A 288,358-nucleotide genomic window follows, 5' to 3' on the forward strand; every position below is an offset into this window, starting at 1 on the left:
CCCCCCACTTCTTTTCCGCATGTGCACACAATGCAATTGGAGTACGTAGAACTGCTGCGGTTAAATAAATAGTTGTTGTCAGCCATTTTGAACTTTGACGAAAAATTTGATGACAGTGTAATACCCCTTCTAGCACTACGTCAAAGATCTTTGTCAAATATATTGGACGGAATATTGGATCACATCTTTGATCAAATCTTTGACAAAGAAATTTGATAGCGTAATACCGGCCTAAGGGCTGACTGACTCCGGCAACCATGTATGCAGTCCCACACAAAATTGTACCAACAGTTCAAGAGTCACAGTTGAATGTGGCAGGCCATCACTGGGGCTGTAACAGGTCTGTGCAACCTTAATGTGGTGGTGGTGGTGGTGGTGGTGGTGGTGGACTCCTTGTCCAACAACTTTTGTTCAGTGCCAGGTCTCTGTAGACATTCTGCAAGTGCATATGAATAACTGCGGTTCTCCGTCAGTGACAGCTCTCAGTTTGGAACACACCTCCGTTACAGACACCATTTTGAAGGCTACGAATAGAGCCACTATTCAGTGGAATATGAAACTATTGAGGATTATTGAACATCCCTCATTATTTACAAAACTCATGGTTTTTTGTCTGCTTGTAAACTCCAGCACAATCTGCAGGGCTCCATTTTGACTGTGTATGCATTTCAAACATACTTCTGTTCCCTCTGATCAGCCAAATAAATTGCAGCAGTAAAAATAAACTGAATCTTCAATCATCCGAAAAAATATTTATAGCTGCTATTTCTTCTTAACCCTTTAATGACACATGACCAAACATCACTTCTTAGGTCATCTTTTTATCTGAAGCTTTTTCTTGTTCACTGCTTGAAGATTTGTAGTATTGAAATAACCTCCTTACTATCTCGGCAGGTCTATATCTCTTGGTTATCTCTGCATACGATGGATTTGCAGACGTTCTTGAAAGACTGTCACTGCTCCTATTGATGAATTGTTGTCACAAGTTCCACGCTCATGTTCATGAGGTAGAAGTGGCTGATCTGTTGTTCTGCATGGCACATATCAATGCTCTTAGTATCACCTAAAGCACTTTATATGTGAAAAGGCTATAAGCCAGCAGAGGTAGTCACGGCAGATTTCACATTATGTGCATTCCGTAATAATAAATTTGATAATGGTATTTATTCGCCACTGGCTCAAAATTATACTTCAGGAAGACAAAAAAATTGTGGTGCAGTTGCTAATTACAGGTTTTAATTAGCAAATGTATAAGCACAAATACTACATTTAACAGTCATGTGGCATGTAACTGAGCAGAGTAAAACAATACAGTTTATGTCATTCTACCTTTTGCAACGCAAATGTAATATTTGGTAATAACCCCACCAACACAACAAAAAGCTAGAGAAATAAAGCTACATTTATAAGAATTTCAACTAACACGAAATCATGCAGGGAAATAATTAACACTACACAGTTTCAAATGTTTCTGAGCAGGAATATTCACTTCATTGTATTCACAGTTCTCACTCCGCCAAAAGCATGCAGACAAAATTAAGTGATTGGTAGGTGAAGTGTAGCTCTCACAAAGCGTTCAAATAAACTATAACTTACCACTCAATCAATCCACACATTCAAAAAATGTATCATTAAGTTGGTTTTGGAATTTTGGGCCACTTTTCCCTATATTACATTGGTGCCAGCTACATGTCTATAGAAACATCTCCAGGTGCCTTCCCTTTCTTCGACCTGAAATGCCTTTACACAGTTTTTCGGTGTTTCTCCAACAAATTAGTTTATAATCTTATTACTCCTATTTTCAGTTTTTCCTCTTATCACATATTCTACTTTACTGTAGATGTTTATGGACAGTTTTGTTTGTTGTTGTTGTTGTGGTCTTCAGTCCTGAGACTGGCCTGATGCAGCTCTCCATGCTACTCTATCCTGTGCAAGCTTTTTCATCTCCCAGTACCTACTGCAACCTACATCCTTCTGAATCTGCTTAGTGTATTCATCTCTTGGTCTCCCTCTACGATTTTTACCCTCCACGCTGCCCTCCAATACTAAATTGGTGATCCCTTGATGCCTCAGAACATGTCCTACCAACCGATCCCTTCTTCTTTGTTTAGTTCAGCATATTGTACAATATTCTGCTCCAGCTCTGCTTCATGACAGTCAAGCATGCATCTAGTTTATCCGGCTGGGATAAGCTGACTGCCAGGTGACAATATTTCACAGTGCTCGAGCTTCGTTCTGTCACATGCACAGAGTCATTTGCATTGATGTAATCATACTTAAATTGCTACTTACCGTAAAGAAGATGCCTTAATTTTCAAACCGGCACAAATAAAAGACATACCCAACAGCTTTCGGCCACAGCTTTCAACAGCAACAGGGAAACATACATGCGGTTCGAACACACAAACAAGCACACCTCACACACACGACCGCAAACTCCAGCAGCACACCAACTCCAACAGCACAGGCTGCACTGTTAAATAGAAAATATTGATATACAAAACTGCACTCTGCTTGAGAACAACAGCACAAACTGCTAAAGGGGCCACGATATGTAGAAGTGATTTCTCAACTACACAGAAATGTGGCTGAAATTTTGTTGTGAATGAATTACCATGAAAAACAAAACTGCATACCACACCAAACTTCAAGATCCAACACTGAAGGGCATTTTTCAGCAGCTCCAGGTCTGACATTTCAGCACTTTCAATTCATAAGAATAAAATTTTGGTTTTTTTAAGGACAAATTTCTCCATAACATCCTGTTAATACTCTCTCCTCATTAGCTGGTATTGTGTGCACTAAGTGTTGACTGCCTACCTTTACTCTCAGACAGTTAACTGCAAGTTAGCTTTCCGCCCCAACAGCAGTAAATGTTGAACAGTTTGTTCTACACTGTTTCTATTGTTTGAAACTCCTCTAATAGTCATCCTGTTCCATTTGATATATCAATGATACAAATATTTTGATTCATGTCAGTACCCACGCATTTGGCGGCACAGGAATCTACACTCAACATCTGCTGTCCAAAACAGCACATAGGATCATATCAATGTTTAATCCAGATCATTTCCGTTTTAATTGCCATGCGAGAATGCACTTAGAGGAATCATTTAACAACTGCAATTTATACAATTGTTTCAGCCACATACCTGAAGTAAGTTAAGGGAAATTACCCTCGGGCAAAAACAGCAGTTATTGCAACACACTTGCTGGGAACCTGCAGCATGGTTTGTAAACTAGTTGCCTCATTTTTGTCCATGTATAAAACACCATTTAAAATAATTTAGATTTCCTGCTTAATTTTATCTTTTACACTATCCTATACTTAAATACTCCATGTCTCAAAACCAGTGTTTTTTTTTAAAGCTTTGTATCTTACTCTGCACCTTCAGAGTATTTAGGGTTGCAACAAGTTTCCCACATGATTCCTTGTTATTTCCCCAATTTCCAGGCAAGTTTTAGCATTTTTCCCTGACAAATTGAGATCTCAATGGTAAGTTAAGGCATAAGTAAAAAGTAGAGACTTTCGTATTTCTCTCCCATATGAGTGAAAATCCTAGTACTATCAACATGTTTTGCAATACCAGTTTCAAAATGGAGGAAACAAGCCAAATGGTATGTGTATTTCATTAAGCCCACTAAAGCAAAACATTTGGTGACAAAACTCCGCATTTCCTTGGAGTCTCAAGACATTTAAGGAACCTTCACTGATTTCAGAAATAACCTCAGAAAAAAGTAGGCCTGAATTGTATGAGGCAGGGAAGAGTTGTGTAAACCAGCACTATAAGTGACCACCAGTAAAATGTTGGTTCTACTTTGTTCGTTATTACCCACTGTGTTAGGTCTTATTTTACAGATATTGTGCGATTTTCTTTTCAAGAAATATGAGTATGTAGCATACAAACCACCAGTGACTGCCACAGTTTTTTTTATCATCCATTCTGCCCAACATATAAATTGCTTTCAAAGTGCCAAAATGTACTAAAGTAAATAGAATGTAAAGTCGCACTGTATGGTCTACTTCTGGTGAGGCAGTCGCAATTCTTGAAATGCACTGCCTGTGACGTCTGACCTGCCGAGGAGCACCACAGTGCTGGGTCCTTTGATAAACCACGAAATTGCGCCACACACAAACAGGCCTAGCATCAGCGCAGATCGGAGAGACTAGATCCAACAGGCAGAGCTATCACGCGCGCCATACAACAGCCAGTGTCAGCCATGTACTACCTCCAAACACTGCTTGTACATCACAAGTGAAGCTCAGATGCAGTCCACGAAAAACATTTGGACCTCCAATCAATTGCTGTTTATTAAACTGCCCAGTCAAGTCAATATCAATTGCTTTTAAGCTCCGATACACAGGTACACTGCACCGCCAGCAATGACGGTAACCACGTGGGCAGAGGCATTGCTGTGGCACGTAAACACAAGTGAACGTAGCAAGCAAAAAACACACACACACACACACACACACACAGAGAGAGTAAAGAAACCATTTCATCTCCTAAGACATGATTGCCAGTTTTTCTTTTCAAATTTCGCAGACATTTGAAATTTCCTGATTTCTCCGAATTTGTGGCAACCCTGGCATTATTCCTTACACTTTAAATTGTTTAGGAGTGACCATTATCATCTGACTAGAGTTTAATACTTTCATTCACTGCCTGGATGAATGCAACTGACAAATGTTTTACTCTTCTCAGCAAATCTTAATTTAACCAGCTAAGAACTAGTTTTGGAACATATGAACACTTTACATTCACCAGTTTGTATAACTGAATTCAGTACACCTATGGTTCAATTAAAATTTATTATGTCCATAACTCACTTTACACTTACAATTTGACCAAATGCTAACTATGCTATACAGTACAATAGGAATATACAATTTTATGATAAACTCAAGTCGTGCAGATACTTCAAACCATTCACAAAGCTTTCTGCAAATATTCATCAAAGAGATAAAGGGACAGACTGCGCTCTGGCTGTTTGTCCTCTGCAAGTAATTTTATCAGATCGTTAGCATAGCCTGATAGATCCCTAATGCGCTCTGCAAGTTTATGGACAAATTCATTCTCTAGGTAGGAGCCAACCTGTAACAGGAAGAACATTCTATAAATATTAAGCATGACAATATTCTTGTAGAATGTTTTCTGCATTGGAGATCTGTTAAGTCTTGTCATCTTTTTCTGAGAAAAGAATTTATGAAAATTATAAAGTAACATTAATAAAGCTGCCAAATTAAACTTAGTACCAGCAACAGTATTTGTCACTGAATCACTAAGAAATGAGTAAAGAAAAGGGAGCCATTGCAACCTGTTTCCAACTTTGGAGTTTCACATGAAACACAGAAGCATAAAGCACAAGATTTTATGCCATACAAAAATTCACACTACTCTAAATGTTGCTCTATCAACTGTCTACAGCAGACTCACTGCCACATACAAGTATGGTTTGCAGAGTAAGGATATAGTAAACTAAAAGCACCCACCATGAAAACTATTCTTAATTTCCAGTTTGCCTATGTAAAGAAAGATGCACTGTATGACATTTCAATATAACCACATTGAATTACCAAGAATACTTTGTATACAGATTAAGCAATGCCCTTACAATATTTTTGGCAACAATTTAGCACAACATTTTAGAAGTAAAATACTGCAATGGAGCTGTACAGGTCAACCAGATGTAGTCCTATTTAATTATTAATTTTATTCTGAATTAAAAATACTGTCAACAGATTTTAACCAAACCACTTACCTCAGCATCATGAGCAGCAAGACTAGGTTCACTGTGGTGTACAACATTCTTTGTGACTCTTCGGTGTATTTCATTTGCTTCATTTGCGAGTAGTTTCTGGCCATCCAAGGCAACTGCAAGGCTCTCCATTTCATTCAGATTCAAGTTGTCACTTGGGAACTAGAAAATTCCAATTAATAGAAAACTGAGATTACGAGAGTGAGTCAAATGAAAACCTTAAATATTTTTTCAATATTTATTGTGCAGAAATGGTAAAAAGCTGCATCACTTTTGAACATAATCTCCCCCGCGCTCAATGCAAGTCCTCCCGTGCTTACGAAGTTCATAGATTCCTCTAGAAAAAAATTCTTTTGGTAGTCTGCACAACCACTCGTGCACCGCTTGGCATACCTCTTCATCAGAATGGAACTTCTTTCCTCCCATTGTGTCTTTGCATGGTCCAAACACACGGAAATCACTTGGGGGCAAGGTCTGGTGAGTATGGTGGATGAGGAAGACACTCAAAATGCAGGTCTGTGATTGGTGCAACTGTTGCACGGGCAGTGTGGGGCCTTGCATTGTCATGTTGCTTGCATAAGGACACCTGCTGACAGCAATCTACATCGCTTTGATTTTATTGCAGGCCACAGATTTTTTTTTTTTTAGGAGATCTGTGTATGATGCACTGGTGACAGTTGTCCCTCTAGGCATGTAATGCTCCAAAATGACACTTTGTCCCAAAAAAGTCAGCATAACCTTCCCCACTGATGGTTCTGTTTGAAACATCTTTGGTTTGGTGATGAGGAATGGCACCATTCCTTGCTCGTTACCTTCATTTCCTGTTGGTGGAAGTGAACCCAGGGTTCGTCCCAGTAACGATTCTCGCAAGGAAGCCATCACCTTCTCATTCAAAGTGTCAAAGAAGTTCTTCACAAGCATCAACACGTCGTTCTCTCATTTCAGAGAGTCAGCTGACGTGGCACCCATCTTGTAGACACTTTCTGAAACTGGAGCACATCATGCACAATGTGGTGTGCTGACCCACGACTAATCTGTAAATGTGCATCACTGTAATGAACCTTCATCTGTCAATGAGTTTCAATAGGTTTGACACTTTCTCTACACAAAAACCGAATAACAGAATGTTGTTCTTCGCTGTTGCAAGTTGAAAGTGGGGTGGCTATCTTTATACTTAAATACTGCAACAGTGTGTGTGTGCGCGCATCTGCACTATGCTGCTACCTACAGGCCATTCTGCACAATTTGTAGCACACTTACCAACTTACAGGATAACAGTGTGAAATTTTGATTTCTCACAAATTGAAGGTTTTCGTGTGACTCACCCTTGTACTAAGTGGCAAATAAATTAAGAAAAATGTGTGTGTTTTAATCATGCAACAAGTTTCGAAACTAATACCCACTAGGGGACTGGCTGTCTAGTTTCTTGAGTGGGTACGGGGGTAATGGCAAGTTGAAAGCACTATTAAGAACTTCTGAATAACAAATAACTGCCACTGTCAAGTGCAAAAACTTTTTACATAAAGTTTCTTGCAGTTTTTATCACCATTTATGATGAGAATCTGCTACCAACTATGCATCTGTATCATTGAACAGAGTCCTTTCAATTTGAATTTCTTAGTGAACTGAAGCCCCCTTCTACAATTTATCCTAATTTTTATGAAGTTAGGCAGTGGATCATTTATAGGGTTTTAGGAAGGTTTTTAAATTTTCCACAAATCCTGAAACATGTACCTACTACACAAGATCCATTTCTATATGGATAGAAACATTTACTTAAATTTAAATTTGTGTAAGTGAAAAATATTTGCTAAATACCTTTGTAAAGAGTTCATACAAACAGGCAGTAAAATTTTACTTTTATCAGTGGTAGTGTAGTGCACTGATGTTGGCGACAACCAGCCATGAAGTAAATAATTAGTGCTGTTCCTACTCTACGACTGACGGGTTCTTGTCTATACCTTTGTCCACTCGGTACATTTAATTATCCTTGTAAAATTGAGTTAATAAGAACATTGCAGATGCCAGCATCAATGGTTGTTGCCACCATCAGCACACTATGCCTCTACTGCGAAATTTAACGAAACATGTAGCAGTAAAGCCAGCTTTTGTAATGTCAGTCAAGAATTAGAGCTGACATTACATGCACTGTAGAGGTCAGTCAGTAACTAAATTCATAACCACCAGAGCAATTTGTTTATGGTATCCCGGACATTAATTCAGTAGGAAGTATGAGCCTTCAATTTCTGACATACAATAAATGCCACCAACATTACACATTTAACAGCTCCATGTGCACATTTGTGTGACTTAACTACCAGCTATTTTCTTTCATTTTGTTATTGGCATGTCCATGTTAAGTGATGTCGATTGTGCAGTCAATGCTAATTTGTGAGGGAGCATTTGCTTAGCCAAGTATTTTCATTTACTCATTTCATACGATAGCATTTGCTAAGTGGAAAATGGTAAGCGGAACACACAGCATTTAGGCATTATTTGAAATGCTAAGTTAATGTATTTAAATTAAAGCTTAAGTATATGGATACTTTTTGAAGTAGTTGGAACACAGAATGGATTGCCAAATTCCATCATTTAAAAAGAATTAAAGCTATCTGAAATTGCTGTTGCTATAACTGAGTTTGAACCAAGTCCATTATGTATACAATGTCTTCTACTAATGGCTAGTAGACTGTTCTTGCTGGTTCTGCTCTATGTTAGCTAGCTAATAGTTTTTAACGTTTAATCCTCAAGATACTCTTCGATATGCCATTTATGGTAACTCAAGGTAATGCTTCTACTCGTGCAGATATGCCTAGTGGTTTTTTATGTAAACCTTTGTGTCCAGAGAATGTCGTAAAAAAAGTCTTAAGTTCCTTAAGTTTTGTGAGCATTTCAATGAAGTTCCAATTGGTTGGAGATATGACTGTATTATAGTATTTAATGTTTACATGGCCATAACTACATTAAAACTACACACCTATCTCGCAAAAGGCCGAAATGTGACAGCCTTGCCGCATCCTCAGCCTTCACCTTTGAATACTGAAGAGAAGATACATTGTTTAGTCCCCTTATTTGATTTTAGTCCCCTTCACCAGAGTGGTGTCCAACTGAAAGGTTTACACCAGACCCCTAAGTGACATTAACAAAATTTATTCCTAGAGAAAAAAAATAATTTGCTTCCACTTTTAAGGATCCTAGGAAACTTATGTATCCAAAATATTCCCTCACTATGGAGCAGTAAGCATTATGAACCATGTTAACATGTAGCCAATACAACCATTTACACGGTATTTTCAACTTTCACTGTGTTACAAATTCGAATTCATAAAACTACGGTACAGCGTAGTATGTTAAGTATAGCTATTGAACATTTTGTAACGCTTATGTGACAGTCGAGATTAAAGGAAACTGACCAGTTTCATAAATCTTACAAAACTGGCATATGGGTCAAATTATGACTGGTGGCGAAGAAGGATCACCATTTAAATAAAGATTCCCCCTATGTAAACAAAGAGATCTTACACGTAACTTACATCAAGTTTCCGTGGTATCGGGTCGAATTTCACTGCGCCACCTCTCTTGGTAATATATTTTATCAAATCAATAGATTGTTCCCACATTTCATCAGACAACTTGCGGTACAAGTTCTCAAAACCATGTCTGTTTTTCTCGAAATTCTTGAAGTACGAAGACTGCAAAGAAGAATTTGTTAGACGAAGAATTTGTTAGACGCATTGCCTTAATTTTAAAGAGATTATACACAATAACACTCACCAGCAGAAGATATTGGTAACTGTGATTGAAATGTATGTTCATGTAGCGTGAAAGTTCTGACTCAATTGCAGGAAACTCTCCATATTTTGCTGTGCAGGTGGTGAAGTCATCTTGGAAATGAAAGAAACAGTGTTAAATTACGAATAAGTAATGTAGACGTATAAAAATTGAAACTACCATCTGTAATTAAAGTTTATAATTCATAGTGCACTATCACAGCACAAAATATTAACAATTCAATGTTTACCGTAGCGTGTCACCACTATAAACACCCAAAAAATTCGTTAAAATTCTCTTACTCATTTTATAGTAGCAAAATTGTAACAAGGTATAAATTTTCTAAACCACAAATGATTCACTGAATAAAATGCATACCAATGCGTTTGGTAAGAACGATACACAAGTCCAGAGTGAGAATTATTCATATGTAATAAATATCCTCTTACCTCTTCCGCTACAGATCTTACTATCATAACAGAACTGCGAAGCAAATGCAGCTGAAAGAAGGCAGATGAACACGCCAAATACCTTCATGATGAACCTAAAATATGAATATTACCAAGATCACAGACAACGTGTTAGCTTTAAATAATACTGCAAGTATCATATAACTGAACAACACTTTACCAACAATAAGTAGGCCTTCAACCTGATTTATTGTCCCGTTCACCACGAAATTACACTTTACTTGGTTACAACTTGCGTTCTTTCCACTAACTACAGATCTCCCAACTCGCTCGTCTTCATTTAACCAATGCTGGCGTAGCAACACTTGATTTTCAACCAATGCGCAGTAGACACTCTGCGCATTGCGCAGTACAGCAGATAACGACTGCCCTCTGTTTTCCCCCACCACAGTTGTTATCGTGCAATGGAGCTTGTGCGCTGTGGTCGAATGTGACTATAACTAAAGAACATTTTAGGTAGTGTGCGTAGTCGCCTTCTATGCCAGTGTGTGTAAAGGTAGACTAGCGAGCTCAACGAAAAACCCAGCGTGTGAATTAGCTTGGAGTTCATTTCGTCTTATAATTGTGAAACTATCAAATATTTTGGCAATGGCGAGTGGTATGAAAGTGGTCAGTGTTGGTGTGGCACTGCTCGGTTTATTCAGTTTCGTCACTTCGCAATCTCCGTTGTCATGTGAGTATAACATAAAACAACGTGACTCGAAGTGCTCTTTAACAAGTGTATTTCGTGTTTTGCGACTGTGGCTTTTTGTTGAATTTATGTAGTTACAAAATATTAATCATTACTGAGAAATTTTGTCAGTGTTGTCGAATGTAAACCCCGTGAAATGTTGTTGTACTTACTGTGTTGGTCCATAATTTTCTTGTAGGCCTAGTTAATGTTGTTAGGTATGGGTTTACGAAAAACGTTCGGTTTGCAGGCTCTGCTGTATTCAGTGATGGGTCAACGCAGTGGGTTGACATGGTGGAACCCTGTGTGTTCATGGTGAAAGAACAAATACAAAGGGAAGTCAATGCGTCCATGGCGTACGTAGCAATGGTGAGTTGAAGCATCATGAATGGAAATATAAAACATTTGGGATACACTGCTCGTATCGGACTGTTGTTTCATATTCAGCAGCCATGAAATAAATGTTCATGTTTATAAGGTATCGCTTCTGTAACCGAAAAGAGTAATGGTTTTTCATTTTATTTTCAGGGCGCATATTTTTCAAGAGATACCGTCAACAGGCCAGGATTTGCCAAGATGTTTTTCGATAGCGCAAAAGAGGAACGTGATCATGCCATCAAGCTGATAGATTATTTGCTAATGCGTGGTGAAACGCTGGAGGATATAAAGAGTCTTATAGTAGTATCTGTAAGTACATAAACTATTTTGTGCTATAATATCTCATGTTTTTGAGAGATTTTGTACGGAATTTTTTTTGTAAGTTTACTATACAAGAAAAAATTTACAGCCACCAAAAAAGCTGGAGTGGAGGGATGGTGTCAAAGCCTTGAAGGACGCACTTGAACTTGAGGGAAATGTAACTGTTGCCATAACATCAGTGATTAAGGAATGCGAGTCCCCCAAGACCAAGGGTCAGAAACCTGGTATTGGCAATAAGCCAGGTCGTAAAGCAAAAGAGTCATTCAACGATTATCATGTATGTATTGTTTGTTTAAACTACCTACTTCATGAACAGAAATTGTGGGTTAAAAGCTATTGTAGAATATTTTGGCAGTGCTATATTGTGTAAGCAAATAATTAAAAAATGTGCATAGTACATTTATTTTCAAATTCATGAACGTTTGGAATTGCCAGTCTTGACTTTATTCTTTCGGAAATATTAAGCAGTGTAGATGAAATATTTCTTTAATTTATGTGGAAGATAAAAACCATTGTTCTCCATGTATTCTGAACATACCTTGAGCATTTTTTAAGTTGATTTATGCATTCAAAAATTTATTCAAATTCTTAGAGCTGTAAATGTATATATTAACAATGTTTCCTACCATGTGATTATTCATTCCCGAGCTACACACAAATCGTAAGACATTGGATATTATAGCATGCTCTTTGGTTCTTTTCCAGCTGGTGGATTACCTCACTGGGGTTTATCTTGAAGAGCAGTATCACAGTCAACGTGACCTTGCTGGAAAATTGTACACACTTGGAAAAATGATAGAAAATCATGGCCCTCTTGGAGAATTTTTGTTTGATAAGAAATTATTGAGTGGGGAGGTGCCTGCTTTTGGTTAAGTTGCTGCAATTAAGAACAAATTTTTATACCTGCAGATGTGAACAGTTTTGTCACCTTATTGTAAAGTTACTGATAATGTTTTAGCTGCATCTGAGAGTCCTAGTAGTAATGTAAATAACATTAAATACAATAAAGTTTTCTTAAAGTTGCACTGTGTGTATATTTTTAATCACACCTATAATGCAAAGCTGTATTATGTCTTTTGGGTAAAATTTACATTTTGGAATGCCCCTACCCCCCCCCCCCCCCCAATGAATTTTCAGTGTGGTGCAGGTGTGAGATAGCAAAGTGCCATTACTTGTTACTCAGTCGAGGTAATTTCATTGTTTCATCTGTAACACAAAAAATGCAACTCAATGACCTGTTATAGTGGTATTAGAACTGAATTTAATTGGTGCCAACACCGTTGTGCAATATAATACAAGAACTCTAATATGTTAATTTTCAACAATACAAAAAATGTGTGAAATACAAGAAATCCACTCCAGCAGCAAAAACATAAAATTAACAGCCAATCACAAAGTTGAAATCTTAATGTTTGTGTCTAGACCCTATCACATGATTGTACTAACAAAGGAATTGCACCCACTTGTCATAGGTTTCATCATAATTTTTGGTATACATAGGGTTTGGTCAGAAATGAAACTGAAAGCAGATGCTCGGGTGTCCAGGCATTTAGGAACAGAGCAATTTTTACACAGGTCGAGTGATAAATTGGCCATTTGTTAGTATGGTTTCCAGGAAGTGGTTGGTGCAGTGCAGTGGAGTGGGCACAGAATGGTAATGCGAAGGTTGCGAGATTGAATTTCTATGTCGAAACTTAATTTTCAATTTTTGTTACTTCAACTAGGCCTACAAATAAGCTGAAATAAAGCTCAGTATACTGCGTTTACACTTCTGTAGGAGACTACTAGGAAAGGCAAAGGAAAATTTGGGTTTGCAAATTTCGTGGATGGGAATGTAGAGGGCACGTAAGATTTTCGTACATAAAATTACTTTCATTATTTTACAGATGATTTACATGTGTTAAGGTGGTATTCATCATAAAAACAGCTGAAGCAGTTTTCTTGGCATCTTGCAGATGTTATAAACTCTGTGTTTTTACAGTTATTTTTATCTTCTGTTAAGGTTCATATAGAAACACATGGTTTGTATTTATAAAACATACACTCTCGATGGACAGTTTGGTAGCAAACCATGCATAACAAAGTCCTTAACACTTAAATTACAATTCTGTTCTGAAAAGTTACTTGTGATTTGAAATTTCTTTGTGCCTTTTTCACATGGTTTATGATATACTGCGCATTATTTTGATTTGTATGCATTGTAGGTAACATAAAAACTGAAAATTAAAAATAAAAGTTGCTACATAGGGACACAACCTGTTGATTGTCTGATTACCACTCTGTATTCTTTTTGTGGCTCCAGCCCCTGTCTGGAAACTCTGATAATGTAAATGACTTGTCTCACCAGATCAGCACCAAAAATGCCTCTCCTTAATGGATGGCCACCTCACTCTCCCATTCCTGTAACTTACATCTCCAGTCAAGCCCTGCATATAACATAAGTCAGTAATGTCGAGGAGGTGCAGATCAATTGTAAGTGGCAGCCTGTGGCAAGAGTAGTGGCTCATTGCTGCTTGTAAACTATATCCACACTTAATGCTTGAGAAATTATCAATGTGCTAGATACCTCATATCCATTTTCCATTGTTAGATGATTTTTGAGTATATCAAATTGAAATTGTGCTCTTATTAGACACAAAATTCATAATGACCTGTGCCTGTGTTGTCTGAATGTATGGCTAAGCAAACATCTTACCTTATTTTTAATACTGTACTTTGTACATATCTCCTCCGGATACTAATAACTACTTTGCTAGGAGACTGCACTTTGTATTAAGCACTGGTGAATACAAATGTGGTACATGGGCAGTTAAACTGCAGAAAACAGCAGATTTTAAATTTTGGTGGACAACTACTCAAAACAGACTTGGCTTCAAACCAGGTGTGTTTTTGTTGACTGATATGAGACCACAGCAGAGCCCGACACCATGTGTGCACCAGCATCTGTAGTAAAGCCTCATGGCAAAGGAAGTGAAATATCCATCAATATGTGCACAGCAATCAGTGTGTTAAAGATAAGAGAATTGCAGATGCACTAGGCAATTTTTGCTTTAGAGAGATGAAATGATTAATTTCATGAAAATTTACTTAACAGAATATCGAGAAACAGTATTTTATTTTGTGCTTCAAATGTGTTGTGAAATGTCTGGGAACATATATATGACCTACCCCAGTTAAAATGTATTAGACTAATACCCTTACTATCACTCTTTAAGTCATCATCCCAAACTTGTGCCACTGGATCATGTTGTCTCTCTGCTCCAAGTTGGTCTGTCAAAAACATTTGTTACATGGCATATTGGGAGGACTTTAAATAACCTAGAAACTAGGGTAGACGATACCAGAATTGCTGTAAGTGTTCAGCCATTGGCATACAGTTTCTTAATTAAGTATTTTTACTTTAATATTTAACAACAGTATGGATAGGATGGATTACTGCTCACTTCATAGAGATGCTGTTGAGCCACAGCCTTCACCTTTGGTCCATGAACACAGCAGCTCTGCACATGTGCCTGTTAATCTGAGACCATGAGAATTGAAGTACATTAAAAAAAAGTTCAGGTAAGGTGGCAAATTTTTCCCACAATTACTTGACACTTTGAAGCCTCTTTATTGTTATATCTTCATAGCCTCCATTTTTTTCCTCCTTCAGTATTACACAGTTCACAAGTCACCATATTGTAGTATGTCATTCTATTGAGCCTATAAACTTACTCAAAAACTTTTCACAAGCATTCAGAAATTTCCTAATTTTGTGTGAAACACTTAAATATTGGCTGGCTATAATGTGAATTCCTAGTAATTCTCAATGCACATGAATCTGATGAGAACCCTTAAACATTTAACCATTACCCAAGAATTTATTTGAAGAGCTAGAAATGTTGGGGCTATACCTGAGGTCTACTGCTGAAGATGACAGCTTGCTACTATGAATTGGCCTATCCCTAATTTGTTGTAGCACTGTCATTCCTGTTCACATAGCCTCATATTGTCTATTGGAAATTAAACCACCCTTCACAAAATTATAGCTGAAATTTGCAGGCTTTCAGGAAAGATAATTATGTGTCAATTGGTTTATGCACTGACATAACACAATATTGTGGTACCCACACCTAATCAGTCAAGCAGCTCCTCAGTTGACATCATGAGGCTGAGTGCAAGAATACAGCGCACCTAAGATGTCATCTAGAAAGGTATGCAGATGGTGAATTGGGTTCAGTACAATATCATGGAAGAACAAAAATACTTTGCAATTATAACTACTCTTCCCGGTACATACTGTAAGGCAATATGGTGGTGCTGATGATGGAGGAACAGTAGAGGGTTGGTGAGTTACTGAACTCTGCTTTCAAACAAAACTGGGCCCGCAGTTAATTGCATATGTCCTAATAGCAACGTTAAATGCCAGTGCTATAAGTATATTTCAGTGCCATGTAGTGTCTGTATTGTTCATGATGGTACTGGATGACAGCTGAACACAAAACCCAATGCCCAATGCTTGTGCAGCACTGGCAACCCTCCTTGACCCCTCAAAAGGAAATAAAAGGGTGTATTAGAGTTAGATGACCATGTAGGGTTTAAGCTTTACCGTTTTCCTAACAGCAAATGAGGAATGATGTATGGTAAAATATGATAATGATATGCTGAAGATTTATACACTTTAGATAGATTGCTAGTAACATATGACTTTACAAGACAACAAGAATAAGCACTCCCTCGAAAAGCTTGGACCAACAGTGTATTGTGCTTCATCTTTCTTCTGACTTCCCTGACGATTCTGGGGGTGACGACCAATTCATGCCACTAACTCCTGCCCTTGGTAGGCTGCTGGAGCAGGGACTTAATTCGGTGCCTTTCTCGAAGAAATCATGCATGGAAGAAGCAAGCGACTGATAGCAAGCACATGCCCGTATGTAGGTATGTTGGCAGTGTTTTGATTATCAGTCACTCGGTCAATGCTATCCTCCTGCTTTCCATCTATGCAATAACCTGGTGCATTGGGGTCATCTGAGGACTTGTATTTGATGTGTCTACTCACGTGTGTCGCCGAAGGCATAGCAGGATTCAGGTAGGAAGTAGCTGTGTCTTCAACGCAGGTGTTACAAGCTGCGGCAGAAGTGGTTGCTGTGCATATCCGTTCATTTGTTGAATTGTCAATGAAAGAGGATTAAGTTACTCAGCTGAAACAGTCTTATTCATTCCACCCTTTTGGGCGATGCAAGTGTTTGTTCGTCTTGATATAACTTTATATGGGCCAGAATACGGAGAAGTGAAAGGTGGATGTACAGCATCACCACACAGCCAGGCAGGTGCTGATGTGGTCAACTCTTTGAAATTGAACTCAGGGCAGTGTTCATGGCATTCCAGGTATTGAGGGCATAGTTCTCGGATGTGTAACTCTGGCTTTGGAGAAAAGCAGATTGGCCACTGCACAGGTATGCTGCTGGTAGAAATGGTGCAATAAAATCGTCAGGTACTCACAGCTGTTTGCCGAATACTAGGTGTACTGGAGAACAGGACAACTCTTATTTCACAATCATCTGAAGAACGAGCATAGCCCACAGCAATGTATCAATCCTAGATTCTTTGTGGCACATGTGAATAATTTTCAGTGAGCGATGCATGTCCTCATCCATACTTTCATTAACTGGGCTGAAGATCTTAGTGCGAATATGGTGGCTGCCATAAAGGTTAAGTAACTCATTAAATACGCTATGCAACTATATTAAAGGATCACTTTTTCGACACCCCGTAATTGTATGTTATTGTGACGCGTAAGTTTGTAATTTTGCCCACAAGTGCCTACAATCTTGTTCTGTAATGGTGCAAATACGTGGCGGCTTGTGACGTCCCCTGAGGACTCGACAACACTTCAAACAGCGGTTGTCGACACAAGCGAAAAAAGGCCACAGCTCAGAAGTTGACGTGAGCTGTAAGGTGGGTTAATGACGTCACATTGGTATCATATCCCACCCCAATTCCGCCCAACGCCACCATGGATGTGTCACGCGATGAGAGGGTCGTCACAGCCTCTCTTACTCACATTTTGCTTCTTCATTTGACGTGTGTTTGATGGAAATCAGAACCGCGACACCCAGCATTGAAATCTATGGGTGGCTGGAGAAAACATTTCAGATACGCTGCCGCTCATAATTCACACGAAAAGGTCGCAGGGGTTGACATAAAGTGCGTCAATGAAACCACCCCTTCCCTTCAGGCGCTAATTTCCACTCATTTCGCAGTCTAAAGTGGCAGTTCGCAGTGTGATGGGCAATAAGAAAATGTTCTTGATAACCTTTAAAACTCGTGACACCCTCGGATGTTTGAACCCATATCCAAGGACGTTTTAGAACCGCACCGCCCACAAAATGTGGTTGCACGCCTTTGGAGTGCAGAGAGATCGCAGTCTCTGCTTTTGCTTACAGGTTGGAACCACTAGGGACCATTCAAAACCATTTGGCGAAATTCGAACATGATCCGAAGCAGCAAAGGGTACTTATGCTTTTTCAGCCCTAGTGTTTTCCACCCTCCTGTGGCGTGATCGCTGGGGAGTGCAACATTAACATGTGCATGAATAAAACGGAGAGCGGTCCCTCTGAGATCATCTATTTATGTAGCAGCCTCCAACCATCCACCAAACTTTGTTAAATATATTACAAATGTATCCATTGGAAACTCCGACACCAATTCAGCGTGACGGATGCTCTAGCACTTCAATGCAAGCAAGCAAACTGTACCCAAGGGGTGTCGAAAGAACTGCCTGAGACGCTAGAGCAGCTGCCAGGCTGAATTGATGTCTGACAGGTACGTTTGCTACACGGCCAACAAAGGTGTGTGAATGACACCGAGGGTGTTACCGAACTGGGGGATCTTAGAGGGATCTTTTGGCGCTTTATTCACTTACTTGTTAATGTTGCACTCCCTCGAGATAACGTCACAGGACGGCTGAAATGGCATCAGTATCCTTTGCTGTTTCGTATTACGTTCCGATTTCATCGAATGGTCTTGAAACGTTGCTAGTAGCTCCAGCCTGTACACAAGAGCAAAAATTGTGACTGTGCTGCGCTCCAAAGGGGTGCAACCCCACAATGCCCCTAGAGAAGTGTTGAAACATCCGAGGATGTCAAAGGTTGTCAAGAACATCTTACTGTTGCTTATCGCACTGCAAACTCGTTTTCGACCACGAATGTGTAGGAATCAACGCTCTGGGGAAAGGGGTGGTTTCATTGATCCCCTTTATGCCACCCCCTGAGGCCTTTAGTTGTTGATTCTGAAAGGCTGTGTATCTGAAATGTCTTCCACGGCCACCACATGATTTCAATGCTGGATGTATCGATCCTCACCTCCATCGCAGATACGTCAAAAGAAGGCCTGAAATTTGGGTGAGATAGACTGTGACGACACGTCCACAGTAGCGTTGGGCAGAATCGCCGTGAAATTTGGTGCCAACGTCACGTCATTAAGCCACCTTATAGGTCACATTAACTTCCGCGCTGTAGCCTTTTTTTTCCGCAGGTGTCGACACCTTGCTATTTGAAGCATCGCCGAGCCCGAGGGGGGACGTCACAGGGCGCCACGCTCTTGCGCCACTACACAGGAAGATTGCAGGCACCAAATTTCACACTTATGCTTCGCAATGACAGCCATTATTCGGAACGTGATCCTTTAATTCTGTCGCACAGTGTTACAATTCCTTGGTAATTGTGAGAGGAGTCCTAGGGCAAGAAAACCAGACATTCACAAGTGCCTTGGCGATGGATTTAGCTATGATGTCTGCTAGTGATATGGCTTCTGGCCACTGTAACACCTACAGCGCCTCTCGGTGTTGAAAAAACAAAAATAGCTCCCATGTCCTTAAAATATCAATTCACAAAATGACCCAAGTCCCTCCACAAGTAGTAATTACGAAAAATAAATAAAAAACAAATAGAGGGAAATATCTAGTATAGAAAGCAAAAGAAAAGAAAAGGAAAATTTAATTATAAATTTTAGAAACATGGGAAGGGGGAAAACAGTAGAAAATATTAGTTATTACAATACGTAAGAAAATCAATATTATATTCATAGAACGTAGGTCTGGGACACCAAAGATAGTGTTTATTAAAGTATAAATAGCCATATGTTATAATTACGATACTCCAGTCTCTAGTCTATTCTAGTTCGAAGTTATTTAGGACGTACAGCTTTAGAGAACAACAATTGGGACTTTATTAAACAGGGATCAAGAATAGATCGTGACGAGATTGTTTTTGAGGATTGTCAACCGGACATTTATCAGATTAGATAAACGGGATGGTGAATAGTATTCTCTTTGGCTTTAATGTCAATTCGTGTGAATATTTAAACGCTTTACTGAGTTGAGAATTTTAACCGGATTCGGACTTTGAATTGTCATAGTGGGAAACTTCAGGCGACTAGTGATCATAGTTAATGACAGTTTGCGGATATTGAATAGAAATAACTTATTTACCGAAAGTGACAGGTATTATCTAACATCTCTGATGCTAGCGGAATCCTACTTAGACATCTAATTAAAGAACTTCTTTGAATGAGATTGTATGAGTGAACCTTTTTATTAATAATTCTTGTCAATAAACTGACGTTGATAATTTGAAACATAATACAAGTCTTGAACATTAATTTAACTTAGATTAATAAATGTTAAGGTTACGTGATCTATGCCAAGAACAAACTAGCGATTCGTAACTAAAACAATTGAACGAAAGGTTAAAGTATCGTCGTCTGTAAACATTGGTAGTAAAGCTACTAAAGATTTTTTCTCTCAGAGTTGGGTTTTAAAAGTAATCAAACTGATACTTAGCCGGGACAGTATTAAATAAAAGTAAAACCCTTCAATGACAGTCAATGTGTAAAAAATAAAATCAAACTTTCACCTATTAGACGAAAAAGTGAAAACAGAAAAAGGGCTGCTACACCACCTGGTATTACGGTCGACACGATTGTTAGCAGGTAATGGGGATCGTCTATACATGGTAACAGGCTAACAAGGTCCGGGTGGATATGTACAAAACGTGTCGTCGGAAGAGGAAAATTCTGAATGGTTGCATGCCTTGAAACTTTGTTCTTCTGGCACGATACACAGGAGCGAGCCACATGTGCCTGTCTTTCTTTGCACTTGACCGGATCACTTTGCTTGCACAAGTTTGGCCATTGCTTTGGTGCCACTGTGTGAGATGTGAATAGCGCTGAAGAGCTCTCTGCGGCGTTTTGTGGGATTAGAGGCCGGGAATTATCGCCACTTCAGTCACACCACATTTTATTTGTAGATCCATCGACCAGTACATGAGTCAGGTGAAGCGGTGTAGGTGCTCTGTCAAGGACCTATTGTTGTATGGCTATCTTCAATCTTCGCCAAATCTACATTGCTATGCTGGCTACCTACGTTTCTCGAAAGGCTGTCAGCCACGGTGTTATCTTTGTCTTTGTTGTGTCGAATGTCTGTTGTAAACTGTGCCACAAATTCTGCAGGTCAGCACTGACATAGCGAAATAAGTTCAATTGGTCACTGTACAACAGAAGTAAAAGGCCAATGGTCCGTAAACACAACAAACTGATGGCCCTCTTAGACGGGTCAGAAGTGTCTAATAGCGAGGTACACAGCGAGAAGTCCTCTGTCTTTAGAGATCCATTTAGATTGCACCTCTGTGAGAAGCCTGGAGAAACATGCCAAGGGGTTGCTAAGATCCATGAATCTGTTGCGGTAATGCAATGCCTCTGCCACATGGTTAACATCTACAAACACTCCAATCGGTACAACGAACATGCGATGTCTTAGCAATGTTGCCTTAGACAGCGTTACCTTCAAATCTTCGAACGCCTTACACACTTCCGCAGACCACTCAGTTTCTCTGCTACCGGAACTGTTTTTACCAGTGAGAAGCAGACTGAGAGGCTGTTGCACCACCACAATGTGCGGTAAATAAAGACGATAAAAGCCTCGGGCATGGGTGTGTGTGTTGTTCTTAGCATAGGTTAGCTTAAGTAGTGTGTAAGCCTAGGGATCGATGACCTTAGCAGTTTGGTCCCTTAGGAATTCACACACATTTGAACATTTTTTGGCACGACGTATTTTGAATAGCTGAGAGATTTTCCTTCAGTGGTGCCAATCTACTGCAGGAGACCCTGATCCCCAGAAAAGAAATCTCCGATTTTGCAAAGACACATTTCTGTGCGTTAATGGGAAGAACAAAAACTTCAAGGTATTGAAAGTGTTGGCGGAAATGTGCTTAGAAAAAATCTACAAATTTCGCGAAGATACAGGGGCGCCGACTTACGAGAAAATCTTGGGGGGGGGGGGGGGGGGGGGCATACTGGGGGTCTTGTCCCGGGAAATTTTCTAAACTTTACATGAAAAATAGCGAGTTTTAAAGTTTTTTAAGGATTTTAGAGTAATATGATCAACATTAGAACCCTGAAAACTGGACTCTCGATAACTCGACACTCTGGGAAACTCGACAAGCCTGACACGTTTTTTGTCTTTGAAGAAAGAAACAAAACATAAACACGCACGGTATTTTCGTAAGAAGCTAATTTAATTTACAGTAGTAATCATGCCTATAGACTATCACAGAACAGTGAATATATAGCTCTGAAAAGAGTTAAATTATATTTAAATAAATCCTAAACTATCATTAAAAGAACAAAAACATAAAATATTGCTGTCGCACAGTAATAGCGCTTTGATTAATAAGTGAAATAGCTAATTTAAGCTTACTTTGAATAAGGGTCAGGGTTCATTAAATAAAAACAATATCTCAAAGTCAATGCTTTAATACAGTTAATAAAGTTAATACAGTATGCCTAATACTTTCAGTCAAAAAGTATGTAAATGGCTGGTTCGAATTGGGTCTTACACCCTAAAAATATTCAAGTATTTCTTCGAGGATAAGGTACCTCATCGACGATCCTGTGGATTATCATCAGCTTATCGCCTCATGTAACTACTTCCTTTAGCACAGTATTTACAGTATATTTGTTTAGTTTTGTAAACTAAAGCGAGAAGGCGGGGAAAGGAAATGAAAGGGAAGGAACTAATGATATCAGCTGCAATGGGACTTCGTGCGGAAAAATGTGTATTGGATCGGGACTCGAACCTGCAATTTCCTGCGTACTAGGCCTCTGCGTTAACCACTGCACGACTATCACGGTATCGAACTATCAGTTTAATAAGCCATTTGTAGACTTGGAGAAAGCTTTTGACAATGTTGACTGGAATACTCTCTTTCAAATTCTAAAGGTGGCAGGGGTAAAATACAGGGAGCGAAAGGCAATTTACTTTTGTACAGAAACCAGATGGCAGTTATTAGAGTCGAGGGGCGTGAAAGGGGAGCAAAATAACTGATGATGGTCGAAGTAGAGAGGATATAAAATGTAGACTGGCAATGGCAGGGAAAGCGTTTCTGAAGAAGAGAAATTTGTTAACATCGAGTATTGATTTAAGTGTCAGGAAGTCGTTTCTGAAAGTATTTGTATGGAGTGTAGCCATGTATGGAAGCGAAAAATAGACGATAAATAGTTTAGACAAGAAGAGAGTAGAAGCTTTCGAAATGTGGGCTACAGAAGAATGCTGAAGATTAGATGGGTAGACCACATAACTAATGATGAGGTATTGAATAGAATTGGGGAGAAGAGGAGTCTGTGGCACAACTTGACTAGAAGAAGGGATCGGTTGGTAGGACATGTTCTGAGGCATCAAGGGATCACCAATTTAGTACTGGAGGGCAGCGTGGAGAGTAACAATCGTAGAGGGAGACCAAGAGATGAATACACTAAACAGGTTCAGAAGGATGTACGTTGTAGTAGGTACTGGGAGATGAAGAAGCTTGCACAGGATAAAATAGCATGGAGAGTTGCATCAAACCAGTCTCAGGACTGAAGACCACAACAAAAACAACAATTACGAATAACTTAAAATGCAGCTATCACGTGGATAACGATTTTTTGGTAGAACAATTAGAAAGTGCAACAGGTCTACTAAAGAGACTAGTTACACTACGCTTATTCACCCCCTTCTGGAGTATTGCTGTCAGGTATGGGATCCACAGCAGATAGGATTGATCGATAAAGTTCAAAGAAGGGCAGCGTATTTGGATTTTCGCTAAATAGGGGAGAGACTACCACAGATATGACACGCAAATTGGGGTGGCAATCATCAAAACAAAGGCTTTTTTCGTTGCGTCAGGATTTCCTCATGAAATTTCAGTCGCCAGCTTTCTGCTCGGGAGAGGAGAGGGAAGAATGATCATCGCAATAAACTAGGAGACATGAGAGCTCGCACGGAAATATTTAAGCGTTCGTTTTTCCTGACGCCGTTCGAGAGTTGAATGGCAGAGATATCACTTGAAGGTGGTTCTATGAACACTGCCAGGCACTTAATTGTGAATTGCAGAGTAATCATGTTGATGTAGATGCTTCACAAGCAGTCAAGAAGGTTTATGTCCCGTATTTATAACTTTTTCAAATGTGAATCTGAAAGCGATACTTCTATTTTTGACATTTTGAAGACTCAAGAACGAACTGCAGAAGCACGTGTCGGCAAGAGAACTATATAGAAAATGGTAAATAAAAGTGTCGGAGATGTAAAAACCTCAGGAAAATTTATTTTCGTGTCGCCTGAAGATTATCGAAATCGCAAGAAACCTGTAACACAAATAGGTGGTTTTGACGATGATGTTTGAAAGCGCTCCGTATTTGAAATGTATACAAGAAGGGAATACCCAACATCACAAAAACTTGTTACAATTATGCCTGAGCAAATTGGCTTCAAAGGTAGCGCTTCGTCAATGCAAATAATTTTAATGTACATTCGTTTCGAATATGTTAAGAAGAGAGTTTTAATTGAAAGAAGTCTCATAGAAGCAGCATGAAACATGTCCGTTACAAAGACGCGCGATATAACAGGAGGAGGTGGTTCTACAGCGTATAGGAAACATGGGTGAATCAGAATCATTCCATGAATACCTGCTGGAAAATGAGTGATGGTACTGGCGATTTTTAAGTTCCCTTAGCAAAAGGTTCTCGGATAGGTGATTCACTGAACAATTCTTGCCATACCTAGCTTCGAAGTCGGTCATTGTAATTACCGCGCCAATTATCATTCAGCTGTTGCAGAAAAATGACCAAGCACGAGCACCAGGAAAGGGGATATTGTGGTCTGGCTGGAAAATAAAAATATTCCGGACAATATAAGCGAGACTCATGTTGAACTCCTGGAGCTCGTAATTTACAAAAGTCACACGACAGAATGAACAAATTTGACTTCCTTGCATGTGAATATGGTCACAAAGTTTTGCTTTTACTCATATATTACTGTCAGTATAATCCGATAGAACTAATTTGCGCACAGGTTACAAGTTATGTGGGGAAAAAAATAAAACACTCAAGTTAACACTGACATGCTTGTGCATGAAGCAATAGACAGCATTCCCCTGCAGCATGAGTACACTGTGTATCAGGGTGAAAATTTTCGGAAATAAGACTTTCACAGGGAAGTGAAGATGGATAAAAGCCTTGAACGTATCATCTTAATTTACAATCAGATGGTTCGGACATAGACTCAGACAGTAGATGGTATTACGATGTAGACTTTGAAACAAAGTAAAGTAACGATCTTTCTTGGTTTTAAGGACTCATGGATTAAAAACGTTGTTGTGTACACCAATTGCATGCACTGTACATGAGAACTTCGTAGCTTTTATTGATTAGGAATATGTAGCCTGTGAAGTATTCAGACTATTGCGTTCAACACATTGCGCAAGGGGAAGTTAAGCTTTTCCCAGCCTGTTGCACTACTCGCGAGAATGGGGCTGGATAAATTCGTCAAAAGCTCCAATATTTAGACACCTAAACACCTGTAGTTTTCATGGCACGAATTGGACAACGCCTTAAAAATGAAAGGGATGGTTACCTGTCGATGTACCGGTGGTTTTCGACGTTATCAGACAGCATTCCACCGAGCTATTCACAGAAGATGATTAATTGCTACATAGCTTCTTCAGTGGATCATAAATGCGTTCTCCCACTGTAATGTCGAACGAATTAGTTTAAACTCGTATGCCTGCTGACTCCGAAAAATATGACTGACAATTTTTACGATAGTCTTCTGCACTAGTGTTTGCTACCAGTGATTCATTTTTACGCATAGTGATTTACACTGAACTGCAGTAAAACACACCCAAACACGCGCATTATACAAATTTAAAAAATTGTATGGCGTAGAAGCAGGTGTCAAACAAATATAATGATATCGGTCTGAGTTTGAAGTTTATTTTGTTATGCATTACATTTTTGCTTATAATATAGTTCAGATCGCAATAAATGGCAATTATTGTAACTATTTTCGATGATCTTGTCGTTACACAATCGTCGTTTTGAGAAAAATTATACTTTACGTCCTCGCAAAACTGTATCAGCTGTTCTCGCCTTCCGACGTCACACAGACAATTGCTGTGGTGCAGTGGACACAACCTTTTTAAGGATACAGGGTACTTATCAATGGTGGAAAAATATAAATTTTATTATGACTTTATTAAATTCTATAGCCTTTCCTGATTACATTGATATATGCTTTTTGGGTTTCAAATGACCTATATATACCAAATTTTAAAGTTACGGTCACGTATGCCGCCATGCCCCCTTTATTTCTGTTACAGAAACCAGTATTATTTCGAAAAGAACTGTGAACTTTCTGTTTCCAGCGATTATACGTATGATACATTGCATACGTTGATAACAGTGCAGGTTTCTAGTGTCTGTAAATGATTTATCTTTGCTAGTATTTACTTTTGTTTCGCTGATGCCGTTTGTTCATGTATTACTGAATGTTTGTTGCCCAAGTGCTACATATATTTCTGGAAGTACATATCCTTTAGTGTGCAATAAATACGAACAATGTCAGACATCAAGAAATTCGATAAAAGGAAACAAAGTAAGCCACACTGTTGAAAGTAACCTAAGTATCCGTTCTTTTTTTTTTTTTTTTTTAATACTATGGGACTTAACATCTATGGTCATCAGTCCCCTAGAACTTAGAACTACTTAAACCTAACTAACCTAAGTACATCACACAACACCCAGTCATCACGAGGCAGAGAAAATCCCTGACCCCGCCGGGAATCGAATCCGGAAACCCGGGCGTGGGAAGTGAGAACGCTACCGCACGACCGCGAGCTGCGGACCATCCGTTCTTCAGGGAAGAAACTCCCACATCGCACGTCTCCTGGTGATTCAAATTTTTGTGTTAACAATGACGCTGTTTGTAGTGGATTTGTTGTTGTTGGTGTGGGCATCTTATCTTCTTTGATAAAGGAAGTGGTGAAATGCAAACAATGTGATAGTGTTGGCTGTCTGGAAATAACTGAACAACAAAGTAACAGGAAGGGTTTAGCGTCAAAATTAGTTCTTCTCTGCAGATCATGCAATAAATCTACCTCGAAAATGACTTCGAACGTTGTGCATACTTCATAAGATGTGAATTTGAAGTTAGTGTATGCAATGCGTGCAATAGGAAAAGGAAAAAAGGCTGCTCAAACGTTTTGTGATTTGATGGACCATCCCAAGTACATAAAAATACTTGTAGGTGCCTTGACGGTTGTGTCTAAAGCATCGATGAACCGTGCAATAGAAGAAACTGTAAATATTAGTGGAACCAGGGTGCACGTCACCGACAGTGTAACCTTTACATAAAATCACTGAATGTAGAAAGTGATGATAACGCATTCTGTCTTGATACCACGTCAGAGGTTCTGCGACATATCCACTGGGTTATAGGCAATGGTTGATTGAGAATGAACACATATAGTAGATGGTGTGCTGGTTGAGGTCGTAAGAAATATACACTAGTATTACGCTTTCTCGTAGAAATGCTGTCTGCGATTTGGAATCAAGCCTTTCCAATCAACCACATATCTGCGTTGGGTCCTACGGAGAAGTCCTTTAATGATTACAGCCAGTAGTGAATCATATTCGTGGCACTCTCATATCTCGAAACGAGTCACCTTCTTCGAACCTGTGTGGTACAGTAAAATTCCGCTGTGGTTTTAGATAGCCCTTATGGATCTTGTAACAGCTCCTCAGACTCTGCCCTGCCATCCCTGCAGCTTTGCGCATGGGATCGTTCTAATTTAAACAATAACTGAGCAGAAGTCGGAGAGAGCTGTCTCTCTCACATTCTACAACCCCGTGTATAAACAGGCTAAGCTGAGTTAGTGCGACAGGACCGTGTTTTGACAATTAAGTGGAAATGGGAACATGCTGTCGCAGCTCTGCCAACCGTGTGCAACGTGTAAGGTGAGCGCCAAACGAAGCCTGCTCCCGCAACACGAGGTAGTAAAAAGACAGTACGAACAGTTACTGTGTTGTTTCTTATCGGGAAAATCAGGAAGACTCAACATCATACAGATACTGCAGTCCGAAGCATCTCCGCATTCCTCAGGGTCCATTCACGTCTATCACTACAACGTTCTATCACCGTTATTCTGTAACATTAAACAGAGAAAAATTACGAACAATAAAAGCTCCGCTAACTTCATCCGATAGAGAACTCGATAAGATTTCTACCGCATCTCTCTCTCACGATGTATTACAAACAAATACTGCTCTTTGTTGTGTACTATATTGCATGCAACAGTAAGGAGAGATGGGCCACTGAGTGGTGCAGCAGCTTTCATCGTAAGAGATTTGAACAGGAACATAAATGATTCGTGAACACATAAAAACAACAGACAGAGGTTTTGCTTAACTTGTAGCTTGCTGCGAGCGTTGTAAAGAAACTTTACAAAGGAACAAAACGCAATACAGCACAGCTATTACAAAACTAAATAGTGTCGTGCAGTGAGAGGCTCCCACTACTAATACACTAGCGAACCGTCAAAGACTGACTAAGATTCAGCACTGTCAAAGGCTGCGACTGAGACTGAGCCACGCAGGTGCCGCCAGCCCTCCTAGCGTATACCATGGCAGCAGAGGGTGCTCATGGTCGGAGCCACTCGAGGCGTAGTTCAGCAGGCGCGCGTGTTGGCACCTGTCGGTCCACACGTGACCGCTACCGGCATCTGTCGAAAGCCTGCGTTTTCGTTGCAACTGTGACACGCTGGTGAGGGCGCGATCTATGGTTCCACAGTTTGTTTTATGACCATTTAATTAAGGTAAATGACTGAAAGTTTTTTGGGATCCTCAGTAGATATACCTAAGCTGTTCAGTGTCTCTTTACATGTTTCTATTGGTGTTGTTTGTGTTTTTGAAGAGCTCGGAGGGCAGATGTCGGTCCAATTTGCTTTCTGCGAGGGTTTCATTTTGATGAATGTACTTACAGCTTGCTTCTTGATTTCTGTTGTTACCGGAGGGGTTCTTGTATATAGCTCCACGGCAACAGTGGATGTGGTTTCGACTGCTCCGGTTATGAGGTGAAGTGCTTGGTACTGCATTTTCTCTAAAGCGTTTATCTGTTTTTGTGTTGACTAAATCAAATTTTCACTTCGATATTTCGTAACAGTTTATATATTTAGGGCGTCCCAAAAAGAGGTTGACAACGCTAAGTATGTTGTGCAGGAAGGAAACCTGATCAGTTTTCAAGTAGGAACCCATATCCGGAAATGCACAGTTTGGGCACTGGACAACATCGAAGTCTGAGAACGAACGGTTGTGACAGTTTGTTCCATTTCGTTTTGATGTCTGACTACAGAAGGTACGCAAACCTTTAACCATCTGTATACTGCAGATGGACGACCTGAGCGTAGTATCATTCCTGCGCATGCGCTATCTTACTCCACACAGCCCTTGGGCGCAACCTACCGTGGACCTTGTGTGTTCAGCCAGTGCATTAACGTTGATGGCAGCAGTGCAACATGTACGGATCACACAGCCCTTGGGCGCATCCTACCGTGGACCTTGTGTGTTCTGCCAGTGCAGTAACGTTGATGGCAGCAGTGCAACATGTACGGATCACACAGCCCCTGGGCGCATCCTACCGTGGACCTTGTGTGTTCTGCCAGAGCAGTAACGTTGATGGCAGCAGTGCAACATGTACGGATCACACAGCCCTTGGGCGCATCCTACCGTGGACCTTGTGTGTTCTGCCAGTGCAGTAACGTTGATGGCAGCAGTGCAACATGTACGGATCACACAGCCCTTGGGCGCATCCTACCGTGGACCTTGTGTGTTCTGCCAGTGCAGTAACGTTGATGGCAGCAGTGCAACATGTACGGATCACACAGCCCTTGGGCGCATCCTACCATGGACCTTGTGTGTTCTGCCAGAGCAGTAACGTTGATGGCAGCAGTGCAACATGTACGGATCACACAGCCCTTGGGCGCATCCTACCATGGACCTTGTGTATTCTGCCAGAGCAGTAACGTTGATGGCAGCAGTGCAACATGTACGGATCACACAGCCCTTGGGCGCATCCTACCGTGGACCTTGTGTGTTCTGCCAGTGCAGTAACGTTGATGGCAGCAGTGCAACATGTACGGATCACACAGCCCTTGGGCGCATCCTACCGTGGACCTTGTGTGTTCTGCCAGTGCAGTAACGTTGATGGCAGCAGTGCAACATGTACGGATCACACAGCCCTTGGGCGCATCCTACCGTGGACCTTGTGTGTTCTGCCAGTGCAGTAACGTTGATGGCAGCAGTGCAACATGTACGGATCACACAGCCCTTGGGCGCATCCTACCGTGGACCTTGTGTGTTCTGCCAGTGCAGTAACGTTGATGGCAGCAGTGCAACATGTACGGATCACACAGCCCTTGGGCGCATCCTACTGTGGACCTTGTGTGTTCTGCCAGTGCAGTAACGTTGATGGCAGCAGTGCAACATGTACGGATCACACAGCCCTTGGGCGCATCCTATCATGGACCTTGTGTGTTCAGCCAGTGCAGTAACGTTGTTGACAGCAGTGCAACATGTACGGATCACACAGCCCTTGGGCGCATCCTACTGTGGACCTTGTGTGTTCTGCCAGTGCAGTAACGTTGATGGCAGCAGTGCGACATGTTTACAGATAAACACCCACAAGTCTCGAACTTGGAGTTGTTCACGGACGAGTGTATGTTTACTGGAGGTGGCATATTAAATTTGCACAACATACATGATTGGGCGATGAAAATCCGTGTGCGTAGGTGACTCAAAATCACCAACACAGGGTCAGTTTTAACAATCTGGGCTGGGATAATTGATGACCATATCCTTGAGCCATATCTGATAACTAGCAGGCTATCAGGACCGGTCTATCTCCTATTTATTAGAGATGTTTTGCCTACCCTATTGGATGTAATGCCACTAAATGTTCAGATGGACAGCCAGATTGGCTGTAAGACGATGGAGCTTTGATGTCGATGTGCGGAATCACCTCAACGTCGCGTATCCTAGATGATGCCATGCAGCAGTGCCGCTCAGTCGCTGCTGTAGCTCTGGTTATTCTTCGTGTTTTGCTGCTCCTATTAATACATATCGATAAAATGAGTATCGCTCTACACTAATTTGGGAGCGCTCTATTGAATGGGCACCTAAAATTCAATTTAAAAATAATTTTATTTACAAAGGGAAACAAACCGACTCTTTCTGTTTACACTTGAAAGAGCAGTGGAAAGGAATTGACAGTGTCTTGAAATGAGGATATAAGATGAACATCAACAAAAGCAAAACTAGGATAATGGAATGTAGTCGAATTAAGTCGGGTGATGCTGAGGGAATTAGATTAGGAAATGAGACACTTAAAGTGGTAAAGGAGTTTTGCTATTTGGGGAGCAAAATAACTGATGATGATCGAAGTAGAGAGGATATGAAATGTAGACTGGCAATGGCAAGGAAAGCGTTTTTGAGGAAGAGAAATTTGCTAACATTGAGTATCGATTTAAGTGTCAGGAAGTCGTTTCTGAATTTATTTATATGGAGTGTAGCCATGTATGAAAGTGAAACATGGACGATAAATAGTTTGGTCAAGAAGAGAATAGAAGTTTTCGAAATGTGGTGCTGCAGAAGAATGCTGAAGATTAGATGGGTAAATCACATAACTAATGAGGAGGTATTGAATAGAATTGGGGAGAAAGGAGTTTGTGGCAGAACTTGACAAGAAGAGGGGACCGGTTGGCAGGACATGTTTTGGGACATCAAGGGATCACAAATCCCTTGGGGGGCAGCGTGGAGGGTAAAAATCGTAGAGGGAGACCAAGAGATGAATACACTACGAAGCTTTCACAGGATAGAGTAGCATGGAGAGCTGCATCAAACCAGTTTCAGGACTGAAGACCACAACAACAACATTGGCGTCTTATGAAGGATGTGATGAAACGTACTTGTCTGGGCTGACTCCAGCTACACATTGCAAAAACGAAATTGCAAATATCTGCCGAAACATAAGAGGAAATGTGCCTGATGGCTTTTTGGAGGGACACCCAATATATAGTGATTATTTTGTTTAAGGTTTTCTGAGTGCATCCCCATTTGCTCCAGCTAGTCTCTTAAGGATTGGTATCCTTTTTGTATTTTTCTGTAATAAAGGCTACATGGTTGTCAAAGCTTAATTTGTTATCTGATTACAGCAGATATTTGGTGCAGGTGCTCTTTTAAATGATTTTCTTGTCGGCCTTTTGACTGAAGTTTTAATTTTTGTTCCGTAGGGAAAAGAAGTAATATACAGTTTTTGATTTATTGATGAACATGTCATTATCTAAAGACCATGTTTACAGTATATCTAATGCCTTGTTCACTGTTTCTTACAGTTTGTGGTTTTAGTTTTGACAGTTTTTCCCAGTGGTCCATATTATGACGTCGTCTGCAAACATTCCCACTTTCATCAGGTCATCTATGTGGATGCTGGAAAGAGGTCATCTATCGACTAATCCCTGTGGCAGTTCAACTTAGCTTTGTCTGTAACTTGATTGTACCTCCTTCCGGCGTGGTTTTGTCCACCTTAGAGCTAGGAAGGTTTTTATCCAGCTTAACATGCTTTCTTCAATTCCGTACATTTTCAGTTTAGTTATAAGCATGCTGCTACACATCGTGTGATACGCTCCTTGGACATCACCAGACATTGTTAATAAGGTTTCCTTTTTATTGAATACTGATTTGATCTTTTCTATTATCTTTAGAACTGAGGTGCATGTGGACGTGTTATCCCCTAAACTTGCTTGTTTTCCTTCTACGATTTTTTGAGATTCAAGGAAATAATTGAGTCTTGGACCTACAATGTTTCCAAAGATTTTCGCTATTACTGATGTCAGTGAGACTGGTCGGTAAGTCTTGGTGTCTTCACTTGCTTTCCCTTGTTTGAGAATTAGTGTAGTGTAGCTGTTATCCATTCAGTTGGTAGGCTTATGTTTTCTCTTCGTAATTTAATATACAGAATATAGATATAATCGGGCAGGTAGGTTAGAAAACTTAAAAACAGAAATGGATAGGTTGAAGTTAGATATAGTGAGGGTTAGAGAAGTTCGATGGCAGGATGAAAAGCACTTCTGGTCAGGTAAGTACATCGTTATAAATACAAAACCAAATAAGGGAATGCAGAAGTAGGTCTAATAATGAATGAGAAAATACGAATGCAATTGAGCCGCTATGAACAGCACAGTGAACACGTTATCGTATGTAAGATTGGCACATCAGTTTAATAAGTCATGTTCGCAAAATATTAATACGAATTATTTACAGAAGAATGAAAAAAACTGGTAGAAGCCGACCTCAGGGTAGATCACTTTGGTTTCCGGAGAGATGTAGGAACACGTGAGGTAATACTGATCTACGACTTCTCTGAAGATATATTAAGTAAGGAAAGGTAAATCTAGCACTTGTAGAGTTAGAGAAAGTTTTTGACGATGCTCACTGGTGTACTGTCTATGATATTCTGAAGGTAGCCGGGGTAACATTCAGGGAGTGAAAGGCTAATTACAACTCGTACAGGAACCAGACGGCAGTTATGAGTCTAAGGGCAGGGAAACAGCGGTTGAGACGGTTGTGAGACCGCGTTGTAGCCTATTGCCGACGTTATTCAATCTGCATGGTGAACAAGCAGTAACGGGAACCAAGAAAAAATTAGAGAAGGAATTAAAGTTCAGGGAGAGGGCATAAAAACTTTTTTCATTGCAATTCTGTAAGAGACAGCCAAGGACTTGGAAGAGCAGTGGAATGGAATGGACAATAACCCGAAAGGAGGATATAAGATGAACAGCAACAAAAGCAAAACAAAGGTAATGGAATGTAGTCGAGTTAATTTGATTGGGAATTAGATTGGGAAATGAGACACTTAAAGTAATAGATTAGTTTTTCTATTTGGACAGCAAAATAACTGATGATGGTCGAAGTAGTAAAGATATAAAATGTAGACTGGCAATGGGGAAAACGTTCCTGAAGGACAACCGTCTATTAACACTGAATACACTTCCAGATTTAAATGTTAGGGAGTCTTTTCTGAAGGGATTTGTCTGATGTGTAGCCTTGCATGGATTTGAAACGAGGGCAATAAACAGTTCAAACTAGAAGAGAATAGAAGCTTTTGAAATGTGGTGCTGCACAAGAATGCTGAAGACTGGATGGCTAAACCTTGTAACCAATGAGGACAGACAAGTGAGTAGAACTGGAGGGAAAAGAAATAACGTGATTAAAAGAAGGGATCGGTTGATGGGGCACATTCTGAAGCGTCAAGCGATCACCAGTTTAGTATTGGAAGGAAGTGTGTGTGTCTGTGTGTGTGTATGTGTGTGTTTGTGTGTGTACGTGTGTGGAGATGGGGGGAGGGAAGTGAGGGGTAAAACTTGCAGAGGGTATCAAGAGATGAATACAGTGAGCAGGTTCAAAAGGATATAGTTTAGTTATTAGGAGATGAAGAGGCTTGCACAGGATAGGGTAGCGTGGATAGTTGCATCATATCAGTCTTTGGACTGAAGATCACAACATCAACAATGGACAAAAGAACTGATCTCGATTTACCTCCTAAATGTTTTAAGAACTCCGGGAAATTGTCCTGCCCTGCTTGTTTTTTCGTTTGTAATCTATTTATAGAATCGTTTAATTTTTCCTCGCCGAAGTTGACATCAAGTAGAGAATTTAGTTCGACTATCTCTTTAGTTTCTCTTGTCGAAAATTCCTATATCGTTCTTTCGCTTTTTGCTGAGAGTATAAGTTAATTTTTGTTAAACTCTTCAGGTATTATTTTTTTATACGTAACTTCTTTATTTCCAATCTTCATAGATTGTCCTTCTTCTTTGTCTCCTTATTAAGACGTTACTTATGCGATACACTTTCTTGCTACCAGTTTTACAGTCCTGCTATCTGTTTCATTTTTGCACTTTCCTGTCGCCTTGTGATAATAAATTACTTCGTTTCATCTCGTGATTTTTCCTTCCCTATTTTCAACTTCATTCCTTGCTTTATCCCTGATTTTCATTTGGTCTGGGAGATCGCTATTCCAGTTCATCCACCCTAGTGGTCTATTCTATTTAGCACTTTGTTTTAGAGCTTTAGAACACGCCGACGTTGAGTTACACGGTAAGGTATCTATCCCTAAACTGTTGACTACCAATGATTAAATCATATTATTGATGTCCTTGCTTACATTTTTGCTGGATGTGTGTTTGTCAGGCAAGAATGTAAGTAACGACATCATTAAGACGGTGTAAACATACAAATCACTTAAGGTATACACTGAATTAAATAAATATTTCTTCACAGGGTTAAATTTAAGTATTCAGCCTCACTTGCACACCCAGCAAATAAATGTAATCACACTTCATATTAAAGTACATGTAATCAGAATGCACATGACGATGTCGAAATGCATCGCGCTAATAAATATTAGTAAAAAGTGACTGAAGCAGAAAATATTATTTCATAAATGTATAATACGGTCGCTGACTTTAACAATTTCAATACAACGTGGATAAATTTAAGAGATTTGTCACTCACAAATAGCAACTAGAATATATTTTAGGCACAACAGCTAATGGGGAGTCAGGAAAACGACGCTGTAACTCACATAAGCAACATTTATTTCTAAAATTCCATAATGACTTAAAAAGAAGCTTGAAAATTTGCAAATATTTAACGAAATGCGTCATCCACAGAAGAAATCACATAATTGAAATCGTTACTAGTTGCAGCAGTCTTCTGCGTGTTGAAGAACTGTTCGAAATGGTGCAACAATAATAATGTTGAACACACACCAAGTCACCAACGACACAGCGCCGAACAGTGCAGCTAACCAGCTATCCACATCGTCGGCGTCTTTTCCGCTCGCTCTCCCTGACCGCCGACAAAGCGCTAGTTGCGTCAGTTGTGGCGAGACGTGACTGGGCAGTCCTGGGGTAGCTGCGTCACTAACACGCGTCACAGTTGCCGCGCGCCACATGACGCAACACTTTCAAGGCGTCGTCTTCAGTTCCAATCTTGCGCAACGTGTTCCGGAATGAGAATCCCAGGAATTATTTCATATTCGTCTCTCTTTCCATTTCGTGATACGCATCCTCTTCTGTACTGTCATTAAGCCTAAAACATCCTCGTTAGGAAGAAAACAAATTGTGAGCGAACAAACACTAGGGCAAAGCAGAATTAATAAAGGTTAGATTAGGGAAACTTACGTTCTGAAAGTAACTAACCTACAGTTAAAGTTATCTTAAAACGGGGTAAATACAAACAGTTGGTTGAAGAGAGACAAAACTTCATATACATACATAATTACTTTGAAAACAATAAGTTTTGCACTAGTCATTATTCTTAACTATTATTGTTTTTGGGTTGGCAACACTTTAGATCAAAAAGGAAATTATGTTTTGTTTGTTTGGCAGCACTGCAGGTTAACATTTATCCTAGTGCCTGTCTCATAAGTGAAGACGTTTTCCTACATACTTTGAACTTCTCTGGTAAGTAAACATATATTTTATATGTGATAGTTAATGGCATACTAAGTACTGTATATAATATCAATATAAAACAGTAAGGGTTAGTTTTTGTGTTACTTTTCACGAAGTCACCTCTGAGAATTCTCATATTTTTAGGGTTCATTTTTAAAGTTTGTGTAGAAACATAACAACTCTGATATTTCTATTCACTTCACAACAGCAAGATTTTAAAAAATCTAGTATGCCACATTAATATTATGTAAATACCTATTGTCCATTCTCTAGTTATGTTACACGCATAACGAACATATCTTTCCTGTTGAGAGTTGCTGTTCAAATATGCCACGGAAATACAAACCCATCGTTGGAGGTGGTTACAAAAAACACAGTTTTGATCATATAAAAAAATGCGCTCTCTGACACCGAATGTAGCGTTAGCCTGCGGAAAGCACCCGAGAAACATGGGAGTGCTGGTAGTGTACTGCACAGACGCCTAAACAGAGGCTCCAACATTAGACAACAGGGTAGACAAACTGCCTTGTTTCTTGAAGAAGAGAAACTATAGGTAGATTGAAAATAAGCAGCGAATGGGGCTATCCTATCGACTCTACAACCTTAAGACTTTTAGTAAAATACTTCTGAACAGAAGGGGAAAGTAAGTGAAAAGACATAAGGATAATCTCCCCGGCCGTCATTTTGTGGAATCATTTATGAGACGACACAAAGATCAATGGACAGTGTGAATTTGCCAAAACACGAAACACACTAGAGCCGGTGTACCACCAGGAACCGTCAAAAGTTGCATCGATTAACAGTCAAAAGAAATAAAGAAAGTGTGCGCCGTTTAATGTAATAAATGATGACGAGACAAACTGTAAGAAATGATCCAGGAAAACGAAAGGTTATCACAGGGGGGAGAACCAAATATTCTGAACGGCTCATGAGTCCTCAAAGGTACCAACCTTGTTTGCAGCCGCTGCAGTTGGCACTATACTATCCCCTTATGTTTTGTATAAGGCTTTGCATTTATATGAAAGCTAGACCGAAGACGGACAAAAATATGCAAGATACAATCGGACGAAAATTGCATGGTTCGATTCGTTCTGCTTTGACGATTGGATTCTTTCAGTTACTGTTCCATTTCTGAAAAAGCTGGGACGGAAGAAATTTCTTAATGGAGACAATTTATATTCGCACCTGTTCGTAAATCAGTTAAGCCGTGTCAAGATAACGACATAAGATTAATATTCCTACCAGCAAATGCAAAACGCACCAGACACAACCGCTGGACGTGACATTTTTTCGGCCTCTTGAAACTACTTGGCGCCAAACATTTGAGGAATGGAAGAAAAGCTCAGGAAGAAATGAGGCAACAGTTCCTAAGGACAAATTTCCTCTGGTTGTGAAAAAGTTGTGTGACCCGATGGAGGAAGAAAATGTTATTGCAGGTTTAGGAAATGCAGGACTACACCTCTAAAGCTCAATGATGTTTTGTCAGTGCTTCCAGGTACTGGTATACCAGTCGACAAGAGCCAGGATATCAACAACCTTGAAGAATCCACTAATGCTGTTGACAACAGCTTTAAAGATCTCCTTCAACGTCTTAGGCAAGACCAGACTCCTAAACCAATAAAAAAGGACAAAAGTAAATGTCCACCCCGGCAGAAGTGTTAATGCTGATGACTGAGGGTGTCGTTGGCGAGGATGTAACCCTTCACACTTCACTTTACAGTGACCCATGCCCTTGTACATCTAGACAGGCCAAGCCAGCGAAAAAACAAAACTGCCAAGCAGAACAGAAAACGTCTTGACTCGTCGGAGTATGTTGGTGCGTACTCAGTGCAGGAGAGCAATCAAGACCTGATTTTGTCCTCTTTAGATTCTTCTCATCAAGATGAAAATACTGGTATCTCCATAAGCCAAAGTATATAAAAACAATAATATCTGCTGGATGTTATGTTTGCAAAGTTAGGTACGTTACTGACGATGATTTTGTTGGAACGTTTTTAAACAGAGTTCGTCAAACCAAAAAGTTCACAATAACTATAGCAGAATCTTTTGTCTCGAGAAACAATGTCGTCCTAAGACTGTCGTCGCCAGTTGTCAGTTCAAGTGCTCGTGTCAAAGACGTGCTATGTTTCGGGGATAATCTGTCTGATTTACCAGTTTATTAATGATGCAATACCTGGGTTGTGGTAAAGAGTTGTGTTTTGTTTGTTCACCTTAAGTTTAATACATTAACCCTTTGACATAAATATTTTTGTATAGATTATTTACTTTTTACACTAATAAACTATTGTCTCATTAAATGAATGTTTATCTATTTATTTCCTAACATTAAAATATACATTTCATAGTTTCTATCTCTCTTTGCTTTTGAAAGAAACGACAATGGTTTTATAATACTGTTATATTCACTTCTATCTGCAGGGTGATAAGAAACACCATGAATATTTTTAAAATTTTATTGAAATAATATAATTTAATAATGGTACCACAAGCTGATAAGGGCAATACATATCAGAGTTTTGGATACAGTTTTGTTTTAACTTGACAAACAATAACTAAATTTCAAGCCAAACTTCTTATTTATTTCTGTTCACCCCATTTTACGTTACTTCCCATGAAAAGTAACTTAGTTGCGGTTATAGTTATTCTACATGAAAAGTAACTGTATCAGTTACAGGTATGATCACAGCTACTTTTACAGTTACCTTGGGTATTAATAACCGCTTCAGCTGTATTTAGTCCTTTATTGTAAAATCACTACCGGTTTTGTGGCACTAAAAGCCACATCTTAAGGTGAACATATGACTAAAACATTATAGCGCAAAAGCTTGAAACCTTTTTATCCAACATTTGTTAGCCGTCAGAATAAAACACAGCTAAAGAGCAGTATGTTACAGAATAAAACAGCCGGATTCCAGCATAGTGAATGGGTCCGCTTCTCCAATCTATACGGAATCGCGTACAGGGGACGCGTCCGTGCCTCGACATGCGAGAACAGCCATCGTTCATGGATCAGACCATAGTTACAGTTAAATGTACTTTATGGAAATAACAATGCTGCTGCCAACCGTTACCTTTCAAAAGTGACTGTTACTAGTCCTTAACTGACATGCAGCGGTCTCGTGGACCGGCATCATTTTGTTATCGTCTCCACGTGCTGAAGTATTCAGGCTACCACCTCTACCGTCTACCTGCCTTTCAGTTTCAGTCTGGAGGTCGTGCAGTGAAGAGCTTGAGTTTCTTCCATTGTTAGTTTCCTCATTGTTGTAGGGAACGCAACATTTCTTAGGTGATTTGTTTTCTACATATTTAAATCTGTTTTTATTTTTTTAGTATCAAATTTGGTGTAATAAGGAAAATTAGCTCCAGGTTTATTCTTCACAGAAAAGTCGGCAGCAAGACGATCTCTATCGAGGATTTTAAGGGGAAATGACCTAATTTTGAGATCTGTCGTCAGGCTTGGCTTGCCGAGTGTCTAGACAGTAATAATGACGTGGAAGCACCTTATGGTATAATCCGTATCACTTCAGGCAAGGGGGTTAGCTTCATAGACTCGAATGTTATTATATTTAGCATATGATAAAATTCAGGAGTAAATAAGAAACACGTATTTTTTTGTTTTCTCCAAAAAATTTCCTGCCCCGAGATACAGGCCTCCGAAGATGACACTGCGAATACCATATTGAAGATGCGACTTTCGGAAGTTTTTTTAACTGTAACAGTTCTAGACATTTTGTTAAAGTTTTTTTATTTGAAAGATAATTGCTTTATGATTACAATGGTATCCTCCATTTGGGCATATCTTTCTAAGTTCTATTACTGTCGCCTTTTGAAATTTTTTTTATAATTTACAGAAAATTTTTTTTTTCAAAAATGCCAATCCAGAAAAGTTAGATTTTTTTCTGTTGAGTAGTACCATGTAGTACTATATTCTCTGTAAAGGAGAGCTTCCAATTTTAAGTTGGACAGGTTTTATTTTTAAGAATTGTTTTTTATCTTTCAAGGGTAATGTATGTCTTCACTGAAGTTTTTTACTAATTTCTTCGTTACAATGTTTAGTTCTATTGTCTTTGTTGCAGTTATTTCTTATCACTTTCCTTGTTGCAATTATTTCTTTTCATTTTCATTGTTGCAGATATTTCTTACACTTTATTGTAGTTTCTTGTCACTTTCTTTGTCGTCGTTGTTCATTGCAGGTCTCTGTATTGTAGTTGTTCAGTGGTAATTTATTTACTGAAGACGGTTCTAAGAAATCTGAGACCATCCATTGAGTTCTGTGTTTTCCTGAAGAATCTGCCAGTTCACACAGCTGCAGTGTGTTTAGTGAAAATGACTGTTTGAAATGTCTTCTGACTGGGGCCATAGAAGAGTGAAGTGTGCTGACTATTTGCATATCCTTAAAAGAGTGATATATAAGACAAACAAAAAAGGAGACTTTGTTCAGGTTGGTAATAAGTGTTCTCATTTCAAGACTCTGTTTCAAAGTGAAGATGTTTCCACAGACGACTTTTTGTGTCTTAAATGTTTTGTCAGAATAACAACAATGATAATATACGAACAAGGTGAAGCCTCCCATGGTGCAGATGATGCAGATTTTGCATCAATAGAGGAAGAATTAAATACTCTGAATCAGTCAACTGTTAAGAAACCGTGGTTAGTCAAGTCAAGTCATAAGCTCTATGCACCAAGAAAGCGCAGAGAAATTACTAAAGCTATGGATGAATACACTACAGCAAAACTGACCACACTCTTGAAAGTAGAAAGTCCTTCTTCAGAAGAAAATGAACCATAGCACTCTTGCACATCTTGCCAGGAATTTTGAACAAATATCAAGTCAACTGTTGAATAATTCGCATCATAAAGTGAAAAGGTGCAAGATTTCATTATTATTCCAGAGACGTTTTCAAAGAAAACGTTTTTGAACCACGATCTATCAATATCAAATTACATGGTAGACAAATCAAGAAATGTGAGGTCTGTAATTTTAAAAATCGTTGCCAACTGCTTGAATCGAATAAGTCGCTTGTACCAATAGACTGGGTATGCAGTGCTACTGGTCATGGGAAGGGGCATTGTGATGGTGTAGTAGGAGGCCTGCTGAAACACCATGCTATAAAACATAATCTTTCCACACCAAATACAGCTGCGATTAGAATGATGAGGATTTTACGAGAGTCGTGAAATCTTACACATCCACAGCCCTCATTCTTTTGTCCAAAGACGAAATCGAAGAATTCCGTGAGCAGAAAAAGAATGGTCCAAATGAACTACTCCTGTGAAAGGATTTTAGGTGACACATTTTTGGACTCAAAGTGATGGGCGAACTCATATTGCACGCACTTTAAAGAGGAAGAAAGAAGAAATTGCGTTCGTTCGGCCATCACGTCAGAAACAGCAAGCACAATCACAACCCGAGAAGGGGGGGGGGGATGTTTGTGGCATGTGTGTATGACTGTAGCTGGTAGGTTGCAGAGTTTATAGACACCAGTTGTGAGTTAAATGAAACTGTAGTGAACTTTATGCTACCACATGGACCAGCTGCTGGATATAGGTTTCCAGCTGAAGAACAGCAACAACGCCATCAGTGCTCACTTCCTGTTTACAATGTTTTCAAGATTGTAGGTGCTCCAGTTTCTTTGGTTCCACAGGAAGGAATCACTCTATATCAAAGGAAGATACTGAAGCAGTGGAACACATTTTTAGTTCATTGGCTATCTAATTTCAGTACAAAACACTGCACAGAATTTGTATAAATTGAAACATTTAAGTCTTTGGACCTTTCAATACATTTTGGAACCACTGAAAATGCTTGAAAAACGAGTTTCTTACTGATCTTTAAAAACTAAAATGTTGTTAAATAAGGCTAGGTTTTGATTTTTATGAGCCTGTGATGTGATAATGTGGTAATAAAACAGGTTTTATGTGTGGCATAAATTTAAATTGTTTATAAAACCTGTTCAACCTAAAAGTGGAAGCTCTCCTTTTCAGGGAATGTAGAATGATATGGTACTAATCAACAGAAAAAAGCAAAATTTTATGGATTGTCATTTTTGAACAAAAATCATTTTTTCCATAAATTATAAAAAAATTCAGAACGCTATTGTAAAAGAACTTTGACAGATAAGTCCAAATAGAGGATTTCTTTGTAACCATAAAGCAATTATCTTTAAAATAAAAAACCTCAACAAAATATCTAGATCTGTTCCAGAGATGCAGCATTTTAAAATTTTTTCCAAAATTCGCATCTTCAAAATGGTGTGCGCAGTGACATCTTTGGAGGGCTGTACCTCGGAGCAGAATTTTTTTTTTGAGAAAACAAAAAAATACGTGTTCCTTACTTGTGCTTCAGTTTAACATGTGCTAAATTCAATAACATCCGAGACTGTTAAGGTAGGACTTTTTCCTAGCCTGCCTGAATTGATATGAACTATGCCTTATGAAATCGGTAGCAGACATAGTTCAGATTCTGAGCAAGAGTTACATAACGTGCCAGAGATGGAATACAGGTTTACTGATGGTAGCGGTAATGGCAGCAATGAGGAAAATACTGTATTAGCAGGAGTGATGACTCTTACACATGAGTGATCACTCATTTACGAAAAAACAAGTGTATCAAGTTGAACAAGGAACAACCTCCACTGAATGTAAGCACAAGGGGCCATAACATAATTGTTCAAGTCCCTGGTCTTCGACCACTGGCTAGACGTTTGAGAGAAAATCCAGAACAAGAATCCGTATGGGAACTTCTATTTTCTGAAAATGCTCTGTCAGAAGTAATCACATGGACAAATGCAAAAATAACAATAATGAGAAAAAATTATGAAGACCATGAGAGATTGACTTATGTTCATGACCTTGATATCACCGAACTGAAAGCATTCATAGGAAAAAAAAAAGGATAAAGGACTGAAAATACAAACTCACGCTATGGTGAGACTGTTGGAACTGACAGAAGAAACACTTAGAAACAGGACGGCAAATAACTGGTTTGGATCCACAGAACCGGTTCAAAAACTTGTTAAGAAGGGACTGATATTTGTGTGTACTCTAATGAAGGATAAACCAGAGATCCCAAGTAACTTTCTTCTTCAAAGGGAAAGACTGCGTTTTAGGCTTCAAGGAAGAGATGTCACTGTTCTAAGAAGGGGAAAGCTGTAATCTTGGTCTCCAGTGTGCTTCATTCCGAGAGCCTCGATCCAGAAAGTGAAAACCAGAGATTATTATCTCTTTCTATAGTGTAAGAAAAGGCGGTAAGGATTCTCTGGGCCAAAAATGTGCAGCTTATACTGCAAACTGAAGGACAAGAAGATACTGCCTGCGAAGTAAGCACTTATCGGCTATACTAATCTTTCAAGAAGACTCCAGATATAACACCTCCTCACTTCATGAAATCGCTAGCAAAGGCGCTAACAAATCCCCTTATGACACGCCGACTGCAGACAAAAAGTCTTCCAAGGGAACTTGTTGTCTCAATCAGACGCATACTGCAGATGCCAGATGAAGAACATCCGCAATTTCAGGCTCTTGAAGAGACTTATGAAAAAAGTAGAAAGTCTAACTTTGGACCTCCGTGGCTGAAAGGGAAGACTAAATATCCTTGTCAACAGTGTCGACGTGCAATATGTCTTGAATGTGCATGAAAAATGTGTAAAATGTGCTTTGAAACGAAAAAAAAGAATGTTTTTCTTCAGACAGTCATAGACTTTAATCTAAAGTTTAAGATCCCGGTTTCTTTACGATATGTGTATTATTATCTTAATAATAACTACTTTCTGATTTAAAATAGTTTCCAGCAAAGACGGCTCGCTTTTGTTTAAAATAAAACTCCCGAGGTCTGGGCAGACTGCAGCATGTCAGTTACGTGAGAAATATTAGACTTGTTATTTGAGGACTAATAACGCATTATCACAATTCAGGAGGCTCATTGTTGTCAGCATTTCTGTTCAATATACACTACTGGCCATTAAAATTGCTACACGACGAAGATGACGTGCTACAGACGCGAAATTTAATCGACAGGAAGAAGATGCTGTGATATGCAAATGATTAGCGTTTCAGAGCATTCACACAAGGTTGGCGCCGGTGGCGACACCTACAACGTGCTGACATGAGGAATGTTTCCAACCGATTTCTCATACACAAACAGCAGTTGACCGGCGTTGCCTGGTGAAACGCTGTTGTGATGCCTCGTGTAAGGAGGAGAAATGTGTACCATCACGTTTCCGACTTTGATAAAGGTCGGCTTGTAGCCTATCGCGATTGCGGTTTATCGTATCGCGACATTGCTGCTCGCGTTGGTCGAGATCCAATGACTGTTCGCAGAATATGGAATCCGTGGGTTCAGGAGGGTAATACGGAAAGCCGTGCTGGATCCCAACAGCCTCGTATCTCTAGCAGACGAGATGACAGGCATCTTATCCGCGTGGCTGTAACGGATCGTGCAGCCACGTCTCAATCCCTGAGTCAACAGATGCGGACGTTTGCAAGACAACAACCATCTACACGAACAGTTCGACGACGTTCGCAGCAGCATGGGCTATCAGCTGGGAGACCATGGCTGCTGTTACCCTTGACGCTGCATCACGGACAGGAGCGCCTGCGATGGTGTTCTCAACGACGAACCTGGGTGCACGAATGGCAAAACGTTATTTTTTCGGGTGAATCCAGGTTCTGTTTACAGCATCATGATGGTCGTATCTGTGTTTGGCGACATCGCGGTGAACGCACATTGGAAGCGTGTATTCGTCATCGCCATACTGGGGTATAATCCGGCGTGATGGTATGGGGGTGCCATTCGTTTCACGTCTCGTTCACCTCTTGTTCGCACTGACGACATCTTGAACAGTGGACGTTACATTTCAGATGTGTTACGACCCGTGGCTCTACCCTTCATTCGATCCCTGCGAAACCCTACATTTCAGCAGGATAATGCACGATCGCATGTTGCAGGTCCTGTACGGGCCTTTCTGGATACAGAAAATGTTCGACTGCTGCCCTGGCCAGCACGTTCTCCAGATCTCTCACCAATTGAAACCGTCTGGTCGATGGTGGCCGAGCAGCTGGCTCGTCACAATACGCCAGTCACTACTCTTGATGAACTGTGGTATCGTGTTGAAGCTGCGTGGGCAGCTGTACCTGTACACGCCATCCAAGCTCTGTTTGACTCAATGCCCAGGCGTATCAAGGCCGTTACTACGGCCAGAGGTGGTTGTTCTGGGTACTGATTTCTCAAGATCTATGCACCCTCATTGCGTGAAACTGTAATCACATGTCAGTTCTAGTATAATATATTTGTCCAATGAATACCCGTTTCTCATCTGCATTTCTTCTTGGAGTAGCAATTTTAATGGCCAGTAGTGTACTTACATCACCGTAGTGTTCAAGTATTGCATTATGCAGATCCTCTTCCTTAGCGCCAGACCGCATGCTGACAGGGTCCGCTGTTTTGACTCTCTGTCGCCATTCTATCAGATATTGTGCCAGATCAGAGTTTAGGCTTGAGATCTTTGTGCAGGATGTCAAGCCATCGCTGCCTAAGTCGCCCGACTGGCCCTTTACCATTTATCTCCAAATCAAAATCAGTCTTGGCCACTATTGTGGCATCTGATCCAAGAGTATGCCTGCACTGTCGGAGGCGGCTTTCTCTCATCTGGAGTATTATTGATGTTACTCCATATAAAGGACGAACTTCATCATTTGTGACATGATTGTGCACTACTAATCTAGATGTCCACCTAAGCATATTTGTTCCATCACAACAAGGGCAGCATTCAGCACCATACAGTGCATGAGAACTGAGTACAGATAGGTATACTTTCGACCTGAGCCTGTCTGGAATCTTCCGGTCACAGAGTACGCCATTCACAGAACGCCGATTGAAGCACGTGCTGCTCAGGCGGTTAGAGATTTCTGCGCTGAGATTTCTATCAGCAGCAATACTGTCGAGCTTAGGTACTTAAAGGCCCTTGTTTTTGAGGACCAACATTATTGATTCTGAAGGTATCCGAGTCATTTAGATCTCCGGTGAGATACTGCATTTCTCTTTACGTGGAGTTGAAGACCGAAGTCTGCAGTGCAGTCGTCCCAGGCTTGATCTCGACATTACAAGTTAGTCGTATCTTTAGAGGCCACTAGGACACCATCAGCATACAACAACGTCCAGGGCGGGTTTCCTGCGTGTGTTTTACATTTACGTATTTATACTCTTAGATATAGTTTTACTGAGTGTCAGTTGCAGATTTATGACGCTATGTTGGAGTTCAGACAACGGTAGAACGAAAACTGCCTCGACATATCACCTCATAAATCAGCTGTTTGTATATATGCCAGACAAAGGCTTAACGAAACAAGAAACATAAGATTGATACCCTTTATATTCCCGGTCGAAAGCGTGGTGGTCGAGTACTTGGGGCTTTACACCGATAGTAATCTAAAATGGTCAAATCATATTAAGCAAGCAATTCAAAAATTTGGAGGTGCCACAAGTATTCTTCGCGTTTGTTGAGGAACAGGCCCGAAAATCTGGATTAACATATATAGCGCTCTAATGAGGTCATGTATGAACTGCGAATGCATCTGCTACCTTTCAGCAGCACAGAATATCCTAGAGAAACGAAATAAGTGTCAGTAGAAAGTCATCAGAGTCTGTACTGGACCTTTCAAATCAACTCCAATGATATGTTGTCGGAAGCAAATAAATACCATTATAAGGACGCAGGACATAAATAACTGTCAAATCCTATTGATGTGGTTCCAATTCTTACACGACAGTTTATTAGCAAAGATCAGAGTACTTCCTAGTAAGAGCTATGCAGACAGGTATTGGTTTACCAAAAAACCACCATCCTTAGCAGACTTTTACTTGATGCTTTGCTTTTGCGTTAACACGTCGCCACTTCCCCAATTGTGAGCCGCTTCAGCACGTCGTGCTCTAACAGCTTAGTGAAGCTGAATGTTAAGACGCATCTTTCAAGGTACAATGACAGAAATTTTTAGCTGACAACCTAGAAAGATTTACACAGATAGGCCTCAACAAAAAGACGGAGCAGGAAGTACATACGTACATGGTAGAAGAACTGAGGGACAAATTCAAATTCTCTTAAGTAGCGTCCATAATCACTGTAGAACTTTTAGCTATTTTAGAGGGACTTAAATACGCAAAAGAAGTACAAGAAAAAAAACACTCATTTTTTATCAGATTCACGCTCAGAACTTACGCCGTCAAAATGCTACGAGCTCAGCATCACAAAAATTATCTAGTGTACCAATTACAGAACTAGTTCAGGAGCTTGCCTGCCTAATAAGACTACCATCATGTTTCGGGCCAAAGTGCACAACGGAATAAAGGTAAATGAAGAAGTAGACTCTCGGGCCAAGTAAGCTGTGTACACTGGTTCAGTGAAATATGATAAAGTGCTACCTGACATCCCGTGCATACCATAAGGATTATACACTGAGGTGGCAAAAGTCATGGGATACCTCCTGATATCTTGTCGGACCCGCTTTTGCCCAGCGTAGTGCAGCAACTCGACGTGGAATGGACTCAACAAGTCGTGAGGAGTTCTCTGCAAAAATATTGAGCCATGCTCCCTCTACAACCGTCCATAATTGCGAACGTGTTGCCGGTGCAGGATTTTGCGCACGAACTAACCTCTCGCTTATGTCCCGCAAATATTCGATGGAATTCATGTCAGACTATCAGGGTGGCCAAACCAATTGCTCGAATCGTCCAGAATGTTTTTCAAACCAACTGTGAACAATTGTGGCCCGGTGACATGGCGCATAGTCATCCTTAAAAATTCATTCGTTATTCGGGAACATTAAGTCCATGAATGACGGCAGCTGGTCTTCGTGAAACCAAACCACCATTTGCAGTAAACGATTGGTTTAATTGGAACAGAGGGCCCAGTCTATTCCATGTAACGCAGCGCACACCATGAAGGATCCACCACCAGTTTGCACAGTGCCTTGGTGTCAACTTGGATCCATGGCTTCGTGGGGTCCCCTCGAACCCTACCGTCAGCTCTTACCAACTGAGATCGGGACTCATCTGACTGGTCCCCGGTTTTCCGGTCGTCTAGGATCCAACCGATATGGTCACGAGCTCAGGAAAGGCGCTGCAGGCGATGCCGTGCTGTTAGCACAGGCACTCGCGTCGGACGCCTACTGCTGTAGCCCATTAACGCCGAATTTCGCCCCACTGTCCCAACGGATACGTCCGTCGTACGCCCCACAATGATTTCTGCGGTTATTCAAAAACTGTTGCTTGTTTGTTAGCACTGCCTTAAATTTGGTATTCTCGGCTCACTTTTGACACTGTGGATCTCACAGTACTGTATTCCGTAATGATTTCCGAAATTGAGCGTCCCATGCGTCTTGTTCCAACTGCAGTTCCTTTCCAAATGATTCACCTGAATAAAAATGGCAGCTTCGCCAATGCACTGCCCCCATCTGTAATATGTGCATATCGCTATACCATGACTTTTTTTCAGCTCAGTGCAGTCTGGACCAGCTGGGACGAAAACCTCCATCGGATTTACGAAATTAATGGAAGACACTGTGCTACTATGGTACCTAATCTCTCATCACGTCCTTGGCATCAAAATTGGAAATAAAGCAGAAATTTTATAGTGTCAAAAATACGGCTTCGATTCAATCACGGGAGTTTCCAGTAACATCTCTATCGCCTCAGCTTGATCACAACTCCTTATTTGAATGGGGCAATGAGAAAAAAATGTTGACCACATTTTCTTCGGCACGACAGAAGATATCAATAAACTATGAAACTGGCTGAAATGCTCTGGCAGTACTTTTCCAAGAAATATTCAGACTCTTTTAGCGACAGGAGACATTAAATTGTATAACTTGCTATGCAATTTTACAGAAGAAGAAGAAATAATGATATAGGAAAAACAATTTTCCAATATTTTAAAGAACTGTTTCCATCTCCGTACATAAAAGGAAATGTCCTGACTGGCTGATTCACTGACTGACTTATTATCGCCTAGGACAAACCGCTAAGAACAGAAACTTTAAATTTGTAGAGGGTGTTGGTCTTATACTGTAGGCATCGTTTAGTAACGGAGTGTTCGAAATTACGCCCCTAAGAGGGTGAAGTATGGGCTGAAAGATTTTTTTTTTAATATGTCGCTGTTAAGGCAGCTTTAAGCTAGATTTAATACAACTGATATTTGGTTTCCCAGTCGGAAATAAAAAAAATACTTGTTTCAGCGTTTTTGAAAATTCAACAACTAAGGAGTAAAATGATGGGCGAATGTCTTATGGAAAATAAATCTTTACTGAAATACTACCAAAGCTTTTTAAACGGTATATCTGTGAAAAATTATATTTAACTTCCAGCAGATTAAAATTGTGAGCCGGACTTTTTTTTTAGTTGATCTCATTTTGTTCTGTATTGTTCGTCGAATTTGTTCGGGGCGGACGTCCGATGACACCCGTTCAGGTTCTTCGCTGATCCGTTCACTCAGTTTTTTAATTACAGAGGGTAGCTACCACTCTGACCGAACACGCTTTTTTTTGTTTTAATCTCATTTTGTTTGCTTTTGTTCGTGGCATCTGCTCGGGGCGGACGTCGTAAGACATCCGTTTAAGTCGTTGTTGTTCGATTAACTCAGTTTTTTTATTACAGAGGACAGCTAACCCTCTGACCGAACACGCTGACCTACCGTGCCGGGAAAATCTAGCTTTCAGCGAGTCTCGAAAGGCTGAGCTACCGTGCCAGTGGACAGGACGTTTTAATTTCCACTGTCTAAGCTTCAATTCTGCCAGTACCTTGACTCCTCCCTCTCAAGCTTCACAGAAGCTCTTCTGCGAAATTTGCAGAACTAGCACTCCTCAGTCGGTAGAGCACTTGCATAGGTCCCGAGTTCGAGTCTCGGTCTAACAGTTTTAATCTGCCAGGAAGTTTTTATCAGCGCACACTCTGTTGCAGAGCGAAAATCTCATTCTGAAAAATATCTGATTTCTCGATTAGAAAAAATACGTGTTTCACTGCTTTTGGAAATTCAACACCTGAAGGGGGTGAAATAAGTAATGAAAGTTATTGTAACAAAATTTCATTATGAAAGCATTTTTGACGCTAACCCTAAGAAAATTTGTATTTGGCTTGAATTTGCGCATACAACGGTCTGATTGGCTAACCTTAGTACAAATTAACTCCGGAACAACACAACGTATCTAACATTTTTTTTTCTTAACAACAATTTCTCAGCATAACCTACCCTGCAAGACCCTTACAAGCTTTTCAGGCTGTTTCTGGCCATCCTGTATATACTTCTCTACGCATTCTTTGATTGCACTGTTCAGACACAACACACGAGCCGCCTTCAATTTTGTCAGTACACCTCAGCTATCTTCCAAACTTAACAGTTCCTTGTACCTTGCGGTAATAGCACTGCTGGAACAAAGTTGGAGGAGAGAGGTACTAGTGGAAGTGAGGCTGTGGGGGCGAGCGGTGAGTCCTGACTGGGTGGCTCAGTTGGTTTCATGCTGATATACGGAAAAGACGACACTAAGGCCAGGCGCACACTGTGGCGCGGGTGAAGCAGGACACGGCAGTGCAGTGTAAGGATGAGCCAGATAGTTGCCCGAAAGTGGGGGTTTTATTTTACTTTTTATTTACTTTCAAAAGTCACTTTCTTCTCAAGCCGTAGCCGGCAGCGTCGGCTACCTGTAATTTTTCCATTCCACGGTCTGGCAACAGCAAGTCAGCAAGCATCTCGATCATGCACCTCCCTCGTGTGCTGACGAAGTAACGCTGTCTATGCGACGCTGAGCAGGCCACGCTCTGGAAATTTCCACGCCGCCGCCGCGGGTCCCTTGGCTTCTGATCAATCAGGGCAGAGAAAGGCGCGTGGCCGTGTTGGATGTACCCGGCCGCCCGCCACCAGGCCTCGCGCTCTCGATCGCGCGCCCTGTAGCAGTCATCTCCTGCCCTTCCCGGTGCTGCGGCACACGCGGACTTGGCCTTTCCATACAATGCTTTTGCTTAACTATGCGTACTACGGTTCGTCCCTGACGCTCTGGCTCATTCTCGCCTCCCTAGGCATGACTATTTGACCCTTTAGAAGGCAAAAGTGACCAATAAAAGACTTATTACTTAAAATCTTCCTAATGGTTCTTTCACGCCCACCGATTTCCAATGCGGTTGTCCTACAGTAGCAAGAATTCTTTGTGATTCACGTATTTCTTTGTGTACTACAATCAAGCGAATTGACGCCCAGTGCAGGACAGCACACATGGTTTATGCGTTTCACAGTTTTACATCTTCTTCTTCATATACATTTACGCCTAAATGTACATGGATATTCTGCAAATCACACTTAACTGGCAGAGGATTCATAGAACCACCTTCAAAATACGTCTACATTATTATTGCACTCTCCAACAATGCGTGAAAAAGAAAAAAAAAGCGAACACCTATATCTTTCCGTGCGAGCTCTAATTTCATTTTTTTGTATGATGATCATTTCTCCCTACATAGATCAGCTTCAAAAAAATTTTCTCCTGAAAATTGCAGGAACAGTTGTACTTGGTGGCCACCAGATGCAAGTTGGAAGGAGCTGAATCATGGGTGGTGCTCATTATACCAAGGAAATTATCAGCTTCCTACCGGCCTGAAATTTTAGGAACTGGTGGAGCTTCCAATTACTGGTTGGTTGGTTGGTTGGTTGGTTGTTTCGGGGAAGGAGACCAGACAGCGAGGTCATCGGTCGCATCGGATTAGGGAAGGACGGGGAAGGAAGTCGGCCGTTCCTTTGAAAGGAACCATCCCGGCATTTGCCTGGAGCGATTTAGGGAAATCACGGAAAACCTAAATCAGGATGGCCGGGTTGGTTGGTAGTATAATATTGACGTTTATGACAAACTGAAACATGCGTATTCTACTTCGACTGGAGCAGTTCGAGTCGACATGGTTTTGTATGATGCCAAGCTTTTTGTCAATATGAAACTCGTGTAAATGACTCCGATCGAAACAGAAGTTGCTAATGAATTGTTTATCACAAAAGTTAGATGTCAGACCGAATTCAGTGTGAGTTTTTCTCTTGTTAATGCATCCATGTTCACGCGCTGATTTCTTCCGTTTTGAAGGGACATACAATAACACCGGTTTGTCCATTACCCATCAGACTCAGACTCTGAACTAATTGTAAGATCTAAGAATTTATCCATTGTTTCACAAGCAAATACCACACGACCGCTGGCCGCGGTGGCCGAGTGGTTCTAGGCGCTTCGGTCCAGAACCACGTGGCTGCTATGGTCGCAGGTTCGAATCCTGTCTCGGGCATGGACGTGTGTGATGTCCTTAGGTTTAAATGCCGACACGGTAGCTCAGCGTGTTCGGTCAGAGGGCTAGCTACCCTCTGTAACAAAAAAACTGAGTGAACGGATCAACGAAGAGCCTAAATGGGTGTCATCGGACGTCCGCCCCAAACAAATTCAACAAATAATAAAGAACAAAATGAGATTTAAAAAAAGCAGTTCTAAGTTTAGGGGACTGATGCCCTCAGATCTAGGGGACTGATGACCTCAGATGTTAAGTCCCATAGTGCTTAGAGCCATTCGAACCATTTTTTGAACCACACGACCCAGCTAAGAGACTGTCTCCACAAGCGCTGATACTGTTTGTGAGTAGCGTAGCGTTTCTTCCGTTGCACTGCACTGCCCTACACCTACACGCAGCTGTCGCCTGCGCTGCGTTGCCTCCGTCCCAATGTGCACGTGTCCTTAAGGATGAAGCAAACAAGAACAACAAAGCTGAAAATCGGTTTTCTGCATTCAGCTTTTGTTGTAGAGACACGACAGGGGAACGTCTTAAGAACTGTAGAATGATTAATTAGGGCCTGAATGCTCATAAATGTCGTGTTAATGTCAACTTACATAGTTTGTGCTACTTCTATGGTTGCTGTGCTCAATTAAAAAAATTAATTTGGTTCTTAATTTGCTTGATATCCATCAGTGTTAATGTACACTGTGTGAGTGTGTGGGTTTTATTTTGTCAAGTTGCACAATGGATTGATCCAACAAGTACCCTTTGGCTCCTGCAAGAAACAATTTCCACCTCACACTACTACAGAAGTCAGACAGATGCTCCTAATGTAACAACAAGAACTGCTTGAAAAACATTCAGCAACAAATATCTTCTGGAGTCGTCTGCTGTAAGGAAAAGACACAAAAATATTCCATATTCTTACGTAACTAGTGGAATACTTGGGTACTGGAGTATTGCTAGCTAGTGTAAGAAAAACATTAAATGAACTAAAAATATCATTTATTACAAAAAAAAAATCTGAGAAATAAAGTTAAACTTCTTATAAAATAATAAATTACTGTGTTCTTTTCGTAACAGTAGATTGCCTCTTATGGATAGGAATGCTATTATTTTATAAAGTATGGAAAGGTTCTTTTCTACCTTTTCTTTAAGAATGTTATTTACTCGTCAGAATGGCTGAGAGCCACGACTACACAATTTGAATAACTTTTCTAGGTACGGTCAAGGCCGTTGCATGAGAAATGTAATGGAGTGTACTGTTATGGAGGACAGATGGGGCTCGCATACGCTGTAGAGCACAATACCGTGAGCTGCGACGACTGCTGCATGCGTCGTTCGCTGCTGACAAATAACACAACTATATCTTTCTATCTGGATTGATCTTCGCCAATCAAACTCTCCCTACACCTTGATGAAGTTAAGGGCTCCTATCCGCCCCTAGTCTAACTATTGGCGTGGTACATCGGTCAGATAACCAGTCCACAACGATGCCACTCAATATTCACTTGCAGGCGTTTAACTAATACTCTGTCCATGTTCACACCGCACAATAAATGTGGCGGCCAACACAGTGAACAATGCTTAATTGCGAGAAAGTCAATTTAGAGTATCACTCTGATTCGCTAATGACAGAGGTGCTCTCCCAGTGAGGTACTGAGGAGAGACTTTGTTCCTCGCTCTTTGCGTACAAGTACGATCGCACTCGCTCTTGTTACGTGTTCGCGCTCCAAGAGCGACAACGGGACGGCCCCTTTTACTGTAAAAGCTACAAGGGTATATTGTTCGCTGTCTTCCCTCACTCCTCTGGCTCTTTGCATCAGAAATATTCCGCCAATCAGTGTTGCTCTTTTAAACGGGTTAATGGCGTTTCGTTTAAGTCGACCAATGCGGAAATATGTAGCATCTCTTTTAGGTGTGTACTGTCCTCCTGTGAGAACTCCGTGAGAACGCAGTCGGTTCGTGAAAAAATGCGTCTTCTGGGCACTCCCACACAATGAAGTGGAATTTGCTTTTAAGTTGAACACGGGGGTCGTTATCCCTTCGCTCTGGCAAAAGTTGTCCTCTCTCTGGGCGGTCGTTCCGGCCGAAGGAGGTCTGCGCCAACCCACCCCTCTGAAGGGACAGGCCTCCCAGCAGGCTGGCTGCCTCCCTAGAACGAAAGTTCCTGTTGCCGTCATGTTGTGTATGCCAGCCTCGACTTTTTCGACCTCGGTGCACACTTGCGATTTACGTATTAGATTTGCATATCACTTACATGAATCCATGCAAAATTGACTCTACTTTATCGAGCTTGGATTCAAATGAAGCGTCTTGATGTGCAGAATACGATCGTGAGGATGGAATATGTAAGGAATGAAGGTCAGGAGACCATGCCACCTTACAACTGTGCATATCTTGAGGGATATTGTGCCAAATTCTGTGTAATTGGCGCTTAGATCATCAAAATCCCGAGATGGGTGGAGTGCCCTGCCCATAATGCTCCAAACGCTCTCAATTGGAGAGAGATTCAGCGACCACGCTGCCAAAGAGAGATTTGACAAACACGAAGATAACCAATAGACATGTTCCTGTGTGTGGGTGGGCATTGTCTTGCTGAAATGCAATCCCAGAATGAATTGCCATGAAGGTCAACAAAATGGGGTGTGGGATACTGTCGACGTACCGCTGTGTTTTCAGGGTGCCACAGGTGACAACCAAAGTGGTCCTGCTATGAAAAGCAGTGGCGCCCCAGCCCATTTACTCCTGGTTTTCGGGTCGTATGGTGGGCGACAGTCAGGCTGGTACCCCATCACTGTCTGCGGCGTCCCCAGACACATCTTCGCTAGTCATCGTGGCTCAGTTCAAAGTGGGACTCATCACTGAAGACGATGGTTTCCGTGTGCCATTTCTTTTCGTAGCAGGACCCCATTTGGTTGTCATCCCCGACGCCCTTACAACACAGTGATACATCGACGGTTATCTGCGCCCCGTTTTGTTACCCTTCATGACAAGCCATTCTGGGCTTAAATTGCAACAAGATAATGCTTGTCAGCACACAGATGTGTTTCTGTTGTTTGCTTGCTTGCCAAAACCTACCTTGACCAGCAAAGTCGGTGGTGTCTCCCGAATTGAGAACCTTTGAAGGATTATGGGCAGGACCGTCCAACCGTCGCGGTATTTGCACGATCTAATGCGCTAAGTGGGCAGAATTTGGTACGACGTCCCTTAGAAGGACATCAAACAACTCTATCGATCAATTCCATGCCGAATAACTATTTGCATAAGGGCCAGAGGTGGACCAGCTTATTATTGACTTGCTCAATTCGTGAAGCTCTTTCTCTTGAATAAATCAACCAGCTTTCCCGAAATTGTAAAGATTAATTTGTCTGTACAAGTACAGCATATTTGCTGACTGCCGTCCTATACGGATAATTCTTTTATGGTACCTTTTTTTTTGTTTTGGAGTGTGCATCAACCGTACTCAGTGAAATGACTTGTCTGTCTCTCTGGTACTATGTGACTTTGCATCATACATTCGCCCGCTACCTTACTGCCAGCAATGGTACACACTCTGTGTTCATCGAGAACCAGAAATTTTAAATGGCAGTTATTAGAACGATGTCGACCTGAAAATAAAGGGTGTAGAGAACACAGTTTTTGACAAAAAAATGTCGGGGCCCTCTCAGTTGACGAGCTGGGGCCCCCTCAGTTGACGATAGCTACTTAACACAAGTTATAGTTTGTAAGCAATCATGGGCAACTGCAGAAATTTTTCCAACAGCGGGCAGAATTCTAAATTTTCCTTTTGTACGTAACTGTTCTGTGAGTTGGAAACGTGTTGTTCCCCAAGTACTAATTTTGACAGGAAGTAGGCCTACACGGAACTAACTGTATCTCAAAAGATTGATAACTATTTAGTCTTTTTAGATAGATGACTTTGATACGTAAACAGTATGCGTATTTCATTAGTGTGTGCACTCTTTTGATATCATCGTTCAACGATATAAAATTACATCCATGGTAATCGATGAGTTATGAAATATAGGTAATTTTTTTTATCTAGTCTGAATATAAAAATTCAAAACAATGGAGAAAACTCCGTTCGGATATCAACAAAATAACCACTAAAAGTGCCTTTGCAATCTTCTACAGAAGAGCAAAGACAGTGAATAAACTAAAAAAAAAAAAAAAAAACCACTCAACTTTGGTGGTCTCTATAACACTTACTTTGCTTACGATACCTCACAGCTGATCACGTTAATGGATCTACTTCTTTACCTCAATGTTTTCTATTTTTTATATTGACTTGATAACCAAAGTTTAATAAAATGTGTGTCGAAACCTACGTTGCGTTGGTTAGAAAAAAAGCTTAACCAGGGTGGCAATAGACCGGATGAATGTGGGAAACTCTTTAAACCACCCTCAAAGTGGCCGGTAGAAACGACTTCTAACAGCTATAGTAGGACTGAAGCGAGGCAGTTCTGATAGCTTCCGTTTGTCACGCTGTTGAGCAGTCAGGCCAACTAGACTGCAGTATTCATAACCCTATGACTACATTTCGTGCTGTGTTGCACTCTGCAGAGTTTGGGAAGGTCCAATCCCTCTGAGGACATATTTTTAGACCTTGAAGTTTCGCACTGTATTTCTTCTCTTCTATTGGAGAAAACGGTATTACCTAGTTCCTAATATTAAGTGTATTGGTACCCACGGTGCCGACACCTACGGTATAGCAGGGCCATGTTCTTCAGGGAGCGTTGCAGTAGCTTTGCGTATACAGGGTGTTACAAAAAGGTACGGCCAAACTTTCAGGAAACATTCCTCACACACAAAGAAAGAAAATATTTTATGTGGACATGTGTCCGGAAACGCTTACTTTCCATGTTAGAGCTCATTTTATTACTTCTCTTGAAATCACATTAATCATGGAATGGAAACACGCAGCAACAGAACGTACCAGCGTGACTTCAAACACTTTGTTACAGGAAATGTTCAAAATGTCCTCCGTTAGCGAGGATACATGCATCCACCCTCCGTCGCATGGAATCCCTGATGCGCTGATGCAGCCCTGGAGGATGGTGTATTGTATCACAGCCGTCCACGATACGAGCACGAAGAGTCTCTACATTTGGTACCGGGGTTGCGTAGACAAGAGCTTTCAAATGCCCCCATAAATGAAAGTCAAGAGGGTTGAGGTCAGGAGAGCGTGGAGGCCATGGAATTGGTCCGCCTCTACCAATCCATCGGTCACCGAATCTGTTGTTGAGAAGCGTACGAACACTTCGACTGAAATGTGCAGTGGAACCGCGTGACCGCTCCGGTCGCAGGTTCGAATCCTGCCTCGGGCATGGATGTGTGTGATGTCCTTAGGTTAGTTAGGTTTAAGTAGTTCAAAGTTCTAGGGGACTGATGACCACAGATGTTAAGTCCCATAGTGCTCAGAGCCATTTGAACCATTTGAAATGTGCAGGAGCTCCATCGTGCATGAACCACATGTTGTGTCGTACTTGCAAAGGCACATGTTCTAGCAGCACAGGTAGAGTATCCCGTATGAAATCATGATAACGTGCTCCACTGAGCGTAGGTGGAAGAACATACTGACGAAACTAAAATGAGCTCTAACATGGAAATTAAGCGTTTCCGGACACATGTCCACATAACATCTTTTCTTTATTTGTGTGTGAGGAATGTTTCCTGAAAGTTTGGCCGTAGCATTTTGTAACACCCTGTATAGTAAGTAGAACGTGTGTTTAGCAATCCATCAGACGTCTTCATTGTCGACAGGAAACGGTGTACATCTGTCGTCATTCCGTTGTGCTACTACGGGAAGGGACATTCTTGTGCGAAATGGGAGCGGATGACGGGCACGTACACTGCTACCATCTTTATGTGATTCTGGGAACTGGCATCGCTCCGTAATCTACGGTTCAGTAGGAGCTGTATGAGGAAGTGACAGAGGGAAGATTGAGGACACTGTTTCCATGCAGTTCGTAGAGGTTTCAAGTCCATCTTGACTTCAGAACAGCTTCGAAATCGCCGCCTCATCTAGGTATCGGCATAATTTCGCGTGAAAAATGTGACAACCAGAAAATTCAAGATTACTGAAATCTAGCTATTTCTAATCGTTCTCAGCGGCCTGCTGTTCAGTACATTCGCTGTTAATTATTGCTAGAAAAGTGTGAGAATTCTGTAACGAACAAAAAGCCTGTATCTACATTCCAGGAGGAATCCAGTGCCCGCTCTTGTTCCCCTCGCGATCTTTTATGTTCACAATACATATTTGAAACATATATTTTTCAAAAATTTACATCCATAAAAAATTTATTCTCTACCGCCAACTTTATAAATTTAATTAACTTGGAAAGATTCCGTATAAGTTTTATTCTCTCAAAGAGACGGGGTCAAGACCGACACCGAACGATTCTTGAATAATCCTGCATGTGTCGTCATTCAGTCATCCCTTCTTCTCACACAATCACTGGAATAGGAAATGGCATACGATAGCTATCACCTAACGTTCAAGGTTAACTTTTGAACTAAGACTGCAGCTGTAAGTGTTTCAGAGGGCGTTTCCTCTCGTACCTAGCACTACTCGCTTTAATAATAGCAGTAATTTCGTGTGGTTCCGTGCCCTTGCGGGGTCTTGCCCACTCGCCACGTATAGGGTGCCCAAGGGATGCCGCGTTCTCGGAATACAACAATTCAAGCAAATAACATTAGTAGTTTTATTTCAATAAAGCAGATTGACAATAGTTAACTTTGCAATAACAACGGTGACGCAAGCGATGGGCGACATGCAACATAAAAATGGTTCAAATGGCTTTGAGCACTATGGGACTTAACATCTGAGGTCGTCACTCCCCTAGAACTTAGAACTACTTAAACCTAACTAACCTAAGGACATCACACACATCCATGCCCGAGGCAGGATTCGACCCTGCGACCGCAGCGGTCGCGCGGTTCCTGACTGTAGCGCCTAGAACCGCTCGGCCACACCGGCCGGCTGCAACATAAATCCGAGTTCTTTGCTATATATATTGTTCATGCAAGTTTGGCACAGTTTGTGGATCACTAATAAATGCTATCGTAGCGTTCTCTGCTAGGCCTGTCCGTATACTGTCCTAATACTCTGCGAATACTCAGCTAATGTCCGGCCGAGGCTCGCAGGAGCGGCGCCTCTATTCTCCTCTTGTAGAGGCCGCTCCTGTCGTGGTGCGGTCCTAATCAGCGCACCATTGGCAGACGTCGTTTCACCGCCTTCTCTTCTCTTGTGTTCTTTATCTTCGTTCCGCCAGAACAGCCCTATTGTACGTTTTTCGATTGGACGCCATTTCGGAGACCCGTGTCCTTAATCTACCCCAGTTATCCAACCAGAGGAATGGGATCTACAGTTTAACGCGGAATTCGAACCATGTTTCGCTCCTGGCAACTCTTCACGCCATTAAAAGACGATGGCTGTATTAAAGGCAGAGCGAGAATTTCGGCTGTCTGAGCGAGATGCGAGTCCGCGCGCTGTTGGTTTCCAGGCACCTCTAGACCACGACGCTCAGCTTCTAGTGAACAGCAAATTTAGTAAAAATGTTACAGCAATAAAACGAAAGTTCGCTGATTCGAATCGTCCCGCCACCATTCCTGGTTCATTACAGATGTTGTTATAATTCATACCAATCTAATATTGGAGTATAATATTCTGAGAGAAATTTGATGTTTGAATTTCACAATGTACTACGAGGGACGTTCAGTAAGTAACGGAAAGCATTTTTTTCTGAAAGCATGGTGGTCTTATTCAGGATTTCAATACACTATATTATTCCTCATTCTTTTGGCAGCGAAACCCTATTTTTCTACATAATCTCCGTTTAAATGCGACGATCTAAAGTTATGGTGATTCTCGTGTACGACTGTGATGATGTTGTCCTAACGCATTACGTTCCTCCACGACAGACCGTCAATGCACAGTATTACTGTTCGTTTTTGGAGCATCACCTGCGACCAGCTTTGCGAAAGAAGCGGCGACACTTTCTGCGCATCCCACCCATCATTTTGCACGACAATGCGCGGGCGTATAGAGCGCAAGCTGTGGCTGCTCTGTTGGGCCGATGGGACTGGGAAGTACTGTACCATCAACCATACTCTTCGGACTTAATTCCTTGTGACTTTGATTTGTTTCCGAAGATGAAGGAACCACTTCGTGGCATTCGCTGCAGAACTGTTCCAGAGACTCGACAGGCAGTAGACTGCTCCATTCTTACCATCAACGGAACAGGCTGTGCTAACGGTATACTACGTAGTCCACATCGTGGCGACGGGTTCTACACAGCGCTGCTGACTACTTTGAAGGACAGTAGCAGGTGCAAACACGTAACTCTTTTGTATCGGTTGTGAATAAATAGTTGCTACTATTTAAGTTCCAACCCTTGTACCCTAACCTCTGTCGATGGAGATATGTTCCACAAAGTGAAGGTGGGGCCGAAACAAATATCAGATGTGGTTTGCCGATCTAGAAATAAATACCGAAACACCGTAAAAAAGCGTTTATATCAATATTTGGTTGTTTTGAAAAAGAAGATTATAAATTTTTTATCGTTCAGAAATGTCCAAGAACGTTGCACTAGGCTGAAACGCATTGCGCAGAACAGATAAATTATCATGTTTACATGTAACTGTAGCGGCGCGACAACGCACCTAACTGACGAGACGCCCACATTCTAGAAATAACGCGTGACTGAACACGTGTGGTCACAACGAACACAAGTTACCAGTTGCAAACCAGAGTGCAAACTAGTGAAAGTCGTCACCCAACGTTCTTCACGGATCAGTTAACTTGCATAATTAACTGATAAAACCCATTTGGCATGGATGATATGTGATTTGTGTTCTGCGAGAAGCGTGGAATCTTTAGAATGAAAAAACACGTAAAAATTATGGGAAGTGTATTCGTTTTTAAAGGAAGGAAGATTCGGGCTTAATGTCCGGTCGATGACGAGGTCAGATAAGATGGAGCACAAGATCGGATAGTTTAAGGGTGGGGAAGGAAATGGGCCTTATTCTTCTCAGGTACGGAATTTCCTTAAGAGAGAAAATTAAAATACGGATGAGCAGACGGATATATCTGTCACCTTAGTACTGAACGGGAGTCCAGTGTGCGAAAGACTACGCCACCTATTTCGGTCGTACATTTTGTAGGTGTGTGCTGAAAAAACAGGAAATTTTTTCTTTGTACCGATTTAAGCTGAATCATTTCTGATACAACCTTAGAGGCTATTATGAAACTAGCTTCTGTATCCATTCACAGAGGGGAGTGATGAATTATACGGGATTTCGTAAACTAGATCTGATGGAAAAGAATTAAGAGTAATAAGCTTAGAAACACTGTGCATTAATTTAATGCTGTATTAAAATGGAACGTTTAGTGACGTTTCATTTTAGAATTTGCTTGAAAGACGTACTATAATAAAATCGGCATGTAATATCGCGTCACGGGAAGGTATAAGAACCACATTTGTTAAATATTTTTTCTCTCTTGCACTGAAAACCTTACGCCACATTGCACTGAGGAACAGCTAGAAAAATGACTTTTGTGGGCGACCAAACAAATATTTACGTAATACTTACACATATATATGATTTTGTTTTGAAATAATGATTTCCTCGAGTACGACTTCTCTACTGTTTATGCTCTTATCGATTTTTAATCCTGCTAATGCAAAACTCCATAAATATGTAAGGCAAGGGCTCGCGACTGCATGCTGTAACTTAACATTGTTGGCCAATGAGCTGACTTGTCTACGACAGAAGCGGTAATAGTCTGCCAGTGTCAGTGTATACTGCTGGCGATTAAAACTGAACGACGAGGAAGAACAGCAAATGTTGTCAATACACCGTATAGCAGGAAAAATAAAAGGCGCGCTACGAAAGAAATATCCGAATGGTAAGGAAATCGGTAGATGTGATTTACATGTACAGACAAACAAATGTTTACAATTTCAGGAAAGATGGATCATTTATTCAGAGAAAGAGCTTTATAAACTGAAGAAATCAACAGCACGTTGGTGCACCTCTGGTCCTTACGTAAGCAGTTATTAAGCTTGGCAGTGATTGAAAAAAATGCTGGATGTCCTCCTGAGTGATATCGTGCCAATTTCTAACTAGTTGTCGCGTTAGATCGTCAAAATCCAGAGATGGCTGGAGGGCTCTCTCCACAGTTCTCCAAATATTCTCAGTTGGAGAGAGATCCGGCAATCTTGCTGACGAAGTAGGGTTTTGAAAGCACGCAGACAAGCGGTAGAAACTCTCGCCTTTTGCAGGAGAGCGTTATCTAGCTGAAACGTAAGCCCAGGGTGGCTTGCCATGAAGGACAACAAAAAAGAGTGTAGAATATCGTCGACGTACCGCTTTGCTGTGAGGGCGCCGCAGATGACAACCAGAGGGGCCCTGCTATGGAAAGAAATAGCACCCCATATCATGGGCCGTATGGCAGGCGACAGTCAGGTTGGTATCCCACCACTGTTCGGGGCTTCTCCAGACACATCATCGCTGGTCATCGGGGCTCAGTTCGAAGCGAGACTCATCACTGAAGACGATTGCACTCAGCGATACTGCAGGCCGAAGATATGTCTGGAGACGTCCTGGACGAGGGTGGGATACCAACCAAGTTGGACGGACGGAAAAGGGGGGGGGGGAGAAAGGAAAGGAAAGGAAAGGGAAGTAACTAATGTTATCTGTTGCGTAGGGACCTTATGCGGAATCAGCGGCGACGAGTGGAAATGTGTGCTGAGCAGGGATTCGAAGTCGGAATCTCCTGCTTACTAGGCACTTGCGTGAACCACAGCGCCATCCGGACATTGTTTATCGCAAATGCGCGGACTGTCTCGGCACACTCCCCGGCCGACCCACATTTCCAGGTTCGAATCGGGCATGAATGTGTTGTGATGTTCTTAGGTTAGTTAGATTTAAGTTGTTCTAAGTTCTAGGGGACTGATGGCCTCAGATGTTAAGTCCCATAGTGCTCAGAGCCATTTGAACCATATTTCTAGAGAGCCTGTATACAGAGAGAGTGGCCATAGGTGAAGTTGCCCGTGATTGGTTGATTAGCTTTGGCGCCATTTTTCTGCCAAACGTCTCTCGCGCTTCCATGTTCGCCGTGCTTTTGAGTTGAATTGAAGTTCAGAGGACTTTTGGAAACGATTAAAAGGTATTTGAATTATTGAGAGACTTGTTATGCGTTGTGCATGCATGTTCGATTTAGTTGTATGTCGTTTTTAGTACGTAATTAGCGTTTGTGATCTTAAATACGAGTTGAAATAATGAAGCGTTTTGTGATGAAGTCGGTAGGCCTACATGTTTGAAGTAAACACGATGGTATTGTTTTGACATCTGTAATTCGTTCTGCAGACGTTCGTAAACGATGCCAGGTTGTGCTGCATTTGGTTGTTCCAATAGAGGCGAAGGTGGATTTTGCAAGTTAGCATTTCCACGCAATGAAGAAAGGCGAAAGCAGTGGGCAGTCGCAGTCAACAGGGCTGACATAAATCAAACAGGAGCCTTGTGGAAACCAACCAAGTACTCTTATCTATGCGAAGTAAGTCGTTTTCGATTTTTACTACATATAAAACAACTTGCAATATTATGGTTTCAGTATTATTGCCTGACTGTTGACGCAGGCAAATTGTAAGCACGTTTTCCGCAGTTGTGGTTGCTGAAACATTATTCGTAGTAAATAATTGTAGGTATTCTTCAAGACAGATTTTAATAGGCCTACTTACTGTGGGGTAGAAGGGATACGGTATTGTTATATTTGGTCATTATTACAGTAGCCTACATTTAACATTACCTGATTTTTGTAATCTTTTTCGTTTGTTATCTACGAGAGGTATTCAATGCAATACGCTATATTTTTTTTATTTACGTTACTTTCGTTGCAATATGTCTAGTAAACGAACTTTAAAGGAGATAAATGCAAGTAACGAATAATTTTTACAGCCACTTTATCAAATTTTCCTGTGCTGTGCGCAGTAGGCTACTACAGGGTGTTTCAAAAATGACCGGTATATTTGAAACGGCAATAAAAACTAAACGAGCAGCGATAGAAATACACCGTTTGTTGCAATATGCTTGGAACAACAGTACATTTTCAGGCGGACAAACTTTCGAAATTACAGTAGTTACAATTTTCAACAACAGATGGCGCTGCGGTCTGGGAAACTCTATAGTACGATATTTTCCACATATCCACCATGCGTAGCAATAATATGGCGTAGTCTCTGAATGAAATTACCCGAAACCTTTGACAACGTGTCTGGCGGAATGGCTTCACATGCAGATGAGATGTACTGCTTCAGCTGTTCAATTGTTCCTGGATTCTGGCGGTACACCTGGTCTTTCAAGTGTCCCCACAGAAAGAAGTCACAGGGGTTCATGTCTGGCGAATAGGGAGGCCAATCCACGCCGCCTCCTGTATGTTTCGGATAGCCCAAAGCAATCACACGATCATCGAAATATTCATTCAGGAAATTAAAGACGTCGGCCGTGCGATGTGGCCGGGCACCATCTTGCATAAACCACGAGGTGTTCGCAGTGTCGTCTAAGGCAGTTCGTACCGCCACAAATTCACGAAGAATGTCCAGATAGCGTGATGCAGTAATCGTTTCGGATCTGAAAAATGGGCCAATGATTCCTTTGGAAGAAATGGCGGCCCAGACCAGTACTTTTTGAGGATGCAGGGACGATGGGACTGCAACATGGGGCTTTTCGGATCCCCATATGCGCCAGTTCTGTTTATTGACGAAGCCGTCCAGGTAAAAATAAGCTTCGTCAGTAAACCAAATGCTGCCCACATGCATATCGCCGTCATCAATCCTGTGCACTATATCGTTAGCGAATGTCTCTCGTGCAGCAATGGTAGCGGCACTAAGGGGTTGCCGCGTTTGAATTTTGTGTGGATAGAGGTGTAAACTCTGGCGCATGAGACGATACGTGGACGTTGGAGTCATTTGGACCGCAGCTGCAACACGACGAACGGAAACCCAAGGCCGCTGTTGGATCACCTGCTGCACTAGCTGCGCGTTGCCCTCTGTGGTTGCCATACGTGGTCGCCCTACCTTTCCAGCACGTTCATCCGTCACGTTCCCAGTCCGTTGAAATTTTTCAAACAGATCCTTTATTGTATCGCTTTTCGGTCCTTTGGTTACATTAAACCTCCGTTGAAAACTTGGTCTTGTTGCAACAACACTGTGTTCTAGGCGGTGGAATTCCAACACCAGAAAAATCCTCTGTTCTAAGGAATAAACCATGTTGTCTACAGCACACTTGCACGTTGTGAACAGCACACTCTTACAGCAGAAAGACGACGTACAGAATGGCGCACCCACAGACTGCGTTGTCTTCTATATCTTTCACATCACATGCAGCGCCATCTGTTGTTGAAAATTGGAACTACTGTAATTTCGAAAGTTTGTCCACCTGAAAATGTACTATTGTCCCAAGCATATTGGAACAAACGGTGTATTTCTATCGCTGCTCGTGTAGTTTTTATTGCCGTTTCAAATATACCGGTCATTTTTGAAACACCCTGTATGAGTATATTATAACTGTAAAGAACGGCATTTAACGAATGATTTCGCCATATTGTCTTGTGCTTTTGATTCGGTGAGTGTGTACTCCAGTACTCCACTACTGGCCATTCAAAAGTCCCGCCCGCAGTTTGCCAGAAAACTGGCCGCCGTATCGTCCGGTTGGCAACTCTCTCCCTATACAGGCTCTCTACATATTTCCATCATCTAGCGCCATCTGTTCGCTGTCCCTGTCCATGTCCTCCATGCTCGCTAATGTTTAGATTCCCGCTGGAGGTCGAAAGCAGTGGCGGATTCAGAAAAACCTCAAGGAGGGGACGCTAAAGATATCTTGAACTACCTTTACTTATAACGTAATAAAAATAATCAAGTCACGTGCAAAGTTTAAGAGACTTTTCTTTCAACTGATTATACACATATACAAGACAATGGCATCTTATAATATAACAAAAAAGTGTGAACAAATACCTACCGTGAAAGCGACAAGGCAATACGTACCTTATGACGTATAATATAAGGGCGAGTTTTCTATGATGACGTCATCCGGCATTTTATGTGTGTGGAACTTTTATTGTCGATTCCGTTCCTTTCTAGCGCATTCGATAGAGGGCCTACACAGTAACAATGTGTTTTTAGGAGTCTTCTCGAAACTCACTATTACTGGAGATAATACGCATCAGTAGTTTCCCATACTCGTAATACGAGTTAGGTATGGGAAACTATTGTTACGTTATTAGTAAAAATATTGTTACGAGTCTGTTACGAGACTCGTTACAATATATTGTTACGAATATTTTTACTGAGAAATTACTATGAATTACTATTATTAATACTTCACAATCAACTGATCACTCTCACTTTTGACTAATGTTCACACCTGCACTTCCTACAACTAGGACTTTTTACTAATTCAATCTTCAGTCCTGATATTTCTGCTTCTGCTTACAACTAGGACTTTTTACTAATTCGCTCTTCAGTCTTGATATTTCTGCTTCTGAATGTAAACTATCTTCCTATTCGGCGAATAGTCCGTATTTATAACCCTATGTATCGAACGTTCTCTGTACAAGAAAACAGTAGAATATTCGCGACTTTTCGCGAACAAATGCCAGACAGTATAATGTATCGAGGTCACTAGAATGGCCGCGACTTTTCTCGTAGATTTGCGTTAGCTATCTATGTGTCCCCCCATGAACCATGGACCTTGCCGTTGGTGGGGAGGCTTGCGTGCCTCAGCGATACAGATAGCCGTACCGTAGGTGCAACCACAACGGAGGGGTATCTGTTGAGAGGCCAGACAAACGTGTGGTTCCTGAAGAGGGGCAGCAGCCTTTTCAGTAGTTGCAAGGGCAACAGTCTGGATGATTGACTGATCTGGCCTTGTAACAATAACCAAAACGGCCTTGCTGTGCTGGTACTGCGAACGGCTGAAAGCAAGGGGAAACTACGGCCGTAATTTTTCCCGAGGGCATGCAGCTTTACTGTATGATTAAATGATGATGGCGTCCTCTTGAGTAAAATATTCCGGAGGTAAAATAGTCCCCCATTCGAATCTCCGGGCGGGGGCTACTCAAGAGGATGTCGTTATCAGGAGAAAGAAAACTGGCGTTCTACGGATCGGAGCGTGGAATGTCAGATCCCTTAATCGGGCAGGTAGGTTAGAAAATTTAAAAAGGGAAATGGATAGGTTAAAGTTAGATATAGTGGGAATTAGTGAAGTTCGGTGGCAGGAGGAACAAGACTTCTGGTCAGGTGACTACAGGGTTATAAACACAAAATCAAATAGGGGTCATGCAGGAGTAGGTTTAATAATGAATAGGAAAATAGGAATGCGGGTAAGCTACTACAAACAGCATAGTGAACGCATTATTGTGGCCAAGATAGATACGAAGCCCACACCTACTACAGTAGTATAAGTTTATATGCCAACTAGCTCTGCAGATGACGAAGAAATTGAAGAAATGTATGACGAAATAAAAGAAATTATTCAGATCCTGAAGGGTGATGAAAATTTAATAGTCATGGGTGACTGGAATTCGGTAGTAGGAAAAGGGAGAGAAGGAAACGTAGTAGGTGAATATGGATTGGGGCTAAGAAATGAAAGAGGAAGCCGCCTGGTAGAATTTTGCACAGAGCACAATCATAGCTAACACTTGGTTTAAGAATCATGAAAGAAGGTTGTATACATGGAAGAACCCTGGAGATACTAAAAGGTATCAGATAGATTATATAATGGTAAGACAGAGATTTAGGAACCAGGTTTTAAATTGTAAGACATTTCCAGGGGCAGATGTGGACTCTGACCACAACCTATTGGTTATGACCTGTAGATTAAAACTGAAGAAACTGCAAAAAGGTGGGAATTTAAGGAGATGGGACCTGGATAAACTGAAAGAACCAGAGGTTGTACAGAGTTTCAGGGAGAGCATAAGGGAACAATTGACAGGAATGGGGGAAAGAAAAACAGTAGAAGAAGAATGGGTAGCTTTGAGGGATGAAGTAGTGAAAGCAGCAGAGGATCAGGTAGGTAAAAAGACGAGGGCTAGTAGAAATCCTTGGGTAACAGAAGAAATATTGAATTTAATTGATGAAAGGAGAAAATATAAAAATGCAGTAAATGAAGCAGGCAAAAAGGAATACAAACGTCTCAAAAATGAGATCGACAGGAAGTGCAAAATGGCTAAGCAGGGATGGCTAGAGGACAAATGTGAGGATGTAGAGGCTTATCTCACTAGGGGTAAGATAGATACTGCCTACAGGAAAATTAAAGAGACCTTAGGAGATAAGAGAACCACTTGCATGAACATCAAGAGCTCAGATGGAAACCCAGTTCTAAGCAAAGAAGGGAAAGCAGAAAGGTGGAAGCAGTATATAGAGGGTCTATACAAGGGCGATGTACTTGAGGACAATATTATGGAAATGGAAGAGGATGTAGATGAAGATGAAATGGGAGATACGATACTGCGTGAAGAGTTTGACAGAGCACTGAAAGACCTGAGTCGAAACAAGGCCCCGGGAGTAGACAACATTCCATTGGAACTACTGACGGCCTTGGGAGAGCCAGTCCTGACAAAACTCTACCATCTGGTGATCAAGATGTATGAAACAGGCGAAATACCCTCAGACTTCAAGAAGAATATAATAATTCCAATAACAAAGAAAGCAGGTGTTGACAGATGTGAAAATTACCGAACAATCAGTTTAATAAGCCACAGCTGCAAAATACTAACACGAATTCTTTACAGACGAATGGAAAAACTGGTAGAAGCCGACCTCTGGGAAGATCAGTTTGGATTCCGTAGAAATGTTGGAACACGTGAGGCAATACTGACCCTACGACTTATCTTAGAAGCTAGATTAAGGAAAGGCAAACCTACGTTTCTAGCATTTGTAGACTTAGAGAAAGCTTTAGACAATGTTGACTGGAATACTCTCTTTAAAATTCTAAAGGTGGCAGGGGTAAAATACAGGGAGCGAAAGGCTATTTACAATTTGTACAGAAACCAGATGGCAGTTATAAGAGTCGAGGGACATGAAAGGGAAGCAGTGGTTGGGAAGGGAGTAAGACAGGGTTGTTGCCTCTCCCCGATGTTATTCAATCTGTATATTGAGCAAGCAGTAAAGGAAACAAAAGAAAAATTCGGAGTAGGTATTAAAATCCATGGAGGAGAAATAAAAACTTTGGGGTTCGCCGATGACATTGCAATTCTGTCAGAGACCGCAAAGGACTTGGAAGAGCAGTTGAATGGAATGGACAGTGTCTTGAAAGGAGGATATAAGATGAACATCAACAAAAGCGAAACGAGGATAATGGAATGTAGTCTAATTAAGTCGGGTGATGCTGAGGGAATTAGATTAGGAAATGAGACACTTAAAGTAGTAAAGGAGTTTTGCTATTTGGGGAGCAAAATAACTGATGATGATCGAAGTAGAGAGGATATGAAATGTAGACTGGCAATGGCAAGGAAAGCGTTTCTGAACAAGATAAATTTGTTTACATCGAGTATAGATTTAAGTGTCAGGAGTCATTTCTGAAAGTATTTGTATGGAGTGTAGCCATGTATGGAAGTGAAACATGGACGATAAATAGTTTGGACAAGAAGAGAATAGAAGCTTTCGAAATGTGGTGCTACAGAAGAATGCTGAAGATTAGATGGGTAGATCACATAACTAATGAGGAAGTATTGAATAGGATTGGGGAGAAGAGAAGTTTGTGGCACAACTTGACCAGAAGAAGGGATCGGTTGGTGGGACATGTTCTGAGGCATCAAGGGATCACCAATTTAGTATTGGAGGGCAGCGTAGAGGGTAAAAATCGTAGAGGGAGACCAAGAGATGAATACACTAAGCAGATTCAGAAGGATGTAGGTGGCAGTAGGTACTGGGAGATGAAGAAGCCTGCACAGGATAGAGTAGCATGGAGAGCTGCATCAAACCAGTCTCAGGACTGAAGACCACAACAACAACATCTATGTGCCAAACAGAAACGAATAAAATACGGTGACGCGAACACGCGTGCTACATAGGGAAGTGCAGCTGCTCGATAACTCGATTCAATCGAGTCGGCTGATGAAAGAAACGAACGAATAGCGCGCGGGCTGACTGGCGGGAGCGGCGCGGGTGGCAATGCGGGTGGCCCCCATATGTATCGGCCACTGGCTGAAAGTAAACGTGCAACCGTACTGCAGGTTGTGGATACATTGCCCATCGAGGCGAATCAGTTATATGAATGTGTGTTGTCTGCTCTTTCAGACATGTCCGAAAGAACAGACACCATGCAGAACCTGCAACTGTGATAAATATTATGTAAACTGAAAGTGCTGTAGTGGTACCTCACTCAAAAATATGCAGTGGTGCTCAACCATTGTGCGTAATGTCTGGCCACACACTACCGCCTGCCCTAGACCATAACGGTGACGTTCATAAGCGTTCTGTAATGTGTAACGTGTTCCCCTCTCTCCCCACACAAACTGGTGGCCAGAATCACTTGCCACCGTGAAGCGGTATTCGTCGGAGCACATCACTGTGGACCAGTGTTGGTGACACCAACCAACATACTCCCTAAACCAACGAACTCCTTCCCGACGATGTGGTGGTTGCAGTGGGATGCTTTTAACAGGTTTATGAGCACACAACTGAACCTCATTTAATCGCCGGGAAGTTGTTCTAGCGGTGACACGCTTACCGGTAGTGACTGCAAGGTCTGTAGCGAACTGTTTAAGAGAGAGACGTTTGTTCCTTTCGCCACTAGGGCTACATATCGATCCTCTTACGGTGTGGTGGTCCATTTACGACCACTTTCAGCGGCCTACTTTAATCGCTATATAATACTTATGGACCCACACAGTACTGTAGTCACAATAGTGACACTTCGACCGGTTACTTGTCCACGATTGTAAGCACTCAAATAATGACTTGTAGACATGTTCCCGTACCACACGGAATGTTGCACTTGTCGGTTGCACAACAACCTTCGTCAAACACACTGCTGTATGAACTGTCGAATGCACACAGAGCGCTCATACATAGGCTTCGCTATAGTTAACACGTCCCGCCTTCTACGTTACCTTTTAATACCGTTGGTTTTGTGTTCTGCAGCAATTGTCGGTTGTTCCGTAGCAATTGACAGTTGTTCCGTAGTAAGTGTCAGTTGTTCCTCAGCAGTTGTCACGGTGTGTAGATTGAGCTCTTAATTTCTCATTCCAAATTTTCTAATTTTCCTACCGCGTTCAAACTTCTGATAACTGACGCTCTGTCTCACCTGTTTCAGGTGGTAGGAACTGATCGACTGTGGCGGAGACACCACGAAGCCATGGCCTCAAGTTGTCAACATCGCATTGTGCAAACTGGTGGTGGCTCCATAACGATTTGGGTGTGTTACATGGAATGGACTGGGTCCTCTGGATGTTCGACTAATTAGAGATCACTTACAACCGTTCATGGACGTCATATTACCAAACAACGATGGAATTTTTGTATATGACAATGCGCCATGTCATTGGGTTACAATTGTTCGTGACTGGTTTGAAGATCATTCTGAACAATGCGAGAAAATGATTTGGCCACCCAGATAGCCTGACATGAATCCCATGGAACATTTACGGTACATAATCGAGATGTCAGTTCGTGCACCAAATCATGCACTGGCAATACTTTCGCAATTACGGACGGCTATAGAGGCAGCATGGCTCAATATTTCTGCAGCGGACTTCCAACGATTCGTTGAGCCCATGTCACGTTGCGTTAGTACACTATGCGGGGCAAAAGGAAGCCCGACATAATATTAGGAGATATCCCATGGCTTTTGTCACCCCAGTGTAGATGCCAGCGTGATGGTGCTGAATTGTTCCTGTGGAAACAGAGAACTCGAAACGCTGTTGTTGCTGTGCTCTCGCCACCTCAGCTCGACGCACGTCGGTCAATGAACAAGCGAGCCACCAGACTCAGGGAGACACTTACCGGCAACCACATGAACAGGTGATTTATGACTGGCGCCAATGTAAAATTTTAGTTTCGCTGCGTAGATTTGGATTCACTCCAAGTTTCTATCTTCATTAGTGTGGAAGATCGGATGAATCTTTTTGATAAACCTGTGTACACCTTTCGTAATACACCTTCAGAAATTTATCGTGGTGTTTCAGTTGAAACAGGAAAAGTTCCGTTGGAGAACGAGTCTCTCAATTTTTGTAACTTTATTTCTCTGAAAAATTTCCCTATATTTTCTCTGCTAGTTAACTTACCTTTCCTTCATCATTATGTCTGCACCTCTAATTTTGGATCCTCCTTGGTTGTCTGTTTCCAACTGCTTGAATCATCGCATTTTTAGAAGCTCCCTCTTTACCGAAAGCTGTATCTAAAGGCCTGTTTATCAAGGCTTGAAACGTCCCCTTAGAAAATTAAGAATGACAGTGCTGGAAAACTTCTACTTTATTTTATACAGAAACAGCTGAGTAAAACTGAACGTACTCAGACAGTTTTCTCTTTATTTATTCTGATCATTTCTAAACTGACACACAATATTTTATCGCAACGCAACCTGACTTTTAATAATCCCTACAAAAGAGTAGCCCTGACTAACAATAACCTATGCCCTTCATGAATGACTTACCTCACAAAAATCTTCGTTACTCGAACTACTGCAGTACAGTGAGTGCCAATACTCCCAGCTAAATAAAAGATTCTAACTACTGAAGGCACTAACTACTGATAGGCACATAGTTAGCAAATGAAAGATTTTGTTAGAGAACAAACTATGTATTTACCTTAATAGTGTTCAAAAGTCAAAATATATAAATAAATTCTTGAGATATATTTGGACAAATTTCCTTTTTCTGACGGACACACGTCCAGATAGTCCGCTCATATTAACATCTCAAAACTCTGGCATCTCTTCCCCACGTCCACCACTGCTGGAGGCTCACCTCCAACTGCCCAACACTACAGGCTGTTGACATCCAACTGCCCAACACTAGACTAACGAATAATCCAACAACGAGTCCAACCAGCCAAAGACTGCACATGCGTAGTCAGCGATTTTAATACAGAGCGCTACGTGGCGTCACCAACATGAAAACCTAAACAGCCTACTTACAGGGTATCTGTTATATTTTCAAGACTCTTCTTGCAAAATTGTTTCACTTATTCAGTACTACTATGTGTATGTTTCTTGAGGGGAGTAGTCTTTGGGCGTTGAGATCACAATTTGTTGCAAATGCACTGTACAGTGTCAAGTTCTCTTCATGTAAATGAGACGGTCTGCTGAAAGAGCACTCGCTCCTGATATGACTGCCCGCACAGCAACTAGCGACGTGACGTCACCAGATATCATTATCACGTGAAGAACACGTGGAAGCACAATTTGCCACTGTGTGTGTGTGTGTGTTTGAAGCTCACGGGCGCTCAGCGGCGAGATTATCAGTCCCCACTTTGTTACTGGCTGATACTCGCAGCGGTTTTCGGCTTCCGGAAAGGACTGTTTTGGTTTTCTACATCCACATCCACATGGATACTCTGCAAATCACATTTAAGTGCCTGGCAGAGGGTTCATCGAACCACTTTCACAATTCGGAAAGAATGACCCTATATCTTTCCGTACGAGCTCTGATTTCCCTAATTTTATCTTGGTGATCGTTCCTCCCTATGTAGGTAGGTGCCAACAAAATATTTTCGCACTCGGAGGAGAAAGTTGGTGATTGGAGTTTCGTGAGAACATTTCGTCGTAACGAAAAACGCCTCTCTTTTAATGATGTCCATCCCAAATCCTGTATCATTTCTGTGACACTCTCTCCCATATTTCGCGATAATACAAAACGTGCTGCCTTTCTTAGAACTTTTTAGATGTACAGCTTTTACATGCTGAATTTCCGTTGGAACGATGTATGGGGTCGAGATACCAGACTCGTGCAGTCAGCGACCAGAGTCATCTAAGAGGGGATATCGACAGCACAGAAACAAGAGCAGCGTGGTTACAGGCTTGTTTGGATGGCGGGAAACCGTGACGACTAAAGTGTCTAAAATGTTAGCTGTTAGACACTCGGAGAAAACGTGCTTCGAAAATTCAAACGTAGTCTATTGCGTGTAATACTGATGTAGATGTTGCGAATATAAAATTAGACCGACAACTGCTCGAACAAAGGCATACTCACTACCTGATCAAAAGTTTCTGGACACCTACTAGTGGACATTAGTGTGGAGTGTGCCCACACTTCGCCTTTAACACAGGTTGAACCCTTCTGGGGACACTTTAAATGAGGCGTCTGAATGTCCATAGGAGAATGGCACACTATTCTTGCGAACTAGACGAAGTAGTGATGTTGGACCCTGGAGTCTGGGATGAAGTCGACGATATAACTCATCCCAATCGTGTTCCATTGGGTTCTGCTCGAGACTCGCGGCAGACCAGTCCATTTCAGGAATGTTATTGTCCACAAACTATCGCTTCACAAATACTGCTTTATGAGAAGGTGCATTGTCAGCCGATATACATATCATTATCTTCGATTTGTTGCTCTGCTGTATACGCAGTACACGATACTGGAAAATGTGTTTATATTCTTCTGAATTCGGTATTTTCTAATCACAATAAACACCCCATACCGTACACCACTTCCTCCAGACTTCATTATTGGCCCTATGACGGCAGGTAACATTCTCCAGGCATTCGCCAAACCAAAACCTTTCCATCTCGTTGGCAAAGAATACAACGTGGTTCGTCATTCCAGATCACTTGTTTCCAGTTGTCCACTGTCCAGTGGCGTCGCTCTTTGGACCACCTCAAGTGTTGGTTAGACTGACTACGGAAGTGTATGCGTCATGAGGAGCTGTTCGACCATTGCATCTCATTGTTTTTAAGTCCCTGTGGACAGTCATTGTGCTAGCTGGACTGCTGGTAGCACTTTGGAGTTCACGAGTAACCCCTTCCATTGATTACATGCGATTTTTTTGTAACCATCCTCTGCAGTGCTCGATGGTCACTGTCCGTCAGTAAATAAGGTATATCGCAGTTTGGTATAACTGTGGTCGTTTCTTCACATTTCTACGAACTTCACAATTACATCACCAATAGTCGACTTCTGCAGCTTTAGAAACGTTGAAATGCGTCTGATGGATTTGTTACTCACATGACATCCAACGACTATTCCACGTTCGAAGTCATTGAACTTCCTTGACCAACCTATTCTGCCGTCACTGCTTGTCTACTGATAACACAGCACTCCTCTTTTTATAGTGGCTGACCTGACTTTTGTAACATTTACTGATCATTTCATTACATAGTGGTGTCTGGATACTTCTGATCGGACAGAGTAGCCGGCCGCGGTGGCCAAGCGGTTCTAGGCGCTTCAGTCTGGAACCGCGCGACCGCTACGGTCGCAGGTTCGAATCCTGCCTCGGGCATGGATGTGTGTGATGTCCTTAGGTTAGTTAGGTTTAAGTAGTTCTAAGTTCTAGGGAACTGATGACCACAGATGTTAAGTCCCATAGTGCTCAGAACCATTTGAACCATTTGAAGTCCTTAGGTTAGTTAGGTTTAGGTGGTTCTAAGTCTAGGGGACTGATGACCTAAGATGTTAAGTCCCACAGCGCTCAGAGCCATTTGAACCATTTTCTGAACCTCTCCTTCTGCTGTCAGAACCATTTGTTTACACTATCTGGTTCAAATGGCTCTGAGCATTATGGGACTTAACATCTGAGGTCATCAGTCCCCTAGAACTTAGAACGACTTAAACCTAACTAGCCTAAGGACATCACACACATCCATGCCCAAGGCAGGATTCGAACCTAGGATCGTATGAGCAGCGCGGTTCTGACCTGAAGCGCCTAGAACCGCTCGGCCACAACGTTTGTCACTACCGAATTTGACGCTGAGATTCCTTAATAAATGGTACAAAAAGAGTACCGGATGCCATACATATCATAGTAATTCGCATAGTTCAGCTATAGATAAAACAAATGTATAATTTCGATTATTTATCCGTTTTTTTAGCATGACTTGAATTCGAAATAAAGAGAAAACATTGCTTATAATAAAAATATATCTTTGTGCTTTTCTGAACTGTTCATTGGCTTTTGCCACTAGTTAAATGTTTGTGAATATAACTAACGTCTAGGAAAGAAGTGTGACATTGTTTTCTTTAGGTTTACGTGTTTGTTTAATGGATCCTTACTCCTCATTCCTTTTCTAACCCAGTTAATGCGAAACTCCGATCTGACAGCAGAAGAAGGAGAGGTTCAAAAAATGGTTCAAATGGCTCTGAGCGCTGTGGGACTTAACATCTGAGGTCATTAGTCCCCTAGACTCAGAACTACCTAAACCTAACTAACCTAAGGACATCACACACTACCATGCCCGAGGCAGGATTCGAACCTACGACCGTAGCAGCAGCGCGGCTCCGGACTGAAGCGCCTAGAACCGCTCGGCCACAGCGGCCGGCAGAAAGAGAGGTAGATTAATAAAAGGAACATGGGAAAGTGCTGACGTGTGTCTCACTTCTTGCACTTTGACTGAGTCATCCGCCCACTGTAATTAAGAGTTAGTTAATACTGGTTTTCAATAGTAATTTCTGTGTTGAACATAGAGGAAATAATTGAAGCCACCCTCGTAATTAGCTCCTTTTAATGGAATTTAGACAGGCAATGCGATACTCCTCTGAACAGGTCGGGGAACAAGCAAGTCAGATATTTCTAAAATAATACCTTTCCATTCATCTGAGGTAATGTTCGGAAGGCTGAGTTTCTCACGTGAGTAGCGTGCCTCTTGGGGCAGTGCAGCAATCTTGGCGTGACTTAGACAATGCAGCATCTTTTTGTAACGTATTCAGAAGAGGCGCTGCCTAGGACAGTCCCTCTGCAGGCAAATTTTTGGAAATTTGTGGTAAGTTCCTATGGGACCAAACTGCTGAGCCTATCGGTCCCTAGACTTACACACTACTTAATCCAAGTTACTCTAAGGACGACACACACACACACATGCCCGAGTGAGGACTCGAACCTCCAACGGCCGGGGAAGGGTGGAGGGTGGGAGGTGGAAGCCGCACGAACCGTGGCAAGGCGCCCTATACCGTGCGGCTACCCGTGCAACCCTCTGCAGGCCCAGTACGTTCTCGCTGGTATGCGCCAAGGTGGACACTTCGCTGATTAACGTCGGAGTCACATCTCTGGCTGACTCACTGGCTGCAGGTCAGAAACGACAGCTGAGAAACTAATGGCCGTTTACGCCGCCAGGCGACAAACTGGTACCAGTCAAACGTTGACAGCCCGCTGATTAAGAAGGAAGTTACCTCTCCTACAGACATACCATCGCCAAAAGTGCCTACTAAAACTGTGCGAAGAGCTGAGACACTTCTGAAAAATAAACAGTGTGGTGGGAGGTAGAAACAAGTATTTCTCATGTCTCATAGGCTAGAACTTTCATTGGCCGCTAACATGTGGTGTGCATGTTTCTGAGACTCATAAGACGAGAGGAGGGACGTTGTGAGGAAAGTTTTCCCTCTTCCCATAGGTGAAGCATAAGCCGTGTTTGGCTGACGTGGACTTTTGGCGCATTACCACGTCCCGGATGTAATGCCTTAACACACACTGCTATCCAGGCGGGTAGCCTTACGCTGTTATCGGTTATTTGAAACCCTCTGACGTCAAATCAAAAGGAGAATTCCTGGAGGACATCCAGAATTCTTCAAACTGATACGTAACAAGCTGATACACAAACATTGCTTGCATCGAAAATTCAGGCGATGATTCCATAAGCTGGAGAATAGCCAGACAAGCTTTCATTAAAGTATGTGTATTCTACATAAGTTCAATTAAAGTTTACACCATCAATTTCTCAAAAACAAAGCAGTTAATGCAGTACTGTCCTTCAATTATAACTTTTTTGTCTCATTTTTTTATTATGTACAGACAACATCATCAGAGTATAGGGTGGTTGCAATTAAACTGTTGCTACCTGAGCCAGTGTAGACGGAAGACGATTTAGCGTATGGGTACCGAACTTTATAGGAAGGATGTTCAGACTGTGCGTGCAGGATTTGCGTTGTTAGTAATGTAAGTGCACTACTTGCCATTATGCACAGGTACTGGAACGGTGACGTAGGGCTGAAACCACAAGCATCGATGTGCATTACAACTGCAGACATTCAACATGGGTCTGGGCAAGGTGAGGAGCGATTTACTCATAAAGCCGTTTTATCATAGCAACTGCAATAGTGAAGCTGCGATGCGTTACAGGAATACGGAGGGTCATCTTTGCGCTCTCTTTGCAACACAGTTGTCGCATTTGGAGATCATCACCACCAAGTTTCCCTGCACAGCGAACGCGCCACTGTGTGATGTGATTTCGTGACACAGTTCACGGCTGATCCATTCTTCTTCGAGGAACTCGGTCTCCCAAAGACCAGTGACCTGCAGCGTGAACGGCACACGTTACTGTAACTCGCTTCGCCAATATGTGAGTCCGCTCTACGGGAGAGAGGTACTTTGATCTCAACTGTTTTGGTGCACGATGGAGCTCCACCTCACGTTGTTCGCGAGGTCGCTCGGTTGTTACTCCAGAACGCATCTGAGTAAATTCGAATCGTTGGCCGATCGTTCCAAACTGCGTAACCACCAAGATCATCAAATTTCGACTCGTAGGATTTCTGGCTGTGGGTTATCTGAAGGGCAGGGTTTATCAGTGGTACTCTAACACATGTTGGAGGTGGAAGATGAGCGTAGCAAGGGAGGTAGGCAGCATCCCATTTGAGACGTTTCGGGCAGCAATAAAACAATTCCTAGTGCAGTTCCAGGCTGTCATGGATTCAAATGGTTGTCACACTGAACAACGTTTGTAACCTGGAACTTAAACATGGTACGCAATTAGCAAATGTTATCCTCTCATATGCAAATTAAAACGTGTTTCTTTCAATGGTTTATTCGTTGTTTCTCTTCCGCATATCTTTACAGAGTTCGTGGTCCTACGATCATTAGTTTTTCATGGGGGCACTCTCCAGTAGCGCAAGTTTAATTACAACCACCATTTACTGAATAAGGAAATGGACAATTCCTTTAATACCAAAAATAACAGATGCTTAACTGATTGAAAACAGGCTGTTCGCTTCGTGGCGATCCTGTGAAACGGTTGGGGGGAGGGGGGGGGGGGGACGTTGGATGGAGGCTGCTGGAACAGAACGCTGATGAAACTTTATTATGGAATGTGAAGTATACTTAAGGAAGGACCGAGCGGTACTGTTAGATGAACATGACTACGCCAACGACCACGATCATGAGTGATGACTACAAGTTTGAAGTTGACGCGTAGTAAGAAGTAAATAGTGAGAGTCTACACAGAGAGCACTGATAATTTCGAACGTTTTAGCTCTCTAGGGGAATCATGAGAGGGTCGTTTTCTTCTAGAGTTAAATTGTAAGAGTCAGTTGTGGAATCATTACAAGTTAATCAACCGACATATCATCGTTATACATGTATAGGAGCTTTTAATTCAGTCTTCTACCGTGCATATTAGAGAATACTTGCAGGTGTATAATACTGGTTACTAATAAACACGCTCCATAATGCGTTGCTAGACGACTTTCCGTAACTAAGGAGAACAGTGCAATAGGTTATAAGCAGGGAAAGGAATTGCTATTAGTGACTCCTAATACAGAATGTGTATTCTAACTGTGAACAAACAAAGATCAGTGAGATCACTGATCAAGTCCTGAACTCTGACTTTCGTACGAGAGATAGCTCCCGCTCTGGAACAGTGGTGAGACAGTTGCCCATCCTCTCTGGAGGCAACATCCTCGTCCGGAATCGTCACTAAATCGTGATTCCTTAGACCACAACACGGCTCCAGCTGGTGTACTTCTACCAGTGACGTTCCTCCAGTCAGTTTATTCGAGCTTTATGAAGCCGCGTTGTTAATGAGATCCCAGTCATGAGCGGACAACCGTGAACAGTAGTTGCATGTCGCCACCTTATGAGTAACTGCAGAGAACTTTGAAATTTAATCTGGGGCATTGGTCAAAGTATGGTGAAGATGAATTTTTCAACGCCATTTCTCCTTCCAAAACACAAAATATGTCTCACTAAGAAAGGCGGAAGATGGGAACTGTTCCCCATGAAGTTATTTCGAGGGCCTTATGTGCTGTAAGCTACTATCATTCGTTGTATAATATATTATGATATTGTGAGTTATTCTTATACACTGCTGTAATGGGTTGCTTAAAAACAACGCATCCCTTATTGTTAAAAAATATTTGACGGTTTACAGGCCTAAATTATCCTCAACTTCAAACATAGTGTAGCTTATGTGACATTGCACTATGTACGAAGATCGCCTGAGGATCGGCTAAAGCCGAAACGCAAAAAATATAATTTTTTAGCAAAAAGGAACCCGTTGCTTTTAAGCAGCCCATCACAGCAGTGCATAAGAAGTGCCCGCAATTTACATTATGGTCTCTGACCTTCTGCGCGACTTTAATGGCTCAACATAAGTTATATTACGATATTCAAAGATCAGGTTTCAGTACGGCTTTTAAAGTTTTCTTGTATTGGCACTTGATATCATCTGGGTAGCGTAAGCTGTCCTAATGTTCGTATATGAGATCGTCTTGGCTGCCATACGGTGTTTGTATGAAGTGGAAGTCAGATTTATACAAGGTACCCATACGAGCTATTCCAGAAATTGCCCGCCAAACACCACCTTTAGTATTGTGCAGTGGCTGACGAGGATTTTTGTGAAGGCGTGTTCTGTATGGTCGACATACCTAGAAAATATGAACCGGGCCTCACCCGAAGAAACTAGAAACAGAGAATCCAAATACTCGACGTCACTTCATTCAGAAACCATCGAGAATACTGAACAAGCCTCGGTTAGTCTGGAAGCCTTAACTCATGAACGATATGTAAGGATAAATGTGAAGGATCTTTTTCATATAGTTCTTACACAGCAATCTTTCAGTTCCCATTGTGTTAACCGGCGTTACGATTTTGTTAGTCTTTACTGGAGGCTGTTACTTGAGTAACGTTTCCTTGTATCCGGAATAGTTTCGGATAGTTTTGCAATTATTTTGTTGTTTATACGACGAAATGCTTAAAACAATTTTCGCTGTGTATTTATTTTGGGCACCTCCTTTGGGCTTTTACATTTAGTGCCATTTCTGTTACATACACAGGATACATATGTGTATTTTAGTAAAAGAGAGTTACTGAACTTATTTGCAGAATGGATGCCAATATGTTTCTTATGTGCTTGCTTCTCATCGAGGGGCTTTATTAATATGTGGGGCGCCTTCGGTTGGGAGCAATTTGATTGTAGAACAATGACTCTAAGATTAAAGTAATGGATTTAAGTCTCGCTCACCAAATATTTATGGTTATTCGTGATGAGATAGGACTGCTTTATTGGCAATTGTTAAGGTCAGATTTATTATTCTCTTATCATTGCTCGGGCCTTCGTAACCATGCTTATTTGCTGTCTAAGACATTCTTGAGGTTTTTCAGCGCTCAGTCTTTTGTAGAATAATAATGCGATAATCAGTCGGACTTCATGAACCTGTCTCGTGGAAGCCGGGTGTTACTGCTCTTTCGCTGAGAGAAACCGCTTTTTTCGCTAATAAATGGCGTTTAATCTCTTATCTGCACTGTTACTGTTTTGTTGATAGCCGATTAGTCGTGAAATCGGACAGGAGTGTGCAACGGTAATCCCTTGATATGTACAGTACTTACAATGTAATTGTTTCTGTACCTTCAACACAGATATGGGATTACTATCGATGTTAAAAAATCTCGTTTAAAGTAAATCTTCTAGTACATGCAATACTTTAAGCAATAGGGTTTTGCATTTGAGCCGCTTGACTTGAAAAATTTTCCAGGACACTCTCCATGTGATGTCTCATCTCCTCTTCACGAGCTAATCCGTCTGCTAGGTGACGATCAGTTTAGCTCTATGAAAGGTAAGGGCATCAGAGAGGCGTTTCTGACGTTGCGCTTGGTAATGGAAGCAAGACTTACGAAAAATCAAGACGTCTTCATAGGATTTGTCGACCTAGAAAAATCGTTTGACAATGTGAAATGGTGCATGATGTTGGAAGTAGGAAAATAGTTGTAAGCCGCAGGAAAACGTGGGTAAAATAGAATACATATAAGAGCCAAGGAGAAACAATAAGAGTATAAGATCAAGAATAGAGTGCTCGGACCAGAAACAGCGCAAGACAGGAATGCAACCTTTCTCCCCTATTGTTCAATCTGAATATCGCAGACACAATGACGAAAATAAACGATACGTTCAGAAGGGGGATTACAACCCAGGGTGAAAGAATATCGAAGATAAGACTGACTGATGAAAGTTCTGTCTTCAGTGAAAGCAAAGAAGAAATACAGGAGCTGTTGAATGGAATGGTCTAATGAGTACAGAACATGGGCTGAGAGTAAATCGAAGAAAGACGAAAGTAATGAAAAGTAACAGAAATGATAGCAGTAAGAGACATAATATCAGAATTGGTAATCACGAATTAGAAGAAGTTAAGGAATTTAGCTACCTAGGCAGCAAAATGACCCATGACGGACAGAGCAAGGATGACATAAAAAGCAGACTAGTACTTGCAAAAAGGGCATTCGTAGTCAAGCGAAATCTACTTGTGTCAGACATAAGCCTTCATTTGAGGAAGAAATTTCTGAGAATGTGGAGCACAGTATTGTATGGTAGTGAAACACGGGCTGTGAGAAAACTGCAAAAAAACAACAACTGAGAAACGAAACGTTTTAATTTGGTGCTACAGAAGGGTGGTCAAAATTAAATGGACTGATAAGGTAAGGAAATGAGGAGGTTCTCCACAGAATAGGGAAGGATAGAACCATGTGGAAAACATTTACAAGAAGGGACAAGATGACAGGACGCATGCTAAAACATCAAGGAATAACTTCCACGGTACTAGACGGAGAGATGGAACTGTAGAGGATGAAACTGTAGGAGAAGATTGAAACTGAAAAATATCTAACACGTAACACAAAATTGACTGCGGTTGCCACGAGGACTTACAGTGATTGGGCAACAATATGGAAACGCACAAGAAATTCGTACTTGAACATGAATGCAGACGCTAACCAAGCCTGCAGATCTGTGCTGTCGTGTTTGACCACGAACGGCATCTGTGCAATCACCTCAGTACGTTGCATGTGTCGGTCACTGTCAGGACAGTGTTCTGTGTAGTTGTGAGACATATGTCGGACAGAATAGGATTTGAATGTGGACAAATTGTTGGCGCTCGTATGAGGGGTGCTTCCATAACCAAGGAAGCCGGAGTGTTTCTAGTTTCAAGAGGCATCGAATCGTAGGTTTATATCACACACAGGGAAAACGAAGAAACATCATCCGCTATGTCACAACGTGGACAAAGTGTGTGTTGAGTGATCGTACCTGACGGTCGCTAAAGGTGTGTCTACACCTGTGCGCCTTGCGGGGTAGTCGCCGTGCGGCCGCAGCTTGCCCTCACGGAAGTAGTGGCGCCCAATGTGAACACAGGTAATAATGGAATCACTCGTGCGCACATGTTGAGGAAGAGGCATGCACCAAAAATGGTTCAAATGGCTATGAGCACTATGGGAATTAACATCTGAGGTCATCAGTCCCTTAGAACTTAGAACTACTTAAATCTAACTAACCTAAGGACATCACACACATACATGCCCGAGGCAGCATTCGAACCTGCGACAGTAGCGGCCGCGCGGTTCCGGATTGAAGCGCCTAGAACTGCTTTTTTTTTTAAATCTCATTTTGTTCGTTATATTTCGTTGCAACTGTTCGTGGCGGACGTCCCCTGACGCCCGCTGAAGTTTATTGATCCATTCACTCAGTTTTTTTATTACAGAGGGCAGCTAACCCTCTGACCGAACACACTGAGCTACCGTGCCGGTGAAACGCTCGGCCACAGCAGCCGGCAGGCATGCACCTTATGCGTGTGCCTCTACTTTCGTATGAGGCAAGCACAGTTGCACGGTTGCACGGCGACTAGGCGCAAGGTGCGCAGGTGTAAACGCACCTTTAAGAGGATTGTGACGAAAAATAAAAGAGGCCGACTGCTGCAAAAGTCCCTGTAGAGTTGAATGTCGCACTCCCGAGCCTTGTCAGCACAAATACAACAGGAAGTGAGTTTCATAAGCTCTGATTTGCAGGGTGAGCTGGAAATCCAAAACTACACATCAATGATGCAAACGTCCTTAACACGAAATCGTGGTGCCGAAACCATAAAACCTGGACTAGTCATTTGGTCAGACGAATTTTGTTTTACACTGTATCCGACTTCAGGCGAGTTTACGTCCCAATAGTGAAACTTGGCGGAGGTTCAGTGGCGATTTGGGCAGCCATATTGTGGTATTCCGTGGCTTACTCTGCAAGGTCGCACTACTACCAAGGATTCTGTGACCATTTTGGCTGACCAGTTTCATCCAAAGGCACAGTGTGTGGTCCCCAATGGTGATGCTGTGTTCTAAGACGTCACAGCCCCACAACTGATTTTTGGAGCGCGAGGGTGAACTGTCGCATCTCCCCCTGACCACCACAGCCACAAGATCTCAATATTATTGAAATTTTGAGGTCTACTTTAAAGAGAAGGATGCATGATAGCTTTCCGCCTCCATCATCGTTACCTCAACTTGCCACAATTTCGTAGGTATAAGATTCCCTTAAGAACCACACAAGACCTATTTTTATCCATTCCGATTCGACTGGAAGCTGTTTTGAGTGCCAACGGTTGTCCTACACCGTTTTAGGCATAGTAATGTGTTGTGTTTTTGGCATTTCTATGTTTTTGTCCACTCCCTGCACATGTTCCACTATTTGCTCGTCATTCCCATGGTCCAGAGAACTTGATGCGTGTCCTTCCACTTTCCTCGACCCAGTTCTTACACCAGTTTAGCAACTACCACATAAGCCGTCTTCCCATTCTGCTGCGTAACTTAATTCATACGTATAATGTCAGATCTTTGGAGAATGTTGTTAACTTCTCGAAAGTCACCTTTTACCTCTGAACTCCTAATGATTGCTGCAGTCTTAATGTATCAATTTTGTTCAGTGATCGTATAACACCGCGCAAGTTAGAAGATTTTGTTATTGTCCTTTATTACTTCGACTCAAGGTCAAAAGTAGCTTCGTCAGGTCAGAGAAACTATTTAGCTGATACTTCACCAGTGTTCGCTCTATTGTTCAGATAAAAGTGCGTAGCAAGATCCGGTTCAACTGCTGTTCTATCTTCCTTTTATTTGAGAAAATAATTGAAAAGTCTCTCTCAGCGGTATTGAATCTCCTGTGGTTACTGGTCCTGATAACAGATTCGTGATGTCTACTTGTCTGGACGGATGCAAAAACGTTTTCTCAAGTTACATTTTTATTATTTTCCAGGGGACTTATTGTCGTTGTCTATATCACTACCCAGGTCCAACTACAGCAGCGACTTTTCCTCATTTTCAGTCGACTTCAACAAGTGCCAGATTTAGGGCGTTATATACAAACTATGTACTTCTTTCTACGTGGTGTTGTCCGCTGATCTGAAACTATATTATTTGCATTAATTGACTGTATTACACATTATGAATGAAAAACATACGAGACTGACGTCCTATTCTACAATATTTATTGTTTTACAAGCCGCTTTTAGGCTGTTACGCAACCATCAGATACAAAGAGAAGTATATGTGACTGTGAAATTCTTATCGGGTCAAAGATTTTAAACTAAGTTCATCTACACAGTTTCTCAGTTCAGTTTCAGAGATGACAGTTCTTAATATTTGATTTAGGACTAAAACGAGACAAACTGTTCCACTAAAATGCGATGTATAACTCATATCTTAGATAAAACATGTTACACATTGAATAATGAACTAAGCGGCAGATTAAAACAATTATTCGAAGAAGAAAAATAAGTGGAACAAAACTATGCAATTCCCCTGAAGATGATACAAAATTTTTCAAGCAGTTTATATAAGCACAATGGTCTATAGAGAAGCATCAACGTCCTTATCAGCTAGAGGTTTACATTACATTCGAAGTTACTATGGTCCATAATCGCCAGAGAACACGAGTTGAGGAAGTTACAGAGTTGGCTGAGGTTGATATTCGTGGATGAGATAATGTTATCTTGAAACTTTTACCTGTAATTGACGCAATGATACTAAGATGATGAATAGTTATGTGAAAGACTTGTTCACAAATGAATCATACGAGTTGTATGCCCTACAGTGGGCTACCGAATAACACGCTAGCATGGAATGACAGCCATCTTGTGTTCATGGCGGTGACCGACTGTAAAGCTTCATCTCGAACAACGTTGAAGACTTGTGTCTTGTCTGGACCAACAGCTGGTAGAATCCATTCCGTCACGGACTTGTTTTGCGCATGAGGGTATTCGACGCGGTCTCGTTCCCAGCTGCCGCAAATACGCTGGTGGGCACACAACACAACAGTGCAAAATCTCCCAAACAGCATCACGGAAATGCGCCATCTGGCCAACTGCTACAGGGGATGCGTTGCCTACAGGGAGGTTCTGGGGCGTAATACAGCAAACCACGCCAAACCTATCGCCATCACAGCTCCGGAACTCTCTCCGCCCCGCACTCAGCAAGGAATGGAATACACTGGAGTGACAGATGGCACACACAGCAACGCAGGACGGGCAGAGGACCCTGAGAGCTGTACCCCCCCCCCACCCCCACCCCCCTCCAGTAAACTCCCCCAGCAACGATACACAGCCAAGTCAGACAGCAGCCAACACCACATCAGCATCTGTTACACCACAAGACACAAATAACAAGACAACCGCACCCCTCAAGACCACGGACTGCAGCCTACCACAACTCACAGAAAATGCACCCACACAGGGACTCACAGCCACAGAGAAACGATCGGAATAAAGGGAACGCGATATGCCACAGCAAGAACACAGACAATAAGACACCAATACACAGGTACACAACTTCGACACCAACTCAAGTACCCACAGTACACACCCACTCGCCACACAGACCACACAGGCCCCCACAACTACTCCACAAACAGCTCACAAGCTGTAAGTAGGCTGTTAGGTTTTTTATATTGGTAATGCCACGTACCGCTCTGTATGAAAATCACTGGCTGTGCTGTGTGCAGTCTGTGGCTAGTTTGCTTTGTTGTCTGCCATTGTAATGTTGGGCAGCAGCAGCTGGATGTGAACAGCACGTAGCGTTGGGCAGTTGGAGGTGAGCCGCCAGCAGTGGTGGATGTGGGGAAAGAAATGGCGGAGTTTTGAAATTTGTAAGACTGGATGTCATGAACTGCTATGTATATTATGATTTTTCAACACTATTAAGGTAAATACATTGTTTGTTCTCTATCAAAATCTTTCATTTGCTAACTGTCCCTGTCAGTAGTTAGTGCCTTCCGTAGTTTGAATCTTTTATTTAGCTGGCAGTAGTGGCGCTCGCTGTAATGCAGTAGTTCGAGTAACCAAGATTTTTGTGAGGTAAGCGATTAGTGAAACGTATAGGCTAATGTCAATCAGGGCCATTTTTTTGTAGGGATTTTTGAAAGTCAGATTGCGTTGCGCTAAAAATATTGTGTGTCAGTTTAAGCACAGTCATGTATAATTGTTCTAAGGGGACGTTTCATATGGCGACCCTGCCAGGATACCTCACTGGAATCTTCTGATTTTTTCTTGTAGTTTGTGCAATTAGTGCAGCCTTTGTTTATTGCTAGTGCGTAATTGTAGAGAGCATTTCCTTTGTAGTTGTAGTTTTTCATTCTTGTACAGTAAAACAGTTGTGGCATGCATGTAGATTTGCACCAAGTATTTCGCAGCTGCACTTGCAATTAACGAGATATTATTTTCAATATTATGTTTATGTGTTTTCTTATTTTTCTCTTCAAATTGTGTTTTTCTGTGTTGTCATGTGAAATATTGTGACAATAATGGCGTGTGAAAAACGTAATACTAGGCTCCAAAGTAAACTGAGAAATGACAGTGAAGACGACAGCAGTGTGTTAGTGCCACCATGTAATGAATTAACCAATGTTCAAAGTAGTAATTTGGTAATCGTGCATAGGGAAATGGAGTGGGCTGCAAATAATGGTGTAGGCACTGAAACAATTAGTGAACAGGGAAGCATTATCGATCGATCGGTCGGCAATAGCTCGCCTCAGGAATCCTAAATGACAGGACACAATTTCGCAAATACTGTAGATTCAGGTTTTGGGTCCTCACCGTTTTCGAAAATAAGTCAAGACACATGTTCTGCTTGTCAAAATGTGAATGTTACCGGTGCAAATTTACTGCCGAAAAGCACTGAGGAACATGTTTCAGACACCAGTGCACTGTTATTACAGTTAATGCAACAAATGGGACAAAGGCTTCAAGAGTTGGACACAATGGAATAAAATCTTCAAAAGTTAGACACAGTGGATCAAAATCTTAAAAAGTTAGACACAATGGAACAAAATCTTCAAAAGTTAGACACCACGCTTGAACAAACATGTGAAGATTTAACTACTGAGTTACATAACATCGAATCGAAATGCCAAAAAGTCTGTAATGACGTAAAAACACAAATTTGTGAGCATTTCCAACCTATTTTTTCGCGTCATGAAAATGCATTACAGAATCACGAAGCAGCCATAAAAGAACTGCAAACTATTGTTCATGAAAATCATGAGACCTTGCTAGCTAAAATTGACTCAGTTGCATCTACCAATTTGGTTACGCAACTCGCAAAAACTCAAGAAAACTTAAAGGACACAGTAGATACAATTTCAACACAAATGGACACTCTGAAACTTGGTTCAGAAAAACACACAGAGGAAATAATTTCACTATCGGATAAAGTAGCCAAACTTTCAGATCAGTTCACTAACTTATCTACAAAGGTAGATGATGATCTGAATGACACAAGACCTGTAGCTTTCACTGACACTGAAGAGTATGAACAAATTAGAAAATTCAAACAAAATCAAAATCAAATCAATACACAGTACAAAAGAGAAATCCAGGAAGTACAAGATCAGTTGGCACAAGTAATACAAGAATTACATATTTCAGAGGACATTCGCGCTCCAGTACGGGAAGAGGGACTTAGAAATACGGAAAAGTCACAAAATAATAACACAGGGCATTTCGGAAATTATGAAAGAAATTGGCAAGGTGCACTGAATTTTGAGATGGAACCGCCGACACCACATAACAATGACCGATATGCTACTCGCCGACACGATGATTTTGACTATAAGCTGTTTATTACTACACGTAAATTTAAAACATTTAAGAATTCTGGCAATGACATTCATCCACAAGCGTGGCTCCATCAATTCTCTCATTGTTTTCCTCCCAACTGGTCATTGCAGCACAGATTAGAATTTATGTGTGGCTACTTAGAGAATGAACCAGCTGTAAGAAAGCGATCGGTCATTCACGATTGTCAGAGTGAAGGAGAATTTTATCATGCCTTCCTCTCAGCATATTGGTCTCAAGCTACACTAGACCGAGTAAAACATAGCATCATAATGATGAAACATTTCGAACAATCTGAATTCTCCAGTCTTGTGAAATATTTTGAAGACATGTTGCACAAGAATTAGTACCTGTCAAACCCATACAGCCCCTCGGAACTCATCCGCATTTGCTTAATCAAACTACTTGAACATTTACGACATATTATTTTGGCAGGACGTTGCAAAGACGACATTGAAGCTTTTCAGGGACTCTTACAAGAATTAGAAATTGACACTGACAATCGCGGAACGCGAAAACAGGAACACAACAATTACGGGTCTCATCTGTCGCAATTCCGCAATGAAAGAAATAATAACTGGACACAACAAGGCTATTCTTACAACGCAAATCGTGACCAAAACAGACACCACCTGTATGACAACCGTAGGCAGAGTAGTAATAATTACGGGGAAAGATCACCTCTCTGTAGTAACGTATATGACATGGATAACCAAAGAAACAGACAATGTGGTAACCAAAACAATTATTATCATGGGAGACAGAATAACTTCAGACGCAACACTTCAGAGCGCAGTTACGATTCAGGGGGACATTCTAGACCATGTGACCAACAAGAAAGAAATTACGGAATCTACCATTATGACGACAGACGATATAATCGTAACAACAGACCAAAATTTAATCAGAACTGGCGGGTTTCAAACAGGGCAGGGCCCTCTCGACAAGGTGAATTTGTAGAAGTTAGACCTCCAAATCCCAGTAACGACGCGCGGGAACAAAGAGACAGACAATGACTCGCACCGCAGGCAGACACGTGCGCTGGCTGGCTCCGAGAAAAATAACGTAGACGCTAACCTTGAGAAAAATTTTAGCATTCCTTACCGACGTATACCACACGATAATTGCGTTGAAGTTGAAACTCTGCGTACTAGGAAGAGTAAAGGTTTACACCACATTTCACATGTAAAACCGTTTATTCAGAGATAATCTGCTTTTTAACTTAGTCTTTGCTATAAAATTTTTTCACTCTGCATTACTAGTATGCTTTGTCAGACTTAGAATCTGTTAACATGCAACAATGTTTGAAGTTAAATACCCAGTCAAGAACCAAGAGAACTTATTTAAACAGAAATTACGAATGCATTGTTATAGTGAACAGACGACACAGTGTTGTTATTTGTACATTCTTGCTTGTTAGTTGTACGATTATGTAATGACTATCAGGCTTACATACTTAGAACATATACTGGCACTACTAATGAGATTTTAATGCAACATTTTGGTTTACTTGAAAATACATTCTGGATTTAAAGTACTTTCTGTGAGATACCAGATGACACAGTGGTTAGTTTATGTGACAGCTACACGATTTTATCATGACGCTACTAATGAGTGACAATTTACAATGTTGCTTTTGCAGTGTTTCTGTTTTATATCTGCACAGTTTTTCTGAATTCTTCTGGAAAGTAAAGCATGTTTTAGTAGTAACTTTTGTGGTATAGCTACAATGAGACAGCCTTTTTCGTAGCACAACAATACGTTACAGCCCAGTACTTTCTTCATCACGGCAATAAGCGTAATAACTAAGATATCTATACGCAAAGCATTTCACTTTTGTTTATCATGAGGTAAGTACATTGACTTCTGCAGAACTTAGCTTTCGGAGGACGATAACTACGACACTTCCACAAAGATTATTTTACAACAAGACGCACAGTTTAGCGCTACAGTACTTAAAACATTTATTTTTAAAGATATTTGAAGTACAATGATACAAAGGTTTTCCGTGATACATTTCATTCCATTGCTGTAATCCGTAACACCTGGGGGTATAATTACATTAATCCTCAGGCGGGTACACACTTACTTTGTGTACCATAAGTTTGGCAAGCACAAGGAGCCCTAGCTAATATGGTATTTGCTTATACAACTTTACACATCGGTACCATATTTCTCTAACACACAAATTACACAGCTATCTGAACTGAGAGACAAACTTTTTTTTTACTACATCAGTGACAGATGTTTACGTAATTACACAGTTGGATAACTTCACACTTATGAGACTGTATTTACTCTGTACTTTGTGAACTGTTCATACTTTTTCAGAACCATTGTGATACTATGAGAGCTTTGTATGATGTATTTGGTATGGGATCATGATTTATAAAGTACGTTTGAGGTAGATGACACTATTGAAATGAGCAGAGAATTTTTTTACGTTTTGACATTATTGCAGAAAGCTACGACGTTTTTGAGATTTGACTGAGGTATTATGATGTTATTTTTATGACGACAATGTGTATTATGCTGTTGAGTTATGTTTATGATCAATAATCTGATGCTATATGAGGAATTTGATTATGCTATGTATTTATTACGATGAAATATTGAAGTGTCGTCGCAAGATTGACGTGTCGACGAATATGTATATGTGTAATAAGGTAAGGAGTAATGAATAGTGGTTAGGGACTCTGACTTGTGAAAAAGGATGTTGGAAACCAAGAATCGTACTTTAAGAGTTGTGAAATGTGTGTAAATGCGTGAATGTATTACAATGCCGGCGAAACTTTTTTGCACACTGTTATATCAATAGGATTTTGTTTCTACAGATTTGTAACGCAAATTCTTGACCTGTGAAATATTTTTATATGAGACTGTCACTGTAGCGGAAACTGATGTCGTAAATATTTCGGTAAGAAAGCTAAGTGACCACCTTCACGTAATGCATCGTGGGCACCCAGCTGCGCGACTGACACCTGGAAAAAATCGATTAGTGTGTGCCTTTCAGAGGCACAGGTGGAGAAAAAAAAAGGAGGCCATTATCCTCGCTATTGACATTCCTTTGTAGAAAGCATCGTAAATACGACACCTTCAAACTTGAAAACATGATTACACTGTAGAGTTCTTAATTTATGATATTTACTGAAATGAAATGATGAGAAACATTTCGTGTCTATTGTCTTGCTGGTTGAAAGATTGTTTACTGCATTATGAAATGCCATATGGCTAGTGAATGACGTTTCACGCCTTGCTTTGCCTATTTTGTTTAATATCTAGTTCCTAGCTGCACTGCGGCATTGGTTAAAATAAAATTTTATAGATGTACTAATATAAATATTTTATGCCTACAGATACAGTAAAAATAACTTTATGATGGATGTACTCCAAAAAAATGAGGGAGCACAATAAGACATTTCCACTTCACAGGAATTGCATACATAATTTTTGTGTGACTTGGTAACTTGTCTGCTACAGCAAGTTACAGTGATGCATCATTCTAGTGTTAAGATGTGACGTAGGTATTAAACATGGCCATTCTTTTTACTGTAGTACTTTTTCTGCTTGAGCTTTGTCATGTTTAGATATAAGTTATTGCATTTGCTGCTGCTGTTTGTCAGGCATAATGGTACTGAATTTGACTTTGCATTACGCTGTTAAGCCAGTTTTACTATGGATTTATTTTTCTTGTTTGCTGCACAGTGCCTTATATTAATTGGAATATTGCAGTTGCTTTGCCAATTTGAATTTTTTTTTCATTGCTGTTTGTATTAATTGTTTTGTGCTGCTGCATTGCCTCATCCTTTAGTTTAGCATCTGAGCTCATTAGATTTAAGAGGGGGTAGACTATATAAGAGAATGAGTTGCGATGCATTGGAAGAAATGCATTGAGAAGTTATACGAAAAAAGTACAGAAAGCAGGTATAGATAGGACTTTTTGGAAATAATGAAGAATGAAGGGAGATCTCCGAGAAGTAAAGAAAGTTTTGTTTCCAAAATACTGCAGTAAAACAAACCCTGTCCTTTCCTTGTGTTATCCCACTATGTGTTTGTGTACCCTTGGGTATTTGTGTTCTTCCTGTCTTTATGTGTTTATCTGATGAGAGTTACGTTGTAGAATTTTTCTGATAATATGTTATTTACTTTGTAAAGATGTTTAGACATTAATTATTCTGTTTTGTTTTAATGGTCATGTGTGAAGTTGATGTTTCAAAAGTTATTCTGATCTTTTATGTATTTACTTGTGTCATAATTCCTGTAACACTGATGTACATGTTTATTTCTATTCTTTTGTAAAGCCTCTGTTACTATAAACGTTATGTGTACTGTTGTGTTCTTTAATGATGTATTTTGTACCTTTGTAGTTGTATTCTTATGTTAAAACAAATATGTATTGGCCAGTGCCCAAAAACAATTTGTAAAATTTTTTGTGGGGAGCGTGGGGGCTGTGTAAGTAGGCTGTTTAGGTTTTTATATTGGTAACGCCACGTACCGCTCTGTATGAAAATCACTGGCTGTGCTGTGTGCAGTCTGTGGCTAGTTTGCATTGTTGTCTGCCATTGTAGTGTTGGGCAGCGGCAGCTGGATGTGAACAGCACGTAGCGTTGGGCAGTTGGAGGTGAGCCGCCAGCAGTGGTGGATGTGGGGAAAGAAATGGCGGAGTTTTGAAATGTGTAAGACTGGATGTCATGAACTGCTATGTATATTATGATTTTTCAACACTATTAAGGTAAATACATTGTTTGTTCTCTATCAAAATCTTTCATTTGCTAACTGTACCTATCAGTAGTTAGTGCCTTCCGTAGTTTGAATCTTTTATTTAGCTGGCAGTAGTGGCGCTCGCTGTATTGCAGTAGTTCGAGTAACCAAGATTTTTGTGAGGTAAGCGATTAGTGAAACGTATAGGTTAATGTTAGTCAGGGCCATTTTTTTGTAGGGATTTTTGAAAGTCAGATTGCGTTGCGCTAAAAATATTGTGTGTCAGTTTAAGCACAGTCATGTATAATTGTTCTAAGGGGACGTTTCAAAGCCAGACCAAACACGACGCCAACGCAATCACCGACGGCCACGAACAACATCGATAGCCCACAGGACGACACTCCCAACATCAACAGATCATTCCGAAGAATAACGGAAACGATATTCCCTGGACTTATGACCACCGAAATAGTCGTGAAGATTATGGGGTGTGTCAGAACTCTTCACACAGTTTATGTTGGACCCGCTCAACTGGACTAACATAAAAACTGTTATCACACCACTGTTTACACCAATTCGTGGATAATACACCACAACAGCCTCGTAACGCAAGCTTCAGATCAACCTCGCAGATCCGGTTTTGGAATGCCAATGGGATCTTGTTCAAAAGAACCGAATTGGTTGCGTTCATGGAGCGAGTGGGAATCCGAATCGCTCTTGTGAACGAAACACTGCTTACGCCTCACAGACAACTGAACAAGTTGAGTAAATCAGCAACCAGTTGCAAAACAAAAGTTTACTAGCCCTTGACCTAGGTTTCGATAGTTATAAAAATATCGTCTTGAGAACATAGAAGAAAGAAGAGGTTGAAAAAAATCAGCCAACCAGTTGCAGAACAAAGGTTTAGTAGCACTTGTCCCAGGTTTTGATGTTTCTAAAAATGTTTTCTTCAGAAGGAGTGGCTGTTGTTACATCACATGGTGGTACATTACATTAGCTGAAACTGAGCGGCTCTTGTCATATATAAAATTGACTTAAAAACAAGAATTACCAGCCGGCCGGTGTGACCGAGCGGTTCTAGGCACTTCAGACCGCAACCGCGCTGCTGCTACGGTCGCAGGTTCGAATCCTGCCTCGGGCATCGACGTGTGTGATGTCCTTAGGTTCGTTAGGATTAAGTAGTTCTAAGTCTAGGGAACTGACGACCTCAGATGTTAAGTCCCATAGTGCTCAGAGCCATTTGAACCAAGGATTATCACATGCCATGGCTTTAGACAACAGCCATATTACATTCAGCGTACTTCAGAATAAATGTCCATTGGTATATGCCCAATTGTCAACACAAAATTTTAACAGGAGTCACAGGATAAAATATTTGCATAAGTTTACATCACACAAAGGCTATTTTTTTAGATATATCGAAACATAGGTCAAGGGCTAATAAGTCTTTGTTTTGCAACTTTTTCGCTGACTTTTCCGACCTCTTCAGATTTATACAGTTGCTGATTCGCAACGATGTTTAGTATTTTCAAACAACTGAACATCCCAGGTTACTGCGTCTATCGTACCGACAGAGCGGACGGCAGGAAAGGGGGCGGCACAGCCATCATCATACACAAAGACATTGAACACACGAACATCGAGCTCCCTGCACTTGAGAGACTAGAGGCTACGGCCGTCAGGCTCAAGTTCATCGGAGCTAACACTGCACTGGTATCGCTTTACAATCCACCTAAGAACATAGTAACGCGCGATATCGGCACAGTTCTCAGCGTAGCACCGCGGGTAATCGCCGCCGGAGCCTTAAACGGAAAACACCCCGACTGGAATTCACGAATACGTACCTCCAGCAGCAAGAAACTATACGCAAATCAACTAGGCCGAAACTGCATTGTACTAGGCCGGACGTCCCAACGTACGTACCCGCACAGGTCCGACCCAAGCCAGACGTCTTAGATATAGCCCTCGTCAACGGCATCAAATCCACACTCAACCTTACAATTGAAAACGATCTGGACTCAGACCACATGCCTGTAATACTTCGTTCAGAACAAACATTGCAGGACATGGAACCACGCGGGATACTGAACTACAAGCGCGCGAATTGGACACTGTTGAAGGAAACGCTTGATAGTCGTATTACGGACACTCACGAAATTAACAACACAAAACAAATTAATGAGCCAGTGGAGGTTCTCATTACTGCTGTCCAAGACACCATTCCACATACAACACCACAACAACACCCGACGGCCCTGCCACAGGAAATCCTGGGCCTTATCTCAATGAGGTACCGTCTCAGGAGATACTGGCAACGTAATAGGCATCCATTCTAAAAGCTGTCCGTTAAAAGACTCGAGGAACTAATACGGGAAAAAATACAAACATTCAGAAACGAACAGTAGGGGCAGAATCTCGTAGCGCTAGATGCCACACGTCCTGGCTTGTGGAAGCTAGCCAGACATTTCTCCAGGGAGAAAAACTACATTCCCACTCTTCTAGGTCCAGATGGTCCTACCTAATCCGCGAAGAAGAAGGCAGCGCTTATGGGCACAAAACTTGCAGCGAGTCTCATGACGAATCTGGTTCCTTCAGACACAGTATTCACACTTGAAACGAACGAGGAGGTTACACGAGTTGCAGCCTTTATAATCCCGACGTCCATGGCGAGGTCGATCTTTGCAACCACGATGCTATGCAGCGTGGTACAGATGGGCCCAGCAACATGCCGAGTGGATCGCTCAGGATTAGCATCACGTTTTCTTCACAGATGAGTGTCGCATATGCCTTCAACCAGACAATCGTCGGAGTCGTGTTTGGAGGCAACCCGGTCAGACAGAACGCCCTAGACACAATGTCCAGCAAGTGCAGCAAGGTGGAGGTACCCTGCTGTTCTGGGGTGGCATTGTGTGGGTCCGACGTACGCTTCTGGTGGTCATGGAAGGCGCCGTAACGGCTGTACGATACGTGAATGCCATCCTCCGACTGATAGTGCAACCATATCGGCAGCATAGTGGCGAGGCATTCGTCTTCATGGACAACGATACGCGCCCCAATCGTGCACATCTTGTGAATGATTTCCTTCAGGATAACGACATCGCTCGACTAGAATGGCCAGCACGTTCTCCACACATGAACTCTATCGAACATGCCTGGGATAAATTGAAAAGGGCTGTTTATGGACAACGTGATCCACCAACCACTGTGAGGGATCTACGCCGAATCGCCGTTGAGGAGTGGGACAATCTGGACCAACAGTGCCTTGCTGAACTTATGGATAATATGCCACGACGAATACGGGCACGCTTCAATGGGAAGATGTGCTGCTGGATATTAGAGGTACCGGTGTGGACAGCAATCTTGCAATCTTGACGACCACCTCTGGTCTCGCTGCATGGTGGTACAACATGCAATGCGTGGTTTTCAAGAGCAATAAATAGGGCAGAAATGATGCTTATGTTGATCTCTATTACAGTTTTCCCTACAGGTTCCGGAACTTTCGGAACCGAGATGATGGAAACTTTTTTTTGATGTGTGTAGTAGGCAATCCCCTACTGATCTTGCTACCCAACATGACTATTGCAGAGGTTTTTCTCACTTGGCTCTTGTCTTGACACTTTTTTCCTCTGTCCTTCAAATGGTTACCCTTCGTTCAACTTTTGACCCAATCCTTCTCCAGACAAGCGCGTATAAATGGCTAATCATAACCAGACATATGCAAACATCACAGTACTCACATCCTGTGAAGATCTCACTCACTGAAAACTAAACACTATGCTGAGATGACAGTAGACCTTTTGTGTTGACCATCACGCCGGTGTGGGCGTGGAGGGTCTCCATCCTATATAAAAAAGTCAAGGTCTTGTGTCTCTTTTCTTTTTCACAGGATAGAATTTAACACCAAACCAAACACGCTACCACCTACAATGGACTCGTCAATATAGATATATGGTAATAAGCTTTTCCGATGAGTTTCGCTCGAATTTGAATTACAAAGGCGGCCGAGCACGTGTGTGCGTGGTCGAGGGCGTCATTGAGAAGATCGTTTCATCAGGGAAGTGGTGATATTCTCTGTTCATAGTGTCGGTAGGGGCTGTGTTGTTTCGATACACGGTACTACCCGTTCAGATCTTGCGAGGAACATTCAAGACTTTGTATTGAACAACACTAATTTTTCACTGCTTGATCACCTAAGTTCCACACAGAACGAGGGTGGGTTTCTCGGTCGTCTAGTAACCGATACAGTTTCGGTCACAAACCACGTGAAACGCCATACAATTCAGTGGCCCCAAATGTAGAACGTATCATTACAGTGCGTATCTGGTTACTTAATTAAAACATTCTTAATATCACTGCAGGTGTCCGCCCCAGTAGCTGAGTGGTCAGCGTGACGGATTGCCGTCCTCTGGGCCCGGGTTCGATTCCCGGCTGGGTCGGAGATTTTCTCCGCTCAGGGACTGGGTGTTGTGTTGTGTTCATCATCATTTCATCCCCATCCGGCGTGCAGGTCGCCCAATGTGGCGCCGAATGTAATAAGACCTGCGATATGGCGGCCGGACCTGCCCCGCGAGGGGCCTCCCGGCCAATGACGCCAAACGCTCATTTCCATCACTGCAGGTCGTACGTTGATCAATTTTCATTCATTTCTACATAACGAAGCCTCTTGCAACTAGATTTCCTCGACGGAAAAAGGGAGTAATTGCAGCTTTTGTGTCGAATACTTTACAAGACATATTTCGTAATTTCGAATGACGTAGATGAACCGAACTTTTTAATGGACAATCGTTAGGAAGCTATATGTATTACTGGTTCTTACGTCTTTAGTTTCACATGTGCTTAGAAAGTCAATTTATAGGAGGGGTGACTGAAAAGTAATGCCTACACCTTCGTAGCTCTTCAACAGTTGGCAGCATTGGTATGCGGCAGGTACTGGCTTCTTCCGTAGCCTCTTCTCTACAGCTCCAGTTGGCGGGAAGCCTTAGCATTGAAGGGTTGTGTTGTTACAGCGTAAAGTATGGAACCCTACGCAGACGGTCGGTCAATGCGTTTGAAGCAACGTGCAGTCATTGAATTCTTGACAGCAGAAGGTGTCACCCCAAAGGAGATTCATCAGAGAATGTAAGCAGTTTATGGTGATTGTGTTGATGTGAGTACTGTGCGTCGTTGGGCGAGTAGGTTTAAAGATGTTGAGGCGGGAACATCTGACCTGCGTGACAAACAAAGAGTTGGACGTCCTGTGACAGAAACCACCGAGTTTAACAAGCAAAATGTTGGCAGATTGATTCAGGACGATCGTCGTATCACTCAGAGAGAAATTGCAAGCACAATCGGCATTTCACAGGAACGTGTGGGTCACATTATTGCTGTGCTTGGCTGTCGGAAGATCTGTGCACGATGTGTACCCCGGATGCTGACTCCTGAAATGAAAGCGCACAGACTTGAAATTTGCCAGGAACTTCTCTCGCGTTACGAGAATGAAGGTGACGCCTTCCTCCATTCAATTGTCTCAGAAGACGACACGTGAGTACACCATTACGACCCGGAGACGAAACGTCAGTCTATAGAATTTCGACACAAAGATTCGCCCCAGAAAAAAAAATTCGAGACGCAGCCCTCAGCTGGAAAAATCATGGCCACAGTTTCTGGGATGCAGATGGTGTTATCCATGTTGATTTCCTTGATCATGGAACAACAATAAATTCAGAGCGTTACATCACAACGCTGTGAACTCTGAAACGACGGCTAACAAGAATCCGAAAGGAAAAGGGGAATGTTTTCCTGCAGCGTGACAATGCCAAACCACACACTTCACGTGCCACCACAGCAGAACTTCAGAGACTGAATCTCACCACCGTATGGCATCCTCCATACAATCCAGATTCAGCACCGTCTGACTTCCATCTGTTCCCGATAATGAAAGATAATCTGCAGGGACATCATTATGCTTCTGATGAAGACGTTGAGAGAACTGTGAGACTGTGGTTGCGGAAACAGAGTTTCGACATCTTCCGTGACGGCTTCAGAAAACTTGTTCGTCGTTGGCAGAAATGCAGCCAATTTGCTGGAGATAATGTGGGAAAGTGAATAATGGTGATTACAGATCACATTCTAAGCATTATTTCTGCGTTTGATTTATTAAAGTATTCCCATCTAAACCCAATTAACGAAGGCGGAGGTATTACTTTTCATTCAACCCTCGTACTACAGTACATCTACGTCTATACTTCGCAAGCCACTTAACGGAGAGTAGCGGAGGTACTTTATGTACCAGTGTCCCTTCCTGTTCCAAGCTGCGCTCTCACAGAACGTTGCATAGACGAACAATAACATTTTTTTCCAAAGTTACCATTTGCGAAAAGAGCTAGGAACTCCAGTTTCATTTCGTAGCGTAAACAGAATTTCAAAATTTTTTGTTATTACAAAAAATGTGCTAAACAACTTTTCTGTAACCTTGTTTTGTTTCATAGAGATTTTTAGCGCTGGATACTTAGATTCTCTCTGTTCATTAGATACCACGAGTAATATCGGGCCATTATAATGCACAAATAGAGCACAGTTGCTTATAACAATTACGAATAACAGAACGTGGATTGCAAACTACTCATCCTCGACAAACTCGCAACACAATTTTTGCTAGTAACTTATACAAAGGACTTAACAGACATTCAGCTCTTTTTTATGTAATGGGAGGGATGTCCTCTAGGAAGAGAAATCAATACATTAATAATAAACAGTGGCTCTCGGAAATATCAGCGTAGTGACTGATGTAAGTATTCTTTTATTCATCAGTAGCGGCTTCAAGGTCCGAGGGATCTGTGGCACAATTGTGAGCTTACTAGCTACTGTTGCTTATCAGCCGGACACCACTCGAGATAGCAGCGTCTGGCGGTGTGTGTTCTGGTCGAACTGCTTGCTCTGATAAACACTTCGCTTTGATGATCTTTGGTCTCACATGTTACCAGCCACAGAAAAATGTCTGCACATTTTGATATTAAAGTTTTGCATAGGCAAAACGATGTTTCCGATGAACTGCTAAGTGTGAACTTCTGCAAGGAACCACCATGAGTGTGTACAAAGCTGAGAACAGCTACTTACATATTTTCTTGGGTGAATCTGGCAGAGTGAAACTGTGTGTCGGATCGGGAACCGACCTGGAACTTTACCTTCTACGGCTAATGTTCGTAATGAGCGCGCTAACCTGACACGACCCACGACCAGCTCTCAAAGCTTTACTTTCGCCGATAGCTCCTGCCTCTATTCCAGACTTCAACGCAGCTTTCCTGCATACCTCACACTACTAGCACACCTGGAAGAAAGGATACTGCGGAGAAGTGGCTTAACCACTCCTCAAGGGATTGTTTACGGAATGAATCTTCCACTCCGCAATGGAGTGTGCCCTGATCTAAAACTCACTGACAGATTAAGAGTGTGTCCTGGCTGGCCTGGATTACGAATCTAGATCCTTGCTTTTCGTGGACATTGCTCTTACCGACTAAACTATCTTTTTTTATTATTTGTTAAGATTTACGTTTCTTTCCATCTTGATTTTTGGGGCTGTGTATTGATTGTTTTAGTCTTCAGTCTCAGTTTTCTGAAAACTATGTTACACGCGAGGAAAGACACAAGGACGAGCACAAATGCCCTTGCCCGAGGCAGGTTTCGAATCTACGACCTCCCGTACAGCGTCGTGGCACATTAGGTCACGGGCCCACCCGAGGCCAGCGTATATCAAGACACGACTCTTGACGTTCCCTCACAACTTTATTTCTGCCAGATTCTCTCTCTCACTTTCCAGATTTGCCAGAGAAAAACAAGATCCAAATCCTGCAAACTGTTTTAATTTGCCTGTTGGTTTCACAGTGTTTCCTATATGAAACTACACATGTATATGGATTCGTCCATCATACACGTTGAGTGAACTAAGTTACTCTTTTAAAAATATTTCCTCATTCGTTTAAGGTATCGCATCTCTCTTTAGATTCAAGGAATCACTCATTAAACCACTATAGTATATTGTTATATTAATCACGGAGGTATAGGTATCAAACTCCTTCTTTCAAAAGAAGTTGTCTGTGTCATAGGCCTCAAAGGACCAATCGCGTTTCACTATCCAGAATCCGCAAGCAGTTTCGGCGAAATTGCAATATTTAGAACTCGATATTTATTTCTTTTGAACATCAACTCAATTGTTGTTCTTTCGTGGAGGTTCATGTTATCATAAGGATCTGTCCCGTCCAGTTGATGGGGCATTCCACTTTCACGCAACTAAAAGAAGGTAAATGGAAATATAATCCAAGCAGATGAGATACTACATGTGACTGCCCTGACACACCTATGGAAGACTAAGGACGTGGCATCTGAGGGTGATTTACCGATTAACCACAGTAACAATTCAGCTCTTGTTTCTGCCAGATTCTTGAAAGAAATGTCAAATTCACAAACTGAATGAAGTGGTAACACAAAGAATTATGATATAAAGATTGTTAAATAATAACTTAACTTGAAAGAAAAATGCAACATGAATTTCATCTAGAGAAGAACACTTATACTGTAAAATTACAACGGTAAAAGGAAGTAATTATAAACAACTCCATAACTTTCCATTTGTGTCATCAAGTGCTCCAAATACCCACCGTGTAATGCCGTATAATGCAATATTCGTTTGCAGTTGCTGGTACAAGGTAAGTTTGGTTTTGACAATGAAGCTAGTCGTTCTGTTCCTCTTACAGAGGTGTTTGTCCTTGGGCTACATTGTCGAGCAGCTAGAGTAGCTAGAGGAACTAGAGGATTTTCAATAGCGATTCCTCCAATTTCATTGTTACATGTTATTGTATCTTCATTAATTTACTTCCATTATTCCTGGGAGCATATGATGATCAGTCACGCGTGATTTTCTTTGGCTTTTTAGCAATTCGAGTGTCCCCTGGCCGCGTCGCAAACGCTGCGCAGGGTAAGGACTGTGGTGGGACTGTCACCTTTAAGCTTCCGTCCCAGCTGACTTTACTTCAGACCTGATTTGTCCTAGAAAGATTTTCTTCTCTACGGTTTCGAGATCTATCCTCCTGTCGTTCTAGTTTTGTCCCATTCTGGGTATTTTATTTCCCCATCGTCTGCCACATCTGGTGAAAATTCTTCTATCCGCCACCTAGAGAGACGCACGATGGGAGACTAGCCTACTCCCCAATTTTAAATTTGGAAGGTCAGATAATGTAGAGCTAAAATCCGCCAGATAAAGATTTTTCTGTGGAATTATACGACGTACATTAAAACATAACGTATGGAAAGAGAGATTAAATAAACTCTACAAAATAACAGCGTTACCTTTGCTGCTATATGGTAGCTAATGATAGACACTAACATCTGATCAATTTCGTCGAGTCGAGTCATCAGAGATGAAGTTCCTCCGCTCTGCAGCGGGATTTTCATTGTTGGACAGTAAAAGAAATGCCGATATTAGACAAGAATTAAATGTTGAACCTATAACAAATACAACTGAAAAATACCGACTGCAATGGAAAGACAGTGTCTGATGTTATAATTTATTTCAGTACACCCAGTCGTGATCGCATTTAAGTAGTTTATTCTTATTTTTAGATGGCCGGTTTCGATCTTATAAGAAATCATCTTCAGAACTTACATTCCATGGAGAGGAATAAAACATAATGCTAAAACAAATGCTTACAATAGAAGTGGGCACTAAAATAAAATGTTTCAAAAATTTTTGTATATCCAATGATAGAATAACTAAAGCGGCAAGACGACATAAACCAAGCGCCAAGAGGAACTTTGGATGTACCTTAAAGAAATGGCGTGAGAAATTCTGAGGCAGAACAGGCCATAAGGCCTGATCCTTGAAGACGATGATGATGATCCTGATTTCTGATATATATATATATATATATATATATATATATATATATATATATATATATATATATATATATATTTCAAATAGAAGTGATTCGAAAGGGAAAATTATCTCACGACATAATCAAAGACGACGTGCAGATGAACGTAAGAGTGAGTTTCGCACTTGCTGCAACAGTAGACGCGAATTGCGAAACCCTTTACATTTCCGGAAGGTGACGTGTACTGCTGCACTTTGGAGTAGGTGGACCTTGGACTGAAGTCTCATCTACTCTGTACGGAAACGGACACAGAAGGAGGTATCTTCGAGATTTCTGCGCACGCAGTGGACAGCATCGCTTTAACCATTTGGCATCTTCATTGTCTTCCTGATACCACAAGCGTAATTAGCTTAGCGGCTGCAAGAAGGGAACACACAGATTTTTTTTTAATTCAGGCGAATACATATGGGGCGATGTTTCCTTCTTCGTGGAGTCATTTTCTTACCACGAAAAATAAGCCCCATTAGTCGACCTACTTAGCCATACTTCCTTCCTTCCGGATGAGGAGATTGCGGCGCACAAAACACGTAGGACTACTATTCGCGGATTAATAGCCTCGGCTACTTTCAGGCAATAGGTAACGAAATTTATGCAGTAGAGGCATTCAGCGATGAGCAACAAGTCAAGTTAAATGTAAACAGGCAGCTGCAGTCATTGCTCGTTACTTTTGTATAGCTTATCGGAAACAAACTGTACTAGTGTCAGTCTACTCACATTGATAATTGGGGAATTACTTTTAAATTACTTATAACTGTTTATGTACAGGCGGTGGAAAAATGTGGGAGCATCACAAACACATTACCACGTGAATTGAAGGTAGAAGGGGGAAAAAGTAAAGGGAAGGAACTAACGATAGCAGCTGGATTGGGACTTTATTCAGAAACAGCGGCGACGAGCGGAAATGTGCGTCGGACCTGAGCCCCAACAAAATGGTTCAAATGGCTCGAAGCACTATGGGACTGAACATCTGAGATCATCAGTCCCCTAGAACCTAGAACTACTGAAACCTAACTAACCTAAGGACATGACACACATCCATGCTCGAGGCAGGATTCGAACCTGCGGCCGTAGCAGCAGCGCGGTTCCGACTGAAGCGCCTAGAACCGCTCGGCCACAGCGGCCGGCTGAGCCCCAACCCAAGATCTGCTGCTCAGTAGACAGTTGTGTTAACGTCTCCGCCATCCGGACACAGTGTCTGTCGCAGATGTGTGGATCACCTCGGCACGCTCCGTGGCCGCCTCGCATTCCCACCTTGCCCCACCTATCCACAACCGCTGTCCATGCTGCTCACTAATTTATAAATTCCCGCTGGAGGTCGAACGGAAATGTGCATCTGTACTGAAGGTTGTGGGTTCATTGCCGATCGAGGCGAATTAATTACATGAATGCGTAGTGTATGTTCATTCGGACATGTCTGAAAGAACAGGTAGTTGGATTGTGTGGATTCTTTTTGGTCTGTGACTTTCAGAATATAGAGAGAATGGTTTTTGATTATGAATCCCAGACAATCTCCTACTTCCTCAGAGCTATAAGCTGTAGCTATAAATGTATTTCTCAGATGAAGTGGGGACTAGGAATTCTAATTACAGGCTTCACGTTTTGCTAATCACTTTCTGGTTGCCAATATTGTAGTTAGAGAGCCAGTGTTGAGAACGGCAAACAACAGCATTAAATAAATAAATACAAAACATTTATTCTATTATTCCACCCGTCGCCCCACATATGGTGGTACCCACGCAGCCCATGGAATACGACAATATGACTGTCCAAATCACCACAGAACTCCCGCCATATTTCACTCATGGGGCGTAAACTTGACCGGAAATTGGAAACAGTGTACAACAAGATTCATCAGATCAGATGACGTTCTTCCATTGCTCCATAGTCCAGGCTAATGGGTTCGGTACCTCGTTTTCTTGTTACGGGCATTTGTATTACTGATACGTTATTTCCGAATTCCAGGTCGCCCTGCAGTTCCCAGCTCATGGAGATCCCTTGGTGTTGTTTCGGTGCTGTCAGGGTTCTCGAGTGCGACATTGAGTTCTGCAGCGACTTGAACTGCTGTACTCCAAGTTTTCGTCACTGTGCTCTTCATTGACCGCCTGTCACGATCACTCAACACACACTTTTATCCACGACGTGACTTATCGTATGAAGTTATTCCATCTTGCTTGTATGCGCTGTAAGTTTTCGGTATGGTGCCTCTTGAAACACCAAACACTTGGGCTACCTTGGTACTGAAATACCCACCATACGAACACCAACAATTTGAACACGTAGGAAGTCACTTGGTTGCGACATTGTGCACGCACAACTACACAGAACACTGTTCTGGCCACGAGTGTCACGAGCAACGTACTGAGGACGTTGCACAGGTGCTGTTCGTGCTCAAATACAACAACACAACCTGCTAGCTTGGCTAGCATTTGAATTTGCATTCAATGATGTATTTTTCGTGTTATTTCCATATTTTCATCGAATTCCAATATATTAGGAGAAAAACAGTTGCTTCGTAAAAAGCCATCGTGCACTCTCAAGTACAACTCAGCTATCGTCTATATTATTAAGCGACTAAACCGGGACCTGGTAACCTTGTCACTGATGTAGGTTGCCTATCTAACGTCTTCAAGGACCAATAAAAAATTGGTTTACAGTATTTCATACAATTGTTGTCCGAATTTATCGGTTAAAATGGTGTCGTAATATACCTATTAAGAGGTATATGCTTATGTTACAGGTTTAACAGAGTAAGACGGGCATTGTAGTTAGAATTGTCTACGTGACTTGAGCCAACATTAAGCCACGGACTTTATTCATTCAGTGTATCCGTGAAAAAGAGCACTTAGCTGCTTACACATAACTTTACGAAATTATTCCCGCTGACGCCTCCCCCACAAAATTATGAAAGGAAAAAGTTTATTATTTACTACATTTTCACTGTTCATGCGAGAAAACTCCAGTACCAGGCATAATATTTTAAATTGTTACTTGTTTTATACTAATTCTATTCGCAACACATTTTTCAGATAGTACCCACATCTACCGCTGAATATAACTGCGGAATTATATCACTGTACAACACATAGTTCTGGAGATAAGACGTCATAAATGTTGAGAGTATGTACGAGGGGCTTTCAATAAGCAAAGCGACATATTTTTTTTTTTTCTAAAATCATGTTGGTTTTATTCAGGATTCCAATGCGTCATGTTATTTCGCTCTCTTTTGGCTACAAAACCCTGTTTTTCAACATAATCTCCCTTCAACGCAACGGCCTTACCCCACCTTACTGAGAGGGCCTGCATGCACCCAGGGAACCATCCTACTGGTCGACGTCAGAGCCAACGTCTCGCTGCATCAGTAACCTCCACATCGTCCACGTACTGCTTCCTGCGGAGTGCATCTTTCCTTGGGCCAAACAGATGGATGTCGGGAGCTGCGAGGTACCGACTGTGGGGTGGATGAGGATGAACAATCCAATGAAGATTTTTGAGCACCTCTCGGGTGCGCAGACTTGTCTGAGGCCTCGGGTTGTCATGGAGAACGAGAAGTTCGTTTGCATTTTTGTGGCGAGGGAGACGCTGAAGTCGTTTGTTCAATTTCCTGAAGGTAGCAAAGTACACTTCCGAGTTGTTCGCTGTACCATGAGAGAGGGCATTAAACAGAATAACCATTTCGAAGCTCCAGAAGACCTTTGCCATGACTTTTCTGGCTGATGGTGCAGCTTGGAACTTTTTCTTTTCAGTTGATCACCTCGAATGACAGTGTTCGAACATACCAACACTGCAGGAATCACAGCACGCGGGAGATGGGACAGGGTTTGCGCGACCTTGTTGCGATGGTGACAGACGCCTCACCCTACGACTCACCGTGCTTTTGTCAACTGCCAGGAATCCATAGACATTATGGAAGCGCCTATGAATGCCGCCCATGCTCTGGTTTCCCGCCAAAAGAAACTCGATGGCAGCTCTCTGCTTGGAACGCACCTCCGTTTACAGATGCCGTTTTGAAGGCTGCGTGTAAACCCGCCACTTATCGGAACTTGGGATATTCCACGATGCTCCACAACAAATTCTGCGTTTTTAAAGCAAAATTGGCCGAGAAAGAAAATGTGTTGCATTACTTATCGAACGCTCCTTGTATTTACATATAAGTGTAAAAATCACTTGCCCCTTGAAAATGTTTCTGGAATACATTTGGTTATGAACTTTACATAATATGCATTGTGCTCGCTCCTATTGAATAAACACTTTTATTTCTAGCGTAACTACCTTTGCCCAGAAGATAATGTCACTGTACAGAACTGAGTGAAATTGTACAAAGGATTTTAGCAAAACGTGTAAGGGGCGGCCAACTGAAAACGAAGCAGTTGGACACAAGTAAATAAACTGTTAATTATTTCAAAAGTACTCCCCATAACTGTTAATACATTTATCCCACTGTGAAACAAGGCTGTCAATGCCTTCTTGGAAAAATGTTTGCGGTTGCCTACAGAACCATGACTGTACAAAGGCTTCGACCTCTTCGTCCGAAACAAATCAACGGCCACAAATGTCTTTTTTCAGGGCTCAAAAACATGGAACACGTATGGGCAGAGATCGGAAGTGTAAGCAGTATGTGCAAGGGCTTCCCAGCGAAACTACTCCAGCATAGTCGAAACAATCTTAGCAACGTGTGGGCGTGAATTATCCTACAACAGAATGATGCCGTCCATCAAGATTCCTGGGCGTTTGGACTTCTGGCGCGCATCAATTTTTGCAAAGTATCCACCTACCATAGTGCGTTAATTGTGGCGCCGTGATACAGAAAGTCAATAATGAGCGTGTTTCTGAACTGAAAGAAAAGGTCATCACGACTTTCCCGGAGGTGGCGTGCCTGCCGTTTCGACTAAGCGTGCAGGAGTTTCGCTGGGAAATCCTTGCACATCCTCCATATCTCTCCGATCCCTCCTCATGGGACTTCCATATTTTTGGTGTTCTGAAGAAAAACATTCCTGGCCATCGATTTGCTTCGGACGAAGATGTCCACGCGTGGATACGCTCATGATTCTGGAGGCAACCGCAAATATTTTTCCATGAAGACTTGACCGTCGTGTCTCACCATGGGATAAATGTATTAACAATTACGGCGATTACTTTTGAAATAATAAACAATTTACTTACTTTTCAGGGGTCCGTGCCTCAGTCGGAAAAACGGAACCCTTATACGATCGCTTTACGGTTCGTGTGTCTGTGCGACTCTTAAAAACCATTTTTTCTCAGAGACGGGTAGACGTATCAAGTTGACATTTACGTCATATGCAACCTATGCTCCGATGGCGACGTAAACAATTGAAGCTCCTAAGTCAATGCAGTCGAAGGATACGGCCATTTATGTCATACATTTTAATATTCGTAAACTGACTCATCAAAATCTATAGTCTTCTTCCCGCTGGCCTAGAATCATGAAATTTGGAAAAAAATGAAGGTTTCACAGTACAGCCAGACTAGTGTGCGAACGTTTGTTTCACATACAACTTGAAACGTAACATCTACGTGCAGTAATCGCCTCTGTATATCAGAAAATAGATAAATTTCGAAATGTGTCATATAAGCAATAAAGTCATTCCTTGCCTGACGTTAGACAGTTACCATTGCGATTCGGTCAGCCTGAATGGAGACCGACTGATTATTACAAATGGTCACCTACCTCTGTCAAGGTTATATTATTAAAAAAAATTCTAGAAAATCCTGGAATCCCTGGGAGTGATATCTTGTTAGTATCAATGCCGAAACAGGCAAAAATGATCGACATTCTCGATTCCCGGAATGGATGAACTGCCTATACACATAATTAAGTTTGTACGGAGCCCACAGTGCGGTAATCCTACTCGCGTCTTGCCATTTTGTTCCGAAGTGTTTAGTTTTCGTTTGACGGCCTCTTATATCTGCAGTTCCAGTCAATGACAATATTTTTATTTACAACGCACTTTGAACTGAGCTTTTTGGCTAACTCATACACATGCTGGTGCCACCTCAGTTTATTGTCCACGTGGATGCTAAGAAATTTCACACATTGAGCCCTATCTAGTGCGTGCCCGCTCACCGGGTAAACTCGACGCATGCTCTGAACGTCAGTCTGTGTACGTTAAGAATATCAGACAATTCTTGGTTCTGTAGTAAGGGCAAACACTGGGGTGAAACATTACGAAAATCCATCCCATCAGCAGATCTGAACACAGATCTCAATATTGCAAAGTGTAACCTGTGAATGCTGACCGTATAACATCACGGTTGTTAATCTTAGTACAGAATGAATATCAAAATAAGCACAGCTACCTAGTATCGATACCTACATTTACATAATTACTCTGTAATTCATAATTAAGTGCCTGGCAGAGGGTTTATCGAACCATCTTCGAGCTATTTCTCTACCTTTCCACTCTCAAACAGTGCGCGGAAATAATGAACACTTAAATCTTTCCGTGCGAGCTCTGATTTTTCTTATTTTATTATGTTGATCATTCCTCTCTGGTTATGTGGGCGCCACCAACATATTTTCGCACTCTGAGGACAAAATTGGCGATCGAAATTTCGTAAGAAGATCCAGCCGCAATGAAAATCGACTTTGCTTTAATGATTGCCACCCCAATCAGTGTACCATATCCATGGCAGGCGAAGCTGCTCTTCCCTGAAATATTTCAGTGTCATCCGTCATTCGTATCTGACGCGGGTCCCACACAGCACAGCAGTATTCCAGAATAGGGCGGACAAGCGTAGTGTAAGCAGTCTCCTTAGCAGACCTGTTGCACTTTCTAAGTGTTCTGCCGACAAGTCGCAGTCTTTGGTTTGTGTTCCCTACACTGTTATTTACATGCTCTTTCCATTATTCGTAATTGTAATCCCTAACTCTTTAGTTCAATTTACAGCACTAAGATTTGTGTGTTTTATCCTATAACCAAAATTTAGCAGATTTGTTTTAGTACTCATGTGGATGACTTCACACTTTTTATCATTTAGAGTAAATCGCCACTTTCCGCGCCATACAGATGTCTTGTTTAAATCGTTTTGCAATTTGTTTTGATCACCTGACGACATTATAAGACGGTAAATTACAGCATCATCTGCAAACAGTCTAAGAGGGCTGCTCACATTTTTGTATCTGAGTACTGCACTCTGATGTGTTCTTCACTAAAGCTGAGTGAAGGTTACTGCAAGTAATTTCTCCTTTTAACATTATATTCATGATCGTTAGTGTGGTTTTCAAATTGTAACTGATTGTTGACGATCATCTTCCTACGGGAGTAAACGTAATGTGAGGCTGTTGTCAGTATGTCAAACTGTTTATAGACCTGTCCTCAAGTGATTCTAGGATGGGCACCACCTATTACACGCTTGTGTGCAACAAACGTTTCCTCTTCAATGACTAGTTACGTCAGAATATTATGGCGAGAGACATTAGTTAACGAATGTAGGATATCAAATAATCTTTTTGGCAATGTTGTTGTTGTTGTGGTCTTCAGTCCTGAGACTGGTTTGATGCAGCTCTCCATGCTACTCTATCCTGTGCAAGCTTTTTCATCTCCCAGTACCTACTGCAACCTACATCCTTCTGAATCTGTTTAGTGTATTCATCTCTTGGTCTCCCTCTACGATTTTTACCCTCCACGCTGCCCTCCAATACTAAATTGGTGATCCCTTGATGCCTCAGAACATGTCCTACCAACCTATCCCTTCTTCTGGTCAAGTTGTGCCACAAACTTCTCTTCTCCCCAATCCTATTCAATACTTCCTCATTAGTTATGTGATCTACCCATCTAATCTTCAGCATTCTTCTGTAGCACCACATTTCGAAAGCTTCTATTCTCTTCTTGTCCAAACTATTTATCGTCCATGTTTCACTTCCATACATGGCTACACTCCATACGAATACTTTCAGAAATGACTTCCTGACACTTAAATCAATACTGGATGTTAACAAATTTCTCTTCTTCAGAAACGCTTTCCTTGCCATTGCCAGCCTACATTTTATATCCTCTCTACTTCGACCATCATCAGTTATTTTGCTCCCCAAATAGCAAAACTCCTTTACTACTTTAAGTGTCTCATTTCCTAATCTAATTCCCTCAGCATCACCCGACTTAATTAGACTACATTCCATTATCCTTGTTTTGCTTTTGTTGATGTTCATCTTATATCCTCCCTTCAAGACACTGTCCATTCCATTCAACTGCTCTTCCAAGTCCTTTGCTGTCTCTGACAGAATTACAATGTCATCGGCGAACCTCAAAGTTTTTATTTCTTCTCCATGAATTTTAATACCTACTCCGAATTTTTCTTTTGTTTCCTTTACTGCTTGCTCAATATACAGATTGAACAACATCGGGGAGAGGCTACAACCCTGTCTTACTCCCTTCCCAACCACTGCTTCCCTTTCATGTCCCTCGACTCTTATAACTGCCATCTGGTTTCTGTACAAATTGTAAATAGCCTTTCGCTCCCTGTATTTTACCCCTGCCACCTTTAGAATTTGAAAGAGAGTATTCCAGTCAACATTGTCAAAAGCTTTCTCTAAGTCTACAAATCCTAGAAACGTAGGTTTGCCTTTCCTTAATCTTTCTTCTAAGATAAGTCGTAAGGTCAGTATTGCCTCACGTGTTCCAGTGTTTCTACGGAATCCAAACTGATCTTCCCCGAGGTTGGCTTCTACTAGTTTTTCCATTCGTCTGTAAAGAATTCGTGTTAGTATCTTGCAGCTGTGACTTATTAAGCTGATAGTTCGGTAATTTTCACATCTGTCAACACCTGCTTTCTTTGGGATTGGAATTATTATATTCTTCTTGAAGTCTGAGGGTATTTCGCCTGTTTCATACATCTTGCTCACAAGATGGTAGAGTTTTGTCAGGACTGGCTCTCCCACGGCCGTCAGAAGTTCCAATGGAATATTGTCTACTCCGGGGGCCTTGTTTCGACTCAGGTCTTTCAGTGCTCTGTCAAACTCTTCACGCAATATCGTATCTCCCATTTCATCTTCATCTACATCCTCTTCCATTTCCATAATATTGTCCTCAAGTACATCGCCCTTGTATAGACCCTCTATATACTCCTTCCACCTTTCTGCTTTCCCTTCTTTGCTTAGAACTGGGTTTCCATCTGAGCTCTTGATATTCATACAAGTCGTTCTCTTATCTCCAAAGGTCTCTTTAATTTTCCTGTAGGCGGTATCTATCTTACCCCTAGTGAGATAGGCCTCTACATCCTTACATTTGTCCTCTAGCCATCCCTGCTTAGCCATTTTGCACTTCCTGTCGATCTCATTTTTGAGACGTTTGTATTCCTTTTTGCCTGCTTCATTTACTGCATTTTTATATTTTCTCCTTTCATCAATTAAATTCAATATTTCTTCTGTTACCCAAGGATTTCTACTAGCCCTTGTCCTTTTACCTACTTGATCCTCTGCTGCCTTCACTACTTCATCCCTCAAAGCTACCCATTCTTCTTCTACTGTATTTCCTTCCCCCATTCCTGTCAATTGTTCCCTTATGCTCTCCCTGAAACTCTGTACAACCTCTGGTTCTTTCAGTTTATCCAGGTCCCATCTCCCTAAATTCCCACCTCTTTGCAGTTTCTTCAGTTTTAATCTACAGTTCATAACCAATAGATTGTGGTCAGAGTCCACATCTGCCCCTGGAAATGTCTTACAATTTAAAACCTGGTTCCTAAATCTCTGTCTTACCATTATATAATCTATCTGATACCTTTTAGTATCTCCAGGGTTCTTCCAGGTATACAACCTTCTTTCATGATTCTTAAACCAAGTGTTAGTTATGATTATGTTGTGCTCTGTGCAAAATTCTACCAGGCGGCTTCCTCTTTCATTTCTGTCCCCCAATCCATATTCACCTACTATGTTTCCTTCTCTCCCTTTTCCTACACTCGAATTCCAGTCACCCATGACTATTAAATTTTCGTCTCCCTTCACAATCTGGATAATTTCTTTTATTTCATCATACATTTCTTCAATTTCTTCATCATCTGCAGAGCTAGTTGGCATATAAACTTGAACTACTGTAGTAGGTGTGGGCTTCGTATCTATCTTGGCCACAATAATGCGTTCACTATGGTGTTTGTAGTAGCTTACCCGCATTCCTATTTTCCTATTCATTATTAAACCTACTCCTGCATTACCCCTATTTGATTTTGTGTTTATAACCCTGTAGTTACCTGACCAGAAGTCTTGTTCCTCCTGCCACCGAACTTCACTAATTCCCACTATATCTAACTTCAACCTATCCATTTCCCTTTTTAAATTTTCTAACCTACCTGCCCGATTAAGGGATCTGACATTCCACGCTCCGATCCGTAGAACGCCAGTTTTCTTTCTCCTGATAACGACATCCTCTTGAGTAGTCCCCGCCCGGAGATCCGAATGGGGGACTATTTTACCTCCGGAATATTTTACCCAAGAGGACGCCATCATCATGTAATCATACAGTAAAGCTGCATGCCCTCGGGAAAAATTACGGCTGTAGTTTCCCCTTGCTTTCAGCCGTTCGCAGTACCAGCACAGCAAGGCCGTTTTGGTTATTGTTACAAGGCCAGATCAGTCAATCATCCAGACTGTCGCCCTTGCAACTACTGAAAAGGCTGCTGCCCCTCTTCAGGAACCACACGTTTGTCTGGCCTCTCAACAGATACCCCTCCGTTGTGGTTGCACCTACGGTACGGCTATCTGTATCGCTGAGGCACGCAAGCCTCCCCACCAACGGCAAGGTCCATGGTTCATGGGGGGAACATGGGGGGAAAACACATTTTGGCAATGTGTTTTCGAATTATGAGGTCCGATCGCAAAGGTCTCATAGCTTAGTAATTCTTAAGATCTGTAAAATGTGATTTCTGGTTCAGGGTCTTATCAACACAAACACATCAGAATGTAGAACATTCTGTTTTCATTTACGGATTTACCCTCGTGTACTTTTTCTTAATTTTGTGATTCTCCCTTGTGCAATACATAGTTGTATGTATTGTGTTATATATAAGCTATGTGACAGGCCATTTAGAGACTACGGGTTACTAATTTTCAACAAAACTAAATACCAATTTCCAAGAACATTTTATTTACGTTTTCAAACGTTGAAGTTTCACCATTAGGCTTGATTATAATACTTGCATCGTTTAAAAAGAGGGTTCGGCTTTTTGGATATATGATGGCATTTACTAAACACACTCTTCACGGAGTAAATATCTCAGAATTCGAACCAAGGACAGCTGCCAACATGAGTAACTTAGAAGTAAATATCCTCGGGGTAGTGAGGCAACTTGAATCACTTAATAAAAGCAAGTCTTCTGGTCCAGACTGTACACCAATTAGGTTCCTTTCAGAGTATGCTGACGCAATAGCTCCCTATTTAACAGTCACATACAACCGCTCGGCCGACGGAAGATCCGTACCGAAAGACCGGAAAGTTGCACAGGTCACAAGAATATACAAGGAAGGTAGTAGGAGTAATCCACTAAATCACAGGCCCATATCAGGATTTTGGAACATATGTTGTATTCGAACATTATGAATTACCTAGAAGAGAACGGTCTATTGAGACACAGTCAACACGGATTTAGGAAACATCGTTCTTCTGAAACACAACCAGCTCTTTACACACACGATGTCTTGAGTGCTATTGACAAGGGATTTCAAATTGATTCCGTATTTATGGATTTCCGAAAGTCTTTTGAAACTGTGCCATACAAGCTGCTTGCAGTAAAATTGCGTGCTTGTGCAATATCATCTCAGTTATGCGACTGGATTCGTGATTTCCTGTCAGAGGGGTCATAGTTCGTAGTAATTGACGGAAAGTCATCTAGTAAAACAGAAGTGATTTCTGGCGTTGCCCAAGGCCCTCTGCTGTTCCTTATCTATATAAACGATTTAGGAGACAATCTGAGCAGCCATCTTAGGTTGTTTGCAGATGATGCTGTCGTTTATCGTTTAGTAAACTCATTAGAAGATCAAATGGTGCGAAAATTGGCAATTGTCCCTAAATAATGAAAAGTGTGAGGGCATCCACGTGAGTGCTAAAAGGAATCCGTTTAACTTTGACTGCACGATAAATCAGTCTAATGTAAAGGCCGTAAATTCAACTAAATATCTAGGTATTACAATTATGGACAATTTAAATTGGAAAGAACACATGGAAAAATGCTGTGAGGAAGGCAAACCAAAGACTGCGTTTTATTAGCAGAACACTTAGAAAATGTAACAGATCTACTAAAGAGAATGCCTACACTACGTTTGTTCGTGCTCTTTTTCAGTACTGCTGCGTGGTGTGGGATCCTTACCAGATAGGATTAACGGAGTACATCGAGAAAGTTCAAAGAAGACCAGCACGTTTTGTATTAGCGCGAAATAGGGCAGAGAGTGTCACGGACATGATACAGCACTTGGGATGGACGCCATTAAAACAAAGGCGTTTTTCGTTTGCGGCAGAATCTTCTCACGAACTTTAAATCACCAACTTTCTCCTCCGAATGCGAAAATATTTTGTGACGTCGACCTGTATAGGGAGGAACGGTCATCATCGCGTGGTACGTTTTTCTGCGCGCTGTTCGAGGGTGGAATAATAGACAATTATTGTGAAGGTGGTCCGGCGAACCCTCTGCCAGGCACTTAACTTTGATTTGCGGAGTATCCATGTAGATGAAGATGTAGATCATTTTTTTGTAACAAGAGCAGATGCAATACCGATCACTGAGGGGCACCTGTAATGATTATTCTGAAGATGCTGCTTCATTGTATGCACTCAGTGCACCCTTCTAGTTAATTCGAATGAAAACCGTTTACTAGCAAGATCACTCATATCATAGTATTTCAGCTTCTCTCAGAGAATACTGTCAACTGTACAATCAAATGCTTTTTACAAGCCGCAGAAAATATTTTGCAATTTAAAGTTTGTATAATCTGATTCGTGAATCGAAACATGGCATTTTCTGTGGAGATGTCCAAACTGTGACTACTTGAGCCAGACATATTATTTTCCTCGGTTACATAATTCTCTTGTGCCTTCGAGAAGGAGGTAAGCTGTGTGAGATAGACTAGAATTCGAAATGTAAAACTTTCGACTGCAAATAATAAGCAAATAAACGAATAATGTGTTGGATAAAAGAATTAGAGGAAAATGGCCCTAAAGCTTATAAGGTGTACTAGAAACGCTGTTATAAAATGTAATGATTGATGATAACGACAATGATATCTATGAGAGTTCATTCATAGAATGTAGTGGAATGTTCAGTAGTACCAACAGTTTCCACTATTCAGATCTGCAGCTCGAAAGGGTCACTATAACCGCATGAATGCAAATTTATGACGCAAAATGAGCGACATTTCCACCATTTTACAAAAAAAGTTGAGCGCAAGTCACAGACGTTGCCCACTGTATTAGTGCTGTTGCACGAGATTTCCGGCACTCGCTTCCAACGTCCACGTCAGCTGTTTACTTTACGATAGGCAGTTGCCGCCCGTGGCGTCTCCTCTCGTAGTGACTCATGTATCAGTGAAGCGCACGTAATCACAGTGAACCACTTCGCCACACGAGGTGCTTTAATTTATTTCAGTATCTGATTACGAAAGCATTACGAGAACATCAGGTGGTAGTTGCACGATAGATCCGCAGGTGTCTGATAAGATGTGCAACGCTACTGCGAACAACCGCGAAGTGGGCTCGTGTCAAACCAGGAAAAATTTTCCAAATTATTAATTTGATTTTACAGTTGTCATATTTTTTTGAGTTTACTGTTTAGGAGAAAGTTCAAAACCTATAATTAATAATGAATACATTACATTAGGACCTTTGATATTGTCTGTAGGGCACACCGTACGCGTAGGAGTGTGTCGTAAATCAAGAGGATGATAGGTAGCCTATTTTTGTTAGTGATAGCACGATACATCAACTTACCTTATAGGTAGGGTAAGCTGACTTTGAGGTATGGGTAAGATGACGAAGTGAACATATTATTTAGAAAACAGAGACATATTATTGACTGTTACCTATTTATCACAAAAGTCACAAATAAAACATTTATCCTTTTCTTCCCTGTAGTTTAGACCTGTAGACTGAGCATGAGCCCACTCTTGACACCGGGAAGACTGATACACATTTATGTCTTTCCAGCCTCACCACAAAGAATGCAGTCTGTTTCATCGACGTAGTCGGAATCACTGTCGGCGTACTCAGTTTCGATGGATGACTTACTCGCAGAAGTCTATTCTAGGATCCTTTCATTCTAAGACCTTCGCCAAACGCAAGTTTATGTTTAGGACCTTTGTGCGTATTTTTGCATTTGCATTCGCATTCTCTTTTAATTTTTTACCTCCCTCCGTTTTTCTTTCTTGTTTCTTATTATTATCCCCTTTTCTTTGTCCCTTTTCTTTCCCAACCATTTTCACAAATGTGATCGTTATGTGTAGAAATAGCAATTTATTTCTTCCTTTTCTTGGACCTCCTTTCGATGCAGCTTGAGGTAACGGAGGTAGAGCAGAGGCAGATGTAGAGTTAAAGGTAGACGAGGACACTAATGATGTACCAAGTTCTGCATAGGGTAATAAAGATAAAATGGAAGTGGGTGTAGGGTTAGATGAAGGCCTTGGTAGAGGTTCTGCTTCAGGTAACGGATGTGCAATAGAGGTAATTGCAGAGTTAGATGAAGGCCCTGGTAGTGCGTCAAACTCTCTAGTTGGGTTTGCTGATAACCCGGGTAGAGCTTCTTTTTCTGACGGAATTTTATTGATGATATTTTCCGTTGTTAGTGACTGCGAGAAGACTTCCTCGCCACATATCTGTGACTTTAATGGCGCAGTTCCTGTGCCTACAAAGCCCTTGATCCCATTATTTAAAGATGCAGTTTTGTTACAGGTAATTTTGAACAATCTTGCAATGACTTGTGTTGTTGTCGCTTGACCTGGATGATGAGCAAGATAGTCAGTACAAGGTTTGCTATAGGCGGTCTTCAGAGGTCCATAAAATGATACATCCACCGGTTGGCAGTGGTTCGACACTGCACTCGCATTCGGGAGGACGACGGTTCAATCCCGCGTCCGGCCGTCCTGATTTAGGTTTTCCGTGATTTCCCTAAATCACTCCAGGCAAATGCCGGGATGGTTCCTCTGAAAGGGCACGGCCGACTTCCTTCCCCATCCTTCCCTAATCCGATGAGACCGATGACCACGCTGTCTGGTCTCCTTCCCCAAAACAACCAACCAACCAACCACCGGTTGCAATCTGTGGCTTCTGTGAGGTGGAAAATCTAGAAGAATTATGGAACTATCTCTGCAAAGAACAACGGCTTTCAGAGTGAGGTATGATCATCCATAAACAAAAGGACGAGATTTCTCTCTGATGGTCTTACTTGTTTAATGAAATGCTCCAGCCATTTTACAAAGCTATCAGCATTAATCCAGATAGATTCATGGGCAACTCCAATAGATCCAGTTGGTGCGCCATCAAGATATGCTGGCTGTATTCTAACGTCGGATAAATAAAATATGGAGTGTGAACTGACCATTGGGACTAACTCAGCAAGCAACGCTGACATTTGTTCCCGTCTCAGCAGAGGAAATCTTTGTCACTCATCTTCTTGTCAATAGAGCTCAGTACTGGTGGTTCCTTTGTGGGAACTGTTGAACATCCTATCTCATCAACATTAAAAATCTGGTGGGGCTGAAATTTGTATTTTGTTCTTATTTCTCTGCATGCATTGAAGAATCCCTCTACTTTAATTGTGTTAAATGCAGCCAATCTAGCTGCCGACATAGGTTCAGGCTTACGGAAAGAAAACTAGAACCTTACCATGAAATTCTAAATAAAATCTTTCCCTGCCTTCTTCTCAGCTTTGCTGAATCTATGCTCTATATTCGTAAATTCAGCATACTCGTACACAATTCGAGCGAAGTAAGACCTTGTCAGTCCAAAAAATTTCCAATTGACAACATAGTGCTCCAGTTCTTGTAACTGGTCATCGTTAAATGTATTTTTAAACCTGCCTGTATTTTGTGGAAAATTCTGAAATAAAACAAGCAGTGTGAAATATCAGGTCCACAATGAAACATCCGAAATATTAAACGAGAAATATTTTATTTTAATGAAAAATAAACAGATAAAATGTTAATTTAAAACGAGATTTTCAAATATATTTAAATATGAATAAAGGCAAAGCTTACTTAATCAGTATCCTTTATTTATTTATTTATTTTTATATTGCAACGTAAAGTAGGTTCACGAAATTTGAACACCTTAGCGTCGGCATTAAAAGGATTTCCATTTTTTACATGCTGCATTGCCTCTATTCTTATTTCCTTGCTCCATTTCTGTCGATCTCCCTTGCTTGTTCCCCATGTTTATTACGTATGCTGTAATCAAAATATCAAAATGATACGACTGTACAATAGCAAAGGAATTAGAAGCAATGGCAACAGAGAGATTCGGGCAAGACAGCGAATTCGCCATAAACTTTTGAATAATTAGCCATCTGAACCGCAGTCAACACTTGGGATACAAAATTAAACATGCACAAAGTTTTACAGATTAATTTCGTTAAACCGTTATTAAAACATCAGCAAATCTGTAATGCTTAAGAGGAATCAATTACATTCTTTAATTAAAAATGTTGTTTGACTGAAACGTATGTAAACCGTAGGAAAAACTGATACAGAAACGGCGTCCACTTCAAAGCCTTTGTTCTCAACAAAACAAAATGACTAAGCGAGTCTGGCTCAACGTGGCTGCAGAGCGCGCTAAGGAGGCAATACCATAATGCATGTTGCACCATCTACGAAGTTACCGGAGAAATTCAAAATTCACCATCTTAGGCTCCTCGTCAACTTAACCGACATTCCCCTGTACGACTACTTATAATCTTGACACCCGCCAGCTAGGATCTAATGCGTGTTGCGCTTCCACATGACTGAAGAAATTTCAAGAAGCAATTGACATCGATTCCCTGGCTCTTAGTACGATTTACAGAAGTTACAAAAATTGCGGTAAGCTAAACCTAATTACTCCACCATACAAATAACAGAAACATAGAAACCGCCACAAAACCGTTAATCCTTGGTCTAACTCTCGCTCATTTACGCTACCGACAAATCAGATGCGTTACTGGGTATTTTCAGATGTTAGCTGCTGGAAAAGCTAGGAACTAAGTGTTGTCTGTTCTTCAGAAAACTGTAGTACTAAAAATGTTCAAATGTGTGTGAAATCTTATGGGACTTAACTGCTAAGGTCATCAGTCCCTAAACGTACACACTACTTAACCTAAATTATCCTAAGGACAAACACACACACCCATGCCCGAGGGAGGACTCGAACCTCCGCCGGGACGAGCCGAACTGTAGTACTATATCTATGTGCAGTACTAATATTACTTTCCTCTATAGAAGCGGTTTCCCGAATAGAGGAGACGTCAAATAAATGTTCTAGAACTAGAGCTCCACGAAAGGCCACAGTGCCCCAAACGATTCTTTAATCCACCGCGCGTCAGGCCGGAGATGCGACTGCAGTTCAGCACATGCGCAGTCCTGGTGGCAACTTAGCGGCCTGCTCTCTCCAGGAGATGATCGCACTTTCTGCGGGTTCCATCGTGACTCCAACGTCTTTGGCCGCAGTTTCACTTCTCCTGGCCGTTCTCTGTGTATCTAGTTATTTCTGTGCTCTTGACTACTTGTTACCATCTAGAGCAATCACAGTGCTCACTTCAGTCCTTTCGGAAGCACCAATCACATACTCGTTTACTATTACGGCGACTCTAAGCACTTGTGAAACTATTTACTAGATAGTCTACTAGCTATGGTACTCACTCACTTCATCTCTAGCAATATCCCTTAGCGTCCCAATTTATGTGAGGACACTCTTTAAATTTAAACCTACACGTGATGCTCTGACACGATTATTAAAGATACAGTGCAGCAAAAAAATTAACTCTACTGAAGATATATTTATTCTCTAACAATACACACAAAAAAATCTACAAATACGATAAGAAAATGTTTTTGCACAGAGAATTCTTATTAGTATCGTGTTTACCTTGATCTCTTACTCTTTTGATACATATTTTCCCGTCGATGTTATAAACATTTTGCCTCTAACTTCGTTTTACTCTGTTTGTTTGGTATTCATTCGGCCATCATTCGATCCATTAGTTGTTCAGTTGCACGACAACTTGAATTGTAACGTGTCAGACGCTTTGCGAGGTAATAAATGTCCGCAACGCTTGTACGGCTGAAACTGGCTATTTACTCTAATATCTTGCCTGTATGATTAAGCTCAATAAAAACTTTAGTGGATACTTACATTTGTAAAAATCCGTTCACATTACATTTTTATAGACTGAAACAAAACGAAGTTTTAAACAGCAACGACTTCAACTGTCATTTTAAAAAGTTCGTTTGATACTTAGACGATCAAGAAAGGTTAGAGTTTACCGCCTTGTCGACTACGTAATCATACAGAGAAGGGCACAAGGCTGAGAAAGAAGATTGGCTACGGAACCATCTCGTTACTCGTCTTAGTCGATTAGGGTTAGCCATGGATCACCTCAGTCTTGGTGGGCAGAATGGGATGCGTACACATCTCCTTCCGAATGAGAGTCCACTCTCTACACAACTGCATCACTTGAATCGGTGTTTCGTGATGGTCTTTCTGGTGGTACACGTCACTCACCGAGAGACTTACGATAAATATTGGATAAGGGGACAATTTTTCTCTTCGTAATACACCACCAGTAACCCCGTCTCCGACTATTTAAAGAATCGAACATCCACCTGTAACACAGCTTCAAACGTCTAATTATTTTTCATATGAGTAACTGCATTAAATATTTGACACTAAGCATGCAAGTTAGAAAAAGTTTGCAACAGATTTGAAATTATGTATAAAGTTTATTGGAAGTCGATAAGTGCTCTTATTACCGAACGCTGCATGAATATAGTCTGGGTCATTTTATGCTTCGTTTTTAACAAAAGTGTCTGCCGAGCGCTGTTGGTAAACGGATTGCACTCAGCCTTTGTGAGGCCAATTGAGGAACTACTTGATGGCGAAATAGCGGCTTCGACCACGAAAGCTGACAACGATCTGGAGAGCAGTGTGCTGACCACATGCCCTTCTATATCCGCATTCAGTGACGCCTTCGACTGAGGATGACACGGCGGTCGGTCGGTACCGCTGGGCCTACCGAGGCCTGTTCGGCAACAGTTTATCACACATCTCAATGTTTATGACATCATATCTCCTGAACTACGTGTCGTACAGTGACATAATTTTTCAGGTACATTCAGTGCTATATGTGGATATCTTCCAAAAAATGTGTTGCAAATAGAGTTAGTAGAAAACAAATAATAAATAAAAACGTCATGCCTGAAGATGAAGTTTTATTGCATGAACGGCAAGATGGTAGTAAACGTTAAATTTTTTCCATTCACCATTTTTTGGGGGGGTGGGGTATGGTGGGCGGGGGTTGGGTTGGAGGGGGGGTGTCATCGAGAAAACTTTCGTAACGGTTTGACATTAGTGTAAAGTTTGTTGGAAGTTGCAAAGTGCTCTCATTCTCAAATACTGGACGAATATAGTCTGGGTAATTTGCACGCTGTAAGTCACGCTGCCTGCATACATATACACATTTCCTAACTGTAATACTTGTCTTACTGTGCTAAACCTTTAAAATAATATTATACCTCTTAAGGAGTAGATTATGACAGCATTTTAAATTTTTATATTTGGCCAATAGTTATACGAAATATTGAAAATCAGATTTCTGTGGCCCCTGGAAGCCTTTAACCAGGACTATGCACCATGGTATGTTTCTGTCAAACTTTTATGAATAACACGGCACATTTATGAATAAGAAATTGCGGACTACATCTCTCTAATAATTTTGAAACAACTGTCATTCTTATCGAAGCCACGGTGCGTGTTGTTCACGGCACTTTGAGAAATCCGGTCTAAAATAAGGCCTGACCTCAGCTTTTGCGCTGTAACGAGAGGAGATCCGTAGGATCCAATCTACGATTCACGTGAAACGGTGAAGTGTTATGTTTACTGAAGTTGTTGTGTGCACTCTCTTATCGACTGTGTGAACTGATAAGGAAAGAAGTTAGCTAACTTGTTGCGAGGTCGTTGTTCCTCTATCTCCGATACAAGTAGCGTCATGCACTGGGAGAAAATGGTCCGACACGTTCTTACTTTAGTGTTATATGAAAGAGAAGAAGCAGACTGATAATATAGTTGTTTAAGTGTGAAGTATCTATACAGTTAATATACATTTCACACTCTCACATAACCAGCTTCAAAGCATCAGCAATCCATTCGTGTCTGTAGTAGTCGCCCTAACATAAAGGACATGTCAAGTTCTGTTGTGTGAATCCACAGTGTAGACTCTGATATAGTTAATTTCATATTCCATCGATCACTTTTCAATTACTTGTAATGATGTGGAACTAGTAATTCTCCATTCTCATTACACACTGACTTATGGATAGTTACATGTCACAGAAACAGATACTCCTGTACGAAATAGAAGGACTTGTTAAGGGGAAACACTCAGTTTGTTTTCATATGTAACTTTGTGGTCTATCATATATTTTATACAATTGGGTAGATGCCCAAAAATTTTGGTGGGAGCATTCTGCATTCCTTTTTTTTTGCTAAAGACAATTTTAATTAAGAGTTCTGAATGTTGTTTTTCTTCTGGTATCTTAATCATGTACATCAGTCTCCGTTTGAACTGCAGTGGAGTACTTACAACAAACTTCGTGAGGAAATAAATATACTGTGAAGCAAGAGCCGGAATTCCTAACTCCTTAAACAGATGTATACGATACGATCGTGGGTGAGCACCACAATTACTCTTCCAGCACATTTTTGAGCAATGAAAACTTTCTTACTTGGAGATGAATTACCCGAAAATACGTCAGCGTACTGATTTGTTTTTCCCCGGGATTTGAAATGATCTGAAATGTAAATGTGGCTGAATTAAATGAGATCAGGAGCTCCAAAATACCTTTTTGCAGTTTAAATTCTCATCAATATGAACATTTAAAAATTTTGAAGTTTCCACCCTAGTTATTATTTCCTCACAGTGTTCTACACTTATCATTAGTATAGTACCTCAAGATATGCAGAAGTGAATACGAGGATGTTGCGTCTTTTTTAAAATGAGAATGAGACCATTCGCGGAAAACCACTCGCGAGGAGAACACGCCAAGTACCATCACCCGATTACCCAGGAACATCGTCCAGTGGAAGAGGAGTCAAAGCGTACACATGTCTCGGCTTATCCGTAAATAGGCGACCGTTTCTGAAAAAAAAACACGGTCAAAGTGTTTGAGGTATTTTAGAGGTATTTATGTACATTTCACCGCGCGAATTCTTCAGACGGAATGGTGGCCCAGTGGTTAGGGTCGCGATTTTGTAATTTTGCGCCTCATGTTCGGTACCGATTATTGTTTTCATTTATTTTATTTTATTTTCGTTCTTTTCATTTATCTACTAATGTCCATAGAAGGTTACTATACGAATGTTTTTTATCAAATTAGATGTACAAGGGCGTTTTATTAATTGTAAAATTAGAACTGGATCTTGCATAAGTGTCACACATTTTCTATATATGTACTGCGATCTTTCTAAATTCTCATATTCCGATATTTCATTCTCATGTAAGTTCGTATATTGCTTCTTATGTTTCATTCATATATTTATTCTTCAGAAAGATTTATTGCGTTCGCTTGGATGATATCTATCGTAGAAACATTCGAAACACGATCTTCCGAACACCACTAGCATAGCGCGAAGGCAGGTTTTCCACAGTGATATTTCTTCGTATGAAGTTCACCCAGAAAAAAAAATCTCGTTAACTTTGGGAATAATTTCGCGGCAAACTATGCATAACGTTTCCGAAAACTGACGCTGGCAATTGACTATGAATCAAGATACACTACAGGGAATTTACCTAAAACAACTTGGAATAATTTTCTCATCTTTTAAATTCATTCATCTGGCATGCAGTTAGTGATCGAATAAGGACGACGTTATATCAACATACCTTGGAAAACATTCGTGTAGTAATCTTCTACAGTCATGAGTTTATAAATGAAAAACAAATATAAAAGTAACAGTCGTGTTTCGAACGCGGGGTACAAAATTAAGCTTCCACGACGCTAATCACTGCACTATCACTTCGTCTGAAGAGTACGAGCGGTAAAAGGCACACGAACTACCCTCAAAATACCTCAAAAATATTGACGGCCATTTTTTCAGTAACGGTCTAGTATTTACGGATAAGCCGAGACACCTGTTCGCTTACTTTGACCCCTCTTCAACTAAGTGAAGTTTCTGGGATATAGGCTGAAGGCATTTGTCGTGTTCTCCTCGTCAGTAATACATTAGAGAGCGTTATTTACCATTTACTCTGTTCATGTACGTATGTTTGGATGAGTACAATACTAATCTCACCCCCAAAAAGAACTAATTCTGTTCTATGTTAGATAGAATGTCGCTGACGTGTATGAGACACAATAGTGGACCTAAGATTGAGCCTTATGGATCCCCATAACTAAATTCTCCCCAGTCAGAGGAACCTCCCCAGCTTACTTTGGCCGAATTATTAAGTACAGCCTTCTGCACTCTTTTGGTTAGATATGACATAAACCACCGGTTGGCTATACTATCAATTCCATAAAACCTCAGTTTATCTAGGAGAATATTTTCATTCACACAATCAAATGCCTCATCTAGGTCACAGAAAAAACCAACAGATGCTATATTGTTATTTAAGTGTTCTATGTTTGTTCTGTCGATATGTAGTACATCATAACATTCATCGCGAATTTGATCTATGGAACAAATGACATACTTAATGCGTGTAAAATTTGGTGAATGAACGTGTAAACGGCATTCTCAGTTCAGCAACTTTTCGAAATACAAACTGTGACTGAATGTGTATATTATTTTTGATCAGGTGGGACACTATTCTAGAACACATAAACTTCTCAAGAAATTTCAGTAGGGAAACGGGTCGGTAGTTACTAACGTCTATCCTATCACCTTTCTTCTAGAGAGATTTAACAATGTCATATTTTAGTTTTTGTTTAGTGATGCATTACATATTTCAAAAAAGGCAGCGCTAATTATATGGGAATAAGTCTTTAGTACACTGCATTTTTATACAACTTGTCTTCTTAGTTAACTGAAACACAGTGACACTATCTTCTATTTTCCCCTTGTACTGAAAAAGTCTGGAAATGATTAAAGTTGACAGAACATCCGTGAACGAAGTGTTTTTCCGTTGTGTACAGTCGTGTAAGAGCTTAAGTAATACCTTCCTCTAGTAGATTGTTGATTTTAATGCTGCAGTGCCTTCTGGGCATGGTGTTATTTGTGATGGTATGCCCTTGCCCTCCTCGGGTCTTTCAGATTCACTCTAAGACAAAAAAAGAAAGAAGAGACGCACCACGAACGAATAATCCGAATCGGTAGATGTGATGTGCATGTACAGGCAAACAAATGATTACAGTTTCATAAAAATTGGATTATTTATTGAAGAGAAAGGGCTTCACAAATTGAGCAAGTTAATAATGCGTTGTTCCACCTCTGGTCCTTATGGAAGCAGTGACTGACAGGATTGTTGGATGCCCTCCTAGTGATATTGTGCCAAATTCTTTCCAATTAGCGAGTTAGATCGACAAAATCACGTGATGGTTGGAGGGCCCAGCCCATAGTGCTCCTAATGTTATCAACCGGAGGAGATCCGGCGACCATCCTAGCCAAGGTCGGTTTTGGCAAGTACGAAGACAAGCAGGAGAAATTCTTGCCGTGTGCGGCAGGAATTACCTTGCTGAGATATAAGCTCAGCATGGCTTGCCATGAAGATCACAAAGCAGGGCGTAGAGTATCGTCAACGTACTGCTGTGCTGCAAGGGTGCCGCGGATGGCAACCAAAGGGGTCTTGCTATGAAAAGAAATGGCACCCTAGATTGCCACTCCTGGTTGTGCGTTTGTATGGCGGGCGACAGTTAGGTTGGTATTGCAGCACAGTCCGGGGCTTCTCCAGACACGTCTCTGGCCTGGAATCTGATTGACTGCAGTAGATTTGCCTTCAGTGATGAGTGCCACTTCAAACTGAACCCCGATGACCGGCAAAGACTTTTCTGGAGACGCCCCAAACAATGATGGGATACCAGCCTGACTGTCACCGCCATTTGACACGACGACCAGGAGTGATGCAGTTTACTAAAGACTTGTTCCCATAGAACGTCATAAACATTGAGCTACGTGAAAACAAAACTGCAGGGCGAAATACACTAGAGGTACAGGTGAAATATGTGTGAAATTTATTAAATATATGTGACATGTGCCTACGTGGGCTAAGTCATGATTAAAAACCACCTTCTTAAGCCCTGTATCGATTTCAAAATTTGGTGTGCAGATTACTCATTATCTGGAACGAAATACTGTGGGGTGGTGGTGATAACCTGGAGAGAGAAGATGGGCGGGTGATGGACATACATAGAGGGGGAAGGAGGAGCCGGATATATATGGGACAGGAGGAAATAGAAAGTGAGAGGAGAAGGGCGAAAGGGACGCAAAGGGAAGAGGAAGAGATGGACAGGGAGAGGGGAGAGGAGGAGAGGGACAGAGGAAGGAAAGAGGGGATGGACAGAGAGAGGGGGAGGAGAAGAAGGCCAGAGAGAGAGGGATGAAGAGATGGATGGTGAGAGGGTAGAGGAAGAGAGAGAAAGGGAGATTGAGGAGGAAGAGATGGACAGAGAAAGGAAAGAGGAGGGAATGGTTAGAGAGAGGATGGAGGATGACATGGATGGCGAGTGGGTGTGGAGGAGATGGACTGAGACGGGGAAGAGAAGCTGTGCAGAGAAAGGGGAAGGAGGAGGGAAAGAAGGAGGACGAGAGGGGAGGCGGAGATGGACCGATAGAAAACTGGAATAAATACATACCCAGGCGCCGCCGGGTACTCATCTAGTTACGTGTATAAAAGATGTCTTTGGCATTAAACATTCCTTGAAGAATTTCTTACTCTAATTAAAATTTTAATATGATAACAAGAATTAATCTTGTGTTAACTAAAGTATACCATATCACTTCCGTCCGATTATCTGCACTGATGTAGTTTGACACGCAAAATCGCATGTCAAAAGAACAGTCATTCTTATAAAGGGTGAAGCGAAATTCGCACACTCGGGCCTGGCACCGCGATTCCTCACATACCAGCGATGAAAAAATGTGTCACAAAATTTCGTCCGGCGAGTATATCCCCAGAAAAAGGGTGTTAAAGAGTGGCGATCTGGCAACACTGTAACCACATGTAGGGTAACTGTCTCCGTCAGGAGAAGTTAACATGCGGTACAGTGGGCGCAGGGGATAGAGTTTTGTGTTAGCATGCAGGAGGTCGACGGTTCGATCGTGGGTTGAGGTTTATGTTTTTTACTTGGTAAATGTAGTCCAGGTGGTACGGTATCTGGCATCTTAATCGTTAACAGCGATTGCAGCAGGTCCTCTAGAAAACATTTGCACTTACATACTATATTCGTAGAAATGGAAGATTGGTCAGCTTTGAAAGAAGCCCTTCCCACGTCGTGGGCGTGAATTTATTCGCACCCCTTCATCTACTAGATGCGATACTTATTTTCTTTGTGCCGTCTTCCAATGGTCCCATTGATCAGTACCAACTGCAAGCATCAAAAATGTCTTGCATCACCCCAGTTCCCAGAACTCCTGAAGATAGGCGTTGACTATGGTTAGTATATCACAGACACAGTCTCTTTGACTGTTCAGATATGTCGCTAAACTCGCCAAAAGATCTAAACAATCTTGCATGAGCAGCGCCTATTAGAAGGAGAGGCTCCAACTGCCGATCAGTTCCAGTCATTCCACCACGAAGGAGGTACACACCTTGTGTTGTCTGTAGTTCAACCATGCCTAGACAATCAATACCGCGGTTCGATCGCGTCAGCATTGTTACTTTGTGCCAGGAAGAGCTCTCAACAAGGGGAGGTCCAAGTTTCTCGGAGTGAACCAAAGCGATGTTGTTCGGACATGGAGGAGATACAGAGAGACAGGAACTGTCGATGACGTGCCTCTCTCAGGCCGCCCAAGTGCTACTACTGCAGTGGATGACCGCTACCTATGGATTATGGCTCGGAGGAACCCTAACAACAACGCCACCATGTTGAATAATGCTTTTCGTGCAGTGACAGGACGTCGTGTTACGACTCAAACTGTGTATAATAAGCAGCATGATGCGCAACTTCACCACCGACGTCCAAGGCGAGGTCCATCTTTGCAACCACGGCGCCATGCAGTGCGGTACGGATGGGCCCAACAAAACGCCGAATTGACCGCTCAGGGTTGGCATCATGTTCTCTTCACCGATGAGTGTCACATATGCCTTCAACCAGACAATCGTCAGAGACGTGTCTGGAGACAACCCGGTCAAAGCTGTACGCCTTAGACACACTGTCCAGCGAGTGCAGCAAGGTGGAGATTCCCTGCTGTTTTGGGGTGGCATTATGTGTGTCCGATGTACGCCGCTGGTGGTCATGGATGACCCGTAACGGCTGTACGATATGTGAATGCCATCATCCGACCGATAGTGCAACCATATTGGCAGTATATTGGCGAGGCATTCGTTTCATGGACGACAATTCGGACCCCAGTCGTGGACATCTTGTGAATGACTTCCTTCAGGATAATGACATCGCTCGACTAGAATGGCCAGCATGTTCTCCACACATGAACCCTATCGAACATGCCTGGGATAAATTGAAAAGGGCTGTTTATGGAAGACGTGACCCACCAATCACTCTGAGGGATCTACGACGAATTGCCATTGAGGAGTGGGACAATCTGTGCCTTGATGAACTTGTGGATAGTGTGTCACGACGAATACAGGTATGCATCATTGATGGAGGAAATGCTACTGGGTATTAGAGGTACCGTTGTGTACAGCAGTCTGGACCACCACCTCTGAAGATCTCACCGTATGGTGGTACAACATGCAATGTGTGGTTCTCATGAGCAATAAAAAGGGCGGAAATGATGTGTATGGTGATCTCTATTCCAATTTTCTGTACAAGTTCCGGAACTCTGGAAAACGAGATGATGCAATACTCTTTTTGATGTGTATATTATTCTTACCTCGTTGAGGTCCATTACATTTCGTTGATGCCTTACGTTACAAGTAGGACTGGGAACGTGCTTTGTGAATCATGTCCAAGCTCGGTTTCTATTTTTATGTGTTATCACCATGGTCCCAGTAATTATGCCTTTCAACAGTGAGTCTGGTAACTACATGTGGCTCGGGCGAGGCATTAGCCATTTATGTGAACATAGTTTCCAGGCAGCGGATGGCGCAGTGGGAAGAGAGAGAGTGATAATCCCAGAGTCCTGAGGACGAGTCCCTATGCGGAATCTCATTTTTATTTTAAATTTTTACGTTCCTACGCTTCATATAGACCGAAATAATAGTCCGTATATTGTATTTATTAATATTTCCGTAAAAGTTATGATAAGGAAAGGAAAGGGAAAATTTCAGTTTGCAAATAAATTTCCAAGAAAGGATTGCACCTACAGCGTCTACGAGGACTGTGTAAATACATTTCCAAGAACGTATTGTTGTTAAATCGTACAGGACTTTGTGTGCTTAGTTTCATTTTGATCTTCGGCAGCTGAACGTGAATAATATGTTTCCGGTACAGGTAAAATCGGCCCATCGAGAGAGAAAAATAAATCACATCTCGACATTCTACATCACCAGCTACCCTCACCAACATTTTGCGAAATAATGCGTTACGTGTGGTTTGGTCTCAAACTGTGCGATGAGAGGGAATCTTTTAAGAATGTACGTATCTCAATGTATTATTATTATTATTATTATTCTATCGATGGGATTTTAGAAACATCACGTCTCTTATCGTTATGGAAACAGTGTAATTCGAAACCGAACATTTCACATTTAGCGGTGTCGGGATGAATAATGCAGAGCAACATTTGTCAAAGGTGTAACGCGTGTTAGGTGGAACAGCGCGTGGGGCTGACGTCGTGTTTATACTGTATGCGCTGTTGCGAGCGGCGTAGTGCGCCCGTGACAGACTCCAATGACGTATAGTCGTATAGAATTTTCTCATTGTAAACCTCTAAACCAGTGTGGCAGATGTATGGCATACACAAACGACGAATATGTGGATATGTTTCTGGTCCTTGGTGCATCTTATAACCGGCTGCTGTTGCTGTTCGTGAATATGCTGTTAGATATCCTCGTCAATGCTATCCAGATAAAAATGTGTTTCGTCATCTGGCGCTGCCCCTTCGGGAGTCAGGTTCTCTCCTTCCGCAATCGCATGACAGAGGTCATCCACGGACTCGCCGTACTCCAGCTACTGAGGAAGCTATTCTGGAGGTCATACACCAAGAACCTCAGTGAAGTACACGTAGCGTAGCAAGGCAGCTGCGTGTCTCGCAACAGGCGGTCGGTAACGTGGTGCACGAGCATGGGCTGCACCCCTGTCATTGTGCTTTCACGCACACCCGCCTGCTGCAGATCGCCATCAGCGGATAGAATTCTGTGAATAGTTCCAACAACAACAGGAAGCCAACGATGACTTTGTGAACACCATAATGCGGCTGGATAAACCAGCATTCACTCATGAGGGTGTCATCAATCTGCACAATGCCCACCATTGGTGTGAGGTTAACCCGCAAGTCATGTGCGATCTTGGATATCAAGTTCGCTTTGGTATCAACGTCTGGGTCGGAATATTGGGCGACAGGTGTTTGGGCCTTTACATGTTGCCTGAGCAGTTGCTGCACGAAGGCATCATGCATTCCTATCAAACTACCTACCTGACGTGCTGGAAGACGTTCCACTACATGTTTGGCGAATAATATGGTTCCAACATGATGACGCGCCTCTACAGTCTGGAATTAATGTGCGATAGTATTTAGACAGATCATTTCCAGGAAAATGGCTCGGACGTTGAGGTCCAGTTGTATGGCCACCGCGTTCACCTGATCTAAATTCCCTAGATTTCTTCCTGTGGGGACACCTGCAGGAGCAAGTGTACTCTACTTCACCGACGAATGTGTAAGAATTGTTGGCGCATGTTCAAGCTCCTCTTGTTACTGTGGACGCAGCTTTGCTGCGAAGTGGCCAGAGCTGTAAGATCCGGCGAGTTGTGCAATATTTGGACGTGTAGGGAGGTCGCTATGAGCATCCGTTGTTCTGCGGACAACATATTCTGTTGTGGAGGTCATGCGATCATTAATATGGACATTATTATTGTCACTGGTTACTAATGTGCGACATCTGAGCACTCATATTAAATGTAGTCTAAATGACAAGTGGATGTTGTGTTATTGTACTGTGCTATCATTTTTAGCATCTCGAAATTGATATTGTTTTTGTAGTTATTCTGTCCTATGACAGGTCATTTGTTTCAACTATCTCTTTCTTATTTGTCTAACCACGTATTTATTATGTTTAGCACAGCAAAATGTTGTAAATTTAGGATACAGATTGAAATTAGAAAATAAAAAGATGCGCCCTAAGCCAGGATCGAACCCTCGATCTCCTGCATGCTAACCCAAAACTTTATCTCCTCCACCCTGCAGCACAAGTGCCCACTGCTCCCAAGCTACTTAGCATACATTTGGTTACAGTGTTGCCAGATTGCCACTCTTTAATGTCATTTTTCTGCGGATGTACTCATCGGACGAAATTTTGTGAGAGACATTTTTTTATCGCTGGCACATGAGAAGTCGAGCTGCGATGCCGGGATGCGCGAATTTCGCTTCACCCTGTATGTTACGTAATCAAAATGATGTAATACTGCTTGTGTAAATCACGATAAACCATTTTGAGATAGAGCAGTTTAATGAAGTAGCTCCACTCCAAAAGACTACTTTGTCACCATGAAACAGTGATCTCCGCCTTATTTCTATCTGTAGTAATCGTTAGCACAATTTGCTGTGTACATGTGACTGATAACTGTATTGTACCTTCGAGTCACTCAGGAATATCCACTCCAGTAAATGCGTTTTGTATAACTAGATCTTATAAATCAGAAAATTACGAACAGAATGAAGGTATTGTGAAAATTACATGTGATTTGCAAACTGAAAATAAGACAGTGAGCTAAAGGCACTCCAAACTGTAGGAGTCAGTAAATGCAGTCGACCTGTTACGCATGAAAGTCATCATAAAATTACATTTATACTAAGTAGTAGAGAACCTTGCCAAAATTTTACATAAAGACTATCATTCTGCACTGATAATATCTTTAAAGTTCTTATTGTAGGACTCACTTTACATGAAGCATGATTGTTCATTAATAAAAATTATGCTTTTGCTCAAAATGGTTCAAATGGCTCTGAGCACTATGAGACTCAACATCTGAGGTCATTAGTCCCCTAGAACTTAGAACTACTTAAGCCTAACTAACCTAAGGACATCATACACATCCATGCCCGAAGCAGAATTCGAACCTGCTATTGTAGCGGTCGCGCGGTTCCAGACTGAAGCGCCTGGGACCTCTCGGCCACACCGGCCGTCTACGCTTTTTATGGTTTAATTATAAGTGGCATATCTCTTCAGGAGGATAGTTATTTACTGTATCAAAGTCTCTTACACTTGAAATTTTTGGAATTACTTCCTTGCAGAGACAACCGCCTAGCTGAACGAAAAATCGATTAAAAACCGCTCGACTTCCGAGTGCGTCTTTTAACTGCATATAGCTTCTTTGCTTTTTTTTAATTTATCATAATTTACTGTCGACGTTGTAATAATTGAAGGTCAGTAGAGAGAGAACACTGGTTGGCTTTCACTGGGCTGAAAAAGACATATGAATCAGAACAATGAAATTTGAAAGCTGTTCGCCGTGAACGTGAGACCCGAGTTTTAGTTGGTGCTCTGCTCACAAAGGAACCTTGTCGTCACACAGATTTCGTCCAAATTGCAACACTACAGGCTTGTCCAGAAACGAAAGAGACAGAAGTGGGAGCTCCAGATGGCCAAGCATTTAGAAAAAATACCATTTTTGACGCAAGTCAGAAGCGTCAGGTGCCACTTACGTTAGTATAGTTTCCACCCAGCAGTTGATCCGGCACAGTACGAAACGGTAGTCCGAGGATCGTGGGTCGAGACCCTATGCTTTTTCTGCTCTGATTGTAAGTAGCATAATGTAGCAAAATGTTGGCGTGGGTAGCTGGTGATGTGGAATGGAATATATTCTCATGCAGTTTTTGTCGGGATGTGATGTTTCTCTCGCGATGGGCAGATTTTACCTGTACTGGAAACATATTATTCACGTTCAGCTGCCGAAGATCAAAATGAAACTAAGCACACAAAGTCCTGTACGCTTTAATTACAATACGTTATTGGAAAGGTATTAACACAGTCCTCGTAGACGCTAAAAGTACAATCCTTTCTTGGAAATTTATTTGCAACCCGAAATTTTCCCCTGCCTTTCCTTATCATAACTTTTATGGAAATATTAATAAATACAATATACAGAGTATTCTTTCGGTCTATATGAAGCGTAGGAACGTAAAAATTTAAAATAAAAATGAGATTCCGCATAGGGACTCGTCCCCAGGACTCTGGGATTATCACTCCCTCTCTTCCCACTGCGCCACCTGCTGCCTGGAAACTGTGTTCACATAAATGGCTAATGCCTCGCCCGAACCACATCAAAAACGCTATTTTTTCTAAACGCTTAGCCATCTGGAGCTCCAACTTCAGTCACTTTTATTTCTGGACAAGTCCTGCATACACAATAAATCTGGACGAAATCGGTGGTGAGTAGGCGCGGTGCTCTTGTTAGAGCAGAGGTGATAGCATTCGGAAGGAAGACTGTTCAAACTCGCGTCCGGCCCTCTTGATTTAGGTTTTCCGTGATTTCCCTAAATTGCTTCAGGGAAATGCCGGGATGGTTACAGTGAAAAGGCACGGCCGACTTCGTTACCCATCCTTCGCTAGTCCGATGGGACCGATGACCTCGCTGTTTGGTCACCTTCCCCAAATCAACCAACTAACCAAGCAACAGATTAGTAAAGGCTTATTGCACTGGTCTTTTAATAGATAAAATGATTGCTGCGACATTAGTAATGACGTCAAAAACAAAGATGATTTTTAGTGATTTCTTTTATCGAAGTCGCGCTAGAACTACATTCCTTGCTTTACTTGTGGCCTTGGACTTATTTCAACTTTTGTACAGACCTGTGAGAGCATCCCTAGATTATTATTCTTCATTAAAATGTTCTTATAACCTTGTGTCCCTTAAGTGCAATGAAAACCATGTTAAGAAATGCTGTAAAGTGTCTAACTACGTGACTTTTTCCACGCTTTTGACACTCAGCTGGAAAGCCTAGATCAAAGACCAAGTCCATGGTCCTCAAGCTGTAAGTGTTTACCGTATTTTGCAACACCTTCAGTGTGCGAGAGCTATTCGCGAGAGGATCATTACATTACACTCCACACAGCCACCTGCCGGAGTATTAAGTGCCCCTTGACGAGTGCAGCACTAGATATTCCGCGAGGATTTCCAAGACATTAGTTCCACCAGCGCTCTCGAATAACTCTTCTGGCAGTTTCGCGTGTTTCAATTTCTTAATCGTTCCAAGAATTTATATGGTCTCCGAGCCCCTCCAGTGGAAATTTTCTGCGTTGTATAATCTGTCATCATGATCGCGGTCTTAAAGAACTATCATTATGACTTTAAGGAATTAAACATTTCGATTACTGCCACGTCAAGCCGAAGGTTTCGTTACCAGATTGCCTTACTATGTGCGACCCTGCTGATAGTTGTATGCTCTTGTTTTCCTTCCGGACAACAAAGACACACCATAAGCTTGATTCCACCTGATTTATCGATCTGAATGTTATCGGAGCAATTTCTTTGTAATAAAATATATCCTGAATTGAAGACCAAATTGTTGAGAATTCGGGTGTGACAGTACAGTATTTCGACGATTTTGGTGGATCACGAGAAGTTTCTACACTCCTAGTTTAAATCAAAATAATCTTCAACCCTACATAAGTTGAAGACTCAACAACCGAAAATTATAACACAGAACATAATATCACTTAAGTACAAGTTTACAACCAGGTTTTATGAAAATATAAAATAAAGTCCGCCATGTAAAAAACTAGCATAAACATTTTAGATCTAATCACGGATGTTAATCCGTGATCTTGTCAGCTCATGCGTCTCTCGTGAAATTATAGGACCACCTCGAACTACAACTTGCAAGTAACTAATAAACTGAAACTTCCTGGCAAATTAAAAGCATGGGGTGGACCGAGACTCGAACTCAGCACCTTTGCCTTTCGCTGGGAAGTCTTATACCATCTTTTCTATTTTTTAAATCTCATTTTGTTCGTTTTCGTTCGTTGTATCTGCTCGGGGCGGACGTCACAAGACACCCGTTTCCGTTCGTCGTTGATCCATTAACTCAGTTTTTTTTATTACAGAGGGCAGCGAACCCCCTGACCGAACACGCTGAGTTACCGTGCCGGCGAACCATCTGAGCAACCCAAGCACGACTCACGCCTTCTCCTTACAGCTTTACTTCTGCCACTACCTCGTCTCCCACCTTCCAAACTTCACAGAAGCTCTTCTGCGAACCTTGCAGAACTAGAACTCCTGGCTTACCACAGTCCGGGGGAGGTTTCCAGAATGAAATTTTCACTCTGCAGCGGAGTGTGCGCTGATATGAGACTTCCTAGCAGATTAAAACAGTGTGCCGGACCGAGACTCGAACTCAGCGCCTTTGCCTTTCGCAGGCAAGTGTTCTACCATCGCTATGGTCACAGGTTCGAATCCTGCCTCGGGCATGGATATGTGTGATGTCCTTCGGTTAGTTAGGTTTAAGTACTTCTAAGTTATAGGAGACTGATGACCTCAGATATTAAGTCCCATAGTGCTCAGAGCCATTTGAACCATTTTTGCTCTACCATCTGAGCTATCCAAGCACGACTCACGCACTCTCCTCACAGCTTTACTTCTGCCAGTATCTAGTCTCCTACCTTCCAAACTTCACAGAAGCTCTCCTGCGAACCTCGTAGAAGTAGTACTCCTGGAAGAAAGGATATTGCGGAAACAAGTTTCATATCAGCGCACACTCCACTGCAGAGTGAAAATTTCACTCTGGAAACATCCCCCCGGCTGTGGTATAGCCATGTCTCCGCAATATCCTTTCTTCCAGGAGTGCTAGTTCTAAAAGGTTCGCAAGAGAGCTTCTGTGAAGTTTGGAAGGTAAAAGATGAGGTACTGGCAGAAGTAAAACTGTGAGGACGGGGCGTGAGTCGCGCTTAGGTAGCTCAGATGGTAGAGTACTTGCCCACGAAAAGCAAAGGTACTGAGTTCGAGTCTTCGCCCGGCACACAGTTTTAGTCTGCCAGGAAGTTTCATATCAGCGCACACTCCGCTGCAGTGTGAAAATTTCATTCTGTGAGCTAATTAACTACCACTACACGAAAATGTATTTGTCTAAGGGATTATGATTTTTTTTAAAATGCTCGCATGAGTAACAAATAAAAAATAAACACGTTTACACTCCACCAATTTCGACTATTACTAATTCCTAGGGATATCATCCGTCTGTCTTGTGGAAGGCCTTTTTAAATAAAGAGATCTCCTGTTGAAAATTGATGCTTCTAGGTATTAGTCGCAAGTGCGTTTAAAAGCTCTTGGAACAGCTTTACTGGCATATGCGTTCTGCTCTTTAAATCTTGTGGAACAGATTTATTGGTAAAACTTTGTATTTTGGTGGTAGTACGGTTTCTGGATTGTCGATATCTGTACTGGCTCATTTCTGGCGTAGGGGCTCGACTAGGAATCGTTTTTTGGCTTCCTTCATTTTTCCTTTTATAGGGAATCCTTCGAGAGTTTAAGGTTTTAACTGTCATCATTCATCATCACTGGCAATGATGTGGTGCAGACAAATAGCAAAATTCTGCATGACCCGCTGAAGTGTCAGAAGATCGATGCTGTAGATAACTTCCTGAATCGCTGTTTTTAACTCAGCAATGTTTTTTGCGTTATTGCTGTACACCTTGTCTTTAATATAGTCCCACAAAAAGGAGTCGCATGTGTTCAGATCCGGAGAATATGGCGGACAATCGAGGCCCATACCAGTGGGCTCTGGACACCCCAGAGCCAGGATGAGGTCCCCAAAGTGCTCCTCCAGGACATCAAGCATTCTGCTGCTTCGATTGGGTCGAGCTCCTTCTTGCATTAACAACATCTTGTCGAAATCAGGGTTGCTTTTGATAATGGGGATGAAATCATCTTCCAAAATCTTCATGTGCCGTTCGGTAGTCACCGTCCCTTCAAGGAATATGGCACTGATTATTCCGTTACTGGACATTGCATATCACACACTCAGCCGTTGAGGGAGAAGAGACTTCTTGATCGTGAAATGCTCCAATATTGCTTACTGACGAACCCATCCAAATGAAAGTGGGCTTCGTCGCCCATGCATGAGCATACTAATTCCCATCATGCCCCGTGGCCGACCGTGCAGTTTGAACATCTTAATGCAAACCGTTCAGAAGTTATGACGATTTTATTTCATGTAGTTCAATAATTGTCACCCGGTAAACGGGCCTTTTGTGTATAATCACTCTGTTCTTTGGTTTGTTCACCGTCATGTTGTTTATTTTCTGGTGTCTTAAGATCAATTCCAGCATTATATTATATCCTGGCTATTAATCTTCACTCCGTCACCTTTCTGAGTCTATCTATTAACGAACTATTACGACAGTGTATCATTTAACTTACGACAGCCAAATATAAGCCGTTCAAATTAATATATCAGTGTGCATATTCAGGTTATCACGAGGTGCCGATACAATAAAATCTCCTTGGATTACTAACAGTCCACTTCATAGTTTAACCATAACGTTTTGGGAAGTTTAATCTCTTCTCCCGTCTAGAGACAAAGCAAACTTTTCATTTATTTATTTGGAATCTATCTTTTAAAAAATGCATTACTTCAAAATTAAATTTCTAGCCGCCCATAAACATCCACATACAGTGTATGTCGTTATTTCATACTGCACATTGCTCATTGCAAAGTGTCGCATTTTTACCGCAAATTACTAAATTAATTAGTTTAGCGAAAATTTGAATATCGATACATAGGGGCAAGGAAACACAACGCAGTTGTGGCGTTACTTATAATTTGGCCTACATTGAATCGACTGAAACGTACTTGGTACAGGATGGAACGTAGTAATATGTCGATGACAGAGTCATATGCACCTGTTCACAAATTGTCATACAGGGTGAGGCATTTTAAAGTTTTTTTTTTTTTTTTGTAAATATTTGGAAAACTATGGATCGGATTAAAAAAAGTTGTAATAAAAATTTTTCGTTTCGATGGGGAAACATTCAATGACACCAAACTCGACGCCCCAGTGCTGTGAATTTTGAAATCTTACGTAGGAACCTCCATATTTTATCGTGGATTCGAATTCTCCGGGAAAAAGTAAGTAACTTTTATATTTAACATTTTTCTTCGTTACGTGATAGATGACACGGCAATCGGCGAAAACCAAAACGAGTTAAAAACTCTTGAAACATGATAATCTCAAGAAATGCACATCAGATTACGATCCCAGGAGGTTATAAGGCAATTATTTTAAGATATTTAATGAGAAACCGGTTTTTATAGCAAAATATTGTTCTCCAGAATATAATAAATTACTATGTCCACATTATACGGATTAAAAAAAAGTTGTAATAATTATTTTTCATTTCGATGCGGAGACATTTAGTGGCACCAAACTCGACTTTTATTACAACGTTTTATAGCCCGATTTGTAGTTTTTTAGATATTTCCACAAATGGTTTTAAATGACACACCCTGCATAAAGCGTTTTCTAAACGGAGTTTTCACGAACAATAACGTAAAATTATTTAATGTATTTGGAATGATAACTGTTCATGTTGTTGTATATTTCAATTAACAACTCCAACATAACGAGTTTTTCAATCCAGTTAGTCAGATCACAAAATCGTATGTGGAACAACTTTCCTCTTGCGTTAACGTTCTACCTGATGGTTGAGATCTAAATTCTGAAAGGCAGCTTTAGTAAAAGTGACTAGTTGAAGTAATTTTTTTTTTTTTGTTCAGAGTACTTTGAGTAAATAATTCCGTTGAATTTCTCTGTTCTGGACACCGCGCCAGATACATTCTTTGGCCAATACTAGGAACAACCGTTTCTGCGAACGGCATTGTGTACCTGCAGATCGAAACGCCCTGAATTATTACGGTGGTAAACGCTGGGGTCCCTAGCCAAAAAAATAGTGGCAAGTACCTTTTCCGCTATCGGATACTACGTGTGTTTGCACACTTTGTTCCGTAACATTATCCAAAAGCTGGTCGTTAAGCAGTGAGTGCTTACGGTTTGTGCACGCCGCGTTTGCAACTTCGACTTTTTAAGCGAGCTCAATTATGTGACTCCTGGGTTGTCCCGGGAGCGATAGCTCACGCCGAGAGTCCGGCTAATGAGTGTCACTGCGATCGTCTCTGCAAAGGTAGTGCGGGACCTTGCGCCGGTAAAACAGAGTCAGAAAATTTACAGTACATGCCTCCTTATGTGTCACATCTTCTAATTTGTTTTCTCATGTGCACAGGTCCGCAACAAAATGACACAGCCTTCCCCAGACCCATTTAGTCAGAGAAGGATGTCCTGTATAGTCTGGTCTTCTTGTTTGACTGCTGGGTATACATGAAGGACACGGATAAGAAGGGGATTTAGAATTTCACACCACGAACGCATCTCATCTGCCCTAGCGGCCGCATAACATGCGTAGCTCTGCGTCAAACACAACAAATTTGTTCACTAAGCGGATCTTGAAGAGAACACCTCTGAAACTCTCAGAATAGCTAAGAAAGTCCCTTTGCTTAAAGAAATACCTGAAAATCTACATGTAATAACGGTACCCGTTTAAAATTTCAAAAAACGTCCAATTAAAAACAAACCATCTAAAATAATGTTGGGCACCTACAGCAATCATCAGTTGGTTTGTAACGTAACAATACTACGAGTACATGCACTGTGGGACTGTCTACTCTTGTTGACCACGTTTTGTCTACACTTTTGCTACATATGATTATAGTACACTGAACACTGTGAGTCAGATTGTGCCACTAAGGAGCAGTTAGTAAATACAGTTTTCCGTAATTCCTTCGCGAAAGAAGACGAAGTAAATATTCCAGAATTCGAAACCAGAACAGCTGTTATCATGAGAGACATAAAAGTAAATATCTTAGGTGTTGGCTCTGAGCACTATGGGACTTAACATCTGTGGTCATCAGTCCCCTAGAACTTAGAACTACTTAAACCTAACTAACCTAAGGACATCACACACATCCATGCCCGAGGCAGGATTCGAACCTGCGACCGGAGCGTTCACACGGTTCCAGACTGAAGCGCCTAGACCGCACGGCCACACCGGCCGGCCTCTTAGGTGTTGCGAAACAACTCAAATCACTTAAGAAAGACGAGTCTTCCGGTCCAGATGGTATACCAATCAGGTTCCTCTCTGAGTATGCAGACACAATTGCCCCTTTCTTAGCAATCATATACAACCGCTCACTTAACGAAAGGTCTGTTCCTAAAGACTGGAAAGTAGCACATATCACACCAATATTCAAGAAAGGAAACAGGAGTAACTCACTGAATTACAGACCCATATCACTGACCTCAATTTGCAGTATGATTTTGGAGCATATACTGTATTCGAACATTATGAATCACGTTGAAGAAAATGACTTATTGATACATAACCAACACGGATTCAGAAAATATCGTTCTTGTGCAACACAGCTAGCACTTTATTCCCATGAAGTAATGAATGCTGTCGACAAGGGATCTCAGATTGATTCCATGTTCCTAGATTTCCAGAAGGCTTTTGATACCGTTCCTCACAAGCGACTATTAATCAAATTGCGTGCATCTGGAGTATCATCTCAGTTGTGTGACTGGATTCGTGATTTCCTCTCAGAGATTTCACAGTTCGTAGTGATAGACGGTAAATCATCGAGTAGAACGGAAGTGATACCTGGCGTTCCGCAAGGTAGCGTCATAGGCCCTCTGCTGTTCCTTATTTACATAAATGATCTAGGTGATAATCTGAGCAGCCCCCTTAGATTGTTTGCAGATGACGCTGTAATTTAGCGTCTAGTAAAACCATCGGATGACCAATTCCAATTACAAAATGATCTAGAGATAATTTCTGTATGGTGCGAAAAGTGGCAATTGGCTCTAAACAAAGAAAAGTGCGAGGTTATTCACATGGGTACTAAAAGAAAACAGATAAATTTTGGGTACCGGTATACGATAAATCGCACAAATCTAAGGGCTGTCAATTCGACTAAATATCTAGGAATTACAGTTACGAGCAACTTAAATTGGAAAGACCACATAGATATTGTGGGGAAGGCGAAACAAAGACTGCGCTTTGTTGGCAGAACACTTAGAAGATGCTACAAACCCACTAAAGAGACAGCCCACATTACACTTGTCTGTCCTCTGCTGGAATATTGCTGCACGGTGTGGGATCCTTGCCAGGTAGTATTGACGGAGGACGTCGAAAAAGCGCAAAGAAGGGCAGCTCGTATCGTGTTATCGTGCATTAGGGGTGAGAGTGTCATTGATATGATACGCGAGTTGGGGTGGTTTTCTTTGCGGCGAAATCTATTTATGAAAATTCAATCACTAACTTTCTCTTCCGAATGCGAAAATATTTTGTTGACATCCATCTACGTAGGGAGAAATGATCATCATAATATAATAAGAGAAATCAGAGCTCGAACGGAAAGATTTAGGTGCTCCTTTTTCCCACACGCCATTCGAGAGTAGCGAAGTAGTATGATTCGATGAACCCTCTGCCAGACACTTAAGTGTGAATTGCAGAGTAACCATGCAGATGTAGATGTAGATGTAGAGGAGTACAGAGCTAAGCAGAGGCCATTCTGAAGCTCGCTTCACGGTCTCACAGTAAAATGCTAATTTTAATACGGTGTGAATGCCACACGTTGTAAACCACGTTATAGATGTGTTTCGTTGATTTGGGCGATCTGAAGTTGCTGCACTGGACTGACTGGGAGTTGCACAGTATATTTTTCTGCAACAAGCTGAGATTATACATCGTTACTTTCTCTGTGCTTATCATGTTTATAAAGAACAGTATACAAGGCTGGAAAAAATATGGAAACACCTCGAGACAGGCATACCTGATCATAAATGCAGAGGCTAGCCAAGCATGCCTGTTTCGCTGTTGTATCTGAGCACGAATGGCAGCTTTACAATGTTCTCAATACATTCCAAGTGTCAGTCGTGGTCAAAGTAGTGGTGTGTGTAGTGTTGAGCGCATTATGTCGGAGGTAAGTGTCTTCAGACATTGTTCGTGGTGGGTGACCGTGTGGTGGGTTCTTCCGTAACCAAGGTAGCCGAAGTGTTTGGTGTTTCAAGATGTGCCGTATCGGAGATTTACTCCGCCTACAGGGAAATCAGAAGAGCATCATCTGAGTCAGAACGTGAACGAAATTGTATGCTGAGTGATCGTGACGGACGATCGTTGAAGAGGATTGTGATGAAAATTAAGAGGTTGAGAATTTCAGAAGTCACTGCAGAGCTTAACATCGCAATCGCGGACCCTGTCAGTACCAAAACAACACGAAGGGAGCTCCACAAACAGGGAATTGCAGGACGAGCTGGTGTTCCAAAATAACTCATCAGCGATGCATATGCCCGTAACAGAACATGGTGCCGAAGCAATAAAACCTGAGCTATGGAGCAGTGGAAGAAAATCATTTGGTCGGATGAGTGATGCTGCACGCTGGTTTTAACTTCTGGCAGAGTTTGCGTCCCAAGACTGATGACGTGATTATTTTGGCTGATCATGTCCGTCCCATGGTACACTGTTTGTTCCCTAATGGAGATACTTTGTTGCAAGTTGATAGCGCCCCTATTGACACAGCTCGCATAGTCTAGATCGGGTTTTGTGAGGACGAGGATGCGTTTTGAGCCTTTAGGGTCTACTTTGGAAAGAAGTGTACGCGATCGCTATCCTCCTCCACTATCGTCATCTGAACTTTCCACTATCTTGCAGGAGGACTGGTATACGATTCCCTTGAAAACCTCTATTTATCCATTCCGAGACGACTGGAAGCGCCAACGGTTTTCTTACGGCAATTTAGGCAGGTTAATGTGTTATCTTCTAAGTGTTTTCATATTTTTGTCTTCCACCTGTATGTTTTTCGTTGTAAATGTATCAATGTGTTTGTAGTTATTGATATTTTTGTCTCCCACACAAAACTTCCCTTTTTTCCTGCTGTTTAACTAGAATTTCATTTGCAAGTTATAATAGTGATACGTTGTCTAACGTGTTAAAATTACACTAATGCTTAAAAACTACGTAATTTTAATGTTGAAACTAAGGTGAAAATTAGATTTGCTTGTGTATATTTAGTTACAATTAAACAAAGAGAACTACAAAACTATGTTAGTATTCTCACGAATGCTTTACTGAAAGGAGTACTTCTGCTCGTCGCTACTTCGCGAAGGGTTTGTGCAGAAACTCGGAAATATTTCAGTCCCTCTAGAAGCGCATACAAGATTAGCTAGGTTTTGTAATGACAAAAGATCTGCTATGCAGGCTAGAGATAGAAAGCTAGTGATTGCTTCACCGTCTTGATCTTAAAAAATAGAAAATACCGATAATAGATTTGTTACTGCATAAAATAAATAACTGTCCAATTATGACTATCGGCCGACGTAAAACGTCGTAACGTAAGGTAGAATTTCTAAAGGTGGATTTCGCCGGTTCCTGCCTCGGTTTTAAGTACTGGCATTGCATTTCTGAGAAATATTAAAACTAAATCATTAAATAAGCAAGCAGTGAAAATCCCACTCTTAATGAGCTGCAGAAACGACCACGTAATAGCGTGTTAGGTTCTTCGGAATTAGGGTAGCATTAAGTGACAAATATAACTTAAGCAGGCCATTGCGAGTTAATTTAACAATTAATAAAATCTTCTCCGGCTTCCAGCCGCGTCAGGTGATTAAAATCTCACAAGCTTTCGACTGAGCTCACCTCGACCATTGTCACGTGGTAAATGTCGCTGTCGCCTCGCCGTTATATAGCCGCGCTACTGGCGGTGTCGCCACTGGTGCTCTCTTCCTAGCCGAATGTGGTAACATTTTTGACCCGCGTTTGTCGCACCCGCTTCAGCCTCACGATGGCCAGGTGCCAGACTGTGCTGAGCTGCAAACAGCCGTCCCTATATATGTTTTCAGATGTTTTAATTTCTGTAGCTTCTTTCTAACGCTATCCCAAGGTACCTTCGGCCACATAATGACACACGTTTCGCTGAACAGTATCCAGAGTGAATTTCCTAACGCGTGTTCCGCCACGACTGATTTTTCAGGATAGCGTGGGCGTAAGCACCTCTTGTATTCCATCAGGGTTTGCTCCACAGTGCATACTGTTTGGCCGACGTGGTAGCAGTCACAGTGACATGGTATCTTGCACACTCAAGGCGTTCCGAGCCTTAGAGAGTCCTTAACAGGACTCGTGAGCTGCCGTATATTTGTTGGGGACCTGAACAGTGATAAGATGTTGTGCACTTTCAGGAGCGACCTAATCTTTTCCGACACTATGCCACAGGCCGGCCGAAGTGGCCGTGCGGTTAAAGGCGCTGCAGTCTGGAACCGCAAGACCGCTACGGTCGCAGGTTCGAATCCTGCCTCGGGCATGGATGTTTGTGATGTCCTTAGGTTAGTTAGGTTTAACTAGTTCTAAGTTCTAGGGGACTAATGACCTCAGCAGTTGAGTCCCATAGTGCTCAGAGCCATTTGAACCATTTGAACTATGCCACAGAAAAGCAAAAGCGCAAGTTACCTGCTCTCTTTTTCTGTGGAGCTTTTCCTGCGCGTCCCTGGTGAGCCTGACGGACAGTCATCTTTCCTACGACCCATTCGTGAATGCAACAGGAAAGGGGGGAAAAGTTAGTTATACCAGAAGTACCCTCCGCCACGCTCTGTTACGTAAACAGGCAGAATACGGCGCTGCGGTCGGCATCGCCTATATAAGACAAGTGTCTAGCGCAGTTGTTATATCGGTTACTGCTGCTACAATGGCAGCTTATCGGCATTTAAGTGAGTTTGAACGTGGTGTTATAGTCGGTCTACGAGCGACGGGACACAGCACATCCGAAGTAGCGATGAAGTGGGAATTTCCCGTATGGCCATTTCGCGAGTGTACCGTGAATGTCAGGAATCCGGTAAAACATCAAATCTCCGACATCGCTGTGGCCGGAAAAAGATCCTGCAAGAACAGGACCCAACGGCGATTGAAGAGAATCGTGCTGGGCCATCAACAAGTGTCAGCGTGCGAGCCATTCAAAGAAACATCATCGATATGGGCTTTCGGAACCGAAGGCCCACTCGTGTACCCTTGATGACTGCACTACAAAAAGCTTTACACCTCGCCTGGATCTGTCAACACCGACATTGGACTGTTGATGACTGGAAACATGTTGCCTGCTCTGACGAGTCTCGTCTCAAATTGTATCGAGCGGATGGACATGTACCTCATGAATCCATGGAACCTGCATGTCAGCAGGGGACTGTCCAACCGTCCAAGCTGGTGGAGGCTCTGTAATGGTGTGGCGCGTGTGCAGTTGGAGTGATATGGGCCCCCTGATATGTCTAGCTACGACTCTGACAGGTGACACTAACGTAAGCATCCCGCCTGATCACCTGCATTCATTCATGTCCATTGTACATTCCAACAGACTTGGGCAATTCCACCAGGCCAGAGCGACACCCCACACATGCAGAATTGCTACAGAGTGGTTCCTCGAACACTCTTTTGAGTTTAAACACTTCCGCTGGCCACCAGACTCCCGAGACATGAACATTATTGAGCATATCTGGGATGCCTTGCAACGTGCTGTTCATAAGCGATCTTCACCCCCTCGTACACTTACCGATTTATGGACAGCCCTGCAGGATTCATGGTGACAATTCCCTCTAGCACTACTTCAGACACTAGTCGCGCCCATGCCACGTCGTGTTGGAGCATTTCTGCTTGCTCACGGGGGCCCTACACGGTGATATGCAGATGTACCAGTTTCTTTGGCTCTTCAGTGTAGATGTAGATGTAATTCTCAACATGGATCTGTCCTTTTTCTTATGTTTCAAAATTATTGCCCTGCGTAGTTGAGGCATTTTTCCCACAGAGACACAAGACTGTGAATGGCCTTCTGATAAATTCCTGTGACTACTTTCTGAACCAGTTCCGAATGTATTACTTGGCGTCCTCGGATGAGGTGAATCGTTTGCCTCTCAGAGCTTTCTAAGCTCACCAAAGACAGCGTAATCTCAAGGAGACAAGTCTGTACTGCACGGAGTTTGGCCGAGAAGCTATCGTTTGAATGTCTGGAAGAGCGCCTTAACTACGTTTGCTGTTTGGGGGCCTTGTGTTTTGTGAAGCAGAATGAAATAGCGGTACAGCTGCCCTGGTCATTTCGATTTGATCGCCTTGCGAAGGATGGTGAAGGTTGTATGAGTATTTCTGTGCATTCACCGTTGTAAGATGCTGCAGGAAGCCGACAAGAAGGGGGCCTTTTAGTCAAAGAAGATCGTGAGCGTAGCCTTTCCCACACTTGTGTGGAAGGCCTTGGACTTTTGAGTGGAGGCGAACCTACATACTTTCACTGTAGACTTTGTCATTTTGATTCGAATTCGAAGTGATGACACCATGTCTCGTCTCCAGCGACCAATCGTGGCAGGAACACATTCCCTTCCTTGGGATGGCGCTGCAGGTGTACAAGAGAGAGAGACTCATCCAATATGCTTCCCATGCCGGCTGAAGACGCGAGGCACCCATTGGGCGCAAACTTTGCGAAATTTCAGTCTATCGTTAATGATGGCGTGAACACTTCCGACGCTCGATCTGACCTCGGCGGCAATGGCTGCTTTCGCAGCTCGCCTGTCTTAAACAGTGAGGACATCCATGTGGTGGGCAATGGTATCGGTAATGCGGTGTGGCGTTCCAGATAGTGCGTCATCCGGCAGCGACGTCCGTCCTCCCATGAATCACTTATGCCACGTCTTGTCCTTCACACACTTGTGTAAGTCTTTGAAGAATTTCCGTTACCCGCACTCCTTCAACAGTCAGGAAACGCATTACGCCCATTGCTCCTCTTTTGAAGCCTCAATTTCACCGTTTTCAGCACGATTGAGTGCGGTGGACGGTCCATGCGTGCACGCGCTCGCCCTGTAGTCACGTAGGTTTGCGCCCATGTCCCTTTATCTGCGAGTTTGTGCCTCAGTGCACTTATGCTTTCTCCCATAGGTAGTGGCATAACAATCTCTTCAGCGGCTTACATTTTCCAGCAATCGTTTCTCAACGAATGAACCTTATTTTTGTGAGTGCAGTAGCATCAGCTACACACGTTGCGGTGTCCATACCTGAGGGGTTTATTGTTACAATTCCCGGAGTGCATATTCCAAGAAGAGGTAATAGTATAGTACTTCATCTAATATATATTTCACGTTATGGCTATGACGATAAAATCAGGAAATGTCGACCTTACACGGACAGTTTATCATCCTGCACAACATTCGTTTATCAGACTGCAGGGGATGGTAATGGTGCACGATGTCCCGTCTCCCATATTGGGTAAGTTGCCACGCAGAGTGTTAATATGAACTTAGGTACACGTGTCTACAAAGAACTAAACGTCATCTTAAAATAGTTACAAAAACTGCTATTTTCTGTTAAATAAGCGCGTAAAATGAGTGGTTCTTTTTAGAGCATATTGTTAACAACTTCCCTTCATAAATCTTACGTTGTCTGGTCCATTTAGACTAAGCAACTATATACTGCACGTATGCCAGGCAGAACATAGTGACAATTTGAAAATTTGCTCACGAAATACAACAATCATTTCCTTAGACAGCCAAGTCACAAGCACAATTGGGAATAGATGATTCAGTAAAATGATGAAGACAAACAGCAACTAATAACATTTCATTCAATAGAGCGGTTTATTTCTTGACAATAGACTATAGACGTTACCACTCGGTTTAAGAGCAACATAAATCATATTGTACACCACATTAGTGTAGGAATAATTACGTATATTACGTTAGCCTAAAGGATAATTGACACAGACTATTATCTGGCGACGGAATTATGCTCGAGAAACAGTTAAGAGAAACAAATATACATGGTTTTATTTAGTAAAGAGTAATGACCTTCTAACCCCATCGTAAGTGAAATGGAAAGATGATACGGATTTCTTGTCAAATGAATCTAGTTGTAATATCAATAGAAGCAGAAAATAGTACACCAGAAGTAGGATTTGTTATGGACAGGAAGGCAAGACAAAGATTAAGTTGCTGTGAACGGTGCAGTGCTAGTACTATTCCCATCAAAATCGACAGCAAACCACTAGCAACGACAACAGTTCATGTTTACAGCCTACAAGTGTCTCCTCGAGGAATTTTTTGTCACACGTGAAACACATGTTGTGCATTCCATGTATTAACTGGATGTTGGTATTGAAAGATACGTCTTCCCATCCTGTCCAAGACATTATACCGGACAGGCCAGTCAAGGACCCACACACTCTTTAAGTTGATTGTAGTGTTAGCTCCAGTCCAATTCTTAATGATCCTACTTAAATACATAATTTGAAACCTTGGTCATGAAGGGCATGATAATAGGATTCACAGTCTTGCCACATATTGGCGAGCATTCAACCTTCCTTTAACAAGGACCAAGTCATTCCTGTTGTCATATCCAATAGCTCCCAACACCACGATTATGCTCTGGAAAGGTATGGGTCTCTCGCTGCCTCCTTTGCCCTTTCACCAGGTCGTCCACAGAGCCGTTCGTGTCGATGCGACACGAGGTTCATTGCTGAACACCTCACAATGCTATTCAGTATCTCAGTTAACTCTGGCTCTGCATCATATATGCCTCTGGTGCCTGGGGTGCGACGCCATCTGTGAGCGACGCATGTCAGCTCGAGATCTCACCCAAGCTTACAGTAACCTGCTCCAGACGGCTTATGGTGACGCTCTACTTCGATTTCAGCTGTTGTCATGCATCTGCTTGTCAGAGCCAGCCGTGGTGCAGTCCATCTGGAAGGAATCGCGCCCTCTTTACACACTGTTCAGCTGAGTCCACCTCGTCATCACTTGTTCTGTAGTCATAGCAGTGCACCTGTCTGTGTGATCTGTCGATATGATGTTCCGACGTCTCTCATGACAATCAGTCGACCCATCTGAATTGTGGCAATAGCTGCACTGTACGTGTTGCGACCTCCACTTGAAGTCTCCAGGTAACGTGAGACACATACACAATATCCATAGTGCGCACTCACCGTTCTCCATTTGTTCTCGAAATACCGAAAATAAACGCGAATAAGGATGAAACTTCAGTGGACGTATCCCACAGACATGTAATTTCTGGAGTGTAAGTTTAATAGCGTTCGGTCAAGATGTTCATGGTGAAACACTCATCATTTGCGCGAGTGTAACAGCAAATACAATTCAACTAACACAAGAGTAGGATGTACACTTAAACAAGATCAGAAGGCACAAGAAGATACGAGCCGTATTACATCATTGTGTGGTTAAACACTGGACTCGCATTCGGGAGGACGACGGTTCAATCCCGCGTCCGGCCATCCTGATTTAGGTTTTCCGTGATTTCCCTAAATCGCTCCAGGCAAATGCTGGGATGGTTCCTTTGAAAGGGCACGGCCGACTTCCTTCCCAGTCCTTCCCTAATCCGATGAGACCGATGACCTCGCTGTCTGGTCTCCTTCCCAAACAACCCACCCACATCATTGTGACACAAAAATTTTGATATCAGATGTTGGATTGTAGGGCGTACCCAGGAGCATAAATAGTAATGATTAAGAACTGGATAAAGTGTAGTAAAATGAAAGAATAATGTGCAAAAAAGTGGGAAAACGAAGTACCAAAAAAAATAATGATTGTTTGAAGTTCACTGTGACTATAGATACTGCGATGATGAATACCACAATTGATAGTCCAGTTGAAGAAGAATGGACATACCTAGAAAGAAAAAGTAAATACGAAGAATACTTGCCCGAAAGAAGAAATACTACAATCAACCGAAGAAGGGAGGAAAGAGGCATACAGGTACGTAAGCTACTTGGAAATGAAAGCAGTAGGAAGTGCAAAGAAGCTGAAGCTAAATAGGTACAGGAAAAGTCTGAAAAAATCGAAAGGAATTGGCAAGAGAAGAACAAATTCAACGTTTAGAAAAGTGGAAATAACTTTCGGTTAAATTAACAGCAAGGGAATCACATGAATACAAAAGGAAGAATAGATAGACGAGAGAGTGGATATGTAGAGAATGTACATCATGCGCATCTGCGAGGGAGAGCAACTGATTGTTGACGTTGCAGAAGAAGAAGCGGGTGTCGATTTGGAAGATTTATTATGTTACCTAGTATTTGGACTAGAGTTTGAAGAAGCATTAGAAGATTCGCGATTAAAAAAGGCATATGACATAAATAACGCTCCTTCAGATTTTTTTAAAACAACTGGTGGAAGTGGGAATCAATCGATTATTCAAGTCGGTGTGTAGAGTGTATAAGACTGAAGACATATCATCGGATTATCACCCACACAATCCCGAAGGCAGCAATGGCAGATAAATGTGAGAACTATCGCACAATCAGTTTAACAACTCAGGCACACAACTCACTGACAAGAACAGTAACAGAAGAAAGGAAAAGAAAACTAAGGATGTGTTAAATGACCAGTTTGACTTTAGGGAAGGAAAAGGTGCGAAAGAGGTAGTTCTGACTTTGCGTTTGATAGTGGGTACAAGACTTTAAAAAAAAAATTATACTCATTTTCTGATCTAGAAAAAGCGTTTGAAAATGTGAAATGCGTATAATTCTCGGAAAAATTCTCACGGTTTATCAAGAACGTAAGGCAAGGTTGCCGTCTTTCTCTACTTCCGTTCAACCTGTACCTCTTGACTGAAATAAAGGAAAAGGTCAAAAGTGGAATAAATTAAAAGATGAAAGGATATCAGTCATAAAATTCAGTGATGATAATGCTGGCCTGTGTAAAAGTGAGAATGAATCACACAATTTCTAGAATGGAATAAACCGTCTTCCGGACATAGAAAATAAATTGAGAGTAAACAAAAGAAAAGGATATAAAATAATGAGGAATAGCAGAAATGAGTAGCTGTAATGGTATCAAAAATGAGCATCATACTGCATATAAAGTGTTCTACCATGGAAGCAAATTAAACCATTTCGGACGATTCAGATAGGAAATAAGCAGATTAGCATAGGTGATGAGGGTATTTATTGCATTTATTGCTAAAATACTACTATCAAACATAGGCCTTGATTTGAGAAATAAATTTCTGAGGATGCACATCCCGTGCACAACGTTTTTGGAAGTGAATCATAGACAGTTCTGCGTACTGGTCCTGACATGTGCTTCAGTTCCTACCAGCCCCCAAGTTATCCTGTCAGTGGCATCATTTGGATGCAGTATGTAGGAAAACGGCAACGGCCTTGCCGCAGTGGATACACCGGTTCCCGTGAGATCACCGTGGCCGGCACTGGGATGGGTGACCATCCGGGCCGCCATGCGCTGTTGCCATTTTTCGGGGTGCACTCAGCCTCGTGATGCCAATTGACGAGCTACTCGACCGAATAGTAGCGGCTCCGGTCAGAGAAAACCATCGTAATGACCGGGAGAGTGGTGTGCTGACCACACGCCCCTCCTATCCGCATCCTCAACTGAGGTTGACACAGCGGTCGGATGGTCCCGATGGGCCACTTGTGGCCTGGAGACGGAGTGCTTATGGAGGAAAACGGGGTCAGCCCTCCATCTCCCAGTTGTTGACAGTTTCCCAGACCTCAAGCAGCTCATCAGTTGGTATCATAAGAGTAGAGGATCATTGCCAGTTCTGACCAAATCGCTGACGCCATCATCAAAATTCTCGGAATCAATCCCTCCTCTCCCTCCTCCTGTAGCCAAAGGCGTTACATGCGCGCACCAGCGTCATCATGCTCTCAGCCAATTGCGTTGAGGCTCTGGGGCACAGACATTTCAGACAATGGCATACAAGTTCAGCCACCCACCTCTCAAGCAATTTTAATTTTTATAATTCGAATGTGTGAGGACCATTATTTGCATGCTCGCACTTTGTAGTAATGTGACTAGTATGAAATGCCACCAAGAGAAGACCATCAGTAAGCATATTATCCACCCATTTCTAATTATTATTATTATTATTATTATTATTATTATTATTGGTGAACTCTCCCCAGAAATGTAAGAAGTTGGAAGCAAATAACTCGATCAGTTTTTCTTTGAGTTCTTCTTGTTCTTCCAATACGCTTTCATTCTTTCTGAAAAGGCTTGTTTACGTTCATCTGACCACTTTGGTCTATACTGTTTTTCTTTTAGTTGCTCTTATATAACTTCCCATTTGTCTACTTCGTGATTGAAGGTGCCTTTCTAGAATGTTGGCTGGTCGTACGTTTGCATTATTTAGGTCCTTTCGAATTTCGTCTAGCCAAGGTGTGGAATTCTTAAGTGAGGTTACATAATTTATTGTTCTCTTCGTCAATCGATTTTCTGGTAGTCAGCTGAGATGACCAAAGAATTTAGAAGTAAAGCTGTAGGGACAGGGCGTGAGTCGTGTTTGGGTAGCTCAGATGGTAGAGCATTTGCCCGCGAAAGGCAAAGGTCCCGAGTCGAGTCTCGGTCCGGCAAACAGTTTTAATTTGCCAGGAAATTTCAATTTCGTTTGTTTTCTCCTAATATCAATTTCGATGCTTGAAAACTTTTCCCTTGTTTTAATTGATTGTGTATATGTCCGAAAGAACAGATATCATTTTCATATATATCGTTAAGGCTCGCCGGCCATTTGACCATCTTCTGTGCGGATGCACACACATTGCCCGAACTCATACGGGAATCGGTAAAGCCGCGAGTAATGAGTGTAATTGGCAGGGGCACTACGAATATAGTGCGGACAATAAGTTGGGAATGTGGGTCTCACCGAGGGGGAGGGGGGTCGTGCCAGATGTAAGTCCTTGCAGCTGCACTATCCTCCGTGTCCTCGGTGGCTCCGCTGGATAGAGCGTCTGCCATGTAAGCAGGAGATCCGGTGTTCGAGTCCAGGTCAGGACACACATTTTCAACTGTCCCCGTTGACGTATATCAACGCCTGTATGCAGCTAAGGGTATTCGTTTCATAGTATTGATTTAACTGCAATTTCACCCTCTTCTTCGCCACAAGCTGAAACTCTGCATCAGGATATGCAGCTCTAGTGATATGCACATCCCCCTGATGCACTGTCTCAGCAAATTTCTGAAGAGGCATGGACATGAATTTTAATGGACCCAGGAAACAAATGCTCAACAAGAAAGTGAGCATCAGACCCACTAAAACTATGGAAGAAGATGGATATGTTTTACAGTAGTTTGTATTTCAAGTTGCATGCACTGTGAGTGTACCGTGAAACTTCCCGTTTAGATGACAGTGGTCTCTACACACAGTTTCCACTTTTCTATACAGTGGCAGACCACAAATAGGATACATCATGTGATCGAAAGTATCCGGACACCCCCAAATACATAAGTTTTTCATATTAGGTGCATTGTGCTGCCACCTACTACCAGGTCCTCCATATCAGCGACCTCAGTAGTCATTAGACATCGCGAGAGAGCAGAATGGGGCCCTCCGCGGAACTCACGGACTTAGAACGTGGTGAGGTGATTGGGTGTCACTTGTGTCATACGTCTGTACGCGACATTTTCGCACTGCTGAACATCCCTAGGTCCACTGTTTCCGATGTGATAGTGAAGTGGAAACGTGAAGGGACAAGTGCAGCACAAAAGCATACAGGCCGACCTCGTCTGTTGACTGACGGAGACGCCGACAGTTGAAGAGCGTCGTAATGTGAAATAGGCAGACACCTATCCAGACCATCACACAAAAATTCCAAACTGCATCAGGATCCATTGCAAGCACTATGACAGTTAGGCGCGATGTGAGAAAACTTAGATGTCATGGTTGAGCGGCTGCTCATAAGCCACACATCACGCCGGTAAATGCCAACGGCGCCTCGCTTGGTGTAAGGAGCGTAAACATTGGACGATTGAACAGTGGTAAAATGTTGTGTGGAGTGACAAATCACGGTACACAATGTGGCGATTCGATGGTAGGGTATGGGAATGGCGAATGCCCAGTGAACGTCATCTGCCAGCGGGTGTAGTGCCAAAAGTAAAATTCGGAGCCGGTGGTGTTATGGTGTGGTCGTGTTTTCATGGACAGGGCTTGCACCCCTTGTTGTTTTGCGTGGCACTATCGCAGCACAGGCCTACATTGAAGTTTTAAGCACCTTCTTGCTTCCCACTGTTGAAGAGCAATTTGGGTATGACCATTGCATCTTTCAACACGATCGAGCGCCTGTTTATAATGCACGGCCTGTGGCGGAGTGGTTACACGACAATAACATCCCTGTAATGGACTGTCCTGCACAGAGGTATGACCTGAATCCTACAGAACACCTCTGGGATGTTTTAGAACGCCACTTCGTGCCAGGCCTCACCGACCGACATCGATACCTCTCCTCAGCGCAGCAATCCGTGAAGAATGGGCTGCCATTCCCCAAGAAACCTTCCAGAACCTGCTCGAGAGGAAGTTGTCATCAAGGCTAAGGGAGGTCCAACACCATATTGAATTCAACCATTACCGATGGTGGGCGCCACGAACTTGTAAGTCATTTTCAGCCAGGTGTCCGGATACTTTTGATCACATAGTGCATTCAGCTGCCTGATCATACAACGCACCATTTTCCTGCGATTTGGTCAAAGGAATATTTTGCCCATGAAAAGTATCAACACGCCGCAGAAGTTTTTCGAGCTCATAGGGCAACCACTCGCAGGATCATCCTTGATGTATGATTCGAGTTTGCTGAGATTGGAGTGTTATGAGCATACAAATTAATACACCATCTCATACGGTACATGACGTTTTGTGAAAGTGATGTGAGAGGCTGTGGGATCATCTTCACAATGTTCCACAGAAGTTAATAAGCACTCAAAGTCAGCATAGACTGATTAGCTAGAACATTATGACCACTGGCGACCACGACATTGGATGCCGCCTGGTGACGCGGTAACAAATCTATGTAAGCGGAGCAAAAATGGATGGGGGATCAATCTAGCGAAGAAATGGGCTACAAATTATTGTTATTACGCAGTGCCTGTGAACGAATATCTGGAAAACAGCGAAGCTGGTCGGATGTTCTCGTGCTACTGTTAAGAGAATCTACAGAAACAGGTATAAGGACAGTGAAACCACCACGAGTTTGCTAAATGGTTAGACTTCCACGACTGTTCACAGAACATGAGTTTCAGAGGCTTGTCTGTAAAGTAGGATAGATGGCGATCTGTGGCATCTCTGCTGAGAGACCACAATGCTGGTGCATGCACAAGTGTTTTGGAGCACACCATTCTTTGTAAATTGTTGAACATGAAGCTCCTCAGCAGACCACTTTTACATGTTCGCATGTTGACACGGCATCGGAAGTTACGATTTCAGTGTGCGCAGGATCATCGGGATTCGACCGTCGATCAATGGAAACGTTCGACTCTTCAGGTGAATTACATTTTTGCTACGCTAGGTCGATGGTCGTCTCCACAAATGCCGTCATCGAGGTGAACGATGGCTCGAAATGTGCAACGTCCCACGGGCGCAGGCTGACGGGAGCAGTATTATGCTATTGGAGACATTCTCCTGTGGTAGTAATCGAAGACATGCTGACAACTGCGAACCACCTGTATCCGTTAATGCTTGATGGCTTCCCCGACAGTGATGTCATCTTTTAGCAGCATAACTGTCCGTGTCTCGGAGACGGTGGTTTGAGGAGCATTATAGTGAACTCACATTAATGTCTCGGCGACCAAACTCGTCTGATGTAAGTCCTATGGAACCCATCTGGGTCACTAACGGGCTCCATCACCGCATACGCAAATCAGCGGCCCATTATTTACTCGAATTACATGACCTTTGCGTAGACATCTAATGCCACATACCTCCACAAACTTACCAGCAAACTGCTGGATATCTGATACGCAGCAGCAGTGACGTATTTCGTTCCAGAGACGGACAGACAAGTTATTAACCAGATGGGCATCAGTGTATACAACGAAGGTGTAGTGTTCCTGGTGGTGGGCTTTCATGAACCGTAAGAAATTTTTATCTTGAGTCTGTATTTCACTATGTACCAGTTCCTGGCTCGAACACTCACTCATAGTGAAGAAGCAGAGGTGCCTGCGGTTAAAATGTTCTTTGCATAGCTGAGTCCCTTACTAGGCCCTCTTTCCTGCACATTGAAAAACGGCTCAGTATGATGCTCTCCGTAAAAGTTCCATACCAGTCTACAATTGACTTACCCTGGAATATCACACAATCCTTCCCCAAATCTGGACAATGTTTTTCTGCACAGCATTACTGCCTTCTGTGGGTGGGTCCATCAGCTCTCAGTGCATTATTACTCAACTGAAAGGAAAGTAGGGGGGGGGGGGACATTTTTAATCCAGACACAGTGATGCTCCTCACTCTTGGAGAATAGCAGCAAATCTACGTGTCTGGGACGCTGACTGGCTACTTTCGAAAAGCAGAGGGATACGACATATGCTTTACTTCTTTCTGCACAGTGTGCTCGTCGTCAGCTCCTGGCTTCTGGCTTCGGTTTTTTTCCCTGCAGACCATAAACATGAAGTGAATAATTATGGTTCTGCCTCTCGAATTTTGGTAGATCAGGGATTGAGACAGACAAAAATGGTTCAAATGGCTCTGAGCACTATGGGAATTAACTTCTGAGGTCATCAGTCCCCGAGAGCTTAGAACTACTTCAACCTAACTAACCTAAGGACATCACAAACATTCATGCCCTAGGCAGGATTCGCACCTGCGACCGTAGCGGTCGCGCGGTTCCAGACTGCAGCTCCTAGAACCGCTCGGCCACTTCGGCCGGCCTGAGACAGAGAATGAGATGCCATTAAAGTTATAATGTTCAATAGAATTGGTAGTTCCACATTTATCCTTGCGATATGCATGTTTCGGGTAATTTCTATTACAAACTAGAAGCGACCATCCCCCTCATCTAGATTCTGGATATTAGTACATGCTTTTTAGCAGCATTGTCTTCTGTAAGACAGATGAAGCTGGACCCACCATTAGCTGGACGAGAAACATGTGAGTACACATCAAGGTGGAGTACATGACTGAATGCCCTACTTGGCCCTCTTTCCTGCATACTGAGAAACGGCTCATTATGATGCTCTCGGTAAAAGTTCCATACCTCTCTGCAATTGACTTACTCTGCAATATCACACAATTCTTCCTCCAAATCTGAATAATACTTTTTTGCATAGTATTACTGCCTTCTTTGGGTAGGTGCATCAACTCACAGTGCAGAAATGCTTTGCTCCTTATGGAAGGATATGGCAGGTCATTGATGATTTCAGGGAGATCCGTTTCCAACACTGCTTCAAGCATGAAGGAACGCAGTAGGTTCTTGGTACGCCACATTAGTGTTATCAGATCCTGTCCCTGAAAGCAGCAGCAACTATGGAGTATTCAACTGTGGCTGCAGGATTTACCTGGTGATCCGTAGCAGAGCAAGCTCGATGACTCTTACTGCTGCTAGACCCAGAACAATACCATGGCGACCGATAGCAAAGAGAGTACAGCAATCGTGATAGTCCAGGCTGAGGTGATGGGGCTGCATGTGGTGGCCATGGAAAACGTGCCAGAGTCGACGGCCCTTGTAAAAATGGTTCAAATGGCTCTGAGTACTATGGAACTTAACTTCTGAGGTCATCAGTCCCCTAGAACTTACAGCTAATTAATCCTAACTAACCTAAGGACATCACACACATCCATGCCCGAGGCAGGATTCGAACCTGCGACCGTAGCGGTCGCGCGGTTCCAGACTGTAGCGCCTAGAACCGCTCTGCCACCCCGGCCGGCGGGCCCTTGTAAGTTGGATGATGCACACTGGGTGACGACTCCTCACACAATGACTGCAGCAAGTGTGACATTCCTGGCTGGGATGACCTAGTGACGGCAAGCAGTGTTCATGGATGTAGTGATGGAGGCACAAGCAGTAACCGTAGCAAGTGCAGTGAGCCAGGCTGTGATAATGAGGCTATCGCAAGTGGTTTTTGCGGCCACCCGTTTCACGGTCCATGCTGGGGCGATGATGAGCACAGCATCATTGGCAGGTCCAGTATTGTTGTGGTAAGTCTATCTCCAATCGGTTCCAATACTTCTGCAAAGGAAGAAGTGAACTGATATCAGTGCACACAAACATGCAGTAGACTTAAACATCGACCAATATTAATAATTTCTGATATTTACCTCGCAGTTCACCAACACCGGTAAGTGATTTTAGCTTCTTTTCATCGGCATAATTCGACATACTACTTGTATATTTCGTTATTTTTTCCGCTCAGTAAAGGACTCACATCTGTGGCTATGTTGCCATCAAGTGCATCTAAAAAATAAGAAAAGACACATTGGTAGTAGTAGTAGTAGTAGCAGTAGCAGAGGTAATAATAATACTCACAATCTGCTCCGCAACGACTGCTGTCACCCCTATGAGCTCTGAGTAGAAAACTGTGTCATGGTGTGTGGTTGTGAAAGCTCATTGTCATATACGTATACACTCATCCACAGTCGGGCGAAAACCCATGAGCTCGGCATGGAAAACGGTGTCATGGTCTGTGGTTATAGAAAAAAACTGGTACACAAAAGTACTGCATGGAATCGTGAAAATAATGTATACTTACATTAGCCCTCCTGCATTTATTTATTTATTTATCATGTGGCAATACATACATAAACATTACAAAACTACTAAACATTTAAGTACAGCTCTCCAGCATAAAATAACAAAAATGACAACAGCTATATACGGATATCGTCTTTCATGTATTTTATTGGAAGGTCGGTGTTATTAGCAGTCTTCTGGTATTTACACAGTAGCAGGCTCTTCCGTCGGAAACCAGAAGGTAGAATGTGTCTCAAGATAGGTAGCCAACATGTTGGAGTAGATCATATTGACACACTAACAATGCGCATGACCCTGTTAAGTTGTACATCTATCTTTTTTGTGTGTGGACTATTAAGGCAGAGAGGCGCACAATAATCTGATGGTGAGTAAACCAATCCGAGTGCTGATATCCAGAGAGTGTCTGCTGACGATCCCAACGAGAGCCACAGAGTTTGGGGAGAATGTTGTTTCTGGTTTTGAGCTTAGAAGATACTTGTGTCAAGTGCTTCTTAAAAGAAAGTGTCCTACCTAATGTGATCCCAAGGTATTTTGGATGCAAATTATGATTAAGTTTGTCTCCCTCAAAATAGATATCGAGGGCTCTGTGTGCCAATTTATTGGACAGATGAAAACGTGAAACAACCTCCATTTACGTAAATAGTGGCTTAAGATGTCTAGATCCCAAGTTTTGGGAGGAGGGGTGGAGGACAATGACTGTTCGTGTCCGTGACGCACTATAAGTCACATGTGTCCTCTGGGTGGTGCTAAAGAACAGTCACTTCAAGGCAAATATCTAAATTCAAGAATCAGAGGCAGTCAGATAATCTGAAATATCTCCTGGCTAAAGTGAATTTGTCACAAGACATGGATTCACACGGTTCTTCTCAAGACCCTCCAGCTATAAATTTTGGCCCTCCTTCAAATTATGCATTAGGAAAGCCACAGCTACATCAAGATGTAGTGAAGTCATGGTATTATCCTGCTTGCATATGTATATAAGGGATTCAGATTATCTAGGAAAACAAGCATCTTAAAAAAAAATTGTCTAAAGTCTTTTTTTAATTATATTTAGCACAGATATATGTATACTTACGTTTCTGTGAATCATTCAGGAAGACAGACAGACTTTGATCATCAAAGAGCAATGACAGTATACCACCGTCATCCAATAAACAAGGAGGTTTACCCATACCATCATCACTAGAACCGCAGGACCGATGCTTCATATTTGCACTGTAGTCGTGAATGATAACTGGACTCAAGTAAAGAGGGGCTACTCAGACCAATTTAGTTACACCAAGTGTCGAAATACGTGTCCCAATTTGCTCATGCTGATGTTGCAACTGATAGCTCGTCCACGTCATCAAAGTGTATGTGTGTGTGTGTGTGTGTGTGTGTGTGTGTGTGTGTGTGTGCGTGAAACTTTTCCAGTTCCATATTTCATCATCTCGACAAATATTGACAGGGTGTGTCCTGCAAAATGTATGACAGAACATCCGTTCAGCATTTTTCGGGGTATGAAAGCAACCAGCCAACCACCAGCGCACTTATGCGCAATTCTGCGAAGTCACCACATGTGTTTCCACAGCGTAGACAGCATCGCGTGTTAACAGGATTGCCAATGCTTTCAGAATTTTATTTTTCGTGGTATCAAGCCATTGGCATTTGTATTAAACACATCGCGTGCACTCGAGCCTGCCAGTGCAGAGCATGGAGAACAGGAAGAGAGTACGGTTTTCAGATGAGGTGTGTACATCAATATACATATTAAATTATTAGGATTTCACCATATACAGAGGTGACCGAATTGGAATATGGCAGCAGGCTGCCTTGGACCACTTCCGCTTCCAATGTCATACACATGAAGCATCTAGAATTATTTATTCAGTTGTTCATGTGCAGCATAACAACGTATGTCAAATACTTACCTGAAACATGTAAGTGATGTGGTGGAAATATAAAGTGAATAAATAAACACAAAGTTTAAAAAAATTATTTATCGACAATCCAACTTAAAATATTGGTATATTTTCTGAAGCACACATATAACTGCTGCTGTTGTTTTCACGATACATTTGCTTGCACTTCGAATTGATGGGCAGTTTTAATTCTCAACATCCCTTATTGATGGATTCTTGAAGATACCATGCAGCCGCAACACATTTTTTCACGGCTTTTGATTTAAAGTATGTTGTCTCTATGATCCCAGGTTTCGAGCAATGTCACCATATTTTAACATGACGCTCCCTCACCATCCCATCGTATTCCATGATGATAGTGAGTAGGCTATGCCGTGGTACGCCGAGTCTTAGCACAGTGTTCTGTATTAAACTGCTGGGCAAAGCTGTGATTGTGGAATACTTCATTAATACTTGTCAATCGTTGGGGAATGCACTGAATGCCACATCTTTAAACACAAACTGTCCACATCCGTTATAAAACCCCTCCATATCTGCAACTACTTTTGAAACCTTTGGAACGTCATTGTTAGATATGTTGCAGGTTGTGCAATATCTGTACATTTATACTACACGTGCAACAGGTGCGAGAGGTGAGTGATTTACGATAACGTCATGCAGCAACAACGCATATGCTGTAGTAACTATAGAGAATTTTTGCGATGATTCAATTCAATAGGCACATCTACAGTTCCATTTTTGGTGGCCTTGAACAATCAATTGCCACCATGGGTGGCAGTTCTTTACACTTCTTAGGACTGAGCACACAAACTGATTCATCACCCTTATAATAAGAAAAGAAAAACCTTGTGTACATGCTGTCAGCAGACTTCTTCTGATGCTCCTTGAATGTATGAGGCATTATCCGTAGCACATTGAACTAGAGTCAGCTGCTGTTTAGCATTCATACTTACACATCTGTTACCCTCAAAGAAACCCATTAACATTTTGAGTGGGACTCAGGCGCTAAAGCGACCATCCATCGATCCATCTGTGAACCATCCTGCGTTTTCTAATGCATTCAGGTTCGAAGTTGATGCAGAGAAGTATATTTTGAAAGTCCACGTAATTCCAATATTTCTTGTGTGGTCGGGTTCGATCTAATTTTTGAAAAATAAAGATGAATACATTATGTGTGAGTGACAATGTTGTTTCTGGCAGAGTGCCTCCATCCTTTATGGCCATAAATCCTCGTCCCAAATATAGGATATTGTTGTTTGGAAGTGTTAATTCATCTTGATGCTGAAAAAAAAGACTATCATCTTGTCATTATTACCAAAGGTCGTGAAGCAAAAGGTTTGTGGGACAAATATTGCTGATGAATGATCCACTCATCATAATGAAATGGGTGTATACCGAGCGACGTCATTCCGAGGTTTGAGTCACATCATTTTAAGAAACTCGTAACTCTCAAGTTTCATCTCGTTGCTTCCGCTCAAAATGGTCTTCTGACGGCTGAGTGTATTGTATTTATACCTAACACCCATGCTGCTACTTCAGATGAAGGTGTACTATAATTTCCTCACTGTGAAAATCAAAAATCCTATTGTGGTCTATGGCATTCAACTCAACATGGTCTGATGTCTGAACAGTCAGTGGGAGTATACTGGATTGCTGCGCACCTCTGCAATTTTGTAACGTGGACCCACTGTAGACAAAATCCGTAAATTGCATAAATTGATCTATCGTTAACAAACAAATTCGTTGCGATATTACACTCAGTACGGATCGAGCTAACAAGTAGAATATCAGCTTGTTGATTCGACTTGTAAATTTTATCAGTATTATCCTTCAACACTTGGCTCTTCGAGAAACCTAGTAGCAGTCCTAATTAATCTTCATGCCTAACGCCTACTGTCTGTTTTATTGTTTTCTCTAAGCGTAGCAATCCTAACGCATTTTCATGCCTAACGTCTACTATCTGTTTTGCTGTTTTTCTCTAAGTGTATTAATGTTTGCATGTAACTCAAAGGCTTGTACAAGTCACTTTATATTGGCATTCAAATCATTATCATATGATTCACGACATATTTCTACAACTATACTACTTGCTAGAAGCAGTTTATTGTTAATCTTGGTGATGTTAGGTATGCTGTTATATGTTTCCCGACCAATTAGTGCAGTACTCCACTCCTCTTGCTTAGATCTATTGGTGAAACGTTTTTCGCCCTTAACATCCACTCTTTTAACATCTTCTTGTCCTAAAGTATCGGTTCAGTTCTTGGGGGCCTCAGATCACCGTATGAGTCAAAGAAAGTAGCAGACGGTATTTTTTTTTTTTTTAACATACGCAATGCATTGAGTGACATATCCTCCAGTAACATTTAAATTGACAATCTCACATTCCTTGCATTTCCACATAGTCGTTGCAACGTGTTCGACATAAACGCTACAAAATCCTGGGATTCTGAGTTTGTCAAAGAATTTAAGCAGATCTGTATTGGTAAACGGTCTTTTTTCTTTAATAAATACTCGAAGTCCTTTCTTGTATGCCTTTGAGCGCAGTTATTTAGTGATACGGATGGCCTCCTTCATACTGTTATTCATTTTAGATTCGTGTGGTTGCATCTCTGCGTTTTGTACATTCCTTAGTGTTTGTGCTATGGCAGCAGGTCCTCTGGCCAGAGAGCTGATAGCTGACAATCCAGCTTATGGTAGAGTTAGAAACGGAATGTTTCATCCACATGTATGAGTTATTGGTAGAACCCTAGGCGTTTGAACTCGACTTTTTCTTCCTGTCTGCTTCAAGGCAATTTTTACTGCTGCCACTGCTCACTGGATGCAATTTTTAGTATAACGCCCTGCAGATACGAGTAATAGCACATCCTTTCTCTTCAGCATCCAATGCTCTTCTACCACCATCCATATGCTGTAAGAGTGTTTTCAGACTTTCTGTTTTGGTTTAAACGTTTCTGAGAGAGACTGTTTTCGTTGCAACTGTCCAAATTTTAGCAGTTGTAATTTCCGTCAAATAGTTTTCCGCTCTGTAATAACTTTACGCTTTGTCATCGACATACTGTTGCACACTAAACCAGTTTTGTGATGGCGTACAGCTAAAATATAATGTGAAACTACTTCATAACTATTGCCCTGATAAAACTAAGCGCACCATTAGTGCTGCGCTGATTACTTCAATTGTCATTCAACATACGTTTTCTAGCTACTGCCTTGATAAGACTTTCCCGTTCCATTAATTTTGAATTGATTACCGCGATTTTTCTGTTAACTAATAGATGTATATGCTTTGCACCCTCGGAATGAGTGTACGACACGTGTAAATTTGTCCTTAGTCTATATTATACTGATACAGTTGTGTATTGGTACACTGCCTTTAAAGCAGAAACTCTTGGAAGTTTCGTTTGTATCAACTGTCATTCAGTTTCCTCATTTTATCAATAACCGTGGTGGCAACTGTTCTTCAACGTTAATACATAGGCGTTTTATAGAGAAATGAACACAACACATATTGCTCTTACAATCTTTTTATTTATAAATTCTTGCATATAGCATAGTACATGAAAATAAATAAGACCATAGTTCTGTGTGTTTCTCTAGCACAGTTACTTCATACATTTCCACTTTTATAGATGCACACCATGAATCGTATAATTGAATGATATTTTATTCTGGTGGTTGACATATTTTGCGTACCGTCTCCAACAGACTGCTCCACAATTTCTCGTAGAACCAGCAGACATCGTTTGCCAGCTTAGCTGACACTCTAGATCATGCTGTATTGCATAGTTGGCAAGCACTAGATTTTTAAATGTGTGCTCCTGTATGTGTGTACACTCTCTGTCGTTAAATATTTTAGCTTGTCACTGGAAGTCACAAACAGAGGTTGTGTGTTCATTCGGTATCACTCAGGGCGGCCGCACATTTCTGTGAACAAAGCAGAAATCTGCACAGAAGCACCACACAGACGGATCCACTTATCCAGGGATGATGTTACTTTGGCATCACTAAATTGTGGGTTTTCAAATACCGCCATGAGACAGAATTCTCAGTAAACTACATACCCCCACTGACACGTTTGGTACCATATCTGTTGTAACTGTAGGCATGACATTGTTTCCACATCGGATGACTGTTGCTGCTGCGATGGCAGTACCTCATCTGCAAGGAGAAAAAAAGAACAAATTATTAGTTAAGCATATTGCGAGTATATATTATCAACTATTTTTATACTGTATATATAATTATATTGTCTTATCAACTACATATTTTATTCATCATTATCATCGGTACTAATACTTAGAAGGCGACTGTCTTGCCGCTATACGCTTTGACACATTTACTGTTTGAGAGTTCACGCACGACTGGTTGCGCTATTTATTGATAGCTATAAATATATAGATTACAGTGTAATGAATAATGTTGTTATCTTTGACACTAAATACAGTGCTCGTTGTTACCTTGTGCATAACAGCAGCGAGTGGTTAAACCTATTTTATAGGAACTAATGCAGTTCCATTAGTCTTACAGATTTCACGTTATGGGTATTCTACGTAGTCTGTGCGCCCTGCGCAATGGTGCTCATTTCACACTCCACACCCAGCAGAAGGTGCAGCTGTGTGTCTGTTACCGGGAAGCACGTCAGCGAGAAAACGCCACATGAGTGGAGCGTCGACGATGCCGGATATCGCTAACAGCTGGTCGCGATGCGTCTGTCAGAAATGGACACGCAGGCTGCTTGCCTACATCGTGAGGCTTCTGTGCGACGTTGCAGTGATGTGTTTGTAGTCATGAGTAAAATGTCGCCCATCCACGTGCATATGTTCTGTAGAAGCGCCCACATCTCGAAACTAGACTGCTCAGAGTAGCTACACACAAACATCCAGCATTCTCAGTTCTCACATGATGACTGTCTTACATCGTACAGGTCATCTCACCAGTTCAGTGGTAAGTAGTAAAAGTTTATTACACTTTTCAGTTCCAGTGCCGCCTAATCGTGTTTAAGGCAGTCACCATTTTTCATGACTAGTCATACGTAACAAGAATGACATTTCCTGACAAGCTGGGGCTTGCAAAAGCACTTAGTCAATAGTTTCAGCAATCATCACCTCAGTAGAAATGTGTGTATGGACAGCAAGAATGCAAGCTGCCTCACTGACATCTGTGTCGAACAAATACTCTAAGATACGGATGCTAGTCGTTCAGTCTGTAGCCGTCATTAATGCACAGCACTCGAGTATTTTGTGATATAAATGCACGTCTGCAAAACATGACGTATTTATACAGCAGGCAGATACACATCCGCCAATTATTTTGGTTGGTACAGTTACATTTTGGTCTATCCTACCAAATTTACGATTTTCTGGACTTTTTATCCTACGAAATTACAAATTTTATAGCCATTTTTATCAATTTACGCATTTGGCATCCTACCAAACTGCCAATTTTACAGGAAACTCTAGGAATTTTCTGATCTGTTGTGCTACCATTTTAACAAATTATTATACAACCAGTTTAGCAATTTCAGGATTTGGCGTCCTACCAAATTGCCAACTTCACAGCCAATTTTACCCATTTCCGAGTTGTATAATTTGCCAGTTGTACAATTAATACTACCATTTTCTTACCATTTTAAAAACCTGATATAGTTGACAGTTACCAGACTCCACTGTTGCAAGGTCAACCACTGCAAGTGCGTGTGCTCATTGGTTGACAGCGTTAAAAAATTAAAAAATTAGACCAAATAAACTTGATGCAGGAGGCTGCTGCTATGAACATTTCTGTGTTGCCCGTTGTCCTGTGAACTATTACAACTGTTGTGATGGTTCAGGGAAGTATTTCTGCTAGTACTGTAATAATAACAAAGCCTTAAGTGTGAGGACACGCACACACAACAATAATAATATTTAGAAATGGATGAAATACTTACTGCCAATTACTTCCAGCACAGTCCACAGGTGCTTCTTGGGGTGATGGGAGATTGAACAGATATTCAGTTCCAGCAAAAACAATATGTTGTGTAGGCAGACCCAACCATTTAATACATCTTCTTGCGATTCTGCTGCATTGCGTTGTTTCTTGAACAGTATTTCTCGTGTGTGCAGCCATACACCTCTCCAGCATCATGCCTTTCCATTCTTGATCCCTGATAGGTGTTTACAACAAATAAACTTGTTAAAGTCTTCTTCGCTCAGCACAAGTGTCTCATTAATTCGACCCCACCCGCCGGAGGTTCGAGTCCTCCCTCGCGCATGTGTGTGTGTGTGTTGTTCTTAGCATAAGTTAGTTTAAGTAGCGTGTAACTCTAGGGACCGATGACCTTAGCAGTTTGATCCCTTAGGAATTCACTCACATTTGAACATTTGTCTCGTTAATTGAATACTTGAGACAGCAAAGAAGAAATGATGGTGCTCAAGCTTTTGAAAATGTGGAGAAAGTAAATAAAATTTGTACTCCTACTTCACTACATCCTCCAATCTTTACAAAATCTTCTGCAAGAAATAGAAAAGCTTGGGAATACTTTTCATTAAAGCGTCGTACGATGACACAAACGCCTTTCTGGAACTAAAATGAGATCTTGACAAACTGTTCATTCCGCACTCTTCAAGAATTGCACTAGTCGCTTAAATCACTCATGGCGCTTCCCTTCAGAACCGAATCCTCATTAGCCCAGACCACCTCCCACTGAAACAGTCTATCTTTCTAAATAGCCAGAGGAAAAAAAACCACATAAAAGTATGCGCAACTGACAAAAGCGATATCCTCACATTCGTGTAACATATTCAAATTTGCTTTTATATACTGCCTGCCAGCCAGTAGACTCACAACGAGAGCTAACGATTTGTCACTAGTACTATTACTGTGACACAGTAACACTCATATAATGCCATCAGTAGCATCACAGACAAACAGGTCATATCATAATCTCTGCAGCAAAGAAACAAGAACCCACAAGTTGGTTCAAATGGCTCTGAGCACTATGGGACTTAACATCTGTGGTCATCAGTACCCTAGAACTTAGAACTACTTAAATCTAACTAACCTAAGGACATCACACACATCCATGCCCGAGGCAGGATTCGAACCTGCGACCGTAGCGGTCACGCGGTTCCAGACTGAAGTGCCTAGAACCGCACGGCCACACCGGCCGGCAGAACCCACAAGTAATCTCTGCGTATTTTGCATGACTTCCATCCACTCATCTCCGATTTTTATTGTATTTTAATGATATCTAAACTCATTCTGATTTTGAGAATATCAAGTGTTTTCTATTTTAAACGGCTTTAGTGATTTTTGCTGTCGGAAGTTAAGTGTTAAAAAAAGAAACGTAGTTCTCAGCTCTCTGTCAGATAACATTAGATCCTCGTATCTCATACGATTACTGCGTTGAGAGTTCTTATGAGCCAATAATCTTACGTAAGTGGCTGATAAATCAAATCTTGCCTGACAAAAGAAAAAAAATCGGCCACTTTAAGAAGTCGCTAGGCAACAACGACAAAGAAAAGATTCTCCAAGGTCTTTGACATATATACACAGATTGAGTCTTGTCTGCGCTTCCGCTATTAGTGTTGCCGTCTCTCAGAGACTTTCCCTGTTCCCTAGACACACTGAATGTCGGTCTCTGAGTAGGCGCGTAGTCAGGAACCGTGCGACTGCTACGGTCGCAGGTTCGAATCCTGCCTCGGGCATGGATGTGTGTGATGTCCTTAGGTTAGTTAGGTTTAAGTAGTTATAAGTTCTAGGGGACTGATGACCACAGCAGTTGAGTCCCATAGTGCTCAGAGCCATTTTTTTTTGTCGGTCTCTGATCCTGCAGAATCTGTGAAAAATAGTACAGAAATACACTAAATTAAGAGATTCTGACGTCAGCCGTAATGTGGACTAACTTATGATCTGCTATCCACACACTAAAACACACTGTACGCTTCTTCCTTTTCTTATGTCTTTGTCCCGCATCAGCGCAGAGTCGGCATGGTCATGAACGGGTTTGGCACGGTTAATTTAAGGAATGACCGGATATCCTTTCTGTCGCCACTCTGTTACCCTCTGGTACGGAATATGTGTACCCCAACTGTCCGTCTGTAGTGTTATTCATGTGAAAGAGAGCGAAAGTTTTCTAAATGTTTTGCGAATCGTGCAACCGAGGCGGGACTGGGTACTAGACCGGTATTCACCTAGTGCGATGTGGCAAACCTCCTAAAAACCACATCCAGGCTGACCAGTACACCTCCGCGTCCCAAAAGGCGCTCTTTAGCACGCACATCTACACTGGCAGGTCGAAATACATTGGTCGCTTCTAGTACAGTAATATACTGGGTGAATCATCAAAAATGTCAATCTCAAATATTTTCCAAAAGGAATGTCCATCTTATGTGCTGTTTTCACATGGAAGTACACATGATGATCCACAAAAAGTTACGAGAAAAAAGAGTCGTGTGGCACCACGACCTGTTCAGTTGAACGCCACTGCGGCGATTTGCGTGTCCTTAAAACCAACGGCACGCGCTTTTTCCCCGGACGGTCACCCATCCAATTTAGTACAGCCCAACGTTGTCTAATTGCGATGATTGAGCGGGAATCGGTGTTACCAACGAGGCAAAGACGTTGGCAACCCTTAACATGAAATGAATACTGTTTCTCCTCTCCTTGTCAGATGAAAAATTCTTTGCTATCAATCTTTTCCTTGTTTACGAGAAACAAAAAAAAAAATGGTTCAAATGGCTCTGAGCACTATGGGACTCAACTGCTGAGGTCATTAGTCCCCTAGAACTTAGAACTAGTTAAACCTAACTAACCTAAGGACATCACACACAGCCATGCCCGAGGCAGGATTCTCACCTGCGACCGCAGCGGTCGCTCTGTTCCAGACTGTAGCGCCTAGAACCGCACGGCCACTCCGGCTGGCTAATTAATGTAGAATAGTGAAATCACGGGTATACATTTTTCTCGGTAACATACTTAAGTGATTAACACTGCAAGATCACGGGTTAACATAAGTCCGGGATAAGCCATTGCAAATGTAAAATTATGGCACATTAATAACCGGTGTAACCATCAGAATCTTGATTGCAGGCACGCACAGATGCCGGATGTCAGTTTGTAGGATGGAGTTTCATGCCTGTTTCACTTGGTCGGTAAATACAGGGGCGGTTAACGCTGTTTTTGGAAGAAGCTGTAGTTTTCGTCCGATGATGCCCCGTATCTGCTCGACTGGAGACAGATAGAACAGGCCAAGGCAACATATCGACACTCTATTGAGCATTTTCAATTACAACAGCGGCATGTGGGCGAGCGATATCCTGTTGGAAAACACCCTGTGGAGTGCTGTTCGTGAGTGGCAGCTCAGCAGGTCCAATTACCAGACTGACGTACAACTCTGCAGTCAGGGTGCGTGGGATAAGCAAGGGAGTGCTCCTGCTGTCATACAAAATCGCATCCCAGACTATATCTCAGGGCGCTGGTCCAGTGTGTCTAGGCCACAGACAGGTTGGTTGCAGGCCCTCAACTGGCCTCCTTCTAACCAACACGCGGCCATCACTGGCAACGAGGCAGAACCAGCTTTCATCAGAAAACACAACAGACCTCCACTCCGCCCTCCAATGACCTCTCGCTTGACACCACTGAAGTTGCGAATAACGGAGGTCAATGGAATGAGCGCTACAGGGCGTCTGGCTCGAAGCTGTCAATGAAGTAAACGGTCTGTAACAGTTAGTTGTGTCACTGTGGTGCCAACTGCTGCTCGAGTTGCTGCTGCACATGCAGTATGATGCGCCAGAGACCCAACGCCGAACACAGTGGTCTTCCCTCTCGGTAGTGACACGTCACCGTCCGGAACTCCGTCTTCTTACATACGTACATGTTCCTGACCACCGCTGCCAGCAATCATTTACAGTGGCTATGTACCTACCAAATCTTTCTGCAGTATAGTAGAAGAAACGTCCGACTTCTCGCAGTCCTACTAATCGATCGCTTTCAAACACACTGAGGTGTTGATAATGGCATCTGTGTCGCCTTAAAGACGTCATTGTCTACCACAACTCACCACGTCCAATAGAAACACAACTAACGCTCACGATCGTTACAGTGTGCATTTAAAGCAAATCTGATTTGAATCCCCTTAATGACGCTATTGTGCCACTGGCGCGAAATTTGAACAGACATCATCTTTCAGTTGTAGAAACACGCCTACCAACTTTCGTTTATGTCGCACAACTCTTTCTCGGTGCTGCGATTTTTTTTTTTTTTCTTCAGTGTAAATACACTTGATAGCTCTGTAAATGGAAGTCGCGCAATATTGTCTCGAAATCAAAACTTCCATGTTTACAGAACAAAAAATAGCGTTCATAAGGCAATTTGGTAAGCATCTGTGTATGAGACCGTTTCAGAAACAATGAGAAAGTGTATAAAATGCTATTGTGAAAAAAGAAAAAGAAAAAAAATAGTAACGACAAGAGTCAGAGTTTCCAACAGGAATGCACTCACGGGACATAAGCTACCTTTATTCTTTAGCCATATAAGATAAAAATCATAAACTCAACGGCTGAAGAAGAAGATGGCATTAGAAATGATTAAGCAGCAAAACAGTGACATAATGCGTTCGAACAATAGGCTGGACAATTACACAAAAAAAACGCGACACTGACTCGAAAAGAGAGTGTGCCTACAGAAAGACGAAACGAGAAAGGCACTAGAGCTCTCCATATTCGAAACAGACAAAAAGCGTTATTTTTTTGTATAGCTTAACATACAGCGCGATTGGTTGCAAGACGGGGAGGCTAGGAACGAATCAGCGGCCTTGATTCGCGACTGCTGGCCTGCTACATATCCCGGGCAGCCCGTTTGTGTTTGCCGAGCTGTTCCCTCACAGAAACACAGTTTATAGATGCGAGACCTCTCCCGTAACACTACAGTGTCTGATTGGGATAAGAAGGCGATAATATTTGAAGACAAGCGTGGCTCTGGAAAGCCTGGAACAATTTCAACAATTTGTAACTTACAAAACAAAAATAAGTAAATAAAACCAAGAATGCTGCGTAGGTAATACGCCCTAAGGGGCGAGGGTAGGGGTGGTGTCTTTGGAGTTCCTGGAGCATTGTCAAGCAAATTTGTATTCATATGACTTACGAACTGAAACAAAAGTACTATGGATGTAAAGCACCTACAGCACACCTAGGTGTACCGGTCAGGTAGGGTAACGGTTGACACAGTATAAAAGCGTCGAAAAATGGTTCAAATGCTCTGAGCACTATGGGACTTAACATCTATGGTCATCAGTCCCCTAGAACTTAGAACTACTTAAACCTAACTAACCTAAGGACAGCACACAACACCCAGTCATCACGAGGCAGAGAAAAAAAGCGTCGAAATCACAGTCCAGTAGGCAGTCTAGTAAGAGTTTATTAGTTAATAATATTCCGTCATCATTCATAAATTTTATTTTCTAATTGCTATCAAACGCGTGTGGATTGTGTGGATAAGATGGGCGTTACATTTCCTTCAGTTTTTCACCTAACACTGACAGAACGACAAGGTTGTTAGATTTAATGAAATAAACTACACCTCAGGCGAGAATAATGAGCTAAAGCTAGAGAAATAAAGTCTGGTAACATATTACCTGTCTTTAATCAGATAACTTTCGTCTTTTGCATTGGTGAAAGTCTTCCACGTTTGCACTTACATTTTGAAACTATTTAACATTTTTATAACAGAACTACATGACCCAGATAGTGAATTTCAAGCTAAACGTAAGAAAATTTGTATTTGGTTTCTCTGTTGGAAATAAAACATACGGATGTCACCTTTTTGGAAGTTCAACCGCTAAGGGGGTGAAATAGGGTAACTGACTCAACATGGCCCAGCGTAAACCTCTGAGGATAGAAACTTGAAGTTTGGAGAGAGTGTGGATCTTATACTGCAGTATCGTTTAAGAAGGGATGGTTCGAAATTGCACTCTTAAGGTGGTGAAATAATGGATTAAAGTCTCTTCGAAATTTGTCGACACTAAGGTAATGTTGAAACAAGACCTACGAAAATCGATATTTGGTGTCTCAGTCAGAAAATAAAAAATATGTTTTTCCTCATTTTTGGAAATTCAATCACTAAGGGGGTTACATTGTGAGTGAAGCCTTTTTTTAAAATAAATAATTACTAAAGAACTACTAAAGGATTTTTAAGGTTACATCTATGACAATTGCTATTTGACTTCTCGTTTAGAAATCATAAAATACGTGTTTTAGTGCTTTTGGAATTTCAACCCTTGAAGGAGTGCAATAGGGGACGAAGATTTTTAAGAAAATATTTCGTTACGTTAAAATACATAAACATAAATTTATGAACATGGGTATTTCACTTCTCGGTTAGATATAAAGAAATAAAAGCTTAGAAGGTGTTGCTGTTAGTGAACAACATAAAAATTCAGATAAATAAAAACAAAAAAAATCTCTGCAGCTCACACAATCTACGGGAGCAAAGCAGCGACCGCAAAGCTAGTCACTATATCGTCATATTTATAAACATTTTCTGTTATAGCAGAGGATTGTTTCCCTTACATTTCCAGTTCCTTGCGTCTGACACTGCGATTGTATGGCCTTTACAGAGTATGACTGAGGTTCAAAGAATTAGAGCATCGCATCAAGTGACTAATGCAATAAGCAATGAACCGTTAACGTCAGACTGTAGTATTTAGGCACAGAATCAAATGCATTGTTGATAACAGGTGCGATTAAAGAACAATTGTGGAATAAATCTGAAATGCGTGGGTTACCTGTATCAATGGATTAACAACGGAGACGACGAGTACTCAGAAAGGAGACACAGTTATTAATAACTCGTTTATTTAAACGGTGTTCCGCAATCGCCGGGCAGTGAGCTTTCCCTGACCACTTCACAGTGGCAGACCTAATCAGCTTCACATTTCATCGCAACTCGTCACTGCCCAATTTGAGCCACACGTCGTATATTACACCTACATCGCACTATGTGTCTGTGACGTTGCACTACTTCGATACGATATCCGTGATAAATAACCGTGACGCATTTATGTTGCACAACAGCGGTTCAAAATGGCTCTGAGCACTATGGGACTTTACATCTGAGGTCATCAGTCCCTTAGAACTTAGAATTACTTAAACCTAACTAACCTAAGGACACCATACACATCCATGCCCGAGACAGGTTTCGAACCTGTGACCGTAGTGGTCGCGCGGTTCCAGACTGAAGCGCCTAGAACCGCTCGGCCACACTGGCCGGCCACAACAGCGGGATTACTAAACGAAACGTAAGTGATCACTTGTTGCAACACAAAATTTATGTCCTTACCGCAACTGCAATAGCCACACCACCACTGCAGATGAGTGCAAACCCTTTAAATCTTCTATACGTGTTATAAACTAGCTTCGCTCCCGCTGCTTAGTTTGCCTAGACTATATATGATCTGCACAGATTATTTTTTGTTTTCATTACCTACATTTTTATGTTGTTCACAAATTGGAACACCTTCTAAACTTTTGACGCTAAATAAGCGCGCAGAAGCATGGAATTTTCCAAATGTACTTCTGATCAAAAAGTGATTCTGATAGCTGCAGTCCAAGGTTTTTGCTGATCATACCTTTTGCGCTCTTTTGATGATATCTCCATAGAAACTTTCATCCCCTAACACATATTTCTCTACATCTAATCGAGAAATGAAATACCAGTTGTCATAGGTTTAACTTTAAAAGATTTTTAATATAACGAAATATTTTCTTAACAATTTTTATCCGCTATTTCACCCCCCTCAGGAGTTGACTTTGGTGCAAAATGGCTCTGAGCACTATGGGACTCAACTGCTGTGGTCATAAGTCCCCTAAAACTTAGAACTACTTAAACCTGACTAACCTAAGGACATCACACACATCCATGCCCGAGCCAGGATTCGAACCTGCGGCCGTAGCGGTCGTGCGGTTCCAGACTGTAGCGCCTTTAACCGCTCGGCCACTCCGGCCGGCTGGAGTTGACTTTCCAATACAAGTGAAACACGTACTTTTTAAAATTATTAATAACAGATTTATCACTGAAACTGCTTTAGTAATGTCATAAAACTTGTCACCCCCTATTTCACTTCCTTAGGGGGTTGGGTTTCCAAAAGCACTGAAACCCATGTTATCTTATTTCTAAGCGAGAAGTCAAATACCAATTTTCATAGATGTAGCTTTAAAAACGCTTTAATAGTTCTTTAACAATGATTTATTTAAAAAAAAACTTACACCCACTATTTTAAATTACACCCACTATATTACCACCTCAGTGGTTGAATTTCAAAAAATGTTGAAACACGTATTTTTTATTTATGACTCAGAAAGCAAACATCTATTTTCCTTGGTCTAGTTTCAAATTTACCTCAGTATCGACATATCTTCAGAAAGACTCTCATCCATTGTTTCACCCCATTAGAAGTGTAATTTCGGATAATCCCTACTTAAACGATGCCTACAGTGTAAGGTCCATTCCCTCTCCAGATTTCAAGTTTCTATCCTTAGCGGTTTGGGCTGAATCAATCAGTCAGAGCATTACCGTTTATACAGACAGATTAAAGCTCCCCGCTGTGATTTTCTCTCTGTGTGTGAAGGGTATTCTCAGGAGCTACTATAGGGATTTTGATACGGTTTGCGCTGGAAGACACATTGATTCACGAGGAAGGTTCGTGCACATAATTTATTACTGCTGCGCCATACAAGTCGTCCGGCCGTACTTACTCAGAGATACCCGTGAGAAGCCAGGAAGGGTCACCAGTAAATAAATAACAAATTAGGTGGTAGGACAAGTACGCTGTCTGTTGATTCATGGCCCGCTGTGTAATGTTTGTTATTCATTGGCAGCGTACTTCAGCTCCTGTTGTAAGTTTCCTACCGCTTTCCTCAGGTGACGTCACAGTGTAACCTACACAATTCTATTGGCTTGTAGGCTAAAATGCGGCCCCTTTCAATTTGACAACTCGTGTGGCTTTGTGTCTCACCTTTCCTGCGTGATACCGATTAATATGCAATGTGAAGGCGAATGGCCAGTCATCGAGACTGCCTTGCTAGAAGAAAAGACCCAATCTCCCAAGGGTAGATACAGAGCTGATATTGTGTTCGTAGTAAAACAGATAACTGAATAAAGAAGAAAGCGGGACCGCATAACCAGTCCATTGATAGAATGTCTCCCCCGCTGACAGAGTGCTAATGAAAAAAACTATAGGAATATTGTGGACGGACTGGAACCTCCAAGCATCTTATAGAGGTGATGAAATACCCATATGACAAGACACAGGTGTGTGTTAAGAAGAAGACAGGAGAATTCATTTCAGAATATATTAAATGAGTGCACGACCAGGCTGCACTTTTTTGCCTATTTTATTTCATTTGTACATTGGGGACATCATCCGAGAATGGAAAGGAAAACTTCTCAAGTTAGGTTCTGGCAATGACATAAATAGCGTTAGCTTAGTCTTTCGCTTTTGCTTGCGAACATCAGGTAAAATTTTCAGATTCTGAAGATCTGTTACAATGAGCTAGGTTTGAATTAAATAAAGTAATAGAAAAACGCAATTCATGTCTTTATTCGAGTTTCGGACCACAATCTCACCTGTTGTATAAGATTTTGATCTGTAATCGGAATAAAGACATAAACGATTTCCTAGTTCACTGTATTTGGCTGCGACTGCTTAAAAACTCGTGGAACAGTAAAATTTTGCAATTTCTCTCCATAAAACAGAATCCATGGCATTTTGTGACCCGTTGCAACTTAGTTGTTAATTTCAAATGCATTAAACAGGTCAGGTCCTCGTTTGCACACTCTCATATTTTGGAGAACTTGATATAGGCAAGACCATTTTAAAAATTTATCGGAATATATGGTACAATGAGAAGAGCGATAAGAGGCAAAGTGAAGAAGAAAGTCGGCCGAGGTGGCCGAGCGGTTCTAGGCGCTACAGTCTGGAACCGCGTGACCGCTACGGTCGCAGGTTCGAATCCTGCCTCGGGCATGGATGTGTGTGATGCTCTTAGGTTAGTTAGGTTTAAGTAGTTCTAAGTTCTAGGGGACTGATAACCTCAGAAGTTAAGTCCCATAGTACTCAGAGCCATTTGAACCATTTGAAGAAGAAGAAAAAAAGGCTCAAGTTTTGCAACTTTATTATAGGTACCAGTAGGCTTATAGTCATACGCAGCTGAAGCGTGTGTCCTGACGAACAAATGACAAAAGTAGGGTCCAAGTATCATAAATGCGACTTCTTCGATCGGTTGTGGGGATGACAGTGACAGAATGAGAAATGAAATGATATGGCAGATAACAAATAGGCTTAAATAAGGTATGCTTAAAGTATCGTCAAAATTTGAGATTTCGTATAAAACGGAGAACGATGAATTTGTTTTCCCAAAATGGGTCTACGGGTATAAGCATTGAGGATTCCACAGAGCAAGCACACCAAAGAGAAGATGGAATGGCCAAGTTCGAAGTTTGCAATACGTGAACTGTCTAATGCTTGATGATGATGATGATATGATGGTTACTGAAATAAAACGCATCCAATTCACATATCAGTTACAACGAAACAGCACAGCAATATTTTCGACATTTGTCTCACATTCAAGAGAGAAAAATGTTATAAGTTTAGCGTCCCGACTCGCCAGCGATATGGGAACCGATTCAGAGAGTAGCGGCGGCAGTACACGTGTAACAGACAGTATCACACACCACGCCGCGCCGCGACTTGAATTGTAGCGACAAACGCGTCGCATGGGGTCGGCCAGCCTGGCGCCTCGGTCTGTAGTTCGCATATTGTCGCTGAACGCCAGTCCGAATATACAACTGTTACTTCGCTTGATGAGCCTGGGCTTTCATTTCGGAATTGAATGATTGTGTATGTACCTGCTTATAAGACGATTCTGCCATTCTCCATTTGTACTCAGTTCCGATCAAGTTACTTGCGTTCCTGACGTTCGCTCTTTGCTGTGTCAGGCGATAGACTCGGCGTTAATGTTGGCGTCTGGAAGCTACGTGGTTTGCCACGGTAACGTGTTTACACTTTCTGTTAGGACACCACACAGAGCCTGCATCTCGTGGTCGTGCGGTAGCGTTCTCGCTTCCCACGCCCGGGTTCCCGGGTTCGATTCCCGGCGGGGTTAGGGATTTTCTCTGCCTCGTGATGGCTGGGTGTTGTGTGCTGTCCTTAGGTTAGTTAGGTTTAAGTAGTTCTAAGTTCTAGGGGACTGATGACCATAGATGTTAAGTCCCATAGTGCTCAGAGCCATTTGAACCATTTTGAACACGACACAGAAATGTTGACATGGGTCCGGAAACGTTTTAATTCCACGTTAGAGCTCATTTTCTGTAATTTTTCGGAGTCCATTAACGTGGGGAAACACAAAGGAATAAAGTGTACCAGCATATAGCTTGAGCGTCCCCCAGGCCTGAGGCTGTTACGCTGGCGGTTATTGTATTACATGTACGTACGAGTGTGAAACGAAGGGTATGGACGTTAACTTCAACAGAATGACGTTAAAGAGATAACCAGATCAAATGGGGAATACTTTCAATAGCGACTATTGGACCTTCTACCCTAAATGCAACATCTTCCCCTATCCACAGGTAAGTGGTAGCTTATTTGGCTGTCTCCTTGCCCGCGCTATCATCGGAGATCGAAACTACAGCAGATGTTTCAGCCAGAAGATGTTGTAGAATAAGCGACTGAGAGACGGTTACAAACAAGTAACAGGCAGAAAATCAGTATATATTGAACCCCCCCCCCCTCTACACCGCAACACACACACACACACACACACACACACACACACACACACACACACAGATACATACATACACACTGGCCGGAAAGTGTGGCCGTGCGGTTGTTCTAGGCGCTTCAGTCTAGAAACGCGCGACCGCTACGGTCGCAGGTTCGAATCCTGCCTCGGGCATGGACGTGTGTGGTGTCCTTAGGTTAGTTAGGTTTAAGTAGTTCTAAGTTCTAGGGGACTGATGACCTCAGATGTTAAGTCCCATAGTGCTCAGAGCCATTTGAACCATACATACACATTACATCACACAATTACCCGGGCCGTTCTCCCACTTGAATCGAATGGTGAACGAGTAGGAAAAACTTAAAAAAACAGTCCATTTTATCTGGAATAGTATGGAGAAGTGAAATCAAATGTTAACAATTTTCCTCGATTTAATCATACATGAAATGGCTATTCGTCCCTTCATCAAAAAATGGTTCAAATGGCTCTGAGCACTATGGGACTTAACTTCTGAGGTCATCAGTCCCCTAGAACTTAGAACTACTTAAACCTAACTAACCTAAGGACATCACACACATCCATGCCTGAGACATGATTCGAACCTGCGACCGTAGCGGTCGCGCGGTTCCAGATTAATTGGCAACCGGAATGAAATAATAATCGGATCCTTTTACCGACCTCCCAATTTAGATGATATAGTTGCTGAAAAGTTCAAAGAAAACTTCAGTTTGATTTCAAACACGTACCCGACTCATACAATAATACACTCCTGGAAATTGAAATAAGAACACCGTGAATTCATTGTCCCAGGAAGGGGAAACTTTATTGACACATTCCTGGGGTCAGATACATCACATGATCACACTGACAGAACCACAGGCACATAGACACAGGCAACAGAGCATGCACAATGTCGGCACTAGTACAGTGTATATCCACCTTACGCAGCAATGCAGGCTGCTATTCTCCCATGGAGACGATCGTAGAGATGCTGGATGTAGTCCTGTGGAACGGCTTGCCATGCCATTTCCACCTGGCGCCTCAGTTGGACCAGCGTTCGTGCTGGACGTGCAAACCGCGTGAGACGACGCTTCATCCAGTCCCAAACATGCTCAATGGGGGACAGATCCGGAGATCTTGCTGGCCAGGGTAGTTGACTTACACCTTCTAGAGCACGTTGGGTGGCACGGGATACATGCGGACGTGCATTGTCCTGTTGGAACAGCAAGTTCCCTTGCCGGTCTAGGAATGGTAGAACGAAGGGTTCGATGACGGTTTGGATGTACCGTGCACTATTCAGTGTCCCCTCGACGATCACCAGTGGTGTACGGCCAGTGTAGGAGATCGCTCCCCACACCATGATGCCGGGTGTTGGCCCTGTGTGCCTCGGTCGTATGCAGTCCTGATTGTGGCGCTCACCTGCACGGCGCCAAACACGCATACGACCATCATTGGCACCAAGGCAGAAGCGACTCTCATCGCTGAAGACGACACGTCTCCATTCGTCCCTCCATTCACGCCTGTCGCGACACCACTGGAGGCGGGCTGCACGATGTTGGGGCGTGAGCGGAAGACGGCCTAACGGTGTGCGGGACCGTAGCCCAGCTTCATGGAGACAGTTGCGAATGGTCCTCGCCGATACCCCAGGAGCAACAGTGTCCCTAATTTGCTGGGAAGTGGCGGTGCGGTCCCCTACAGCACTGCGTAGGATCCTACGGTCTTGGCGTGCATCCGTGCGTCGCTGCGGTCCGGTCCCAGGTCGACGGGCACGTGCACCTTCCGCCGACCACTGGCGACAACATCCATGTACTGTGGAGACCTCACGCCCCACGTGTTGAGCAATTCGGCGGTACGTCCACCCGGCCTCCCGCATGCCCACTATACGCCCTCGCTCAAAGTCCGTCAACTGCACATACGGTTCACGTCCACGCTGTCGCGGCATGCTACCAGTGTTAAAGACTGCGATGGAGCTCCGTATGCCACGGTAAACTGGCTGACACTGACGCCGGCGGTGCACAAATGCTGCGCAGCTAGCGCCATTCGACGGCCAACACCGCGGTTCCTGGAGTGTCCGCTGTGCCGTGCGTGTGATCATTGCTTGTACAGCCCTCTCGCAGTGTCTGGAGCAAGTATGGTGGGTCTGACACACCGGTGTCAATGTGTTCTTTTTTCCATTTCCAGGAGTGTAGTTGGTGGTTACTTCAATTTACGCTCGACATGTTGGCAAAAATACATGTTTAATTCCGGAGGTACGCATAAAATATCATCCGAAATTGTGCTAAACGCATTCTATGAAAATTATTTCGAGCAGTTAGTTCATGAGACCACGCGAATAGTAAACAGTTGTGAAAACACACCTGACCTCTTAGCATCAAATAATCCTGAGTTAATAACGGACATCAAAACGGATACAGGGATTAGTGAACACAGGGTTGTCGTAGTGAGACTGAATATTGTAACCCCCAAATCCTCCAAAAATAAACGAAAAATATACCTATTCAAAAAACCAGATAAAATTCAATTGACGCCTTCTTGAGAGACAATCTCCACTCCTTCCAAATTAATAACGTAAGTGTAGACCAGATGTGGCTTGAATTCACAGAACAAATAAATTAACAAACGACGGAACTGATCCTCCTTGGTACACAAAATGGGTCAGAACACTGTTGCAGAAACAACGAAACAAACAAGCCAAATTTAAACAGATGCAAAATCCCCAAGAATGGTGTACTTTTACAGAAGCTCGAAATTTAACGCGGACTTCAATGCGAGATGTTTATAATAATTTCCACAACGATACTTTATCTCGAAACCTGGCAGAAAATCCAAAGAGATTCTGGTCGTATGTGAAGTATGTTATCGGCAAGAAACAATCAATGCCTTCTCTGCGCAATAGCAATGGAGATACTGTCGAAGACAAAAAAATGGCTCTGAGTACTATGGGACTCAACTGCTGTGGTCATAAGTCCCCTAGAACTTAGAACTACTTAAACCTAACTAACCTAAGGACAGCACACAACACCCAGCCATCACGAGGCAGAGAAAATCCCTGACCCCGCCGGGAATCGAACCCGGGAACCCGGGCGTGGGAAGCGAGAACGCTACCGCACGACCACGAGATGCGGGCGCTGTCGAAGACAGTGTTGCCAAAGCATAGGTACTAAACACCCTTCCGAAACGCCTTCGCAAAAGAAGACGAAATAAATATTCCAGAATTCGAATCGAGAACAGCTCCCAACATGAGTAACGTAGAAGTAAATATCCTCGGACTAGTGAATCAACTTAAATCACGTAATAAAAGCAAGTCTTCTGGTCCAGACTGTATACCAATTAGGTTCCTTTCAGAGTATGCTGATGCATTAGCTCCATACTTAACAATCATATACAACCTTCGCTCGACGAGAGATCCGTACCCAAAGACTGGAAATTTGTACAGGTTAAACCAATATTCAAGAAAAGTAGTAGGAGTAATTCACTAAATTACAGGCTCATGTCATTAACGTCGATATGCAGCAGTATTTTGGAACATATATTATGTTCGAACATTATGAATTACCTAGAAGCAAACGGTCTAATGACACACAGTCAACATGGATTTAGAAAACATCGTTCTTGTGAAACACTTCTAGCTCTTTATTCGCATGAGGTGTTGAGTGCTATTGACAAGGGATTTCAGATTGATTCCCGTATTTCTGGATTTCTGGAAGGTTTTTGACGCTGTACCACACAAGCAGCTTGTACTGAAATTGCGTGCTTATGGAATATCGTCTCAATTCCATGACTGGATTTGTGATTTCCTGTCAGAGAGATCACCGTTGGTAGTAACTGACGGAAACTCATCGAGTAAAACAGAAATGATTTCTGGCGTTCCCCAGTTTAGTGCTATAGGACCTTTGCTGTTCCTTATCTATATAAACGATTTGGGAGACAATCTGAGCAGCCGTCTTAGGTTGTTTGCAGATGACGCTGTCGTTATCGACTAATAAATTCATCAGAAGAGCAAAACAAATTGAAAACCGATTTAGAAAAGATATCTGAATGGTGCGAAAATTGGCGACTGACACTAAATAACGAAAAGTGTGAGGTCATCCACATGAGTGCTAAAAAGAATCCGTTAAACTTCGGTTACGTGATAAATCAGTCAAATCTAAAGGCCGTAAATTCAATTAAATACCTAGGAATTACAATTACGAACAACTTAATTTGAAGGGACACATAGAAAATGTTGTGGGAAAGGCTAACCAAAGACTGCGTTTTATTGGCAGGACTCTTAAAAAATGTAACAGATCTACTACGGAGACTGCCTGCACTGCGCTTGCCCGTCCTCTTTTAGAATACTCCTGCGCGGTGTGGAGTCGTTACCAGATAGGATTGACGGAGTACGTCGAAAAAGTTCAAAGAAGGGCAGCACGTTTTGTATATCGCGAAATATGGGAGAGAGTTTCACCGAAATGATACAGGATTTGGGCTGGACATCATTAAAACAGAGGCGTTTTCCGTTTCGACGGAATATTCTCACTAAATTCCAATCTCGAACTTTCTCCTCCGAATGCGAAAATATTTTCCGGACACCAACCTACATAGGGAGAAATGATAACCATGATAAAATAGGGGAAATCAAGCTCTTACGGAAAGATATAGGTGTTCGTTCTTTCCGCGCGTTACACGAGATTGGAACAATAGAGAATTGTGAAGGTGGTTCAATGAACCCTCTGCCAGGCACTTAAATGTGATTTGCAGAGTATCGATGTAGATGTAGAAACACAAAACCAAACTGTTTCTCATGGGAATTTTTATTTAAATAGTAAGACAATCTTCTTACGTTCAGAATAAAAACATAAGAAACTAATTACTTAAAAGCTGACATATGTCACAAAAAATTACGAAATAATGCCCAATACTATATTGCAAGATAAAATAAGAATTAACAGATGATTTCAAAGAAGTACATAAGTTTGAATGTCCATGTAAAACGTAAACTGCAAATGAAATTGTTTGCTTCGTGACCTAAATTATTGTTTTACTTAAATGAGTTGTGTCTCCTTCTTGCACAAGCAAAATGGTCCAGTATTTTAGAAAAATACCTTGAGCTCTTTCGTTTTCTACGTAACTCATACATTTACATCTTCCTCTATAGCCGGCTGGAGTGGCCGTGCGGTTCTAGGCGCTACCGTCTGGAGCCGAGCGACCGCTACGGTCGCAGGTTCGAATCCTGCCTCGGGCATGGATGTGTGTGATGTCCTTAGGTTAGTAGGTTTAATTAGTTCTAAGTTCTAGGCGACTGATGACCTCAGAAGTTAAGTCGCATAGTGCTCAGAGCCATTTGAACCTTCCTCTATACTCTGTGAGTCATAGTAAACTGTGTGCCTGAAGATACTTTTTTCTGAAGTTCACATTCTTCTTCCTTTCATGGATGGAACATGGGAAGAATGAGTAGTTCTTTGCCTCTGTGCGAGCTGTTAGTTCCATATTTTTATCTGCACGATCTCTACTGGATACACACGCAGGGGGCTGAATAAAGTTCGTCTTTTCTACGCTGAAGGTGAGTGTTGGAGTTTTCTAACACGTTCGTAACAGATTTGCGTCTTATTGTTTCCAGGTTTTTTTTCACTACCCTCTACAGCACCTTCAAGGACTAAAGTTACATTACGATTTGATTTTTTTTTTGCATACTATTCTATACGCGACAGAAGACGGATGCTCCATCATAGTCTTGGCCGAAACACTTGCTCATATCTAGTCCCTTTCGTTCTGCGTATTCAGACAACTTTTGGTATCCTAATGCACACAGATTTTTGACTTGGGTAAAGGATTCTGATATCTTTGCGTTAGAGTGACTGACAAAACAATTTTGCAATATCGTAACTTAGCGAAAGACTTCTTAACGGACTGATTTTACTACATTTTCCTCCTTTTCTTCACATTTTAATTTGTACTTACCGTTTTCTATTTATTTTTTAATTACAGAGACGCTCTATCCTCAGGGACATTGTGCAGGTTGTTCCAGGCCAGTTGCGCCTCCACTATTATCGCTAGATAGTTACCTTAATTGCGTGGTGTTATTTTCTGCATATCCTCTTTGTGCAAACAACGTATCACCACGTGACTCAATTGCCAACAATGTAGGAGTCTCTGCAACGGCCCTGTCTGTTGCTTAGCACCAGTCTGAGGCGAGACGATTGGCGAGCGAGAGGACTGTATCCTTCTAAAGTCAGAAAAATCTTAAGAAAACCACGGAATGCATTTAGACCACGGAGCATCGATAGCAGTCGTAAGGTAAGTCATCAACAAATATCTGCGTTCCACCAATTCGTGCCATTGAAACATAGGAGTCCACCTTCGGCACTGCAATTACATTCAGGATACTTTGATTTTCCAAGGTTTGTCTGAGGCAGTTTGTGTTGGAGGTGTGTGAATTGTATAAACATTGTAATTACAGGAAAATTGAAATACTACAGATTATACATTCCCCTAGGAAGTTTCAGTGCCAAGCGATCTCTGTATTCCTTCGTACAGACATTGTTCGACAAGTCGAGTGTGTCGACGACGTTTTCTGAAACAAACGTTTTCTATGCACATATCGTAAGAAATAATACTTTTCTGTAAGAATTTCTAATTGTTCAAACTATTTCAAATATTAAATGTACTTATGTCAGGAAACTAATTCGCGTTTAATATCTAAGGTGTCTTAGAAAGGTAATCAAATGTGATTTTAAATTGTTATATATTTAAATAAGATAGGTCAGCTTTACCGTCATTATGCCAATTCAGTACGTATTCTCAATCCCACAGCAGTGCGCCCACAATTTTTTCTCCCTGTCTCCATAGAACTGAATCAGTAGAAGTCGCTGGAATTTGAACTGTGAGTATGTTGATTCTTCTCGCCGTCAACTTTTGCGATCAAAGGATATTGTGCACAATAAGCCTTACGCTATAATCGTCAATGTTAAATGCTGTGTTTCATTTCTGTGAGAATTTACAGCAGTGAGTATCAAGATCTCTTACGCCATTGTGTATCCCCCGATCTGGTTCAAGAAGTATTAATCGTTCACGCGGAGAAAGCTATCGATGCATTGACTGACGGGAGTTGCTGTTTCGACGGAAGTCGAAAGACCATGTGTAACTTCGGACTGATATTAACTTGTTTCTGGTCGCTACCGGTCTTAGCTTTCAATACTATGAAAAAGCTCATCCTTGTTGAACGTACCACAAATTTAAATCACTTCAAAATTAAATTACGTATACGATTTCCGTGACCTCTAGCTTCGTGTCTTCATCCATTTATGAGTACACAGACGCACTGAACAGCGTTCTCTTCTGGGCGAAGTTGACTAAAGATTCTTATAGCTTTATGTCAGAATAAACTTTTGTTATTTTAATATTGGGTTGGATTTCACTTGACTGGTCTATTTACTCATTTTTTCATTTTAATTTGTTCATGATTCTTCTTTCGTGTCTTTTTCCGGACGTCAGTGGCCCTATCTTCGGAGGTCGCGGGGCAACGGCCCGCCGGTTGCCCCAGGCAGCTACGCCTCGGAATTGAGTGTCAACATCCTTACTCGTTAAGCTGTCTCGACAATTAAAATATTTACTAAAAACCATCAGTCTTAAATTCAGAAACTAATCAGTGTCATTAAATTAATATGAATAATAATGAATAATGAAGTAATAATTACGCTGCTATAATTTTTCATACAGCATTCTTATATCGTTAACTGAAGAATACGGTTTTTCTGGACCAGTCTTGTCGGAACTTGACGTGCAGTTATCTGGCGTTGAAACATCATTGTGGGTGCAATATTGTTTCATACGTTATTCAGAAAAAAATATGTTAACAGTTTTCGTCTGGTTAGATCGTGCAACCTGTACAGGTCAGCGTTAATGTGTCGTAATGCGTTTGAATTGACGTGTACGTGTTGCTTGGGACTCAGTGATTCAATATAAGGTCCACCTCCGTAGGTGAGTGGTCGATTTGGTTGACAGCCCGCCGATGGACCCGGGATCGATTCCCGGTACTGCCAAGGATTTCTTTTTGGTGGGAGTACTGAAACGGGTGCTGGCAACTTCGTGATGCTAATTCGGGAGCTACTTGACCGAGTAGTTGTGGCCCCAGGTCACGAAAACTGACAACAGTCGGCACAGCTGTGCGCTGACGTCACGCCCCTGAACACCGCATCCAATAACGTCATTGACAGAGGATGATACGGCGGTCGGTCGGTGCCGATAGGCTCTCTGGGGCCAGTGTACGAAGTTAATGATTATGGTTAAGTATAAACTATAGTACTAGCCTCTTTCGAAATTTAACAAGGAAGCCGGCCGGAGTGGCGGTGCGATTCTGGGCGCTACAGTCTGGAACCGAGCGACCGCTACGGTCGCAGGTTCGAATCCTGCCTCGGGCATGGACGTGTGTGATGTCCTTAGGTTAGTTAGGTTTAATTAGTTCTAAGTTCTAGGCGACTGATGACCTCAGAAGTTAAGTCCCATAGTGCTCAGAGCCATTTGAACCATTTTTGATAATTGCTGAAGAGAAGCAAAATGCTCGTCAGTATCTGGGAAGAATGGCAAACACTGTAGCAATAACTTACATGATCAGGGTTCAAATGGTTCAAATGGCTCTGAGCACTATGGGACTTAACATCTGTGGTCATCAGTCCCCTAGAACTTAGAACTACTTAAACCTAACTAACCTAAGGACATCACACACATCCATGCCCGAGGCAGGATTCGAACCTGCGACCGTAGCAGTCGCGCGGTTCCGGACTGAGCGCCTTAACCGCGAGACCACCGCGGCCGGCATGATCAGGGTACCTGATGGTATATTACACTAGGATAACGCAAGACTCTGGTCTGCAGCTCACACTGCAAAGGTCTTCACGAATCCTCGGCTAGTTTCCTGGGTTCCTTGATTTCTCACTGTTAAAAGCATACTTGGCATGCGATGGAAATCCATAGTCTTTCATACCAGCTTCGAGCCAGCAGTCTTCATTAACTGACTCTGCTTATGTTTCGGGTACGGTAAGAAATTCTTGAAATTGAGACTCCGAGGCTGTTTTGCTTCCATGCCACCAGTATAAGATTGTTTTCTTTCGTGTGAGATGACACCTCATCCTGCTCTTGACGATGGACATTAAGTTCCAAATTCGATAAAAGTTTAACCATTTGATACCTACCATGCGTCGAATATCTCCAGAAAATTTGGTAAGTATCGAGCTTGTGCTTCATGGTGTAACACTTTCCAACTCCGCCATTATATTTTACCCAATACACTTCTCGATGAGGTACTGTTTATCACCAACGCTACTGCGTAATTAGCGGATTACGTAAAGAAAATCTCTCTGCAATCTACTCGTAATCACATCTTCGCAATATCTAATCACAAGCGTACTTCAGAAGTATTACTTCGTTGCTGTTGAACCTGAGGCAACCTGCACAATACATTGATCTTTGATAATCCGATAAACTTGCGCAACACATCAAAATCACTTATCCGTTCTCTCTCTTTAATACTTTAATTACTTCCATTCTTTTAAATAATTTTTATTACACATGAAATAAAAAATAGACGTAAAATTTAGTATAGTTAAACATAATATAATGTCGTTTTTTAAACAAAGATAGTAAGAATGTTCATCGCTTCCCGTGATGTACTGGGCCACACAGGTAAGTAGTCCAACTCTCTACCAACGTAGCTTCCGGGAAGCTCGCGGCTGTTAGTCGCCGTTACGTACAGAAAAATTCTGAATCATGTCACTGCATCCACCAACACTCTCGTCGAAATCGCACTCACGTGCCGCTGCTTGAATCCAAGACGGAGAGTGTTGGCGGTACCTCACGTTGGGCATGTTCCCCTCCAATACGGCGTTGCCGTCGCCGTTGTCTCTTCACCGATGGATAGAGGTCGAAACTAGCCCATCGGATAGCCTCGTTTTTAGATGTTGATACTAGTCCGGATGGAAATTGTTGCCAATAACATGCACATCGACCATGCGGGCAAGGCCGTCTTTAATACTTTAATTACGGACCCGCGTCAATGTTCTGAGATCGGGCTCAACGTAAATGCTGAACCCCTTCTGTGTCAGACCCACCGCGACATAGGATCCAACACTACTGTGTCTCATGGTGCGCATCTCGCGGGTCCGAAAGCTACTTTGGACTTCGTGAGTGGCAGTCTCGACGGAATTGCAGTCTGCTCTGCATCTCGTGTCCTTCCCGGTAGAGACTCTGTCGAGAATTGGTCAGAAAGGTTTTCATGAGGGCCTCGTCAAAGCAGGACTGGACGGAAACTGGTTGGTGTCGGATACTCACTGGTACTGCCCTCGTGTTGCTGTAGGCGCACAGAGGGTCGCACCACCGTATGCCAAGTGATGACAAGCGGATCATATGTCGTCGACCTCCTTGGAAGAAGTGAGAAGGTGTCACTCCTACATGAGGTGGCGTTCGAGCACTTCGGCTCCTGTATCTGTCCAAGATTAACCTCGTCGTTGGCTGATACGAGCCTGTGCAGGGCCTATAGTATGTTGCCCCAGAGGTTGACTCCTATCTGGTGGATAGATGCAGTTCCAAAACCTATGAGGACTACACGAATGCCTACCAGAAGGCGGAACCACTTGAACTGAAGATCGTACACAGAAACGCAGATATTCACAGCGTTCAGGGAACCTAGCCTGGTGCAGCGCAAAGCAAGGCCATGATGCAGTGTTAACAGAAGACCGCTGAGAACATTACGCAGCCTCTGCTGGAGTCTGAGGGGAGGCGTGATATTGAAATACTACTGTTTGATGGTTTGGCGCATTTGATAGACACCTTCCAGCCAACAAAAACTACAAACCATGATAACAGAACACTTTCCTTACTCACAGAGTTAGTACGGTGGTGCGGCTCATTTTGAAGGCGATTAATTTGTCGAACTCCTTCTCACGACCACAGGCCACGAGTTCGAGGGAGAAATATTTTGTTTCGTTAACTTGCGGCTCCAGAAGGCCGAGGGTTTCAACAGCAAAATTGATGAGGACCTGCCGTCCTCCTGTTATTGAGGCAACCGGCAAGGTGTAATCCGCTAACGCCACGACATTCACCATTCTATGCAGAATGAGTCCCACTTTGCATGATGGTTTTCGAATATAATGGTAATTATGGAACTTTGTTAATCTTGATGGAAAGTTTTTGACATCGATTTAAGTCATTCCGTATCACAGCCTCTTACTCCAGTGTGGTTCGATAGTGGTGGTGAAGTGACTATTCGCTTTTGTTATAGTGCTGCGTCTATCAGTTCTGATACTGATGTGGGATTACTCTCCTCTTTCCACGATTCCGACTCTCAAATCCCGTCTTTGAAGTCATTGATGCTCATTTTCCCCCGTAATTTTATTTAAGCCTGTCAACCATGGAAGTAAGAGACTATATAAATTTTAAGTTCAGTTTAGCATGGATCATGTGATGCAGATGGGTTACCGTTCATTGTAATAAATAGGCTATCCTAATGGAAGTTGTTTTAACCACTGCAATAACTCGCAAGAATCAACTGAAAAACTTCACGATTCGGAATGATAAATAGCTTTTAGTGAAATTAATGAAGCGATTTCCTAACAGAAGCCGAGTATCTGCCATCGCTAACCGAAACACAAATTATACCAAAGTCTGTTCCGGAAACACATATACTTACTTCTTCGGCGACTGGACCGAGAGTGAGGTTCCCAAGATGACGGCCAGTGGCCGTTGCCGTGAGGACCCATTGTTTTAAGGGAGTGAGGGCGAATAGCCAACGGTTCGGCGAGAAGAAAGAGCGGGAAACACTGATCCGCAGAGGAGCAACTTCGTCGACCTCTCAAATATGCCAGCCAACGGCGGCTGCCGCCAAGCCCAGTCTTTATTTAAAGGAGTGGGGGGTGGATCCCCGTTGCCAACGCCTCGGTAAGAAACAAACGGCAACGCCTTGACTCAAAAATAAAGATCTTACCATTGCAAAGTCGGCATAATTTTTTGCTCGATTTTTCACGAGAACAGGGCTACGCCTAAACGTATTTTCAAACTTAATCCTGACTCCTCTCGTATCTCGCACAAGAAGACGTAACAAACGTGTTATTCAATAAATAATATTTTTCTTTACAATCAAAGATCTTTTACTCATCAGAAATGCAAATATGTTACGATCTTATCTTACTTGTTGGCTAAAGATACTGCCGCAAGCAGTAGAAAAGCTTTACTATCGGAAATGTGTCAAAGTTGTAATTGACTGTTTCTCCCATCTGTTGGTAATTTCTGGGTCATTCACAAACATGCGTCCTTGAAGTGTGTGTTCTCTATACTGAAAACGGGACTTACTCTGTGTTTTGATCGAACAAAGTAGTCTACTTGGTAGGATGGTGGTTCACATCCACGTCCGGCCATCTAGATTCAGGTTTTCTGCGATTTCCCTACATCGCTTAAGGCTAATACCGGGATGGGTCCTTTGAAAATGAAATGGCTGCTACCCCATCCCTAAACCGAGCTCAAACTCCAGCTACATGGTGGATGTAATTAAACTTTCGCTACTTGAAAAGAGACCCGATGAAAAACGAGTGATCGTAGAACAGTGAAAATTTGTAGAACCATTTGTAAGGACTTACGTAAGAGAAATAACGAATAAACCATTGAAAGAACCACATTTAATTTCTACATGAGAGAGTAACATTTGTTAATTATGCTCCAAATTTTCGTTCCAGGTGACAAATGATGCTCCGTGTGAGGACCATCCGCATTCACAACAGTCTGGAACCGCACTAAAAATGCAATTTCAAAATTATTCGCAGCAATTTTCGGAGGATGGTTCATAAAATGTTCAGCTGTAGCGACACAGCGCGTGCACTGCTTAAATATCGCACACTGCATCCAGCATTATTGGCCATGGCAATAGTAACTTCCTCAACAATTTGTGGCGCAATTGGCAGTCGGCCTCTCCCAGGAGCAATTCCCAAATCGCCCAATATCGGGTGTATCGAAAAGAATCATCCAATTTGGCAGGTCTATATTTCTGAAACTAATAAACACATCAATGAATTCTTGGATGCATGGGAAACTCAAAACCTTTTTTTTTTTCATACCTTTTCATAGGTGTTCAATATGCCCCCCTTGAGATGCACGGCATATATCAATGCGGTATTCAAATTGTTCCAACACTGCAGAGAGCGTATCTCGAGTTACAGCTTCCACAGATGCCGTTATGCGATGTCTCAGTTCATTCAATGTTAAATGAAACAAGTTTACTGTTACCAGTCACCGTTTTATTTATTTCCACGACGCGATTCAAAGGTTTGAACCTCCATCATCGGGTGGATTGACATTAGTTAGTATGAAATGTGTGTGTGTGTTGCGTTACGATTTTTTTTGAGGAACTTGTGACACTGTCTCCAGTGGTGATAGGTTCCTTTCGCTGTCGTAACACATCACATGTATACTGTCATATTTGTAAACAAATGCAGCGAAAGGAACCTGTGACCACTGGAGACAGTGCCACAAGTTCCTCCAAAAAAATCGTAACACAACACACACACACACACACACACACATTTCATACTAACTAATGTCAATCCACCCAATGATGCAGGTTCAAACCTTTGAATCGCGTCGTGGAAATAAATGAAACGGTGACTGGTAACAGTAAACTTGTTTCATTTAATGTCAATAACAGTTACGGTAAAGCCTAACCTAAAATGTTCGCATTTAAAGTCATTCAATGTTGTTGATAACGGAGGCACATAAACAGAGGCCTTTATAAACCCCAAAAGATATAATCACATACAGTCAGGTCCGGCCGGCCGCGGTGGCCGTGCGGTTCTAAGTGCTGCAGTCCGGAACCGCGGGACTGCTGCGGTCGCAGGTTCGAATCCTGCCTCGGGCATGGACGTGTGTGATGTCCTTAGGGTAGTTAGGTTTAAGTAGTTCTACGTTCTAGGGGACTGATGACCTAAGATGTTAAGTCCCATAGTGCTAAGAGCCATTTGAACCATTTTATTTGAACAGTCAGGTCCAGTGACCTTGGAGGCTAGTAAAGTGAGGCTGACACATCTGATCCATCGTTCAGTAATCCTTTTATTCAAAAATTCCCGCACTTCCAGATGCCAGTGTGGCGGTGTCCCATCCCGATGGTAAATGAAGTCGTTCGAATCAGTCTGCAACGGTGGGAAAAGAAAGTATATCAAGATATGTGCTTTCGTTCCATCGGGCCGTGATTATGGTCTTTATGGCACTTTGCCTTTTCACAAACATCCTGGCCGGCCGAAGTGGCCGTGCGGTTAAAGGCGCTGCAGTCTGGAACCGCAAGACCGCTACGGTCGCAGGTTCGAATCCTGCCTCGGGCATGGATGTTTGTGATGTCCTTAGGTTAGTTAGGTTTAACTAGTTCTAAGTTCTAGGGGACTAATGACCTTAGCAGTTGAGTCCCATAGTGCTCAGAGCCATTTTGAACAAACATCCTGTTTCTCGGAATTTTTCATGCCATCGTCTAATGCTTTGCGCTCTAGGAGGGTCCACACCATACCTAGTACGAAACTCACGCTGAACAGTTATTACTGACCCGCATTGCGCGAAGCGTAGAACACAAAACGCTTTCTGTTGTCCCGACACTATTTTTACGAGAACTGAAGTGGGCGCACACTGTTGCTACCTAGCAGAAACCATGCAAAACACCAGAGTTTGCTCTTTCCAACAATACGTTGTTCACGCAAATATCTCAAATAATATAACAGTTATGATTTTTTAAATTGGATGATTGTTTTTGATACCCCCTGTATAATCCACACTGATGCTCGTGTTTCAACTCCGCATCGCCGTACCAGCACCGGCGCCTAACGGCAAATCCTCACGCACACATTACTAACAACGCAGCCGGCCTGAGTGGCCGTGCGGTTCACACACATCCATACCGAGGCAGGTTTCGAACCTGCGACCGTAGCGGTCGCTCGGCTCTAGCCAACCAGAGCCGTCAAAAAAATAATACGTGTTTGAAGTCTATACTGTATATTGCAATGTTAATAACATGAATTGCAATTTTGGACTTGGGCAATTTTTGCTTGCTATATGAAAGCACAAAGTGTTTGGTATCGCCGCTATACTTGTCACGCCACTTCGCAGTTGTGCGATGTAGCTAGGCGGTGGTGGTATTGCCGCTATACTTGTCACGCCACTTTGCAGTTGTGCGATGTAGCTAGGCGGTGGTGGTATTGCCGCTATACTTGTCACGCCACTTTGCAGTTGTGCGATGTAGCTAGGCGGTGGTGGTATTGCCGCTATACTTGTCACGCCACTTCGCAGTTGTGCGATGTAGCTAGGCGGTGGTGGTATTGCCGCTATACTTGTCACGCCACTTCGCAGTAGTGCGATGTAGCTAGGCGGTGGTGGTATTGCCGCTATACTTGTCACGCCACTTCGCAGTTGTGCGATGTAGCTAGGCGGTGGTGGTATTGCCGCTATACTTGTCACGCCACTTCACAGTTGTGCGATGTAGCTAGGCGGTGGTGGTATTGCCGCTATACTTGTCACGCCACTTTGCAGTTGTGCGATGTAGCTAGGCGGTGGTGGTATTGCCGCTATACTTGTCACGCCACTTCGCAGTTGTGCGATGTAGCTAGGCGGTGGTGGTATTGCCGCTATGCTTGTCACGCCACTTCGCAGTTGTGCGATGTAGCTAGGCGGTGGTGGTATTGCCGCTATACTTGTCACGCCACTTCGCAGTTGTGCGATGTAGCTTGGCGGTGGTGGTATTGCCGCTATACTTGTCACGCCACTTCGCAGTTTTGCGATGTAGCTTGGCGGTGGTGGTATTGCCGCTATACTTGTCACGCCACTTCGCAGTTGTGCGATGTAGCTAGGCGGTGGTGGTATTGCCGCTATACTTGTCACGCCACTTCGCAGTTGTGCGATGTAGCTAGGCGGTGGTGGTATTGCTGCTATACTTGTCACGCCACTTCGCAGTTGTGCGATGTAGCTAGGCGGTGGAGACAGGGCGCGTGCAGCGAGGCAGCGCGTGCAGCCACGCAGACTGCGCGTCGCGGCTCATTGTCCTCCTCGGCAGCGGAGACGCGCGACATTAGCCTATAATTACCCTGGTGGACGGCAGCCAGGAGACTTGCGTTCTTCCTTCCGGCGGCAGGCACAACACCTGCTGTTGTCTCCCGCCTATGCCACGGGAGTGACACACTCATCTCCACAGTCCTCATATAGTCGTCGGAAAACGAATTCAGTAACAGTCTACATCGGCTCCTACATTCTTCTTTTTTTCCCACCTCTACGGGGCCACTGGTAGCTCCTCAGTGGATTGCGTTTTCTTCTTCTTCTCCTCCCAGAATACCTGCAGCCTCTTCCTTCTCCTCTCCCGCGCTTCTTCTGATATCTTCGGTATCCTCTTGCCTGCTCCACTCGTGACTCTTTACCCTTTACCTGTATCCTTCTCTGTACCTGATCTCTGGCATATTGATTCGTGTGCATTCTCTTCTCCAGATTCCCTTCCCTTTCACCTTCATTCTCATCTACGACAAACCCTTCGTGAGTTCAACAACTCGCTTGGGGCCTGCCTTCCTCTCGTCCTACTCTTTTAGTCATTCTGTTCATATGCACCCTGATCACACGTCCCACAGATTTTGCCTTTTTTCAGCCTAATGTCTCCAGATACTGTCCCAATGTTCCGGTACAGCTACAGCTTTACCATAGATCTTCACGTGTATCTTTCACCGCCTTTTTTATGGCCCAGTACTTTCCACAGACTATTTTCTTTCTTCTTTCTCTAGTCGCTCCGCATCTAGTACTGTCGTCTCATACGCAGCCTCACTGTGATTCATAGTTTCTGATTTTTGCATCCATAGGTACATCCTTTCTCAGCAGAATTCCAGCACCATTTGCGCTTTTATGTTACCGATAACCGCCCCCAAGGCCATTATGAAGTGCGGCTGTCTCAAGCGTCGTAATTCCATTCAGGCACAAAATGGGTTTACTTTGCACCTGAATAGGTTCACGACGCTTGAGACAGCCGCACTTCATAATGGCCTTGGGGGTCAGAACCAGTCGCGTATAACACAAAAATGTAAGTGGTGTTGGAGTTCTACTCATAACTTTTTATTTTATACTTCTCTGGTCATACAGGAGGTGGGTTTCTTCTTCTTCACCATCTTGATTTTTCCGTCAATGCTCCTATTTCTTCCTCTTGCACATGGTAGTCGGAAGAGGTTGTAAGGGTGCTAAAGGATAGGTTGTGCCGATAAATAATTGTTAAGAAAGAAATTCGATACATTGCGCCATTCCCGAGTAAATTAGCACTGAAGTGGCGTGCGTTAGATACAAGCGGCCGGCCAGAGACAATGTCGCCAAAAGTATTCTTCGTTTGCTTTCATAAAACCAAACAAGAGAACGAAACAAAAATTGGACGTGGGATTATAGTAAGGATCGAAAGCGAGTTAACGGCTGAGCTGTCTCGTGCGCTATCATCTACGCTATGGGAACAACTGAATCTATGTGTACCTGGGGCACCACTTCAATCTGCGCGCCGAATGGTCTGATTGGCTAACTTTAATTAACTCAGAAACGGCACAACGTATCGTATTTTTTCTTAACAATTACTTCTCAGCACAACATACCTTGTAACATCCTTACAAGCTCTCCAGACTGTTTCTGACGTCCCTGTGTATTCTCCCAAGTAGTTAAGTTTGTTCGTCTTGTGCACAGTGCCTTCTGTATTTTCCAATTTCCAGTGTCATTCTACGTCTTGTTGCTCGCAGTCCTTAGTCACAACCTTCCCGATATCTTGCTTAGCTTGTCAAGTTGTGTCTTCTCCCATCTCCCTTACTATTTTTATGTTAATGTCTCATTTCGTTGTTTGCTTGTGTGTCGCACAGTCATGTTCAGTGAGTTGGAGCTCATATAGCAGCTTGTTCTTCCCATTTTATGACAAGTTGCATCACATTCAGTGCTTTTAAAAGACACCACTAATTTTTATGTTTCTTGTTTAGGAGAAAGAAATGGATAAGGATAGTAATCATTGTGTGCGCCGCGTGGGGTAGCCGCGTGGTCTGGGGCGTCTTGTCACGGTCCTCGCGGCTCCCGCCGTCGGAGGTTCGAGTCCTCCCTCGGGCATGGGTGTGTGTGTTGTCCATAGCGTAAGTTAGTTTCAGTTAGATTAAGTAGTGTGTAATCTTAGGGACTGATGACCTCAGCAGTTTGGTCCCGTAAGACCATACCACAAATTTCCATTTTCCATTAGTCGTCGTGTACAGGCGTAAGGTGAACTGGCCTCTATCTAGTAACAGCTAGAAGCTGTGTTGGACACGGTAGACCAGCTTCAGGCTGCAGTAAACGAACTTCGAACACCAGTGGCGAAAGCTGTAACCCTTCTGATGCTACTGGTATTCCCTAGCAACCCTGATGTTATTGCGTCTTCGATGCGCAACATTTGAACGGTTTGCCCTCACTGGTGGGTGAATGGTGAGGCGCATGAGCCACGTCTCCCGTAACAAGGTAGACGAGCTTATTGTCAGTACAAAAGAAAGCCATTCGTGCAGATGAACAGTCGTGAACGTACATGACGGCCGCTGAGTGTTATTACCGTTACTGGAACTGCTTAGGCAGAAACCTCAACACAGTATGACCAGAGGGCGTACATGTCAGGCGTATCGCCTTCATGCGGTCTCTGAAAAAGGTCTGATCATCGGCACACATAGTGAAAATTTTTAGCCTCTTCTGGGCCTCTCATATTTGTCAGTGTAGAAATTAAAGCACGCACAGTTGATTTAATTTGCAATCTGCTTTATTAAATTGTGAGAACACGAGTGATTACGAGATTTGCAAGCAGTTAATGCTATAGTTGGCTTTCAGTCCCTTAATCTAACATTTCTGCATGTGGGAACTGACACTGAGCTTTGTGTCGTACCCTGGACTTGCAGTTTACACAGGTAGATTGAGGGGGATTCCCGACGGGTTACCAGTGCGCGACCAACCTGAGAGAATTTCGGGGAGGTTGGCATTTCCCAGCCAAGTCGCTTAAGTGGGTGTACAGTGACACCTGCACTGTGTGTTCGGTGAAATGTGGTTGATACAATTGGAAACAAGCCCGTAGGGTACAAAGGTCGGACCGAACCATACTTCTAAGAAAGTTGAGAAGCCTGCTTTGCTGGACTGGAGTGGGGCAAAATAAAGATAGAATCTTTTTGAGAGTGTTTCTGGAGACGCAAGCACTACATATTTTGCGGTTCTGCTTTCATGTGACCGCTAGCATAGGGAAGAACCGCTACCGCCGTGAGAAGCGCGGAATTCAGCAATTGCCACGGGTAGAATGCTCCTAACTGACTTCGTATTTACTACTCTCTTGGGAGGTAAAGGTCGTTGCATATTACTGTAAACGGGATGACACCTCACTTTTGTCCTACTATTAGTTTTGGGGGAGGGAGATGAGCGCTGCTCGAAGCTGAGGACGGAAGCCGTAGAGGGGAGGAAGGGCCTTTCTGATTCTAATATTCGAGGGACGTTAAAGATTATGATTCTTGGTGTGGCGAGTAAGCTTCGTGATAGTTTGGCAGTCTTTGGTGAGTACAAGCTTGCCAAGATTCAACTTAGCAATCAGATGTACTGCACTGGGTGGTGCAGTGGACTTAGGACTCTGCATCTATTGATCATGGAGGCTCACGGGCAAATGCTACTCGCGAGTAAGCAGGAGCATGGCACAACTCTGCTTCGCCCCATTTGCTGCCGCGAAAGTCCAGCGATGGTAAGATTGCAGCTCTATACAAGAGATTGACGCTGTAATATAGAGCAGTTTGGTTCAGAGTTCTGTTCGTTACAGAGAGCTAAATTGAGGAGTGTCTAGTATTCATACAGTGTGTAAGATTCAGAGGCGCGTTATGATTTTTCTTTTTTTTTTATTTACGTTCTTTCTTTTTCGGCAGTTGTTTGAAGGGATCATTCATGTCGAAGATACCCGCGAAGTTCAATGATGCAAAGTGTAGCGGTCCTCCTCTTCCCAATGATTTTCACTGCGGGTTTGTCCTCTGCTATTCAGTTCAATTTCCAGTGATAAATTACTTGCGATTAATGTAGCGTCGTTTCTTCTTTCGCTGAACTTTTGACTTGCATTTTCCAGTGATTTCCGCTGATGGCGATCCTGTTTCATTTTAATGGTTTACTTTTACTGATTCATTTTACTGTCGGTTAGTTGTTTTTAACTGGATTTAACTGAATAAATTTTGCTGAATCCATGAATTTCATTCGGTATTTGGAATGGAAACCTTTGATAACTATTCTAACCCATTCTTCCACCGTAAACTAATTGTTACGGCCAAGCTAGTATCCAGCAGGGCAATGGGCATTCTTTCTGTGCAACAGCTTCATTTTCAAAGTAATTGCTAGTTTCATGGTGGTTCGCTGAAGCATTTGATCTGGCATGCCAGAAAAAGTGAAAGTTTGTCCTTGTCAGCCCAGGAAGCACTAGTAGAGGTACAGCTTTGTGTTTCTACACGACGCCTGCCACGGGGAAGGACAGGGAGTATCACACCAATAGATCGCACAGACAATTGGGTACTGCAATGGCTCCAAGACGATTGGTAACGAAACTGGAAGAGGTAAGATTAGTCCCGTCGACAGCGAGGTCATTAGAGACAGAGCACAAGCTCGTAGTACGAAAGGAGGGGGAAGGAAATCAGTGTGCCCTTTTCAAAGAACCATGCCAGCATCTGCCTGGCACTTCTTAGGGAAATCTGGATGGCCAGACAGAGATTTGCACCATAGCCCTCTCGAATGCAAGTCCTGTGTCCTAACCAATGCACCACATCGCTCTTTTACTAACGACAATATGGACCCTGGACGACAGTGTGGCAAGAATAGAAGGTGTGGATCATTCCAGGACTTACACCACGAGAGGTTTGCAACACTTTTCGACTGACTCTGACGAATTGGTAGATTACGACAGATGATGCCTGGTCAGAGGCTATAGGCAGAGCGTCACGACGAGTTGTCGAGAACAGGTTACTGCAATCTGGATTAAGATCTCGGCCATGCGTCGTTTACTTTGGACACCATGTCACGGACAACACAGACTTGCATGTAGTAGAACAAGAGTCAAATGGGATGTTACGTGACATTCTGTGGTGTTCAGCAACGAGTCCCGCTTCTGTTTGCGGTAATCTCATCGGTGCCAGCACGTCCATAGTCGACATGGTGAAAGATCAAAGGAAGCATCGATTTTTGAGACTGTCGCCATCATAATCTTTGTATCCATCCACCAAGATTATGAATAATTTGCCTCCATTTTGCTTTATCTAGATACACCTCTTGCCTTCCTCCATTTTGCTCTATCTTGATATACTTCTCGTCTTGATATTGTTTTCCAGTTTTCTCCTCTAGTCATCAGATATTTTTTAAGCTGGTCCAACCGCCTTTTTCTGGGGCGTACTATTGGTCTTTCCTCCTTCGCATTTCTATCCAAGTACTGTACTCTTCACATGTCCAAACCACTTGTGTTCAGTCTCTCAGCCATTGACAGATCCATTGCATGGCTCCTCTGATGTACTCATTCTTAATTTTATCTCGTTTAGTCATCTGCAAGGCTGCTGGCAGAAACTTCAGTTTGTATGTTTGTAACATGTTCAAATCTGGCTCGCTAATAACACAGCACTCCAAACTCTGTGCCATAATCGGTAGAAGATGCGTTTTAAAAATGGTCTGTATGGCTCTCACAGCAACTCTCTTGTCCCACACAAGGCTCCGCACGTGATGAAACAATTTTGATCCTTTTCTTACTCTGTTCTCTACTTCTAGTATGGCAGTTCCATCCTTGCTATTGCACTTCCCAACTAATTGAATGCTTCCACACAATTTTCTCGCCATCCAGCATCAGGTTGCCATTGGCAGATATCCTGCACAGTTTTGCTGGGTACATTTGTTACAGTTCTGCGCTTGCTTACTGTAAGCTGGTGCTCTTTAAACTTTGAGTTCCATTCATCTAATCTTCCTCTACTTCTGCCTCTGATTCTCCCCAAATAGCCACATCATCAGCAAAGACTAAAGCATAGAGATCACCGTATCCTACCTCCTTGTTTTACTTTATAATCGCATCCGTTAGTGCAATAAAAAGTAATGGGGAAAATGCACTACCCTGTTGCACTCTTCTCTCTCTCTCTCTCTCTCTCTCTATGTCCTGAACCAGTCTGATCTGCCCATACCGTTTTGTACACAACTTTTGCAGCCTTCATATAGAATTTACAGCTTCCTTAGTACTGATCTGGAAACTATATCTTCTTCTAAACTTTCCATTCAGTAGAATGGAAACGATATCTTTAAAATTTCCAGTATAGTGATGTGAAGAGCAATTGATATGACAACAGAATGGATCTGATTATTGTTGCTAAGGGCTGTATGCTCGGTAGTATGTGACAAGAATAGATAACTGTGTTGTCATACCTTTCAGGATCAGGATCACAAATGGCATATTCCAGCATATGCCACACTGATCCTTGTCTGGCCTTTCCAGTCCCCTGATTTACTGCCCACAGAACATGTGTGGGATGCGATGGGAAGGCGTGTAGCTTTATATCAGCCTGCAGCCAGGGATATTCAAGAACCAACACAGCATGCGTATCAGACATAGCACGCGATTCCTCAACGTCGCACATTCGGAGGCTGTGTGGCTCTGTGCCGCTATGAATACAAAAGTGGAAATAGCATATCGGTTCAGTCGGCGCTGCGCTGCATAGTTTATTCTACTAAATGAGATGTTTAGCGTGTTAAATGCCTTTAAATGAAGTCACACCATACTTGCTTTTACAGGGAAGCTCAAAAATGTTGGTGTCTTGCAAAATATCCAGAGTACGCCACAAGTTTCACTGGAGCGAGCACGAAAACCGATCACAGCCTGGATTGCCTGCCTGATAAGAACAGCGACCGTTGGGTGAAAGTAGACATGAACGATGCCCGCCACTCTTCTGCGCGGCTAAACCTTAAACTGCGAGGTATGAAAGCAGCTGAATTCACTGCCGGCGTTCGAATGTCCCGGCGTTTAGCATATAGAAGTTTACTGCAGTTTCCCCCACACTTTCCACAAACTGCCTAATATAATATAACATTGTTACCGAGTGCAATCTGTAGCTGGGAGTTTACTACTAGTTTATTTCAGAACTACACGTACCTGGGCGTGCTGAAATTAATGCCTTCGAAATTTTTATTCTGTTCCCATTATCGATTGAGGTATTACATCTCATGAGGTATTACATCTCAGTCGACTTTCTCACTTTGCTGACGCAAGTTGCAGCTCTCTGTCGTTGGAGTGCTCCGAATCGAAGCGTGTAACATTGCAGTGTGTAACGTAACTATGTCGATGCGCGGGAAACGGCCTGCTGTAATCGAGTTTCTAACCGCAGAAAGCGTGTCTCCAATTGAAATCCATAGGAGAATGAAATCTGTGTACGGTGATGATTCTATCGACGTCAGTAGTGTGAGACGTTGTGTTGTTCATGCTCATAGTGGGACAGAGCTGGAAGTGAACGAACGCGTACGGCAACCTAAGAGAGTCACTGGAAATAGGTTGATGAACTCTTCAGAGTAAACTGTCAGATAACATAGATACAGCACTGAGGTAAGTGCGACATATCACGAGAATGTGTGCATGCTATCACTGGGGAAGTGCTACTATACAGAAAACTTGGTGGGCGGCGAGTGCCTCGATTTTTTCTATCCCATTTCAGTGAATTTCGTCGGTTGCCGTATGCCCTACGCGGTCATCCACTTGGGAGCTCTTGTCACAAACGTTGAAGTTAGCAGCTCAGTTTGTTTCATTACGAGCACCAACCCAACGTCGCACGTTACTGATGACGATACAATCCTCACCGTACACAGCTTTCGCCCCTCTATGGATACAATTGGAGGCATATTTTCTGCGATTAGAAGCTCAGTTATAGTAAGAAGTCTGTTCAAAAAATTCCAGAACATTTGCAATTTCGCGCCAATGGTGTGCTGGAGCGAAATGCGGTTGGCATCGCTGCAAACGCCTGTGTTTAATGTGTAACTGCCGGAAGTTTCATTGTTATATCTCTGTTAGTTATTGTTCAGTGACCTACTGAGCAGAGCGTTGTGTCGTACGCTTTGCGAATTTCGAGATGGAAAAGTTAGGGAAGCAACGCGTCTGCATTAAATTTTGCGTGAAACTCTTGAAAACCTTTACAGAGACACTCCAAATGATGCAAGAAGCCTACGGTGATGAGTACTTGGTGTTATGAATGGTTCACACCGTTTAAAAAGGGCCGGACGAAAGTTAAGGATGACCATCGTCCAGGACGCCCATCGACGTCTACTGACGACACTCGTGCCAGGCACGTCAAGGAAATTGTACGTGCCAGTCGAAGACTGATTGTCCGAGAGATTGCAGAAGAATGTAATATTTCCGTTGGATCACGTCGAGAAATCCTGACAGCATCTTGGAACGCATCGTGTGGCCGCCAAGTTCGTCCCACGGTTTATGGGTCAAAGCCATATAGACCTTAGCCTCGCAGTCTGTGAAGAGCTTTTGGATCACGCAAATGAGATCGAGGTGTTCCTTAAGAGAATCATATGGCCCCTGCGAACATTTCTTTAATTTTATGTCCTAAGTTAAAAACCCCTTTAAGGGACGAAGACTTGCAACGGTAGAGGAGATAAAAGAATATTCGCAGACAGCGCTTCGTGAGATCCAGCGAGAGGCGTACCAAGACTGCTTCCGGAAGTGGAAACGGCGTTTGGAGCGACGTATCAATTGTGGAGAAGAGTATTTCGGAGAAGAGCATGCTTAATAAGTAAACGGTAAGCGTAGAAAAATTTTGTGGACAATGTTCTGGAATTTTTTTAACAGACTTCGTACATCTCACGTACCGACATAGTTGTGTAACACACCGCAATGTTACACGCTGAAGTTCGGAGCCCTCTGGCGGCAGAGGGATGCAATTTGCGTCAGCGATGCGGGAAAGCGGACAAATAATATCTATGACATATAATACCTCAAGCGATATTGAGAATAGCCCTCGTATTTTTTTCTTGTCTCCTCTATGAATACTGTTTTTACACAAATAGCAGGAAGAATCTCCTACTCTAAAATTAACTAATTCTGTTTTAGTATTCTCCATCGTGTGGTAGTCACATTGCGGAACCTATATACTACGTACTGGAATAGGCGCCATACGAGCATCTTCTTGTCGTTCTGGTGTTTCACAAAGACAACGGTATTGCTTTATCGGAAATACTGCGTTCTCTTTTAATTAGAGAACGTTGTTTCGGTATGCTGGAGTGTGTGGTGCCCCTATAGGTAAAACTTTGCGTCCTCTCTGTAGTTCAGTTTATTTCCATTTTACATGATTACTCAACGACACAGAAAAAAATAGGGATATTCGTGACCCTGGCATCCAAATAACAAATGCATTTTTAATCAATTATTACTTCTTGGCATCGTAAAACAACCTAAATGCCGGTCGAAGTGGCCGTGCGGTTAAAGGCGCTGCAGTCTGGAACCGCAAGACCGCTACGGTCGCAGGTTCGAATCCTGCCTCGGGCATGGATGTTTGTGATGTCCTTAGGTTAGTTAGGTTTAACTAGTTCTAAGTTCTAGGGGACTAATGACCTCAGCAGTTGAGTCCCATAGTGCTCAGAGCCATTTGAACAACCTAAATAAGGTTGCTAATAAAATTTGTAGTAGACTGAAAATCAGAACAAACAGAAGGAAAATATCGTTACGAAAAGAGCGAAGAGCCTTATTTGCATAGAGGGAAGGTTCTGGTTATCCCACATTGTGAGGAAACCATGTGTGCAGCCAAATAGCCAAATTGCTGGTCCTGGCTCCTGTCAAATATTCCATGTGAATTTGCCGACGATTGTCGAATCTTGTGTTAGAGTTAGATGCGTATAAAGCAGTCTAGGCCTACAAATCAACACCCAGCAGAAGATGTGTTGGAAGGTCTGTCAGATCTCGTGTAAAACCGACAGATATGTATGCGCATTTGCTTTGAATAGGGAAGCATACAAAAACTCGAAATATAGTAAATTAGTTGATTCCTGGATAGATGGCCCGTTTCTCCCACATCGATGACGAGGGCTGAATTCTGGTGCGCTACCTCGCAGCTAACATAGACATGCCTGCAAACGCTTCACTGCACGGTTAAACTGTAGACCGATTAGAGCACTGTGGCAAGTAGTGTGGTTTCCTCCCTGTGCACACCACTTGTTACTGTTATAGACATTGACAAAAGAGGAAAGAGGAAAGACTGAACTTTCTCCAGAGAATTTTACTAGCAGCATCAAGGCTGAGGGATTTCCTTGCAAGCCGGCCGGTGTGGCCGTGCGGTTAAAGGCGCTTCAGTCCGGATCCGCGTGACCGCTACGGTCGCAGGTTCGAATCCTGCCTCGGGCATGGATGTGTGTGATGTCCTTAGGTTAGTTAGGTTTAATTAGTTCTAAGTTCTAGGCGACTGATGACCTCAGAAGTTAAGTCGCATAGTGCTCAGAGCCATTTGAACCATTTCCTTGCATACGTCAGATGTGACGGAAATTTAAAGGGAACTAACAAGAGTGAAGACACTCAGATAACTTCTTCCTCTTCTTCTGGAACTCCAGGCCAAATCATTGCCGCATACATCCCACTGTGCAATCTTTCCGAAAATTTCAAGCGATTAGTTTGTGGGTAGAAATGTGCTGTACTTGTTGTTATGAGTAATCATAAAACAAATGGAAGAGAGAGAGAGAGAGAGCAAAACAGGAGCTGTCACATAGCCTGCTTCTGCAGAACAGCACCATGGAGACCGGGAAACTTTATGTCTCCATTCTCATCAGCAGTGTCATATGCTGTCACTCGAAGAAACACAGAAACAAAATTTAGCAAAACTCTGTGAAGCAGCCATTTGTATCGACGAAGTTCACCTGCAGACGACAACTCCATCAGCTCTATAAAATGCTAAGAGAACACATTTACCAAAAATCAGAGCTACGAGCTTGATTTACACTTTAACACTGTGTTCAACAAAAATGAGAAGCAGAAGACTTATGTTCTCCGATATCAATGTACGGCATATAAATGATCAGAGTTGCAATTCTCTGCGACAGGTTGAACGGCCTCCAGAGTGCGTTACTGTTGTTCGTATTTGCTTTTATCACCAGGCCTGTCAAAGTATATAAGGGGCGTGAACGGTGTCAGATGTTGAGTGATCACTGAGAAGGACACTGAGATATGCATTCGCGTTTAAGATAGCATTACGAGCACGTGACAGGGTTTGAAAGGGACCTCATTCTGCACCTCCATTTGGCCGGTTGGTCGAATAGTGAGCTATTCAGATTTGTGAGACATTCGGTTGTGACAGTGACCCGATGTTGGTTGGACTGCTGGAGAACGTGAGGATAGGAGTGCTCGTCTTCAGAGTTCCGGTAGACCACGTCTGACCACCACAAGGGAGGATAACCGTATTGTGCTCCAAGCACATCGTAACCCCCTCCAGCGCAGTTTCATTTCGCTTCCTCCGTTCCTTCTAGGTGCTTAAGTTTTTGTCAGGCAGCTGTGGCTGCACGAAAAGCATTATTCAACTTGGTGGCGTTGCTGTCAGGGCTCCTCCGAGCCATAATCCGTAGGTAGCGGTCATCCACTACAGTAGTAGCCCTTGGGCGGCCTGAGCCAGGCATGTCATCGACAGTTCCTGGTTCTCTGTATCTCCTCCATGTCCGAACAAGATCGATTTGGTTCACTCCGAGACGCCTGGACACTTCCCTTGTTGAGAGGTCTTCCTGGCACAGAGTAACAATGCTATATACACCCAGTGATACGCAACGACCTATTACTGCAGCCTGCTCGGACATCTCCGCTGACACGTGTGCAGCAGTCGTTCCATACCAGACTGGAGGCGTGTACCGCCCCGGCCGGTGGTCATTTTGAATACGACCTGTGATGACCAGTTGTCTCGTTACGGTCAGAATCCACATAACTGGTGTATTCACTTGTGTTTTTCTTTTGTGTGTGCACGTATTGAACAAGTGTTGCTGTGGACTCTTTTATAAATACGGTATCTCGTAAACGGTTCGTACTAGAATCCTGCAACAAACACCACTCACTTTCTGATTTACCCTACTTTTAGCTTGTTAGTGTCAGCAGGCGTTGTTCCATTTTAAAAAGTGTTTGGTTGCGCAGAAAATACACTTTCTAAATATTAATACAATTTATTATTGACTAACAGTTCGATCCTCTGACTACCTATCCATTCTGTAAAACAGCACATCAATAGCACTTTCCATTTCCCCAATATTTGCGGTGCAAGTTTTAGGTAATTCGCCCTGCACACATTCAAACAAAAATTGTGTGCACAACAATGAAGTGTTTGGTTTTGAAGAAAATAGGAAAGGTGTAGTCACGGCTTATGGGCTTATGATTAGAAAAGTGCTACAGAATCTGAATCGTCCGAAGCTTTGTAATTCTATTCATTCGCAGATTAAAAATATTCGACATATTGTCACTGGAGCTACTATCCTCACAGATCCAGCAGCTGGTGAAATTTCTCTCACAGCCTGTATACGAATGATCCCAACTCATTTAATAAATCATTTTAAGTGATTTCAGATCCTAATGAAGGTCTCGTTTTCAATACCAATAAACAAGACTTAATGTCAGAGAGAGGTGGAAGGGGACGGAGAAGGGGGGAGGAGGTGATGTACAAATAAAGGGAGGGGAGGAGAAGATGATCAAAGAGAGGGGGAGAAATGATTGTGCAGAGAGACAAGGGGGAGGGGTGGAAGGGGCTTAGAATAAATACCTGATTCCCACACATGGAAAGCATTGCTGCCTTCGCTAGTTTATCATATAAGAAGAAGAAGCATCTGCCAACACATTTCGCAACTGGCCTATCGAGATTGCTGTTTATCATCCGCTGATATCACTGCACGCGCTGGTCGGGATTCCACGATTGTAACACAAATATAGAACCGATGGCTTCAGAAAGGCCGGCCGGAGTGGCCGAGCGGTTCTAGGCGCTACAGTCTGGAACCGCGCGATCGCTACGGTCGCAGGTTCGAATCCTGCCTCGGGCATGGATGTGTGTGATGTCCTTAGGTTAGTTAGGTTTAAGTAGTTCTAAGTTCTAGTCCCATAGTGCTCAGAGCCATTTGAACCATTTTTGCTTCAGAAAGCCTATAATCAACGACACCCTGACTTGTAGGATATCGTCGACCCCACGCCATTTGGAGCCTAGAGGGCAGACATATTGTTCACTCAGTCGTGCAGGATCATACAGCCACATCACAAGCCTTCAGTCAGGACATCGGCTTGTTTGCAGCAAGACGGGTGTCAACAGGGGCAGTGTGATCACGTGTTGAGCTTCACGGAATGTCGGCTCGACGTCCATTCTTACGCCTTCCCTTGATGCGGGAGAAGAGTGAGGCGCGACGAAAGTGATGCACTCAACGACAACACTGTACATAGGCAGGGAATTGAAGCAGCATGGATTGAGGTGCCCACGTCTGTCACCTGACCTCAGACTGAGATGATGCCCAGTCATGTCGGCGTCATTATATCTGCCAGGGGTCGCAGCTCTGTGTGCTAAATTTCATGTCGTGTACAAGGCTTGGACAAAAACGTGGAGACACCAAAAACAAAACACATTGCCAACGCTAATACGGTGTAGGACACCTATTGAATTCAGAACAGTTTCTAGTTGTCTAAGAATGGATAAATACGCGTCCCGTATGGTTTTCAACGGGCTTGTACCATCCTTCCACCATCCTTCCCGCAAAATAGTGGCACGTTCCGGTCACGATGACGGAGGTGGACAGCGATTACGCACTCTCCTCTCCAAAGCAGACCACAGAGGCTCAGTAATAGTGAGAACTAGTGGCTATCGTGACCACTGGTGATGTGACAGTTTGTCCTCCTTCTCACAAAATCAGTCCTGATGGTGTGATACGCGTGAAGAGGGGCCCTGTCGTCTTGGAACACAGCATCACCATTCCGAAACCAACACTGCGCCATGGAATCGTCCTGACCACCCAAAATGGTCACATAATCCTTGGTAGTAATACGTCCTTGCAAAGTAACCATGGGACATATCGAATATCACAATATGGCTGCCCAAATCATTACCGAACCCCCGCCATGTTTCACTCTTGGGACGTAAACTCGATCAGAAGTAGGAAACACTACGAAATAAGACCCATTCTACCAAATGACATTCTTCCATTGCATTATAGTACACGTTTTATGGCTTCGTCACCACATTTTCCTGTCGCGGACATTTGTGTCACTGATGAGTGGTTTTGGAATTCCAGCTCGCCCTGCAGTTCCCTGCTTATGGATCTCCAAATGGTTCAAATGGCTCTGAGCACTATGGGACTTAACATCTGAGGTCATCAGTCCCCTAGAACTTAGAACTACTTAAACCTAACTAACCTAAGGACTTCACACACATCCATGCCCGAGGCAGGATTCGAACCTGCGACCGTAGCGGTCGCGTGGTTCCAGACTGAAGCGCCTAGAACCGCTCGGCCACTGCGGCCGGCCTATGGAGCTCCCTTCGTGTTGTTTTGGTGCTGAAAGACTTCCGCGAGTGCGACATTCACTTCTGCAGTGTCTTTTGCTGCTGGCGTCCCCTTATTTTTTGTCACATTCCACTTCAATGACCGTTCATCACGATCTCTCAACACATACTTTCGCCTACGTTGTGTCTTAGCGGATAATGTTTGTCCACTTTCCCTATAAGCGGTATAAATCTTCGATCCCGTGATTCTTGAAACACCAAACACTTCGGCCACCTGGGTTACGGAATCACCTACCCTGCGAACACCAAAAATTTGACAACATTCGAATTCATTTACCTCCTATATAATGCACTGACAACTACACAGAGCCGGCCGAAGTGGCCGTGCGGTTAAAGGCGCTGCAGCCTGGAACCGCAGGACCGCTACGGTCGCAGGTTCGAATCCTGCCTCGGGCATGGATGTTTGTGATGTCCTTAGGTTAGTTAGGTTTAACTAGTTCTAAGTTCTAGGGGACTAATGACCTCAGCAGTTGAGTCCCATAGTGCTCAGAGCCATTTGAACCATTTTTTTGAACAACTACACAGAACACTGATCCGACCACGACTAACACTTGCCACGTATTGAGAACATTGCACAGGTGCCACTAGTGGTCAAACACAACAGCACAACTTCCTGACTCGAGTAGCATCAGCATTTATGTTCAAGCATGCGTTCCTCGCGCTGTTTCCGTATTTTTGTCGAACCGCTTTATATTCCTTAACCACCCACAAATCTAATTATGTTCCTACTATACTATACGCGCATTATAAATAAAATTCCGTTACATGCTACCCCTCCTAGTGCTATAATTTTAATGGCCGACCTGCCGGAAAACAGGCAACCACAGGGAAGCCGTACTGTACACAACACGCAAACCTGCCACACACGCCCCCTACACTGTGAGCTGCTCTACGGCCGATCGCCCACCAATGTATGACGACCTCGGACTGTTACAGGCACGCAGCCGCTGCAGCAGGCCGAGGAGAATTCACAGGAGTCCAGCTGCAGCGCCCGGACTGACCCATCCAGACCGAGCACCCGCAGCGACAAAGGTAACGATGCACGATACCTCGCACTAACATAACCTCACCTTGCACACACTGTCGCAGCTAGCAAGCAGCTACTGCCCTTACTATCCGTCCTGCTGTCGCAGAGGTTTTTTCCCTTGGCGCTTGCTCTGGCACTTTTTTCCCCTCTGCCCTTACAAACCGCTACCCTTCGATCGCTTTCGTCCACTCTCTGTCTCCTGATGGACCATGTCAATGAGTAATCCTACCCAGACGCATGGACAACACCACAACCCGCATCCTGTGACTCCTGATTCGAAAACTAACATGTTATACGGAGGTGACAGTAGAACTTTTGGTTTGGTCACCAAGTCAGTGTGGTCGTGGAGGGGGCGGGGGCCCATACTACACTCCTGGAAATTGAAATAAGAACACCGTGAATTCATTGTCCCAGGAAGGGGAAACTTTATTGACACATTCCTGGGGTCAGATACATCACATGATCACACTGACAGAACCACAGGCACATAGACACAGGCAACAGAGCATGCACAATGTCGGCACTAGTACAGTGTATATCCATCTTTCGCAGCAATGCAGGCTGCTATTCTCCCATGGAGACGATCGTAGAGATGCTGGATGTAGTCCTGTGGAACGGCTTGCCATGCCATTTCCACCTGGCGCCTCAGTTGGACCAGCGTTCGTGCTGGACGTGCAGACCGCGTGAGACGACGCTTCATCCAGTCCCAAACATGCTCAATGGGGGACAGATCCGGAGATCTTGCTGGCCAGGGTAGTTGACTTACACCTTCTAGAGCACGTTGGGTGGCACGGGATACATGCGGACGTGCATTGTCCAGTTGGAACAGCAAGTTCCCTTGCCGGTCTAGGAATGGTAGAACGATGGGTTCGATGACGGTTTGGATGTACCGTGCACTATTCAGTGTCCCCTCGACGATCACCAGTGGTGTACGGCCACTGTAGGAGATCGCTCCCCACACCATGATGCCGGGTGTTGGCCCTGTGTGCCTCGGTCGTATGCAGTCCTGATTGTGGCGCTCACCTGCACGGCGCCAAACACGCATACGACCATCATTGGCACCAAGGCAGAAGCGACTCTCATCGTTTAAGACGACATGTCTCCATTCGTCCCTCCATTCACGCCTGTCGCGACACCACTGGAGGCGGGCTGCACGATGTTGGGGCGTGAGCGGAAGACGGCCTAACGGTGTGCGGGACCGTAGCCTAGCTTCATGGAGACGGTTGCGAATGGTCCTCGCCGATACCCCAGGAGCAACAGTGTCCCTAATTTGATGGGAAGTGGCGGTACGGTCCCCTACGGCACTGCGTAGGATCCTACGGTCTTGGCGTGCATCCGTGCGTCGCTGCGGTCCGGTCCCAGGTCGACGGGCACGTGCACCTTCCGCCGACCACTGACGACAACATCGATGTACTGTGGAGACCTCACGCCCCACGTGTTGAGCAATTCGGCGGTACGTCCACCCAGCCTCCCGCATGCCCACTATACGCCCTCGCTCAAAGTCCATCAACTGCACATACGGTTCACGTCCACGCTGTCGCGGCATGCTACCAGTGTTAAAGACTGCGATGGAGCACCGTATGCCACGGCAAACTGGCTGACACTGACGGCGGCGGTGCACAAATGCTGCGCAGCTAGCGCCATTCGACGGCCAACACCGCGGTTCCTGGTGTGTCCGCTGTGCCGTGCGTGTGATCATTGCTTGTACAGCCCTCTCGCAGTGTCCGGAGCAAGTATGGTGGGTGTGACACACCGGTGTCAATGTGTTCTTTTTTCCATTTCCAGGAGTGTATATAAAAAATGGTCAGCCGTATGACGCTAAGACAAAAACAAGGACGCACCATGAAGGAATTATCCGACTGGGTAGGAAATCAGCAGGTGTGCTGTACATGTACAAATAATTACAATTTCAGAAAAAAATGGATGATCTATTCGAGAGAAAGAGCATCAGAAATTGAGCGAGTCAATAACGTGTTGGTCCACTTCCAGCTCTTATACCAGCAGTTGTTCGGTTTGGCAGTGACTGATAGAGTTGTTGGAAGTGCTTCTGAGAGATATCGTGCCAAATTCTGCCCAACTACCGCGTTGGATCGTCAAAATTCCGAGCTGGTTGGAGGGCCCTGCCCATAATGCCCCAAACGTTCTCAACTCGGGAGAAATCCGGGTACCTTGCTGCCCAAGATGGCGTTCGGCAAGGACGAAGACGAGCAGTAGAAACCCTCACTGCGTGAGGGCCGGCTTTAAGTTGACGGAATGTAAGCTCAGGATGGCTTGCCATGAACGGCAACGTAAAACGGGGCACAGAATATCACAGACTGTACTGTAGGGGCGGCCCAGATGACAACCATAGGGGCCCGCTATGAAACGAAACGACAGCGCAGACCAACAGTTCTCATTTTCGGGTCTTGTGGCAGGCGACAGTCAGGTTGGTATGCCACTGCTGTCCTTGGAGTCTCTTAGACACGTCTACGCTGATCATCGGGGTTCAGTTCGAACTGGGACTCATCACTGGAGAAAATTCTACTCCAGTCAATGAGATTCCAGGCTGAAGACGTGTCTGGAGAAGCCCCAGACAGCGGTGGGTATCAACCTGACTGTCGCCCACCATTCGGCCCGACAACCAGGAGTGGTGGTCTAGGGGTTCTATTTCATTTCATAGCAGAACTTCTTTGGTTATCATCTGCAGCACCCTCACAGCACTGCAGTACGTCAACGACATTCCACGCCCTGCCTTGTTGCCCTTCAAGCCAAGCCATCCTGGGCTTACATTTCACAAAGATAATGCCAGCCTGCACCCAGCGAGAGTTTCTGCTGCTTGTCTATGTGCTTGCCAAACCACATCTTGGCCAGCAAGGTCATCGGATCTCTCCCCAGTTGAGAAAGTTTGGAGCATTATGGGCAGGGCACTACAGTAATCGTGTGATATTGAAGATCTAACGCCCCAGTTGGACAGAATTAGGCACGATATCCCTCAGGAAGATATTCAACAACTCTGTCAACCAATGCCATGCCAAATAACTGCTTGCATAAGGCCCAGAAGTGAACCAACGTACTATTCCATAGCTCAGTTTGCGAAGCTTTTTCTCTTGACTAAATCGTCCATTATTTCTGAGATTTAATCATTTGTTTGTCTTAAAATGTATATCAGATCTACCGATTTCCGTCCCATTTCTATAATTCCTTCATACCGAGTGCGGTAGCGCAGTGGTTAGCATACTAGACTCGCATTCGGGAGGAGAACGCTCCAAACCCGCGACAGCCCATCCTGATTGAGGTTTTCCGTCATTTCCCAAAATCTCTTAAGGCAAATGCCGGGATGGTTCCTTCGAAAGGACACAGCCGCTTTCCCTCTCCATCCCTCCCTAATCCGAGCTTATGCTCCGTCTCTAATGACCTCGTTGTTGACAGAACGTTAAACATTAATCTCCTCCTCGTCCCAATTCCTTCACGGTTTTTTTAGTGTATTTTTGCATACGTTAGTATATAAATTCAGTTTGTTTTTCGGAGCTGCTTTCCATTGTGCCATGCGTGGCTCGGAGAAATAGTGAAAGGGTAGTGACTACTGCCTGCATTTCTGGCACAGCTGCACGTTGGGAGCTTTCCAACGACACCACGGCTGCTTTGCATAGCTGCTCCGCGAGGCGCGCCGACGGAGAGAAGTCGAAGTCCCGGGGCCGAGGTTATCGCAAGTGCAAGGCGAATACTTTTTCGCCATCAGCGTAAATTCAGCGATAAATGGCTGCCTGCATAGCTGCCACTTGCTGCAGTTACGACGAATAGTTCAATTCTGAAGTACTCTATCCGAGGACATCATCACGGGAGTGGTCACTGTTTTCCTCAGAATAGTGAAAACTAAGATCCACATCGTCCGATCATTGGATTTTTTTTTTCAGGTGCAAATGAAGGGATGATTGCTTTCAAAATGGACACAGCAGAGTCCTTTTTTGCAGCCTTATCCATTTAAAGCTTTGGTAATTAAAGCTTGTGGTCCGATGGCCTAGATTTTGACGGAACAATAACCTTTCTTGGGGTTTTAAGTCTTGTATTTGCCTTTCATGAGCCGAGAAGAGACTCAGAAACTTATTTCCACTGCTTGGAAGTGCTCCCACATTTCCACTGAGTAGGGATATTTACCTCGTCGACAGCTCATACCTGCATATCCATGCAGGGTTTGAAATACTTGCTCAGTTGAGATGTTTAGAGGTTTCGCTACCTCAGGATTCTTCGTTTGTTCACCAACACAGAGAATTTTCTGACAAGTTTCGTAGTTTTAAGTCCACTGTATGTGTCACACACTGGAGTCATTACGGCGAAGTATTTCCACTAAGGGGACTGATGACCATAGATGTTAAGTCCCATAGTGCTCAGAGCCAACCATTTCCACTATGGAGCCACCATAATTTGGTCTAAGTCTTTGGAAATGTTCTTTATTTCAGGCTACATTTACCAAGTTACGTGCTTTTGCGCAATCTCTACAAAGCTATAACGAATAAAATAAATCGAATTTCAGTCAGATTATTGAAAAAGATATCTTTCTTCAGAACTGAACTGAATCAGCAATTTCGAGAACAGTTTTACATCAGTGTCAAACGTTCATTTTGTATTAACCTTGATTTGTATTAAATGTGCAACACAGTGAAACAACGATACAGAGCAAGTCTCACGGTAAACATCTAGACGGGGCTTTGAATGTCATTCATGGAGAATACGAAACCACAGCCACTGACTCTACCATTAGTCTCGATGAGAGTTTATTGAAGGGAAAGTAGACAATGCCCACGCTGAAAACACACTACGGACTGGTACCAGTAGTCATCATATGATCTCTAAAATATTTACGAAAGTAATCTGTGCTATATTTGTCGTAAAGTAACTTACCCTTATATTTGTAATTAAGTATGGTACAAATACTGCCATACCAGCACAGAAAGACAAAACCTCGTCGAAAAAGTTACCTTCAAGAACCGTGTACTGCGACATAGCGTACCCGGAAGTTTTATCACGATACCGCAGTTCCAAAAGTAAAGATCCACAGTTATTTATTTATTGGTTCCTTTGGAAGTCAGTGAAAGGCGAACTGAGTGGATCGAAAGCTAAGTGGTTGCAAAGCTCTTACGAATTTGTTGGGAGCAGCAAAGAGATATCTACAGCTGGAAAAGTTACGAATAATGGCTTTTGACATCGAAGGAAACATTTAAAAAATATCAGGAAAACTAAGACATATATGCTCTGCTCCTTACAGAGACAGGTTTTACTGACGGAGGAACATGACTTAGAAAATAGCAGTGGCCAATACGAGAATGAAGCTCTGAATCAGTTTACGTGCTATCTGTGGGCCATTAGGATCTCTGGTCATACGTGAGGTCGATGAGAAGATCGAAACCTCCATCAGTTGCTTGTGGATCCTTCTGGTTTTGAAACTGAAGACAGCAGACAGAAAGCAGTTAAAAATGTATTCACGCATGTTGATACTACCGCATCAATATTTGACAATTGTACAGACTCACAAATGAGCGATATCGATATTTTCATCCTCGGTATTGAAAACCAATTAAACCTACTTAAAGTAAAGAAGGTACCAGCCCGCAACGGAATTCTAGTTAGATTCTACGTTGAATAAGCCACGTAACGAGCTCCTTTGCTGGCACATATTTACCGGGAATCGCTTGCGCGGCAAAACGTCCCGTGTGATTGGGAGACGGCGGAGAGCACTCTTCTTCACAAAACGCGTAAAAGGTCGGATGCACAGAATAGTAAACAAATGTCGCTGTCACCCTTCTGTTGCAGAATCCTTGATTTCGGTGAATTCCCTCGAATTTCGCCATCAGGGTGGTTCATTTCGGTTTGTTGTTCTTCCGTAGCTCTCGCGACGATTTCAACACCATCTACCACGAATGTAAAAAACTGTTTCAGACCGAATTTGCTATAAAAAAAGGGGCTTCTCATCCGGGGGGGGGGGGGGGGGGAGGGGGGGAGGAGCGGGGGGATAGATGTGACCACTTTTAGCACAGACATATGTCCCGTATTGAAAATATTATCTTTTCACATGTAACGCTTTTTCATATGATGCGTATTTTTCGAGATATTTGGTTGTTCCAAGTTAAAATAAACATCCCGTATGCTAAGAACGTGAGATCGTATGAGTATTTAATGGTAATACTAAGGAATAATATGGAATGGGAGAATAACGTAAAGTCAGTATCGGGGAAGGCGAATGGAAGACTTAGATTTGTTCGAAGGGTTCTGGGAACTTGCGGTGCCTCCGTGAAAATAATCGCATACATGAAGCTTTTGCGATAGTTCCTAAAATATTGTTCCAATCTCTGTAGTCGTTATCAACAGAGAGGACGCATTCAAAGACGTGCTTCTGGGGGTAACAGATTGGTACACGGTGTAACGTAAAGATATGGCGAAACCTTCAGGAACCATCCCTCACACATAGAGGAATAAAACGTGTTATATGGTCATGGGTCCGGAAACGCTTTATTTCCATGTTAGTATTAATTCTGCTTCTTTTCATATCATATTAATCATTATGAATAGCCATAAACAGAACATACCATCATTAGATGAAATGACATGATTATTAGAGTAGATACACCAAATAGTTGCTTATAATCAGTAATCTTTATTTGCGACAGACAGTTTCGGCTTTATCGCCATTTTCAAGTACCTACAGTTCCAATTTTGTCGAGAACAGGTATGGATACCCAAGTCATTCATATTAAAGTAGCTGTATTGTACTCACGTTTACACTGATGTGACGTCCATATTACGTCGTTAGTGCACTGTTTTGTAACTGTAAGATGGTAAATGATGTCAAGATGTTGAAAATAAAATGTAAATTACAACGTGACAGCAGTTTGACAGTTCCACTCTTACGACGCTATATGTTTACAAAGATTGTGCAAATGAACAGCGATATTATTTTATTAAGTAAAATTTGTTACGATTGTCTTTGGTTGTTGCATATGTTGCTTTCGATTTATACATTTTCGTATTCTAAAAGTTCAATAAAGTTTTTAAGGTAGTACTATTTGTATAAATTCTACATGTTCTCGCGCAAACTCAAGGCGCCCGTCAGATGCAGTTAGTGTCAGTTGTGCTCACAGTGTAGATGACAGCGCACGAGACTGCTCAGCCTTTGGTTCGGGTTCAGTCCTTACTAACGTACCGTGTCCAATTTTTGTATCGCTCTCTTGTTCACTTTTAGGAAATCAAGCGATGGACATATTTGGCGACAACGTCTCTGGCGAGCCGCTTGAATTTGCGCTCGCAACGGCCTGAATGGCTAACTTTAATGCTAATTAACTCGGAAACGCCGTAACGTATCGCAGTTTTTTCTTAACAATTATTTTCAGCACTACCTACCCTGCAATACCCTTACAAGCTTTTCGGACTGTTTCTGGCCATCCTGTATATAGCTGGAAGTCGACAGGCGTTTTTTCTCTTTGCGGCAGATGTTTCCCATTTCGTTCTTGGGAAGTGTAGCTAAGTCAACCCAAACAAATACTGGTCGTGACGCCTTTCATGTGATGGCCTACGTCGACGGAAAGAGTCAGTTTGTGTCCAGTTACAAACAAAATTGTTTTTAAATCGGAATTTTAAGTGCCATTTCGATAGAGCGGTCCGAAATTAGTCCAGTTCGACATTCGTTTTATCGACATGTATCAACAGGAACAGTAAAACACTCCAACAACGACAGCCACAGCAACCGCCATACAACAGCATTGCTCCATCGCTGCTGGAATACTGGTTATTCGTTTTACTGCCCCTGTTAATACATATCGATGATACGAATATCGCCTTAGATTAATATGGGACTACTGCGTGCAATGTACACGTAAAATTCCGATTTAAAAATAATTTTCTTTGTAACGGGAAACAGTCCGACGATTTTCGTGGAAACAGGGCGTGGCATGAGAGACTTAAGGACCAGTATTTGTTTGGCCTGATTCTAGCTACACATTGCAAGAAAGAAATTGTAAATATTTGCTGACATACCAGAGAAAACGCACTTGACGGGCCGTAGGAGAGACATCCGGCATAGTGCCTGTCCAGGTAGCTCACCTTTCGATAACAGCTACACATTATCTTGAATATAGTAGATGAAGTACTGCGCCATCTAGGCTCTGGAAAAGTAGCTGAAACAAATTTTCAGCTCTGTATTGGATCATATTCTACGAGTACTAATATTTGATCTTAAGAATTTGTTTAACTGGCGAGTTCAGAGAATGCGCAGGGGTTAGCACACTGCACTCGCAGTCGAAAAGACGACGGTTCAAATCCGCTTCCGACCATCCAGATTTAGGCTTTCTCTGATTTTCCTAAATCACTCCAGGTAAAGGCCGGGATGGTTCCTGTGAAAAGGCACGGCCGGTTTCCTGCCCCATCCTTGACACAATCCGAACTCGTGCTCCGTCTCTGAAGACCATATTTTGACGGTACGTTAAACCCAATTTTCCTTTTCTTCAGAGTAGGCAGCTAGTGAATAAATAGTCTGAAGACCTGCATATCCACCTCCATGATATTGCCATGACTGGATCATTAAGCCACAATCAAAGTCGAGTTTCTCATTTTCCGTGGAACAGTTTTTAGTCCCTAAACGATGTAGACATCAGAGTTTTAAGCGTTTTTATAGTTGGCGACCCTTGCGTCAGCGCTGGAGTTCTTCAGCTGAATACTTCACCAACTTGTTTAATGAAAACCTGGTGGCATATTGACGACTTCCGCAATAAACACACAGTCAGAATGAGGCAGATGGCAGCAGCGCGTGGCGTCGCCGCCTGTTGACGACTGTCGCTTTCTGTGTGCGACACAAAGTTGGCAGAGTTCCACCGCCTCGCGCGCAGTTCCTTTGTCAACAGGGAAATGTCATACGAGCTGTTGTACGTACCGGTAGCTGCTTCCTTACCGAGAGAGACCGACGAACCGATCTCTACAGAAACACGAAATTGATTAACGTCTCTAAGCAAGTAGCGACGAATTCTGAACGTTCATATCATTTTGGATAATCTTCAACCTTACTGTTATTTTTACTGCTGGCCATTAAAGTAGCAATACCATGAAAATGGCAGGCAACAAAAGTCAAATTGACTTGAAGAGTACTACGAGGCTGGGTAGATAAATGATGATAATTTTACCGGCCGTTGTGGCCGAGCGGTTCTAGGTGCTTCAGTCTGGAACCGCGAGACTGCTACGGTCGCAGGTTCGGATCCTGCCTCGGGCATGAATGTTTGTGATGTCCTTAAGTTAGGTTTAAGTAGTTCTACGTTCTAGGGGACTGATGACCTCAGATGTTAAGTCCCATAGTGCTCAGAACCACATGAACCATTTTATTTGTTGATCATTTCAGTGCAGCCACAGTAGGTAGGAGTAAAGCCCTCTATTTTCTGTACAAAAGGAAAGACTAGGCAGCATGTTTCTCATTCAGAAATCACATTTCAACTTTCTTTCTTTCTTTTTTTTTTTTTTTTTTTTTTTTTTTGGTCATGTTATGCGTCGTGCAAGAACAAAACAGGTCTACCAGCAAGTGCCGGAATTCTACAGCAGCGGCGTCCTACTGTATCTAGACTGAGATTTTTTGTTTCGTGATATTGCAGATCGTGTTGGTGAGACCCCACGACTGTCATGCGAATATGGAATCGATAGGTTCGAGTTTGACAAATCACTGAAAGACCTAAGTCGAAACAAGGCCCCGGGAGTAGACAACATTCCATTAGAACTACTGACAGCCTTGGGAGAGCTAGCCCTGGCAAAACACTACCATCTAGTGAGCAAGATGTATGAGACAAGCGAAATACCCTCAGACTTGAAGAAGAATATAATAATCCGAATCCCAAAGAAAGCAGGTGTTGACAGATGTGAAAATTACCGAACTATCAGTTTAATAAGTCATGGCTGCAAAATACTAACGCGAATTCTTTACAGACGAATGGAAAAACTGGTAGAAGCCGACATCGGGGAAGATCAGTTTGGATTCCGTGCAAATGCTCCTGCGAAAGGAGAAGAGCTTCTGTAAAGTTTGGAAGGTAGGAGACGAGGTACTGGGAGAAGTAAAGCTGTCAGGACGGGGCGTGAGTCGTGTTTGGGTAGCTCTGATGGTAGATCACTTGCCCGCGAAATGCAAAGATCCCGAGTTCGAGTCTCGGTCCGACACACAGTTTTGATCTGCCAGGAAGTTTCATATCAGTGCACACTCCGCCGCAGAGAGAAACTCTCATTCTGGAAACATCCCCCAGGATGTGGCTAAGCCATGTCTCCGCAATATCCTTTCTTTCAGGAGTGCTAGTTCTGCAAAGTTCGCAGGAGAGCTCCTGTAAAGTTTGGAAGGTAGGAGACGAGGTAGTGGCAGAACTAAAGCTGTGAGGACGGGGCGTGAGTCGTGCTTGGGTAGCTCAGATGGTAGAGCACTTGCCCGCGAAAGAAAAAGGTCCCGAGTTCGAGTCTCGGTCCGCCACACAGTTTTGATCTGCCAGGAAGTTTCATATCAGCGCACACTCCGCTGCAGAGTGAAAATCTCATTCTAGTACAGTAGGTTACCTAACCCTTTGTTGCCTGTTGGTACTTCTAAGCACCACCTATTTCGATCCTTGTTTATTCACTCATATCTCCCACATCTTTGGTTGATGGTACGTTAAAGCACATGTTTATATTCAGTGTGAAACACTTCGCTACCTTCTAGATCTCCTGTGGTAGTCAAAGAGTATGTTTATATAATCTTTGGTGACAACTGAAGGTTTGTTTTGCAGAAACTGCATTTGTTTTGTTTACTGTCATAGAATTTGTAGCAATTTTTGTGTTTACTAGCATAGATGTAACGAAGGTTAGATTCTATTGTCTTCTCGTGTAGCTCTTTTGTTAAATCTGTTGTTTTTATTTAGGAAATAAGCCGAAAAGCTTGTGGTACTTTGAAGTATCATCTGATCATATGTGCATTTTTCGTGTACTGCCAAAAAAGTGTGGTTTTTGCCTCATTAGACATTTTTCGCTTTATTTTAATTTCTTTGGCGATCTAGCTGCGTAAAGGTCAGTTTTTTCACGGTTATCAATATTGTAAAAGGCTGTTTCATAGAGAAGTACAGTCAATTAGTGTAATTCTTTACTAGTCGGTGTTCTTTGTACCACTTACCCTTTTTGTTTCATATGGCTGCTGCCCCACATACTTGCATTATTTTGTACTAAAAGTAACAGTTTTATTACATCTGCGATCTCTAGTTAGTATTTCAGCTGCCTTTCCAACTACCTACAAGCTGTTATACTTGTGATTAACCTTTCATATCTTGATATTTCAACGTAGGTCTCCAGTTCTGAATTAAGACTATGTGTTTTTACATCTCATTAACCCCTAATTTCCCTCTGCCACGATCAAAATTTACCCAGAGCATTAGATACAGGAAGAATTCCTTGTTTTTTAAGGCTGGTCTAAAGTTATCCTGAATGACAGTGTAACTTGATATCAGATTAAAATTGAAATTTTCCTGTAATAGGGCATAGTTAATCTATATTTTTCCCTTTTGCAAGATCTCGGTAACTATAGAAGTAAAATGTTACAATGTCTGTTGTACTGTGTGATTTGTTTTGCGTCCTGTATTTAAAAAAATGGTAAAAACAGATTCGAAGTTGCCCCAATTGGCTGTACCACTTTTTCGGCATTGACAAAACTAACAGATGACGGAACTTTTACCGTTCTCCTAATATATTTGTCAGATGAGAATTATGTTACCGAAATAGGAGATGATGAAGAAAATGATACTGATGCAAATGGTGCTAATAATCCTGCATGTTTAGATTTTGACGACATTTTTGAAGAAGTTTTAGATTTTGATGCAAGTTTTGAAAGAATTTTGATACAATGTCCGTTTACCTGAAACTGTAGAGAAATATGAATAACAAGAGATAAATAATCTCTCAAAAGTAGAAATATGTCTGAGTCTAAAATTAACAGAAGGTAGGGGAAACATAGATAACTATTTTCTTCAAAGAAAGAAACTTTGTGAAACAATACAGTACAATGAAGCATGTACAATGCAGTTACAAACTGTGGTGTACTGCAGAGCTGAAAGGCTACATTCTTGCCTTCGATTTTTCTCAAGGGAGAAATGAAACTTCGCAGAAGGAAATGAAAATTGTGTGTTAGATTAAGTTCTGGATTTTTCAAAGGAGTTTTGCGGTAAAACGGAAGACAGACCTCTTGATAACTTTTTTACTTCCTTCTTCCTGTCTGGAGGGCAAAAGTCGAGAAAATTTTGGTTTGTGGCATAACGTAGACGAATAAAAAATTTCCCCGTCAGGCCTTTCACCTTCTGATGAAATGAGAAGAGGGAGGTGACTTTTATTATGTCATCGTCTATAATTGGAGTACTTAGTTGAAAGACAATAAAATTGTGTACCTGGCTTCCAATTACCATGGAACGGAAGTAATATTTGTCTCGAGAAAGCAGGAGGACATCATTAAAGTCAACAGTCATTGCTTTTTTGTAGTGAAGGGCTGCATTTGTAATATGGGATTTCTGAACCATTATGAAAGACTTATGTCTGGTTATGAATTCGCAAGAAGATCCAGAAAGTATTTGTAACTGCTTATGAAGTGTACTGTGTGTGAGAAGTATAGAAAGATTTCACTTCTAGAGTTTTGGAGAAATGTTGCTCAGCCACTGATGGGACAAGTGAATGCAAAACTTATTGATCCCAGACTGGCAATCCAAGTTCTGACAGAGATCAATACATGCAACAAGAGTAAGAAATTAGTCGCAAAGGATGTCAAATTAGGAAAGAAAGGTGTTATTTTTGTCTCTTTTGCAGTAAACAGAGGGAGATTTTTTGTATGTAGTAAAAGAAAGGCTCAGTCCGGACTAAACTCAAAAAATGTTTATTTTGTGGAGTATTTCTCTGCTGCAATGGAAATAAAAATATTTTTCTGAACTCCACTTAGTAACTATGTAATTATCTTCGTAATGTTCACTGATTTATAGCCTCGGTGCATTCTAATATAAATGGATTCGTTGCTTAGGAAAAGTGTTGTACTGAGAACTGTTGGTTGGCACTTTAAAGTATCACCTTCGCAAAGTGGTAAAAAATAAAATGAAAATTCCGAAAAAAATCACTGTTGTTTTGTTACTATTTACTGCTGTTATCCACAAAATACTGGGAAATCTGTGTGTTTTCGACACCTCAGACAACTAAGGATTAAATGAAGTTCTTTTATTATTTAAAACTGACTACACAAGAACCCGCACATCAAGCAGTGACCACTAATATAGAAACTTCCGTCACAGTCAGTGCTACAGGGAACAAGAAGAAAACTAAGTGACATGTACATTAGAACCAGAGTAATTCGAGCTCAGGATTCAGTACAGGTAAGTGCTTTAACCACACAGCAACTCCACGTGTGACGTATCGGCCAGAGAAAATCTACGGTGGCCGGTGCAGCTTACAACAGGGACGGTGAAGAATCCGGCATGTGGGCGGTGCTCTCGCATGTGTGTATAGCTGTTTCATATGGCTGCACACTCCCCTCACAATCACGCCATGCTGTCTGAGTGTAGATATGGGAAAGAGGGGGAAACTTTAGACACGCCACATTCAGATGACAATGCAGTAGCACTGCATAAGACTTGGTGCAATATGTCGTATTTATCATCTACACACATGACAAACAAAACGGATTTTCAGTATTATTTAATTGTTTTTGACGCACTGAAGTCATAATATAATTTTTATCTGGTACAGACTGCCATCATATGGAGAGATGCAGACAACATCTCAGATTTTTGCACTCAGATTGCCACATAATCGTGCCTTACCTACTTTCATAATCGAAAAAAGTCTTTCACACATGTTGATCAAAATATTTTATCTTGTTTGCAACCGCATTATGGAGATGTAGAAACTGTTGTTGAGGAAAACAACAAAGACTTCCTGGATAGTTTTAACGTAAAAGAATATGTCTTTTTAACGGGAATTACACTGCAGATCAATCTGTTCCATCTACGCATGCACAGGGGTAGCTACAACTGAAATATCAAACGGCTTCCAAAACAGCTCAAAAACAAATGTAAGACTGGCAGTGTCCTCAAAACGTTTAGAAAAGTATCCTTGTAATTCTTTCGATACCACAATGAATTCTTCAAGGGTCGTGTTTTCTTTAACACCAGTGAACGTAAGTAAATGGATGGTGGTTTTGTCAGAATTTGTCCCTTCACAATGCGGTCTTTTCAAATGCATCCCAGTCAAGTTAAAAATGAGTTGTTTCTCACCTTGCTATGTCTTACTGCGAGCAATGTGCAGTCAACTCCACTGCATTTGTGGTCTGCAGTCCATTCTGGATGTTCTAATTTCCTTTCTTGTTTCCTTTTCCTTCATAAACTCGACAATAACGGGTTTTAAATCGAAAAATGTTTCAGACATGCTCCATGACTTAACCAACGACCTTTGAAGTTATATACTCTTCCTTCAGTTCCATCCAAAATCGCTGCAACTGACAGTAGAGTAATGCTATGACTATTCGCACCACCAATTTCAATGCATGATCCATACCTAAAAATGTAAATCAAAGTGCACCTTGATGTACATGTGATTTTTTGCTATTTCATGGTCATTTATATCAAATGTAACAACAAACTTACTGTTACCAGTCACTGTTTATTTATCGCCACGACGCGTTTCAAAGGTTTAAATCTCCATCATCAGATGGATTTGCATTTGTTAGTATGAAGTGTGTGTGTGTGTGTGTGTGTGTGTGTGTGTGTGTGTGTGTGTGTGTGTGTGTGTGTGTGTGTTGTGTTATGATTTTTTGGAGGAACTTGTGGCGCTGTCTAGTGGAGAAACAAAACGCTATTTCAGAACGTGGTTTTGGGTTTTTTGACAAAAAAACTAAACGCAAATCTAATTGTAAAAATAAAATAAGTAAAATAGAGTACCTCCAGTGGTCACAGGTTCCTTTCACTGTCGTAACATATCACATGTATACCGTCATGTTTTGTAAACAAATATGGCGTCTGGAAACTAATATGTGCAAGGATTATATAGCAGAAGAGAAAAAGTATCACAATGTATAAAGAATATACATCTTAACAACATTATTACAGAATAAGTTTTAAAGGACTTCGGAGAGCATTGTTTTGAGCAGTTGAAATCATGCGTTGGAATACAAATTTCAGGTGGTACATAAATCCGATTTTGTTACGTTTTGCCGGCCGAGATGGCCGAGCGGTTCTAAGCGCTACAGTCTGGAACCGTGCGACCGCTAAGGTCGCAGCTTCGAATCCTGCCTCGGGCATGGATGTGTTTGCTGTCCTTAGGTTAATTAGGTTGAAGTTGTTTAAGTTCTAGGGAACTGATGACCTCAGAAGTTAGGTCCCATAGTGCTCAGAGCCATTTGAACCTTTTTTTTTGTTGCTTTTGTATAGATTAAACTACATATTCGTTTGTATAGTCAGGTGATATGTTGCAAACTTTAAGTACAATAATTACGTTGGCTGCAGTGGTTAAATTATATATAAATAACAGTTTTGGTTGAGATTCACAGATAGGAATGAAAGACTGAAGGTAGAGGGAGAGAAAGAGAAAGGAAGAGAGAGGGTGGAAGGGGTGATTGGATGAAAGCAAACTTTCCAAAGCAGGGGTTCTTAAGACTACGTCTGTTACAAGTAATAACTGCCTAAAGGTTGGGGTATTAAATTGGTTAATGCTTTAAGAGATGCAGTTAGATGTACAGTTTGTGTCTTTAGTTGATGTGCAAGTAGTTTCAAGCTGACAGGCGGTACAATCTGTTGGTGTGATGATATATTTGTAAATGAGGTCAATCCCATGTACATATGGGGGATCTCATGGTAACATAACTCAGTGTTTACGGGGAATAATAAGGTGTGTGTGTGTGTGTGTGTGTGTGTGTGTGTGTGTGTGTGTGTGTTTGTATCATTTAAGATGGACTCAGATTGTTTTGTTTGGTGTTTGTATATTTGGAGTGTTTCAAGGATGTCTAGTTCCTTGCCTTTAGGTTGGATGTATAGGATGCTGATACTTGTGTTGTTAACCTGGTGTTTTGTTTCATGCAGGAGGGTGGCTATTACTGATGTGTGGCATTTTTTGTTTTTTAGTGTTGCCATGTGTTCTTTGAATCTAATCTCAAATGATCTACCTGTCTGGTCTATGTAGAAGCAATCACAGTCCAAACATTCAATTTTGTACACACCTATGTGATGAAGTGAGTTTTGTGTGTTGATGTTGTGAGGTAACTTCTGTCCAGTCAAGTTGTCTGTGGTAAAGAATATGTTTATGTCTTTTCATTTGAAGACATTTGCAATCTCATATGAAATATTACCTGGAATGGGGATTGCATGAAATAAGTTGTTTTCTTTTTTTGTGATGTAATTTCTTTGCCACGATTGATTGTTTTATGGTGTCTATTATGGTGCTGTTATAACGATTTGCAACAGCTGTTTGTTTCATTACTTCAATTTCTTATTCATATTTATCTTTAGAAAGCGACAGTTGGACAGCTCTGATGACCAAGCACCAGAATGCTGTAATTTTGTGGGCTGTGGGGTGAAAGCAGGAGTTGTGGATTGTAGTATGTATTGTGTAGGCTTCCGATAAGTTTCAAACTAATATCTGTTACTCCTTATTCTAACGGTAACGTCTAAAAAATTTATGCTGCCACCTGGTTGGTGTCCAACTGTGAATTTTATGTTTTCGTGGGAGTTGTTAAATAATTGGTTCAACTCATTGATGTCATTTTTTGTGCTATTGATTAAAATGATGGTATCACCTACGTATCTGTAGTAGTCGATGATATTTTTGAGGAGGTAGTGATTGAAATTCTGCATTTTGTCTTCTAAATTACTTATAAATGTTTCCGCTAACAGTCCTGAATTGCCAGGCCATCTGTTTGTTTGTAGATTTTATTGTTAAATTTGAAATAGTTGTGTGAAAGTGTGAATTCTAGTAGGTCCATCAGTTCAGTAATGTGAGTTTCAGGGATGTTTTTGTGCTTTTTTTTTTTAATTATCCGTAGTGTGGGATCTATTGACACTGGAATAAAGGTTTTGTATGTCAAATGGGGTAGTGTGATTTCATTAGGAACTTCTATGTTTTTGCCCCATTGCGTGAGTTCTGCTGTTAAAGTGTTCTCTTATTATTGAATGTGTATGCTTCTTTGAGAATACTGAAGAGCAATTTGTTGAGTTTGAATGTTGGGCTGTTCGTACAGTTCACAATAGCCCTGGTGGGGGTCCCATTTTTGTGTATCTTTGATTGTGATCTAAGGAAAGGTGCTTGTGGGTTCACTGTTACAATATTTCTTACTTTTTGGATGGTGAGTAGGACATTTACGTTATTTGCAATGTGTTTAATCTCCTTTTGTATTCTGGCTATTGGATCTTTATGTATTTCGTTTACGTCATTGGATTGGAAGAAGTCAAAGGTTTTCATATATGTTGCTCTGTTCATTACAGCAGTTGTATTATCCTTGTCAGCTCTTACAATTATTGCATTATTGATGTTTAATTTAGTCTTAATGGTACGTGTGATGGCTTCTTCTCGTTTCTTGTATGCTGGGAATTATTTTGTAATTTCCTCCTAAATAATTTCGTTAATTTTGTGGCAGGCTGCTATTCTGTCAGTTTGCTTCTTAAAGGCGATGGTTGAAATCTGTGTGACGCTAGTGATGAGTTTCTCTTGGTTCTTTTGGTCCACTGGAGTTTGTTGTGTTTTAATCCTTTACAGAGTAGTGCCTCTTCTTCCGCAGTGAATATTATGTTGGTGTTGTTGAGGAAAGGTGTGTAGAATGCGTGTTTCCTTCGGCTGTTTTGGTTCAGTTTGGGAGGTAACTGTTGTTTTATAACGTTAGTTAGCTTTTTCTTTTATGTGGCTTTTGTTTTCTGTACTATGAATTCGGTGTACTTTCTGACTTTTTCGGCTGTTGCTGTCGTTGTGGTCTTCAGTCCAGAGACTGATTTGATGCAGCTCTCCATGCTACTCTAACCTGTGCAAGCTTCTTCATCTCCCAGTACCTCCTGCAACCTACATCCTTCTGAATCTACTTACTGTATTCATCTCTTGGTCTCCCTCTACGGTTTTTAACCACCACGCTGCCCTCCAGTACTAAATTAGTGATCCCTTGATGCCTCAGAACATGTCCTACCAACCGATCCCTTCTTCTTGTCAATTTGTGCCACAAACTTCTCCCCAGTTCTATTCAGTACCCCCTCATTACTTATGTGATCTACTCATCTTATTTTCACCATTCCTCTGTAGCACCACATTTCGAAAGCTCCTATTCTTTTCTTGTCTATACTATTTATCATCCATGTTCTACTTCCATACGTGGCTACACTCCATACAAATACTTTCAGAAACGACTTCTTCACACTTAAATCTATACTTGATGTTAACAAATTTCTTTCCTTCAGAAGCGCTTTCCTTGCCATTGCCAGTCTACATTTTATATTCTCTCTACTTCGACCATCATCAGTTATTTTGCTCCCCAAATAACAAAACTCATTTTTTACTTTAAGCGTCTCTTTTCCTAATCTAATACCCTCAGCATCACCCGATTTAATTCGACAACATTGCATTATTCTCGTCTTGCTTTTGTTGATGTTCATCTTATATCCTCATTTCAACACACTGTCCATTCCGTTCAACTGCTCTTCCAGGTCCTTTGCTGTATCTGACAGAATTACAGAGTCATCGGCGAACCTCAAAGTTTTTTTATTTCTTCTCCGTGGATTTTAATTCCTACTCCGAATTTTTCTTTTGTTTCCTTTACTGCTTGCTCAATATAGAGATTGAATAACATCGGAGATAGGCTACAACCCTGTCTCACTCCCTTCCCAACCACTGCTTCTCTTTCACGTGCCTCGACTCCTATGACTGCCATCTGGTTTCTGTACAAATTGTAAATATCCTTTCGCTCCCTGTATTTTACTCTTACCACCTTCAGAATTTGAAAGAGAGTATTCCATTCAACATTGTCAAAAGCTTTCTCTTAGTCTAGTGCCAGAAACGTAGGTTTGCCTTTCCTTAATCTATTTTCTAAGATAAGTCGTAAGGTCAGTATTGCCTCACGTGATCCAACATTTCTACGGAATCCAAACTGATCTTCCCCGAGGTCGGTTATGAAATCATATTCTAGTCTATGAAGCAACCTTCCCAACTGTAATTCTGCATTATAAACCTTTAAAACGCGCCGTGGAGTTAAATAAACAGTGACTGGTATCAGTAAATTTGTTGTTTCATTTGACGTCAATAAAGTCACAGTAAAGCCTAACCTAAAGTGTTGGTGTTTAAAGTGATTTCTGTTCTTAAATTCTTTCTGTGTAGTGTTGGAACGTCGTTTCATTGCAGAGTTGTGGTACCACCAATTATGCGACAGCATAATAGATATTGAAAATTCTCATTCTTTTCTTATGTCACTATCAACCATTTTTAAAGGCTTGTGATGGCAGATCGCTAGTTGCCTCTTATTGTACAAACAGACCCTGCTGCGGTGAACTTCATGCCAGAAACAATTAGCGAAGGCTAAACAGTGCTGACACCCAGATTCTGCCGAAGCTAATAAATTTCGTGCCGACTGAAAACTGCCCCACCGTAAATGCTAAACGAAATATCACACTGTACCGAATACTTCCGAGGAGGACCGAGCAAAGCCGAGAGCGGCAGAGCCTTGGCCCGTTCGCGTGCGGCACATCGTGGTCGCAAGCAGTTTTGCAAGCCGCGGCCGACCCTGTCCTGCAGCTAAAGTGGTGGGAACGATTCTTGACCAGCCGTGGAGGTAGTTATCAAAAAAAAAATCAGCAGGATACGGTTCGTTGATGATGCAGCAGCTTTCGCCCAAGGTGAACGGTAACTGAGTCGAGTGCTTTGTGATATAGCAAGTGTGCTAGCCAGACAAACATGAGACGAATGCTGCGTGCAGCAGGTAGACATATTAGGTTGCTAAACATTAAACTTGTTGATGAGGTTAACCAGTTTGGTTGCCTCGGACGTAGAATACATAAAGAACGAAAATGCGAGAAAGGCATTGTAATAAGGACTTCACAAGAGAAAAGTATTTTCTATTAAACGGTCCGCCCCCGGTAGTTGAGTGGTCAGCGTGGCAGAATGTCAATCCTAAGGGCCCGGGTTCGATTCCCGGCTGGGTCGGAGATTTTCTCCGCTCAGGGACTGGGTGTTGTGTTGTCCTAATCATCATTATTTCATCCCCATCGACGCGCAGGTCGCCGAAGTGGCGTCAACTCGAAAGACCTGCACCAGGCGAACGGTCTACCCGACGGGAGGCCCTAGCCACACGACATCATCATCATCATCTATTAAACGAAGCAGCTGTTAGCGTTCAAGTATAAAACTTGAAAATAGAGACACGTTCGTGTTTAGCTATGTTTGGAGCACAGCGTTGTATGGTGTGAGAAACGTGGGCAGTGGGGATGACAGAAATGTAATGATGACTGTTCAAGATCATATGACCTGATCAAGTAAGGAATGTAAGCGTCCTGCAACAAGTTAACGATAAACCGCGCCTAACAAAGAAAACAATGAGTATAAGAGATAACAATATGATCAACAATATCTGGACACCTATTAGTGGGCACTGACATGGGGTGTGTCTAGGATTCCCCTTTCTGAAAGCTTGAACTCTGCTGCGAACACTTTCAATGAAGTGTCTGAATGTCTGTGGAGGTATGGCAATACCTCTTCTTCAAGATCCAAAACCAGTGAAAGTACTGATGTTGTACACTGGGGTCTATAGCGAAGTCGACGTACTAACTCATTCCAAAGCTACTCCACTTGGTTCAGATCTGCTCTCTGGGCAGAGCAGCCCATTTCAGGAATGTTATTTTCCAGAAACCATTGCCTCACAGATGCTGCTTTATGGCGGAGTGGATTGTCATGCCAATACGAACAGTCGTTGTCCGAACTGATTCTCTACTGTATGCAGAACACAAAGCTGTAAAATGTTTTCATATCCTCCATCATCTAGCGTTTCCTTAAGTGCCATTAGTGAACCACGCCCCAATCATGAAAAACAACCCTATACCGTAACACTACCTCTTCCGTACTTCACTGTTAGGATTATTCATCGTGGTAGGTCACGTTCTCCAGGCATTCGCCAAACCCAAACCCTTTCATCAGATTACCACAGGGTACTGCGTGATTTATAATTCCAGACCACTCGTTATCACTCATCCAGTGTCCGGTGGCATCGCTGTTTACAACACAATTGTTCTTTTGCGTTTTCACTTCACAGTCGCATCACCTATAGTCGACTTGGGTAGATTTAAAAGTGTTGCAATGTCTCTGATGGATTTGTTACTTAGGTGGCATCCAATGACTAGTCCATGTTCCAAGTCTGTATGTAAATGATCTAGTAGAAAGCGTCGGAAGCTCTTTGAGACTGTTCGCAGACGATACGGTTATCTACAAGAAAGTAGCAACGCCAGAAGACAGTATCGATTTGCAAAATGATATTCAGAAGATACAAGAATGGTGAAATCTCTGGCGGTTGAGCCTGAACATAAATGAATATAACATAGGAAAAGAAACCCACTACTATAGAACTACACTATTGATGACAGATTACTGGAAACATTATACATCGTAAAATATCTGGGAGTAACTATCCATAGCTATCTTAAGAAGAATGGCCACATAAAAGAAATAGCAGAAGCCAGATTGAGCTTCATAGGAAGAATTTTGCGAAAATGTAACACATTCACGGAAGAAGTGACTTACAAGGCGCTTGTTCAACAGATTCTTGAGTATTTTTCGTAAAAAAAAATGGTTCAAATGGCTCTGAGCACTATGGGACTCAACTGCTGAGGTCATTAGTCCCCTAGAACTTAGAACTAGTTAAACCTAACTAACCTAAGGACATCACAAACATCCATGCCCGAGGCAGGATTCGAACCCGCGACCGCAGCGGTCTTGCGGTTCCAGACTGCAGCGCCTTTAACCGCACGGCCACACCGGCCGGCTATTTTTCGTCAATCTGGGACCCTTACCAGGTAGGACTGGTAGAAGGGATGGAGAAGATCCAGTGAAGAGTGGTGCATTTCGTCACGGGATAATTTAGTCGGCGCGAGAGCGTTACAGAGATGCTCAAAAAATTCGAATGGCAGTCACTACAAGAGAGTCGATGGGTATCTCGAAAGGGTTCACTATTGAAATTTCGAGAGTGTACGTTCTGGGAAGAGTGCTTCCTGCTACCTACATTTCGCGAAATGACCACGATATAAAAATTCGAGAAATTAGAGCTAATATAGAGGCTTACCGAGAATCATTCTTCCCACGTGTCATTCGCGAATGGAACAGGAATGGGGGGGGATCAGTTAGTGGTACGAGAAGTACCCTCCGCCGCACACCGTCAGGTGGCTTGCGGTGTACTGACGTACGTAGATGTAGAGGTCACAGGCCTCTTCTCACAGACCGATTCTGTTGCTACCGCTTCTCTGCTGACAGGACAACACTCCTTACCTCCTTTTGTACTGGCAGTTCCGCGTCTCGTGACATCTAGTGGTCAGTTCCGCATCACACTGGGGTGTCCAGATAATTTAGATCAATTGTTATGTAATGGTTGTGGAATACTACGATACGGGTCGTTGCTGAAATCTGCATCTGACTGGAGGGTACGAGGAAAGATGTCCAGGGGCAGACCAAGATCTCAGTAGACAAGGCAGTTCGTCGGTGATATGAAATGCAGCTGTTACGTAGAAATGATTGTTAGCAAGCGACAGGAATGGAGGAAAACTTTATGAAACTAACCTTTGTTGATGAACAAAGCACTGATTAAGACACAAAGGAATTACAAACATTGGTTGCCAGTGGACATTGATATAAATCAACAGGGAAAGTTGAAAATATGTGCCACGTTGAATTCTAACCCGGGTCTCCTGCTTACGAGGTAAATGCACTGAACTCTGCGCCATCCGGACAGCGGTCAACACGGACTACCCTAGCATGCCTCGCGTCGGACCCAAATGCTCAACTTATCCACACACTGCTAGTGTAGTGGGCCTTGCCCGTTATCCTCATTACTTGCTGCATTTCGTCGATTCTCGTAAGAGTTCGAGCCTAGCGTGCGTCCGCACTGAAGAGGTCGTTGGCCGTTCTCGCCTCGGACATGTACGGAAACATTGATTGTCTAGCGGCTCACCTCACTCACTCATTTTATAACAACATTTGTTTATGGTTCATTTAAAGTTTTTATAATTTTTATGCTTTAAAAATTTTTGCAGATTGGTACTAAATTTTCTGTATATGTAAAATAAAGTGTACTGCATTGGAGGTTGAAGTTCTTTGTATTGCATATGAATAATGTAAGTAAAATACTGCGTAAATTGTTTATTATGTTAAACAATTTTCTGGTGGCCTTACGTGTTGAAAAATATTTGTGCGTATAAATTGTTCATGTTAACGTAAATCTGACAATTTAAGAAATGGTCACGCTTAGCAACAATACAAGAAATAGGTGTTATGTAAGAGCCAGTATGCTTTTGTTTGAAACGAAAGTGCTTTGGGGAGTTGAAAAGGTAGCATGGGCGAAATGGCGCCCTACCTAGAGCAAGAGCTGTAAGTGAAGACATAACAGTCTGTAGGCAGCAGTGATTGCGGCAACACCTTTGTGGAGCAGGAGAAGCTTTGCCTCCAAATTTGCACAAAATGTCTCGGATGGAGACTGCAAAAGGTTGCGAGTTGTTGGGCTACTGTATGTAGAATTGAACGACACCAAGAAAAGAAATTAAGCCCACACAGCAAGTGCCGCAAACCGTACTGTGGGTTGTGTAGCAGACATAATTATTCGCCGCACCCAAGCCTACAGATAAGACTTTTTTATAGCAAATTTGCTTTTGTATAGCGTGAGCCATTAATTTAAACTGTGTTTTAATAACCAGTCTTGAATTTTAAAGACATTAGTTCATCCTGTCATTTCATCCTAATCATACACCTATATGGGTTTCCTTCCTGATGCTTGATGAATCCGAGTAAGCCATTTTACAAACTTATGAAGTGCCAAGTTAATATAAAGAGGCACCATTTAAATTGTTTTTGTGTTTTCTTAACTACTGCAAAGTGTTATAGTAAAAGTTTGCTTAGGTAAAATTCAATCAGAGTGTAGCCAAGTTACTAGAATCTCGCAAATGGCTATACAGAGTTAGTGCCAAGAATAATAGCTTTTGAAAGTAAATTCCAGTAAGAAAGAGGTTTTCTTCAAGTGAAATGATCAGTATAAAATTGTGTACTTTAGTATCTAAGTATTTTAGTATTTAAGTTTGTTTATTATAAAAAATGCTTTTCTTAAGGTGCCCCCTGGCCAAATTTTTTTTTAGCTTCCCTGAAGAGCTCCACTAGAATTTTTCTCTTTTTAAAAACGTAATGTACAAGGGTGTAGTAGCCAAAAAGAAATTCCAGTGTCTGCACTAACATTATTTACGTGGAGTAATATTGATTTGAAGAACCAAATTAAACAGTAGTAAGAAAGTAGGCAAAATTCATACTTCTGCTTTTCCAAATACTTCACTGTTTCATTGCCGGATAGGCTGGTGACCATTAGTACATTTTTCAAACCACTAAATGAACTTGGAACTGAGTTGTCCTAGCTTCAGTATAATATTATTCATACTGTGTTTCTATTTAACCGCTGGGTAAAATCTTAAAAGAATTGAATAGTTTGATTTACTTATCCATTAGACACAACATATAGTTAAATTCTGTAAAAAGGGTAACTCTATTGATTAGCTTTTCGTATTAACAGGACCACCCTCCCATAGCGTACTTTATTTGGAAACTAAACTAAAATTTTAGTAAGAGTGTTATACGTTGCTTTTCCCGTAACAGGACTATTTGTTCTGTTCGGGTACAATGACAACATAGAGAAAGGTTTTTCTGTTATTTAGGTTAAAGCATACTAAATTACAATAGTAGAGGTAGGGTTATAATTTCATAAGTATTCTGTTTGTCAAACTCATTATACCTTGTCGGTCATTCGTGAAGGTAGAACAAACTAATAACCTCACAACTGATCTGTGTTTGGCTGTGAAGTAGCTCCTGATCTTGCAGACAATCAACACTAACTGTTGGTTACAGGTATATCTTCCATATTCAAGGAGATAGTGTATGACGAAACACACCGTTGAAGCATATTGCTGTGAAGAGTGTCTCGTGACAGCCGCATCGTACATTTGCTGTTGTTGAAGCAGCAGCGTCCTCAACTAAAACTGCTGTACGTACAACTGTATCACACTGGATCCACGGAACACAGGAAACGTGTTGCCTCGTGAGAGTAACCACGCATGCTAACGCATCAAGCGAATTGTTGCTTCACTATACATTTTGTATAATAACGCCAGCATCTCACACACCCAGTTGAGCGCCCCACAAACCAAACATCAAACACCAAACATCCCTCTCTCTCTCTCTCTCTCTCTCTCTCTCTCTCTCTCTCTCTCTCACACACACACACACACACACACACACACGCACACACTGTAACAAATTGTTTATGGCACGCCTTATGTAACAGTTCAAACAAAATATTCCAAACGCGATTTATTACGATTCAGAAGCAGCTGATTTGATTAATTATTCTGCGACCGTTGAGTTTTAAATATCTCAAGTGCGCCAATCTCGTTAGCACTGGCTAATCGGACTTCGTACGTGAAACAGCAAGCAGGCTCAATATAATTACTACAATTGGTAGTTATCAAAATGAGATAGCCGCAATGGCAGCTAAACAGCTCACGTCCAAGCCGGCTAATTTTGATCATGAAACCAAAACCATCCGACACTATCAGAAAAAATGAAAATTACAATGCGCCCTGTCTGTCTGATGATAATTATTAATATCGTAAATAACTTACACGTTTACATATGTCCCTATGGATAGAGGCCAAAGGAGAAGAGATAGGGAAGTAACAAGAGAAGGCAGAAAGACAAAAGCAAAGAAATTGACAGAGATAGTTCCTTTACACAGCCTTCAACTCAGGGTCATCAGTAGAGCACTTGCCCGCGAAAGGCAAAGGTCCCGAGTTCGAGTCTCGGTCCGGCAGATAGTTTTGTTCCGCCAGGAAGTTTCATATCAGCGCACACTCCGCTGCAGAGTGAAAATCTCATTCTGCATCCTTATAATGTTCCAGAGAAATAGACCGGTGTTTCTCTTATAGTGTTTTTAGCAGTCTGACATTCCTGAACGCGTTACGGGTGGTTGTATATTATTTGTTAAGCTGATGAAATGTTGTTGTTTCCAGTGTGTAACATAAGTCTATTGCAGGTTAGTGAAACCAGTGTGTAAGTCCTACGTATACGGAGTGAACTATATTAAATAAAATCTTCATAACCTCCGAACGGTTTGCGTTAGGACGTTCAAACTGCTCGGTTGGCCGTGGGGAATGATGGGAATTAATATGGTTTGGTTTAGCGACGAAGCACACTGTCATTTGGATTGGTTCGTCAATTAGCATTTAGGGGACTGAGAATTCGCATTTCGCAATCGAGAAGTCTCTTCACCCTCAAGGGGTGACTGTGTGGTGTGCAGTGTCCAGTTACGGAAGTATTTATGCGATATTCCTTGATGGCACATTGACTACCGAACAGTTGACTACCATTATTCAAAGTGACCCTGATTTCGGCCAGATGTGGCTCATGCAAGACGGAGCTCGACCCTGTCGAAGCAGGAGAGTGCTTGATGTTCTGGAGGAGCACTTCGGAGACCGCATTCTGGCTCTAGGGTACCCAGAGGCCACTGGCATGGGTCTCGATTGGCCGCCATATTCTGCGGATCTGAAAACATGCGACTCGTTTTTGAGGGCTATATTAAAAACAAAGTATACAGCAATAACGCCAAAGCCACTGTTAAGCAGAAAGCAGCCATACAGGAAGTCATTGGCAGCATCGATGTTCCGACACTTCAGCTGCTCATGCAGAATTCCGCTTTTCGTCTGCGCCGCATTATCGCTCATGATTGCAGGCATACTGAACATGTCATAACCTAAATCCGAATATCTGTAGTGGCGTTTGCGTGTTGAATAAAGTGTATGCAGCACGCTGTAGTTTGTAACTAATTTACGTTTTTTTCATATAGTTCAATAATCGTCACTGTGTATGAGGGCATGGTCTGTGGCGATGAACTTCATGTAATGTTGCCTCTGTAAAAAGAAAACACGTCATATACACGACCCATGCTGCTGAATTACTAGACGGGATAGTGGCAGCGGTTGAGGCAAGCTGCAACAGAAAGGAAGCATTATTTTGTGTTCATTATAGATATTTATATTTCTTCGAATGATGCTGTAAAAAGAGTTTATCTACTGGCTTCTAATCCGGATCAAAAGGCATCTGTGTTCCATTATTATGGTTTGTTCGTTAAAGAGGATAAATCAAGATGATTGTATTATCGTTTCATAAAAGTACATTTTTTAGGGTTCTTGTCTTAATAATATCCTGTTAAATCTTTGGATATTAGAAACTATATTATGAAATTTTGAAGTTAAAGGTTGGCAACTGTTTTTGATAAGATTTTGCTGCAGCAATTCAATTTTTAATAATCTTGTCCTGTTAGTCATTCTTATATTAACTGGCAGTCATTACAGTGTGCCAGTATGCGGGCCTATGACAATGACGAATGCAGCCTGGCAACAGTGTTTCTCCTTGGAGCCTCCACACACATGTATTACGATGCTGCACGCAGAACCGAGTCTCGTCTGAAAACAATATGTAGTGCGCCTCCTGTGACAAGTGTTGTCGTGGGGCTCATCACTGTATGGCAACTCTCTCTGCTGCCACATCAATGTAAGGCCATGCTGATTGTGCATGGCGCTCCAGACATTGTCGTACTGCCTGCGTGGCTACTTGATTCTCTTCAAACAAGCCCATTTCCTCGTTCAAGCTATGTGACGTGGCTGTACGATCCTGTACGGACGAGCAAATTATACAGGGCGTGTCAGAAAGAATGCCCCCTTTCAGGTGGTGACTGCGGATGTGCGCTCTTGTAGTCGATGACACGCCTGGCATCAATGCAAGGGAGCAGGAAATTCAGTTCTACATCTACGTATCTACTCCGCTAGCCACCAAGCGGTATGTGGCGGAGGGCATAGTTCGCGCCAAAGTCATATTTCCCTCCTTCTGTTCCACTCCCGGATCGCGCGAGGGAAAAACGACTGTCTGAACGCTTCAGTACGAGCGCTAATTTCCCTTACCTTTGAATGGTGATCATTGCACGATTTGAAAGTTGGTGGTAATAATATATGCTCTACATCCTCGACGAAGATCGTATTTCGGGATTTAGTAAGCAGCCCCTTCCGTTTAGGGCGTCGTCTATCCGGTTCGGTTCTGCGACACGTTTCTGGAAATGTGGGCAACTAATCCAGGAAGAGTTGACAGTTTGATGACGGAGCAGAGAAGTGTGTAAGACTGCGTCCGTCTGGTAGAGCTTTACATTAAAACGAAGTCAATGGCAGCAGTCCGATGAACTTTCTGCAGGTCAAATCACCGCAAACACGTACCGGATGGGCATACCATATGGTAGTGAATAGCTAAGTGGTGCAGGAATGGGTCAGTGCGTGATAGCAAGTATCATGGACGGCCATGTGAGGACACGGGACATCGACCGTGTATGGGCATCAGTTCAAACAAGTCCTTGACAAACGTTCCGCCGCTGATCGCAGACACCAAACACTGCTACGGCAGTGGAAGGCGCAGTTTACACCCAGATTTGCATGCACGGCCCTACAAGATACAGGCCCACCGACAACGTCACACGTGTTTGGTTCTGCAACACGTTTCTGGAAATGTGGGCAGCCAATCCCGGAAGTGTTGACAGTTTGATGATGACTGACGAGGCACGCTTCTTACTACCAGGAGCAGTCAACAAGCAAAACTGCCTTTTTTGGGGCATTGAGGACTCACAGCAAGTCCATGAACAGGCGTAGCCTAGAATAAATGGTGTGGTGTAGACTCACGGCGGCTGGAACCATCGGTCCATATTGCTTTCGGCAAGGCAGTGGTGCAACATGTACTGTGACTTACGAGTGATATGTGTGCGTGATTCGGAATTTTGTCGTCCCTGCATAACAACATCATCCCAATCCAAACACATGCCATCAATAGGACGGTCCAGATGCACACACCAGCTATCTGTCAACTGATGATGAACTGCGTGAAAGCTTTCCTGGACGCCTCATTCCACGATTTGGTTATGTGACTTGGCCGGCACGTTCGCCCGATCTGACGGCTCCGGATTTCTTCCTCTGGGGGTCCAGAGTGTGCTAACCTTCCCGGCGCTGGAGGCCAACATCCATAGAGAAGTCGCCGGTATTCACGTTGCTGTACTGGAAAACACTTGGAGCAAAATGGTTCAAATGGCTCTGAGCGCTATGGGACTTAACATCTGAGTTCATCAGTCCCCTAGAACTTAGAACTACTTAAACCTAACTAACCTAAGGACATCACACACATCCATGACCCCAGGCAGGATTCGACCTGCGACCGTAGCGGTCGCGCGGTTCCAGACTGAAGCGCCTAGAACCGCTCGGCCACACCGGCCGGCACACTTTGAGCAACAGCTTCGTAGCTCGTCTACAAGAACGCTCCGATTAAGGCAGTTTTCATCTGGGTGAGTGCTGTTTTACCGCATGGAACTCCAAAGGCTCACTAACACGTCTGCGTTTGTAAATCATGAAGACGTGTATTAATAAAGTTCTAGCAAACAGTTGAAAAGGGGAGTTGGATCAGCTGTATGCTTGTCCACGCTAGTCGCTTGGGTACACTGAGATCCTACGCTGACTCTCCTGAACTCTTCGAATCCGTATTCGCAAGGCACTCGTGTGATCTCGACTAGTTCGAGCAACAATATTGCAAATAAACCTTAGTCTCGATAGGCCACGGTCCTGCCGCTGTCGAATTCCGACACGAATTGGTAGGCCTTGTCTGTCTTACTCGAGGCATAGCACGGTCTGTAAACTAACAAACAACATTAAAATGCATCATCTGCCTGACAGACACGTTACAAGTGCCTTGTCTGTGCGGTTGCGTAGCAATGCTATCCATTTGCATATCCAAACAGGTGGTAACAAAACTTCACGCCAGTTTGGTATTCGGTGCACGTCGCCTGCATGGTGTTGCACTTTTAACGGCTAGCACTACTATATGTGCCCTCGAAGCAAATGGGAAATGGAGAGCTGGGTGCGTCCTTCTACAAACTGAGTTTCTTTACTCTTCGAAGAAAGAGCTGAAAGACTAAGGGACGAATACAACTTGGTCATATTGCATTTCAAGTAGTTTCAAAATGCGCTGCTGTTTTACACCTATCTACAATACTATACATACCACCATTCAGTCCATGGTAAAGGATACGTTCCATTGTATGACGTATTAGAGATTTGTTTCGCTCTATTCGCATATGGAGCACGGGAAGAGTGATTGCTTAAATGCTCTGTGCACTCTGTAATTAACCTAATCTTTTCCTCACAGTCATGGGTTGTGCGGCTGGTCCCGGTGGAGGTTCGAGTCCTCCCTTGGGCATGGGTGTGTGTGTGTGTATGTTTTTCCTTAGGATAATTTAGGCTAAGTAGTGTGTACGCTTAGGGACTGATGACCTTAGCAGTTAAGTCCCATAAGATTTCGCACACATAATAATTTTCCTCACAGTTCCTGTAGGTCCGATACGTAGCCTGTAATAGTATATTTCTGGATTCATCGCTTAAAGTTGGTTGTACAAACTTTCGAAATAAGTTTTCACAGGGTACTTTGCGTCTATCTTCAAGCGTCTGGCAGTTCAGTTTTTTTAGCATGTCTGTGACGCTCTCTCATGGATCAAGCAAACCTATGACATTCGTGCCGCTCTTCTTTCTATCAGTTCAATACGATCTGATAGTCCCATTTGGTGCGGATGCCACACATTTGGGCAATGTGATGCGTCGCACTAGTTTTTCCATATGCAGTATCCTTTGTAGACTGATTACCTTTCCATAGTATTCTATCAATGAACCGCAGTCTGCCAACTGATTGGGACTATGTGATCGTTCCATTTCATACTCCTATATACTGTTATACCCAGGTATTTGTATGAGTTGATCGATTCCAACTGAGACTCATTAATATTGTAGCATACTACGTTTCTTTTTTTCGTTTTGTGAAGTGAACAGTTTTACATTTCTGAACATTTAGACCAAATTGCCAATCTTTGCACTGCTTTGAAATCTTATCAATATCTGACTGAATAATTGTCCAGGTTCTTTGAGATAACTGCATCATCTGTAAACCATTAATGTACAACAGAACAGCAAGGATCCCAACACACTCACCCGAAGTTACTTCTATATCACTTAATCCAAGGTAACTTGCTGCCTCCTTCCAACCAAAAAATCTTCACAGATGTGTCTTCGTACCCCGTAAGATCGTACTTTTGATAATAAGCGCAAATATAGTACTGAGTCAAATGCTTTTGGGAAATCGAGAAATACCGCAGCTACCTAACTACCTGCCTGCTGTTCGGTATTGTAGCAGGTTATGTGGGAAAAACGTGAGTTGGGCTTCACACGATCGATGTTTTCGCAATCCAGGAATTACAGGCGATCTTTCTGTTCGACATACTTCACTATGTTTTGATCTCAAGAATTTCACAGATTGGCAACTTGCTTTAAATGTTTAGAAATGTAAAGCAGTGCACTTCACAAAATGAAAAAAACGTAGCATCCTTTGACTACTCTATCATCGAGTCACAGTTGGAATCGCTAAACTCATACAAATACATGTATGTGACGTTTAGGAGGATCAGTCCGTTGGTAAAGCAGATGGCAAACTACGGGTAACTGGCAGAACACCGTAAAAATGCAATCAGTCTACAAAGGAGATTGCTTACAAATCGCGCGTTTACCCCATCCTACATTGTTGCTCAAATATGTGAGACTTCTATCAAACGGGATTAATAGGGGATATTGTACGTACACAGACGGGGCCGGCTGTGTGTGTGTGTGTGTGTGTGTGTGTGTGTGTGTGTGTGTGGGCGAGGGGACTTTGAATAAAATGAAGAAGTGTGAGAATAAATTGAAAATACATATCATTCGTAAAATCTAGCGTTTTGCTGGAAAAGTATCTACGATACTGTGAAAGAGATGACAAATGGAGCACTGGACCTGGTCGTCTTGCGTGCGTCTTTAAAAATATAAAAGCTTGCTAGTGGTGTGTTGCAACCCATGGAAGAGGAAGGGGGGCGGGGTTAGGGAGAGGGGGCAGGGGGCGGCAAGATCCCTGGAGCCGGCCCTGTACACAGAGAAGGACAACACGAATGGTCACAGGTTTGTTCGATCCACAGGGAATGATACAGACATGCTGAAACAACTGAACTGGCACACAGACGTAAATACTCCCCAAAAATCTGCTTGAAGCGGTTTGAAATGATGGCTCTAGGAGTATATTACAACCCTCTATATCGGCTCCCATAGAGATCGTGAGAACTCGATTAGATTAGTTACAGCGCGCACAGAGGCATTTACACTGTCATTCCTCTCGCGCTCCATACGTGAATGGAACGGGAAAAAACCGTTATAATTGGTACAATGGAAAATGGTTCAAATGGCTCTGAGCACTATGGGACTTAACATCTGAGGTCATCAGTACTCTAGAACTTAGAACTACTTAAACCTAACTATCCTAAGGACATCACACACATTCATGGCCGAGGCAGGATTCGAACCTGCGACTGTAGCGGTCACGCGGTCCCAGACTGAAGCGCCTAGAACCGCTCGGCCACACCGACCGGCGGTACAATGGAACGTACCCTTGCCTCGCAGTTCACAGAATACAGCTGTAGATGCAGATGTAGACGTTCTAAGATTCTTGGACAAACACCCCGCTGGTTGAGGCCGCAGAGTTTTGCGCATTCAACGCTGTTGTTTACAGTTTTGAAACTTGCAGAGACAGTCGTGTGGGGTCATAAAGAAGCGGCGTGTCGTGAGAACGACGCGCGGTTCGTAGGACGCGACACAAAGGACGGGCCTGGCTGACGCCGCGTCGGCTGACGTGGCGACAGTCCGTGGCCCCGGTCACGCGCCGCACAGATAAAAGTCCGGCGGAGCAGGCGGCCCGCGCTGTGCAAACGCCGACAGCTCAGCTCGGCTCACGGCCGCGTCACGGCAGCTTCCGCACACTCGGTACCGCCGTCGCTGGTGCGGCATCACCGCAGTAGCTAACTTTGAAAGGCATCGGGTCTTTTTAGCATAGCATCGTGGTCTGTTATCGGATTCAGCTGCCTGCCGAACAACAGCAGATACAGTTCCATTGGAAGACGTTACCTCAGCATCCCTTGCGCTGCCAGACAAGGAAATCGGATCTTCCTTCGTACAGAAGTCTGCGAGGAATACTGAAAGGCGTCTTTTCTTATAAGCAGACTAGTATGATGCTCCGCGTCCAAAGAGTGTGTTTATATGAAACTGTTGTACTGCTTTCGTACTGACGGCGACTCCGTTTCTTCAGGTAGTGTGGACACTCCCTTTGAGACCTTTTCTTGTTGGGTGAAGCCTACAGATATAAAACGTTCTCTTTATTTATTCATTTCACTTTGGGAGGAAACTGGGACACACAAAATAGAGCCTTAGCACCTCCGGGCGGAGGCTATCATTATTTCCATGAAGGTGTGACACGTCGGGCGTCAAATCAGGAGACCACGCTTTCGGCCTCCTTTTTCCAGTATGAGAGCGGAGTCTACATGTTGTTGCGGGTGTGCCGGCCGGAGTGGCCGAGCGGTTCTAGGCGACCGCTACGGTCCCGGGTTTGAATCCTGCCTCGGGCATGGATGTGTGTGATGTCCTTAGGCTAGTTAGGTTTAAGTAGTTCTAAGTTCTAGGGGACTGGTGACCTCAGAAGTTAACTCCCATAGTGCTCAGAGCCATTTGAACCATTTTGTTGCGGGTGTATCGTGCCAGCCAGGCGTAGTTGGAGGGACTGAGTCCCCTAACATGCCGATCTTGATGAATAACTTGTCTACATCTACATCTACATTTGTACTCCGCAAGCCACCCAACGGTGTGTGGCGGAGGGCACTTTACGTGCCACTGTCATTACCTCCCTTTCCTGTTCCAGTCGCGTATGGCTCGCGGGAAGAACGACTGTCTGAAAGCCTCCGTGCGCGCTCTAATCTCTCTAATTTTACATTCGTGATCTCCTCGGGAGGTATAAGTAGGGGGAAGCAATATATTCGATACCTCATTCAGAAACGCACCCTCTCGAAACCTGGCGAGCAAGCTACACCGCGATGCAGAGCGCCTCTCTTGCAGAGTCTGCCACTTGAGTTTGTTAAACATTTCCGTAACGCTATCACGGTTGCCAAATAACCCTGTGACGATACGCGCCGCTCTTCTTTGGATCTAACTTGGTGGCGTAGTCTGTTATCTTGCGCTTTCGGTGTCGTTCACAAAGTGCTTATTGAATTTCCCGTGTTCTGGTCCAACGTGGCACCCACAGCGTCCACTCTGAACACCAGTTTCGGATTGTCTGTAGGAATTTTATGTTGGAATCGCAAATGATGCCCCACGCCGCGTATCTGTACAGAAGTTCTGACCGCACCGTGGACTTGTATCGTTGTTGTTTCATCTTGGCATTAAGGTCCTCACTGACGAGTAACCGAATTAAGGCGTGAACCATTTTATGCATGGCTGTCTTCCGCTCTCGCGCGTGTAGCATAAACGTTAAACGTTAGTAAGTATTTCGCAGGCGGCGATCAGGAAATGGGTTGTGCCAAAAGCTTCAGTGTGAAACGTAAGAGTGGTGTCTCTTCCGTGTGAAGAACACTGCCACCGTCTTGGCGGGGTAAGGTGGTCCCGTGTCGTTCAAAAAAGAACCACTGTGCATGACCTGGTTTCGTTACGCCGTCTTACAAATGCAGTACGTTCTTCTGTTGGCGCTATTACATAACTCCAGTTACCTGTTACACATAGAAAACTCTTTATGAGCTGGTCACTACGAGAAACAATAGTATAGGTTGCCTCAAGTCCGATTTCAAAAGAATATATCTTCTACATGGCGAACGGCCTTGCTGCTGTGGTAACACCGGTTCTCATTAGATCACTGAAGTTAAGCGCTGTCGGGCTTGGTTAGCACTTAGATGGGTGACCGTCCGTCAGCCGACCGCTGTTCGCAATTGGAGTGCACTTAGCCCTTGCGAGGTAAACTGAGGAGCTACTTGACTGAGGAGTAGAGGCTCCGGTCACGAAAACCGACTACGGCCGGGAGAGCAGGGTGCTGATCACAATCTTCTACATGAATGATGTAAAGACATGGGGACAGTTCTACCTCATATTGTTGTTGTTGTTGTTGTGGTATTCAGTCCTGAGACTGGTTTGATGCAGCTCTCCATGATACTCTATCCTGTGCAAGCCTCTTCATCTCCCAGTAACTACTGCAACCTACATCCTTCTGAATCTGCTTAGTGTATTCATCTCTTGGTCTCCCTCTACGATTTTTACCCTCCACGCTGCCCTCCAACGCCAAATTTGCGATCCCTTGATGCCTCAGAACATGTCCTACCAACCGGTCCCTTCTTCTTGTCAAGTTGTGCCACAAACTCCTCTTCTCCCCAATTCTATTCAATACCTCCTCATAAGTTATGTGATCTACCCACCTAATCTTCAGCATTCTTCTGTAGCACCACATTTAGAAAGCTTCTATTCTCTTCTTGTCCAAACTATTTATCGTCCATGTTTCACTTCCATACATGGCTACACCCCATAGAAATACTTTCAGAAACGACTTCTTCACACTTAAAGCAATACTCGATTTTAACAAATTTCTGTTCTTCAGAAACGCTTTCCTTGTCATTGCCAGTCTACATTTTATATCCTCTCTACTTCGACCATCATCAGTTATTTTACTCCCTAAATAGCAAAACTCCTTTACTACTTTAAGTGTCTCATTTCCTAATCTAATCCCCTCAGCATCACCCGATTTAATTTGACTACATTCCATTATCCTCGTTTTGCTTTTGTTGATGTTCATCTTATATCCTCCTTTCAAGACACTGTCCATTCCGTTCAACTGCTCTTCCAAGTCCTTTGCTGTCTCTGACAGAATTACAATGTCATCGGCGAACCTCAAAGTTTTTACTTCTTCTCCATGAATTTTAATATCTACTCCGAATTTTTCTTTTGTTTCCTTTACTGCTTGCTCAATATACAGATTGAATAACATCGGGGAGAGGCTACAACCCTGTCTCACTCCTTTCCCAACCACTGCTTCCCTTTCATGCCCCTCGACTCTTATAACTGCCATCTGCTTTCTGTACAAATTGTAAATAGCCTTTCGCTCCCTGTATTTTACCCCTGCCACCTTTAGAATTTGAAAGAGAGTATTCCAGTCAACATTGTCAAAAGCTTTCTCTAAGTCTACAAATGCTAGAAATGTAGGTTTGCCTTTCCTTAATCTTTCTTCTAAGATAAGTCGGAGAGTCAGTATTGCCTCAAGTGTTACAATATTTCTACGGAATCCAAACTGATCGTCCCCGAGGTCGGCTTCTACCAGTTTTTCCATTCGTCTGTAAAGAATTCATGTTAGTATTTTGCAGCTGTAACTTATTAAACTGATAGTTCGGTAATTTTCACATCTGTCAATACCTGCTTTTTTTGGAATTGGGATAATTATATTCTTCTTGAAGTCTGAGGGAATTTCGCCTGTCTCATACATCTTGCTCACCAGATGGTGTTGTTTTGTCAGGACAGGCTCTCCCAAGGCCGTCAGTAGTTCTAATGGAATGTTGCTTACTCCCGGGGCCTTGTTTCGACTCAGGTCTTTCAGTGCTCTGTCAAACTCTTCATGCAGTATCGTATCGCCCATTTCATCTTCATCTACATCCTCTTCCATTTCCGTAATATTGTCCTCAAGTACATCGACCTTGTATAGACCCTCTATATACTCCTTCCACCTTTCTGCTTTCCCTTCTTTGCTTAGAACTGTTTTTCCATCTGAGCTCTTGATATTCATACAAGTTGCTCTCTTTTCTCCAAAGGTCTCTTTAATTTTCCTGCAGGCAGTATCTGTCTTACCCCTAGTGAGATAAGCCTCTACATCCTTACATTTGTCCTCTAGCCATCCCTGCTTAGCCATTTTACACTTCCTGTCGATCTCATTTTTGAGACGTTTGTATTCCTTTTTGCCTGCTTCATTTACTGCGTTTTTATATTTTCTCCTTTCATCAATTAAATTCAATATTTCTTCTGTTACCCAAGGATTTCTACTAGCCCTCGTCTTTTTACCTACTTGATCCTCTGCTGCCTTCACTACTTCATCCCTCAGAACTACCCATTCTTCTTCTACTGTATTTCTTTCCCCCATTCCTGTCAATTGTTCCCTTATGCTCGCCCTGAAACTCTGTACAACCTCTGGTTCTTTCAGTTTATCCAGGTCCCATCTCCTCAAATTCCCACCTTTTTGCAGTTTCTTCAGTTTTAATCTACAGTTCATAACCAATAGATTGTGGTCAGAGTCCACATCTGCCCCTGGAAATGTCTTACAATTAAAAATCTGGTTCCTAAACCTCTGTCTTACCATTATATAATCTATCTGATACCTTCTAGTATCTCCAGGATTCTTCCATGTATACAACCTTGTTTTATGATTTTTGAACCAAGTGTTAGCTATGATTAAGTTATGCTCTGTCACATAGGACTACAAAATTTACGTTGGCGCGAGTTCTCGGTTTGTTGGACTGCGAGCAACGGTTTCTTAGGGCAGCTAGCTCACTCACTTCCTCGGTTACACGAAAATGTTGGATATTTGACTTTTTCCACGACAGCAGGAGGGTGCCGACAATTTCGTTTCTCTACAGAACAGAGCAACACCGCACTGGCACCTGTACGTAACACCATTTTTTAAAACAATGAGCTATCTCGTACGGCGGTACGGATCTCACGTTGAACCACTGGCCTCAGAGGTCGTCTGATCTGTCGGTATGCCAGTTTTCTGGCAGTTCCTCGATGTCTCAGCATGTGTCCCATCAAATGATCCATTCTTTTAGTCAAGCCGCGCCACAACTTTCTTTTCTCCCCAACTCTATTCAGTACCTCCTTGTTAGTTACGTGATCTACCTAACTAATCGACATCATTCTTTTGTAGCATAACATTTCAAAAGCTGCTATTCGCTCACTGTCTGAGCTGCTTATCGTCCATGTTTCCGTTCCGTACAAGGCTACACGCCAGACAAATATTTTCAGAAAAGACTTCCTAACACTTAAATTTACATTCGATGTTAACAAATTTCTCTTCTTCGGAAACGCTTTTCTTGCCGCTGCCAATCCATATTTCATATCCGCTCTACTTCGGCCACCATCAGATATTTTACTGCCCTAATAGCAAATCTCATTTACTACTTATAATGCGTCATTTCTTATTCTAGTGTCCTCAGCATTACCTCATTTAATTCGACAATATTGCGTTTGCTTTTGTTGATGTTCATCTTATATCCTCCCTTCTAGACACTGTGCATTCCGTTCGCCTGCTCTTCCAAATCTTCTGCTGTCTCCGACAGAATTACAATGTCATCAGCAAAGCTCAAATTTTTAATTTTTCTCTCTGAACTTTGATTTCTTCCGTAAGTTTTTCTTTCGTTTATTTTACTCCTTGCTCAATGTAAAGGGTGGAAGCAAAAATTTTGTAGTTCAATGCGTAGTTTCTATCTTCTATCGTCATTTGTGTAGTAGATATAGTCCTAGAAATCGGATGAATTGTTTTGAAACACTACGTCCTATCGATGTTTATTAGAAGTCATGTTGTTAGACTGTAAAGTTGTAAAATTTCTGGGGGTAGAAGAGTTTCCTACTCGTCATCTTCAGAAGAAGACGGCGAGTAGGAAACTGGTCGAAACGTTGCAGCAACGCGATGCCCGACTCGGATGACAGCCCGACAATATTTCATTAGTGTCAATAAAATTACATTTCCGAGCGATTTCTTCCTCTTTTCGCAGCGTGGTCTGTTATAGAAGTCGATTATGTCCTGGCATCGGGTTTCTCTAGCTTTAGTATCCATAAATAGAGTATTCATTGTTCAGACCAAGTGAGGTGGCGCAGTAGTTAAATACACTGGGCCTGTTCGCAAGAGGAGCAGGGTACAAACCCGCATCCGGCCTTCCAGGTTTATATTTTTCTGGGTTCTCTCAAGGTGAATACAGGGCTATTTCTTTCATGAAGGACACGGCCTATTTCCTGCTCCATCGTTGCCTATTCCGTACTTGTGTCCTGTCTCTAATGCCCTCTTCGTCGACGGAACATTAAACATTGTCTTCCTTACCTCCTTCAAGCCAAAGAACAAGAAGGAGAATACCTTCAAGCGGGATAAAAAGAGCAGGAATAAACAACTTTCGTCATTTTATCTCTCTTTCAACAACGGAAGTTTACACAATGGGACAGTCTTATCTACAGGCTTATTTACACGAGCTCCCGTACGTGTTCATCGGTTCAGCCTTGGTCCACGTATGAAATGGCTACAAGTTCATTTACTGTTTCAGAGAAAATCATGGGCGTCATGAAAATACTACTGCATTTCATTTTCAGTTCTCCTTGTGCCTTACCATTATCTGTACCCAAATATTTTATTTCGAAATGATTTGCTAACAAAATTTTGTGTTAAAAATCAATAAAAATAGTCGATAGCGTTTTCAGATTTTTTATTTGTCGGCAACCGGTTTCGAGACTTTCCTCAGACCACCTTCAGGCGTCACCGGCATTATGGCGGCTGGTGGCTGCATACGGAGCGAGGTACATAGGAGTACGGTTGTCACTGCAGTGCACTGCACTCCGAGCTTACCGAAATATTCAAACACTTCCCATCATTTATAAGAATCAACCAAAGGCCTGGATGACTGCTACTTTGTTTAGCGAATGGTGCGATTCAATTTTCGTACCAGAAGCAAAAAAATACCGAAAGGTCGTAGCAAAAGAAGGCATTAAAGTAATTTTAATGCTGGAAACGTATCTATACGCCCTACAGAAAGCCATTTTAATAGAAAAATTGGACGTTTCAAAACACTCTTTCCGCCGCCAGATGTGACGAGTTTGCTACACTCAATGGACCAACCAGTTATCAAAACTATGAAACGACATTACAGAAGACAACTGTTGAGGAAGCTTTTGATAGAAGATGGAAATGAAGAAGGTATTGTGGCTGATCACCAAAAATTGAATTTAAGATATTGCTCTTACATGGTGGCGGAAGCATGGAATTTGGAGCCGGCCGAAGTGGCCGTGCGGTTAAAGGCGCTGCAGTCTGGAACCGCAAGACCGCTACGGTCGCAGGTTCGAATCCTGCCTCGGGCATGGATGTTTGTGATGTCCTTAGGTTAGTTAGGTTTAACTAGTTCTAAGTTCTAGGGGACTAATGACCTCAGCAGTTGAGTCCCATAGTGCTCAGAGCCATTTGAACCATGGAATTTGGTGAAGACAACCAACTTAAAAAGAGCTGGGAACGAACTGAAAGGCATTTCAACGAAAGAAGAAGTACAGAAAGACAAGTTGAAACGAAGAAGCGTGAAAAGGAAGAGGAGGAATGAGAAGCGACAGAGTACGAAATATCACTTGAGAACATAAGAAAGACCCTTTTGAAAATTCCTAGACGTTCCGAGTGCGGTGCAGATGATATGGGCAAGTGGCTTTCTTGTGATTCTTCGGACCCCGGATTCCAAATTCTCAGTGACGATGAAACGATTCAACGCATGAAAGAAGAAAATAATGGTCAGGAGGATGACATTTCACTGAACCAGATACGAGACTGTCACTGGTGAGGCATGTGCGAGTTTCGACACTGCGCTAACATGGAATGGAGGGGCAGCCTGAGTGTCGTCATATACAGCTGCTCGGTATCAAGCGAATGCGAGACTTGCCTGCACGAAAACGGCTAAATACGGCAAAACTTCTGACTCTGACCGATATGTTCAGGAACTGACAGTGTGTAGAAGTATAGTATTGTACAGAGTGTAAATAATATTGTTCTGTAATCTTGGCCGGCCGCGGTGACCGAGCGGTTCTAGGCGCTACAGTCTGGAACCGTGCGACCGCTACGGTCGCAGGTTCGAATCCTGCCTCGGGTATGGATGTGTGTGATGTCCTTAGGTTAGTTAGGTTTAAGTAATTCTAAGTTCTACGGGACTGATGACCTTAGAAGTTAAGTCACATAGTGCTCAGAGCCATTTGAACCATTTTTGTAATCTTGAAATTAATATTACAGTAAGATGTAGACCCAAATTTAGCTACATTTCTTTCTCAAAGAAAGACCTGTTTTCATGATTTATTCAGTTATCCTTATACGAGGGCAATCCCCAAAGTAAGGTCTATTTTTTATAAGTACATAGACCTGTTTATTTCTGCAACGGTTTACATCAGTTTACAGCTTGAACATTTAGCTATTTTTCGACATAATTACCATTTATGTCGATGCATTTTTGTAGACGCTGTGGCAGTTTTTGTATGCCCATGACATACCAGCTCGCCGCCATGCTATTCAGAAAGTAATGAATCTCTTCTTTCACCCCGTCGTCGGAGCTGAATCGCTGGGACCACAATTAATGCTGACAGGTACTGTGAGACTGAAACAACTCAAACGGACAATTCATAACTTTTGGGATTACCCTCGTAGTTGATTATCCGATTGCGCCCAGTTCAAGGCATCCGAATAGTTGGAGTTCTACGGTAAATTGTTTTTTAACTGTTAATACATTGCTGGAGAAAAAATTAGTACACGTGGAAAGACGACGTCGGTTTTGATCCAGTGGGGGCGTATGCTACCTGGGGGATAGCAAATATACTGATAATGGTTTCAACAGCGTCCGCCAACCGATAGCGTAGGGGTGTAGCTACAAGAGCGCAATATTTGTCTACCCTTTAATAGGGAATGCTAATACTCAGAAGGCTCAGTGTGGTGCAAACGTGTGAAGCAAGCAAGTAACCAACCATGCCACGGAGATGTACTCGTGCTCTCTACAGCCAACTGAGCGAGTTTGAAAGTGCCAAATTGTAGCCTTCCGAGTGACAGGCAGCACGTTCTATTCAGAAAATTGCCACATAAGCTGGACGGGCTGCTTCAGTTGTGCAACGATGCTGTCATCAATGGTCACGTGAACATTCTCACACCCGTAGACGAGGTTCTAGACATCTAAGCAACACAGACGCCGTCCAGGATCGTTGTATTATTAGGGCTTCTGTGACAGATCGTACAGCTACCACAGCACAGATAAGAGGGACTGGGAGCCCAGATGCGCCAACACAAACTGTTTCGAACTGGTTACTAGCCCGTCTTCCACTCATGCCACGGCATCGACGTACGTGGCTCGACTGGTGCCTTCAGGTGGTCACTTGGAATGGCGCGCTGTGGTCTTCAGCGATGAAAGCAGATTCCGCCCGCACGCAAGTGAAGCTAGTTTGCGTGTACGACGTAGACCTAATGAGCGCTGTCTCGCAGAGTGCATTCGTCTGTGATACACTGGCCGCACCCCAGGCCTTATGGTCTAGGGTGCGATAAGCTACAACTCCGGTACACGTTTGGTGATTCTGGAGGGGGTGCTGACCAGTGCTCGGTACATCCAGAATGTTGTTGGACCTGTTCTTCCGCCCTTCTTACAACAGCAGGAAGGTGATGCGTTGTCTAACAGGATAATGCTCGCCCACATACTGCCAGAGAAACTAAATATGCTATTCAAGATGTGCAGCAATTTCCCTGACCAGTACAGTCTGCGGGCTTGTCTCCAATCGAACACGTTTGAGATACGATGGGACGAGAAATCACTCGTGCGACTCTTCAGTAAACAACTCTCTACGTGAGAAGGACGAGCAGGCGTGGCATAACGTGTCCCTGGGCAGTATTCGCCATCTGTACAATCGAATGGAGCCCAGAGTCAGCGCCTGCTTTGCCGCCTGCAGAGGCTACACCGTATACTAATCCACAGCGTGAGTCGATACCTGGCACCTTAGAACCGGTTATGCTATTGGTCTACCTATGTAGTCATTTCGTGTACTCCATATTCACTGTTGCAACAACAAATCTCGAGTGAATTGGAAACCTCTAAAAGGGTGTACCAATTACTTTCCAGCAGAGAACATTTATCTCACCGTGAGACAAGACGGTCAGTATCTTCATGGAAAAATGTGTGCGACTGCTGCGGAACCATGATAGTACCTTGGCGTGCACCTCTATGTCCGAAGGAAATCGTTGGCCATGAATGCCTTTCTTCAGGACTCCAAAAATACGGAAGTAGCACAGGGAGATATTGGGACTTTGTGGAGGACGTGTAAGGCTTTTCAGCGAAACTGCTGTAGTGAGGTAAAAACAACCTTGGTAACATGTGGGCGGACATTAGAATGATGCCGTCCATCAACATTCCTAGGTGTTTGGATACCACCTTTTGCGAAGTGTCAACGTACCACTGTGCGTTAATTCTGGCAACGTGTTCCAGAAAGTCTATGAGCAATGGGAATTTGCAGTCAAAGAAAAAGGTCATAATGACTTTCCCAGAGCTGGCGTGCTTGTTGTTTCGACTATACTGCAGAAGTTTCGCTGGGAACCCCTTACATATCCTCCATACTGTCCTAGTCTCTCTCCATGCTATTTCCATACTTTTGGATGAAGATGTTGTAACGTCCACGCTCGGGCGTACGTTAACTCTTTAAAGCATGTACTATGATAAGTTGACGGGCTTCACCTTATAGGAAAGGATTTTAGTACATATGTTGACCGCGTGTACCTAAATGGAAGCAAAATCGGACTTATACCCAGTCAGCAACAACAATGATACGTCAAGCAAGTATAAGTGCAACTACACGTTAGGACAGGTAAGAAACACCCGTCGCAGATGCTACCAATGGTTAATAATACGGTCGCCAGCCTAATTAGGCATTGAGTGAGTTTTTCCCTTGTACAAGTAGATGTACGTACAAGCATAACCACATGTAGTAATACTGTGTTATATGGTGAATTTTTGAACCAGAAAAATCTAATGAACTAAGATTTTCTCATTCTGTACTAATTTGAGCTAGCTGTAAATACACAACATTACACTACAATGATTACTACGAACTGCGTTTTGTCTATTGATCCGACTGGAATCGGACATAAGTCACCCTAGCAATAGCACTTTTGACACACACACATACAATATCAATTTTAACAATGGTAAAACACTGATAAATTTAGGTTTCATCTTGACTTTAACTTTGCTGGTCAAATCAGTGCAATCACTTCAGAATTTAAATGAATAGAAAAGAAAAGAGTGAAAGAAGGGGGGAGGGGACCCTGAAACTGTTATGATCACAATGTTGAAACCATTAACTATTGGAAACATTAATTACTCAAGATTTAAAAAAATATGACTTATTACTCTTATTGTCCAATTACTTCCTCATTTAACTACCATTATTTTTGTCTCAAATTAATTAAACTTCCTTACTAAGTCAATTCCAAATTTATCTTAGTACTCTGTCAGACCTTTGCTCTTTACTCATATTTTCATTAACAATAAAGCTCATTAAGATTCATTCCAGCATAAACAGGTCTGCAGTTAATTCTTATTAACATAAACTTTAAATCTTCATTTCGGGACACTCGAATTGCACAACATGTGGAAAGGACCCTGTCTAGGTGAGTGATTAGGATAATTCATTGATAGAACAATTCTGGTAAAAGTTAAGTTATTATTGAACTCTCAGGAACAAAATTAACACTGGTCCACACGAATACAATTCTAAAGATTCAACCTGTGCGAGTCGATGCGGCGGTTGGCGGGCGGCGAGATGGCGAGACGCACAGCACACATACAATCACAGCTACGGCTTTTGCTGTAGCGGCACTTTGCTTCTTCTTGGCGTCGTAATCCTTTTCAATCCAGTGCCTTTAGAATATAGCCATGCTGTATAGTCGTCGGACACGGCACATCCGAGGCTCAATGGAACCACTTCTTCCAGGATAGCCTCCTCGATCCGGTACGTGTTCCTCAGACCGATGCCCAACTCCGAGTAGTACCGCTGCTGAGCCCGTTATGCCGTACCGCGCTGTGTGTATTTTCCCGCGCTCGCCTGCCATCCACCTTTTACTGCTCCCCTACAGATAGGGTATTCACCAAAGGTTTTACATTCCACATATCTTAATACATTGCCTACGCATGGACCAGGCGCACAATTACAATTTCAAACATGTTACAATAGATTCAACATCAGTTACACTTCAATTTTGTTACAGTATTGCTTGAAATCTGACATAAATATTACTATTCACATCTAAAGTTGCTTACATTTTCTTCAACATAATAACACGAAAAGAAAAAGAAATGACATCATAACATTGCTTATACTAATTTATCAAAAAAAAAATCCGAAGAAAAAAATTATTATATGTACAGTAGTTGTTGTTACACATGCCCCTGTTTCCAGAAAATTTTACGAAGTATAAATTTTATGGGAACACTAAATTTTACATTTATACAGTTGTTCTGAATCTTTAAGTGAATGTCCAAAAAAATTTATACCACATACTTCCTTTCACTCACATTATATAGGTCTATATTTTTTTAACATATCAAGAACATTTACTTGTTATTTACTTAAGTGCCTTTTGCACAGTCCAACCTCCCATCACAACATTATTAAAATAGCAAATTACTCATTTTTACTAAATTTTTCAAAGAAATAACTTCAAAATCTGGAACATAACCACTTAACTATAATAGCAAACACAAATATTTATATGCACTATAAGACAATTTATTGCTGTTTGCATTGAATGGCAGTCCATTTCCTCACTTAAAAAAAAACACACACAATAATATTCAGAAAATTTACTACACATATTTGCTGCCTATTATTCAGATTTGGGCAGTCCTTTTCACCTCATTTTACCACATCACCTGTATCACACTTACAATTCTCCATTGATTATTTATCTGCCCTCATTGGTGTTTGGCATTCCTGTATATTATAACTCAAATACTGTCCACTTTGGTTTTTGGCATTTACCCTTTCCTTTTCAGTCCTTTTCTCAATACATTCTTACATTTATAGTGCATTTGGTAATCTGAAACTCACATAACTACATTAGCATACTGATATTTGTATATATATATATATTTACAGAGATTAGTTACATTTTAAATAAAATAGTTTCATCATAGGGTACAGCACATTTACTGCAAATTGCTTTCTGAGTATCCTTATGTCACTCATTTCTAGGAACATACAGTTTCAGGTCCACAATATTTCTTACACCTAAAGGTCTTTTGGATTTTGGGTAGATCAGGTAGTAAGCATTATCGTGTGGAATGTTCTGTATTATATATGGTCCATTATAAATATATTTAAATTTGGAAATTTCATTGTTCAGTTCACTAGACTTTTCGTGGGTTTTTAAAAGAACATAGTCCCCAATTTTAAATTTTGAAACTTTCAGGTTTTTTTTCGTGTCTTTTTGATCTAGATTCAGATTTTTGCTTTGCCCTTTTTCTGACTAATTCTTTCTTTTGACTCAACCCCAAACTTGTACAAGGTGGAAACTCTAGTTTTTCCTCAATTAAACTTTTACTTCTGCTGCCTAACAAAATTTCTTCCGGTGGGAACCCAGTAGTTTCAAGATGTAAGGTGTTCATGACATTATCAAAATCCGATATAAACTTGCCCCAGACTCTAAATCATGCCCCTTCCTCTTTTTTCCGCAACGCACCTTGTGAAACTTCCCCTTTTGAGCAATTCTACAAGACTGTGCTTAAACTGACACACAATATTTTTAGCGCAACGCAATCTGACTTTCAAAATTCCCTACTAAAGAATGGCCCTGACAAACATTAAACTATACCTTTCACAAATCACTTACCTCACAAAAATCTTCGCTGCTCAAGCTACTGCAATACAGCAAGCGCCACTACTGCCAGCTAAATAAAAGATTCAAACTACTAAAGGCACTAACTACTGATAGGGATACTTAGCAAATGAAAGATATTAATAGAGAACAAACAATGTATTTACCTTAATATCATCACAAGTCATAATATATATATCAGTTCATGACAAATTGCAAACCTCCGCCATCTCTCTCCCCACATCCACCACTGCTGGCGGCTCACCTCCAACTGCCAACGCTACGCGCTGTTCACATCCAGCTGTCGCTGCCCAACACTACAATGGCAGACAACAATGCAAACCAGCCACAGACCGCACACAGCACAGCCAGTGATTTTCATATTGAGCGCTACGTAACGTTGCCAATAAGAAAACATAAACAGCCTACTTACATAGAGAAAACACAAACAGCCTACTTACATAGAGAAAACATAAACAGCCTACTTACATACAGAAAACATAAACAGCCTACTTACATAGCCCCCATGCTCCCCACAAAAAATTTTTACAAATGGTGTTGGGCACTGGCCAATACAGATTTGACAAAAATTTTTCACAATTACAGTAACAAAGATATAAAATGCACACACTTATTGAAACAACGTTGGTCAAAAGCTAAAATTTTTTCACAGTCCATAAAGATAGTCCTAATCGTACATAACAGGAGAATAGCAGTGTTTTTCTCAAAGTCTGAGCAGTAAAAGAAAATGCACACAGAAGTAGTGGATTTCCATGCAGTCTTGAAGAAGTAGTGTTGTTCTTCCAATGGAAAGACAGTGCTGACTCTCGACATGCAGACAGGTAATGGGCCACAACAGAGCAAACCCACAGCAGAGTCAGTCGTAGTTTGGAAGAATATTGGTAGGTAGGTCATCACAGAGGAGACCCACTGTAGTCCTGGCAGAGATTACGATATTGGTGGGCCACCAGAGGTGCAGACCCACTGCAGTCCTTTTAGAAATAATGATATTGATGGATCATCAAAGATGTAGACCCACTGTAGTCCTTGTAGAGATAACCAACAGCCATCTGTTGTGACTGTGCAGGTGCACAATCACCATTGAAGAGTCTTGCGGATAATATAGCAAGTCCATAACCACCACTTGTGCGCTCACAAAGTTTTTGGAATTGTCCTTAGAACCAACAATGCTGTTATCCAGTCCCTTGCTGAATTATTAACACACGTGCAAACACTAACAGTCCCTACTTCTCACATATTGTCCATATACTATGACCAACAGAAACATGTGCAGTGAAAGGAATGCTTACAAGTTACTTAATTTGATGAACTGGTGTCAATTACTATTTTATAAATTTACAACATGAAAATACAATTACAAAGGTACAAAATACATCATTAAAACATAACAATACAAATAACATTTGTAGTACAGGCTTTACAAAAGAATAGAAATAGACATATACGTCAGTGTTACAGGAATTATGACATGAGTACATACATAGAAGATCAGAATAACTTGCGAAACATCAACTTCACACATGGGCTTTTAAACAGAATGAATAATGTCTAACATCTTTACAAAGTAAATAACATATTATTAATGCCAATTATATTTGAGGATAACAGTATTCCTCATCATAGTGAATGTAGCTTAATATTAAAAGAGGAAAAAATTCTATGAAACTACACAGAGACAGGAAGAAAACAACTACACAAGGGTACACAAACACATAGTGGGATAACACCAATAGGAAAGGACAGGGTTCGTTTTCAGTGTAACATTTGGTACTGCAGTCCAACCCAAAACTTCATATATCTTTCCTCTTATTTCATCCTTTGTTTCCACCAAAAAAATTCTATCTAAGCATGCTTTCTGTATTTATATGTTCACACATTTCTTACCTCAACATTTATTTCCAAGAAAATCCTACCTAAACCTGTTTTCTCAATGCATTTCTTCCAATTCATCGCAACTCATTCTCTTAGAGGCTACCCCCTCTTAAGCTAACTTAAATCTACTGAGCTCAGATGCTAAACTAAGGGACGAGGCAATGCAGCATCACATAACAATTAATATAAACAGCAATTACCAAAAAATTGGAAAATTGCAAAGCAAGCTACCGTAAATCTAAATTAACAGATAAAATGCAAAATTACAACTAATATGAGCCAATGTGCAGCAACATGAAAAATCAATGAGTAGTAAAATTGGCTTAGCAGAGTAACACAAATTAAAGTTCAGTAGCACTATGCCTGGCAAACAGCAGCTTATATCTAAACATGACATAGCTCAAGAAGAAAAAATATTACAGTAAAAACAACAATGCAGATAAGGGAAATGTATATTCACATCTTAATGTCTATGTAATTAAAGTGGTGCACCACAACAACTTATTGTAAAAGAAATATTACCATGTACTTGAAAAGAATATTATGTATGCAGTTACTAGTTCCTTCTTATTGTTCTTTCCTTTCCAAGTGCTCCTTTTTTAAAGAATGTGGATCATAAAATAATTATTTAATAGATCTGTTGACAGAAAGTGTTCACATTAGCAAATGCATTTTATTTTATAAAAGCAATGCTGCAACACAGCTGGAAATCAGATATCAAGTGAAATAAGCAATTACGCAAACCAAAGCATAAAAACATCATTCAATAGTCATGTGGCATTTCGTAAGTCAGTAGCTCTCAACTCTCATAGAAAGACACTTGTCATAATCAGGTGTGCAGATGTACGAATATTTCCCATCAATTCATAAGCATTTCAGCAATTAGCACAAAGTGCGAGTAATCATATGTTTTCAAGTAACGAGGGTGTCGCATTAGCGATGAAAGGCACACCCTAATGGCTTGTTCTCCAGGTGTTTTCCTGTGCTCTGAAAGGCACGCGCTAATGGCTTTTTCTCCAGGCGTCTGACACAGCTGGGTGCCCACGACGCATTATGTGTAGGTGGTCCGTTAACTTTCTTACAGAAATATTTACGACAGCAGTTTCCGCTACAGAGACAGTCGCACATAAAAATATTTCACAGGTCAAGAATTAGCGTTGCAAATCTGTAGAAACAAAATCCTATAAATATAAGTGTCCAAAAAAATATTGGTCAGCATTGTGATACAGTCACACATTTCATAACTCTTAAAGTACGTTTCTTGGTTTCCAACATCCTTTTCATAAATCAGAGTCCCTAAACACTATTCATTACTCCTTACCTTATTACACATATACATATTCGTCGACACTTCTTCAATATTTCATCATGAGAAATACGTAGCATAATAAACATTCCTCAACAACATAATACACATCGTCGTCGTAATAATAACATCATAACACTTCAGTCAAATCTCAAAATCGTCGTAACTTCCTCCAATAATTTCTAAGCCTAAAATAATTCTCTGCTCATGTCAAAAGTGTCAGCTGCCTCAAACGTACTTTAAAAATCATGATCTCATACCAAATACATCATTCAAAGCTCTCATAGTATCACAATGATTCCGAAAAAATATGAACAGTTTACAAAGTACAGACAAAATACAGTTTCATAAGTGTGAAGTTATCCAACGGTGTAATTGCGTAAACATCTGTCACTGACGTAGTAAAAAACATGTTTATCTCTCAGTTAAATGATCAGATAGCTGTGTAATTTGTGTGTTAGAGAAATATAGTACCGATGTGTAAAGTTGTATAAGCAAATACCATATTAGCTAGGGCTCCTTGTGCTTGCCACACACATGGTACACAAAGTAGGCGTATACCCCCCTGAGGATTAATGTAATTATACCCTCAGGTGTTACAGATTACAGCAATGAAATGAAATGTATCACTGAAAACTTTCTTTGTAATTCAAAAATCTTTAAAAATAAATGTTTTAAGTACAAAATTAATCACTCAAATACGTGTACTGTAGCGCTAAATGTGCGTCTTGTTGCAACATAATCTGTGTGGAAGTGTCGTAGTTATCGTCCTCCGAAAGCTAAGTTCTGCAGAAGTCAATGTACTTACCTCATGATAAACAAAAGTGAAATGCTTTGCGTAGAGATATCTTAGTTATTACGCTTATTGTTGTGATGATGAAAGTACTGTGCTGTAACGTATTGTTGTGCTATGGAAAAGGCTGTCTCCTTGTAGCTATACCACAAAAGTTACTAATAAAATATGTTTTGATTTTCAGAAGAATTCAGAAAAACTGTGCAGATATAAAACAGATACACCGCAAAAGCAACATTGTAAATTGTCACTCATTAGTAGCGTCGTGATAAAATCGTGTAACTGTCACATAAACTAACACTGTGTCATCTGGTATCTCACAGAAAGTACATTAAACCCAGAATGTATTTTCAAGTAAACCAAAAAGTTGCATTAAAATCTCATTAGCAGTACCAGTATAGGTTCTTAGTATGTAAGCCTGATAGTCGTTACGTAATCGTGCAACTAACAAGCAAGAATGTACAAATACAACACTGTGTCGTCTGTTCACTATAACAATGCATTCGTCATTTCTGTTTAAATAAGTTCTCTTGGTTCTTGATTGGATATTTAACTTCAAACATTGTTGTATGTTAACAGATTCTAAGTCTGACAACGCTTACTCGCAATGTAAAGTGAAAAGTTATATGGCAAAGACAAAGTTAAAAAGCAGATTATCTTTCAATAATCGGTTTTACATGTGAAATGTGGTACAATCTTTTACTCTTCAAAGTACTCAGAATTTCAGCTTGAACGCAATTATCATGCAGTGTACGTCGGTAAAGAATACTGGAATTTTTCACAAGGTTAGCGTCTATGTTATTTTTCTCTGAGCCAGCCGGCGCACGTGGGTGCCTGCGGCGCGAGTCATTGTCTGTCTCTTTGTTGCCGCGCGTCGTTACTGGGATTAGGAGGCCTAACTTCCACAAATTCGCCTTGCCGAGAGGGCCCAGCTCTGATGGAATTCAGGTCTGTCGTTTTGTCGGTAGTTTCTGTAGAGTCTTTCTTGTCGGTTAAGTGGTGGAGAATTTCTCCCTGAATCGTAACTCTGCGCTGAACTGTTGCGTCTGAAGTTATTCTGTCTCCCCTGGTAATAATTGTTTTGGTTCCCATATTGTCTGTTTCTGTGGTTATCTCTGTCATATTCATTACTACGGAAATGCGATCTTTCTCTGTAACTATTATTACTCTGCCAGTGGTTGTCATATGGGTGGTGTCTGTTTTGGTCACGATTTGCGTTGTAAGAATAGACCTGTCGTGTCCAGTTATTGTTTCTGTCGTCACGGAATTGTGACGGATGTGACCTGTAGTGATTGTTTTCCTGTTTTCGCATCCGGCGACTGTCAGTGTCAATTTCTAATTCTTGTAAGAGTCCCTGAAATGCTTCAATGTCGTCTTTGCAACGTCCTGCCAAAATAATATGTCGTAAATGTTCAGGCAATTTGAGTAAGCAAATGCGGATGAGTTCTGAGGGGCTGTATGGGTTTGAAAGATATTGATTCTTATGCAACATGTCTTCAAAATATTTGACAAGACTGGAAAATTCAGATTGTTCAAAGTGTTTCATCATCATGATGCTATGTTTTACACGGTCTTGTGTGGCTTGAGACCAATATGCTGAGAGGAAGGCATGGTAAAACTCTCCTTCACTGTGGCAATCGTGAATTACCGATCGCATTCTTACAGCTGGTTCATTCTCTAAGTAGCCACACATAAATTCTAATCTGTGTTCCAACGACCAGTTGGGAGGAAAACAATGAGAGAATTGATGGAGCCATGCTTGTGGATGAATGTCGTTGCCAGAATTCTTAAATGTTTTGAATTTACGTGTAGTAATGAACAGCTTATAGTCCAAATCATCATGTCGGCGAGTCGCATATCGGTCATTGTTACTTCGTTTCGGCGGTTCCATCTCAAAATCCAATGCGCCTTGCCAATTTCTTTCATAATTTCCGAAGTGTCCTGTGTTATTATTTTGTGTTTGTTCCGTATTTCTATGTCCCTCTTCCCGTATTGGAGCGCGAGTGTCCTCTGAAATACGTAATTCTTGTATTACCTGTGTCAGCTGATCTTGTACTTCCCGGATTTCTCTTTGGTGTTGTGTATTAATTTGATTCTGATTTTGTTTGAATTTTCTTATTTGTTCATACTCTTCTGTGTCAGTGAAGGCTACGGGTCTTGTGTCATTCAGATCATCATCTACCTTTGTAGATAAGTTAGTGAATTGATCCGAAAGTTCGGCTACTTTCTCTGATAGTGTACTTATTTCCTCAGCGTGTTTTTCTGAACCAAGTTTCAGAGTATCTACTTTGTCCTTTAAGTTTTCCTGAGCTTTTGCAAGTTGCGTAACCGAATCGGTAGATGCAACTGAGTCAAATTTAGCCCACAAGGTCTCAAGATTTTCATGAACAATGGTTTGCAGCTCTTTTATGGCTGCTTCGTGATTCTGTAATGCATTTTCATGCCGCGAAAAAATAGGTTGAAAATGCTCACAAATTTGAGTTTTTACGTCATTACAGACTTTTTGACATTTCGATTCAATGTTATGTAACTCAGTGGTTAAATCTTCACGTGTTTGTTCAAGTGTAGTGTCTAACTTTTTGAGATTTTGTTCCACTGTGTCTAACTTTTTGAGATTTTGTTCCACTGTGTCTAACTGTTGCTGTGTTTGTCTCTGGTGTTGTTCCATTGTGTCTAACTTTTCAAGCTTTTGTCCCATTTGTTGCATTAATTGTAATAACAATGCACTGGTGTCTGAAACATGTTCCACAGTGCTTTTCGGCAGTGAAGTTGCACCGGCAACATTCACATTTTGACAAGCAGAAAATGTGTCTTGACTCATTTGAGAAAACGGTGAGAACCCAAAACCTGAGTCTACAGTATTTGCAAAATTGTGTCCTGTCATTCCCGATTCCTGAGGCAAGCTGTTGCCGACCGATCGATCGATAATGCGTCCCTCTTCACTAATTGTTTCACTGTCCACGCCATTGTTTGCCGCCCGCTCCATTTCCCTATGCACAGTTACCAATTTACTACTTTGAATGTCTGTTAATTCATTACGCTGCGGCGCTATCACACTGCTTTCGTCGTCACTGTCATTTCTCAGTTTACTTTGGAGCCTAGTATTACGTTTTTCACACGCCATTATTGTCACAATATTTCACACGACAACACAGAAAAACACAATTTGAAGAGCAAAAATAAGAGAACACATTAACATAGCACTGAAAATAATATTTAGTTAATTGCAAGCGCAGCTGCGAAAAACTTGCTGCAAATCTACATGCATGCCACAACTGTTTTACTTTACAACAATGAAAAACTACAACTACAAAGGAAATTCTCTCTATAATTACGCACTAACAATAAACAAAATCTACACTAATTACACAAACTACAAGAAAAAATCAGAAGATTCCAGTGAGGTATCCTAGGCTAAGGGTCGACATATGAAACTTCCCCTTTTGAGCAATTCTACAAGACTGTGCTTAAACTGACACACAATATTTTTAGCGCAACGCAATCTGACTTTCAAAATTCCCTACTAAAGAATGGCCCTGACAAACATTAAACTATACCTTTCACAAATCACTTACCTCACAAAAATCTTCGCTGCTCAAGCTACTGCAATACAGCAAGCGCCACTACTGCCAGCTAAATAAAAGATTCAAACTACTAAAGGCACTAACTACTGATAGGGATACTTAGCAAATGAAAGATATTAATAGAGAACAAACAATGTATTTACCTTAATATCATCACAAGTCATAATATATATATCAGTTCATGACAAATTGCAAACCTCCGCCATCTCTCTCCCCACATCCACCACTGCTGGCGGCTCACCTCCAACTGCCAACGCTACGCGCTGTTCACATCCAGCTGTCGCTGCCCAACACTACAATGGCAGACAACAATGCAAACCAGCCACAGACCGCACACAGCACAGCCAGTGATTTTCATATTGAGCGCTACGTAACGTTGCCAATAAGAAAACATAAACAGCCTACTTACATAGAGAAAACACAAACAGCCTACTTACATAGAGAAAACATAAACAGCCTACTTACATACAGAAAACATAAACAGCCTACTTACACTTGGTCGACTGTGACATCGTCCCAAGATACATTCCTGACCTGTGAACCTTTTATATCTGGCGGCTTTTTCGGTTTCTGGAGTTCAAAGTCTTTACTTACTTGAACTCTTTGCAAAATAAACACTGAGTCATCAGGTGGCTCAGTCTCAACATCTGGGTTTTGTTTTGAAACTTCGTCATCATTAGTTACAATATCACAATTAGCTGTATCCCCCTTATTTTCGCTATTACCGAAATATTCATCATCTGAACTATCTTCAGAATCCGACCATTCTGGATCACTATCAGGTTCTAACATAAACGCTTTTCTGAGACAGGCACTAAGTTCTCCCTCTGCATTTTGGTCAGGCTTTAATTTTAATTCAATATCCTCTTTCGGCAAAACGGCCTCATCATCAGCTTTACTCACATCTACTGTTAATTCATATTTCGTGTAATCCTCGTGGACTTCCATTACTTTTAGGTAATCACCTGCCTCTTCCTCACGGTGCCTTTCGGTAGCAGCTTTTACTGTTGGCGGATCATTAACAGAAGTTACTCCCTCGTCAATGCTAAGGATTTCGTCCTCCAATTCCTCCCTATTTTTCACCTTCGTCCTATCGGCAACACGCGTACTTTGCGCGGCGCTATTTACTCTCTCCTCTTCAAACTCGGGCCAGTCACCTTATCGACGTCCCTACTACCTCCTTTTTCACTGATCAACTTCCTTGCCTCATACTCCTTCTTAAAATCCTCCCACTCACATTGCTTTAGGCCCTTGTACAGATCGTCGATCTGCACACACCAATCGGTTACTTCTGCTAGATCACTCTCGCCATTTACTTTTTTGCTAACACTGCTAACCGCGCCTCTCTGTGTCTCCACCGTTTCATCTACTATTTCCTTCTCCACGGGATTATTACTCGTAATATATTCATCAGCTCTCACGGCTATGTTCGTACCTAATGCTGCCGTATTGCTAGCGGCTTCTCTCCGAACAGCTGTTCTGCTAGGCTGGGCCGTTGCCCCCTGATGCTCCACTCGCCTGTTAACATGTAGCGCTCTGCGCGGCAACGATGACTCATTTAAGCCCGCACCTGACGCTTGTTTCGCAACAACACGTTGCGTCGTTCCACGCCTGTCTCTAACCTGTCTCATAATATTACTGTCAATTCGGTAACTTTTCTTAAATCGGGGCCGGTATATATTGTCCGCTTCCGTTTGGCCCGCAACGTTCGCGGAAATCAGTTTCCCGCGTCGTTATTATTTTGCGCGGTGTATCCTCTACCGCGACCAGGATAACTTCCTCTTCCTCTGCCTCTACCTCTACCTCTCTGTATCATATTGACGCGAAACCCTTCGCCGTCATTTCTCTCGTCATTATTACGGTTATTTCGGTTACCAAAATTTTGATAATTGGCACGACTTTCGCGCCAGTGGTCTTCGTCTTCGACCCTTTCGAGAAACGATTGGAAGCTGCGATGATTGCTTCCCACGTATCTCTTTGAATCTTCTGGAAGCTTTTTATATGGTTCCCAGATGATTTCTGAATCTGATCTTCGACCTCTTAAATGCGTCAATTTCCGGTACCAATATTCGCAGAAATCTCTCAAGAATTCCTGCCCCTGTTATCATGAAGCTTGGTCATGATAAACTCGCGCCATAAATGATCCTGTTTTTGTTCGGACCAATTTTCTTCCGTAAACGTTTGCTTGAATTCTTCGAATGTCATTCGTTCTGTATTCAAATTAATTCCCCAGCGCTTAGCGTCACCTGCAAAGGTGCTAATTACTATGTTTATCTTTTCCTGATCAGATAAGTATTCAGGAAATATTCTCTCGCAATTTTTGATGAAATCTAACGGATGCCATCCGTTATGTTTCTTGGCGGGATCGATGCGTTCCTCACCTTCTAACAGCTTCGTAATTGGTGTGCCATTACAGACAACACCAGGCCTATCTTTAATTTTACTCTCAAGATCGAAAATTTTGCCTTGAATTTTCGAAGTATTTTGTTCACATTTTTGTACACATCCGGTAACTTTCTCACCTAAATCTCTTTCAGTGTCTGAAACTGCCTTTTTCAATTGTGAGATTCCGTGTTGACATTCATTTACGATCTCAGTTTTAAGACCGAAAACTTTTTCGTCTACTTTTGTTTCAACCAGAGGCTCTACTTTCTCTTGGATGTTGAGAATTTCAACATCGAACCTACTGTTAATGTTGCCAATTTCCCCCTGCATAGCATCCATATTTTTGTTAATTGTGTCAATTTCAACTTTCATAGTATTTACTACAGAGCTTAAATTACTCACTTTTTGTTCTACCTGTTCTATTTGTTTACTAATTTTAATTCCTTGCTCTTCGACCTGTGCTTTAAGCTGATCATTCTGTGTTTTGAGCTGATGGCTGTGTGTTTTAAGCTGCTCGTCAACGTGTGTTTTAAGCTGACTAACCTGACTACCGACTTGTTTTTGAAGCTGATCATTCTGTGTTTTGATCTGCTCACTCTGTCCTGAAATTTGTTTGGTTAATTGTTCAAATAAATCGTTTATGCTTAAAATTTTCGCACTGTTTTGTTCTACGGAATCGGTGTATTCCGATCCTACTGCAAAAGTTTCTTTCGGTTCTTTCTTTATCTGTGGAGAATCAAACATGTCAGTGGATTCATTCACATACCCACTATCATCTACAAAGTCACCCCCTGCTTCCTGTTTTGTCCCTTGCTGTGTTCGAGGCGATCTCAATCTTTCAATCTGTTCATTAACATGTTCGTGGTATTGTATGTACGCCAATTGTCTTTCGCTAACGCCATCTGTTATCTGGCCGCGTAAACTCCTGCTACTGCCATGCGCCTCTTCCATTACGCTCGGCACATCGACTGTTTCTACATTCCTGTCCATATTGAATGCCAATTACACCTCTCCACTGTACTTGACGTTCACTGCTATTTACTTTACTGAATACTATTGCAATACGTGCCACTGAACATCCACTGCTCGGTATTCACATTAATTTGTGACCGACAACAACTGGATGTCCTGTCACGGTCGCCACTTGTAACATCCACGCTCGGGCGTACGTTAACTCTTTAAAGCCTGTACTATGATAAGTTGACGGGCTTCACCTTATAGAAAAGGATTTTAGTACATATGTTGACCGCGTGTACCTAAATGGAAGCAAAATCGGACTTATACCCAGTCAGCAACAACAATGATACGTCAAGCAAGTATAAGTGCAACTACACGTTAGGACAGGTAAGAAACACCCGTCGCAGATGCTACCAATGGTTAATAATACGGTCGCCAGCCTAATTAGGCATTGAGTGACTTTTTCCCTTGTACAAGTAGATGTACATACAAGCATAACCACACATAGTAATACTGTGTTATATGGTGAATTTTTGAACCAGAAAAATCTAATGAACTAAGATTTTCTCTTTCTGTACTAATTTGAGCAAGCTATAAATACACAACATTACACTACAATGATTACTACGAACTGCGTTTTGTCTATTGATCCGACTGGAATCGGACATAAGTCACCCCAGCAATAGCACTTTTGACACACACACATACAATATCAATTTTAATAATGGTAAAACACTGATAAATTTAGGTTTTATCTTGACTTTAACTTTGCTGGTCAAATCAGTGCAATCACTTCAGAATTTAAATGAATAGAACAGAAAAGAGTGATAGAGGGGGGGGGGGAGGGGAGGACCCTGAAACTGTCATGATCACGGTGTTGAAACCATTAACTATCGGAAACATTAATTACTCAAGATTTAAAAAAATATGACTTATTACTCTTATTGTCCAATTACTTCCTCATTTAACTACCATTATTTTTGTCTCAAATTAATTAAACTTCCTTACTAAGTCAATTCCAAATTTATCTTAGTACTCTGTCTGACCTTTGCTCTTTACTCATATTTTCATTAACAATAAAGCTCATTAAGATTCATTCTAGCATAAACAGGTCTGCAGTTAATTCTTATTAACATAAACTTTAAATCTTCATTTCGGGACACTCGAATTGCACAACATGTGGAAAGGACCCTGTCTAGGTGAGTGATTAGGATAATTCATTGATAGAACAATTCTGGTAAAAGTTAAGTTATTATTGAACTGTCAGGAACAAAATTAACACTGGTCTTGGTGTCGTAATCCTTTTCAATCCAGTGCCTTTAGAATATAGCCATGCTGTATAGTCGTCGGACACGGCACATCCGAGGCTCAATGGAACCACTTCTTCCAGGATAGCCTCCTCGATCCGGTACGTGTTTCTCAGACCGATGCCCAACTCCGAGTGGTACCGCTGCTGAGCCCGTTATGCCGTACCGTGCCCGTGTGTATTTTCCCGCGCTCGCCTGCCATCCACCTTTTACTGCTCCCCTACAGATAGGATATTCACCAAAGGTTTCACATTCCACATATCTTAATACATTGCCTACGCATGGACCAGGCGCACAATTACAATTTCAAACATGTTACAATAGATTCAACATCAGTTACACTTCAATTTTGTTATAGTATTGCTTGAAATCTGACATAAATATTACTATTCACATCTAAAGTTGCTTACATTTTCTTCAACATAATAACACGAAAAGAAAAAGAAATGACATCAGAACATTGCTTATACTAATTTATCAACAAAAAAAAAAATCCGAAGAAAGAAATTATTATATGTACAGTAGTTGTTGTTACAATGTGTACGCCATGGTACAATCATGGTAACTGCAAATATTTTTCCAATAATGCAATGACTGTCTTGTTTCACAGTGGGATAAATATATTAGCAGTTATGGCGATTACTTTTGAAATAATAAACAGTTTATTTAATCTTTCTCCATCCATTTCATTTTCATTTGAATGCCCCTTATATTTCCCATATTTTTCTACTGTAATAGTCTCTTTTCCATACATCCCATTGGTTACAAAATTCTCTTTTGCTCAAACGCATCGTTTGGGAAGTAAATAGGTCACTTTCTGTACCCCAAGTGAAAAAACATCATGAAACTCTCGTCAAACCTGAAAAGGTATCGTCTGCAAGAGGTGGCAGTTTCTTGAACTTGGCAGCATGACAACAACACCCAGCATACAAATACAGTTACTAATTCCTCAATGTATCGGCACGTTGCCGTGTCTGTACCGTATTGCACTAAATTGGAGAGATGAGTCTATACTGTTATGAGTCAGTTCCTTCCGTAGTCTCAGTGTGGTTTTTGGAGATTTCTCCCACTCATCCAGACAAATACTGGGCCTGGGGTACATATTATATGAACAAGATAGTGTATGTTTCAGAACGTATTGGTTAAAATCTGTGTAATGAACCATGGACCTTGCCGTTGGTGGGGAGGCTTGCGTGCCTCAGCGATACAGATAGCCGTACCGTAGGTGCAACCACAACGGAGGGGTATCTGTTGAGAGGCCAGACAAACGTGTGGTTCCTGAAGAGGGGCAGCAGCCTTTTCAGTAGTTGCAAGGGCAACAGTCTGGATGATTGACTGATCTGGCCTTGTAACAATAACCGAAACGGCCTTGCTGTGCTGGTACTGCGAACGGCTGAAAGCAAGGGGAAACTACAGCCGTAATTTTTCCCGAGGGCATGCAGCTTTACTGTATGATTACATGATATTGAGCAAGCGGTAAAGGAAACAAAAGAAAAATTTGGAGTAGGTATTAAAATTCATGGAGAAGAAATAAAAACTTTGAGGTTCGCCGATGACATTGTAATTCTGTCAGAGACAGCAAAGGACTTGGAAGAGCAGTTGAATGGAATGGACAGTGTCTTGAAAGGAGGATATAAGATGAACATCAACAAAAGCAAAACAAGGATAATGGAATGTAGTCTAATGAAGTCGGGTGATGCTGAGGGAATTAGATTAGGAAATGAGGCACTTAAAGTAGTAAAGGAGTTTTGCTATTTGGGGAGCAAAATAACTGATGATGGTCGAAGTAGAGAGGATATAAAATGTAGGCTGGCAATGGCAAGGAAAGCGTTTCTGAAGAAGAGAAATTTGTTAACATCCAGTATTGACTTAAGTGTCAGGAAGTCATTTCTGAAAGTATTCGTATGGAGTGTAGCCATGTATGGAAGTGAAACATGGACGATAAATAGTTTGGACAAGAAGAGAATAGAAGCTTTCGAAATGTGGTGCTACAGAAGAATGCTGAAGATTAGATGGGTAGATCACATAACTAATGAGGAAGTATTGAATAGGATTGGAGAGAAGAGAAGTTTGTGGCACAACTTGACCAGAAGAAGGGATCGGTTGGTAGGACATGTTCTGAGGCATCAAGGGATCACCAATTTAGTATTGGAGGGCAGCGTGGAGGGTAAAAATCGTAGAGGGAGACCAAGAGATGAATACACTAAGCAGATTCAGAAGGATGTAGGTTGCAGTAGGTACTGGGAGATGAAAAAGCTTGCACAGGATAGAGTAGCATGGAGAGTTGCATCAAACCAGTCTCAGGACTGAAGACCACAACAACAACAATGTCAATAAATGTTAAAAACAGAGTACATGAAAATAATGCATTATGTAACTTAAGGTGAAAGCTGTGACAATTTGTTGGTCGTGTGGTAGTAGCAGGAAAGTTGTTTAAGCATTTCTTTCTCACTTGTTCTCTGCATTTTCAGTTTCGAAGAGGACTAATCAAAGGCCCTGTTTGACTGTTTTTTTCTGACCAACAATATTCTTATTAGTTTACTCATGCTGAAGTCGTAGGGCGATCTGTAGTTATTCCTTAGAAGAAGAAGAGCTTCCTAGTCAAGATCGCTATAAAAAACTTTATTGTAGCTAACCGATTTCGGTAAAACTAAGTTACCATCTTCAGATCTGTGCCAAAATTATAAGGCGTCCTACAAACTGTTATACAAATAATTTTGACATGCCAACACATCGCTCATTTTATTTTTTATGTACCTGGAAATTCAATGGAAAGATTTCGTCTGAAGATGGCACAAGAAGTTTGTAATACACTTTAATAAGGTATGTTGTCATTTCGTTCTTCTATGTGTTAATGTTGCATTATTTGTATAACAGTTTGTAGCGCTTTTTGGGTTTTTTATTACATATCGGAAGAGGGTAAATTAGTTTTACCGAAACCGGTTTTTTATAGCGGTCTTGGCTAAGAAGTTCTTCTTCTCCTAAGTAGTATTTTCTAATTTCTGATTTTTGCCTGCTTCTGGATTTTCGTATTCACTATCAGTCTAACATTAGTATGCGAATAAAAGTATCTTTTCTAAATATTTTTCTGCTTTGTTTCCTAATTTATTGATCATTTTGTTGGACACATATTACATTTAATCACATAAAGACAAAATTTCAGATTGCCAGATTCAAAAATGTGTTACATACATAATTATTTCAACACTATGATAGATGGCCATGAAATAATGCTTATCTTTTAAGGGACGAAGTAATCTACCTATAGCATATATTGAATAGAAAACCATCAATTCTCTCAAGCAAACATTTTTTACTTATAAAATTTATTTCTTATAACGTGACATATTTGAAAAATGACCGACTCATTTATGTCACAAACGGCAATTTTAGGATCTTGCCTCCCCCACCCACACACCAGACATATTTCTGCTGCGGCACATGTTCTCTTATTAAAGACACTCATTCTCTGCCACTGAGGCAATATGGTGGAACTTGTAACACTTTATGCTGTTCTTTACTGTTGTGTTAAAAAAAACATATCAGCAAATCTTTTGTTAATAGTGAGATAGCAATGGACAATCTTCCACCATGCATACAGTAGCTGGTATTGCAGAGCATTTGCAGCTTCCACAACCACAGCTTTGTGCCAAAGATTGTAAGGTGATTGCTCTTTTTGCAACTGAGCTGCTAGGGCAAACAGAACCATCAAGCCCTGAATCAGTGAAACAGTGCTCTGGAAACAAATTGACTCGATAATCAATTAATGAACACTATGTGATCATGACAATGAAAACAAAGTTAAAACAGCACCTCGTACTTACCTAAACATGCAACTTAATAAATGATGGGCGTGAATGGATAGCAGAACAATGACCCTATCAGAACTGCCAAGGAAAGGTAGTGAACAACTTATAATCGAAAACTGTCCAATGGAACTGAGGCATCTTAACACAATCACAATAACCTAATACAAAAGAGAATAACTGGTAGCAATCCAACTTAGAGTCAGTTGAATAACATTGCTGTTTCAAAGGTATGAATATGCATCACTTGCAGGTAATACTAACCAGATTGAGGTAGCACTCTACATACATAATTTAGTTTGTGTAACATAAACTTTATGGGATCAACGCCTGAATACTCATAACCAAAAGATTCTCGCAACCATTTCAGAGAGTCAACTCAAAAACCTTCACTGTAAATATCGATACTGATGACAGAAACATCTTTGTAAAGTATCAGTATAGATAACAAGTTCACAAAGTAATCAAACTGTATAATTGGAAAACTGAAAGTGACCATTTATCAGGCAGCTTTCATCACCCTCTCCCTATCGACTGAAGCAGATTTGGAATGTGCTCTTCAGGGAAAAAACAGATGACATTAGGAACTGACTTCAAGACATACTACACAAATTAAAGCTACCTAATGAATAAACTTTAAGTTAAGATGATGATCCCAAATATCATCATGACTGAGCCAGAAGGATTACTATTATATAACATTTAATTATGAGTACCCTTTTTGAAATTCAGAGAAGTAATGCATTAGCTAATACACTAATAAAGTGAATAAAGAAATATGTTTAAAAAATTTGAAAATTAAATGAAAATTAATTAATTGTTCACCAATGAACTGTCACATTGTAAATAGCAATTATACTATGAACACAAATCAATCACAGTAAAAAACTGATTAAAACCTTAATACAAATATTGGCATTAATGAAAATGAATGCCATCTCTCACAGCTGAAGCTGAATGGTTGAGTGTATACCATGCAAAACCATGAGTTAATCAGCAAAAAGCTTACAAATTAAGTGAATGTGTATCCGGGTAGAAATGATTGCCATGCTATGAACGTTTATAAGAACGTCTTCAAAATGAGCAACAAGGAACATAATTTCTATAGCAGAACTATAAAGAGAGCAGAATAAAATGTTAAGTAAACTATGTATCTAAATATAAGAGCCATTCAAATGTCCATGGATAGTAAATAACGCAAAGTTACAGAATATGTTCATTTGGAAAAGGATTTATCAGTGTGATAAGAAAAAATTTGAAGCCGTAAATAGCAAAACAGGATAACCTAAAACAAAAACTTCAAACAACAGTATCAGTTAGATTGAAATTAAAGCTAAGATTAAAAGAATCTTCCTCCCTACTTCATTATGCGTGTAAAACATGGTTATGCTCCCAAAGGGACAATTTTACACTAATAGAAATAAGGAATAAAAAACATTTTAAATGCCACCATGTGGTTTTTAAATTTGACTGATATGCTGTGAACTATTAATAACATGAATCAAATATTAGTATCAGTTGGACAATTGGCTGAGCAATCAATATATGACTTCTTCTGATTCTGTCTCATCAACTGTTTTTAGTTAACAAAGTCATGAGATGATGAAGCAAGTACATCAGGTTGGAACTAAATATCTGGATGCGTATGGCTTTCAGCATTTCACACATAACTTTATTTATTACTTACTACCTTACAACACTATAATTGTTCTGTTTGAGGGTGGAGGAGAAGGGAGCACACTGAAGTGATGCTTGTTTACTTTTGATAAAGTTACTCTCACAGGATGAACTGTCTTTGAACACGTTTTTGGACGCTGAGACTAGGAAGGTCACACTGTATTCGTGATGCATGGTGTAATTTGAAGACATCATTGGCTGAATGAAGTGATGCTTGTTTACTTTTGATAGTGTTACTCACACGGGATGAACTGTCTTTGAATCACGTTTTTGGATGCTGAGACTAGGAAGGGCACACTGTATTCGTGACGCATGTGTAATTCGAAGACATCATTGGCTGACCATGTCAAAGCCATCTTGGCAGTCTGTACGGCATACCCCAAATGTAAGTTTAATGCAGTAAGTGGATGGACCCATGAGCATCTTCCTCTTTGCACATTTCCGACATAACGCAGACGGCACGCAACCCAGAGTGGTAAGTGCTTCCAGCTTCTGTTGTCAGTGAGTGGCGTTCTGCCTGGCAACGTTTCAGAAGCAGTGTACATCTACATCTACATCTACATCTATACTCCGCGAGCCACCTTACGGTGTGTGGCGGAGGGTACTTATTGTACCACTATCTGATCCCCCCTTCCCTGTTCCATTCACGAATTGTGCGTGGGAAGAACGACTGCTTGTAAGTCTCCGTATTTGCTCTAATCAGTTGGGATGTCAGTCCTCTTATGTCAGCATCGGCCATCCGCTCTGTCTTCTCTGAGGTACATGAGGTATGACAGAATAATTAATTTTAAGTCCAGCATAACATATCAGTATACATAAAGTTCATACCATGTAATTCTACGAAGTATAACTCTTTTCTTCACAACTGATGAAACGATCACATATTTTTAATCATTTACTAAATGTCTTGACAATATAACAATCATTAAGAATAAGAAAATGTGCATGATAAGTAGCTATAACTGAAATGCTTAATTTTACGAATATCATTTACACTTAAATTTTGCATATCCTGTATCAGGTTGGGAACACTACATCGATCCACATGAGTAGTTCATGCGCATTTACATGACGCATGCAACCCCAACTGATTCGTATAAATTCTGATGCAAAATGTTCTTTGTATCACTATCAGACTTTCTGCTGTCCAAATTTTCCCGATTCTATCCTTCACCACTACCAATACTACGTTCTTCCTAATTTACAAAATCTATAACCCATCTTCTTTTCTTTCAGTAGGTGTCTATCCCATGTAAAACATTTTCTTCCTATCTGAGTAGCGTTAACATTGTTAAACAGAACATCATCGAAAAATATATAAATAATACCTACATCTGTCTCACCGCATCATCTACTTGGCAGGATTTCTTCCTACAATTGGAGAGAAACAAATTAGCACACAATATTACATAGCAAGAAACCGCCATTCCACTCTTCCTTTGTATCTGGAATATTATGCAATGTTATTTCATCACTTCCTGTGTGAATCCATTCACACTACCTGTGGAACGAATGATCATTTTTAAACATACATCCATAACTAGAATAACGTAACTTAACTGGAGCTTAGCATTTACACACAAACAAACAATAAATGCAAGATGTACATAGAATGATTACCATTTTCCTCACGTTAAACCTTTTACCAACGCTTTACCGATAAATGTGCCTATAGGAGGAGTTACCACTTTCGTTTGATATCCGACCAGTTTCCAAGAATCCATTAGTCCATTATGCTGACAACATTCTCTCTGTACCATTTCTAGTTGAATAATCTCCATACTGCATTCTGCAGTCCAATCATCAGTCACAGAAAGGGTTCAAAATTACACAAAAGTTTCAAAAATTTTATAAATCAGTAAACATTCATCATATTAGGAAACCTGTCCATACACGCACCCAATGTAATTGTAAATGAACTTCAGTCAACCTGAGATATGGTTTACCATCTTTATTTCCGAAATACTTTACATTACTCAGGTGATAAGACTCCATGAGATCTCTTACTCTTAAAAATTCTCAACTTAAACTGCGTTTAGATGAACGAACTGACCTCATTCTGAATGGCCCCACATATGTAGGAACGAATTTATGTTTCACCAAATCTCATTTACTGGACAACTTGCGCGATTTTACTAGCAACGTCTGCCTTACAGTGAATGACAACACTAACCTCTTACATTTCTCAAATGTTTGGCACTGTTTATCAGCCTTCTCAATAATGTCCTGAGCTAACCTCACCACCTCACTATGTCTCACTCAACCTAAATAAAGCTGGCAATGTTATAATTTCTCTCATTTTATCTGGCAGGAGTTGATTCTTCAAAATCAGAACCGTCGGTAGAGAAGGTGAACCGTTTGGAAGTTCATTACTAATTTGCTCAAACCAATACATATACGAATCCCACAATCTACGGCAATGTTGGCAATAAAGTCTGCATAGTTTTCCAAGCTCCTTCATAACCAATCCTGATGGCTTTCATGTGGGATGATACAACGAAATGTAAACCGTTTTAATCTTCCTACAATGCAGGGGACATTTTCAGTCTTTTGATCTGAATTGTGGACCTTTATTCGAATTGAACTTATGAGTATCTGGCGAGAAATTTTAGACAACTGATTAAATTCTTTTCCCCAGCAGTAATTCATCACAAATCAATTTCAACATAGCCTCATTATTGTTTAAACTCACTTCTCTGCAACACAGGTCAATCACAACTCACTCAACCTCTAAAGTCGCATCAGTCGTCAGCCTCAGCACAACCACAAAAATTAATGAAGTCTTATAACCTTGATAAATAAATTAAATACCTGCTTGGCTCTTTTCCTCAACACTTTTTCAGACGGTTCTCCCTTTCACCTTAGTCCATTGTAAAGGAAGAATAGGCCATGAACCTACCTCTTTACACCTCTGAAATGCTGACTCACTCAACACAAGCATCTGGCTACCTGTATCCAAAACACAAAAGAAAATAACTCGATTCACGTCTATTTACAGCACTTGACTCATCATCGACTTAAAATTTTCCTGTCTCTATTTTAGCAAAGGTTTCCTCACGTCTTGGTACGTATTATTTGCCCTATTTCCAGCTCCCAGGTCACCTGCTGGCTACAAATGACATTGCCTTGGTGGCACGCTCTCCATTCACACGTTATTCCGTGGATCACTTGCCCGTCCATCCACAATACGCAGGCATGAATCTCTATGTTCCCATCATCAATTACTGCCTTTTTTTCTATGCCTCAACTCGACCAAATCTTCTACCATACAACATTTCTGGAACTAAATTCCATCCGAACAGGCCTTGAAGGCCCAACGGTACCAACCGACCTCCGTGTTATCCTTACGCCCACAGTGACACTGACGAGGGTATGGAGGGGCTTGTGATCAGCACACTGCTCGCCCAGCCGTTGTCAGTTTACGTGACTGGAATCTCCACTCCCCCATCAAGTAGCTCCTCAATTGACCTCACAAGGACAGACTGCACTGTCACCCATCCAAGTGCTAGCCAAGCCCGACAGCGCCTAACTTCATTACAACATTTCTACATATAGTAAAATTGTTACAATCATTGCAACCAAGGAAACGTCACCGATGCCTCCATTTAACTTTACCATATTTATCTGACAGTGAGTGCAAATCATGTCGCCCACGACCGTAATTCCCATTCCGCTTTAATCTAGAATCAGGATAAGCAGATTTATTGTCACTCCCATTACCATCATTATCTTCACCTCTGACATACTCTAATTTTTGGAGTACTCTGAAAACCTTCTAAATCGTCGTTATAATGACCAACAAGTAAGATCTGGCTAAATGAGAATGAAGATTCATAAGACAAATATTAATGAACTCAGAAAGACGACAATGTTTGTATAGGAATTGGTTTTTTGACAACATACGCTGGAAGAAACGAGCAGGATTATAGAAACCAGACATACCCTTATTGAGACTATCTAGAGTTGCCTTGGACCAATAGGCAAACAAGAACAAGTGACGAAATTCTCGTAAGACTCACAACTTTGGGCTGACATATACATATGCATAGCAGATTCACCTACTAAATAACCACACACAACTTCAATTCTATGCCTGCCAGGGCAAATGGGAAGAAGTTAAAAGTCAAGCTGACCTTACCAAGCATGAGTATGGGTACTATTTGATGTGTTTCTAAACAGCGATAAATGGTTATGATCAAAACTAGTCATCCCTTCATGATCTACATTCTCACAACTGCCCGCATCTCGTGGTCGTGCGGTAGCGTTCTCGCTTCCCACGCCCGGGTTCCCGGGTTCGATTCCCGGCGGGGTCAGGGATTTTCTCTGCCTCGTGATGGCTGGATGTTGTGTGATGTCCTTAGGTTAGTTAGGTTTAAGTAGTTCTAAGTTCTAGGGGACTGATGACCTAAGATGTTAAGTCCCATAGTGCTCAGAGCCATTTTTCTCACAACTGAAATAACCATGACTACGATGAGGCTGCCTCCTCTCTTACTGTCTTACAGCATCTGCCTGACCTTCGTGACTTGAATCCATATCTTTATCCGGAATAAAACGTCTTCCAGAACAATGACCTTAAACAACATCTTCGCTTAACATTTCTTCGATTTTGGAAACTCTTTCTTGCAGCTCCTGACTTAACACTCTTGTCCTCCTGTTAATTTATATCTGCCCTTGTTTGAACTGTAGTAAGACCTCACTTCTTCTGAATCACTAACACGTATACCACTTGGCCTCTGTTCTGCATTAACAGCTGACTGTGCTACCGCTGTAGGTGATCCATCCACCTTCTTAACAGTTTTCTGAACTTCATCTCTATTTTATGAAATCTTCAGTTCTTCAAACTCTTCTCATGATCGCATAACAATGCAGATTGGTTTGAAATATGTTCATATGTGCCATGAATTTGTAATTCGCAGCACATCTTGTTTCTTGTGCCACCCAAACAGCCACTTTAGCCGTGCTCTTGGGCTAGCACTTGTGTAAGAGGCGTGGTCAGCACCGTTTTTGGCTCTGGTGGTGCCACTACGAGCCCGGATTGGGCAGTGAAAAATAGGGGCGGAGTTTTGGGCTAAATAGCACTCATGCCAGAGTCTTGGATTATACAACAGGGGAGCCAGACACAGCAGTCAGGTCTTAGCTACAAGCAGCGGCACGCGTTGGACTTTATTCCGATGATGGCGAGGGACGGCCATCTAGTGTTGTCTTGCGGACAGCAGGGCCTTCTCCTGATGCAATGCGTGCCACAGGGAAGGGCGTCCATGCAGTTCAGTCTTTGCCCACAAAGATATTGGTGAGAGAGTCGATGGAGGTCCAGAAACGAAAAGTCTTCTACAAGCTGGTACTCCAAAGAGCTGCATATGGGACGTTACTAATGGTTAGCGTGGGGACGGCCGCTGTGTAGATACAACCCAGTGGGGTGGTTGGTGTCTCTTCCCGGTCGACAGGACGGCGATTCCGTTGGAGACACTGACAGGGGCTTCCAGATAGCAATAGGGGCACTAACTGAGTGTTTTAGTGACTGGCAGCAGTATACACTCCTGGAAATGGAAAAAAGAACACATTGACACCGGTGTGTCAGACCCACCAACTTGCTCCGGACACTGCGAGAGGGCTGTACAAGCAATGATCACACGCACGGCACAGCGGACACACCAGGAACCGCGGTGTTGGCCGTCGAATGGCGCTAGCTGCGCAGCATTTGTGCACCGCCGCCGTCGGTGTCAGCCAGTTTGCCGTGGCATACGGAGCTCCATCGCAGTCTTTAACACTGGTAGCATGCCGCGACAGCGTGGACGTGAACCGTATGTGCAGTTGACGGACTTTGAGCGAGGGCGTATAGTGGGCATGCGGGAGGCCGGGTGGACGTACCGCCGAATTGCTCAACACGTGGGGCGTGAGGTCTCCACAGTACATCGATGTTGTCGCCAGTGGTCGGCGGAAGGTGCACGTGCCCGTCGACCTGGGACCGGACCGCAGCGACGCACGGATGCACGCCAAGACCGTAGGATCCTACGCAGTGCCGTAGGGGACCGCACCGCCACTTCCCAGCAAATTAGGGACACTGCTGCTCCTGGGGTATCGGCGAGGACCATTCGCAACCGTCTCCATGAAGCTGGGCTACGGTCCCGCACACCGTTAGGCCATCTTCCGCTCACGCCCCAACATCGTGCAGCCCGCCTCCAGTGATGTCGCGACAGGCGTGAATGGAGGGACGAATGGAGACGTGTCGTCTTCAGCGATGAGAGTCGCTTCTGCCTTGGTGCCAATGATGGTCGTATGCGTGTTTGGCGCCGTGCAGGTGAGCGCCACAATCAGGACTGCATACGACCGAGGCACACAGGGCCAACACCCGGCATCATGGTGTGGGGAGCGATCTCCTACACTGGCCGTACACCACTGGTGATCGTCGAGGGGACACTGAATAGTGCACGGTACATCCAAACCGTCATCGAACCCATCGTTCTACCATTCCTAGACAGGCAAGGGAACTTGCTGTTCCAACAGGACAATGCACGTCCGCATGTATCCCGTGCCACCCAACGTGCTCTAGAAGGTGTAAGTCAACTACCCTGGCCAGCAAGATCTCCGGATCTGTCCCCCATTGAGCATGTTTGGGACTGGATGAAGCGTCGTCTCACGCGGTCTGCATGTCCAGCACGAACGCTGGTCCAACTGAGGCGCCAGGTGGAAATGGCATGGCAAGCCGTTCCACAGGACTACATCCAGCATCTCTACGATCGTCTCCGTGGGAGAATAGCAGCCTGCATTGCTGCGAAAGGTGGATATACACTGTACTAGTGCCGACATTGTGCATGCTCTGTTGCCTGTGTCTATGTGCCTGTGGTTCTGTCAGTGTGATCATGTGATGTATCTGACCCCAGGATTGTGTCAATAAAGTTTCCCCTTCCTGGGACAATGAATTCACGGTGTTCTTATTTCAATTTCCAGGAGTGTATTTAGTTGGTCGAGTGATGCAACACAGTACGCGGTGAAGAGTATAGGCTACCCACCGAATGTATCAGATGATCAGTAGTATTACACTTGGAAGGTCCGTGGGTATAATGTGGCATGTTGTGGTTCCTGTGCAGTGGCATGCTGTGTGTTTGTATGTTTTCTTACAAGCAGAAGGCATATTGTTATTGTTATTCATACGCCATCAGTATTATTGTTTTTGTGTGTGCCATAAGCGAATAAATACTATCAAGTCTGTAATAAAGAAGTAACAAAATGTCCGCTGAGATTCTTCTAGATGTCAATCCCAGGTGTCAAGATCGATGACTGAGGCGTACCTTGGTCATTTTCCCAAAGGTGAAACGTAGGTGTTTACATGGCTATCTAGACATTTTAGCTAAACCAGAATTTTGATGTTAGAGCAAATACAGCACCATCTGTTCAGTGCAATCGTTATAACAGACTTCCATACTGAATCGAATTTCGGGTGACACAATTTTTAGATAACATGAAAAGCCCGATCTGTGCAGTAAACCAATGAATCCATGGCTGTTTACATAATTTTCTGTCATAGTTTGCATCATTTCTTTCTCACATTCAATTGTTCTACGATAGTAATGAAAATGAAATGCCGTGTGGCTAGGGCCGCCCGTCGGGTAGACCGGTCTCCTGGTGCAAGTCTTTTGAGTTGACGCCACTTTGACGACTTGAGCGTTAATGGAGATGAGATGACGATGAGGAGGACGACACAACACCCAGTTCCTGAGCGGAGAAAATCTCCGACCCAGCCGGGAGTACTGACAATAGCACTATAGTAGAGTGCTGATTTTCATAGAACAAAGTGTCCTACCCCTTGAACACTGTTATAAATAACGAAAGATAGTAAGATCAGTTTCTTTTTAGTTTTATTACACTGTTTTTTTACCTAAGATGGGCAAGTGTGTAATAATTAATGCAAGAGCAGCTAGCAAGCAACTGCAAACGAAGTTGAGCGTGTTTCTTATTATCCTCTCTCCTTGCCTTGTCATGACTTCTTGACCCTTTTAAACCTTGCAGCCAGCAATTCAGCGTTGCATTCTAGCCGTCTTTGACCCATTAGTTGCCACACACAGAAAAATTCTGAAGAAACGATATTCAGTTACTTAAATTAGATGTATATGGTCATGTATTACATGTATTAGATGTAATTTTTTTTTCAAAATGGAGTAAGTTGTCTGCATGTTATCATTGCTCATGAAACGCGTTTGGGTGCTACAATATAAATACTACAATGTTGCAGCCGCGGCGAAAAAAAGGTTGCTTTTTTCATTGTTTCTTGTGAAAGGTCTTAAAACAATTCCTTTTGGATCCAAAGAACACAATAATTCCATATTTTCCACGTTTAACATTCGTATACGCCCGAGGGCAAACCCTACCACTTCTCTTTTGCCCATACTCTGGCAAGTGGCCAAAACTAACAAATTGCACATCATTAACTGGCACAGAAGGTGCTGTTTTCTTCTTCTTCTGGAAATTTTGCACATCCAATAGTCAAAGCCAAGTTTCCTCGTACCAAAAAAGATCAGTCTATTTGCAGTATCCCAGACAAGAATTCGTTAACACATTTGTGTAATAACTCACCTTCAAGACTTCCTCTTTCCGTTTATAAGCTGTTTTCGTTGCACAAAAAAAAGAAACTCCACAAAATCGAATGAAACTGCTACACAGGTAACTGACGTTCATATGATCTTACACGGTGTCTGCTAAAAATGCGCACTATTCAGAAATTTTCACCAGAGACAATAGTATTATATGAGAGTTTAAATGTTGGTTGCAAGCACCATCACGCGTCAAAGAGCAAACTTGAAACATGTTGCAGAAAACACTGTGCAACTTTGGTGCTGATTGAGAGTAACATAGCCAAATAAAGGGTTAAAAATACATACAACCACACACACACACACACACACACACACACACGTACAGTATTTGCTGAATACTGCCCGTTACGTTATTTTTCTCTTTACATTTGATATAAATGTAGGTCGCGCATTGTAAGAGCACACATTTGAAACCCACTCGAGGCAGGTCTGGAATCGCGATTTGTGGCGAGCAAGACATCGACGTTTCCTCGCGACTAAGAGCCCGGCGTGTTTCCATTATCTGTTGTTTCATAATCGCCGGCGCCACAGTATCAATAAGAGATACTAGCTGCGTCCTTATTGAGAGAGAATAGCCACTGGTGATCTTGTCGCACCCTCATGTCTCAATCTAGCCATTTTCCCCCTCTTTGTTACTATAGTGAACAGCATACTACGGTGCCTTGCTTTTCTGCATCTCAGTTTCGATGGCAGGATTCAGTTCGTTATCACAGAAACTCTCAATTAGCAATGCAACGCTAGTGCCCATCCACAGTCGATCCTTGAGACTGATTTAAAAGCTCGTCTGACGAGACTTCAGCACCACGCAGACGTGCCTTGGCATCGAAATAACATGACCGTTGACGGAGAGAGAACAGCTGGTAGGCGATTTCAAAGAATTGTCGGCCGGATTAAAATATCAGGGTATGTGGTTGTAAGCAGTTTTCACCAAAGCATAATAATGCTTCTGATTGGGTACAACAGTTTCGTAGAGATGATACGTTAACAAAAGATAGGACAGGATGGGGACTGATGATTTCAAAAAATGGAACACAATATCCAGTTCTGCAGTAAGCAGCACTTCCCATGTGTCCCGTGGTACGTACAGACCATGCTTATTGCACTCAATTGTGACTTCCTCCGCTGTGACCCAGCGGTTCTAGGCGCTTCAGTCCGGAGCCGCGCTGCTGCTACGATCGCAGGTTCGAATCCTGCCTCGGGCATGGATGTGTCTGATGTCCTTAGGTTAGTTAGGTTTAAGTAGTTCTACGTCTATGGGACTGATGACCTCAGATGTTAAGTACCATAGTGTTTAGAGCCATTTGACTTCCTCTTTTCCCGCTCTCTGTCCTTTTTTAAGCGTCCTACACTGTTGCTGTCATCTTCAGCGGCTAACTTACTGAGTGTTTAGTTCTTTGTTCATTTTCACTTTATTTTTCACTTTATAATGACACTGGACTCACTACTTTTACAAGTAAGTGACTAGTTCACGTTTAATCCACCGGTAACCACTCACACTATCCTATCCGGACAGCTATTGGCGGTCATTAATGTGAGGTACGTCCAGGCTTGGTCTTTATGACGGCTTGAACTCCGCTGGTAACAATTTCAGTGAGGTGTGTGAACGTCAGAGTCGTAATGACAGCCCATTTATCATCAAGAGTCTGTATCGTTCTTTGTAACTACTGAAATACATAAATGATTGCCTGACTGGGAATACATGCAAAACTGGAGTTCTTGTTTAGCGTGTTGTAACTGCAAGTGGTGTGCTTACTCTGAGTTATTGTAGTAAAAGTTTATACGAACTGAGTGGGCAATGCAACTCCCAACACCAATAAAGAAATACAGTCACTGCAAAATATGTTCAGCCTCTTAGGTTCTGAAGCCTCTGGCCCTGTTCAAAACTGATAACTTTGGTCCCTGCTCATATAACAAATAAATAAAATTGTTTTACCTCTAAAGCAGCAACGGTGGATAGCGTTATATTCTGTTCTCTCACGAAGAAGAATAAAATGTACTAGCCACTGACTCAGCGGTGTGCAATGCTGACCGTAATACTTTGAAATGTACATGAAATTCTTTTGGCTGATAAATAAAAACATTTGAGAAAAATTGAATGTCTTTAAAAAAACATATGACCTGGACAGGGAGACCGTAGTGACTTGGGTGAATTACTAACACTGATTTTTTCAATAATAACGTTGCATACGAAGTCAAGTTTAGCTTTTCAAAACATCTGACAGTTGAAATTACATTACTCAAAAAAATTGTAACATTTTTACTAAATGAAAATTTTTCTTTGCTGACTTAGTCACAAACAACGAGATTTGTACAGCAAGTATTGTTATCTAACATCACTAAAAAGCATGAAGACAAACATTTACATTACGTATACCTGTGTTAACAAACCTTAGAAACATTACAAAAGGGAAATATCTAACTAGCCTATATATCAAATCTGTTTATGTACATTCTGGGGTTACTCAACATAGAACTCACTGTTACCAGTTATCAGCCAACTCATTTATACTAACGCGCTGGCAAAAGGAAAGTAATAAAAAAAATAACTTCTTTACTTTAACTGCAAGAAGACTTCTGCTTCCTCATTTGTATTTCCAATTATACATTACTCGTAAAGCTTCTTTGTAATATCAGTCCAGTAATCCTTTCTTGACGCAACTGCCGCGCGGGATTAGCCGAGCGGTCTGGGCGCTGCAG

The 288,358-nt window shown here is 42.1% G+C and overlaps 2 protein-coding genes across 3 annotated transcripts; one reads left to right on the forward strand and one right to left on the reverse strand.

The window, feature by feature from the left end:
• Positions 1-4,794: 4,794 nt before the first annotated feature.
• On the reverse strand, positions 4,795-10,321 carry LOC124615310 (ferritin heavy chain). 2 transcript variants are annotated; one of them, XM_047143102.1, is made up of 6 exons: positions 10,162-10,321; positions 9,981-10,075; positions 9,535-9,644; positions 9,294-9,452; positions 5,764-5,922; positions 4,795-5,096 (listed from the first exon to the last, which is right to left on the reverse strand). In XM_047143102.1, exons 2-6 carry the CDS (start codon positions 10,066-10,068, stop codon positions 4,932-4,934), a joined length of 681 nt encoding a protein of 226 aa, XP_046999058.1. In that variant the 5' UTR covers positions 10,069-10,075; positions 10,162-10,321; the 3' UTR covers positions 4,795-4,931. The 2 variants fall into 2 exon arrangements, with proteins under 2 accessions (XP_046999058.1, XP_046999067.1); XM_047143111.1 differs by having other exon boundaries at positions 10,184-10,295.
• Positions 10,322-10,393: 72 nt separating this feature from the next.
• Positions 10,394-12,393, forward strand: LOC124615299 (ferritin subunit). The gene is made up of 5 exons (XM_047143090.1): positions 10,394-10,674; positions 10,922-11,040; positions 11,200-11,358; positions 11,459-11,647; positions 12,076-12,393. Exons 1-5 carry the CDS (start codon positions 10,590-10,592, stop codon positions 12,241-12,243), a joined length of 720 nt encoding a protein of 239 aa, XP_046999046.1. The 5' UTR covers positions 10,394-10,589; the 3' UTR covers positions 12,244-12,393.
• The last annotated feature ends 275,965 nt before the right edge of the window (positions 12,394-288,358 follow it).

The sequence above is a fragment of the Schistocerca americana genome, chromosome 1 (genome assembly GCF_021461395.2).
Source record: "Schistocerca americana isolate TAMUIC-IGC-003095 chromosome 1, iqSchAmer2.1, whole genome shotgun sequence".
In the NCBI taxonomy this organism is placed as follows: Eukaryota; Metazoa; Arthropoda; class Insecta; order Orthoptera; family Acrididae; genus Schistocerca; species Schistocerca americana.

Coding starts and splice junctions, on each gene's coding strand:
- LOC124615310 (XM_047143102.1), bottom strand. CDS start 10,068: ATGAAGGTATTTGGCGTGTTCATCTGCCTTCTTTCAGCTGCATTTGCT. Junction 9,645..9,980: donor TAAGATCTGTAGCGGAAGAG/GTAAGAGGATAT, acceptor TTCATTTCCAAG/ATGACTTCACCACCTGCACA. Junction 5,097..5,763: donor TTGCTGCTCATGATGCTGAG/GTAAGTGGTTTG, acceptor TTCCTGTTACAG/GTTGGCTCCTACCTAGAGAA.
- LOC124615299 (XM_047143090.1), top strand. CDS start 10,590: ATGGCGAGTGGTATGAAAGTGGTCAGTGTTGGTGTGGCACTGCTCGGT. Junction 10,675..10,921: donor TTCGCAATCTCCGTTGTCAT/GTGAGTATAACA, acceptor TTCGGTTTGCAG/GCTCTGCTGTATTCAGTGAT. Junction 11,041..11,199: donor CCATGGCGTACGTAGCAATG/GTGAGTTGAAGC, acceptor TTTTATTTTCAG/GGCGCATATTTTTCAAGAGA.